We start from the raw sequence: 288358 nt of genomic DNA, 5'->3' as shown, positions 1-288358 counted from the left end.
CTGTACATCTACAAAACCTAACTAACATGACGTCAAGCTTGACTAATATAGATGACCATTAACCTGTATTTCTTAATTACACGTTACATTTTTAAATGAGCTGTGCAAACACAATGCTTTAATCAAGAGCAGAAAGATACATATAACAAACTTTGCATCAATAAACCAAGATCCATACCAATAAAACATTTATCTCTATATCATATCCCCCTTTAAATGAAAACAAACATTTATATAAACAATATTTGGAAATTGGGGTATAATTCTTTCCAAACTGCTTTTTGCTTTTTGTTGAGCAAAGTACTTTTGGAGGTTCACAGATACCTTTCGGGAGATTTTGTTCCATCAAACCACATCAATCTAGAAGGAATCCACAGGTTCTCATCTTTTATGAAAACAAAAGCAGAACCTCTTTTCCAAAGCAGCATATCCTCAGACCCAAATTTTGAAGTCAAGATACTTTAATATATCTGTATCTTCTCTATATATGTTGGTTTAGCCTGTATAATAAAATGTCTCTCTGTACTTAGCTCATTCACAGTCAAAAAATTAAAAAAACCACAATTGTATACATAGTCCAGAATCTCTGTGTATATTCCACCTTTATGTGGCTTATTTTTCTTTACTCCTTAATCTGTGACTGTCTGTACTCTTTTATATTACTTTTACTGTCTGTTTAAAGACATTGTTTTATTTTTTAAACTATTTATTTCTTTTTATAACTGCCTACACTCTTTTCTTCTCTCTCTCAAGCCTATGTACATTTTTAAAAACACACTGTGAACTGTTCAGAGGTTTGTTTCTGTCTGAATCTGTCTTTCTGATGTATCTGTAATCATTTTCTGACCAGGACTGCTTTTAAAATGGTAAGCAGCCTGGTTGCAGTGGCCCTGTTGCTGACCCTGATTCAAAGTGGCCTTTGAATATGACAGAGGTATGTGTACTGCCAGCTCTGAGACCATAGGGTGGGAGCTGCGCTCACCACCTCAACTTTGGTAAGCAGTTGTCCCATGCTACCACCAAGTAACTTGCAGCTCACTGCCCACAAACCCCATTCAAGTGCTCAGCCTCCTGAAAGAGCCAGAGCTGTTTAGACAACTAGCAGGAACCAGGAAGCTTTCTTAAAGGAGCCACGCAGTTTTTGCTGCTACCACTGAGTCAGGAAGCCTTCTCTTAAAGGAAGCATGCCTCTGCTTGCTTCTGGCAAATAGAGCCTACTTTGGAAAATGCTGTTACCATGAAGCAGTGCTTGACTCTGTTTTTTTGTGTGTAGAATTTTTTTCCAAGCTTTCTCAGGTTTTATGTGGATGTAGTTGGCCCACATTGGTGATTGGTGCATCATTTTGTAGGTGGAGGCTGCTTGTTTGTTCCTGGCTGTCCAGACCTGAAATAATCACACAGAAACTATATTAATTACAACACTGCTTGACCAATCCTTTAGGCATATTGCTAGCTAGCTCTTATATCTTAAATTAACCCATTTCCATTATTTTATATTTTACCACGAGTCTTGTGGTTTGTTACCTCTTGCTTCTCAGGCAGCTACATGATGTCTGCCTCCTTCAGCAGCTACATGGTGTCTCTTCTGCTTTGCCTACTTTGCTCTATCTCTGCTTGGAATTCCTACCTTGCTCTATTCTGCCTGTCATAGGACCAAAGATGCTTTTTTATTAACCAATGGTAATAAAACTTTTCACAACATAGAGAGGGAAATCCCACATCACTTTTGGGATTGACTTTCTCTACTTTTACCCTGAGACTGTCTTTTGTACTTTTGCACACATTTAAGGGTGTTAAAGAAGCTGGGTGGCCAATCTCTCATATATGTCTTCCCTGGTGAGCCAGTAAACTTCCTTCTGTGAATGAACTCTTAAAAAGAAGCCTTGTCTGCAGAGACTAACTGGCTAGAATTTTAGTATTATAGAGATATTGGACTGTTACAGTTCCAGAGGCTAATTACCTTATACTGAGCTAGTTCTACTGACCCAAAACAGCCATCCCTTGTCTGCCTCAGTGTCAGAACTAATATCTTATGACTAAAAGGTAAAACAATTTTAAAATCTATTAACTTAACAGATCACTAGCTTCTACCAACCACAATGCTAAGAATGTCACCAGACGGCATCTTAGGCCTGTGGAATAGTTTCTTCCACCTTGCTTATGCCTGTGTCTCTAATGTAACCACCAGTGTATTTTAAACCTGCCTTGATTTAGGACTGTCTTTGTCCTGTGTAAAACTTCATGAAGTTGCTTCCACGTTGGGGCAACCTAAATCTGTTTTCCAGAGCTAAGGTCACTCATAGCAGCTCCAGAATAAACTATTTCTTATTCCCTTTAAGATTAGAGCTGTAGTTTGTTTGTTTTGTTTTGTTTTGTTTGTATGGGCAATTAGGGAGCCCAATTTGGGGCTCTGAGAATGATTCATTTTCACTACAGGAGCCACCTGAACAGAAGCTAGGTCCCTGCAAAGACCCACTCATTGAGTCCAGACTTCCTGGTGTTTCTTTCTCAGTGGGATTGTTGATGGTTTCTTCCTGGGTCTCTGACCTCTGGTTGGGTTGACTGTCCAGTTGGATTTTTCTGAGCTCAAGGACCTCGTTTTGATGGACATCTTTAATCTAATGAGTCAATCTGATGAGCAACTGTTGAGAGAACAGAAACTCCCTAAGGTTATGGGAGTTCCCCTGGATTCTCATGATAGGGGAGGAAAGAACAGCAGCCAGAGAGGGAGCTGTCTCACAGAAAGAGAATTCACAGTTCTGCTATCTTATCAAATCACCTTACCTACAAAATGAGACTAAAATCCAGATAAGGGTGAGTCAATGGTGGCCCTGACCACACCTTGGCCAGGATGACTTAGCTGTGGAAATTCTTGGTACTAGATTTAAACTGTATTCTTACTTCAGGACCCTAAAACTGGACTTGAGGGGTCTGTTATTTCTTTGTTCATCTTCTTGATGTGGCACATTGAATAAATTCCTCTTTTATTGCTTTCCATTTTTATTTTGGCTCTTTTCATTGGCTTATTGAGGAAGAGTGGCTAAACCTTGGTGCACAAGTTGTAACCTCCAAGTGTTATGGGGAGTTCACCAGAGATGGTTACTCAGACAGTGTATAGCCAATGGGAAGTCTTTATTCTAGCAGTCTGAGACCACACTCAAGTGTTCTGAGGATTGAGGTGTGGCCTTGTGTGTCCAGAACCCAGGTGTTTTCTGTTGCTGCTGGGTTTGTTGTTGTTGTTGTTGTTGTTTGGGGTTGTTTGTTTTTTGTGGGTTTTTTTGTTTTGTTTGTTTGTTTTTTGAGGGGCTGCAGGACAATATTTTTTGGTTTAACTCTGGTCTTCTTGGAACTTACTTTGTAGACCAGGCTGGCCTCCAACTCACAGAGATCACCTGCCTCTGCCTTCCAAGTGCTGGAATTAAAGGTGTGTTCTACTACTGCCTGACTTAGAACTCAGGTTTTTAAAAGCAGAGACTTTGTCTAGGCATCTCATTTGGAAGTTTCAGGATGAACTTTGAAGAGTCGGTAGTTTGAAATAAGTAGTTTAACAGAGAAATGGTTAGTCAGCTAGAGGGGGCGTTCTGCACAAATAGTCAGATAAAAAGAAGGTTAGCTGGAGGAGATTTGACATCCTGATCTTTGGTTCCCAGAACAGGGTTGTGTGGTTTTTTATTGCATATTCAATCAAGGAGATTAGGTTCTTGTTAAACCCGGACTGGCCTCAGCAAGAATAAAAGATGAAGGAACCTCTGCACAATCTTGTCCTGTCAAAAGTTAGACAACACCTCTGCATTTTTTTTTTAACACCTCTGCATTTTAAGTTGAACTTAATTTCTCCAGTACAGCCTGGGATGGACACACACACACACCTCACATCCCTGTCACCTTAAGTCTGTACGACAAGCTTTACCTTTTGATATTTTGTGTTACTAAGACTTTCTCACATCTCAAAGAAATAGAGATAAATTTTTTACTTTTTTTCGAAATTGGGCACACTTAACTTTCTATCATCATTGTCACATGTGTCTAGGATAATTGTTTTAGTGTGTTTTTGGTTGTTTTCATGTGCTGTGTCAAAGACCTTTTTGTTTGTTTGTTTTTGTTTTTTGAGACAGGGTTTCTCAGTGTAGCTTTGGAGTTCCTCTACTGCAACTAGCTCTTGTAGAACAGGCTGGCTTTGAACTCACAGAGATTCATCTACCGCTGTCTTCCAAGTGCTGGGATTATAGCCAAAAGCTTTTTTTTGACAAACTGTGGCAACTTTAGTTTGTCTTTTTTAAAATTCATTTTCCTAATGTGCTAAAATTACTTTTTGCATATTCAACACACATGCAGATTCACAAATTTAAATGTTGTGATCATATATTAGGGACTTATATATGCATACTTCTTTATAAATTTTGTACCCTAAACATCTTAAAGCCACTAAAATAATATATTTGGAATATTAAGTGTTTCATAAATCTTAAAATTCTTATTGTTTATATGAAACAACATTTGTTAGAGACATGAGATTTTATTAAGCTATAACAACTAATGTCATATACACATATTTGAATATGATTTCATTCCAAAAGAGATTCTAAATATATACTTATATAGATTTCATCTGATTTATATAAAAATAAGGAGCTGGAGAGATGGCTCAGCGGTTAAGAGCATTGCCTGCTCTTCCCAAAGTCCTGAGTTCAATTCCCAGCAACCACATGGTGGCTCACAACCATCTGTAATGAGGTCTGGTGCCCTCTTCTGGTCTGCAGGCATATACATAGACAGAATATTGTATACATAATAAATAAATAAATTTTAAAATAAAACAAAATGAAGTTGATATTATTCAAAATATTCTTAATATAAAACTATTTAAGTGCTTGTTTCCTATTTTTGACTGGACCATATCTAAATTAATAGGTTTACATATTTGCTGAGATCTCTCTGTGGTTTCTTTATCACAATGAATATTTTAGGATATAGCTAGAAGTTCCTCTCCTGTTCACCTACCAGTTCCTGAATAACCACTCAGAGGCTTAAAGCTGAGGGAGAGGGTCACACGCTCTCTCTTGCTTTCATGCTCCCTTTCGTGGTCAGAGTGCAGCAGATCAGGTAGAGAGACAGCTTGCGTTGGTGCTCTTCACACCTGGGCAGAAAAGCTGGACAAAGACAGCAGGATCAGTGACGGTATCTGATTTATTCTATATCTGTTTTTTATCATACCCCTTAATAAATTGATTATTTGTTGTGGGAGCTCCTTCAGCTCCTTCAGCCAACAGCCTTTAAGATACCAGCCTACTTGGGTGTGGTCTCTTACACTATAAATGCAACTGTAAAGTGTGTACTCACAATCTTGCTTCCAGCTCTCACTTCCGGATGCTAGATACGGTTCCTATTCCCTATTTGTGCAGAGGACTGTGATCTGTGAGTCTACCCCTAACTAAATAACCCTTTATTATATGCAATTCTTCACTAGTATGGGATTATTTTGTAATGTCTGTCATCATCTGGCACCCAACATGGGGCCTATTCCACAATTTTGAGGATAAGTTCACTAGGCACGTGGCACATTGGGCACTGACTCTCCTGCCCATGGCTCTAGTCAGCACTCAGGCACTCAGACGCAGCAGGCTGCTGCTCAGCACTCCAGTCGCGACCCACTCACTGCCACTCAGCACGTTGCATGCCGGCCCATACACTGCTGCCTATAATGCCTATAGTGCACACAGTCTGCAACTTGTATTGATGGAAAACTTTGAGTTTTCTCTTTATCCTGGGCCCCAACCCTCGAAATCATTTAATCACCTTAATAACTGTTCTTAATTTTTTAAACAAAGCATAATTTTTCAGTACCTAAGTAAGCAACACATGCTGTTTGCTGCTGCTAGCATCTCTCAGCCATGTGTCAGCAACTGCAATGCCTGTTGGTTGATAATGATTATTACACCTACTCCAATTCATTTTAGTTGCCTTACAACAAGTAAGCTCTGAAAAACTGCCAAAATTACTGATAACATAACTATCCAGTAGTTCAATAATTATTTTGCTTATACTATGGAAGGTATTCTGCAAGTCTTATGTGATTTTCCTTCTACATTCCTGTATTTGATTCTAGGGTGATTTATACAGAGTTTTGACTGCATATCTGGTAATTTGCTTGGAAAAACCATCTGGCACAAAGTGCTCTAAGGTATTCAAAGAATATGGATGGAACCAATACGAATGAGTGATCCAAAAGAAATAAAAACAAGCAATAGTTTCTTATGGGCTATATTCACATTTTGTCAGGGAAATAGTGAATAATGTGGGCTTCAAGCACTAAGGTCTCCCCATACAATTGACTTCAATTAATTTCAGTAGTCCAAGAAGATGGACCTCAGCTGCTTTGGAAGTGTTATTTGAGAGAAGAAGAAAAAAATCAGAACAGCAGGGGAAAGCAAAAGGATTTGAGACTTCCTAAGATCAAATTCTTGGTGAGGGTTATATTAGAGGTATACCAAACAGTCCTATAGGTCAGGCAGTTATAGAAAGATCAAATAGAACTATAAAGGATATGCTAAACAAACAGAAAGGGATGGAAAAATATCCCTAGAAATAGATTTCATAGTGCTTTATTAACCTTGAATTTTCTTTTTTTTTTTTTTTTTTTTTTTTTTTTTTTTTTTTTTGTTTTTCGAGACAGGGTTTCTCTGTGGATTTTTGGAGCCTGTCCTGGAACTAGCTCTTGTAGACCAGGCTGGTCTCGAACTCACAGAGATCCGCCTGCCTCTGCCTCCCGAGTGCTGGGATTAAAGGTGTGCGCCACCACCGCCCGGCTAACCTTGAATTTTCTTAACACTAATGAGAAAGGAACAATATCAGCAAGGGGACACTGAATAATAGAAAAAAATTTGAATTAAATTATCCAGTGTATTTCAAGGATTTGTTGACCTCACAATGGAAACCAGGAGATGTGTTGCACTGGGGAAGGAGTTTTACTCCTGTTTCTGCAGAAGAATAAAAACTGTGGATACCATTAAAACTAATAAAGAATCATTTTCAAGAAGAGAAACCTCTTGAGAAAGAAAAATGACAGCTCATCCACAGAGGTGACAATTATACAGGTGGTAAGAAAACCTCATTAGGGTTGGGGCAGGGTTCTGTTCTTGTCTTTGCAAGAAAATATTCATCTTCAAAGAGCTGAGAGATCTTGGACATGCAGATGCCTAAAAATGAAAAGATAGCTATCCAGGAATAATCAATAAGCAAACAGAAATATGACTTATGATGCTGCATTATCTGCAGTTTTCAACAATGAACAGTAAATTTCCCTACAGTAATCTTTGAAGCTTCCAGGAAGAAGATGGGGCCCCACAACAATGACTCCACCTAATTGATATGAGGCTATGATGCTGATAACACTACTATGAGTCTGGTTTTTGGATATCAGATGCAGAAATGGTGCATCTTCTTACAATGCTCTGACCAGAACTTCAAATAAGAACTTTAAAACAAATGTAAGCAAACAAACAAACAACAAAAAAACCCAAGCAACCAAAAAAAAAAAAACCCAATCCTAGATTCCATGGTTCAACATGGAAGCAGTTTCAGGAGTTTTTATAGTTTTACATAACAAGGAATGTCATAAATCAAGGCAAGTTTAATACACCTTGGTTGGTACATCAGAGAGGTGGTTACAGCAAGTTGGGGGAAGCTGTCCTATAGGCCCAAGATGCTATCTGATAACATGCTTAGCTTTTGGATGGGTAGAAGCTAATTGTTTTCTATGTTACTAGATTCTAAAATGTTTTTCTTTATTATCAAATGATGTTAGTTCCCATAGAGAGTAGAGCAAGGAATGACTGTTCCAAAGGATGAAACTAGACCAAGATAAGGTAATTAGACTTGGAACCTGCAATATTCCAATCTGTCCACAGTGCTGAAATTCTAACTCGTCCATCAGTCTCTGCAGACATAGAATATATAGTAGTTTGAATATAATTGACCACTGTAAACTCATAGGCAGTGGCAGTATTAGGTGGTGTGACCTTGCTGAAGTAGGTGTGGCCTTGTTGGAAGAAGTGTGTTACTGTGGAGGTGGGCTTTAAGGTCTTCTATGCTCAAGATACCACCCAGTGTCTCAGTTCACTGCTTGTTGCCTGTGCAAGATATAGAGCTCTCAGTTACCTCTCCAGCACCATGTCTACCTGCACATTGCCATGTCTTACCATGGCGACAATGGACTAAACCTCTGAACTGTAAGCCACCCCATTAAATGTTTAGCTTTATAAAAGTTGCCATGGTCCTGGTGTCTCTTCATAGCAATACAAACCTTAAGTAAGACAGACTCTTTCCAGGAGTTTGGGAATGAGAGTTCTCAGCCAAGCCCAGCTTCTTTTCAGGAATTTTTTGCTCACTTATACTTAGTAGCAAATTGGCTAATAAGTGCTTCTGTAAACGAATGTTGTTAACTTAGCCCAGATTCATTTCAGCTCACCAGAAAACTAAAATTTGTAGGCACAAAATAGTGACAAAAGACAAAAAGTATATTTAATCAATGTGACCACACAGGTAAAATAAATAAGAGATGACTAAGTATTCTAAATTTCTTTAGGGACAACTAATGAGTTTTTAAATAATAGAAAAAAGTCAGCACTTAGGAGGCAGAGGCAGGCGGATCTCTGTGAGCTCAAGGCCAGCCTGGTCTACAAAGCTAGTTTTAGGACAGGCTCCATAGCTACTGAGAAACTCTGTCTTGAAAAATCAAAAAATACACTATCCTGAGTGAGGTAACCCAGACTCCCAAAAAATGAATATGGTATGTACTCACTCATAAGTAGAAACTAGCTATAAACAAAGGACATTAAGCCTATAGTTCATGATCCTTGAGAAGCTAAGTAATAAGGTGAACCCAAAGAAAAACATATATAGACCCACCTGGAAACTGGAAACAGACAAGATCGCCTAACAAAATTGGGAGCATGGGGGTGGGGGGAAGTAGAAGGAAGGGGAGAAGGGGAGGGGCGAGGAGAACTTGAGGGAATGGGATAGGTGAGATGGAGGAAGGACAGATATGAGAGTAAGGAAAGAGATATCTTGATTAAGGGAGCCATTATGGGGTTAGCAAGAAACCTGGCTCTAGAAAAATTCCCAGGAATACACAAGAATGACCCCAGCTAAAGCAATAGAGGAGTGGGGGCCTGAACCGGCCTTGCCTGTAGTCACTACATCACTATAGAACCTTCCTCCAACAACAGATGAAAACAGAGGCAGAGACCCACATCGGAGCACTGGACTGAGTTCCCAAGGTCCAGTTGAAGAGCAGAAGGAATGAGAATATGAACAAAGAGGTCAAGACCATGATGGGTTCATCCACTGAAACAGTCTACCTGAGCAAATGGGAGCTCACCAACTCCAGCTGGGCTGGGAAGGAACAAGCATAGGACCAAGCTAGTCCCTCTGAATGTAACTGACAGTTGTATGGCTGGAGCAGACTGAGGGGCCACTGACAGTGGCACTGGGATCTATCTCTACTGCTTGTACTGGTTTCTTGGGATCCTATTCTCTTTGGATGTATACCTTGCTCAGCATAGATGTAGTAGGGAGGGCCTTGGACCTTCCACAAAGCAAAATGCCTTACCCTCTCTTAAGATTAGAGGGGGGTGGGGTGGGAGGGTGTGTGGAGGGAATGGGAGGATGGGATGGAGTGGGAATTTGGATTGGTATTTTTTTAAAAAAATCTAAAAAAAATAAAAAATAAAAATAAATAAAAATAAAAAATATGCTTTTAAGGATGAGCTATGCATACGCATACAGTTCTGTTCAAGATGTTATCTCCTTAATCCTTATCCCAGTGCTGATGCTACAACGTGTGAGGACACAAATTAACTTTAAGAGAGGGTTGCTGTACTTACTACAGGATGTGTTCTTCCTATGGACAACCACTCTCCCTTGAGATGCTAAACTCTGTTTCAATGACTAAGAAGATAATCTATGCCTGTGCTTTTGTACATGTTTGATATGTATGTAAATGTATACATGAATACAAACATTTTAAGGATTTTTAAGGATTTATTTTTACCACTACTGCCTCTTTAAAAAGAAACAAATTAACAGATGTTTCAAGATCCTTATTTTGTCAGGCTTATGTAAGAGACAACTCTAAATACTTTTTAAAATTTATCATTTAAAAAAAACTACTTTCACCTTGCTGAAGGCAGGGTCTCTCTTGTTTCTCCTCAGATAAAATACTTGATTTGTACCAATCTTCCTGTTGGAAAAATTTAGGGTTTGGAATACAAGGGGCTCACTGAGGCAGACTGTCCTTTGGGTAAGAGATGTCGTAGAGGAGTCATTAATTCCATGAATAGATAGACAGAACAGCAGCATGGCAGGAGCCCTAAACAAGGTTCAGGTGCCATAGGAAGACACACGGCGTGGCAGGGGTTCTGATGAGAGCTCAGGACCACGAAGCAGAATAGGAGTCCCTTCTTACAGGTCTCAGGGGAAGGGAGAAGTCTCCTGTCACATGGTTAATGAGTTAATCACAGTGTGGGCCAAGCTGTCCTCTATTCCCAGGTATATGTGAGGGGGCTCTGCACTCTGGGAAAGGCTTGTTGACTCTAAGAATGTCGGAGAGGAGAAGCAAGTCTAGCCGAGGTGCATCCATTCCCCAGTAGCCCTCTGATGGCCCGGGAGTCTGGTAATCCGAAGCCTGTAAACTCCCTTGGGGAGGTAAGAATGACACTTGTCACCCTCCTGAACTCTGGGAGCCTGGGAAGTCTGTTAAGGGATTAGAATCACAAACAAGCTCTCATTTTCTTATAATAGCTGTGGCTGTAAGGAGCCTCTTCGGGTAGGCATGGCCTTATTAGCACCTAGTTGAAAGACTTACATGGTCCACACGCAGAACTAACCGTTTGATGCTGAGCAAAGCAGCTAGCTAACTTGATGACTTACGGTGGTTCGTGTAAGAATGTAGCAACAGCAGAACACAGCTTCTCAAGCCTCCTCCCACAGATAATGACAGGCACCCTCCTGGTACTTGGTGACTCCCTTCCTAGCAGGCTCACCTGGGAAGTGCGTGGGTGCCACATTTTGTTCCCTAACTCCTTCTCTGCCTCCTGCCTGGTAATCAGAGAGCAACTGCAGACTCCAGCTGGGAACCCCCTTTCTAGAATCTTGCGAGAGGAGGCTCCCCCTTCTGCCTTGTGGGCTCTGATTCTCTTTAGAAACTTCCCCATGAGGTCTCCGGCGCTGGGACCCAAACTGCTGAGAGCGACTGCCACGCTGCTGCTCCTGCCTCTCTCTCTCTGTGTGTGTGTGTGTGTGTGTGTGTGTGTGTGTGTGTGTGTGTGTGTGTGTGTGTGTGTGTGCGTGAGTTCACGGCATTAAGATCTCTCACAACGGACTCCCCAGTTCTCAGCTGTCTCTCTCAGTGCCCCCTGGAATCAACAACCCCAAACCCAAAACCTAGCAGTCTGTGGATTTGGGGGTAGCAGGGTACAGGGTAGTGGGTTTTGGTGGTTATTAAAAAGTCATAGCATGAAAGCTGACCACAGAGACGTGATAAGAACTTATTAATTGTACTGAGTATTTCCCCTCCTTTGCTTCGGACTATATATAGTTTTGATGCTGTCACCAGGAATGCAGGGAAGGAATGTTCACACCAGTGCCCTTTCTTTGGGCTGGCAGACTATTGAAAAGGTGGAACCTAAGAAATTATAATTTACCCAAGAATCTCATGCTGGGAGAAAGAAAAAGCTGAGGGCCAGCCAGGGAAGGAACCTGAGTCTGACAAACTGTCCCCAGAGATGGGTTTACAAGTCGCCAGATGACCTTGTAGGAGAGTCTGGCCAATGGGAAAGCTTGGAGCTGAGACAGTGGTGTTTGACCAGACCTTTAGGATCCTGGAGCTTGACCAGGGTGGTCCCTGGATCTCTTGGTCCTTCTTTCCATGGTATGATTCTCCTTCGCTTTTTGCATGGGGTCTTCTAATAGTCTTACTTATACTGGGTGACTGACCCTGGCCTGGTCGGGCTGCCAGAGCCCGTGCTAAGTTAGATTAAGCAGCTTTCTACTGTATTAAGTGATCTTTTGCTTTCTGTGCCACTGCTATAAAAAAACGTTCTGTTTATTCTCTGAAAATAAAATAAACGGTTATTTCTTTACTCATTCAGCTGTCTGAAGTAACTTCAGACTTTTCGGAAATCCGTCAGCGCCGTCTGACCATCCTATGGCGGTTTTGTTTAGGAAAGGTCTGCCTTGCATCACGCACTGCATGCAGCTTGCCTTTCCTCTTTAAATCTCTGGTGGGTCTTGCAGCGAAACCTAAATCTGGTTTTGCTTGCTTCTTTTCCAACTGTACCATCTTCCTGCTTTCGTGCTTTTACAACAAAGAAAGCAAAGCCTGTAAAAGGAGAAGCCTTTCCTAGGAGCTAAAAGACAGGAAGTTTACGCGCTCACGCAGGGTAGGGGCGGAGTGGGATGCGACCTGGAGTTGGGGGGGCGGGCTTTGCCTGAATAGGTTTTTACTCTTCGGTTCTAAAATACAGCTGCTGTTAGGGCAGGAGGTGCGGCCGCCCAGAGAACAAGATATAAAAAGATCTCTCTGGCTGGATTTCCTTCTCCGGTCTTGCTGACAACTCCAAGCTGAAAAAAGTCTTCAGAGTTAGATAGTCTTCAGTTTGAATTCATATTTCTTTCCTGATTCAGGATGAGCAGCTAACAGAGATTCTTTACTTTCATCCTAAAATTAATTGAGGAAATTTATGAATTGCCTCGAAGCTAGATTTTTGGAAAGTCTCGATTTTGCCTGTCTCTTAGAACAAAACTTAACAAGATGGGGCATCAACAAGTCGTGCCCCCCCCCGCAACTTTTCCTCAACTCCCCTGCAAGCAAGAGTGGACTCTACTCTTGGGGTGCCTTTTGTCTGAGTTGAGGTCTTGCTCCCCCCCGTGCAATCTTATTGAATTCCACTCCCACCTCTATACTGAGGTCCGGGCTACTTTCCTTTGACATCATTCACCCTGCATAGCTGAGGTAAATTGTCGGTTTTTTGTTTTCTGCCATCAGAGGTCAAACTTAGGACCTTGTGCGTGCCATGCAAATGATCTACCACTGAGCTGCACTCCCGACCCGGTTTCTTTACTTGTGCTTTGACAAATGTGATTAAATCTGTACTTTTTACACTTCACTCTGGGTATGAATCACTTGAGGAACTTATTAAAAATAGGATAAAGGTGGCTTAAGAGTAATCAGAGTGTGTTGGTTATGTGTATGTAATCAGCAAAGAACAGATTTAACTAATTAAAGCAATAAAAACAGGAACTTGAGATGTAGCCTGGTAGTTGGACATGCGCCTAACATGTTTGAGGCACTTGATTCATTCTCAGTCATGCTGTGAGTCTGGGAATCTGTTTATTTGCTTGTTTGTTTGGGTAGTGGTTTTGTTTTAAAGACATGGTCTCACTGTGTAGCCCTGGCTGGCCTACAGCTAGCTTTGCAGACCAGGCTGACCTCAAGCTCACAGACATCTACCTGACCCTACCTTCTGAGTGCTAAGATTAAAGGCATGCATCACTGCATCCTGCCTTAGAATTTTTTTTATTTTATCTAAAAACAAAACAAAAGCTTTATTTTATTTTGGAATTTATTTATTCTATTTTACCTAGGGCTTGAACTCAGTGACTCATGTGTGATGGGCTAGTATCCTACCTCTGAGCTATATTCCCAGACCCTAGATTCTACATGTTACAACCTCCAAGGGATCACTGCATCTCAATGCTATGGTTTGTGTTCCAGCTTTGAGTAAACAAGGGCTTAGCTCTCTAGAGATTTAGCTTCATCAGAAGGGGTTGCAAGGTACTGACAGGATGACAGGATTTGGCTGAGCACGTGATTATGTAGAGCATTGAGAAAAAGTCACTGTGAGAAGTTGTCTTTAAATTCAGAAGTTCTTGTTAAAGAGTTCCCAGACATGATGGGGGAGCTGACCAATTCTTTGTCTGAGGGGCGTGACCCCTCTGGGGCTTCAAATACCTTTAAAAGATCCGTGTTTGTTTGTTTTGACCCTCTTTGTTTTCCTGCACTCCTCATTGGAACCTTGGCTTTTGTAAGTTCCCTTTTTTTCCCTTTATTAAAGCTGAATATTATATATTAAAGCTAGTCTGGTTAATCATAATTGCCGATCGATCGTGCCCCTTTATTTGGCCAATCTGTAGATGGAACAGCAGGCTGTGTCCCGCCACCCGGCTAGCTTTACCCAAAATAATTACATGGAAACTGTATTTATTTAAACACTGCCTGGCCCATTAGTATTAGCCTCTTATTTAATTCTCACATCTTGTTTTAACCCATATTTAGTAATCTGTGTAGCACCACGAGGGGTGGCTTACCAGGAGAGATCCTAACCTGCGTCTGTCTCAGAGAGGAGAAGCATGGCGACTGCCTATGGCAACTGCCTATGGCGAATGCCTGAATCGTCTGCTTCACTCCCAGCATCCTGTTCTGTCTACTCCACCCACCTATGTTCTGACCTATTGGGCCAAGCAGTTTCTTTATTAATTAACCAATGAAAGTCCTCCATCACAGACATGTGTAACGCAAGCCGGGCTAGTCACGTCAGAGAGGAGACTGAGTGTCTCCTCTGGTTATACGTTCATCTTTCCTCTCCACATGCCTCACAATTATTTACCAGTCTGGGGCTGCTTTTGTGCTACGAAACCAGAGAGGAATGGTTAAAACAGAAGCCACATGCTCAAAAGTCTAAAATATCTACTGTCCTGATGTAAGCAGAGGTGCTGTCTACTCTCTGGGTCAGAGGCTATGACTCTGACTTTGGCACTGTCTGTAGAGGATGGAGACAGAAATCCCTGCCTATTTGAAGCGTACCTGACAGATAACGAACAAGCAGAAAAGCAACATATGATGTAAAAAAGATATTCCAGGGGGCAAAAGGAGGTTTAACAACAAAATGTTCAGGACAAACATTTGAAGGAAGCCTGAAGAGACCAAGAGAAAGGCAAAAGAGGTGGCAGAAGGCATGGTGCATCCTGCTAGAGAAGAGGTCAGGAGACCAGTGAGGATGGAGTAACCACCTCATGGTTCCCACACCCAAGCATTGGGTTGTACACATGGATACTGATGGCTCAAGGCAACTTCCCACACTGCACCTTAATGGCACCTTCCACAGGCCCATTCACTGTTGTATGAAACCAGCTCTTTCGTCATGATAAGGGTAGACAGTAAATGGTGCGGACAGGTGAGCATTTCCAAACCTGTTTTGCCACATACGTAGGCTTGTGATGAAAAGTGATGGTATGTCAACTACATGGCAATACCCTTGCTCTTAGAGGCAAGGCCAAGAAGTAATGTGCAATAGATAAGGTATCCTTCAACTGCATGAAAATAACACAGGCAGATCTTTCCCAGGTAGAACATGTGAATTTCCACCCTGAGTATGTGATTGTCCTAGGAAGGATTAAGAGCCGTTTCCTTGGATTGGAAGAGTACACACATTTCTGAAACTGGGTAACTACCTGGTCCTCCTGGGTAGTTGTATCACATTGATGGCTTAGTATTGGCTTTGACTGTTGGTAGATCAGGGACCCTGCAAGAATGATAGGCAGAGCATGCTGAGAGAAGTGAAAACCATGTTATAAGCTCCAACACTATCCTCGTGTGCTGCTGCAGCCTATTTGTGACAGGGAATCATTGAGTGAGTTTGAGGACGTCTGGGGAAAGAGTGTTATGGGCATCCAGAAAACCGATTGTCTTGGCCATCTGATTCTTTCCAAACCTACGACATTATAGAACACTACAGTGGACATGAAGATATCCTTATATTGTGTCTCCCCAAGCCCCACCCCCTCTTCACATTGTCAGATTTCCAATTAGGAAACAATTGCTGGGTTGCACACTAGGGACTGGATGCTGTGTTGTCCGTGTTAAACATCTTAATCTTGTGCTGTTTCGAATTGACATTTCAGTCTGATAGAGGTGATAAACCAGTTTTTGTTCCCACTAAGTAAGTGAGTTAAATAGGAATTAGGGGGAGGTTGTTGGTTATCTTGTCTATTTTGGTATTATTCACTGCAATTTTCTTTAGGGGCACAGTACTGAGTGTCCTTTCTCCAAAATTCTTGGGGCCAACCATGTTTCAGACTTGGGAATACATGTCTGTACTCCTTAAACTCTGAGGATCAGACCCAAATCTAAGTGCAGAATTTATTCAGATTCTGTTATCCACATACACTTGTAATATAGCTTGAAGGGGAGCATACCTGCACCATTATTGTGACCAAAAGTTTCAGGCTCTGGAGTACTTCAGGTTTTGGACTTTTGGATTTGGGATTCATACTTACATGGTTTCTGTGTTCTTGGCCGGTAGAAGGGGAAGGGCAGGTCCAGTGGAAACCATTTAATGCTTGCTGCCATCCCAGCTGCCATTCCGCAGGGGCTGCCACCTGTATGCTCACCTGTAGAGTTCAGTCTTGAAATATTTTCTGTTCTTAGACAGGTCAGGTGGGCAATTTAGAGGCCATAACTATGAAGCTCTAGAAGTGTTGACTATTTCTGTACCAGTATTGATTGGCAAACTCATTGCAAAGGCAAATCCACAGACATTAGCCTAATCCTCTTAAATCAGAATCCTAGGAAGTGGTTCTTCAAACTCAGGATTTTCTTTCTGGCTTTGTGAGGGGTGGTGGTACTGGTGCTTAAACTCAGGGCTTTGGGGATGTGCGCTCCTACTGACCTCCACCCTGCCATGAGCTAATCTACCCTGAGAATCACCACATGTGATTATTGATAACTGCTAACTTCTATCAGTGGTTCTCAACCAGGGACAATTGTGCTTCTTTTGTAAGACTGTCAAATATAATACACCATTTATGTATAAATATTTTCCCTGTAATAATTTTAATCTGAGATTCAAGTTTTATCTGTATTGGTTAATAATCCCCACCTATGCTCACACAAACAATCCTAATAAAGTACAGTAGACTACACACACACACACACACACACACAAACACACACACACTCACTCACTCACACAAAGACTTGAAAGTAACCAGGAGTGGGGAGGCAAAGGGGTTTGGTGGGAGAGGAGTAAGAGAGGACAAGGAGGATAAATATAATAAAAGTATATATATGTGTGTGTGTGTGCGTGTGTGTGTGTGTGTGTGTGTGTGTACACCGCATTGTGAAAGAGTCAACACAGGAAAAGAAAAACTTCCCACATATGCCCTCAGTGGACTCTCAGCCTCTGAACTGACTTAGGGCTGAGTATTAGGTAAGGGCGCACTTTGGTTCCCTAAAGTTCTGCCTCACAGACCGGGATTTCTTTCCACCTACACACATGAGAATCTCAGTCCTGGTGACCCATATGCTCTTGCCACAGAGCACAACAGGTTGGATAAATCCGGAAAACTCTCTTCCCTCTAGCTTACCTGGAAATTGCGTCACTTGCTCTCTCACAGTGAAGCTGTCCCGGCTGGCCTCAAACTCGCTGCTGTCTCCCTGAGGCGAGGGTACACATGTCCACTGCTGTCTCCCTGAGGGGAGGGTACACATGTCCACATCAGTCACACATACCGTTCTGTCTGACCTACAGACTTGTTCAAATTTAAGTCATTTGCGTGTCTGGTTCACCAAAGCATTTCCTGATTGTGAGTCATCGCATTTAACAGCTGAGCTGTCTCTTTAGCCCCCACTAAGCATTTTAAAAAAGATTTATTTACTTATTTATTGGTATATGTGTCTGTGTAAGTGTATGCACACTTATGTGCGGGTGTACATCTACGTATGTACATGTAGGCCAGAAGAGGGTGTCAGGTGTCCTCTCTTACTTTTGACCTACTTCTTGGAGTCAGGGCCTCTCCCTGAACGTAAAGCTCACATTTTCTCCAGGAGGCTGGAAGCCAGCAATCCTTGGTGATCCTCTTGCTTCTCATCCCTCTCAGAGTGGGGGTTCCAGGCATCATGAGATATCCAGTTTGGTACATAGATGCTGCAGTTCAGACTCTGGTCTTCATGGTTACACGGCAAGCGGCAAGCATTCTTTTTTTTTTTTTTTTTTTTTTTTTTTTTTTTTTTTTTTTTTTTTGGTTTTTCAAGACAGGGTTTCTCTGTAGCTTTTTTAGAGCCTGTCCTGGAACTAGCTCTTGTAGACCAGGCTGGCCTCGAACTCACAGAGATCCGCCTGCCTCTGCCTCCCGAGTGCTGGGATTAAAGGCGTGCGCCACCACCGCCCAGCAGACGGCAAGCATTCTTACCAGCTGAGCCAAATCTCCAGTCCCAGCCAATTCATTTTTCAACATTTTTTTTTTTTTTTTGCTGAGGTGTGTGTACAAAAATGCCATAGAGCAGGTGTGGAGATCGGAGAACAGCTTGGAGGAGTTGATTCTCTCCTTCTACCATGTGTTACCTCGTGACTGATCTCTGGTCATTGGTCCTGGGAGCAAGTGCTTTTACATTTGATGACATCTGCTGACCCCCATTAAAGAATTTTTAATGTAGTGATGGCAGTACTACCCCAGAGGAATAAAGTTAGTAGATGTACCCCTCAGACTGAACATACTGGACCTATTAGTTCTGTAAGTGTTGCTCTTTTGTCTAAATTATGCCATAGATTTTCTGGTTTTTCAGTTGCAGACATCATCGAGCCTGGACATTTATTAGCTATCCTTTTTCAAACTGTTAGTACCACCTCTATTCCTCCACCAACATGCTATACTCCAAATCTTGATTCTTGGGGAGAGCACCCATATCAATGGTTTAATTGTTGTTAGTTTGGATGATTGGGAATCCCAGGTTGGGCTTACACTTGCTGTTACCCCGACTCAGCCTCCTTAGTGATGGAATTCCAGATACTTGATGCCACACCCGGCTTTGATGGTTATAACCCATAATGACTGAGCATCCCTAGCTCTTCCTCCAGGTCCTACAAGTGTAAACTGACAACTTCTGCAGCCTTTTTTTAGGGATGAGCTCTCTCCCCCCAGAGGAGACCATGTTACTGTCTCTGAGGATTGGTTCAGTTATCTATTGCTGCTTACAAAACCATCTCAAATTTAACTCAGCAATTTATCATCATTCTCATTGTTTGAGCAGAGTGGAACAAGGCCAAGACTAGAGAGCTGAGAGAATTTGTAGGATTTTTTTTAAAAAACAGTTTTGCTGTAAAAGGAAGCAGAACAACAGAACAGTTGAAAGAAAATGTGGGATTAAGAGAAATATTTAAAATGAATAAATAAATAACAGCATGCTTATGCTGTGGCATGTGACCCCGACTGACTTCATATAAGATAATACAGAAGAGAAAAAGGGAAAGGCTGTCACTGAGCAAAGAAAGAGATGGAGTTTGATGCAAAGCAGCTGCCCTGGCCTTTACATAGGAAAGTAGACAGCTCCTCTCATTAGAATAATAAAGGTAGGTGGGCACTTCCAGTGCTCTAAAAGTTCCCCTTTGCTGCAGTTTCCTCAGTAAAGCAGTAAATGACATTATCATCTGAGAATCACACATACACACGTGCACATACATGCACACATGTGCACATACACACACGCACAACATGAGCTTGGAAGGGCACATTGGAGTAGGAATGAGTGAATCAGATGACTATTGAAATAGGAAAATAAGGACAGGAGTGGTTGCACATTCCTGTACTTTCGGCACTTGGGAGGCTGAGGCAGGAGAATCATGAGATTGAGGCCTGCCTGGGTTACATAGTAAGACTGTCACCGTCCCCTACCCACCCCCCGCCTCCACACACACAAGTGAGGCGAGGCTAGCAGCTATACAGTATCAGTAGGTACACAACAGCGAGACATTAGGATTCCTGATACTGAATTTAAAATTAGATGAGTCATTAGTCTTATGTGATTTCCTCACTTCCATTCAGCTGCAGGGATGAAGAGGAGGAAAGTTGGTTACTGGGTTTTGCCTAGAGTGTGGTTGGGTGTTCCCAAGGGTGTGACTATAACAAAGACTGTCAACTTTCAGCAGGCGTGGGAACTAGAGACACTTGAACAGGACGAAGCACAGAGAACACCGGTGTGCGGGTTCCTGCGGGGTGTTGTTGGAGTTGGGTGACTAGTGGGGCTGGAACAGGTGGAGTATGATGGCTGGGAAGCGAGACAAGACTGGTGATGGCAAATTCTCTGACATTGCCCGGGAGAACGCTGCTGAGTCAGGGACGAGTGTTGGGAAGCCATCTGTCTGTGTAGTGAGTTACTGAGAATGGAGACAAAAGGCGTGCTGCAGAGTGACAGAGATGGCAAGAAGCATGCGAAGCAGCCAGTGACAGAGTTTAAAGATGTGATGATGTGGAATTCAAAGCTGAGACTTGCGAGGATTGTTGGACGGCCCAATTTGGAATGTTCATATTTTACATTGTTTTGGTTTCTCCTCTAGGGAGAAGCAATATCATAATTTGAAATGTCCTCATGCTTTGGGGAAAATGTGTTGGCATAAAGACTTTTCATGCTTTAATCACAAGAGGGTGCCAGAGTCAAGCAAATGAATCATCTCTTCATTATAAGTATATGATTTATTTTAATTATATACACATTCTACTGGCCCCCTTCAGCCTCTCTAAAACTCCCTCAACACACCCTCCCCTCAACTTCATGTCACATATACACATAAATATACATATATGTGATTCCATCTGAACTGGTGAGTGAATGCGGACCCTGGGGCAACCTGCCCTGGAAGAGAGCACAGACCCCCTACCCCCACTTCCCTCTGCAGGCTTGTGTCGGTTCTCCGGTCCGTGTGTCTCCCAAGTTTTCCCTAGTGTTCTCAGGTGTCCTGCTCCTGTTCTAAGGCCATCCATCCAAAGGGGTCAGACTCTGGCCTCCAGGCAGGTCTGAGGATTCCTGCGGAGGGGTGCGGGCTCCTTCAGATTGTGCTGCCAGGTTCGCTGTGTGGTATTCCATCCCGCCCTGCCCCCACCTTGGCCCTTTTGTCTGGGCTGCGACCCTGGGCTGCCTGGAACCCCTGATCCTGTGCCCTGACATTCCATCTGAACTGGTGAGTGAATGCGGACCCTGGGGCAACCTGCCCTGGAAGAGAGCACAGACCCCCTACCCCCACTTCCCTCTGCAGGCATGTGTCGGTTCTCCGGTCCCTGTGTCTCCCAAGTTTTCCCTAGTGTTCTCAGGTGTCCTGCTCCTGTTCTAAGGCCATCCACCCAAAGGGGTCAGACTCTGGCCTCCAGGCAGGTCTGAGGATTCCTGCAAGGGAGTGCGGGCTTCTTCAGATTGTGACGCAAGGAATAGGTCCTCCTCTGGCACTGGGGAGATCCAACCAGTTTCAGTCACAGCAAAGAGTGGTCTAGGACACCAAACGCCTCCGGGCTCCTTTTGAAGGAAGAGATGGGCAGGCGCCAATGCAGGAGCTCCTCCAACAACATGAAAGGCAACATGACATCACCACAAGCCAGACATCCCGAAACAACAAGAATTGAACACCCTACCCCAGAAGATATAGAAGAAACCGACCTTAAACAGTACTTTATGAAAATAATAGAGGACCTTAAACAGGAGGTAAAAAACTGCCATAAAGAAATGGAGATGACAAACAAAAAGGTAGACGAAATAAATAAATCGCTCAAAGATACCCAAGAAAAACAAGAAAAACAAGAAAAAGCAATCAAACAGGTAAGGGAAACAGTACAAGACCTGATAAATGAAATGGAGGTATTGAAGAAAACACAATCTGAGGGACGACTGGAAATGGAAACTCTGAGTAAACGAACAGAAACTTCAGAGACAAGTATTTCCAACCGAATACAAGAGATGGAAGAAAGAATCTCGGACTCTGAAGATACTATAGAGGAAATAAACTCACAGATTAAAGAACTAAACAAATCTAACAAATTCTTAACACAAAACATTCAAGAAATCTGGGACACCATGAAAAGACCAAACCTAAGAATAATTGGGGTAGAAGAAGGAGAAGAATTACAACTCAAAGGCCCAGAAAACATATTCAACAAAATTATAGAAGAAAACTTCCCCAACCTAAAGAAGGATGTTCCTATGAAGGTACAAGAAGCCTACAGAACACCAAATAGACTGGATCAAAAGAAAGCATCCCCACGCCATATAATAATCAAAACACAAAACATACAGAATAAAGAACAGATATTAAGAGCTGCAAAGGAAAAAGGTCAAGTAACATATAAAGGGAAACCTATCAGAATTACACCTGATTTCTCAATGGAAACCATGAAAGCCAGAAGAGCTTGGATAGATGTGCTACAGACACTAAGGGAACATGGATGCAAGCCTAGACTATTATACCCAGCAAAGCTTGCATTCACCATTGATGGAGAAAACAAGATATTCCAGGACAAAAACAGATTTAAACAATACGCAGCCACAAATCCAGCCTTGCAGAAAGTAATAGAAGGAAAATCACAAACCAAGGAGTCCAACAATGCCCACAATAACTCAGGCATCTAGCGACCCTTCACCAGCACAACTAGAAGAAGGGAAACACACAAACTCTACTACTAAAAATGACTGAAGTTAACAACCACTGGTCATTAATATCACTTAATATCAATGGACTCAATTCACGTATAAAAAGGCACAGGCTAAAAGACTGGATACGAAAACAGAATCCAACATTTTGCTGTTTACAAGAAACACACCTCAACCACAAAGACAGACACCTACTCAGAGTAAAGGGTTGGGAAAAGGTTTATCAAGCAAATGGCCCTAAGAAACAAGCGGGTGTGGCCATACTAATTTCCAACAAAGTTGACTTCAAACTAAAATCAATCAGAAGAGATGGAAAGGGACACTTTATACTCATAACAGGAAAAATCCATCAGAATGAAGTCTCAATCCTGAATATCTATGCCCCTAATATAAAAGCTCCCACTTATGTAAAAGAAACACTTCTAGAACTCAAGGAAGCCATCAAACCACACACACTAATAGTTGGAGACTTCAACACTCCTCTCTCACCAATGGACAGGTCAATCAGACAGAAACCTAACAGAGAATTGAAAGACTTAATGGAGGTAATGAACCAAATGGACTTAACAGACATCTATAGAACATTCCACCCAAATAGGAAAGAATATACCTTCTTCTCTGCGGCTCATGGAACCTTTTCAAAAATTGACCATATACTTGGTAACAAAGCAAACTTCCACAGTTACAAAAAAATATTAGTAACCACCTGTGCCTTATCAGATCACCATGGATTAAAATTAGAATTCAACAACAATGCTACCCCCAGAAAGCCCACAAACTCATGGAAACTGAACAGTCAACTACTGACCCACACCTGGGTCAAGGAAGAAATAAAGAAAGAAATTAAAGTCTTTCTTGAATTTAATGAAAACAAAGACACAACATACTCAAACCTATGGGACACAATGAAAGCAGTGCTAAGAGGAAAGTTCATAGCACTAAGTGCCCACTTAAAGAAAACGGAGAAAGCACTCATTGGTGACTTAACAGCACACCTGAAAGCTCTGGAAAAAAAAAGAAGCAGACTCACCTAGGAGAAGTAGAAGACTGGAAATAATCAAACTCAGAGCAGAAATCAACAAAATAGAAACACAGAAAACAATCCAAAGAATCAATGAAACAAGAAGCTGGTTCTTGGAGAAAATCAACAAGATTGACAAACCCTTAGCCAAACTAATCAAACGGCAGAGGGAGAACACGCAAATTAATAAGATCAGAAACGAAAAGGGGGACATAACCACAGACACAGAGGAAATTCAGAGAATCATTAGATCTTACTACAAAAGCCTGTATGCCACAAAATTGGAAAATGTAAAAGAAATGGACAGTTTTTTAGATAAATACCATATACCAAAGTTAAATCAGGACCAGGTAAATGCTCTAAATCGTCCTGTTAGTCGCGAAGAATTAGAAACTGTTATCAGAAACCTCCCTACCAAAAAGAGCCCAGGACCAGATGGTTTCAATGCGGAATTCTACCAGAACTTCCAAGAAGACCTAATACCTATACTCCTTAAGGTATTTCATAATATAGAAACACAAGAGTCACTGCCAAATTCCTTCTATGAAGCTACAGTTACCCTGATACCTAAACCACACAAAGACTCAACCAAGAAAGAGAATTACAGGCCAATCTCACTCATGAACATTGACGCAAAAATTCTCAATAAAATACTGGCAAACCGAATCCAAGAACACATTAGAAAAATTATCCACTACGATCAAGTAGGCTTCATCCCAGAGATGCAGGGCTGGTTCAACATACGAAAATCTATCAATGTAATCCATCATATAAATAAACTGAAGGAAAAAAACCATATGGTCATCTCATTAGATGCTGAAAAAGCATTTGACAAAATTCAGCACCCTTTTATGATAAAAGTTTTGGAGAGATTAGGGATACAAGGGTCATTCCTAAATATAATAAAAGCTATTTACAGCAAGCCGACAGCTAACATCAAATTAAACGAAGAGAAACTCAAGGATATCCCACTAAATTCAGGAACACGACAAGGCTGTCCACTCTCTCCTTATCTCTTCAATATAGTGCTTGAAGTTCTAGCAATAGCAATAAGACAACATAAGGGAATCAAGGGGACTCAATTTGGAAAGGAAGAAGTTAAACTTTCATTATTTGCAGATGATATGATAGTATACATAAGCGACCCCAAAAACTCCACCAAAGAACTCCTACAGCTGATAAACTCCTTCAGTAACGTGGCAGGTTACAAGATCAACTCCAAAAAATCAGTCGCCCTCCTATACACAAAGGATAAGGAAGCAGAGAGGGAAATCAGAGAAGTATCACCTTTCACAATAGCCACAAATAGCATAAGATATCTGGGAGTATCTCTAACCAAGGAAGTGAAGGATTTATTTGACAAGAACTTTAAGTCTTTGAAGAAAGAAATTGAAGAGGATACCAGAAAATGGAAGGATCTCCCCTGCTCGTGGATTGGGAGGATCAACATAGTAAAAATGGCAATTCTACCAAAAGCAATCTATAGATTCAATGCAATCCCAATCAAGGTCCCATTAAAATTCTTCACAGAGATTGAGAGGACAATAATCAACTTTATATGGAAAAACAAGAAACCCAGGATAGCCAAAAAAATCTTATACAATAAAGGTACTTCTGGAGGCATTACCATCCCTGACTTCAAACTCTATTACAAAGCTACAGTATTGAAAACAGCTTGGTATTGGCATAAAAACAGAGAAGTTGACCAATGGAATCGTATAGAAGACCCGGATCTTAAACCACAAACCTACGAACACCTGATTTTTGATAAAGGAGCCAAAAGTACACAATGGAAGAAAGAGGGCATCTTCAACAAATGGTGCTGGCATAACTGGATGTCAACCTGTAGAAGAATGAAAGTAGATCCATATCTATCACCATGCACAAAACTCAAGTCCAAATGGATTAAAGACCTCAATATTAATCTGAACACATTGAGCTTGATAGAGGAGAAAGTGGGAAGTACTCTACAACAAATGGGCACAGGGAACCGTTTCCTGCGCATAACCCCAGCTGCACAGACTTTAAGGGCAACATTGAATAAATGGGACCTCCTGAAGTTGAGCAGCTTCTGTAAAGCAAAGGACATTGTCACTAAGACACAAAGGCAGCCTACTGACTGGGAAAAGATCTTCACCAACCCTGCAACTGACAAAGGTCTGATCTCTAAAATATATAAGGAACTCAAGAGACTAGACGGTAAAATGCCAATTAACCCAATTAAAAAATGGGGCGCTGAACTGAACAGAGAATTCTCAACAGAAGTTCGAATGGCCAAAAGACACTTAAGGTCATGCTCAACCTCCCTAGCTATCAGGGAAATGCAAATCAAAACAACTTTGAGATATCATCTTACACCTGTCAGATTGGCTAAAATCCAAAACACCAATAATAACCTTTGCTGGAGAGGTTGTGGGGTAAGGGGTACACTCATCCATTGCTGGTGGGAATGCAAACTTGTGCAACCACTTTGGAAAGCAGTGTGGCGGTTTCTCAGGAAATTCGGGATCAACCTACCCCAGGACCCAGCAATTCCACTATTGGGAATCTACCCAAGAGATGCCCAATCATACAACAAAAGCATATGCTCATCTATGTTCATAGCAGCATTATTTGTAATAGCCAGATCCTGGAAACAACCTAGATGCCCTTCAGTGGAAGAATGGATGAAGAAACTGTGGAATATATACATGCTAGAATACTACTCAGCGGTAAAAAACAATGACATCTTGAATTTTGCAGGCAAATGGATGGAAATAGAAAACACTATTCTGAGTGAGGTAACCCAGACCCATAAAGATGAACATGGGATGTACTCACTCATTTTCGGTTTCTAGCCATAATTAAAGGACATCGAGCCTATAAATTTGGGATCCTTGAGAAGATAATAAGAAGGTGAACTCCCAAAAAAAGATATAGTAATCCTCCTGGATATTGGAAGTAGACACGATCGCCAGGCAAAATTGGGAACTTGAGGGTTGGGCGAGACTGGGCCAAGGGAAGATGGGGAGAGAAAAGTGTGAAGGGGAGAACGGGGGGAGCTCGGAGGAATGGGGTGCTTGGGATATAGGAAGGGAGGATATGGGAGCAGGGAAGCATATATCTTAATTTAAGGAGCTACCTGAGGGTTGTCAAGAGACTTGACCCTAGAGGGGTTCCCAGGTTTCCAGGGAGACGCCCCCAGTTAGTTCCTTGGGCAGCTGAGGAGAGGGAGCCTGAAAAGGCCAGTTCCTATAGCCATACTGATGAATTTCTTGCATATCACCATAGAACCTCCACCCGACAAAAGATGAAGAAAATGACAGAGCCCCACATTGGAGCACCGGACTGAGCTCCCAAGGTCCTGATGAGGAGCAGAAGGAGAGAGAACATGAGAAAGAAAGTCAGGACCGTGAGGGAACCTCCAGCTGGCGACAGATGGGGAAGGTGACTGAGCCCCACATTGAAGCACTGGACTGAGCTCCCAAGGTCCTGATGAGGAGCAGAAGGAGCGAGAACATGAGGGAGAGAGTCAGGAACGAGAGGGGTGCGATCACTCATGGAGACGGTGGGACAGAACTAATGGGAGATCACCAACTCCAGTTGGAATGGGACTGATGGATCATGCGACCAAACCCGTCTCTCTGAATGTGGCCAACAGTGGGGGCTGACTGAGAAGCAAAGGACAATGGCTCTGGGCTCTGATTGTTCTTCATGGACGGGCTCTGTGGGAGCCTTCTCAGCTTGGTCGATCACCTTCCTGGACCTGGGGGGAGTTGGGAGGACCTTGGTCTTAGCATAGAGTGGGGAACCCTGATGGCTCCTTGGCCTTGAGAGGGAGGGAGGGGAGGTATGGGTGGAGGGGAGGGGAGGGAAGGGGGAGAAGGAGGGGAGGGAAGGGGGAGGAGGAGGGGAAAGAGGGGGGAGGAGGAGGGAAGGAGATGGAAATAATAAAAAAATATACATATATGTGTGTGTGATGAAGGATATGTGACTATCTCCCCTGTTCAATATGAACATGAGCTATTAACAATGAGCCAACTCAATACCCAAAGCTCTGACTCCTCATAGTTTTGGTTGTGAACCTCGCCTTTAACGGCTGAGCCATCTCTCCAGCCCCAAAGCTCTAATTTATATAATTCTTTTGAGATTAAAACAGGGAAAAGTGGGCAAACTGGGTTTCACCTGGAAGACAGGGTTGAGAGGCCCCTTCTTCTTCCCTCCATCTCCCTAACTATATTCACTTACAAATGAATGTTTCTCATGTTTCTCTTCCACGTAATCCCCCTATATTTCAAACAGAAGAACTGTTGTAGACATTTAGACATTCACAACTGGCCTGAAGTGGCCTCTAAATTCTTGCAGAGTCAGTTGTGTTCATCTTTTGTCTTCTGTGGTCAGTTTTTTTTTTTTTATACTTGTCTTACTTATAGATATGCCTTTCATGGTAAGTACATTAAAACCAACACGTTGAAACCCTTTGGCGGGTGGTGTGTCGACCTGCAATTGTGCAGGTCAAAGGACAATGCTCAGGTGTGAGTTCTCTCCTGCCACTTTGTGGGATCCACGAATCAAACTCAGATTATCAGTCCCGTGGTTGTGTCCCTCTATAGGCTGACCTTCCTCAAGACTTCCAAAGATCTTTTCCATTTAAATAATTCTATTAAAATTTTCTCTTTTAATTAGCCAAATATTCTCATTTCTTAAATCCAAATGAAATCAAGTCTTGCTTGTGTTTTGCCTTTGAGACTGCTGCATACACATGGTCTACCTGTCTACCAGCGTCTCTAAGTGGCCATTGGACTATTTTAATTTTTATTCTTTTTACTTTGATGCCCCACACTCTGTCATCATGGGTTAATGGGAGGAGTCGATGCAGAAAATAAAAGGTAAGGCTACCAGGGAGAACATGTGAAAATAAACTAGAAAGGGCTGACCAGTGGCACACACTTGTAACCCCAGAAATGGGAAGAGCAAGATAGGAGTATTAAGACAAGTTCAAGGACAACCAGGGCTATGAACTGGGTTTCAGGCCAGCTAAATTAGGATGAGACCCTGCCTAAAAGCGAAAAAACAAAATAAACAAGCGAAAAGCAAGGCCTGGAGAGATGACTCAGCGGTTGAGAGTATGCATGGCTCTTCCTGCTGCATATAACCACCTGTAACTACAACTCTGCAGGCGCTGCATTCATATCCACAAGCTCATACACACACACACACACACACACACACGCAAGCACACGCACATGCAAGCACACACACACGCAAGCACACATGACTTTGAAAATAAAATTAATTAACAAAACCTAAACAACACAAAACAAAAACAGAATCTCAAATAAAAGTAAAGTAAAAAGGTATTTTATAATTTGTTTTGGTCCTCCTCAATAAAATATTGGATTATTGATATTTTTCACCAAATCTTATTGTAATGTTTAGTATTGATTTGTCAACTTGTCAACATCCTGAATAACAGAAGGATTCTCTTGATTAGGTTGACTGTGGTAGGTAGAAAGACCCACCCTAAATATAGGTGATGCCATTCCCCTGGCTGGTCCCCAATAAATAAAAAGAGAAAGCAAGGTGAGCACCAACATCCTGGATACAGATTGTGAGAGTTCACTGAAATGTGATTTTAAAAGATGGGACTTCTTTTAAAACAACGGGTGACCTAGGATTGACCTCAGTTCCAGAAATGTGCTGAGATAGAGAAATGTAAAATGGACAGCCAACTGGACAGCCAATTAGGTGTGAGGAAGTAAAAGTGAGCGCGGTCCAGATGTGACTGACAACACCCTGCCCTAGCAGATGCCTTGCCAGTAATTTATGGTTCTTTGTTAGGTTCTGCGCACAAAAACTGACTGATGGTTTCAGAAATCCTCTTCCTCTGTACCCTCTTTACCCAGTCCCAAGATGCCAAGACATGTATCCCTTACTTGAGGTGTTTCCCCTTACAAGTTTGACTTTTTCTGAACTCCCAAACCAAGTTCTCTTCTCACCCGCTGTGTTGGTGTGCTGAAGGTTTGTGGTCCCAGCCTAAGCTTGTTAAACAAAGACCCTCTTGCATTTACCACGGAAAATCGGCTCCGTGGTTTCATCAGGGAGTCTGAGACACAGGCATGACAGATGCAGTGTGGTTAGTGTCCTATGCCTGCTTCCAGGACTTCTCCGGAATGCTCTACACCCTCGGACTTTGAAACAAATAGACTCTGTCTTCCTTAATTTTCCCTTGCTGAGTATTTCATCATAACCATAAGAAAAATAACTAACACATACTTTTAATTCAATTATAGGATATTTAGCTGCAAGTTTGTGTGTGAATTAGCATTCTAAATGACTAAGAGATAGACCTTAATGAGGTGATATTCTTGCACACCATGTTTAGGCTATTGAAACAGATGTGTCTTTGTAAGTCAGTAAGGATCTACCACTAAGGCACAGACATGGGCAACATTTTCAGTCGTCTTAAAAGTCAGGCACAAAGTCACAGATAGTGAAAATAGTAAATATTGGAAGATGTTTCTGTTCAGCCTTTAAGCCAACTGTTATATTGTTATATTGCTGTATTCTCTTGATTCTAAAATTTCTCTGTCTCTCTTCTCCCCCCCCCCCCCATTTCTCTTTCTCTCTCCCTCTATTCATGGTGACTTTAATTTACTGTCAATACTGACTTCTGCCTTTAAGAGTGTTGGTTGTGCAGCCATTTAAATAATCCAAAAATGGGACCAGCTAGATAGCTCAGGAGATAGAGCACTTACACCCAAGCCCGAAAACCTGAGTCTGATCACTACGTTTCACACTGCGAAGGAGACTTGATTCCTGCTGGTTGTCAGCTGACCTCCATGGGTACATTTTAGCTGACTTTACAGTTGTGTAGATTGACCTATACTACTAAGCACCCAGGAACAGTAAATAGAATCATATTTACTGTTGTATAATGTTGTTTTGGCCAAGAAAGTGGTTCCATAAAGTTATATTGGCAAGAGATATCTTACACATTTTCATTTGTGCTAGTCTACTCTGTGATGTTCATTTGCTGGGGGAATTGCCTGAGGATGCAAAACTGTGGACTGTCCTTCTTCCTTTGGGAATTTAGTTGATTTCAAGGTGAAGAATGACACACATTTTTTTTCTAGTATTTTTCATCTGAGCCAGTTATGTCCATTCTATAAGCTGTGGTGCTGATACTTTTGTTGTCCTGACCTGTAATGACAACACCATGTCATAAGCATCACTTGGCCAACACTGTAAAATGATACTGAAAAATTCATCCCAATGATTCTAGGATGGGAGGGAAATATATATTTAATATATTTTTAAATTATTTTTATTTGTAATTTTTTGAGAATTTCATATCATAGTACCATATTTGTCATTAAAATATACACTTTAGAAACAACTAAATATAGTGGATGGTTTTTGTTAAGGGATAATTCACGATTCTTGTTTCTGCCTGACCTAGGAAGCTTGCCAGAGTTCAATTTACTCAAAGTAGAAGTAAACTTTATAACAAATAAGTGAAAACCTAGGTAAAGATAGTAGGAGAACTTACATAGAAATGATAATTCTCTGCAAGTGTTCAGGATAGCAACGGAAGCCCTTGCCCATCCTCTACTCAGGCGGAAGGAGAGCAGGAGCCCAGGTTCAGCTTCTGCCGCTCTCTGCCTTCTCTGTTAGTGTAGGTTCTTCCCTGGTCGCAAAGGCACTGATTTGGTAGAGGATGTTGGTAGGGGAGACTGTGCATAAAGTGAGAAGCAGCAGATAAATGGAACTCTATCTGCTCCAGTGTATCCTGGGCACAAAACTGCAGCCAGAACTAATGGTACTTATAGTCCCAGCTAATGTGGTTAGGCTCAATAAAAAGACTTTAAAGAAGGATGTGGGACACTAGAGAGATGACTCAGTGGTTGAGAACAGCTCATATTCTTGCAGGAGACTCAGGTTCAGTTCCCAACACCCACATGATGGTTTACTGCCATCTGTAACTCCAGTTACAGGGGATCCAATGCCCTCTTCTGACCTCTTCATGCACCAAATACACACTTGGTATACATAATACACACGGGCAAAACACTCATATACATAAAATAAATGAACCTAAGAATAATTTTTTTAAAAAAAGAATGTCTTTAAAAAAGGACACAAAGCTGGTGGTAGCACACTCCATTAATCCCAGCACTCGTGAGGCAGAGGCTGGCAGATCTCTGTGAGTTCGAGGCCAACCTGGTCTACAAGAGCTAGTTCCAGAATAGACTCCAAAGCTGTAGAGAAATGCTATCTCAAAGAAAAAAAGGGAAGGGGAAACAAACTGAGAATCTTTAATGAAGAGACCTGTACATGGATTGGTATGAACAACACGGAGTAGAACAGAAAATTAGGTAGCAAAAGTTCCAGCCTTCTTGTCCCATTCTGCTACCTACTCCCAGATGTCCACTTGACCAGTGCCTTAACTATGTCTTTCTGTTAAAAAGCTGACATCTGCCTCCAATCTTAAGTTGCTAGGAGGACAAACATAGAATGATGTCAAATGTCAAATGTTTTGAAAGTATTTGGCTTTCTATGTGAACAATAGCATACTTAGCTATAGATCAGAAAACACATTTTATAAAGTTAAGTCATTACAGGAGTTCAGTGTGTTTGCTCTTAGAGAAAAAATAAAGTCGGTCGGTTTTCTCAAAATAGCACAAACATGCACCCCTAAAACATAGTGGAAAACACCACTTTGTGACATCATATGATCCATAGTGAGACAGTCTTTTGGATAAAAATCGAATTAAAAGTAATTTGTAAACACTGCTATAGATTTAAGTAAAATCATTAACAACTGAACAAAAGAAAAGAAAAACTCCAGAAAACAGCAAATATGCTGCCTACATCTATATCTTCTGGATTCGTTTCTTTCTTTTGGTTTTTCAAGACAAGGGTTTCTCCGTGTAGCCTTAGCCCATCCTGGAACTCATCTATAAACCAGCTTGCCTCAGCTCAGAAGATCTGGCTACCTCTGTTCTCTGCCTCCCAAGTTCTGGCAATGAAGGCATGTGCCACCACCACCCCCACTGGAGGCATTTTTCTCAATTGAGGTTCTCTCCTCTCAGATGACTTTAGCTTGTGCAAGTTGATATAAAACTATCCACCAAAACTGGGTCCCTTGTCAACTGTTGTTCATGTCAACATAAGACACCATTTTGGAGCCAAAACTTGTCCTTTCTAATTCATCCTCAAGAATCTTACATTAAAAAGTATAAATAACTGTAAAAATCCCCCAGTCTTTCAGATTCAAACACATTAAGAATTCAGTCTGTTTAGAATAAGCACATTCTCTTTTGTAATCCAAAGTCCTTTTGAATTCATATTCCTGCAATTTCTTTTCATAGAAGTGTGCATTGGTGACTCTCTGTACCCTCAGTAGCATCTCTCATAGATCCACTGAGGTTAGTAATGTAGCTTTGTGTTTATTATATGTAGCTATTGTTTGACTTCACCTCCCACCTTCTGATTTAGAGAAGCACTATAGTCATTAAAAGTATGAACTCGAGAGCCAGGTTATCTGTGCTTGAGTATTTCCTCTGCTCCTTGCTATCCGTGTTACTTGGGGTGGTTTTCCTGACCCTACTTTGCATTCCCCCAGAATGGTGTATTAAAGTACCAAACTTCATACATTTGTTGTAAGGATTAAATAAAATGGCATGTGTAGGACCCTTGGAGCGTTGTCTGCACAGAGAAGCAATTCCTTATCGGGAATTCAAATTCAAGCACTCGTTGATGCATTGTTCAGTTCAGCTTCTATGATGCCTTAGCTGATTAGTTCAGATTAATCCTATATAAGGTGAGATGTTTCTTGTTCCTTTTGTATCTCTAACATTCTATTTGATTCCGTTAAGTGAAGTCCTGAGTAGAGTTATACCCCTTAGAGTTTCCTCAACTGTCTGAATTATCAAATGCTGCACGTTGGCTGGCATCTTGTGTAAGATTAACATGACGGCGAAAGAGCAGGTGGTGCCTCTTTGAGCTGCTGGTGCCTTTTCTTCAATGAGACTGTGCCTAGTTGGCATTTTAGAGCTGTGGTTTGTTAGGAGCTTGGGAGTCATTTTTGAAGACTTATATGTTAAGTTTCAAAATGCCAAGGATATGTTCATTTGAAGATAGTTTATTTCTCTAAGAACAGTGATACTATTAAAGAATTACATTTTTTAAAGATAATCTAACATACACTTGGAAGAATTGGAATTAAGAGAAATAATCTCTGTAAAAAAATTTAAAGTCTTTCAACTTTTTCTCAAGTTCTTCCAACTTGTCTTAGGTAGGGTTTCTATTGCCGTGGTGAAAAGTTATGACCAGAAAGCAAGTTGGGGAAGAGAGGGTTTATTTGGCTGACACTTCCACCGCACTGTTCATCCTCATCGGAAGTCAGGCAATAACTCAAATGGGACATGAACCTGGAGGCAAGAGCTGATGCAGAGGCCATGGGCGGGCAGAGGCCATGGGCGGGGTTGCTTATTGGTTTACACAGCTGACTTTCTTGTAGAACACCATACCACCAGCCGAGGAGTAGCATGACCCACTAATTGAGGGCCCTTAATTAGTCAATTATTTAAGAAAATGCCTTACAGGCTTGCCTACAACCTGATCTTATAGAGACTTTCTTAATTGAAAATATAATCTTCTCTCATATAATACATTCTAAGCACAGTTTCCCACCCTCCACTTCTCCAAGCCCCGCCACCCCACCTATCCTCCAGTCCTCTATCTCCCTTCAGAAAAGAGCAGGCTTCCAAGAGACAACAACCAAACACACCAAGACAAGATGCAATAAGTAAATGAGACAAGGCAAAATCCCTTACACCAAGGCGGACAAGGCCACCAAAGAGGAGGAAAAAGTCACAAGAACAGGCGAAAAGAGTAAAAGACACACCTGCTTCCCATGGTTAGGGAGTCCTGAAACATACCAAGCTAACAGCCACAGTCAACATATGCGAAGGACCTCCTGCAGACGCTGCAGGCCCTATGCTTGCTGCTGCAGTTCTGTGAGCCGGAAGTCTTGCTCGAGCTCCTGTTGTCCTCATCCCCTCTGGGCTTCCGACAATCTTTCTGTTCACGTCTTCTTGGTGGGATGCCCCTCAATGGAAAGGGAACCCAATAGAGGCCCTCTGCCGTGCGCACCGCGGCCCCGTCTACACTCTATGCGCTAGACCCCGGTTCGCAAGCTTCGGGCAAGGGGCTGGAGGTTGAGAATACACACACAGAGACAGACCGACACACAGACCTTTTAACACTGATACCAAAAGCCCCTCTTTAATAGCACCATGGAGGCTTAAATACCCTGCAATCAATAGCCAACAGGTGAAAATCCTATCCTCTGATCCTCTAGGTAAATCACAGCTTTTAATAACTTCAATTAGAAGGCTCTAGACAGGGAAGAGCAGCTGAAGGCCAGGACTCATTAGTCCCAACAGCCTCTAATGTAGACTCTCTCTCTAAATAATGTCTGGCTGTGGGTCTCTTCATTCACTCCCACCTGCTGCCCAAGGAAGCCTCTCTGTTGACTCCTGAACAAGGCACCAATCTATGAGTACAGTAGAATATTGTTAGGAATTATTTCACTGATTTTTTTTTTGAAGACACAGTCCTGTTTGGTTCTACCCTAGGTCTCTAGGCTAGCCAGTCTTCAGTTCCTGGCCATCCAAGAAGTGTCAGGTATGGGCTCCCTATCGTGAAATGGTCCTCAAGTTAAAGCAGATATTGGTTGGCCATTCCCACCAGTTCCGTTCCACCATTGTTCCAGCACATCTTGCAGACAGAGCAGATTGTAGGTCAAAGGTTTTGTGGCTGGGTTGGTGTTCATGTTTCTCTCTTGGTAGCCTAAAGAGAACCTTCCTGAACCAAAGAGACTAGAGCCCTTGGGTGAAGGATCCATGCAGACACCAGGCCAGCCTCTTCATATCCGATGAGCCGTATGGGTGTTACCCTTGGCAGTGCCTGTGCGTGTCATCGTTCTGTCATCCCTCTGTCTGTGCAGCCCTCTATCGATTTAATGGGAGAAACCCTGGGGACATTTTTTAATTGAGGCTCCCTCCTCCAAGATAACTTTAGCTTGTGTCAAGTTGACATAAAACTATCCAGCACAATGCCCATTGTGAGACTCCATTAAAACCCATTTTTTCAGAGGGGTTTGAATTCTATAATTTTACAAAGCTCCATAAAAAAGAGGGGGGAGGAAGGAAGGAAGGGAGGGAGGGAGGGAGGGAGGGAGGGAGGGAGGGAGGGAGGAAGAAAGGAAGAAAGAGGAAAGGCAGTGGGACAGCTATCATCACAAGCAGGGCTAAGGGGTTTTATGGCTGAGGGCTAGCAATTCTTATACCAGTGATTGTTGTGTCTTGAGATGCTTCTTGATGGGGAGGGCATTTTGGGGATGGGGTAAACCTTTAGGAATCCACAAGGATAACCCAGCTAAGACTCATAGCAACAGTGGAGAGGGTACCTGAACTGGCCATCTTCTGTAATCAGATTGGTGACTGCCCTAATTGTTATCAGAGATACTCTATCCAGTAACTGATGGAGGCAGATGCAGAGATCCACAGCAAAGTACTGGTCTGAGCTGTGGGAGTCTTGCTGAAGAGAGAGAGAAGGGATTGTACAAGCCGGGGTGATGTGGGGGTGAAGGGGGGTAAAAAAGAGAGACAACGAAGTTTAAATTTCATGGAAAAGGGCCAGGCTTGGGCTTGTGTGATTTTACCAAATTCCCTAGAGCTTGAATAGGGATCAATGTTTGATCTCTTTCAAATTCCTCCTTTGATACTCATGAATTTGAGAGACCTGCAGAAATGCTGTAGAAATTCTGGCATTTGGGCCCACTCAGGTCCATACTCAATTTCTACATATTCATCAAAGTTCACAGGGACCATGCACACAGTAAACATTGACAAGTGTTGACTCTCAGGCTGTCTGTTTGCTGGAATCTTACCGGTACAATGGACTGTTCTGTTGCTTAGAACTTGGGTTGTAAATATATGTGTGTATGTGTGTGTGTGTGTGTGTGTGTGTATATATATATATATATATATATATATATGAATTTTTAATGTTAATTTATTTTATTGATGTGGGAATGCATGCATAGCATGGCAAATGTGGAGGTCTAAGTACAAATTCCGAGGGTCAGTTTTCCTTGTAGCACATCGGTTGTAGGACTGAATGCAGGATGTGATCCTTGGCAGCAAACGCCTTTATCTGCTGAGCCATCTCATTGGCCCCTGAATATTTTATATGCTTCTTGCTATTTTATATTGTCTTTTGAGAAATGTGTATTTAGGTCATTTGCGCTGTCTTTGATCCAGTTACTTTGGTTTACTGCTGTTGTTAAGTTCCTTATATGTTAATCCCTTGTCCGATGAATTCTTTACAAATCTTTTCTATTTTCCAAGTTACCTCTTTACTTTCTTGATTATTTCCTTTTCCGTGCAGAGGGTGTTAGTTTGATATAGTCTTACTTGCCACTTTTGCCTGAACCTCTTCAAATTCTTTGCCTCCATCAATTTCTGGAAGCATTCCCCTATGCTTTTCCATAATAGTATCAGCGTTCTCTATCTTGTTACATTGCTTTGTGCTTTTGCAAATATTATACTGTGTTTCTGGTCACTATATCTTTGAGATTTTTAAGATGACTCTAGACTATCTAAAATTCTGGTTTAGTTAAAAGAGCATGATAGGAAGCAATGTCTATTTTCCTCTACAAACTTGTCAAGTTAGATTTGTAGATATATTTGTTTCAATGGTAGTATTTACATTTGGTAGAGTGGAGGAGTTTGTTTGGAGGAGTGGAGGAGGAGTTTGAAACCAAGTCCCAAGTTGTTGCAGTATGTTCCAGTTAAATTCAAAACACGATTGCAAATTCCATGAAAACAGGAAGATGGATTGGGCTTGAACAATGTTGGTCGTCACTGATGGTACTGCCAGTTCTTAGTGTGGGCTTTGCTTTCTTAAAGCTGCTTCCTCCTTGATCAGAAACTCTTTGCTTTTTCCTGCAGCACATCCACTAGCAGGGATATGAAAGGAAAGGTCTAAAGAATTCCTTTAGTTATATTTTCTTCAACTTTGCCTGGCAGGAAACTTGACAACCTTCTCACTTCTCTGAAGTATAATCACCGAAGATGTTTCTATTTGACTCTTTGAAAACCATTGAGAAGTCTTCCCAAACACCAGAAGAGTACGATGTATCACTTCATCAACCTGCACATTCTCCCACTGGGCGTCAGAATTTGTGACTCTCCAAAGATCTATTCCGCAAAGTCAAGATTCTAATCTTAAGCATTAAAAGATATTTATTCCAAGAGCTAGTTCCAGGACAGGCTCTAAAGCTGCAGAGAAACCCTGTCTCGAAAAAAACCAAAAAAAAAAAAGATATTTATTCCAATTACATTTCTAGTTACATTTTTTTTTCTCTCTTGACAATAAAGAGATCAAAACTTTCAGCTTATCTTCCTATATGCACACTGATTGCAATTCAGTTGCTGTTAAAAGGAACTAAAAATACAAATAACCCATATATGCACACTCATTAAAAAAAGTTATATCTCTTCTACTTTCATAAATATAATCTTATCTTTTGTGTGTGATCAACAGTCTCGTCATTCTTCCTCTATAATGTTCAAGGGGACCCAGAGTCCACTAAGAATTTCAGTCCTCACAACTGACCACAGGGTACCAAACCAGTACATCTACAAACCAACCCATACACCTAAGCCTCGGGCAACATCATAGAAAGAAAAAGTGGGAAGACTGTAAGAGCCAGAGGATCATGATGTTTGCTGTGAGACTGTGTTTTCTCTATGTTACAGGGAAGCTGCACCTGTAAAATCTCAACAAATGGTTGCTTAAACAAGACGTGAACAATGATAATACCAGTTGGTATGCCAGTGTAGAGAGCGGAAATCTCACAGGGTCCTACATCAAGATGAAGAGTGAAAGCAATTAATGGATGCCAAGAGAAGAAAAACAAAAATCGGTCTTTCTCCAGGAATGAGCCCCCTAATTGGTTATCCAGGGTGTGTCCAGCTTTATGTATCTGGAGGTGCAACATTTCTGACAGGTTGCCAAGTACGTTATTTGGAGAGGGTTATGTGCATAGTACATGCAGGTGAGGGTCTTTGGTTGCCAAGTGCATTACAAGAGGATTGTGTGCATAGCCCAAGTCAAGTGGCGTCCCTGGCTGCCGTTATTTTCCTGCTCTGCCCACACTTTGGACTTTTAGTACTTACTCTCACTTCCTGTCCTTTGGTAACTTATAACTCACTGCTTGCTATAGATCTCAAAAGCCACTCTGTCATATATTACTTTATTTTAGAGATGTTTACAATTTAGGTACTCAGATTGGCCATAGTATTTTTCTTTTTATTGTTTTTATTAAGTTATACATTTTTCTCTGCTCCCCTTCCTTCCTGCTGTGAATATCATCCTCCCATCTCCCTTTTATCCTCTCTCGTTATCCCCTTCCTCACAATTTACTCAGGAGATCTTGACTTTTTCTCCTTCCTATGTAGATCCATGTATGTCTCTCTTAGGGTTCTCTTTGTTCTGGGTTGTGAACGGTAGGCTGGTTTTTCTTTGCTTTATATCTAAAGCCACTTATGAGTGAGTAAATATTATATTAGTCTTTCTCATTACCTCACTCAGTATGGCTTTTTCTAGATCCTTCCATTTGCCTGAAAATTTCAAGATGATATATTTTTTACCACTGTGTAGTATGTCATTGTGTAAATGTACCACATTTTCTTTATCCATTCTTCAGTTGAGGGGCATCTAGGTAGTTTCCAGTTTCTGACTATTACAAATAATGTTGCTGTGAACATGGTTGAGCTCATATCCTTGTGGCATTAGTGAGCATCCTTTGGGTATACATCCAACAGCGGTATTACTGGGTCTTGAGGTGGATTGTTTCCTAGTTTTCTGAAAAATTGCCATACTAATTTCCACAGTGGCTGTACAAGTTTGCACTCCCACCAAACTGGAGGAACATTCCCCATACCCCAGATCCTCTCCACCATAAGCTATCACAAGGGTTTTTGATCTTGGCCATTCTTACAGGTGTAAGATGGAATCTCAGAGTTGTTTCGATTTGCATTTCTCTGATGGCTAAAGATATTGAGCATTTCCTTAAGTGTCTTTCAGCCATTTGAGATTTGTTTGTTGAGAGTTCTCTGTTTAAGTCTATACACCCCCCCTTTTTTGATTATTTATTCTTTTGATGTCAAGTTTCTTGAGTTCTTTGTATATTTCAGAGATCAGTCCTCTGTCCAATGTGGGGTTAGTGAAGATTTTTTCCCACATAATATTTTTCTAATTCATTCAATGAATATATTCCGAGTTCACTAAAAGGCTAGGTGTAATTAATGTTAAGGCATAGACACAAAAACTCTACTCTTGTCTAATTTGCAATATCAAAGCAGTATAACAAGTATCAGGCATGACTTTTCATCATCCAATAGAGACATTTATCCAGAACAATTAAAAGTATTAAAATATTTGTGTTTAACTTGCCTAGCCTTTGGCACTATCACATTATCAGTCATTGAGTTCAATCCGCTTCCTGGCTACTGATGCTTTTGTAGACATCACCTTTTAATATCGCTGTAAAGGGCAAATGGTGCCACTTAATTTGCTATCAGGTAGTGTAAATAGGATGCCATATCCTGGACTCTTTTGTAACTGAATTCTCAGTGAGCTGTAGCAGTAAAGAATTTAAACAAATGCCTTTCTTCTGAAAATAAAATAAGCCTACCATGGGCCGATAACATATATTACAGTCAAACTTTTGTAATTGCTTAAAGGAATATTTTTATGAGCTGAAAACCTTATTTAAATGTTTACAACGATTTAGGCTTGTTTACATTTAAATTAATTTATTGTGTTTTATGTGTATGAGTGTTTTGCCTGCATATATGTGCACTGTGTGCATGCCTGATGCTCATTGAGATCAGAAAAGGGCATTCAATCCTTTGGAAGTGGAGTTACAAATGACTGTGAGCCACCAGGCTAGGAACTGAACCGTGGTCCTTGCCATCTCTCCAGCACTTTTTTAAAACAAAGTTTAAGAACTGAATGTCCAAGCACTCGGGAGGCAGAGGCAGGCGGATCTCTGTGAGTTCGAGACCAGCCTGGTCTACAAGAGCTAGTTCCAGGACAGGCTCCAAAGCTGCAGAGAAACCCTGTCTCGAAAAAACAAAAAAAAAAAAAAAAAAAAAAAAACAAGAACTGAATGTCCAAACCTAGCAATCCAGTTGCTTTGCAAACAACACTCTGTGGCAGATGAACATTACTGCTGAGCCCAATTTGAGCTTCTAGAGCAAAAAAATCTAACCGATGCCATTGTCCTTTGCCCATCAGACAAGCCAATACATAGGTTCAAGCAATATTTAAGAAAAACAATGTTCTGAAATGGTGGTAACAGCCACTGGAGAAAAAAACAATGTTTATGCTAGACATGAATGGGAATAATTGTATAATGTGGAAGATGGTCGTATTTCATGGAAGGATTTTCTGTGATCCATTTGGAACTGTACTGTGCTTCTGCCTGTGGTAGCAATAGACACATCTGCCTCTCACAGTCATAGTCTACATCCTAGAGAACCAAGGACACAGAATTTTCAACTTCATGTCACCAAAACTGTGGGTGTTTTCTAGGGCTTAAACAGTTCCCCCATTAAATTTGTGATTATCTAATCCAGAATGCTTACATTTTGTCTTTTTAATAGTTACTTTTTAATATCTTGTGTGTTTATCATTATTTAATTTGCCATCTCTCATCTGGTTCAGTCTACACCCTGTAAGCCTCCTATTGTGAGAGGCTGTTGTTTGCCTACTGAAGAATAAAAATGTAACAGCTAATATTGAGCATTTAAATTTTGGGGGGGTGAAGGTGGGGACCCTCTTCTGGCATCTATGGGCACTTTCAAACATATACTATTCACTTGTACACACACTTAAATATTCTTTTTTAAGATTTAGTTATGTGTTTGAGTGTTTTGCTCATAGTATGTCTGTGTACAGTACGCATGCCTAGTGCTGATGGATGCCAAAAGAGGACATTGAATTCCCTGGAAATGGAGTTAATAGATGGTTGTGGGCCATCTTGTGAGTGTTGGAAACTGAACCTGGGTTATCTGCAAGAACAAGTGATCTTAACTGCTAAGCCATCTCTCCAGCATGAAGTTTATTGATTGATTGATTGGTTTAATCTGTCTGAGTGTTTTGCCTGCATGTAAGTATACCATGTGCATGTGAAGAGGTGTGGTTGATCGGCAGTTATGATTAACCAGACTAGCTTTAATATATATAATATTCAGCTTTAATAAAGGAAAGAAAAGGGAACTTACAAATCCAAGGTTCCAGCAAGGAGCGCAGGAAAATAAAGAACAGGCAGGCCACAGGCCCGCAAGATTTTATAAGTAAATATGAGCCTAAGGGGGACATGCCTTACAAACAAGGTGATTGGCTGGGCTTCCCCTTCATGCATGTTAGTACCCACAGAAACCAGATGTTATTTTGGTGATTTGAATAAAAATGGCTCCCCACAGACTCATAGGGAGTGGCACTATTATGAGGTGTGACCTTGTTGGGGTACGTGTGATCTTGGTGGAGAAAGTGTGTTTCTGGGGGTGGGCTTTGAGGTTTCAGATGCTCAAACTAGGCCCAGTGTGACTCTCTCTTCCCGCTACCTATTGATTGATCCAAATGTAGAAATTTCAGCTACGTCTCCAGCATCATATCTACCTACATGCTACCATACTTCCTGCCATGATATTAATGGACCTCTGAACCTGTAAGTCAGCCCCAATTAATGTTTTCCTTTATAAGAGTTGCCATGGTCATGGCATCTCTTCCCAGAAATTGAAACTCTAAGACAGAAGTTGGTACCAGGAGTGGGGCATTGCTGTGATAAGTCTGCCCATGCTTTTGTTTGGAGGAATGTAGACTTTGGGACTTTGTATTAGAAAAAGAGTTGAACACTTTAAGTGGGGCTTACTGGGTCATCCTAGTAGAAGCATGGAAGACAATGGTGCTGAGGGTGATTTGAACTGTGGGAGCCGAACTCAAGAAGAATATTAGAGAATATTCAGAGAAGAAGAATATTAGTTGTGGCCTAGAGACTGTTCTTGTGATATTCTGGTGAAGAATGTAGCTGCTTTCTCTCCTTGTCTGCCTGAAGCTAAATTGGAGAGTTATGTGCAGCTATTAGTGGCCAGTCATATGCAGATGTATAATGAAAAAGAGAACTCCAAGCAAAGAAAAATACAAAATGTATAGTTGGAGAAGAAAAGGAACACCAGGAAGTTTAAACAAATTAAAGAAAACCTGATACTAAGTGGAATAAAAGGAGTGGTGACCTTAGAGCCAAAGCTCACTCAGCTAAGCTTCTAACTTGTGAAAAGGAATTAGAGGAAAGCTTAGGACCAGGCATGGTGGTGCACACCTTTAATTTCACTACTAACTAAACCATCTCCATTAATCTGCATCACCATGAGGTCGTGGCCTACAGGCAAAGTTTTGACAGGCTCCGGTGGCAGCTACATGGCTCTCCTTGACTCTGTCTTTTTTCTCCCAGCATTTAGTTTAGTTTTCCCTCCTAGCTCTATTCTGCCAAGCCACTGGCTGAAACAGCTTTATTAATTAAACAATAAAAGCAACACATACTCAGAAGGACTTCCCATACCACTTGTGTACATGTATTTATGCCTGTATGTCTGTCTGTGTATGTGTGTGTGTACCATACACTTGAATATGAGGCCTTATATGTTAGGGAAACATTCTACCACTGAACTATAGCCCCCAGTAAAAATTATCTAATATAAAATGTTAATGTGGAATTAATTATTGTAAACCTTCCTGTGATTGGTTCTAAATCTTTCTAGAGTGAACATTGCTTTTCCTACTTTAGAAACAGTAAGGTAACTCACCGCTGATACTTTTGCCAGCTGACTTAGAAGCTGTCTGCTCTGGCATGACTTATCTTACTCTGACCTTAACTTGTGCTTATGGTGATGCAATGGTGCTGTGTTTATGTGATTGCTGACTCTTTATTCTATATTAGTTATTACTAAAGTCTTGTTTTTCCTCATGAGAAAAGAAATTCAGCTGTCATTTTCACTAAATGTTGACCCTCCACCCAACAAATTTATCATTTATTTTGGAAATAAGAGCCTTTCAAAAGTCTCATTTGCTGTCCTCTAAAAACATCAAAAGTCATTGTGTGGTTCTTCCCCAAACCTTCAATCCTGCCAAGACCAACTCTAACACCTAATGTCCTCTCAGGATCCCAGCCAAGAAACTGCAAGAGCAATCTCTGAGCTCCCAAGGGCAAGAGACCAGTGTTAACTTGCTAGATTTTCACTAAACAGAATCAACTCATCTTCTAGACCTGGTTAATGAAGATTCTTGCTACCGTGTGCAAGGGGAGGTCCAGAGAAATACCTGTCAGCTTACTTGCCTGATGGGGAGTTTTGGGATACTCGTCCCCAGCACCCAGAAGTGGTGAGCAATTGTATTCTCCTGGGACTCAGGCATCTTTGCATACATTTGCTCACATTCATCAGGCTGAATTCAAGGACCCCAGTCAAAGTTCTGGATGCTTAGTGCTACAGTCTGACTCAAGCTTTGACCTCTGAACAGATGCACCGGCTGGCTCAGCCTCAGTGACAGAAGCAAAGGTACAGAGTGCGTGGTTGATGTGTCCCCAAAGCCAGATGAGAGTCGGTAGAAACCAGGCCTTCTCTTTTCCAGAAATCATTTTCCATAGGGGACCAGGGAGCCCCTGACGAGAGACCTGAAGCACAGTCAGGCAGCTTCCACCTGCACCTGACAAGCTGCCTCCCTGTATTTCTGCATGAAACCCTCACCAGTTTCCCCTGGTACTCAACCTTTTTTTGGTACCACCAAAGTGCATGGAAACGTACTTCCTAGAATCCAAATGACCTGAAACTTCTTGGCATTTCCTGTGACAAACACTCCCTGCTTCCTCCCTGAGGAACAGACGCTGTGAGCCAACGCTGAGCCTTCCAGCTTTCATTTTCTTCATTCTTTCACAGCCTTGCCAGCTTTTAATGTTGCACAACTTTTGTACGTAAAATGCCATCTGATTCTCACAGTGAAATCTTCAGGTGACTGGGAGAGGTGCTGAGAACCTTACCTCGGGTAGCAGGTGTTGACGTTATGAGACCGAGATTCCGTTCTTGAAGAGGACAGCAGAAGGGAAGCAGAGGGCAGGTGCAGGACTGTGGGTGTGGTACTCTGGCAAGCTTCAGGGGGCGGGCGGAGTTGCTGGTGTGTGCCTAGGGTCTGTTCATGGAGTAGTACAGCAATGGGCAGAGTTGATGCGAGTGGGTGGCGCTGAGATGAGAGTCTAAACTTCCCAGCTAGGGATGGGCAAGGGTACCAGGTAGGGGCGGATGGGGTTAGTGTCTGGAATTGAGCCTCCCTGTCTGAAGTGGGACACAGAGAGGGGCTTGGGTAGGCAGGTCACAGGAATGGGGAAAGATGCAGGGGTGAGTCTAGTCACCCTCCCTGGAGAGGAGCAGTCCTCAGGTAGTGAGGATGGGTGTAGTTGGCACGAGTCTGGTATCTGGCTAGAGAAGGTACCAGGTAAGGACAGAAGGATGAGTGGGGTTGGTGGGATTGGTGGAGTTGAGTGTAGGGGTGTGTAGGTGTCTTGGATAGGGCTGGGGCTGGGGCTCTGGGACAGGGAGACCGCTAATCCCAGGACAATCTACAATCTGCGCTCTTAGGAAAGTCTGGAAAGAGAGAGAGAGAGAGAGAGAGAGAGAGAGAGAGAGAGAGAGAGAGAGAGAGAGAGAGAGAGAGAGAGAGAGAGCAAGAAAAGACAAAAATTGATCCATAAAACTGGAATTATATATTAAATAAGGGAAGTATAAAAGTGAACGAAAGAAACTGGGTTGGTGAACAGTGCCTCCGTGTGGTCCTCCACATAGGTGCCAGGGCTGTGCCTGCCTCTGTGCCGCCCACCTATGGTCCAGACCAGATTTCTACCTCACAGAACATACGTGGCAAGCCTGTGGAAGTCAGAAAACTGTGGTTCTCTCCTTTCACCATGAGGTTCCCAGGGACTGAACTCAGGTCTCCAGGCTTGGCAGCAGGCAGCTTTGCCCACTGAGCTATCTCACCAGCCCGTTCTGTCTCCTGATCCAGTGCCTCCTGATTCCAGGCTGACCTCAGACTTGCTGTACAACTCCTGATCTTTCTGTCTCCGTTCCCAAGTGATAGTATCTCTGGTGTGTACAACCACACTCATTTTATGCTGTGTTGGGGATTGAACTCTCACTAGGCAAGCACTCTACCAAGTGAGCTACATTGCTAATGTGCACCCATAACTTTAATGCTGATGTCTATCCTCAACAGAGCAAAAAACATTTGCTTTGATGTCTAAATCGGTGGCTGAGTGGTGAGTTGCTGACGAATCAGAAGTGCTTTGTACTTGATACAACACTTACAAATCAATCTAGGTGCAAGGCTGGGCCTCACCAACTTAGTCCAGAAAATGAACTTTTATGTGTATTTGGGCTAATTAAGTTCATGGTTGCCAACTGGGAAAGAGTTATTAAGAAATTAAGATATGAATCAGAGTGGTAATTAATTGTTGCCTTATGAGACACACCTAAGAAACACTCATGTTCTCTACATAAGCACTTCCTGGTATTGAAGTAAAGAAAAGTGAATGTCAATGAGAGTTCTTTCATGTACGTAATGGTAGACCTTTGTATTCTGTCTCTCCCTATGAAAAATGTCTTCAGTGTTTGGAACTTTCATAGTTCCTTAGTCCAATGTTAAAGCTATGGTTTAGAATATCAAATAATGGTAATTGGGATTAATTGTAATAGAAATGAATTCACAATGTGATTGTTCTTTCCTGGGAGTTCCATGCAAAGTAGTTCATTTTCACCAAATACTTGAGATGAATACTTTGATAGGATAGAAAGATTAAGTGAGTTAGTGTAGTCACCTCCATATTAGTGAAGCCCAAAGGAGGAATCAAACACAGGTCTCTGAGATGATCAGACACTACCTCAACTCTCGCTATATATAATAGTAGTACCTCTAGAGACCAAACAAGCACTTTGTGTTAGCACGTTATCTTAAAAACATTTTTTATTATTTTAAAATTTTGTGTCTATGTGTAAGTATGGATATGTACTCATGAGTGCATATGCCCATAGAGGTCAGGGGCATCAGGTAGCCGTGGAGCTGGGGTTACAATGATTGTGAGCATCCTGACGTGGGTGCTGGGAACCACCCAAGTGTCCTCTTTATTCAGACAGGTTATTGTAAAATAACTATAAATTTTAAATTTATAATTAATACCAGCTAATAATGGTAACTATAATACATTTCAACGAAGTGTTAGCATGTTATATATGTAAGTATAAATTAAATATTCTTTATTAAGCCTTCCTTGGGGAGTCAACGAAGTCTGGCATACCAGGTTGAGGCAGGACCAAGCTCTTCCCCCTGTATCAAGGCTGAGCAATATATCCCACCTTAGGAAATGGGCTCCACAAGTCAGTTCATGCACTCAGGATAGGTCCTGATCCCACGGCCAGATCAAGTCACAAAACTGTCACCCACATTCAGATGGTCTAGTTCAGTCCCATGCAGGTTTCCCAGGTGTCAATCCAGAGTCCATGAGCTCCCACTTGCTCCGGTCGGCTGTCTCAGTGGTTTTCCCCATCATGATCTTGACCCCCACTTGCTCATATGATCCCTCCTCTCTCTCTTCGACTGAACTCCAGGAGCTCAGTCCAGTGCTTGGCTGTGGGTCACTGCATCCGCTTCCATCAGTTACTGGATGTGGGTTCTATGATGATGGTTAGGGTAGTCACTAATCTGATTAAAGAGGGTCCATTCAGGCACCCTCTCGACTATTGCTAGGAGTCTTAGCTGGGGTTATCCTTGTGAATTCCTAGGAATTTCCCTAGTACCAGGTTTCTCCTTAACCCCATAATGGCTCCCTCTATCAAGACATCTCTTTCATGGCTCTCCCTACTCAGCTTTCTAGATCCCACATGTTCCCATCCCCCATCCCCTCCCTTCTACTCTGCCTCCCAGTTTACCCAGGAGATCTTGACTATTTTCTCTTTCTGGAGTCCTCCAGGTAGGTTCCTCTGGACCTGGGCTTTAATTCTGATTGGAAAATTTTAATGATTGCTCTTATTTCTTTGGGGGTTATAGGTCTGTTTAAAATTTATTTGGTCTTGATTTAATTTTGGTATGTGATACCTATCCAGAAAATTATCCATTTCTTTTAGATTTTCCAATTTTGTGGAGTACAGGTTTTCAAAGTATTACCTAATGATTCTCTGAATTTCTGCAGTGTCTGTTGTTATGTACCCCCTTTTGTTTCTGATTTTGTTAAATTGGGTTTTCTCTCTCTGCCTTTCGGTTAGTTAAGATAATGGTTTGTCTATCTTGTTTATTTTCTCAAAACCAACTCTTTCTTTCATTAATTCTTTGTATTGTTCTCTTTGTTTTTATTTTATTGATTTCAGTCCTCAATTTGATTATTTCCTGTTATCTACTCCTCCTATGTGAGTTTGGTTCTTTTTGTCCTACAGCTTTCAGGTGTGCCATTAAGTCACTAGTGTGAGATTTCTCCACATTCTTTATGTAGGCACTTAGTGCTATGAACTTTCCTCTTAGCACAAACCATAAGTTTGGATATTGTTGTGCTTTCATTTTTGTTGAGTTCTAGGAAGTTTTTAATTTCTTTTTTTATTTCTTCCTTTATCCAGTGATGATGCAGTTGAGCATTGTTTAATATCCATGAGCTTGTAGGCTTTCTGCAATCAGTGTTGCTGTTGAATTCTGACTTTAAGCCATGATGATCTGATAAGATACAGCGGGTTACTCCAGTTGTTTCTTATCTGTGGAGGTTTGCTTTGTTACTGAGTATGTGGTCAGTTTTAGAGATGGTTCCATGAGGTGCTGAGAAGAAGGTATATTCTTTTGTGTTTGGATGGAATGTTCTATAGCTGTCTGGTAAATTCATTTGAGTCTTAACATCGGTTAGTTCCCTTATTTCTCTAAGTTTCTGTGTGGCAGACCTATTCACCGGTTAGAGATGAGTGTTTAAGTCTCCCACTATTAGTGTGTGGGGTTTGATTTGTGATTTAAGCTTTAGTAATGTTTCTTTGATGAATATGAATGACCTTGTATTTGGAACATGAATGTTTAGAATTGAGACTTCATCTTGATGGATTTTCACTGTAATGAATATGAAATGTCCTTTTCCATCTCTTTTAATTAATTTTAATTTGAAGTCTATATTGTTAGATATTAGGATAGCTATATCAGTTTGTTTCATAGGTCCATTCAATTGGAATATCTTTTTCCAACCCTTACTCTGAGGTAATATCTGTCTTGAGGTTGAGGTGTGTTTCTTGTATACAGCAGAAGGATGGTCCTGTGTTCACATTTGGTTTTGGTGGTGGTGGTAGTAATGTTTGTATGTTTCACTTCCTTGGAGTTTGCTGGTGCAAGGTTCACTGGTGCCTGTGTTTTTGTGGGTGCAGCTAATTTCCTTGGATTGGAGTTTTCTTTCTGCACTTTCAGTAGGGCTGGATTTGTGAATAGATATTGTTTAAATTTGGTTTTGTCATAGAATATCTTGTTTTCTCCACCTATGGTGATTGAAAGCTTTGCTAGGTATAGTAGTCTGGGCTTGCATTCATGGTCTGCATAGTAACTGCAGAACGTCTGTCCAGGACCTACTGACTTTCAGAGTTTCCATTGAGAAGTTGGATAAAATTTTGATAGGTCTGCCTTTATATATTACTTGGCCTTTTTCTTTTGCAACTTAGAATTCTTTCTTTATTCTGTATGTTTAGTGTTTTGGTTATTATATGGTTATGGGCCTTTTTTGCTGAATATTTTCTGTGCCTTTGAGCTGATGTTCTTCTCATTTTTCTCTCCTATTGTTCTTAGGTTTGGTCTTTTCATGGTGTCCCAGATTTCCAGAATGTTTTGTGTTAAGAATTTGTTGGATTTAACATTTTTGGATTGATAAATCTATTTCCTCTATCGTATCTTCAACACCCGAGATTCTCTCTTCCATCTCTTTCATTCTGTTGGTTATCTTGCATCTGTAGTTCCTGTTAATTTACCCACATTTTCCATTTCCAGAATTCCCTTGGTTTGTGTTTTCTTTATTGCCTCTATTTTGTTTTTTAAGTCTGTATTGTTTCCTTCACTTGTTTGATTGTTTTTTCTTGGTTTCCTTGGCTTTCTTTAAGGGATTTCTTCCAATTTTTTGTTTATCTTTTCCTCTATTTTCTTAAGGAAATTTTAAGGGCCTCTCTCATATTCATAAAGTTACTTTTAAGGTCATTTTCTTCTGATTCATGTGTGTTGGGATTTCAGTTCTTGCTGTCATAGAACCACTAGTTTCTGGTGCTGCCGTATGGCTCTTTTTGTTGTTGAATGTACTCTTTTGTTAATTATTTATTTATATTTTATGTTTGAGTACTTTGCATGTATACCTACATGAGGGCATCAGATCCTATTACAGATGGTTATGTGTCACCATGTGGTTGCTGGGATTTGAAATCAGGACCTCTGAAAGAGCAGCCAGTGCTCTTAACCATTGAGCTATCTCTCCAGCCCATTAAATGTATTCTTACACTGCTGTCTACCCATCTCTTCCCCCAATTGGTGCCGGTGGAGCCTGTGCCTCTGTGGGTCTCTATGCTTCCAAGAGCAGGTGGGGCCTGTGGCTCTGGTGGTAGCTGATACAATGGGAAATGGGTGGGTTGGGGAGGATGCTACTGCCTGGTCACTGGGATTGTGGTAGATGGGAGTGTGTAGTGGTATTTCATTTGTATTTTAATAATAAAAGCTTTCCTGAAGATCAGAGAGTAAAAGAACCCCACTGGTCAGCCTTAGAAACCAGGCAGTTAGGTAACACACACTTTTAATCCCAGTAGCCACACTAGTTTGCCATAGAAACTGGGTGGTGCATGCGTTTAATCCCAGTGGTGCACACCTTTAATCCCAGCCCTAGAGAGAATTATAAAACAGGAGGAGACAGCTCTCAGACACAGTCTCATTCTGAGATTTCTGAAAGCAGGATCGCCATTTTTGGACTGAGGTCGAGGTAAGAGCCAGTGGCTGGCTGCTTTGCTTTTTGGATCTTCAGGCTGAATTCCAATTTCTCTCTCTGAGTTTTTATTAATTGTGATTCAGTGGTGGGGCATAGGATGTACCCCCCAGGGGTCTGGGGGTTATCCAACTGAGCGCTCAGATACTCAGCTCTTCTTCTAGGTGTAATTGGGGCTTGTGGCTCCTGTGGTTGCTGCTGTGGTGGGGGGATTGTTGTGGGGGCTGGGGAGGGTCCTGCTGCCTGGTAACTGGGGCTGAGGTAGATGGGGGTCATATAAAGAGATTCTATTAGAGTATATACAAACTAGGTTATTTGAGACCAGCCTAGGAAGGATAGCAAATCATATTGTAATGAATAAAATGATAAAATATCTTAAAGTCCTATGAACAGCCAGAACTTATATCACCCGACTCCCCATTTGTCGCTGCCTACTTTGCTCCTCTTCCTCCACTTACCTTGCCATAGTCTGGATACCAAGTAGTTCCTTTCTTGGAGTCTTTGCACCCACAAACTGCTCCCTTAGAACCACTCACATCTCTGGATTGCTTAATTTTAAGACAACAACATTGAAACACAGGCCTTTATTTTTGTGGTCAAGATATCCAGACAGACATTTCCAAATATAGAAAAGTATTCAGAAAAAATTGCATTAGCTATGTACACATATTTTTCCTTTTATTACTTTCTGAACAGTACAGTAGAACAATCATTTAAGGAGCCTTGCCTTGCATTAAGGGTTCTAAGTAATCTGGGGATGATTACTAAAAAATAAAAGTCTAAAAAGCATAGACTATGTACATGGATTATATACAATTTCGACATTACTTTATATAAAGACATCAGAACCTAGAGATGCAGGTGTCTACGGGTTTCCAGGAACCAGTCCTCCGTGGATGCTGAGTGGGGGTGAGTTGCTGTACTAGTCCGTAGTTTCTAGAACCCTAGCATCTACCTCATTGCTCTTCCACGTGTGTCTTACATCCTCAGTCATTTCACAATCCTACACAAATACAGAGATTCTGATCCTCAGGTTTGCACTCGAAACAAGGGGCAGGAGGACAAAGGGCATCCCAGGTGCCTATGTGTGATGGCTGATGTTAGCAGGCAGTTTATGACATATGTCATGAACTAACACCCAAGCATCTGGGCATACTGATGAGGTCTTTTCTTGACCAGATTATCTGAGGTAGGGAGAATTAGAGTTAGTCACCCTAAATCTGGGCTAACCTTCACAGGGAAGAAGGAAGCTTTTGGTTTTTGTTTGCTTACCATTGCTCTTCCTAACAAGTTCTTCTAGCTTGTTGCTAGGGTGTTTTTCACTGTTATTAGAACCCATTGCTTCATGATTCCAATGTAGACTGATGCCCAGCAGCTCTCTAAGCACCCTCTGGCACTCCAACACCAGACTGGAACTACTGAGACATCCAGTCTTATGGACTGAACAATTCCTGAATTCTTAACCTTCCCACTGGGAGACAGCAATTGACAGATTTACCCAGATCACAGCTTGTAACATATGTATGTGTGTAAATATATGTAACTATATATAAGTATAATTTATACATATGAAATAAATAAATATAATGTACTTTTTTATTCTATTTTGTATACTTTGACAAAGTCGAAGTAGTACAATATATAAATATGTTTGCTTGAGAAGACACACACACACATATATGCACATACACAAATATATTGTTCTCATTTTGGGGAAAATAGTATGATATGGAAACAAGTTGTTTATCCTACATTTGATTTGGATATATTCTCCCAGTCTGTGATTTGTGTTTTCACTTTCAGAATATTTATAAATGATATGCACACAAGGATTTTGTGCAGTTCCTGAAGCTTCTCTGTAGTGTCCTGGTATTATCATGCCACAATGTGACATCTCCTACAAATGACAATTTATTTCACTGACATTTAAACTAAGCCAAAGGAGTAATGCATCTTTGGCAAAATCATGCACTAGTAAAGTTGGAAAGGGACTCAATGACCTAATGTCTTTCTAACTTTGTAAATAATTTCTTACATGTTTGAATGGTTCAATTATAATTCCTGTACATACAGTTTTATGGAGCAAAGGGAGTGCAACTTAAAATCAAAGCAAAACATGGAAATTTAGTTAATTCGTGGAAGGAAGACATGTTAAAAAAAAGAATCAGGGGCTGGAGAGATGGCTCAGAGGTTAAGAGCATTGTCTGCTCTTCCAAAGGTCCTGAGTTCAATTCTCAGCAACCACATGGTGGCTCACAACCATCTATAATGGGGTCTGGTGCCCTCTTCTGGCCTGCAGGTGTACACACAGACAGAATATTGTATACATAATAAATAAATAAATATTTTTTTAAAAAAGAATCAGTTATTTCTCATAATACTGGGCATTTATTTGCTGGCTCAAGATGAAAAGAATCAGAACTCAAAGAGAATGGAGAACTTTGAATTATAAAAATAACTGAGATAATAAAAATTCACTGTAAAAACAACTTTTTAAAAAAAAAAATTAAACAAGCCAACAATGTCAAGGTAGAGCTCATGCATTTAGGGGATGATAATGTGCACACCAAATAAACTGTGACTGCACACTTGCCATCATCCCAAGCCTCCTTTCCATTTGGGATTTGGGATTTGTGCATTCTTTTTTAAAAATCTCTCTTTAAATTGACTTCTTGGTTTCATTTGAGCAGCTATTGTAAGACTAAAGAGTAATTCATACTTATTCTCATAAGGGAAACAAAAAAGAAGCAATTAAAAATAAAATTATGAACCAACCACCATAATACTTTATGTTAGTATACATTTAAGTGAAAAAAATAATATTTCGAGATCAAAAGCTCTTTATTTGAGATGAATGTAACTGATGACACTTTACTTAGATTGACTAAGAAAAGTACGAAGACAGAAATTGCTAAAATGAGAACTCGAAATGGGGACATGACTGCAAATTTTAGAGAAACAAGAGTAGAGAACTTAGAAGATGGTGAACAGCACCTAGTTATGCCCTGATGGACTCTCCAAGGAACGAAGAAGGGAAAGCTAAGTGATGGCTATCAGAAGAGGTGCGTGATTCCTTCATCAACTACTTAAACAGCAACAGAAAACAGAATTTTACAAAGAAGGAGAGAGAGCCCAGAATCCATCCAGGAGGGTTTGGCTTGCAGAGCTTCCCACTTCCTGTGAGAGAGAAGGCTGACAGAAGACTGGTAGAGGGTCACAGGCTGATTGTGTCTGACCTGTATGTTCAGTAGTCAACGGTTTAGAGAGGTGGGAGAAAGAGATGGACAAAGACAACAGCAGCATTGGCAGAAGGAAATGACTCCTCTTTTCAGCATTGGATGCTCAGCACTTTCAGGACATCCTTGGGATTCCTGCTGCTCGGGAGCTTGGCAGCTGAGACCATTTGAGCAGACTCTGAATACTCACAGCAAGTGTCCTGCGACCATACCCAAAGGCCTGACCAACAGGATGCTGCTAGAGTGGGTGTGTGCTGGTTACTTTCCGGTGCGGTGATAAAATACCATGATCAAAAGTAACTTTAGAATCAAAGGCTTTATTTTTGCTTATTGTTCCAGAGAATAGAATCCGTTATGGTGGGTGAGGAACAGAGAGGAGAAAATCACATTTTTTTTTTCACAGCCAAGAAACAGGGAAAAGCTAGCGGGATGAGGCTCTAAACCCATAAAGCCTTTCCTCAGTGATGTGCTTCCTTTAACAAGACTGTACCTCCTAAAGTTTTTATAACCTCCCGCAGACAGCACCACTAAATGGGGAGCAAGTGTCTAAAGCCACGGGCCTCTGAGGGACATTTCTCATTCAATCCACAATATGGAAAACATGACTTTGACTCAGAACTGCTCAGTACTCAGTGAGCATAGAAGAGAGTCTTTAAAGGAGCTTTCATAGGGCTCTAGCTTGTTTTTTTTTTCTTTTTTTATAAAGTCAGTCAACAAACTGCATCCCCTTTAAAGTCAACAACCACCTAACCTGAGACCTGTAAGCACCAATACATCATGAAAAACTAAGAACGTGGCTCCTATGAAAATTGCCAGTGCCCCAGAATTGACTCTGAATGAGCATGAATTCAGTGCAATTGAAGACCAAGAATTCAGTAATTTTATGTTAAAAGAAATGAAGGACATAATGAACAAATTCCAAGAGGACAAAAATAATCAGCTGAATGAAAAAATAAGTCAACACAGGATATGAAAATGGAATTCAATGGAGGTAGAAATGCTGAAGAAAATAAACTGGCTCACCTCTAGTGACATACATTCCTCTAGCAATGCCACACCTCCCAGAGCCGTCCAAGCTAGGGACCAAGTGTTCAAGTGTCTGAGCTTATGGGAGACATTTCACATTTACATCGCCTCAGAGGAGGCACAAGTGTTTCTTTTAGAACATCATCTTTCTTGCCAGGATGGCTACATTAGTATTGGACGTTTGTTTGGGAGATAGTCATCTTTTTCACAGATATAGATGAAATTATTTGTGAATTTCAAATTAGCTCTCTGAAATGTGTTTCAAGAACAGTTTATGAGAAAGCGGGAAGGAAAAGCAGTATCAACGAAGCAAAGATTGGCCACTAGTTGATGATATACACAAAGTAGTTCTGCATTCTCTTCTCCCTACTCTTGGGGGTTTTCATGGTCAGGAAAAATGAAAAGGACAGCAGATACATCCTGATGATTCTCCCCGCTTCATTCTCTTAGCTCCCCCCCCCCACCCCTGCCAACCCCTTCTCCTCCTACGGGTCACTTTCCCATACTCTTGTTTTATTTTCTGTACCCTGTTTAACCAGGGCCATCTGCCTTACCATGGGCACAGAGCCATTCAGTGGTACCCGGTGTGCTTACCGGTGTGTACACATCTGAAGGCAATGGCTCTCTCTTTCCCAGAATTCCTCAATAGCTAATGAAGAATTTTATAGTCTTAATTAACATCCCAAATGAGTTGACTCTAAAATAGTAAACTTGAAAAGCCTTACATTAGCCATTTAAAAAGGGCAGGAATGGGAGATCATTTCAGTCAGTGAAAGACTCAACCTGGGCCAGCAAGATGGCTCAGTGGGTAAAGGTGACTGCCACACAGACTGCAGGGTAACTAACTCTGAAGCGAAAGGAGAGAGCCAAGTCACCAGCTGACCTTCGCAGGTGTGCTGTAGCAAGCACACAGCCCATACACACATTCACATACACAGACAAAAGGAAATGTAAAGGATCTGTTTTGAAGGGCTTTGTGGGGCGGGGATGGGGGTGTTGGGGAGGGAGTCTCACAAAGGAAATGGCAGCCAGCCTCGAGAATGGGAAGTGGCCCAAATTGTCAGTCAGCAAAGTCATGAACCTGGTGGAATCCAAGGGAACTCAATTCTACCAGTGCTTGGAATCTATTTGCAAACAACTAATTCAAATAAGAACCGCAGGCAGAGAGGCCAGCTGGCTGACATATTTGCCTAACCTATTGTGAAATCCTGATTGTCAGATCCAAGAGATAGGTGTTGTTTTAAGTAATCTGTTATTTGTAAATAGAAAGCAAACATACCTGCCTTCCATTTCAATAATCCAAGTTCTGGGCTCAAAGGCTGGAATTTTGTCAAACCTGAAATGTCAGCAATCAACTGTACACCTTAGCCTTCTACTGAGCTGCTTCAGCTTCCCAGGGACCCTCCGTGGGAAAACAATCACATTTCTATTCATTCCCCTTGCTCTGTTCCTCTGTTGTCTTGCCCATCAGTAGAACCATATTGTCTCAGGGTTTCCCTGTGATGAAAACACCAAGGCCAAAAACAATTTGGGGGAGGAAAGGGTTAATTCAGCTTATCCATTCCTAGTAAGGAAGTCAGGAGCAGGAACTCAAAGTAGGCTAGGAACCAGGATACAGGAACTGAAGCAAAGGCCATGGAGGGTGCTGCTTACTGGCTTATTCCCCCTGGCTTGCTCAGCCTGCTTTCTTATACCAGCCAGGCTCTCTTGCCCAGGGATGGCACCACCCACAGTGATCTCCAACCTCAACCATCAATCAAGAAAATGCATCACCTGTTTTCCCACAGACTAATCTGGTGGGAACATTGTCTCAATCGCAGTTCCCTCTTCCCAGATGGCTTCAGCTTGTCAAGTGGACAATGACCTGGTCAACATGCGTATCTCGGAGTTTATTCAGTCCTCTCTCTCTTCGCATGTCTGTGAAGGGGGAGTCTGTGCTCACTGTGGTTTTGGGAGGCTCTGTGGTCTGTGTACTTTACTAGTTGGTAAAGCAAAGCATTTTTTCTCAGCCAATTGAGGTCTCAGGTTTGAGAACCTGCAAATGATCCTCGAGTAGACAGGTTAAATAACAGGAGCGTAGTGAAGATTTATCTACATGCATACAGGAGCATACAGGTGAAAATGCTCTCTCAACAGCTAGAGCTGGAAACTTGTATGCAGAGTTAAGAGGAGAACGGATGTGGAAAAAGTGCTTCTATGGAGAAAAAAATGGGCATCTGGAGAAACAAATAGAAGGGACCACGGACTCTGATATTTGGCTAAGGAGTCACTCAAGTAAATGTGCCTAGTCCCCTCCTGGCACAGATGTCTTCCTGCCAAGTTTTATCCTAGTCCAAGAAGTTATGACCTCTGTGCACTTGAGCACACGCACACTACAGCGATTCCGCTAGAGCGTTCACATCGGTACGCTACTCACCAGTCAACTCAAATGTCTGGAATTGTTTGGAATCTAAACATCTCAGCTCCAGTGGGTTGACAGTGCTGGTGACCTCTGATTCCAGTTCTCCCTCAGTTAGTTGGGGAAGTCGTAGGATGCGCCACTCCTGTAGCCCTTGACAAACGAGTGAAAGGGGGCTTCCTAGTAGCTGAGAGAGTGTAAGTAATAGCTATGTGAGCAAACTGTTCGTGCTGCACCTTGTTCCATACCATACCTTTGGTCTTATTTTGTTTTGAAACAGGGTCTCAGAGCCCAGGCTGACCTAGAACTCCTTCAGCCTCCCGACTGCTGGAATCTACAGGTATATACCACCCAGGTCTAGCTTTCCTTTTTAAATAAAATGATCACAAACAAATCCTCTAAGCAACTTTGCAAATTAGCTATTACCCTCCTAAACTCCCCCTCATGGAGTCCTCTGCAGAAATAGCCCGGCAACCTAGCATTCCCTTGAGGGATTTCATCTCCTAGAGTGATCCTGTAACTTCATGTCTGCAGAGGGATGAGCTTCCTCACCAGATGGAACTCAGCCTATAGAGAAGGCATCCCCTTGCTTTCTGCTGTTAACACCAACAGGGTGAGCAAAATGACACCAAAGACTATTTCATGGGCCACACAAATCTGTCCATAGCAGTATAGCTTGGGTGGCAACTGGCTATAATAACAGCTACTAAGAAACCTAATAATGCAAACGCCTATTGGCTAACACCTAAGGGATATAAAGGCTTTACAGGTAAGTTAAGAAATGACAGCTTTCTCAAGTCTTTGGAAGCTGATGTAGAAAACTGGCACATGTTCAGCCAAGTGTCTTGAGAGAGCCACTAAAGGTCGGGAAGCAATAGGCCAGTAAGATCTGTGTCCTGTCAGTTGTTCTCACCCTGCTCCGCAAGGCATCTCGGAGGCTGTTAGAACCTTCAGACGCAGCCGCACTGAAAGTCAAGCAAGCTGGACACACGTGCACAGGAGACTATGTGGACATGGTTTATCCATTTCACCTTCTGTCCTTTGACACAGAGTTCACTGTGCAACCTAAGCTGGCCTCAAATGTTATGATTCTCCTGCCCCTGCCTCTCGAGTGCTTGGATTATAGGTGTGTGCCACCATGTCCAGCTTCATCCCTTATACTCTTGCACTTGGTTTAGAAAACTGAACTTCAGATGCCCGGTGCAGAAGTCATCAACTAGAGCCTCGGATTTCACAACATATCTCCTGCAGAGTGACTCAGTGTCTCTCCTGAGTCTACGTTCTTGTAACTATGACAGAATTCCAAACAATCAGAAGGCATTTGTTTTCTGCAGTGCTGGGGTCAAACCCAGTACCTGGCTTAGAAAACCATCTCTCATCGAGCTCTGCCCCCAGCCCTAGTTTTAAAACTCTTAACTTTGGGTCATTAAATTCAGCTAACAAAAATATAATCTGAATGACACTGCTTATAATTGCTGATAGAAGGGATTTCCTTGGTTATTAACACCACTAGAGGAGAGCTGGCCGGCCACTGGGAGACATCACTCTGAAACAGTCTAATTTCAGTTTCCCCTGACAAGAGAAGTCTCTCAGAACACCTCTTACGTCTGCAAACACCTAAGCCACAGCGTGCATTACACTGTGGAATTAGTAAGGAAACCAGAAAGGCACTCAGAAGGAAATGACAGCTACTTTTTATCTGCCCACCCCTCTTAGCAATGGCTTTTTACTGCCTGTGGTGGTGCACACCTTTAATCCCAGGACTTGGGACGTAGAGGCAGGCGGACCTCTGAGTTTGACGCCAGTCTGGCCTACAGAGTGGGTTCCCAGACAGCCAGGGCTACACAGAGAGACCCCATCTTAAAAAAAACAAAACAACACAAAAAAGGGCATTCCTTCTTACAGTGCTTTCAAAAGTCACCCAAGACTTAATAAATCACTCCTGAGTGAGCTCTGAAAAGACATTACAAAAACTAGAAAGTAGCCTGTTTTCTTAAAAGTAATGACAGCGGTAATTACATCTAAAAGTAGAAGATGCCTTTGTCTGTCAATACTAGTCAGTCTGTGTAGACTTCAAAGTGACTCTAGGTCCTGGGTTTATACAACAATCAGTCTACACTTCTCCATTTGGCCTGTGCCCAAACTATAAAAATTTATAGCTGTCTTCCCCCCCAAGCTGCCAAGCCACAATGAATGTGACAATTATTACACTCTTCCCATGTCACGGAAACTCTTAAGATTAAGCATTTTATATATGGCAAAGCCATCTTATGAACTAAGTCCAAAATATATATAGTTAATAATGGAAAAGCTACGTAAGTTCAGTCTTGGCCAGGTACCTACCTAAACAGTGCTCTCAAATTTCTAACAAGCTGTCCCCCCAAAAGCCACTGTTCTCTAAGCCATCACCTCTGTGACAGACCTCTGCTGTAAGGACAAGGGCTCCAACACTGGCAGCTGTCTGGCTCTTTGTAGCTCTTGAAGTCCTCTCATGTCTGTCTTTGTCCTTTGAGATAGGGCCTTACTCTGTAACCCAGGCTGAGACTGGCTCAAAATTTACTACATAGCCTAGGAAGGTCTTAAACTCATGGTGATCCTGCTTCAGCTTCCCAAGTGCTGGGATTACAGCTGTACACTATACTAGCTTTTCCTGGCTTTGGTATCCTCATGCTTCCTCAGTAGGCTGTTACTAACTAAAAATGACAAGTAAGTCTGGGCTGGATGTGGTGACACACACCTTTAATCCCAGGACTTGGGAGGCAGAGACAGGCCGATCTATGATTTGGAGGCCAGCATGGTCTACATGGAGGGACACTATCTCAAAAAAAAAAAAAAAAAAAAAAAAGAAAAAAAAAAGAAAAAAGACAAGTCTACAAGTTCCTTTGATGGTGCAGGATTTGGTAAAGGCATTTGCTATCAAGCCTGAGTTCAATCTCCAATACCCACATGGTGGAAAAAGAGAAGCAATTCCTACAAGTCATGCTGATCCTACATGTGTGCATTTGCACACATATATACACAACAAATAAATATAACAAGCCAGGCGGTGGTGGCACACGCCTTTAATCCCAACAATTGGGAGGCAGAGGCAGACAGATCTCTGTGAGTTTAAGACCAGCCTGATCTACAGGGCTACTTTCAGGACAGCCAGGGCTACACAAAGAAACCGTCTCGAACTCCCCACCCCCAACAACAACAACAACAACAACAATAAAAGGAGAAAACACTGACAGGTTTTACAAAAGCTATTAATTTATTAACAAAATATTTGATTCAAATGCTTAGTTAAGTTTCAAACAAGTCATTCTCGGATTCTAGGTCTCAAACAAGAAATTACAATATTCAGTATGCACTAAAGAGAAACAAGGTAACCGGGGGCCACACATGGGCCTATTCAGAGTAAAACCCCCGAGTTCATTTTGGGGGATCTGTGTTGATGCCATACTTTTCCTTGAGAAGCTTCAGCTGCTCCTCCTTCTTCTTGGTGTCCATCTTCTGGAAGGCCTGCAAGTGTGACAAGCCCCACAGTTACTGGGTACTGACTACAGCCAAAGGAGTTCACCAGTGGCACGAGCTAAGAGAAACCCCACCACACCCTTCCCAGAGCCAGTGCTGCTCTGAATGGGCTGTACTCACCCGGTTAGCATTATAGTACAAAACCACGAGGTATCTGTTACACACGTTGAATCCCGATAAATGGTCACATGCATTCTTAGCATCGAAGATATCTTCATAGACCACATATGCTGTTCCTCTGGTCTCAGGTGTATTTCCTCTGCAGGACAGATAGAAGACACATTTACCAAAGCATTGACTATTTTCAGTCTTCCTGAACCTGTAACTGGGTTTTATTTGTTTTCGCCCTGAGTGCTGGTATTAAAGGTGTTTGCCACCACTACCTAATGCCTATAATTTTTAAAATTAATGTGTTTTGAAATGAAATAGCTCAAGGACTAAGAGTGAAGCTGCATATGCATGAGCACAAAATTGTACCCAGGGGCACAGTAGTGCACGCCATTGATCCCAGCACTTGAGAGGCAGAAGCAGGCAGATCGCTGTGAATTCAAGGCCAGCCTGGTCTACAGAGTGAGTTCTAGGACAGGCTCTAAAACTACACAGAGAAACCGTGTCTCAAAAAACCAGAGACAGAGAGAGACAGAGACAGAGAGCACGCAAGCCAGCTTAGTCTACATAGTGAGTTCCAGGTTAGCCAGAGTGGTTACACTAAGTGACCATCTCAAAATCCAACAACAATAAAAGGTAGGAGTCAGCACTGTGTGCTGCACACAGCTGTGAGACACAGTGAGCCTGTGATGGGTGTGGTCAAAGTGCAGTGCCCGTGAATGAACTGTTAAGTTGCCTGGATCTCACAGAGAATGTCTGTTTGTTTTACACAAGGGCTCCCTATGTGGTCTAGGCTGGCCTGCCTTGAACTTGTCATCTTCCTGCCTGTCTCCAGTGTATTGCTATGTCCCACCTGAAGATAGATTTTATTTTTTATTCTCTTGGCATAACAACTATTAACAGCCTTATCATTTTCAGGATTGTATTAGGTATGGAAGTTGAGAACTGTCCAAAGGGGTGGAGGGGGGGAAGAAAGAGTCTCCATTTCCTTAAGGGCAAAGGTAAGTTTGTTTCCTTTCTTTTTTTTTCAGACAGGATCTCCAAATGCAGCCTAGGCTGGCCTCAAACTCAGTCTACCCACTTTAGCCTTCTAAGTGCTGATTCCAGGCACAGACCACCCTACCCAGTTCAAAAGTGATACTACATGTCATTACACAGTGCCTTACAACATACATCTGAGAGGTAGAGATCTACTTCCTCCCATTTAAAAACATGACTCTAGGGGCTGGAGAGATGGCTCAGAGGTTAAGAACATTGCCTGCTCTTCCAAAGGTCCTGAGTTCAATTCCCAGCAACCACATGGTGGCTCACAACCATCTGTAAAGGGGTCTTCTGCCCTCTTCTGGCCTGCAGGCATACACACAGACAGAATATTGTTTAAATAATAAAATAAACAAATAAAAAAAATAAAAACATGACTCTATTATCACTATGTGTATATACACATACGAGGGTGCACCATGTGCCACAGTGTGGGTGCGGAGGCCAGAGGATGACCTTTACCACTCTGTCCTGCTACTCTGGGTTCCCAGTGGAGCCTTTACCTGCTTGAGGCAGCTCACAAGACTTCCCTCTCTCCTATTAATTCTCTCATACATTCATCCTCTCCTCCCGCCTCATCTCAGGAACTGCAGTAGGGACAAAGCCTAATCATATTCCTTTTTTTTTTAAATTTCTAGGGATTAAACTGGAGTCCTTTCACATACCAGACAAGTGTCCTACTACTGAGTTATTTATACCCCAGCCTTTGGCCTGATTTTAAACATTCTCCATTTCAGGAGTCCCTCGTTATCAACCTCATGCCCTGAAATCTATACTATACTTTGAATTTTTAAAACATGTACTTACAATGTGCCATGTATTGCACACTAAGCTCAGCAACATTTTCCTGACTGCTGGCAAACAGGAATGAAAAACCTCATCACACAATTTACCCTTTCTAGCTTCAGCTACTTTACATCACATATTGATCTCAGTATCATTGTCCTATATTATATGTTTTTTAAAAAAAAGATTTCTGTGTATATTAATCTGTCTATGTGTGGGTATTTACATTTAGAGCCATCTTTCCATTAAAGGTTTCGATTGAAATCCCTTATATGTGATTTTAATAGAAAAGGTAACAATATTAAAAGGCTTAAGAATACACAGTACCAAATGTCTAGTACATGTCAAGTTGAGTGATCAGCTGTCCTGGTGTGTGAGCATAGTTAGCTTTTAGAAAGCCCCATTCTAGAACATCAGTACTAGTTGGGTGTGCTGGTGCATGTGGTGGTCTTCAACCCCAACACTCAGGAGGCAGAAGCAGACAAGTTTCTAAGTTCAAGGCCAGCCTGGTCTACAGAACAAGTTCCCAGACAGCCAGGGCTACACAGAAAAGAAAATTAGTACTGGGTAAACTGCCAGCAGCATGCTTGCTGCCAAGTAGCAGCAGAGGTTGATCACAACGAGGGACAAGAACAGCTCATTTTCACTCTGCAGTTAAGGACCAGGCTCTTAGACCACACTGAATTCTCCCTAAGATGGACAGGAGAACCAACAGGTCAGCATCACTTCTTCCTTCAAGGAGTTAGGTTCAAGCAAGAGAAAGACATCACAGAAAAAGTATGAATCACAGATCACGAGGAGCCATGCAAGAAGAGATTAGTGAGGAGAGCTATTTAACTGGATGCTTGTGGAAAGTCTCTCTGCAAAGCCCTCCCTGAGGCTAAGAACAGAAGGAGCCAGGTATGAGAGGGGCTGTGAGGTACAACCAGGGAGAAGCTTGGAAGCAGAGGCCCCAAGCTACGGTGGGCCTGCTGTATCCCTGGCTGCATTTATTTTACCAGACACTCTATTGCCCAGACTGACCTCAAACTTTCAATCTTTCTGCCTAAGACTTCAAAGTGGCTTCCATTACAGGTGTCTTTCATCACGACTGGTTCTTTTGTTGCATTTTCAACAACATTCTTTAACTTCAACTTAACTATCTCTCAACTACATATTATCAGTAAGCTTTATAATGCCATCATCATATATTAATCATAGCCATACTACTATTTTATTCATTTATTTTCTTTTTATGGTATTGGAGATTGAACTCAGGTGCTTCACACTCTACTACTGAGCTGTATTCCCAGCCCTATTCATTTGCATATGTATAATATATATTATATAATATGTGTATTATATACATATGGATGGTTACTATGACTCAGGCACAAATGCTATCAATGCAAAGCCTGGAAGCACTCACCCTGCCGAGAATACAGGTAAGGTCATGAGCAATAGCACAATCACATAACTACTAGGCCTTAGTAGTAACTAACATAACTAAGTTACAGTAACATAGTTATTAAGTCATAATAACTAAGGAATGGACAGAAGAAGACTGTGACTAACACACACTGCAAAGCTAGCAACTCTGATATGTACAGATTGCATAATTCGATCCAAGCTAAGTCTCTCATAGAGGACTGAAGCCCAGATAGATGACACATTCTGCCCAGTTTCAATGAACTTGAAAGTGCTCTGTTAGTAACTTAACCAAGGTCTAACAATCAATCTGGTCAATTTATCACACTGCCTCCACACTGAGAACCAAAGAGCAGCCTGGCAGTAATGGTGCTCGCCTTTAGTTCCAGCACTCGGGAGGCAGAGGCAGGCAGATCTCTGTGAATTTGAGGCCAGCCTGCACTATAGAGTGAGTTCCAGGATATCCAGGATTACATAGAGAAACTCTGTCTCAAATAACAACAACAAAAAAAACCCAAACAAACAAATAAAAACAACAACCACTACCAAGATTATTTTACAGATGAAGAAAAAGCCAAAAAGCCTGGCAGCTTTAATGGTAGACTCTTGTTCCCTGGTTCCCAAATCAGAGGATATCTACATATTATTCTTGGTACTTAGAAGAACCTGGAGTTCTCACATCCCTTAAAATATAGACAAAATGTATCCTGTAGGAAATCCAAAGCTCCCAGCAGTTGCTCAGAGGACCGAGACCTTCTAAAAGAAGAGCTGTTCTATAGTACTTAGTTTTAACCTTCATTCAGCTGTTAATGATGACGTATTTCCAGTAATCAGTTTATTTCTAGGAGAGATGGAGATCATTCAAAAGCAAAGTCTTCAGACTCTCATAGTCCTAAAACCAACAAGGGGTTCTCAGGTTATAAAAAGAAAAAAAAAATTTTTTGCTTGTTTTGAGATACGGTCTTAAGAAGTCCAGAATGACCTTAAAATCACTGTATAAATGAAAATGACCTTGAACTCTTGACTCCACCTCTGAAGTGCTGAGATTATAGGTACTGCATCTCTATGCTCGCTTCGAAAAAAAACTTATAGGGCTAGAGAGATGGTTTAGAGGTTAAGAGCACTGGCTGCTCTTCCAGAGGTCCTGAGTTCAATTCCCAGCAACCACATGATGGCTTACAACCATCTGTAATGAGATCTGATGCCCTCTTCTGGTGTGTGGGTATACATGTAGGCAGGACACACACACACACACACACACACACACACAAAAGAAAACTTACATATAAATCCTTTCAGAGGAATCCTTAAATGGCACAAGTTCAGGTACTGTAGAGATAGTTTAAAGTTCAGTTCAGGGTTAGAAGATTTTATCACTAAACACTCCATGGTACTAGAAAGGTCTTTTACCAAGGGCCTTGGTAGTCTCACTGTGAAACAGACACATCACTACATTCCACACAGCAGTCTTGCTGCCAGCCACAATTCTGAAATTAGAGATTAGGTAACCATTCCCTATAAGGAACATTTCAAGTCTCAGTAAGATTTATACTCTGCAATGATGCGCACGCCTTTAATACCAGCACTCAGGAGGCAGAGGCAGGCGGATCTCCGCGAGTTCAAGGCCAGATTGGTCTACAAGAGCTAGCTCCAGGACAGGCACCAAAGCTACAGAGAAACCATGTCTCGAAAAACAAAAAAACAAAACAACAACAACAAAAAGACTTACACTCTGATTTGACGAATAGGTCCATATTTCCCAAATATATCATACATTTCTTCCGCTGTGATTTTATATGGCAAATTCCTTATATATAAAATTCTATTTACTTCAGGTGGGAGGCGAATCTAAAACGAGAAATGTGTCATTATACTGAAGGAGCAGTGCTGTTATTAAGAACTCATGTAAAATAAGATGCCAAGAATAAGAACTATAATCTGATGCTATTCAAAGTGGTTATGTTCTTCAAAAAACATTTGAGCACCACATAGAGGGAGACTCTAAGCAGGAACTGAAACTGAGGCTTTTGGCCTCTCCAACTTAACAAGTATTTCCCACTTCACTCTCCTTCATTCACCTGGGAAAGAAAAGAGGGTAAAATTCCACTCATAAGCTTTCTTATGTCTTAAGATCTTGCGTCAATGACTTCTCTCTCTTGTTCTTACAGGCTTTCCCTGGCAACCAGTTTCTAGTCCTTATGTGAGCAGCCGACCTGGTCCTCCCAATGCCCATAGGAAAGAGAACACTGGAGTCCTCTTCACTTACTCATCAAATAGTTACTGCCTTTTTAGTGTGCACAGTGGGCTAGGTATTAGAGAGACACCTTGAAGAGCAGACAAGGTGTCTGGCTTCCCTGCACTTTCTAGCTCTCTCTACATTATCTTGCTTTGTTCTTTTTCAGTCGAGTAGAAGAGAGACATCTGTACTCACCAACTCATATTCTTTATTTCTTAGACACCCAGACCTAGTTACCACCCAGCAGTCTGCTGAAAGTGATTCTACTAAGGTTCCAGTGCTCACTTCTCAAACTCCGAGGTGCCTGACTCTTGTTCCTCCTCCATACTCCATTTCCTCCCAACACCTCTACTTCTTCACAGTCCTTCACATTAAAATATTGTTCCAGCTGGGCAGTGGTACACGCCTTTAATCCCAGTACTGGGGAAATAGAGACAGGCAAATCTCTGTGAGTTCGAGGCCAGCCTGGTCTACAGAGCGAGTTCCAGGACAAAGCTACAGAGAAACCCTGTCTCCAAAAAAGAAAAATTGTCCCATAGTTTGTTCCTTTTCATGCTGTATAACCCTCACTCTTCACGTTCCTTATTCCACACTGATATCTCATAGCTTACTCCTTGCTAATATAGTCAATTATGTACCAGATAAAAATTTTCTCAATAACTACTTATTATTGACATAACTGTGGCACATGCAATACAATAATAAATAAATATAAATTAAAAGAAGCTTTATTCCCTAGCGTCAAACGAGTAGTGGTGATAAAGACCCTCCCCAGTTTTATAATCAAAAACTGCCAGACAGAAATATATTTCTCTTAATAAATCTGCTTTCTCGCTCTTCAAAACACTCTCTTCTCTCCTAAAACCTCACCATCATCATGTCCTGTAGAATTCGAAAGGGCTGTATACTCTTCTCTGCCAACCCAGGATATGACCAAATGGTATTACAGATTCATTTCATTTTTCTACTGCTATACCAACCACTCATCTACTCAAAATCACTTCTTTAATATTTTAGTTTTCTGTTGTGGTTTGAGGTGCTTGAAATCCAATTCAGGGTCTACCACTGAGCCACATTTCCAGATTTAATCCTGAACTTAATACATTTTTCTTCTTTTATCAGGTTTCTCCCATTCTATTGGTGCATTCTTGTTTGCATATAAAATGTACTTTATGTATCTTTAGAACAATTCAATTTCTCTAAAAAGAAAACTCATGCTGGACAGTAATGGCGCACGCCTTTAATCCCAGCACTGGGAAGGCAGAGACAGGCGGATCTGTGAGTTAGCCTGGTCTACAGAGCGAGTTCCAGGGCAGGCTCCAAAGCAACACAGGAAACACTGTCTCAAAAGAAAAGAAAAAAGAAAAAAGAAAAGAAAACTCAGAGGACCAACTCTTTTTCTTTTTCTTAATTCCCACCATCTTTTCACCCTATAGGAACCAAGTTTTCATTCATCAAAATGATTCAAATGATCAAGGTAGCCAAAATCTTCATCAGCATATTCAATGGTCAATTATCTGTCTTTGTTTAGGTGTAATTCTAAAAGTTTTAACCGTTGCCTACTCTCTGTTTTTTTCTTAAAGGTGTTGGCAACACTTCACTCGCTGCCAACAGTAGAACCTAAGAATGAGTTTTTAGTTAATCCACTGTTGTGTCCCCAACACTTAACACTGGCGTGTTGCACATAGCAGGTGTTGAACAAATACAACTGAAGAACTGCTTCCCATCTGTAAAACCAGAGACACGGCAGGTGCTTACATATTGATAAGAAAGTTCTTTCTACATGAGAGAAAAATCCCAGGCTGATAGTGAACTGAGTACTGAGTTATTAAGGACGACTGTGCTATCGACTTGTTAGACTCAGGAGGTCCTAACGCCTGGTCCTAGGTGAGGTCAAGCAGCAGAGATTGTAGATTTTATGCTGTCAGTGATACCAGGGGGCTCTCAATAGGGACGGGGGCGAAAAGTCGCTCAAGGAACGCACCCCGGAGGATAAGGCCAGGGGAAACACTCCTCTGACCGAACAGGCGACGAGTTTCCCCGCCTGTGGGCGGAGGACAAGAACGCACCCCCCCACCCCACGCTGCCACAGTCAAGCCCCGCGATCGTTTCCCACCCGCGCGGAAAGCGGGTACTCACATTCGCCCTCTTGGCCGCTTGCATCGCCATCTTGGCGAGCTGTGGGAGGTTGCCGTGGGATTCCTCGGAGTGTCTCTAAAGCTCGGTTGCCGTCGAGGGCGACACGGCGCCAGACACAAAGCGTCCACAGCCAGGCAGCGCCGGAAGCTGTCACAGCGCTGCCGGGAAGCCCGCGCCTCAAACTAGGCCGTGTCGAAACCTTAAAAAGATGTTCCAGACCAAACTACTGAGTGCGTCCTCAGACCGGAAGGCGAAAAGGCGAGCTCCAAGACGCTTCCGGAGAGCGGACAGGAAGGAGCGGGGCGAAGGCTACGGGGAGGGAGGGGTTCCTGTTTGAAGGGGCGGGGCTGGAGGACTGAGGGGCGTGGCGGGGCCTATTAGGGGAGCACGCCCCACGGGCTGGGGCGAAGCGCTGCGGGCGGACGCGGAGGTGGGCGTGGCGCGCTCGCGGCGTGCTTAGAGCTTCCTGCAGGTTTCCGAATCTGACCTTTACCCAGAACGGTGGGCCTGGGCCTTTATCTCGGGTCGCCCATCCTCCTGATGGTCCGGACTTCCCTCTCCCCCCTGTCTTCGTGTTGGGTCACCGACAGAAAGCACACCTCCCTTCTGCACATTTCCTCTTTTATTTAGTTACACCAGCTTTACAGGGGCGGTCCTGGGAGTAGAACCCACTTCCAAGTTTGCTCCAGAGTCCTCCTTTACTGGGGCAACTCCAAGACGATTTTGCCCACGTTCTTGTTAGCCTCCATGTACTCGTGGGCCGCTTGAATATCAATTGCCTGGTAGACCCTGTCCACCACCGGCAGCAGACGTTGGGGGCAGTCCTCGGAGAAGTAGGGCAGAATCTGATCCGTGAAAGTTTTCACCAGCGTTTGCTTGTACTAAGGAAAAGAACATCAACCTGACGAGAGGCCCTACCCTGCCATACCCCATCCTGTCTGAGCCTCTGAAACAGCACACCTCTTCACTTTCCATATGAAAGAGCATGCTTTCAAACAAGCAACCTCAGTCTCTATCAGGTAAGATACAGTAAAACCCTAGTGTAACTGACAGACTTACATAGTGTCAATACAAAGGGATGCTCAAGCCCATGAGGTGCGAAACTGATGGAATAACATTTCTAAAGCTGGCGCCTGCTAGAATGCTACAGAGGACTTTAGGAACAAAAATTTGTTGAAGGTATAAGCTTATTTACCTAGTAGGCTTTCTTAGTACACTGAGAAAAGATCTAACCTGAAAACAAAGCCTTGAACCTCCTCGAAGACTTAATACTATGACTGTTTTGTTCATCCTGACAGAGAGAGAGAGAGAGAGAGAGAGAGAGAGAGAGTGTAGCATGGGATGGATATGCTGGAGGTTTCTGCTAGCTAATCTGAATACTTCTCTGACACATCTGTCCACAAAATGGGAGGTTTCTTTATGGACTTCCCCTATGACTGGGTCTGTACAACAGTTTTCTGGGTGACAGACTCTTCTTCCACTCACCTTAATATCCCTAGGTCGCAACAAGCTGGTGATCAGACTCCCTCGTTTAAAAAGCAGTTTTGAAAACAGGGGCCCATTAACATCAGCTCCTCCTATTAAACCATAAAGAATCCAGCGGCCGTCAAGAGCAAGGCAGTTGACATTCTTCTCCCAGTAGGATCCACCTACGCAGTCTAGAATAATATCAACTCCAACACCTTCCAAAGGGGAAAGATTGATAGTAATGTTAGACACAAAAATTGGTACAAATACGATTTCATGGCGTATCTGTGGATATGTGGGTAAAAATAAATATAGGTGTGGCAGTGCATGCCTGTAATTCCAGCACTTGGAAAAGGAGGCAGGAGGATCAAGCTCGAGGCTAGCCTGGGGTACATAGTGAGAACTTGCCTCAAAATAACAAGTTAATACAAGTACAGTTGGGACTAAAAACATTGGCCATAGAAATATTGTTGTAAATGGAATTACATCATAGTACTCTATAACAGCATGTGCAATATAATGCATCTTTTGAGTCCCCAGTCCCCACCTCATCCTAGACCTGGTATCTCACCTCACTCCCCCATCACCCAAGTAATACAGTCCCACCAGCATCCAGGCTGAGTAAGAGTAGAAAAGAGGAAATCTACTCCAGGCCACAGAGCAAATGCTTGTCCACATCCAAGTTAGAAAGTCTGCCCTGGGTATCAGTCACAGCTTGCTAACTTTGCTCTCATCTCTTCTTTTCTATCCACAGGAAAACAGAAAAAGATGAATGGGGGGGTCAGATTTGAGCTATGTTATAGTTCAATTAGTGGTGTCTGCCTGACATGCATAAAGCCCTGGACTTGGTCCCCAGAATCATATAAACCAGGTAAGGTGGTGTATATCTATAATCCCAGCACTGGAAAGATTTTAAAAAGGGGGGGGGAGGAATCAGAGGTTCAAGGTCATTCTTAGCTATAGTGAGTTTGAGGCCAGCCTGAATACATGAAACCCTGTCTTCCAAAAAAAAAAAAAAATCCAGATTTGGCCTTGGAACACAGACACACACATGCGCACACGCACACCCATGCACACGCGCGCGAGCACACACACACACACACACACACACACACACACCTGCCTGCCTGCTTATGGGATTCTCACCCCAGCCCGACTTTGACCATCTCATTAGTATGCAGGCTTCCCGTTAACTCACTATCGAGTGGCTGGCTGGGAAGAATGGGCCCTGGATAATTCTAGAACAACTCTGTGTGATTATGTAGTTTCTAAACATGTACGAACCATGTCACTGACAAGAATACACATTGTGGGTTAGGGATGTAGCTCTTGGTGGCGGAGTTCTTGCCCTGCATGGATATGAACAACACTGAAATAATCTTACAACCCCAGTGCTGGGTGCTAGTCTCTAGTAATCAAACACCAGAATACTCCAGTTTGTCCAGGGCAGCTACAGCTCTTTCGGCAACCATGGAGATGAAGGTTTCATTTAACCTTTTTTTATGTCTGCTGAGTGAGTTACCATTAGTGAATCTCAGTGTTGCTTCAGAAAAATCTTCTCTGTAATTGAATCCAGCAGCAGCCCCAAGATTTTCGGCCATTTGAAGTTTGTGCGGGGAGCCAGCTGTGACCAGAGGAATCGCGCCAGCCTTCCGAGTCAGCTGGATGGCAGCTGTGCCCACACCGCTCGATCCTGCATGGATCAGCACATAGTCTCCAACTTGGACATGGCCTGTGATGGAAAGTACATAAGCTGTTACCCCTTCTTTCCGACTATAGAAATGGTCTATCCTCATCGCCTGACTCTTGGACCAAATGCCAAATAACTTGCTTTCTGACAGTTCTCTCTGTATATGTCTCTCTTTGTCTTTCTCTCTTTTCTCTTTTCCCTTACTGTCTCTGGTCAAGTGAGAAATGGACTTTAGTTACAAAACTATTAGTAGCCACATCTATTATCTCTATTTGAAATGCGAACTAACACCCAAATGTATATGTCTACATACATACTTTTTAAAGCAAGTTGCCCATTGTCATCACCTGAAGCCAGTCCTCCTTCAGTCTGAATCTGCCTTTAGGTGGTCTTACTGATCCAAGGGTTGCACATAGACACCAGACTCTTTCACTCCAAATGGAGCTTTCTTTAGCATATTTTTTTTTTCTCAAAATGGGAAGTGACTTTTTGGTTTCGCGCTGAGTCCAAACAGTCTGGCATTCAAGGCCTTCGATCTACCCAGCCTCATCTTTTACTAACAACAACAACAACCATCCCTCATCTCTGAGAGCAGCGGCTGCCCTCCCTTTGAGACTTCTTGGCCTGCCTTGATGCTTATTTTGTCTACCACAGCTCAGGTCGTTTGTTCCTAAAAGCCACCCCTGCTCACATCAGGTTTTCCCACCTCAGACTTCAGTTACTGGTAGAGAGAGAGATATTCTCCCAAATTATATGGCTGTATTTCTTCCTTTTTTTCCTCTTCTTTCCTCTTTTTTTTCAAAGTTGACGATCAAATGCAGGCCCCTGAGCATGCTAGGAAAATGATCTGCCACTGAGATACACTCCTAGTCTGCCTCTTCTATTGCCCTGGGCCCCAAAGAGAAGTCTGCATGATTTGAGGTGCAATTGCTCCCGGGTCTTGTGTTAAGATATTCATAGACCTCCCATCTGCTACCCATGTTCTCACGGCCCCAGTATCAAGCCATTTTAACATGGTTTGATGACCTGACTGTTGTTAGTGATACAGCAAGGTAGGGTAGGCTGGTTGGTGCTGGGTGTCCTACAGAGCTGCTGGGGTTTGGAGAGGGTATTCCAGAGGTCTGCTCAGGGTTAGGGAGGTTGGCTCCATAGGGGTTGAGCCCTGCTGTGTGACGTTAGCATCAGGCATCCTCACCTGCCAGATGTAAGAGCTGAAAGGCAGTAATCCAGGCCTCTGGGATGGCTGCAGCTTGAGACAGGGTAAGTCCTTTTGGGATAGGCATAAGAAGATCTTCAGGGACAGTGACATACTGAGCTTGTCCTCCACCAGGGAGCAAAGCCATGGCCAAATCCCCAATCTTCCAATGTCCCTGGCAGCCAGGCCCCAGCTCAGCCACATGTCCTGATGCTTCAAGTCCCAAAATGCTACTGGCCCCTGGGGGTGGGTCATACTGGCCCAGTCTCTGCAGAAAGAGAGGCGCATTCATTAAGGAGGTCGTCACCGGAAACCTGTGTGTGTCACATCCCAGAACCCTCTCTAACAGCTCTTCCTTTTCTCAGAGAAAAACCAGGATGAAGTGATGTGGGAGGGCCTTCTGTCCATGTGCTGCTTTCATTGGTTAATGATTAAAGAACTGCTTTGAGCCTATGTCAGGGAAGAACAGCAAGGAAAGCTAGGCTGTTTGCTGGGAGAAAGAGACCTCGTGGTGATGCACAGATTAATGGAGATGGGTTAAATTAGGATGCAAGAGTTAGCAATTAAGAAGTTAGAGCTAATGGGCCAAGAAGTGGTTTAATTAAAATATAGTTTCTGTGTGGTTATTTTGGGGCCGAGCAGCCAGGAACCAACAAGTGCCAACGAGTGGCTCACTCCCTCCAACAATGAAGTCCAGTTCCATTCAGTTTGGGTTTTTGTTTGCCTTTTTTTTTTTTTTTTTTTTTTTTTTTGGTGTTTCAAGACAGGGTTTCTCTGTGTAGCCCTGGCAGTCCCGGAATTCACTCTGTAGACTAGGCTGGCCACAAACTCCCAGAGATTAGCCTGCCTCTGTCTTCTGAGTGCTGGGATTAAAGATGTGTGCCACCACCACTCAGTGAAGTCCAGTTTTGTAAGTCAGGAAAAGGAGAGGGAAATGTTTACGTAATTAATTATGTAAATTAAAGGCTACAGGTCACAAATAGCAGTGAGTACTGTAACTGGTAGAGTCCTCAGCTGGTTAATTTATCCAAGTCCTGTACAAAGAAAGAAAGAAAGAGACCAGGGTGGGGAAATAGCTTGTCCAAGAATGCAAAGTAAATTATTAGAGAGACTGGGAACAAAACCGTGGAATTTTCAGCAATCACTGTGATTTATTGAATGACGTTTAAACTGTACTTACCCTGGGTCTCAAATGCTTTAGACCACAAGGACATAAATGGGGTTTTACATCAGAACCCTTTCAGACTACAATTGCCTGGCCCCGACATGTTCATTTTAAACAGTTCACCAGTTGATTCTGATGCCCATTTCTTTCTGTGTGTATGTGTGTGGGGGTGTACATGCACATATGTGTGTAGCATGCATATGGAATTCAGAGTGCTCGCCACCTTAATATTTGATGCAGGGTCTCTCACTGAACTTAGAGTTACTTGTTCAACTAGGCTGGCTGGTCAGCAAGCTCCACGGATTCTCCTATCTCTGGGGGTTTCTCCTGTTTCTAGGATGACAGGCACACACACACACCTTTATTTTTAAGGTTTATTTTTACTTTATGTGAAGTTGTGTTTTGCCTGCATTTATGTCTATGGGAGGGTGCCAGATTCCCTGGAACTGGAGTTACAGACAGTAACTCCATGTGGGTGCTTGAAATCAAACCCAGGTCCTCTGGAAGAGCCCAGGTCCTCTGGGAGAACAGCCAGGGCTCTTAACCGCTGAGCCAGCTCTCCAGTCTGCACACCTGGGTTTTAATTATTGGGCTGGCCATCCAAGCTCAGGTCTTCGTGCTTGTTCTACCGCAATTCACCAACAGAGTTACTGTCCCCACCCCTGGTGTACAGTTCTGGTTGACTCCAGCCAGCTCAACTGTGAAGGGGGCTGTGGTGGAAAGTGCCGGGAATCAAACCCACAGCCTGCGACTGAACTGTGCCTTGCCCTTTCTTCCTTGTATGCAGCTGCTTCCTTTCGCGTGTTCGTTTTTGTGGTGCCGAGGACCTTGAGCATGTTAAGCAAATCTTCTACCACAGTTATGTCTTTGGCCCTACATCATTTCATTTCTCTAGTTGTTGGTTTACCCACCAACCCACCACCACCGCAAGTTCTTTCTTTGAAGCCTAGGCTGGCCTCAAACTTGGGGCAATCCTCCAGCCTCAGCCTCCACAGTGCTGGGGTCATTCATTGTTAAATTGTAGGCTACATCAGTGGTGTACATTTGTAATGTCAGCATTCTGGAGACCGAGTTGGGACGATCTCAAGTTTGAGACTGTCCTGGCCTATGTAGGGTTAAAGCCATTTTTTTACTTCTATTTTTATTATTTATTTTATCATTATCATTAAAATTATTAAAACAATTTTAAAGTGAAAAATTAAAACAACAAATAAATAAAAGTTGCCCGTTAGTGCTCCCTCTTATGGTTGGACTGTAACTTTTCTTTTCCGAGCCAGTCAGTTTGTTTGGGTTACTTACAGGAGTATGGGTGAGAAGTTATTTACATTATAATTTATTAATCAGTCTGCATTGGGGCACACAGTTTACTTCCTTGGCTGTTCCTAGGTTACTTGGAAGCCAGCCTATTTTCAAAAGAGTCTGTTTAAAAAAGGGTGATACTCTAACTAGGCTTTAGAATTAACTGGGTAAAATTCAAGGCCTGTAAGAGAAAAATCCTAACCAAAGTTTAATTAACAAGCACTTTTTTCCAGTTTGGGTTCCAAGGGCACAGCAGTCTAGATTAAGTCATTCGGACTCTGAAGGGACCATGTCTGACTTTGTTCTAGGTCTTCCTCAGTGACTTTATCTGTAAACTATAAATAGGCTTGTCTGAGGACCTTATTAGGGGCAGCTGTACCCCCCCACCCCACCCTCCTGTGTCAACCAATGGTACTTCCCTGCCCCTTTCCGGGGTGTCCAGGAAGATGATGAATGAACACATAGTGGGTTGTGCTTTGCAAACACCCCTGATTTTGCTGTGGAGGACCACCCAGGGCTTGGAGCATGCTAGGCAAAGGCTCACCCAATGAGCTACACCCTCAGCACAGCCCCTCATTTATAGGAACAAAGTGGCCACTTAGCTTTGGGCCTCAGAACCTCCAGGACAGCTGTTCTAATGGGTGTTGTGGGCAACACCCCAGTCCCTGCTTTTTCTGTCTGGTCAGTTTGCGGAAGACGGAGATTGAGTCCTGGAGCCCACCCTGTACTGCTCGGTGGAACCCTTGGGTACCTGGAGTAAGTCAGCCCTGTTCAGGGCACTGGCTGCCACCTTCAGGAGGACTTCACCCTCTCCTGGGCTCGGCTTGGCCACCTCCTTGAGGTAGAGGTTTTCTGATCCACCTGGTTGGTCAAAGTACACTGCCAGCATGCTGTCAGGGTACACTGGGTGGGCAGCAGGCAGAAAGCCCAGGCTCTGAAGGGAAGAGGGGTAAGGACACCTGTTAGCATTCAAGAGTCTGCCCTGGCCTGCCCTTGGGGTCCTGACAGGATCCATCCTCAGCTGCAGCCACTGAGAGCAGCTCCTGTGCACGTTTGCTACTTTCCCTTTTAAAAGGTGGGCCTGATTCCTTCCTTTCCATCTCTCTTTGGAAATTCATTTCTCCTCTCTCTCTCCCTCTCTCTCTCTGCCTCTCTCTCCTCATCCCCCTTCTCCCTCCCTCTCCCCTTTCCCCTTCCCTTCCATAACCCACTAAATAAATGCGCACTTTCTCTGCAAAAAAAGGGGGGGGTGGGCCTGCCCACCTCCCATCTCTTTCTCTTTTTTTTTCTCTCTCTCTCCATGCCCCCTCTCTCCCGCTCTCTTTTTCTCTTATTCCCAGGGACCAGTCTCCACCCCCCACTCTCTGCTCTCTATTCTGCTCCTTCTCTCTCTTTCAGTAAACCTCCTATGTGAACCTTGTTGCATGGTTCTTTGTGCAGCATTTTTAAAAATTACAGCAACACCCCTGTGCAGCAACCACTACAGATGGCTGCTCACCCAGATCCTGGATCCCGTCTCCCAGGACCCTGCAATCCCTCCACAGGCTCTTGGTCCTGGACAACACGCCTTTAAACACTGCCCAGGGCTGGAAACACTGAAGGGCTGCAACAGATTACCCTGTTTCAGGGTTGGAATCCCCAGTCCTGTCGACAGGCCCCTTCAGGCCATGGGAATAACTTAACTAAGCTGGTTTAGCAGGTACTGCCCGTCTTGGCTCCTTTGGGTGCTGGTGACCACACCCCAGAGCCAAGGGCCCGCCCTCAGCTGCCACCGGACTCTGAACTCTTGAGAGGTCCAAGGGGTGGGACTGAACAGAGCCAACGCAACCTGTTGTCCTTTTTACCCTTTTGAAGCAAGATTAATAAAAACTCAGAGACAGATATTGGGGTTCAACCTGAAGACCAGAAAAACAAAGCAGTCAGCCACTGGCTCTTACCTCAACCTTAGTCTGAAAATGGTGATCCCGCCTCCAGGAATCTCAGAATGAGACTGTCTGTGAATGCTGTCTCCTCCCATTTTATAATCCTCTCTAGTTCTGGGATTAAGGACACGCAACACTATCGCCTGATTTCTATGGCAAACTAGTGTGGCTACTGGGATTAAAGGTGTGTGTCATTCCTGCCTGGTCTGTAAGGCTGACCAGTGTGACTGTTTCACCTTTCTCATCCATTTATTTATTAAAATGCAAATGAAATGCCAGTACACCCTTTAAAATGCCAAGCTACAGAATGGCAGTTTGGGTATTCCTTTCCTCAATTTAGAGGACATGGAAGCTGTTCCAGTTGTCATTATAGGAGGCATAACTTCCCTCTTTCCAGATGACTTAGGCTCAGCCACAACCTGAGACCCAGAGCCATCCATTTTCCAATCAAGCCAGGCTCTCCTCTGTTCAGGCTACAGCTCTGGTCCTCTAGGTGCCATGTACATAAATCCACCAGGACTGGGCTTTGATTGCTTGGGGTTTTCTGTAATGGTCCTCATCTATTGCAGAGTGAGGTTTCCTTGATGAAGGGAGAGGACTACATTTATCTGTGGGTATAAGACACATGTTTAGAGCAGAGTGAGGGATTTTGCTGATTTAGTTAGGTGGAGCTTGGAAATCCTCCTCCGAGATCCGTGACTTCATTAGTTGGCTAGGTTTCCAGCAGCAGGGATGATTAAACTCTTGCGGAGCGGGTCTTCAGTCCAATTAAAGAGCTGTTTGTCGCCATCTGTGCCACTGTGGCACTGATAGGGGTTTCATTGCTGTGGATCACAGGTGTCATGGCAGGGTAGAACTGTTGGTGGCTTCCCTCTGTTGGAAGCTTGTATGTGTAGGACCCAGCCATGATAAGCTTAATAGAGGCCTGAGTCTCAGTAGTTTTCCCTAAGGCGATATCTGGTTGCAGGAAAGACCACAAACTGAGACTACCCAGGCACCACCCAGGAACAGAGCATCCAAAGGAAATTCCCGTCACAGATAGGATCATCTGCCAGCACGATTCACCAGGAAACCCTAGACAAATGTCAGCCAATCAATCAGGAGTCCTGAACCTTAGAAATCCCTCACCCCTACCTTTGCCACTATAAAAACCCAACCCCAACTGAGCTCAGGGCTTTCCGATTATTCCAATATGTTGAGACATGGAGAGACCGAGTTTGCAAACTTGTAAAGACTCTTTGCTTTTACATACGGGACTCGGTCTCCTTGTTGTTTTAGGGGGATTTCATGGATCTGGGCATAACAGTATGACCATGAATGCTAGTCCTCAAGGAGGAGGCATTTGGATCAATTCCAGCTCAGGGATCTCTGGGTCCAGTGTCTGAGTGGACATGGTGTGTTCGGCAATAGGGATTTACCCTCTACCTATGGGAGGCAACCAAAGGCAGTAACAATAGTCTTGAATGTTTTGTGAATCTCTTGGACAACCCTGACCAACAACTCAGGAGGGGGCTTCTCACGTCTGCATCAGGATTTCTTGACCTTGACACAATTGATGTCTAGGAATAGGCAATTCTAGCTGGGCGGAGGTGGCACACGTCTTTAATCCCAGCACTCAGGATGCAGAGGCAGGTGGATCTCTGTGACTTTGAGGCCAGCCTCATCTACAAGAGCGAGTTCCAGAACAAGCTCCAAAGTTACAACGAAACCCTGTCTCGAAAGACAAAAAGAGAGAGAGAGAGAGAGAGAGAGAGAGAGAGAGAGAGAGAGAGAGAGAGAGAGAGGGAATAGGCAATTCTTTCTTTGTTGTGGGAGACTGTCCTTTGCATTATATGAAGTTTAGCATCCCAACATACTCAATGATGTGTCTTCAGACATTATCAGATGCCCCCGCCCCGAGGGACCTATTGGGCACCAGCAGATTAGAAGAATATATGGACATCTCTTGCTTATACTTTCAGCTACTCTAGAGGATGAAACAGGACCATCAGTTCAAGGGCAATGTAGCATAATGTCCCCCTGACTTGGAGCCAGAGGGAGCAAGCAACCTCCACTAGCCATGAAATCCCACTGGGCTATGTACCTGGCCTAGGAGTTTTAAGTCAGCATCTAATCCATCCTTTGTGTTAGATACCTTTTGTTGTCCTAGTGAATCTCGTCTGAGAGTCTCCTAAGGATACAAAGGTTATGCAAAACTTGGTTTAGAGGAAACCGGGAAAACCGTGGTACCTCATGAATCAGGTATTTGCACCTGGCATTGTATTTTCAGAAACTTCAGTTTGTTTTGAGATATGAAAAGCTATTAGCTAAAGCGTAAATACAGGAAAAAAATAAAGATTCCAAGAGGCAAAGGGAAAGTGCTCCCGCTCACCAAGGCTGAGGTCCCTGCAGCCACAAAGGCTAAGTTCGTTCTCAATGTGTCTCTGAGTCTTCATTTCACGGACCTGCATGAACCCACACTCCCGCGCTACGTTACACGCGACGTCGGTGCCCAACGCCTGGCTTGAAGAGAAGCTGGCCACACTGAGAACTGGAAGGAACTCGCTCAGGTAAGAGGAGTACTCCAGGAGTGGCAGGGTCATGGAGAATTTAAACTCCCATCCCAGGAGCAACAAAATGTACAGTTGCTAAAATGCTTCTGCACATTTTTTAAAGAAAGCAATACAAGAGCTCCTGCGGCAAAGAATAAAAAAGAAAAAAAAAAAGGAAACTTCCCGGTAGAAAAAAGGGAAAGTAAGAAAATCTTCCCTATAGAGAAGAGGGAAGGGAAGGAAATGAAAGGAAATTTATCGAAGGAAAATGGAGAAGTGATTAGTCAAGAAAAAGGATTTTCCTGGAAAAATATTGAATCAAGGCCTAAAAATTAAAAGGCTCCATAAAAGAAAAATAAAGGAAAGAAAAAATCTCTTCCCAGTCAATACAAAGAAAGGAAAAAGGCTCTTTCCAATATAAAAAACTGAGACTAGTTAAAAATCAGAGCTCCCTCTCTATGGCTGCAGGCTGCATGTCGGCTCTTTCAGAGGTGGGTCAGCACAGAGCTGCTGTATCTGAATAACAACAGGTGGGCCTCTGACGCCTGATAATAAAAACTCAGAGACAGGTGGGGTTCAGCCTGAAGACCAGAAAAGCAAAGCAGCTAGCCACTGGCTCTTACCTCTACCTCAGTCCGAAATAGCGATTCTGCCTCCACGAAACCTCAGAATGAGAGTGTGTCTGAGAGCTGTTTCCTCCCGTTTTATAATCCTCTCTAGGGCTGGGATTAAAGGCATGCACCACTGGGATTAAAGGCACACACTGCCTGGTTTCTATGGCAACTAGTGTGGCTACTGGGATTAAAGGCGTGTGCTACCACTGTCTAGTCTGTGAGGCTGACCAGTGGGGCTGTTTTACTCTCAGATCTTCAGGCAAGCTTTATTTGTTAAAATACAAATGAAACACCGCTACAGGCCTCACTGCTGCAGCCTGAGCAAGCTCAGCAAACCCAGACTTTAGAATTTTGCTGTTTGCTTAACTTTAGTTAAAAATTTTGTTATTGTTTTTCCCTTAGAATGGGAAGAACTCAATATTAAAGTTCTCTTCATGAGAAATGTTTTTATTTTTCCCTAATAGTGGGAATAATTCATTATCAATAGTCTGTTCATGGGAGAAAGAAGGATTTAAAACAAGCCCAGCTTCTATTAAGAACAGTTGAGGTCAGAGCATAAAGTATTAAGTCAATGCTATTTAAGTTCCCAAAGATATTAATCATTTATTGTATAGATGTTCTCTTGATTGTCTGATTAATGTTTATATAAATGTTTAATTTTCACCGTAAATGAATTAAAAGAACAGGATTCATGATTTTAAACTGTATTATTTATGCTCTGTATGAGGTCAGAGCATAAAGTATTAAGTCAATGCTATTTAAGTTCCCAAAGATATTAATCATTTATTGTATAGATGTTCTCTTGATTGTCTGATTAATGTTTATATAAATGTTTAATTTTCACCGTAAATGAATTAAAAGAACAGGATTCATGATTTTAAACTGTATTATTGGGTATGATCTTGTCTGTTTATCATTACTGAAAATAAGACTCTGTTCTTTAAGTTGCTTTCTAAAAATTCTTGGTTAAATTCTATAAAAATGTAATGCCTGAAACATGTTGGGTTATTAGGTTATTAGATAATATGGCTACTAAGTTAAAAGCTCACAGAAGTAATCTTTTGCTAAATAAAGAGGTTACAAAATTGTTTCTCCATTAAATAAAATATAGGTAAATTGTTTGAGCCACACTGTTAATAAGTGGCAAGTTGCACTAACATGTTACTTGGGATCTTTAAGAAGGGTCCTCTTTTTAAGATTTTATCAAAATGTTCCATGAGTATCGCCTAAAGTTACCACTAAAATCCATAAGATTGTTTTAATGCCTTTATAGATGTTTTATGCATGAAAGACTTTGCGATAGAACCTGGTGTTAGAGTTGCTCAATTATTGTTGCCTCCATATCCTAAAGGTAAAGCAGCTCCTATTATACAATAAAATGTTTTAAAAATACTTTTTTAAAAAGGTGTTTTGGTAAACTGTTATTAATGATGTGAGGCCAAAGCTAAAATTGCAAGTAAATGGCATTGAGATTCAGGCCCACTGAAAGCTAAAGCTGATGTATCACAATTTTTCAAAATTCTTAAAGCCCCAATTGGCCTTTGCAAGCGTTCTCCACTCGGCTTTTAGGCACTGAAAACTTATCTCAGGTGGAGCAAACTGTGAAGTGGATTAAACGTACAGACCTGAAGGACAGAAAAGGAGATAAAGCCTGTGTGGGTAAGACAACAGCCCTTTACTAAAGAAACAATTACAGGCGCTTGAGGAACTGATAGAGAACAGTTAGATGCTAAGCACATCGCGGAAACGACCAGTCCTTAGAATTCTCCTGTATTTGTAATCAAAGAACCTGAAAAATATTCACGGATCCAAAAGCTATTAATAAGATAACTTAGGGGCTGGAGAGATGGCTCAGAGGTTAAGAGCATTGCCTGCTCTTCCAAAGGTCCTGAGTTCAATTCCCAGCAACCACATGGTGGCTCACAACCATCTGTAAAGAGGTCTGGTGCCCTCTTCTGGTGTGCGGGCATACATGAAGGCAGAATGTTGTATAGATAATAAATAAATAAATATTTAAAAAGATAATTTAACCTATGGGATCTTTACAGCCTAAAATTCCTTTACATAAACAGGATAGAGAAAATTTTGCCTTTATAGTACCTACTTAAGCCTAGTCTGTAAAGAGATATCAATAAAAGTACTTCCTTAAAAAACGTTTTAATAGCCCAGTTTTGTGTCAGTATTTTGTAAATTACCCACAGGAAGTGGTATGTAAACGATTCCCTCAGTCTATTATCTACCATTATATAGACCGTATCTTACTGTTGACTGCTTCTGATACTGATACCTTGGAAAGAATGTTTAATGCAGTACAGAAAAGTTCACCCTGTTGGGGATTATAGAGCTCTCCTGAAAAAATACTAAGAGGAGATTCTCTTAACTATTTAGGATTTAAAGTAAGTAAACAGAAATTCAGCTACGAAAGACACAAACTAGAAAAAGTCTAATCGCAACATAAAGAAGATGCTTGTTAAACAGAAGGGGATATCAGGAGCCCCGAAGATACATATATAATGCTTTACTAACTTCTACTTTAGAAATCTTTAAATGCCAATGAAACAGGGACAGCAGCTGCTAAAAGATATTGAATTATGGAGGGTGGGGAGGAATGCTGAATTAGGTCAGCCCGTGTAAAACCAGGGAAAGTGTTAAGTTAGGGCTGAGGTTATGCTTATGTTGTCATAGGAGATAAAAGATTACAGATCCCATCAAAACTGATAAAAATCTGACATGAGCAAGAGGAATCCTCCGCTTCAGCTGCTAAGATGCCTCTGGGAAATAAAAGGCCTTTGGAGCGGACAGTGGTAACACCTGGGGACAGCTTAGAGTTTGTGTGACAAAGGGGAGGGGAATGACTCAGGAACCTGAAGGCTGCAGATCTGTTCCTTGATATACTTATTTGTAGTAATTATGCAGGTAAGAGACAAACTGTACATATTGGGTGTTTATCTCCAATCCTTCCATTAACATAGCAGCAGTCAGTTGAGGAGATAGGGACATTCCTGTAGTGGTTACTGAATCTTCTCGTCTACCTGGTCCATCTGACAAGAGAGGTCCTTCTTAGCCAATGGAAGAGGGTAGAGTGATTGTCACTTATACTGCGGGAGTACAGGGTATGCCCATTTGCATAGGAAATGGAGCTCAATGCCTAAAAATAACTTCTCGAGTACGGCTAGCCATAGTCAGTACTGCCCGAGATTACCATAACACGTTTTCTGTGCTCCAGGTGTCTGCTTTCAAAGGGCAGGAGATTAGATTAGTGGTACCAGTCTACTGTTCTGTGAGATGTGAGTTATCAACAAGGGATCTGATTGGGTGCATTGACAACGGTTTAAGAGTGAGAAGCCTCAAGTGTTAATTCATATCTCCCAAGGAGACATCATAGACTGGTTTTCTGGTCTTCCTTCTCCCTCTCCTCTCTAGGGGCCTGGAAAGCCATCCGGTAGCATTGGTTTCCATTGAACCTGGGCTTTTTCTATTTCAGTTTAATTTGGTCAGATTTGGATTATTGTGTCAGCAGAGGGGCTTATGGGGTTCAGAAACTTTTCAGCCTTGGCAAGACTCTCCTGTGATGACCCTGGTGCCAAAGCTCACTGAGAGGATATTGAAAAGAACACATAGAAAGAACAGGTGGTTGCAGTTATTTTGGGAATCAAAGCGTTGACGACTACAGCAGCAACAGTTGAAATGGCACTTCATAAAAAAAAAAAAAAAAAAATACAAACTGCCGAATTCATCAGAGACCGGCATAAGCACTCAACAGAACTATGGACTAAACAAAATAAAATTGATAATGAGATAATGAATAAACTAGCTGAGTTAAGGCAAGCTGTTATATTGTTAGGGGATCAGTTAAAATTTTTGAATTTGCTCTACCCATGACCTTGGACTATGTGGCCGGATAGAGGTGGTGCTTCCTGCCTGCCTATGTGGCCTTTTAAAAGGAAGAGAGGGAGGGGGTTGCTCGCTGTTGCTTGGGTGGTGAAGACCTGCTCAGGTGGCTGAGGCAGGTGAAACAGGATGTGATCAGTCTCCAGCTTTCCAAGGAGTCTGTGACTGGACTTACCATGTCCTGTATGCATGACTGTATTTTCCCCTTTCCATGCCTTGATAAATCCTCGATGCCACTTAAACAGATGCATGCGGATTTATCGTAATACTCACTAATGCTCTAAGGAAACCCAGTAGACTCACTAGATCCCCAGTGTGAACTTTGGCAGACTAGTTCCTCTGCTTGTTGGGAACGTAGCAGAAGGGGTGGGCAGTGATTTACTAACACATGAATACTATTTATTTTGATAACAAGACCTTGTCTTTAAAAAAAAAGTGCCTGTCTGGGTGTTTTGATGTAGGCTAGACAATCAGACACCTCTATGGGGCGTCTTCCCTGGGGCTCATACAGTGGGTATATCTTGCTACCAGATTCTGGTGCCCTTGAGCAAGGATCATTCCCCAAAGTGAGCAAGAAATGGTGTAATATTTAATAAGATCTAGACTCGGTGTCACTTAAGGCTGTGAAAGCTGTCAGAACCAAAATAGAATTGCATGTGTCAATCCTAGCAAACAATTAGAAAATAAAGCCAGAAGGAGATGAATGAAGGGTTCTTATGCATGATAACACTACCGTGGAAGACCGAAAGGCCAGGTGTTTACATAAAGGCTGCCATAGCCTTATGCAAAAGGCACTTTAAAATAAAGTTTATTTATTATGAATACATTGTTCTGCCTACATGTATGACTGAATGCCAGAAGAGGGTATCAGATCTCGTTACAGATGGTTGTGAGCCACCATGTGGTTGCTGGGAATTGAATTCAGGACATCTGGAAGAGCAATCAGAGCTCTTAACTGCAATCAGTGCTCTTAATTCCTGAGCCACCTCTCCAGCCCTGCAAAAGGCACTTCTTTTATGGTATGGCCACATGTACTTCTGATTCCAGCTACTCAGAATGCTGAAGCAGGAGAATCATCAACTGGAGGTTCAGCCTGAACAACACAGCAAGTCTCCATCTCTGGAGGAAAAGCAGCTTCTCTACAGGGCATCTGTCCAGGCACTACCCACTCGACCTCTGACTGGTGCCACTGTTATTGATCACTCTAACAAGGATTACTGTTTCAAAATGTTGGCTTCCCCGATGAATACTTGTGCTCGTAACCTTACCCCATCCATGTGTGTGTGCGGGGGGGTTGATAACTTATGAATAATACCACACATGGATAGAGTGGGTCTTTTAATGTTAATTAACCTAGTCTAGATAATCCTTAGTACAGATATGTTCAAAGATTTGTTTCCATGGTGACCTAAATCCCACAAAGTTGAAATCTAGATTAATCATTGTATTTTAACCACAGGGCTTCACCCTACCATCTGTCACTACAGTCCCAACTTACTATGGGGCTGTGCATGCCCTGGAGAGATGGGTTGGTGGGCCCATGTCATCATTATTGGTGTGTGTGTGTGTGTGTGTGTGTGTGTGTGTGTGTTCTTCATTTTTGGAATCTAATGTCACACAAATTGGGCTCTTGAGGGAAGTCATGTGTCTTTGAACTGTAGCAGGGTTGGGGAAGCTGTGCTGTCCATTTCCTCCCTGTGCTTCTTGTGTTCAACCAAGCTCTCAGTGCTTGTTCAGTTCTGGGCAGGAGCATGGAAGGAGCTCTCTTCTGGGAAGATAAATTATGTTTGGAGGAAGGAGTGGCCATCTTGTATCCAGCTCTGGGATGGCTGCAGTGGTTGGTAGGAAGGCAGTACAAATCTTTGGGAAGAGAAGATGGACAGAGGCAGTCTACAAAACTGTGGGCATGACAGGGAAAGCACTTGAACCAGGGGATCGGTTATAGTGCCTGACAGGACCCTGCTCACTGTGCCTTGGGCAAACCCCATGGTGCAGGATTTGTAAGCCTGAGCCACAACATCTGTGCCCGCAGACTAAAAGCTCTATTTGATGTGTGGAGGATGGGGATCTGGGAGAGGGTCAACACCTCGTCAGGGCCACTTGACCCTAGGACTCTCGAGTCCATAGGAGTGGTCATCTCATCAACTCCTCCCAAATGCCTCCAATGGAAAAAGAAAAGGACCAAAAGTGGAGAGAAGGAACTGGCCAAAGTAGCTTGTCTTCAAACAGAAGAGACCATCACAAAGTAGTGGGTGGCCTATGTGGCACCCTTTGTGTTACGTAGATTGTCCTATTTCAAGGTTCACTGACTCCTGGCTAGATCAGTAGTAGGTCTGTGGAATTCTACCCTTGTTGGGATGATCCAAAATTTAGGGTTACCTAGTTATTTCCCGGTTGCTAATTAAATAAAGGTCTGTATTCTAGAATCCTCTTACCTCCATCTTTTGCCCAGAGTTCATCTGTCAGAATATGTTGGAATATCTCTTGAGGTCCAGAAACCCTGATCTGCGGCCACAGCCATGGCTGCTCATTTGACAGAAAAGTGAGCTGGAAGGATTAATTTTCCTGTTTCTAGGAGGGTTCCAGCAACTCCAAAGGTCCTGCACAGTTCTGCTGAATCACCCTGAGGCAGCAACTTCTCTCCTTGCACTATCAAGTTCAGGTGACTCACTATCTGGAACATCAAAAGACTTGAGACTTTCTCAAGGGACGCTAAGAGAAAGTCACCAACCAGTAACATTAACTCTCCTATCTGCAGGACTGTCCCTGGCTCCTGGGTACTACATGAAGGCTGATGAGGCAAATCTCAGGAACCAGGGGCTCCTTCATCCTTCATTCCTGTCCTCTGTACACTATCTGTTCTGGCTCTCTTCCTAGGTACCAGTCCTCATGACTGTAACTCCAAGGTCTGTCACCCTCACTTCGACATACGTGCAGGCAAAACACCAAGGCACATAAAATAAATTTTAAAAGAAGTTACTTAAAAAAGGAAATGGTCTTCACTGCTCTATTCGCTGACAATTTAATTAAGCCTTGTTCCAGTTTTGCTGGTGGCAAAGATTTGGAGACCACCCACTCAATAAACGATGTGTTCCCCAGTTAGACGTGTCATTCGGGCTCTCAGGTTTTAGAATTAGACAACACTTTTGAAGACTTACCAAGTGATTGTCAATTGTATCTGCTATATTGTCACTTAGAAACACTCTGTTTAAACTTATATACTCAGGAGGGATTCCAACACTAATAATGTTTTTTAAACACATTTTGGCTATGATAAAAGTTTTTGCTAAAATTAATTTACTTAATATGCTTTAAATATATTTTAAGTTAACACCTAGGTTCTGCATACTTAATTCATTTATGAGAAACATTTGTACTATTCTTATTGGCAAAAATGTTCCTCATTGTTAATAAAATAAAAATCCCCTTCTATAAGAAAGAATTTCTCATTTTTCATATCAAGTAATCATTTCACACATCTTGAGACAATCATTTTGTCTCTGAAATTTAAGAAATAATTGATGGGGAAAAGTGTGAAGCCCTCTTTTCCTCAATGAATTATGTCACAAAGATTTTCTTTTATTTAAAAGGAATGTATTTTAACTTGTCTGTGTAAGTTCAAGTGATCCACTGGAACTGGAGTTCTGGGTGGTTGTGAGCTGCCCTGTGTGTGCTTGGAACTGAACCCAGGACGTCGGAAGAGCAGCCAGTGCTCTAAGCTGCTGAGCCATCATCTCCAGTCCACACCTCATTGGTGCTTCTCTGCTTTCCTCTCACGGGACTGCAGTGCACAGATGGTGCATGTTTTCATCATACAGGATGCGGAGGCTATAGTATCCAACTGTATCTAGTGTTTTCCTTTCCTTTAGCATGGTGAAGCTGAGTAGGGCTGGGGATGGTCAAGATTACATCCTGGAGATGGGAGGTGGGATGGGAGAGGAAAGAAAAGCTATTTGACACGAGTCCTCAATCTCAGCAGCATAGTATTAGGAAAGTACATATAGGAGTTCAGAATCTGGGGCGCAGCTGGATGTGGTGGCACACGCCTCTAATCCCAGAACTTGGGGGACAGAGGCAGGTGCCTCTCTGAGTTCCAGGCCAGCCTCATGTACAGAGGGAGTTCCAGGACAGCCAGGGCTACTGTCTCAACCTTCCACCCCCGACAAAAAGAAAAGAATCTGGGGTATGGAACCCTTTAATCTATCCATGCCACTGTGGACCTCCCAAAGTTATTGTGACTACTATGAAAAGAACGTCCTTAGTTTGGAGACTCGCTTGGGAAGACTGCGTGCTCTCTGGGTGTTTCTACCCGTACTGTGCAATTACTGCCAAAGAGTCACTTCTTTGGTTCTTTATACAGCTGGACACAATTGCAACTTTGTCATGAGAATTATAGGAGGAAACTAGAGAGTCTGTCCCAAGCAGTGCAGGGGTCAAGTAGCTAGGAAAGGCTGTCCATTGGCTGTTGGCAAACCACCAAGATGTTTCATCCTTGCATGTCACTGCAGTTTAGGGTATGCTCCGTTTATCAGCCTAGGGGTAGGTACACAGTTATCCCGACTTAGACAGGTATCAGTGTGTTAAATTACGAGGAGAAATCACTGAAGACTGAATCCCAAACCTGTGGGAGATCTATGTATATAGTCAAATAGGAAGCCATAAATTTATTTTTGAGTATTATTTGTGATGTAAAAAAGTAGAAATAACTAGCCAGGTGGTGGTGGTGCACGCCTTTAATCCCAGCACTTGGGAGGCAGAGGCAGGTGGATCTCTATGTTCGAGGCCAGCCTGATCTACAGAGCTAGTTCCAGTACAGGCTCCAAAGCTACCCAGAGAAACCCTGTCTGAAAAACCAAAAAAAAAAAGGTGGAAATAATTAAAGCTTCTAACAGTATATTTAAATTAAATGATATGCAGTGATTGGATAATGTTCTTTGAAGGAATCTTAGTGACATTCAAGAAACAACTTGATGCTAAATAAACACAGCAGATGGCAGTTATAGTCACTATGCTAAGGACCTAGATAAGGTTGAAACATGTACATTGAAAAATACTGGATAAAAATGAAATCAGTATTTTTCATTTAGTGAAAAATTACGAGTATCTTATTTTTCCCAGGTTTTAAATATGTCTACTTTTGTATTCTTAATAGATGAAGACTAAGTTTAGGGTATTTGTATGTATTTTTTTCTAAATTTCAGGAGCACTAAGGCTGGACTCAAGTCTTCTGGCATGCTAGGTGCTTTATCCCTGAGCTACGTCTCCAGCATAAACTTAACTATTATAAAAGCATTGTCCACAGTTACTGATGCCCTCTGGGAGGCATCCTTTTCTCTTGTGGGATATCCACACACACTGTTTTCCGTCTCTCGTGAACTTCTCACCATTCCTGACATGCCAGGGAGCTCCCTGACTCTGGGGCTCTCACATGCCGTCCTCTATCCTGGCATGCTCTTTGCCCTCTTCTACGCTTCCTCTCTCAAACTCCCTTCTAATGCCAGTTTCAGATTCTCGTAAAGCCCTGACGCGGCTTAATGGGACAGTTAGTTGCTCAAGTTCTGTGCTCTGGCATTGTTTCATACCTGGACATATGCGGGTTCATTACATGATTCACAAATCTGTGAATCCTGATAAACTGTGAACCCATCGATGGTCGAGAGGACAAGGTGTTTACCTCTGGGTCATTGCTACTTAGCATTTGGTAGGCTACTCAATAGGAAAGAGATGAATTTTGAACTTATCTCTTTCACAAACCAAGCACATGGATGAATGGTTTCAGTGGGAAGGTTGACAGCGAAGAACAAATGGGTGACCCTTAGGACCTATACTCAGAGGACGGCTGGCATCGGCAGGAAGCTCTTAGAAAGGTTGTGAGATAAAACTTGAAAATGAGAGGATTTTCTAAGCATTACTTTAATTTTTAAGGTGGTTTGACACTGACACGGACTGGGTACAGAGTGGTCAGGGACCCTGGTAAGATGGCTCAGTGGGCTCACTTGCCAGCAGCCCTCACGACCCAGGTCCAATTCCCACTACCCACGTGGTGGACGAGGAGAACTGACTCCACAGCTCTCCTCTGACATCGATGTGCATGAGGCTCACACACAGGGGCGACCAGGGCCTGTATTCTTGGAATATCTGGCAGGATGTGTGGGGACTTGGAGGCGAGACTCCCAACAGACTTGTCCTATGAAAAGTCGTTAATGCACTCGGGTTTCAAGTCAGTAACCAATGCTTAAAGAAAAGGAACGAGCCGGTCAGGTCCTTCCGGTGAGAGATGATGAACACTTGAAATAAGAAAAATTTTCCGTAACTCAGTCTTTGTTTTTGTTTTCCACTCAGTGTTTTTAAGCACAAAATACTTTTTCTTGTTTCAAAATAATAAAGTTGTCTGAAGGTTTAGTTTCCTTTCTTTCTTAGGTAGTCTCCTGAAAGAAACACAGCACATTAGTAATTTGTGAGTGTGAACTGACATTACACTGCAATTCATTCATTTTTCAATGAGCAGTGTTGGTTGACCACCATGTGCTGGTACCATGCCATGTGGTGTTACAAGGATGACGTGATGGCTAAAACACAGGCCTTGTCCTGTGGAGGTCTGTGCCTACTGGGAGACGGACGGATGTATGCAGTCCTCGGTCTACTCCATAGTGATAGGGCATTTGAGCTGCTCTGGAGAGAATGATGGCACACACAACTGTCAAGGGAAGATGGGTGGGGGAGGGCTCAGGGAACAGTAGAGCCTGCTGCCTGCTCCTTCATTAAAAAAAAATCTGTTAATAAGAAAATTTGAAGGCTGTTTTTCACTCAGCAAAAATTATACTTGTCTTCTTAACCTGTGGAAGGTTGCTTGGGCCCCCAAAGGGGTCTTGACCCACAGGTTGAGAACCACGGCTCTACTGCAACCATGACAGATGGAGATGGGGGGAGACCAGGATTGTATTGGCAACTGACTTTTAGTCAGATATGGTGGCACGCTCTTGCAATCCCACTACTTGGGTGTTAGAAGCAGCAAGTTCATGGCCAGTTTAATATGCATGTTGAGTTCTAGGTCAGTAAGTACTACATAGCAAGACTTTGTCTCAAAAAAAACCCAAAACAAACAAAAAAACCCAACCAACACACAAACAACACCAAAAAACCGAAAACAAATAAAAAAGTAAGGCCTTTAAAAACTTATTGTAAGAATTACTGCCAGGCAAATTCAGAAAAATGAATTATTTTCTATTCTTCTGTTTTATAGGACTGGTCTTAGATGATATTCTAATGAGAATAAACAAAATACCCAAACCATGAACCATTGCTTCTTTCTATGTAGATGACAAAACACAGAGCCTAGATTCTTACATACATGTGGGTTTAAGTTAAGAGAGAGGCAAGTCTCATGTGAAGAAGCTAGGACATTTTGTTGTCTACTTGAGGTTAAGTCACAGGAAGTTTAAGGAATAATTATAGTTCTTTAATAATTTTATACTAACTTTTTAAAACTGACAACTTAGAATTAGTGATGCTAACATTTTATTGACACACACATTTGTTGTTTAAAAATAAACCCGACTGACTTTTGTGGAGTAACCAGGGTTATTTGCCTATTGACTCCTTAAAGTTGCTATTACGTCATGCTGTTGGAATCTTCCATAATTAAAAAACAATTGAAAACAGGGTCTCACCATATAACTCTGGTTGGCTTGAAACTAGCTATACAGATTAGTCTAGCCTTGAACTCAGAGATCTGCCCACTCCCCCTGTGTGCTGCAGATTAAATACAGGTGAATGGTCTACATCCAGAGGTTAAAAAAATTTTAATCACCTTGATTCTTTATTTCTCAAATTTTCTGCAATGATCACATATTATTTTTTTAATAGAGAAAAGCACAATTTGGAGGCATACTAGCATATGCCTGTAATCCCAGAATTTAGTGGGCTAAAGCAGGAAGATTGCAAGTTTGATCCCAGTCTGGGGTACACAATGAAACCCTATATCAGACAGAGAGAAAGCTGGAGGAGGGGAGGGAGAGAGAGCCATAGTAATGAAGGAGGCACAGTTAAGTCAGCTGATGCCAGCAGCCTGACCCACCCCTTAGGCTATCCAAACACTTCTAACATCGTTGGTCCCTTCTTACAACAGTGGGTTCTAACTGGTGCTGTGCCAGCTGCATTATTTTTTGGAGTCTATTGTGGTCTTAAGTGAATGAATGAATGAATGAATAAATAAATAAATAAATAAATAATCAGAGAATCTTCATTACAATGAAGCCAGGGAACTTTCTGGCCTTCCCTATGGAATCAGCCTTGGTTCTCAGCCAATAGAACAAAGCCTGGTTTATTGAAAGCCTAGTGGCCTGTCCTCCTACTTTCATTATAGATATTTTAATGAGATATATTAGCTCAAATTATAGGTCTCTGCTGGTTTCTGCTCCTACTCTGCTGAAACAGAGCCTCCTTTTCTAGGACTTAACTTCTCACACATTCATTTGAGATTAGTTCCCTGGAACAGCTCTGGATTTGTTAGGTAGAAGTTATTCACATCTCAATTTATCAAACATACAGTAATTTCCTACTCAAAATCATGTACTGTGCTAGATCTCAGATAGGGGGAGAATTAAGTTGGCATTGCTGCAATGGGTTTGTAATCCAGATCAACAAAGAGCTCTAATGGGAATAACAGCAGTGGTGTGCATAAAATACACAGCACAGTGGAAGAGGCATCCAGATCTGCCTGGACCCTCAGAGACAATGAGGAATGTATCAACCAGAGGTGAGGGGGCATGGACAGGACAGGAATGCATTTCTGGCAGGTAGGATGACATCTTACAGAGTCTCGAGAGGCCATTTACCATTTGCTATGCTCAAACCTTGATGGGGGAGCTAACCAATCCCCTTGTTTGAGGGGCGTGCCCCCTCCGGGGCCCCAGATACCTTTAAAACATCCGTGTGCATTTGTTTTCGCTCTCTTTGTTTCCTGTGCTTCGCTGGAACTCTGGCTCTGTAAGTTTCTCCCATTTCCTCCGTTTATTAAAGCCGAGTATTTTATAATAAAGCTAGTCTGGTTAATTCCAATTGCCGACCGACCACGCCCCTTCAAAACCTCACTTTAGTTATCTATTAAATCTTATTTTTATTTTTCCCCAATTGTAAACCAGGGAAGGGGACTGCACTACACACCAAGATGGCTCCACCTCTCCAGGGTGGGCTCCTAACATTCTTTCCTTTTTAACCTGCTTCCTCTCTGCTCCCCTGCCCATCTCTCTTGCACAGCTTACTGACATGGGGGTGGGAGTAAGGGTAAACTATGACACAAACCAGGGTGCTACCAAGCCAGGGAAGGAAGCAGTTGCCTTGCAATGGGACAGAGCAAAGCTGACTCACGAAGAAGCAGAGACAAGACAGACTGCCAGCAGTCCAGCAGTGTTCCCATCCAGGGTACTTGCCTTTCCTGTGGCTCCCCAGTGTTCAACACTTTCTGTGTGTATGTGAGTTATCCCTGGATTCTCCAATAAATTCCTCCTTTCTCCCCTGGCTAGTTTGAGTAGAGTCTCAAGCCTCAGTGGGAGGCAAACTTACCCAGCTTCTCTGTGGCCTCCACGCAGACGCTAGGATACATGCCTGCAGTGTAAGTGGCCACCAGAAGATACAGATGGGTCTTCACAACAACCACACCAGTGTTCTCCTGGGTGAGGAAAAGGACATAGAATGCTCTGGCTTTGTTCTGAGCCACAAGGCCAGGAGTTACCTCAGAAACATTCAAAACAAAACAAAACAAAACAAAATACCTTTTTCCTGACTTCTTTGTATTTTTGGACTTGTATTTTAAATCTTCCATTATTTTGAGAAATTTAGTAGTATTTTCTGAAAAGTTTCAGTTTTTTGTACTAATATTGCACGTATTGTGAAGAATTCCTGGAAAGTATACTGACTGTGGGGAGGTTGGAACGTTGCAAGTCCAGAGCCTAATAACTATGTATTCTATAGCCCAGTAATAACCTTTCCTTGCCTACCTCTGTTTCTAACAGGTATATGAACTTTGGAATGTATTTAAACACCCCACCTGATTCTAGCTTTACTGTATGTGTCCGTGTCTCTGTCCTTTCTTCGTTCCCTCGCTGCCCCCACGTAGGGTTTCAGGACCCAAGACGAGCAAGTCATGGCACCGGAGGATGAACTGTATCAGGAGAGGTAGCTCAGCTGACAGAGTCCAGAGGAAATATTTTAACAGCCAGGATATCTGGCTAAGAAAACTTTTGGACACGAAGTGCTTTTTTCTTCTTTGATTCATTTCAGTGCTGGAGACCAAGCCCCGAGCTTTGCATGCTCCGGGCAAGGTCTCTGCTCTTCGCGTCCATCCCAGCCCTCTGTGAGCATCACACTTCACAGCTTCACACACACACTTCCCGGCACTAGAGTGCTATCTGAACAACTCAAGGCTACTAGTAATGTTTTGCAGAGAGCATCAGAAGGGATAAAGAAAACCGAAGTAAAATTCTTAAGATTTTTACCAATCTGTATTCGAATCTTGAATACTTACATTCTTAGCATAAAGAGAATAGTCATCCGCCCGGACACATTTGTAATCCTTTTCCTTGAAGTACAAGCCTTCCCTTCGGGTTAGCAGTGGGTTTTTGGCAAATCCATTCACAAGTGTTCGAACATCACTTGGCATTACCTGCAGAGGTTAAACAGGATAGGTAAGAAGCATGGCCACTGGCCAGCTAAATTTGGTTAACCACCTTTTAAAATGACCTGAAGGCTGGGAATGGTTCTCCCTTTTTAAAAATGACTGGACAAAAGAAAACACACTCGTGCCCTGTCACCGTTACCTGAACCCCGAGCTCCACTGCTCATAAACTTGCATTAGAGGATGGCCACACCTATTGCTTTCTATGGCTGCTCTTCCAACTGATTGTGACTGACTAGGTGGTCTAAACGTAGTCTAAAGCATTTCCAATGGCTTTTTAGTAGAAAAGGCTTTTTTTGGCTTTTCAGCGGTGATGACCTCTCGCAAAGAATCTCCTTCAGAAGAGGAAAAGAGGAAAGACAAGAAAAAGCGCCTGCTGCAGAGCCCCAATTCCTACTTTATGGATGTGAAGTGCCCAGGATGCTCTAAAATCACCACGGTATTTAGCCACGCACAGACGGTAGTCTTGAGTGTCGGCCGCTCCACTGTCCTCTGTCAGCCTACAGGCGGGAAAGCAAGGCTGACAGAAGGGTGCTCCTGCAGGACCACGCAGCACTGGAAACACCTGATTCAAGATGAGTGAGAACCAGCCCAATAAACACATTTTGGGAAAAAAAAAAAAAGAAAGAAAAAAGAGGCTCTTTTGTTTAAAAGTCATACCTACAGGAAAGAATTTTCTGAAAAGGACTCCAATAGCACAGGCAATAACCTCAGGAATTTGCCAATGGGATCACAAGAAATTAAAGAGTTTATGTACAGCAAAGGAAACAAAACTAGAACAAAGTGATGGAACATAAACGTGAAACAACCACCAACTACACGGTGGGCAGAGATTTATGGACCAAGGGTAAATAAAGAACTGCAAAACTCGGGCTGGAGAGATGGCTCAGATGGCTCAGTGGTTAAGAGCACTGCTTGCTCTTCCAGAGATCCTGAGTTCAATTCCCAGCAACCACATGGTGGCTCACAACTATCTGTAAAGAGATCTGGCGCCCTCTTCAGACAGAACACCATATACATAATAAATAAATCTTAAAAAAAAGAACTGCAAAACTAAAATCCCCAAATCACCCAATCAATCAATCAATCAATCAATTAATCACAAAAGGTCAAATACTTGAAAAAATAATATTCATCCATCAGATAAATGCAAATTAAAACTGCTTTGAGGGATTGGAAAGATGGCTCGGTACTTAAGAGCACCTGCTACTCTTCCAAAGGACAGGAGTTCAGTTCCTAAACGTCCATGTCAGGTGGCTCACAACTGCCTACAACTCCAGCTCCAGAAGATCTGAAGCCCTCTTCTAGGCTCCAAGAGCACTGCACTCAGATGCACATATAAACAGATATACACACATATACATATATAACAATAGTTCTAGAGAGATGGCTCAGTAGTTAAGAGCAATTGTTGCTCATGCAAAGGATGGATCTAGATTTAATTCCCAGCACCAAGATGGCAGCTTACAGTTCTAGGAGATATGAGTCTTCTGAATCCTGAAGGCACTGTGTATACATTTTGAGAGTGCACCATATGCCAGTCATAATAAGTATCAAGAAAACAGAACCAAATGAGGGCAGGGATGTAGCTCAATTGGTAGAGCACTTGCTAAGCATGTCAAAGCTCTGGGTTTAGTCCCTAGCATTACATAGACCAGGCGTGGTGCTCCATTAGTATAGTCCTAGCACTTGGGAAGTAGAGGCAGGAGGTTCAAGGTCATCTTTGGTTACCTAGCAAGTTGCAGGCTCGCCTAGGCTGTATGGAACCTTCTTAAAAACAGAAAAGAAAGAAAAAGAAGAAAACAAATGACAAGAGATGCTGACAAGGATGTGGGGAAAGATGAGAGTATCTCTTAATTCATTGCTGGTGTGAATGCAAACTTGGGCATCTACTATGGAAATCAGTATGGAAAGTTCCTTCCCAAAAAAACTGCCCCTAGAATTACCATATGACCTAGCTCCACCACTCTGGGGGATGAATAAGTGAAGGACTTTGACTCAGCATGTCAGGAAGAGACAGGCACATGTACATGTTCACTGGAGTAGTAGTCACGATAGCCAGGACACAGAACTTATCTAGATGCTGCCCAATATAAGAGTGAACAAAAACATGTGGTTTACGTACACAATGTAATTGACATTGCTGGACATGAAGACACACACCTTTATTTAATCCCAGCACTTGGGAGGCAGAGGCAAGCAGATCTCTGTAGTTTGAGGCCAGCCTGGCCTACGCAACGAATGAGACTCTATTTCAGGGGGGGGGGGGGGAAAGAAAAATGAAATAATGACATTTGTAGAAAAATAGCTGTAGTTGGAGTCATTGTGTTAAGGGTTAATAAACCAGACCCAGGGAGACAATTAGCACATTTTCTTTTACATATAGAATGTGGGTTTAAAATGATGTGGTTGAGGCTGGAAAAGGAGCTCAGCAGGTAAGAGCACTTGCGGAGGACCCAGGTTCATTCCCCACTACCCACCCACACTATGGCTACCAGCCATCTAGAACTCTAATTAAAGGATCGGAAGCCCTCTTTTGGCCTCTGTAGACACTGCATACACATGGTACATAAACATGTGGATGAAATAACCATACACATAAAAATAAAAACAAATCTTTATAAATATGTGTATGAATATATTTACTGATGTGTGTGTCTGTAGGTGAAAAAAAAATGGGGGCTCGTAAGAGGGAAGATAGACCTCTTAAAGAAGGTGGGAAATAGGACATGATAAGAAAACAGAAGGACGCAAGCTGAAGCAGCAGAAGGCACAGAGAAGGGCACTGCGGGCAGGAATGAAAGGAAACAAGGTATAGTGGCCACACTGGGATCAGGCTGGGCCTTGCCCTGTTACCCACGCTTTGGGAAGCGGCCGTGTTTGAGTGTTTCTCGCTCAGAGAGACTCCACTTGAAGACGGAGGGTGACTCCACCCGTGGATGGACACAGGGATGGCACGTCCACCCAGTCCCTCCTATGCAACACAGACTGAAAAGCGACTTATTCCTGGGGGAGAAAGATTGCACCTCTATAAATTTATGAGGGTAAACTGAGAAAGTGGAGGCATATGGACATATTAAAACCATATCAGAAAGACCAAGCCCAAGAAATATCATATACACCAAACCAAGGCGAGAGGGTAACTCCCTCCCCGGACTCCACAGAGAAGCAAACACCTTGCACGGAGATGGCATTGGTACCGACTGACCTGGACCTGCCCCGTCTGTCCATCTGTCTACCGATCTGTCTGGACCCAGCCCTGCCCTTCTGCCCCTGGAGCTGTCTCAGCTCTGCAGCTTTACTCTCAAACTTGTGATCTGAAGGAGCCTAACTACTCACCAAAGTTTCTCCAGATTCTTTCTTGCAGCTCTGGTTCTGTTAATTTATCGATATCTATTGTCAAATATCTATGACATTTCTACCAACTTCCCTTCTTTTCAGGACTTATGAGAACCCTTGAACTCTGCTGTGATCTCTTAACAGTTTATTGCCATTTGGAACCATACATATACATATATATGGTTGCATGTATATGTACACACACATATTATTGTGTGATCCAAGAGTTGATATTAATAATTCAGATAGGAATAAAACAGCCTGTGTTCATCTCGGTCATGGTTACCAAGGAAAGCAGGCATATTAAGTTGATGCCACAGAAACGACTATACCTTTATCATTACTCAATAAATTCTGATATTGTTGAAACATGTTCATATTTTTTACATTGTCCACTCACAGCACATACACGAAGATGACATGATAAAAAAAAACAATACTTTAGATGCTAACCTAGAAAGTTATTTTTTTTATATAAAGATTTTTCCTCTTACACTAAATCCCGGTGATGTCACACACAGGCTCCTTTCCTGGAGTTTGATGAGGGCGGCACTGTCCACATGCTTTGTCCCCAGCAAGGTGTCTAACAGTAAGTTTTGTAAGTGACTCATGCTTCCTCAGCTCTGAACCAGGAACTGTGGTTGAAGCCTCCAAGTATGAGCATGTAAGTGCCTCAGACGCTTCAGTTTTAGATCAGTGGGTGACCTTTAAAACGTTGGAAGAATGAGATTGGTGGTCTGCCATCCAGTGTTCACCAATACTCAGAATTAAAACAACAAAACACCATAGAAAACCAGAGTTCAAAGAATGGCTTATTAAGTGGAGTTTGAAGGAAAAAAAAAAATCAGAGCCTCAACATTTTTAGCTATGAAATAATTTACATGAGAATTACCTGGGGTTTAAAGACACAAGTCCATGCCTATCATCTCAGGTACTCTAGTGGCAGGAAGGCTACAAGTTCAAGGCCAGAGAGACCCTGTCTCTCTGTGGTAGAGAGGGAAATGTAAAGTCCTTGGTTCAATCCTCAGACCCGCAGAAATGAACAAGTAAATAAATAAAAAGCAAATAAAGTAAAAACAAAAAGAAGCAACCAGCTACCCAAAGAATCTCATAGCCATGGACTAAGGAGAACAACCGAGTTAAATAAGATCCTCCTTTCATTCCTCCTTGACCAGCATCAACGCTGGAGACAGACACTGGTCAACAGACCCGAGCTCTACCACCACCTTGGATGTCTACATTTCCTGCCCATGGGCCGCCATCAGAGTCAACCGCCACAAACGCTCGTTCACCAGGGACCTAGCTCGGCGAGGCGACTGAGGGCGAGCGAGTAGCCTAACCGAATCCGAAGTCCTGGGGAATGGGAGCTAAACACCAGGTACCAGCGCTACTGGGGAGTCAAAGCTCCGCTAGGGGCGGGAATGGGCGGAGCCCAAGGGCACGGGCGAAAGCGGATTGGCTGTGGCAGCTGCCTGTTAGCGCGAGGACGGCCCCCCGCTCAGGTTTGCGGACCGCGGTCCTCGGTGGTGCGCGCGCGGTCTTGTTGCCCCTCGTGGCAGTGGGGCGCGTGGAGCCGCTTCCAGGAGACCGAGGCCTTAACGTTCGCGCGTTCTGAAGCAGCGGTCTCGGGCTGGGGCCGCGGGCGCACAGTGCTTCCGGAGAGCCGAAAGCTCTGCCTGCCGCCAGAGGGGGCTGAAGGGCCTGGTCGTGGCCTACAGGGCCTGGCGGCCTCGCGCACACGGTCTGCGTCAGCGGGCGGAACGGGGACCGGGCCTCGCGGGCCCCACTCCCTGGTGAGCGAGCCTGGTGCCCTGGATCCACCGAGGGGACAGCCTCAGAAGTCCCCTTCCCCCTCACATGCAGACCCTGGGGAGGGCTTGGAGCCTCTTGGAGCTTGAAGACCTGAATTTCGTCCAAAATTCCCTTTCTTCTCCAAGAGCTCATTTGTGCCCCAGTAGTTTATCAGATTTAGGGAACTGCTGTGGATGAGATTCCTAGAGGCTGGTCGTATGACCGATAGCCATGAGGTCTCCAAAAGACCCATGTTTCATGGCAACCAGAGGGAAACAAGGATGGTCCGTTTTTGAAGACTCATTCCACGGTTGCCCAAGGTCATGAGTGTTGATTATTAAATACAAAAGTGAACTATTGTGAATTTTAATTACAAAATAAACGCTGTTTTAGCTTTTCTAGGGACCCTATTACTTGGTGACCACAATGAAAGATGGGAACCAAGACGATCTGGTAACGGACACACTCCCTAAGCGCAAGAGCTCCAAAGAATGGTTGGAACCACAGTCGCTTTCTTTTATGGAGGTATAGTGTATGACTTTTGAGGTCTTTGCTTAGAGAGGGGTCTTGTACTAACTTTAGCCTTTTTCTTCCAGTTGTACTCCTTTGCTCCTCAGTGGAGAGCTGCTTGAAGTAGAATCACAAGCCACTGGTTTATAACTCTTTTCTAATATAGCAAAGCTCTTAAACATCCACTGAAATTTGGATATATTTTTTCCAAATAGTTTTATTAAGGTATAATTGGTATACAATAAATACATACACTTAAAGTGCATAATTTGCTAAGTTTTGGCATGTATGTGCTCCCGAAGCCATTGTTACACAGCAAGATAACAAATATATTCAATATTCCCAGTTTCCTCATGTCGTTTGCAGTACCCTCCCCCATTTCCCCCATTTCCTGTCACCACGCTGTCATTATGGTTTTGTTTATTCTTTTTTAAATATTTATTTGTTATGTATACAATATTCTGTCTGTGTGTATGCCTGCAGGCCAAAAGAGGACACCAGACCTCATTACAGATGTTTGGAAGCCACCATGTGGTTGCTGGGAATTGAACTCAGGACCTTTGGAAGAGCAGGCAATGCTCTTAACCTCTGAGCCATCTCTCCAGCCCCGGTTTTGCTTATTCTTAAAAAGTGTTTTATGCAGGGAAAACTTTCTTCTTCTTCTTCTTCTTCTTCTTCTTCTTCTTCTTCTTCTTCTTCTTCTTCTTCTTCTTCTTCTTCTTCCTCCTCCTCCTCCTCCTCCTCCTCCTCCTCCTCCTCCTCCTCCTCCTCCTCCTCCTCCTCCTCCTCCTGCTCTTCTTCCTCTTCCTCTTCTTCTTTTTTTTTTTTTTGAGACAGATATCCTGGAACTCATTCTGTAAAACAGGCTGGTTTCCAACTAAGATCCCCCTGCCTCTTCTCCTGAGTGTTGAGGTTAAAGGCCTGCGCCACCAAGCCTGGCTCTTACGTCATCCTTTTATCTGGCTGCTTTCACTTGAAACTGTTTTTCGGCTCCTCCATGCTTTTGTATGCATCACTAACTGTTCCAGTCCTCTTCTTCCCATCTCCTCAATGACTGTGTTCCAGTTTGTCCATCTTATTGATGGGCATTTAGGTTGTTTCCAGTTTAGAGCAATTAAAAGCTTTTCTAACTGGGCAATGGTGGTGTACGCCTTTAATCTTAGCACTAAGGAGGCAGAGGCAGGCAGATCTTTGTGAGTTCAAGGCCAGCCTGGTCTACAGAGTTCCAGGACAGTCATGGCTACACAGAGAAACCCCATCTTGAAAAGCCAAAAATAAAAATAAATAAATAAAAAATAAAGCTCTTCTGAGCATTCACATTCATGTCATGGTATGGACATTTTTCATTTTCCTTGGGTAACATTTAGTTGTGAGGTAAATTATGTTTTGCGAAGCTGTCAAACTATTTCCCAAAGTTGTTATTTTACATTCCCACTAGCAGCATATGATAGTTAGTTTTTTTCGTGTTCTAGCCAACATTTGGTATAGTCTTAAGTTTTATTGTATAGTTAAAAGACTATTAACCTAATTAGTCATTAAGGCATCTTTGCTTGCTATTTATCTTCTTTGGTGAAGTTTGTTCAAATATTTTATTCTTTCTAGAAGTAGGTTATTATTGAAATTTTAATACTGAGATATAATTTTTAGATCATAACAGTCACTTCTTTAAAATGTACAATTAAGTATCCTTTCAGTTTTTTTCACAAGGCTTTGTGACTTCTACTACTCTCTTAATTCTAGAATATTTTCATCATTCCTAAGAAGAAGCTATTTCCTTCGGCAATCGCTCCTCATTTTCTTTGCCCTGTAGTTGTTGGTAACAGTAATCTACTTTCTAAATCTGTGGATTTGCCTACCCTAGGCATTTATACAAATTAGTCATATGTAACATGTGGTCCTTTGCAACTGGCTTCTTTCCCTTGGAATAATGTTTTCAAAGTTCAACCATGCACTCATGCTTTTTAAACAATTTTTATATGTGTGTACAGGTGCTTGCATACGTCAGAAAGGGGTGTTGGGTCCCTTGGAGCTAGAATTATGATGGTTGTAATCTACCTAATGTGGGACTGAGAACTGACCTGACCTCACTCTGGTCCTCTGGAAGAGGAACAAACACTTTTCACCACCCAACTTTCTCTTTAGCTCCTATGTCCTTTTTTTGGTTTCTCGAGACAGGGTTTCTCTGTGGCTTTGGAGCCTGTCCTGGAACTAGCTCTTGTAGACCAGGTGGCCTAGAACTCACCAAAATCCGCCTGCCTCTGCCTCTCGAGTGCTGGGATTAAAGGCGTGAGCCACCACTGCCCGGCATCCTACGTCCTCCCTTTCATGACCAAATACTATCTCAGTGCTTGGATGCCACATTTAATTTCATCAGGGGCTGAACATTTTAATTGTTTCTAGTGTTTTGTTGTTATGAACATTGTTCTCATGAACATTTGTATACGACTTTTCGTTTGAACATGTTTTCAGTTCTCTTGTAACATAGGATTGGATTTGCTGAGTCAAATAACTCTGCACCTAACGTTTTGGGAAACCAGCAAAGAGATTCCCAGGACAACTGTACCATTTTATAGTCCCAGCAGTGTATGAAGGCTCCAGTTTCTCCACTATTTAGAGTTTATTGAACTTCTTGTATTTGTGGGCTTACAGTTTCTGAAAATGCCCTTCCTCTTTCAGGTATTATTTCCTTCCTTTGCTCCTCACACCCCCACTTCTGTCTCTCTGACAAGTCTTTGTGTTGTCCATGCTGTTCTCAAACGCTAGTGCTCCTGCCTTAACCTTCTGCGGCCTGGGTTTCCAGACATGTGTCACTAAGCCTAGGTCTGAAGTGAATTATTTCTAATGCTATACCGTCTCGTTTATGTCATAATTCTTGTTTATGTCATCTTCAATCTTCTGTTAAACTCACTGAAATTTGTGTCTTTTTAAAATGTAAGAACTAGATTTTTCCACTTTTCTTGCTTCTGTTTGTTTGCTAAGTCTGTCCTTTCATTTTTAGCGTATTTTTACCCATTCCAAAATCTCCCCACCCCTTCTTTTTTTTCTTTTAGATAGAACCTTACTGTATAGTGTAGCCTGACTTTCAACTCTTTGTCTTCCCGCTTCAACCTCACAAGAACCTGGAATAACTGGAATTAGGGCATGTGTACCATGCCCACACCCCCAAAGGCTTTATATTTCAGTTACAACAAATGGACCGTCCTAGTATTGCTGATGTTTTCTTAAGTATGGGTCACATTTTCCTTTTCCTCTGTGTCTATTTAGGCAGTATGAATGATGCATTTTAGAGGACCTTGATTCTTTTATGCCATTATGAGGAATATTAAACTTCCCAGACACTTAACTTTGCTGAGTTCAGGCTCCAAATTTTGTCTTCCAGTTGGCAGCAGGTGAAGTCGCTCTGCTTTTCTTAAGCTTTGGTTTTACTGCATAGAGCCCGGTCCACAGAGAGGGCAAGAGCTTACTGGAGATTTAGCCAGTCCTTTCGTGGACTTTGCGGCACTCTTTCTGTGACCCTCTTAGAGATGTCTCCTCTCATCTCTCATCTTGTAATGGTTGGGCCTGAGGATGTGGTTCAGTGATAGAGGACTTGCCTAGCTTGTGCAAGCTTAATCTCCAGCACTGCTAAGGAAAACGTCTTCCATAGTTACCAGTCAGTAAGACTGCACACATGGGAGTTTTCACTACCTCCATTAGCTCTGGCTGAAACTAGTCGGGCACGAAGGGATGGGGCTGTGTGGGCACTTTGGGCCACTCTCCAGGGCCTTCAGATTTCTGTTTTTGAGTTGTTTTGTTTTGTTTGTCTGTGCAAAAGGAGGAAAGAAAATGAATTCTGAAACCAAGGATATTGGTTCACACCTGTAATCCTTGTACTTGGCAAGTTGAGGCAGGAGGATCACAAGTCTAAGACTCCTTAGCAAGTTTTAGGCTAGGCTGGAATACATAGTCAGACTCCGTTACCCACAAAATAGTAGATACATATTTGAGTTTGAATTGTGGTTCAGTTGTGTTTGGTGGCACACAACTTTAAACCCAGTACTCAGGAGTCAGAGAGGCAGGCAGATCTCTAAAGTTGAGGATAATCTGGTCTACATAGTGAGTTTTAGAACAACCAGGGCTGTAAGGTGATTCCCTGCCTCTAAATGAACAACAACAAAAAGCCCACCAAGCCCACACAAAAATACATAAATTTATTAGGCGGTAACAAGGTCTTCACTAATAATAAATGTGTTTATTTCAATTATATATATATGTCTGTATTGCCTTTGAGAAAAAAAATGTTTCAGTCTATCAAGCTGGTAGATTGTTATGGAAAATTAGTTAAAGAAACATACACAGGCCTGTAATCTCATAATTTTTAATAATAATGCCAGAGTCATGTCATAGTAGAACCCTTTTCCCACATCTGGCAAATGTTTTTACCTTTCTGGGTTAAGACAGACATGCACAGGCTCTACTTGACAGACTAATCTCTCTGTATGTCTAATGGGAGACTATGAGTTTAGCACACCTTAGGCAAACCTAATCCTAGAAAATAACTAAAATAAAACAACACAAGGTCAAAGAAAGGGCTTCATTACATTTCTTGTTCCTATTCTTACTCTTTTATAATTTTTAAATTATAAAATTATAAAATTGGGAGACCAAGACAAGGAATGGATTGGTACTGGTTTGAGGTCAGCCAGGGCTATATAATGAGTCCAGGCCAGTCTGGGCTACAATCTAAGATCCTGTCTTAGAACAATGTAAGAAGACTTTAAGAGCAAATGCCTCTATTTCAATCCACCATTCTTATATTTTACACAGATCCAGCCATATATTTGATTATACTTTTATATTTCATGTTTATTTGTAAGTTTGTGGATAGAAAAATGTAACCCATGATTCATATTATCCACAGTCTTTACATTTTAGTATTTGTTCATTTATTTATTGATTGATGGATTGGTTTCTTCAAGACAGAGTTTCTCTGTGTAGCCCCGGTTGTCCTGGAACTCACTTTTGCCCTTGAACTCACAGAGGTCTGCCTGCCTCCTGAGTGCTGGGATTAAAGATGTGTGCCACCAAGCCAGGCTCTACATTTTCGTTTTTAAAAAGCAATTTTCAAAGTCAAATCAATAGGTAAATTCATTATAAAAGAGTAAGAATAGGAACAAGAAATGTAATGAAGCCCTTTCTTTCTTTGACCTCGTGTTGTTTTATTTTAGTTATTTTCTAGGATTAGGTTTGCCTAAGGTGTGCTAAACTCATAGTCTTCCATTAGACATACAGAGAGATTAGTCTGTCAAGTAGAGCCTGTGCATGTCTGTCTTAACCCAGAAAGGTAAAAACATTTGCCAGATGTGGGAAAAGGGTTCCACTATGACATGACTCTGGCAAGTCATTTGATTGTTCTGGGACTCAAAATGCCTGTGAGGTGAATTTTTTTTTTGCACTAGAAGGAGCTGTAACAAAGAGCAGAAAGATCAAAAGAGTCTTTGAGAAAGCGCTTAGTGATACAGAAACATTGGATTTACAGAGAATGTTTCAAGGATAAGCCTTTCACATAAAAATATAATAAGAGAATGTTTCAGGGATATGCCTTTCATATAAAAATAGAATAAGCTCAGATAATGCTAATGATTGTTCAAGATTTGATTTTTGGACTACTTCTGTTCTTTTAGGCTTTAGCTAAAGAAGACACTGATGCAGCTGTTCAATCAATTTTATACAGAGAAAATTATGTAATAAAGGTAAGAATTAGCTACAAAATGCATCTTAGATAATTTTTTTCATTTTCCATGTAGTTTCTACTTAATAACTTTGAGTAAAACTTGAAGTTTTAAATAATTAGAAAATAGAATTAAAAACACTCATTAGCAATTGGGATTAAGTGGAACACATCTCTGAGAGTGTTTTAATGACTGTCAATCTCCTGTGCTTTGGGGGACTTTCTTCAGTGTTGTACAGGTGAGTACACCTGCCCACATACATACATGTATATCACACACACACTCATAAAATAATTTTGCTAGAATGACTTCACTTATAATGTATGCAAAGTAGCTATATTTTCTCTCCTCCCACTGTGTAGTATATTTGATCTATTTTAATTTAAATAAAACTTTTTTTTGAGACCAGGTTTTTCTGTGGAGCCCTAGCTATCCTGGAACTTGCTCTGTATATCTGGCTAGCCTCAAGCTCAGAAATCTGACTGGCTCTGCATCCCAAGTGTTAGGATTAAAGGCATGCACCACCTCTGCTCAGCCTAATTAATTTTTATTTATTATTATCGTATATGTGTGTATGTGTGATATATGTGGACACATGCCGTGGCACACAAGTGGAAGTCATAGGACAACTTTACGGAATTGGTTCTCTTCTTTACCATTGTATGGGTTCTGGGGTCACACTTAGGTTGCCAGGCTTAAGGGACAAACTTCTTCACCTGCTAAGTCATCTCACTGACCCAGCATATTTGATTATCAAGAGGGTGGGCATGTATCTCCATTGTCCATGTATCCTTGTTTTTGGCAGTGTGTGCCAAATGATGGAAGCCTTATTTATTTATTTATTTATTTACTTACTTACTTACTTACTTACTTGCTTATTTTGCTATGAGTGTTATGTATGCCTGTACACCAGAAGAGAGCATCAGATTCCATTATAGATGGTAGTGGCCGATGTGGTGGCTGGGAATTGAACTCTGGGCCTCTGGAAGAGTGGCCAGTGCTCTTAACCACTGAGCCATCTCTCCAGTCCCCAATGGTGGATTATCCTAAAGAATAATTTAAGCTATGAAGTTTAAGTTTCATAAAATTTTAGGAGATAAAAGCTTTAGGATAATTTTTTTTCTTTCTGTCATTGTTTACTAGGAATTAGATAAGTATTTAAATCATCATGACTTCTTAAATGCAAGAAGAAAAGAAATGTTGTATAAAAAATGGGTTGAGCGTGTGGAAGATCCTCTACAGAAGAAAATTATAGAAAAAGTTTCTTCACATAAGAAGATTAAAAAGAGGAGACGACAAGAATTAGAGAATTTTTTGAGATATGTTAATAAGAAGGTACTAAGAGGTCATTTTGTACTTTTTTAAAATTTTTATTATGTATACAATATTCTCTCTGTGTGTATGCCTGCAGGCCAGAAGAGGGCACCAGACCTCATCACAGGTGGTTGTGAGCCACCATGTGGTTGCTGCAGGTAACGCTCTTAACCACTGAGCCATCTCTCCAGCCCCTCATTTTGTACTTTTATAGTGGTTTATTTTTTTTTTATTTTTTTATTTTTTATTTTTTTATTTTTTTGGTTTTCGAGACAGGGTTTCCCTGTAGTTTCTAGAGCCTGTCCTGGAACTAGCTCTTGTAGACCAGGCTGGCCTCGAACTCAGAGATCCGCCTGCCTCTGCCTCCCCGAGTGCTGGGATTTAAAGGCGTGCGCCACCACCGCCCGGCTTATAGTGGTTTAAAAATTATGTTTATCTTTGCTCACTGGCTCATCCAGAGTCCTGCCTCTTCCTCTTCTATTTATGTACAACCAATACTCTGATATAAACAATATATTCTTTTAAAAAGTTAAATTGTATTTATTTATTCTTGTATCTCTGTCTGTCTCTGTCTCTGTGTGTGTGTGTGTGTGTGTGTGTGTGTGTGATGAGCCGTTGGGAGTCAGAGTTCTCTTCCTACTGTATTAGTTCAAGGGATTGCACTGAGGCCATCAGTCTGAACTGTCGTGTGCATGAAGGGACGGCACTGATACATTGGTGCTATTCTGAAGCACAAGACTGGAACTTTGTAGGGCTGGGACTGTAGCTCAGTGCCTCAGGTTTGCCCCTTATGACTGAGAACAGGGATACAAACTGTTAAACTTTTGAGTTCCGTTATCCTCAAAGTTAATTGTGTACCTCTTTCTTATGTGCAGTTTTATTTCCTTCCTATAGGAAAATGCGTTTATAGAGCATTATGATCCAAAAGAGTACGACCCTTTTTATCTGAACAAAGAAGACCCCAATTTTATGAAGGTAGGCAGGTTTTTTTTTTAACCATGGTGGTATGTGTGTGGTTGTTGTAAGTGTCCTTAACATATATGTTGCTTGCCCTTGAGTGAGTTCTTAAAGTTCAGTAGCTTTGTTAGTAGTTTCCTACCTAGTATTTTAGAAAAGGAATAAATAACCCAAAGGCCAAAGATGAATTAATCTCAGAAAGTGTGAAAATGTTGTATAATAATTGAGTAATAGGAAATGTTTAAATATTTTCAAAGACTTTAGATTTTGTTACAGAAATAATACATTCTTTCGTTTTGTTTGTATTTTGAGACTGAGTCTCTCTATGTATAGTGTTGGCTGTTCTGGAACTCACTATGTAGACCGGCTGGCCTCACAGAGAACTGCCTGCCTCTGCCTCTCTAGTGTTGGGATTAAAGATCTGATGAGTTCTTATAATAAATGAGAAAACTAACTTTAAATTCAGAATATAAAAAATAAAATAAAAAATTCCATGTAACTGGAAGTTTCTCTCCCGCCTGCTAGTTCCCGAGTAACCACTCGAAGGCCTAAAATTAATTATAAATGTTGGGCCAATGGCACAGGCTTATTTCTTGCTAGCTCTTATATTTAAATTAACCCATTTCTATTAATCTAAGTATTGATTAGTGGCCCTGGCATTATTGGTCTGTTGGCATTTGTTCATTGGATGGCTGCTGGTGTCTCCCTGGTTCTGCCCTTCTTCACCTGTATCTCTACTTGGATTTCCCACCTGGGTCTATCCTGCCTTGCCATAGGCCAAAGGAGCTTTATTTATCAACCAATGAGAATAACACATTCACAGTGTATAGGATCGTAATTAATCTTGATAATAAAAACCAGGGGTCAGATATTTGTCAGAGCACAAACAAAATATCAGAACATTTTCACTTCCCAAAACAAACTCATTAACATTTTTATTTATCTTTCTGGACTTCTTTTTTTTTTTCTTCTTTTTTTTTTTCTTTTTTTGGTTTTTCGAGACAGGGTTTCTCTGCAGCTTTTTTTAGAGCCTGTCCTGGAACTAGCTCTTGTAGACCAGGCTGGCCTCGAACTCACAGAGATCCGCCTGCCTCTGCCTCCTGAGTGCTGGGATTAAAGGCGTGCGCCACCACTGCCCGGCTCTTTCTGGACTTCTTTATCTATTTAAAAGTAGTTGGTGTTAACCAAATGTTTGCTTTTCTTTCTATAAATAAAGCATTCATTCTACCACTGAGCCTACTGTCTCCTAAAGAAATCCATCTCCCCTACTGTTGTGTGAGGCAGTGTAGCACAGATAAGTTATTTGCCAATTCACCGACCTATGAGCAGCAGGGTATAATGAGTCTCTAGTCATTTATCACACCTTGCAATGCTGTCATTTTCCTGCAGACTGAGTATTGCTCTTACAAATGATTTTTATGATGCTTATTCTATTGAGAGGAACGGCAGGGCTGTATCCCGCCACCCGGCTAGCTTTACATCCGAAATAATTACATGGGAAACTGTATTCTTTTAAATACTGCCTGGCACATTAATTTCAGCCTCTTACTAACATCTTGATACCCATATTTAGTAATCCATGTATCACCACGAGGTGGATCGCTTACCAGGAGAGATCTTAACCTGCGTCCATCTCTGAGAGGAGAGGCATGGCGACTCACTATGGCGACTGCCTGAAGCGTCCTCCCCAACTCTTGCTTCCTTTCTCCCACAAATTCTGTTCTGTCTACTCCGCCTACCTAATTTTCTGTCTCTTAAAGGGCCAAGGCAGTTTCTTTATTAATAATGAAAGTAACACATAGACACTCCTCCATCATTTCCCCTTTTTCTGTTTAAACAAAAAAGAAAGGCTTTAACTTTAACATAGTAAAATTACATATAACAAAACAGTTATCAAGCAAGAATTACAGTTACAATATTTAAACCTATTTTATCTTTTATCCTAACTAAGGAAAACTATAACTATTGAACCATTCTTCAACTCCATCAAAGACTCCAGAAGGATAAAATACTACCTAAGTAAACAATAAATATGCAACTTTCAAACTCTAGAAATGACAGAGACAACTCGCTGCCTGGACAGTCACCCAAAGTTCCTTTGTACCTTTGGGGCATCCATCTTCGGCCTTCAGGCCCATAGTATCCAGCAGACATTTCCATGAAGCAGGAAATTCCAAAGACAGTTCAGTCACTTTCTGCTGTGTCCTGCAGAATGTCTTGCAGACTCTTTCACGAATCAGGAACCCCAAAAGACCATCTCACCTTTAGGCAAGTTCAGCAGTCCTCTCTGCGGGTTCTTTGTGTCCAGTTTATGCAACAGTCCAGGCAAGAGCAGTTTCTTGCCCAAATGGCTATCAAACTCCATAAGGAGCCTCTTCGATGCCCATCTTCCTCTTGAAGTAGCTTGGTGCTGCCAGGAGCAGACGTGTCTCATTGTCATGAAAAACCCTAAGTTATTAAAACATTAAATGCCATATCCTGCAGTCTTTGAAAGATATGAAGAATGCCTATCTGAAATATATCTATGCACATCTAGAAAATCTAACTAACATGACTACAAGCTTGACTATTATTGATGATTATCCATTAACAACCTATATTTCCTTATTATACATTACATTTTAAAATGAACTACACAATCACAATAGCTTAATCAAAATCAGAAATACATATAACAAAATTGACCTTAAAATTCATACCAATGCAAATTATTCATATCTATATCATCTCCCTTTAAATGTAAAAGAACATTTATAAACAATATTTGGGAAAATGGGTGCAGTTTTTTCTCTCCAAACTGCTTCCTGCTGAATGGGGGCGCTGTTAATCAGATCTTTCATGGTGTAACCTGTGTGCCAGGTTCATCTCAGTCGGCAGTTGAGTGAAGTAATTTTTTGAAGATGTTCACAGCAACCTTTCAGGAGGGTGTGTCTATCATACCATATTGGGATAGAAGCAATCCAGAGAGTCTCATCCTCTGTGAAAACAAAAGAAGAAACTCTTTACCAAAGCATGATATCCTTAGATTCCAAGTTCTGAAGTCAAGATACCTTTAGAACATATATGTAGGTTCATCAGCTTAGCAGCCCATACAATGAAATGTCTCTCTGTAATTAGCTCCTTTACAGTCAAAAACTTTAAAGAAAACACAATAATATACATAATCCAGACTCTCTGTGAATTTTCCATTTTTACGTGGCTTATTTTTACTCCATCAGTTTACTTTATTTTGTCTCTTTAAAGACTTTACCCTTTTTTAAAGGCATTAACTTTATTCTCTATTTTTTTTCTCTCTCAAGCCTACGTACATTCATCCAACACTGTGACCCATTTAAATGTCTTTTGTGTCTGAATCTGTCCTATTGTGAATCTGTAATTCTTTACTATCCAGGAGCACTTTTGTTTTGCAGTTTTAAATCGCTAAGCACTTAAGAATCTAAGCTGTGACATTCCTAGGTCAAAAACAGGTACTGTGAGCTTGCCACGCCCAGTCCAACATGGCAGAGCCGCTTGTGACTGAATCAGTTGCAGCTCTGGGCTGCAGAACAGTGAGCGATTCTGGATGTTGGCTCCACCTCTCTCCAATTTCAAAATGGAGGATGTACCATTTTCCACTAGCTCTGGGGCCGCCAGGTAGGAGCTGCACTCAGCACTTTAACTCTGAGACTGAGCATGCAGCACAGAAACTCTTTTCATCCAAGTTACAGCCAAATCTGACGCGCAGAGTACTGTACAGTCTGAAAACATCTCTCTGTATGGTGGCAGAAATCCGCCATGCTCTCCCACTCGCCTAAACCTGATTCCACCACCTGCCCAGGTGCAGGCGGGGAGCAGTGAGCCATTGGCATGGTCTCAGTACTTTCTTTCCGATCCCAAGCAGGCACACAAACATCCAGTCCCATAAAAGCCATTGAAATGCTTTAAAGCCAGAGTTTGCACTGGCAGCACAGCCCCAGGAAGCCGCGTTTTAAAATGACTCAGCTTTGTCTCTGCCGCTATTGCCGAAACAGGAAATCTCTCTACGGCATGTCCTAGCAAACAGCAAAAAGCTGTGTTAAACTCTCTCTCTCCTTTATTTAAAGCCCTCTCAGGTTTTTAAGTGGATTTAGTCAACACGTTGGAGCACCAGTCTGTTGAAGGAACGGCAGGGCTGTATCCCGCCACCTGGCTAGTTTACATCTGAAATAATTACATGGAAACTGTATTCTTTTAAATACTGCCTGGCCCATTAATTTCAGCCTCTTACTCACATCTTGATTAACCCATATTTAGTAATCCATGTAGCACCACGAGGTGGATCGCTTACCAGGAGAGATCTTAACCTGCGTCCATCTCTGAGAGGAGAGGCATGGTGACTCACTATGGCGACTGCCTGAAGCGTCTCCCCAACTCTGCTTCCTTTCTCCCACAATTCTGTTCTGTCTACTCCGCCTACCTAATTTTCTGTCTCTTAAAGGGCCAAGGCAGTTTCTTTATTAATAATGAAAGTAACACATAGACACTCCTCCATCACTTATCTCTGTAGCTGTTTGTGACCCAGAAGTTATTTTATCTGTTCCCACACACGTGTATGCAACCCAAAGGCATTAAGTGCATTAGATGCTGATGACGGTAAAAAGAAACAGGAAAGATTTCTGTAGCCGTGGAGGGACAGCGCGCGCACAAGCAGCCAGAACGAAGGGCGGTGTCAGAGCCAGGTGTGTCAGTAGACCAGCACACGTCAGATGTGTGATGGAGGAGAGTTATCTGTCTATGTTTCTTTCATTGGTTAATTAATAAAGAAAACTGCCTTGGCCCTTTAAGAACAGAAAATTAGGTAGGTGGAGTAGACAGAACAGAATTGTGGGAACAAGGAAGTAGAGTTAGGGGGAGACGCTTCAGGCAGTCGCGTGGTGAGTCTCCATGCTGCTCCTCTCCGAGATGGACGCAGGTTAAGATCTCTCCTGGTAAGCCACAACTCGTGGTGCTACCCAAATTACTAAATATGGGTTAAAGGAAGATGTGAGAATTAACTAATAAGAGGCTACAGATAATGGGCCAGGCAGTATTTAAAAGAATAAAGTTTCCGTGTAATTATTTTGGGTAAAGCTAGCCGGCGGCGGATTAGCTGGTTGCTGGGAACTGGGCGGCGGGAACGCAGCCCCGCCGCTTCACACTACAGATTGGCGCTCCAACGTGGTGACTAAATCCACTTAAAAACCTTGCCCACTTGGGATCGGAAAGAAAGTTCTCTGAGACCATGCCAATGGCTCACTGCTCCCTTCTTGCACCTGGGCAGATGGCGGAATCAGGCTTAGGCGAGCGGGACAGCATTTGCGGATTCCTGCCGCCATAGAGAGAGAGGTTTTTCAGACTGCACAGTGCTCTGCGTGTCAGATTTGATTGTAACTTGGATTAAAAGAGTTTTTGTGCTGCACGCTCAGTCTCAGAGTTAAAGTGCTGAGTGCGGCTCCTACCTGGCGGCCCCAGAGCTAGTAGAAAATGGTACATCCTCCATTTTGAAATTGGAGAGAGGTGGAGCCAACATCCAGAGCAGCCCGCAGCTCTGCAGCTCAGAGCTGCAACCGATTCAGAGTCACAAGCGGCTCAGCTATGTTGGACTGGGCGTGGCAAGCTCACAGTACCTGTTTTTTGACCTAGGAATGTCACAGCTTAGAGTCTTAAGCGCTTAGCAATGTAAAGGCTCAAATCAAACAAGTTTCTCGACAGTAAAAAAATTACAGATTCACAATAGGACAGATTCAGACATAAAAGACTTTTAAATGAGTCACAGTGTTGGATGAATGTATGTAGGCTTGAGAGAGAGAGAGAAAATATAAAAAATAAAGTTAATGCCTTAAAATAGGGGTAAAGTCTTTAAAGAGACAGAATAAAGTAAGTGATAGAGTAAAAATAAGCCACATAAAAATGGAAAATTCACAGAGAGTCTGGATTATGTATTTTATTGTGTTTTCTTTGAAATTTTTGACTGTAAAGGAGCTAAATACAGAGAGACATTTCATTATATGGGCTGCCAGTCTAGACCAGAATGGACATTTTAATGGTATGACTTCAGGATTTGGATCTAAGAACATGATGCTTTGGAAAAGAGTTTCTTCTTTTGTTTTCACAGAGGACGAGACTCTGTGGATTGCTTCTATCCCAATATGGTATGATAGACCACGCCCTCCTGAAAGGTTGCTATGAACATCTTCAAAAAATTACTTCACTCAACTGCCAACTGAGAGGAACCTAGCACACAGGTTACACCATAAAAGACCTAAATAACAGCGCCCCCATTCAGCAGGAAGCAGTTTGGAGAGAAATAACTGCGCCCACATTCCCAATATTGTTTATAAATGTTCTTTTACATTTAAAGGGGGATATGATATAGATATGAATAATTTGCATTGGTATGGATTTTAAGGTCAATTTGTTATATGTATATGTATTTCTGATTTTGATTAAGCTATTTTGATTGTGTAGTTCATTTTAAAAACTGTAATGTATAATTAGGAAATATAGATTGTTAATGGATAATCATTGATAATAGTTAAGCTTGTAGTAATGTTATTAGATTTTCTAGATATGTAGAGATATATTTCAGTTAGATAGACATTCTTCATATCTTTCAAGACTGCAGAATATGGCATTTAATGTTTTAATAACTTAGGGTTTTTCATGACAATGAGACACGTCTGCTCCTGGCAGCACCAATCTACTTCGAGAGGAAGATGGGCATTGAAGAGGCTACTTATGGAGTTTGTTAGCCATTTGGGCAAGAAACTGCTCTTGCCTGGACTGTTGCATAAACTGGACACAAGGAATCCACAGAAAGAGGACTGCTGAACTTGCCTAAAGGTGAGATGGCCTTTTGGGGTTCCTGATTCATGAAAGAGTCTGCGAGACGTTCTGCAGGACACAGCAGAAAGTGACTGAACTGTCTTGGAATTTCCTGCTTCATGAAAAGTCTGTTGGACACTATGGGCCTGAAGGCTGAAGATGGATGCCTCAACGGTACAGAGGAACTTTGGGTGACTGTCCAGGCAGCGAGTTGTCTCTGTCATTTCTAGAGTTTTATAAGTTACTTATTTCTTATTTACTTAGGTAGCATTATATCCTTCTGGAGTCTTTGATGGAGTTGAAGAATAAATAGATAGTTATAGCTTTCCTTAGTTATGATAAAAGATAAAATAGATTTAAATATTGTAACTGTAATACTTGCTTGATAACTGTTTTGTTATATGTAATTTTGCTATGTTAAAGTTGAAGCCTTTTTTGTTTAAACAGAAAAAGGGGAAATGATGGAGGAGAGTTATCTGTCTATGTTCTTTCATTGGTTAATTAATAAAGAAAAACTGCCTTGGCCCTTTAAGAACAGAAAATTAGGTAGGTGGAGTAGACAGAACAGAATTGTGGGAACAAGGAAGTAGAGTTAGGGGGAGACGCTTCAGGCAGTCGCGTGGTGAGTCTCCATGCTGCTCCTCTCCGAGATGGACGCAGGTTAAGATCTCTCCTGGTAAGCCACAACTCGTGGTGCTACCCAAATTACTAAATATGGGTTAAAGGAAGATGTGAGAATTAACTAATAAGAGGCTACAGATAATGGGCCAGGCAGTATTTAAAAGAATAAAGTTTCCGTGTAATTATTTTGGGTAAAGCTAGCCGGCGGCGGATTAGCTGGTTGCTGGGAACTGGGCGGCGGGAACGCAGCCCCGCCGCTTCACACTACAGATGTGCTTTAGTTAGACTTTCTCATGGACAGGGGCAGCAGTAACGTGCAAGCAAAAGGGGAAGGGGAGCATGTTCTCAGTTAAGGCTCCCACTTCCCAGGTGACCCTACTGTGACAGGTTGACAAGACAGCCACCCAGTGCAGATGGAGGCGAGTGAGCGAGGCTCCTGGGGAGCGGGGCGGGGGACGCAGATGGGCCCTCAAAGATGTATGACCTCATAAGAAAAGTGTCAGAGAGCCCATCTCTTTTGAATGCATTACATATAATGGGTAGATGTTAATAGGTCCCATGTCTTGACTCTGCTGGTGTGAAAACACATGGGTGTGTAGGGTGGATTGAATGCTGATACTCAGACCTGAAGCCCAGGCCTCTAAGAAGTGCTTCTCTTGTAGGTTATCATGCCACCAGTTCGTGACCCTTTGAAGAAAGCTCAATATGACAAGGATGATGAGAAGCGAACTCTTCTTCAGTGTGAGACTGGTACGTAACTCTTAGGTGACTCCTAGCCTGACAGCGAAGGCAGTTGTATTTAAGCATGCTGATTTAGGTTGCTAATTTTCTTGCAGGCAAAATCTATACAATGAAAGAATTTAAAGAGGTCGAGAAGGCCCAATTGCAGTCCAGGTTCCCGAGTATTTCTAATTCAAGGCAATGCATGACTCCAAATGAATGGCTTAAAGTGCCCACGAGATATATAGAGAGTGAATTTTGTAAAAAGAGCAGGTAATAATTGATGTAATAGAAGTTGTGGGCTTCCTGGACTTTGAAAATTCTTTCTTGAGACAGTGATCTGTTTCAGTAATGATTTTGAAAATGAAGTCTGCTGTAATTTATCGTTCCTCCATATGTGATATGTTTCTTGAGTTCTATCAGGATTCTCCAATTCTGGCTTTTGCTGGGTAGGCTGTGAGGTATCTAAGCTTAGTTTTTTCCTCTTAGAGTCCTTTGGCATCTTCGTTTTTATCAGTATATATAGTTCATTAATTTTGGGGGAGAATCTAGACCAATATTAGTTCAAATATTTCTCATGTACCATTTGTCTGCTTTTAATTTCTGAGGTTCTGTGTATGTGTGACTATGGATAACATCCACAGTTATGTAAGTCTTGGATAGTGGTTGACTTTGCTTACTGTGTTTTGGTTAGATGATTTCTATTGAGCTAGCTGTAAGTTTACAGAACCTCCTTGTTGTGTGCTGTCTGCTGGTGGACCCATCAGAGACACCAACTGTGATATCATGACTTTAGCTTTGCCATGTGATTTTTCAGAGTTCTCACCTTTTCCAAAATTCTTCATCTTTTAGTGCACATTGTCCACTTTTTCAACCAGAATTTTTCAAAGGCCATACTAATCATAATTATTTAAATTTCTGATCTGATAGTTCCAACATTAGGATCATTTCTGAATTTAGTTCATTCTGGTTCTGTTGATTGCCTTAAATCTTGGCTAGGCATTATATTTTGCCTGGGTTTTTTTTTTTTTGCTTGCCTTATAATTTTAAAAGATTTATTTATTTTTATGTGTTTTGTCTGCGTGTTTATTTTTACATGACGTGTATAGCTGGTGACTGCAGAGGACAGAAGAGGGTATTAGATACCCTGAGACCAGAGTTAAATGTGAGCCACCATGTGCATACTCAGCATTGAACCTAGGTCCTCTGGAAGAACAGTCGCCTTTTTGGTTTGTTTGTTTGTTTTTGTTTTTGTTTTTGAGAGAGGTTCTCATCATGCCCTGGAGTGTCCTTGAACTCCCCCTTGTACATCAAGTTAGCTTTGAACTCAGCTCTAGAGATCTTCCTGCCTGTTTCCTAAGTACTGGATTTAAAAGCATGCACCCCACAACTAACCCGAATTTTGTGGGTTTTTTTTTTTTTTTTGATTGAGTATCAGACACTTGAGATGGAAAAATAGTGCAGATGCAGGGTGTTTTTGTTTTGTTTTGTAGAAACTGACATGCCTCTTCTGCCTCCCATTAGTATTGGGGGAATTGGTTTATTAGAAGTTGATCTATGTTTGGGTATTATAGCTGTTGCCTTTAGCACTCTACAGACAATGAAAACAAGTATGTCATGTGTGTGCAGCTCAAAGAAGCCAGAAGAAGTTATTGGATCCCCTGGAACTAGAGTCTCAGGCAATTGTGAACTGTCCATGTGGGTGCTGCAAATTGAACCTGGGTCCTCTGGAAGGGCAGCCAGTGCTCTTAACAGCTAAGCCAGCCACCGTCCAACTCTCCAGATCTCTAAAGAGTATTTTTTTAAACTATTATTGTTTTTAAGATGTTTTTATTTTGAATTTCTGTGTATCTGTGTGATTCTGTGTATGGGTGTGGGAACATGAGTGCAGGTGTCTGCAGAGTCCAGATGAGAGTGCTGGGCATCCTGGTGCTGGAGCTGCAGGTGGTTGTGAGCTGTCAGAGTGGTTGCTGGGGACCAAACTTAGGTCATTTGGAAAAGCAGGTTTTGCAGTTTAGCTCTGTATCCAGGCCTGACTTTCTTTGTTTTTGCTTGTTTGTTTGTTTGTTTGCTTTTAAATAGGAATCCATGTTGTGTGAGGACCTCAGGATGATGGCAGAGGGATGAAATAAAGAGATTAATATGATAAAAGAAAAGATTTATGCAGTTTCATAACTGGAGGGTCAGAAAGAAAGTCAGAGAAAATTCGAAGTTGGAGCTCATGTGCTGAAGGCAGGATTTCACGTTTGCTGGGCAGGCTCTCTGACCCTGAGCCTGTCTCCAGTCTGCTGTTGTAAGAGCTGTCATCATTGTGTTTATCTCCTATGGCTGCCCTATTTGTGGCAGTCTTCTTGCTTCTGCCTCTCAAGGACTGAGAATACAGGCCTGTTCTGCTACATCTGACTTTATGACTTCTTTCTACATTAGAGTGTAAACTCCCAAGGATTAGAGGGAGGGGTTCAACTTTGCCTGCCTAATCTTGGTTCTCAGCGAACAGCACGCTGCCAATCTCCATCATGGTTTCAGAAGCTCTTAAACAACAAGTATCATTGAGAAAGTATAGCAGTGTCAAGTGTTATTTTGGACCATATTTATAGCAGTCAGTATCTAATGATAATTAAAGCTCAAATGCAAATGAGCACTGTTCTCAATGTCCTGACACATGCTTTCTTGTTAAAGGGTCAAAGTGAAGGTGAATTTTAATGCTTGTAGTTTTGATTTGAATCCACTGAGAAGGGTGCCTGAAATTCTGGAATTCAAGGAGAAAGAAAAGGCTGTCAGTTACAAGTAAGCCTCTTGTTTTATAACTTTGCTCTCCTTTCATTTAAGATGCTTAGCTGTGTTGCCTTCCCTACCAGCCTTTCAGATTGCTTGAGTTGGTGCCAAGGCCTCACACAATGTCAGGGTAAGGAGACTTTTCTTTGTTTAAAGAAACAAATAGCACAGAAACAGCAAGTACAAAAATAGGGCTGTACTAAGTTGTTAACAACTTGTACTAAAGTTATGAGAATTTTAGACTGAGACTAGTTTTGGCAGAAAAATACCTGTGCCAGAGTGAAAAGGTACAGCAGGGAAGTAATTCATAGAACTATGTATGCAACATGGGAAATAAGTTATTAGGTACGGATTAGCTAAAAATGGGAGATTTCACACAAAAGAGCTGAGTGTTAGTACACACCTGTATTCCAGTACTTGAGAGACTGAAGCAGGAAGATCTTAATTTTGGATATAGCTGGGCTACACAGCAAGATCCTCCTGAGAAAACGGTGTGGGGATAGAGATTTCTCCACATAGTTATAGAAAAAGGTAACTTCCCATAATCTTATTAAAAATAATAGAATCCTTCATCATTGCTAGAGGGAGTTGAAAATAGTGCAGAAACTTTGGGAAACAGTTTGTCAGTTTTCCAGAATGGTAAACATTACGTTACCATGTGGCATAGTTCTACTGCTGATTTTATTTGAGTGGGGTGTGTGTGGGGGGGGGGATGTATGTGAGACGTGGTTCTCACTGTTTAGTCCCCTGGCTGACCTAGAACTCATTCTTTTTTTTTTTTCAGCAGTAAAAGGAGATTTATTCATTGTTGAGAGAATGAGAAGAGGGGCAAGGAGATCTAGTGACCTGAACTCATTCTTGACTCTGCCTCTAGAGTGCTGGGATTAAAGACATATACTATTATTCCCAGCCTACTGCCAGGTTTATATTCAGAAGAAATGAAAACAGATCCAGCTGGGTGGTGGTAGCACACACCTTTAATCTCAACATTCAAGGCAGAGATTAAATTACATTTATTTATGTACTTATATATTGTGTGTGTGACAGAGAGAGGGGAAAGAGAGGAAGAGGGAGGGAGGGAGGGAGGGAGGGAGGGAGGGAGGGAGGGAGGGAGGGAGGGAGGGAGGGAGACACAGAGAGGGGGGGAATATGAACTTGAAAGTGTGCACCACAGCACAGAGGTAGGATTTGCCCAGGTTCTTTTCTTCTGCCATGTAAGTCCTATGGATCAAACTCAAGTCATCAGACTTGACAACAAGTGTTCTTACTACTAACCCATCTTGTTGACCCAATAATCAACATCTTAATTGTAATTTCTGTCAATGGGACAAAAAAGGTTTTCATAAACCTCTCAGAGTATGACTCAGATAATTGTTTGTATTGTTGGACACCTGGGAACTTCTGTTTTAGACTAGAGGCTTTAGTCTTCTAACTCCCTCTGGAAAAAGGAGTAAGACTAGATTCCATGAATGAGCAATAGCAATAGGTGTGGAGAAAGCAGGTGTTGTGTAATTTGGGGGGAGTTATTTAATACCTGCCCCCAAGCTGGACCAGTGCCAACAACCCCAAAATGACTTATTCAAGTTTATCCTTTTGTTTTGCTTTTCCAAACAGTTTCTCTGTGTGGCCCTGGCTGTTCTAGAACTTACTCTGTAGACCAGACTGGTCTGGAACTCAGAAATCCACTTGTTCTGCCTCCCCAGTGCTGGGATTAAGATATGCCTGCCTCCCTCTCGATCAAGTTCATCTTAATGAGTACAATGAATTTATTAGAGGTTAGTTATGGAGCAGTGAGTAAGCATGGCCCGCTCCACTCTTCCCTCTGTCTTCCTAGTTGCAGCACCACCCTTTACTAGCCCTGTGTGCCACTTTAAGTCTTTTTTTAAATATTTATTTATTTATTTATTCATTTATTTATTATGTATACAATATTCTGTCTGTGTGTATGCCTGCACGCCAGAAGAGGGCACCAGACCCCATTAGAGATGGTTGTGAGCCACCATGTGGTTGCTGGGAATCGAACTCAGGACCTTTGGAAGAGCAGGCAATGCTCTTAACCTCTGAGCCATCTCTCCAGCCTGCCACTTTAAGTCTTAAGCAGGATTCATGTAAACCTGGGTTTGGAGTGCTACCTACCAGCAACATAGGCAACTATGGGCGTGGACAACAGGAGGCTCAGAAAACAGACTCTAGGAAAGAAAGATACATGAATGTGTGCTCCGTCCTTCTTCTTAAAGGCTCTGTCTTGGCAGACACTGTGCAGGCATGGAAGGGGTGGCTTGCTTAGCTGTAGTCTGGCATAAGAGCACTTAAAAATGGCAGCGTGCTGCAAGACAGGGTCACTCTGACCAGTATTTGGAGGACCAGTTTCCCTAGGTCAGGCTGATTTTAGGTCAGTTTGGAGCTTCTCAGAGATAGCAAATGTACAATGCTGAGGGCACTGATCAGGACAAGGGACTGTCACTCAGCTGTTTGATTATATAGTTTCAACAAATATAATACTACAACAAGGTGGTTACCTTTTAGTTTTTGTAGGAATGTGAGTTCATACAGATCTCATAAACTTAGATTTTAAATGAAAAGTTAAGTTCTTCTATTGAGTTAAATGTTAAAAGGATTGCTCCTGGTTCTTCCTACAGAAACAAAGGACTTTTCTCTCTGAGCAGTGAAGATCTGTGTCTCCAGGAGGGAACAAACCCAAGTTCCAAAGGGGTCAGTGCTGAAGGTCGCCATTCTTCTGCAGCCCTCCGCCAGGAGGTAGAAAGGGATGGGGACCAGGATGAGGTGAGAGCTGGGACAGTCAGTCCCATTTTATGATACACAAGGCAGCACTTGCTGACACCCAGTCCAAGCAGCTGGGAACTTCTTGATATGGTAGGCTTTGCAGAATCCAGGATGCTATTGAGCACATCGCTAGTGGGTAGTAGAAGAAACTAAGACCGGTGTCATTCAGAGGCAGTGGAGAGTGTCATTGCAGCCTGATGGAGCCACATAGTGGACTTCCCAAATGGTCTAGTATTTCCTTGGCTCCTGAGTTGACTCCTGATTGGGTAATCTGTCTACCACCTCTACCCTCTTTCTCTGATTTACCTGTAGTCAAGCCAGGCTCCCTGAATTGTTTCTTTTAATTCAAATCAAGAATTAGTTTTAAAAAGGGCCAATACTAAAAGCAGTAAGCTCTAAGAAGGAAAGTAACAGCTCCCAAATGTAGACTGCCTAGAGATACAGGTGTTCATAGAGACCTCCATCCCACGGGAACTCCAGTGCTATGGTGTCATGTGGCAGAGCTAGTCTGACACAAGAAGGTCAGAGGGTACTATTACACTTCAGTTTCCCTTTCCATTGCTGGGTACTGTACGATGGGGACAGTCTCTTCTCCGAGGGGATTTGTTTTATCCATTCCTGAGAGTTTACTTACTAAACCTGTCAGCACTCTGTTTTACCGTCTTTGCCTGTCGTTGTTTAGTTCTTTATTCCATGTGGTTGCTTACTTTGTACCCTACCTTAACAAATACCTGTTCTGCCGGGCGGTGGTGGCGCACGCCTTTAATCCCAGCACTCGGGAGGCAGAGGCAGGCAGATCTCTGAGTTCGAGGCCAGCCTGGTCTACAAGAGCTAGTTCCAGGACAGGCTCTAGAAACTACAGGGAAACCCTGTCTCTAAAAACCAAAAAAAAAAAAAAAAAAAAAAAGAAAACAAAAAAACAAAAACAGAAAACAAATACCTGTTCTGAGTCAGGCAGTATGTAAGGGGCTGGATCCATAATGGTGAACCGCAGGGAAATCTATGCTCTTGTTGAGCTTTTGACGGTAAAGATAGAGAACAATCAAAATAAATATAGAACAGGTGAGTTGAGTGAGGAGGAGAAAGTAGATAAGGACAGCAAGGAAGGGGATGGTTGAGGACACCATTTTAAATGGAGAAACCAGGAAAGGCTTCCTGGAAGAGATGACATTGAACAGTGGCCTTAGAAACTAAGGATGGGATGGGCATGATGGAGCACATCTTCAATTCCAGTACTTGGGAAGCTGAGTTTGAGGCCAGCCTGGTCTATAGATTGAGTTCCAGGACAGCCAGGGCTACACAGAGAAACCCTGTCTTGAAAACCAAAAAAAAAAAAAAAAGAAAAGAAAAGAAAAAGAAAAAGAAAAAGAAAAAGAAAGGAGCTGAGGGTGAGGGTGGGCATGGAGAATTTTAGAGGAAGCATATCTAGGGAGAAGATTGACACAGCAGCCTGAGGAGGGAACGAGGCTGACAAGAGGGGACTGGAGAAGAGGTAGATACCACTCAGAAGCCATTCAAAGGTTTTGATTATACACATACCTAAGTGACTTTGGGGGAAGGTTTGTTTTTTTTTAATTTTCCTTTTTTTTAATTGGTTGTTGTCTAGTTTCTTAAAGACAGGATTTCATAGTTTCATGTAGCCTAGACTGGCCTTGAACTCTTTATATAGCTAAGGGTAGCCTTGAATTCTTATCCTTTTGCCTCCACCTCCCACATGTTAGGATTACAGGTGTGCACCATGACACCTGACAAAGTGACATTATAAAAGAAAACATGGCTGCTTTGTAGCCAGTTATATGCAGGCCAGAACAGTCTAGCTGGTAGACCAGGGCACTGGGTCAGGAGCATAGTAACTTGATGTCTAGTGATGGCCATGTGGTCATGGGACCTAAGGAGAGAGCAAGATAACAAAGCTATTAGTGTTTGACATGAGAAATGAGTGAAAGCAAGAAACCAAAGACAACTGTGTTCTTGAGGTTTTTGTCTTGAGGAGCCTGGATGGATGATGGTTCTATTTCTGATTATAAAAGTTGGACTGGAACTTGGAGAGATTAAGGAAGAAGTACAAAAATGAGATAATGCTTCCTGGGGCTAAATTAAAGATACCTTTACCATTCCAATGTACACTTATAGGATATGATTATTGAGTAATTTAGCCTTTTCTCTAGCTGTTCATTAAAACGCATTCTGGATGTAGCCTGGTGTTCTAGGACTAGGATGTAGCCCAGTGGAGAGTATTTACCTATCATGTGCGAAATTCAGTCTCCAGCAGTCTCTTTCTTAAAAAAGAAACAGACGAACAAGTAAGGAAGCAGTAAGCATGTTCTGTAAAGGTAGTTTCCCCTAGCCTAGGTGTCCTCAGATGCTAAGTGTAATCAATACAAAGGCTCTCACTTGTGTAGTTAGCATGACTGTGTTCTCCTCCTAGCCTGGAATTTGCTGTGAAGACCAGGTGGGCCTCAAATTCACAGATCTCTGACAGCTTCTGCCCCTGGAGTGCTAGGATTAAAGGAAGATCTCCCTCCCTCTCTTTTTTGTAGTGGGAAGCGGCGGGCTGCGTTCCCGCCGCCCAGTTCCCAGCAACCGGCTAGCTTTACCCAAAATAATTACACGGAAACTGTATTCTTTTAAAACACTGCCTGGCCCATAGTTTCAGCCTCTTATTAGTTAATTCTCACATCTTCCTTTAACCCATATTTAGCAATCTGGGTAGCACCACGAGGTGTGCCTTACCAGGAGAGATCTTAACCTGTGTCCATCTCGGAGAGGAGCAGCATGGAGCCTCCAATGGCGACTGCCTGAAGCGTCTCTCCCTAACTCTACTTCCTTGTTCCCACAATTCTGTTCTGTCTACTCCACCTACCTAATTTTCTGTTAAAGGGCCAAGGCAGTTTTCTTTATTAATAATGAAAGTAACACATAAATACTCCTCCATCATTTCCCCTTTTTCTGTTTAAACAAAAAAGAAAGGCTTTAACTTTAACATAGTAAAATTACATGTAACAAAACAGTTATCAAGCAAGTATTACAGTTACAATATTTAAATCTATTTTATCTTTTATCATAACTAAGGAAAGCTATAACTATCTATTTATTCTTCAACTCCATCAAAGACTCCAGAAGGATATAATGCTACCTAAGTAAACAAGAAATAAGTAACTTATAAAACTCTAGAAATGACAGAGACAACTCGCTGCCTGGACAGTCACCCAAAGTTCCTCTGTACCGTTGGGGCATCCATCTTCGGGCTTCAGGCCCACAGTATCCAGCAGACATTTCCATGAAGCAGAAAAATTCCAAAGACAGTTCAGTCACTTTCTGCTGTGTCCTGCAGAACGTCTCGCAGACTCTTTCACGAATCAGGAACCCTGAGAGACCATCTCACCTTTAGGCAAGTTTAGCAGTCCTCTTTCTGTGGGTTCCTTGTGTCCAGTTTATGCAACAGTCCAGGCAAGAGCAGTTTCTTGCCCAAATGGCTAACAAACTCCATAAGTAGCCTCTTCGATGCCCATCTTCCTCTTGAAGTAGATTGGTGCTGCCAGGAGCAGACGTGTCTCATTGTCATGAAAAACCCTAAGTTATTAAAACATTAAATGCCATATTCTGCAGTCTTTGAAAGATATGAAGAATGTCTATCTAACTGAAATATATCTCTACATATCTAGAAAATCTAATAACATGACTACAAGCTTAACTATTATCAATGATTATCCATTAACAACCTATATTTCCTAATTATACATTACAATTTTTAAAATGAACTACACAATCAAAATAGCTTAATCAAAATCAGAAATACATATACATATAACAAATTGACCTTAAAATCCATACCAATGCAAATTATTCATATCTATATCATATCCCCCTTTAAATGTAAAAGAACATTTATAAACAATATTTGGGAATGTGGGCGCAGTTATTTCTCTCCAAACTGCTTCCTGCTGAATGGGGGCGTTGTTATTTAGGTCTTTCATGGTATAACCTGTGTGCTAGGTTCCTCTCAGTTGGCAGTTGAGTGAAGTAATTTTTTGAAGATGTTCACAGCAACCTTTCAGGAGGGCGTGGTCTATCATACCATATTGGGATAGAAGCAATCCACAGAGTCTCATCCTCTGTGAAAACAAAAGAAGAAACTCTTTTCCAAAGCATCATGTTCTTAGATCCAAATCCTGAAGTCATACCGTTAAGATGTCCATTCTGGTCTAGCCTGGCAGCCCATATAATGAAATGTCTCTCTGTACTTAGCTCCTTTACAGTCAAAAAAATCAAAGAAAACACAACAAAATACATAATCCAGACTCTCTGTGAATTTTCCATTTTTACGTGGCTTATTTTCACTCTATCACTTTACTTTATTCTGTCTCTTTAAAGACTTTACCCCTTTTTTAAGGCATTAACTTTATTCTCTATATATTTATTTTTTTCTCTCTCTCAAGCCTACGTACAGTCATCCAACATTGTGACCCATATGGGGGTCTTATATGTCTGAATCTGTCCTATTGTGAATCTGTAATTTTTTACTATCCAGGAGCATTTCTTAAAATGTTAAGCACTTCTTAAAACTTAAGTTGCGCCACTTATAGGTAATACGGTACTGCCTGTTTCCAGCCAAGTCTAAACCTTAACTGCGCTGTTATCATGGTAATTACGATAGATCCTGCCTGAGCTCAGTACAGTTCAGCATGGCGGAGCAGAGCCAAAGCTGCTCCTGCCTCAGTCATTTGGTGTCCCTGAGCTGCACACAGTTACAGGTACACAGCAGTCCACATTGGAGCTGCACTCAGCAGTTTAATTTTGATACTGAGCGTGCAGCACAGAAACTCTTTTAATCCAAGTCACAGCCGAATCTGACGCGCAGAGCAGTCTGAAAACACCTCTCTCTCTATGGCGGCAGGAATCCGCAAATGCTGTCCCGCTCGCCTAAGCCTGATTCCGCCATCTGCCCAGGTGCAGGAAGGGAGCAGTGAGCCATTGGCATGGTCTCAGAGAACTTTCTTTCCGATCCCAAGCGGGCAAGGTTTTAAAGTGGATTTAGTCACCACGTTGGAGCGCCAATCTGTAGTGGGAAGCGGCGGGCTGCGTTCCCGCCGCCCAGTTCCCAGCAACCGGCTAGCTTTACCCAAAATAATTACACGGAAACTGTATTCTTTTAAAACACTGCCTGGCCCATAGTTTCAGCCTCTTATTAGTTAATTCTCACATCTTCCTTTAACCCATATTTAGCAATCTGGGTAGCACCACGAGGTGTGCCTTACCAGGAGAGATCTTAACCTGTGTCCATCTCGGAGAGGAGCAGCATGGAGCCTCCAATGGCGACTGCCTGAAGCGTCTCTCCCTAACTCTACTTCCTTGTTCCCACAATTCTGTTCTGTCTACTCCACCTACCTAATTTTCTGTTAAAGGGCCAAGGCAGTTTTCTTTATTAATAATGAAAGTAACACATAAACACTCCTCCATCACTTTTTCTTCCTCCCTCTCCCCCCTCTCCCTCTCCCTCCTCCCTCCTCTCTCTCCTCTCTCTTTCTCTCTCTCATCTCTCTCTTCTCTCTCCTCTCTCTCTTCTCTCTCTCCTCTCTCTCTCTCTCTCTCTCATACACACACACACACACACACACGTTCTTGAAGACTCATCTTCACACATTTAGAACATAACATTTACTCCCTAACAGATACCAAAACTAAAATCAAGTATATTTTAGTAATTAGCAACATTTATCTTTTACCTCAACCTCCCAGAGGAGCTGTGGAGTGGGCAGGTGGGTATAATCTGGAGGTCAAAGGAGATATGAGGTTGGACGTGCATATCATGTGATTTGAAGTCACAAGATAACCTGAGAATGAGTTCCCAAAGGGCTGATGGCTAGATTCTGTGAGCAGTGTCAACTTTGGCCAGAATGACTTTGGGGAATCAGCTCCCATAGCCAAGGAACTTTCTGGTCCTGTAAGCCCTTTTTTACTATGTCACACTCAACCCCTTTGTTACTTTCAGAAGGTTGTGACAACCACACATCCTGATTCCTGATCTGAACAAGGACCCACAAAAGAAGGCTGCTTTAGACGAAGTTACCTGCTGGCAGGAATCCTTCTGAGGCAGACCAAGGAAGAAACATAAGAATCATCCTGTTCTCAGCAATAAACTTCTTTTGATTTAGAGTTCAAGGTCTGTGATGATTAAGAAATTACAATGTAAAAAAACCAAAACGAACAGAAAAACTGGGTGTGGTGGTGCATGCCTTTAATCCCAACACTTGGGAGGCAGAGGCAAGTGGCTCTCTGTGAGTTTGATGCCAGCCTGGTCTACAGGATGAATTCCAGGACAGCCAGTAATACACAGAGAAACCCTCTCTTGAAAACAAAAACAAAAACAAAAAGAAATGACATTACATTTCCCCCAAAGTGTATTTTCCTCTGAAGTTAAAAAGTTCACAGAAGGGGCCAACAAAAAGAACCATCTTCCTGAATGCCTGTCTCAATTCACTTGGTTTGTGACTTATTCTTTCTGCCTAGGAATCACTGAAATTGAGCTTTAAGGTATCAATTGTATTGTCATATTTGATTGCAATGCCATATTTATTATTTGCCTTATTCCAGGAGTATTCTAGGCTCTTGCCTCCAATCTACACATGGTTCCAGGTGAAAACTCAATTAAAAATTGTGAAGCATTATATTGTGGGAAATTTCAGAAAAGTATATACAAATAGAGATAATTGTGTAAGAGACCCTCATCCAATCTCAATAAAGAAAATTTCATGGTCTGTTTCACCTACTTTTCAACCACAATGGATTGTGGAAGTAGTTCCTAGATATGTTTCCAAAAAACGCCTGTCCAGGTGGTAGCGAGTGAACTCCTTTTCTTGCCCTGTCTTTGGATGGGAATGGCAATTCCAAATACTTCCCAAGTCCTTAGAGCAGTGTAGGGGCCTATTTGGATGCAATCCTTCCTTCCAGAGGCCGATGCAGGAGCACAAGGTCCAGGCCAGACCTGGTACCTAGGCTTAATGAAGTATAAAAGGTTTCAGATATTGTTACATTACATATTTTCACAGTATTTAATATTTGTCAGGTGCGCACTATTTGCTATCATGACATTAAAACACTACATTTGTATTTATAATTTTTTGTTTTTCATATTAAACTACTAGCATAAAATAAGCTTCAACCAGGGACTGTGGCATCCCTGCACACCCACAAGCTGAGGAGAAACACCCCTGAGAGGCAAGGGAGAGGTGTAAGGACAGTGCTCTAGCTTTCTGTCAGCGCGCCATTCCAGGGACGTTGGTGTCGCAGACCACGTGACCCTGCTTCGCACTTCGACAGGGCCCAAGACACCACCCACGGGAACGGAGGCAGGGTGCAGGGTGCTCAGGGTAGAAACCAGCCTGAGAGCAGCCCGACCCTGAGGCAGCCTGGGAGGCCTCTGGGTCTGGGTGACTAGACCAGCGCAGGAGCATCCATCTGAGGGAGGGTAACCGGCCACTAAGAGCTTCCGTCTGAGGAGGCCACCCTTACCGACTCAAGATGCCATCAGCCCAGGAGCATCCATCTGAGAGGAAGCCTGCAGCCTGAGGTGGCCACCCCTTCCTGCTGAGGGCCATCACCCTCAGCCCGAGGCTATGCATCCTGTGTTGACTCCTGCTTTGGTTCCCACAACAGTGTGGGAAACGCAGTGAGGCACACCCGGGTCTCAGAAAGAGGGGCTGAGTCCCTAAGGCCCTGCTTTTTCCACATCGATACAATAAGTTCCTCAGTTTTTCATGCTCAGAGATTCTATTATTTATGGCTGCCACAAAACCTTGGAACTGCGTTGCCTATTTCAGTGTGGACAAACTAAAGGAATGGCCAGAGCCGGAGTCCGTTTCTTTAATGGAGGTAACAGCATGGCTTCCCCCACTTTCTTTTCCTTTTTTTCTTCCTTCCTTCCTTCATTTCTACCTCCCTTCCTCCTTCCCTCTCTTCCTTCTCTCTTCCCTTCTTCCTTTTTCATAAGAAGCAAGATAATGTAAATGGAGCCCAGTGATAGTTCCAATTGTGAATCCACTATCAAGATTGGCTTGGCTTAAAAAGGATTTAAAGGTTTGATTTTTGAGATGTTGTCTTTTCATGAGACACACAATTCCTTGAGTTTATAACCGGTTTGGCCTCAATCGCCCATCTATTTCCAGTATTAGGACAGTTCTTGGCTTAGATTGGGTCGTCAGTGAGTGGGAGCACCTGGGTTCAGATTTGGCCAAAAGCCATCCCAAAGGACAGACAGCACCAGCTGGCTGCCAGGCAGGTAAACACAAGTCAAATTTGGCCAAAGCGCTTCAGTTTTATGAGATTCTATGGTTTGTCTCATTAGAAAGCAAGCTCTTGAGAATTGATCTTGCCCCCTTTGTCACGGTGGCAAGAAGAGTTGTGAAATGTGAGTTCACTGTTTTTGTGTTTGTGAGCAGCGGATTTCAGAGGAGCTGCTACGGAGGATTAGTACGTCTACATTTTCCAAGAATAAAATTGCAAAGAATGACTTATCAGTGACAAAAACTATCTAGATCTCTCTTTTTTTTAAAAAAAAAATGTTACATTGTTTTTTTTTTTTCATTTTTCTATTTTATACTTTTTTCGAGACAGGGTTTCTCTGTTGCTTTGGAGCCTGTCCTGGAACTAGCTCATATAGACCAGGCTGGCCTCGAACTCACAGAGATGGGCCTGCCTCTGCCTCCCAAGTGCTGGGATTAAAGACGTGCGCCACCACCGCCCATTGCATTGGTTTATAGGTGTGTGCTTGCAGAAGACAGACACACAGGTGATGTAGCACGCATTTGGAAGCCAAAGGACAACTTTGAGGAGCCGGTTCTCTCTTCTATGGGTCCCTGGGATTGAACCCAGGTGGTCAAGCATGGTAGCAAGCACTTTTACCAGCTGAGCTCTCCTGCAGCCTCTCTCAGATTATTATTATTATTATTATTATTATTATTATTATTATTATTTTATTGTTGTTGTTGTTACTATTAGTTTATTTATTTATTCCATATAGACGTAGCTGGCCTTGAATTTGTTATGCAGTGTGGGAAGTCCTTCTATATATGTGTTGTTTTTATTGGTTAATAAAGAAGCTGATTTTGCATATTTAATAAGTGGTGCTGGCATAACTGGATATCAACATGTAGAAGAATGAAAATAAACCCATATCTATAACCATGCACAAAACTCAAGTTCAAATGGATTAAAGACCTCAAGATAAAGCCAGCCACACTGAACCTCATAGAAGAGAAAGTGAGAAGTACACTTGAACGCATTGGCACACAAAACCACTTCCTAAATATAACCCCAGCAGCACAGACACTGAGAGAAACAATCAATGAATGGGATCTCCTGAAACTGAAAAGCTTCTGTAAGGCAAAGAACACAGTCAACAAGACAAAACAACAGCCTACAGAATGAGAAAAGATCTTCTCCAACCCCACATCAGACTGAGGTCTGATCTCCAAAATATACAAAGAATTCAAGAAATTGGACACTAGCCGGGCGGTGGTGGCGCACGCCTTTAATACCAGCACTCGGGAGGCAGAGGCAGGCGGATCTCTGTGAGTTCGAGGCCAGCCTGGTCTACAAGAGCTAGTTCCAGGACAGGCTCTAAAAAAAAAGCTGCAGAGAAACCCTGTCTTGAAAAACCAAAAAAAAAAAAAAAGAAAAAGAAATTGGACACCAAAAGATTACATAATCCAATAAAAAAATGGATCTAAACAGAGAACCTCAACAGAGGACTCTAAAATGGCTGAAAGACACTTAAGGAAATGTTCAACATCCTTAGTCATCAGAGAAATGCAAATCAAAACAACTCAGAGATCCCATCTTACACCTGTAAGAATGGTCAAGATCAAAAACACTGCTGACAACTTATGCTGGAGATGTTGCGGGGAAAAGGGAACACTTCTGCATTGTTGGTGGAAATGCAAGCTGTTACAACCCCTTTGGATGTCAGTGTGGTGATTTCTCAGAAAATAGGAAACAACCTTCCTCAAGACCCAGTAATACCACTTTTGGGTATTATATCCAAAGGATGCTCAATCGTGCCACAAGGACATGTGTACAACTAGGTTCATAGCAGCTTTATTTGTCATAGCCAGAACCTGGAAACAACCCAAATGTCCCTCAACTGAAGAACAGATAAGGAAAATGTGGTACATTAACACAATGGAGTACTACACAGCAGAAAAAAATAACAACAGCTTGAATTTTGCAGAAAAATGGATGGAGCTAGAAAACATTATTTTGGGTGAGGTAACCCAGACACAGAAAGACAATTATCACATGTACTCACTCATAGGTGGTTTTTAAACATAAAGAAAAGAAAACCAGCCCACAAAACACAATTCCAGAGAACTTAGACAACAATGTGGACACTAAGAGGGACTTACATAGATCTAATCTACATGGAAAGTAGAAAGTAGAAAAAGACAAGATTTCCTGAGTAAATTAGGAGCATGGGGACCTTGGGGAAGGGCTGAAGGGGGGAGAGGCAGAGAGGGGAGCAGAGAAAAATGTAGAGCTCAATAAATATCAATAAAAATGTATTAAAAAAAAGAAGAAGCTGCTTTTGGCCAATGGCTTAACAGAACATAGCCAGGCTGGAAGATATATATCTACATCTATATCTATATCTATATCTATATCTATCTATATCTATATCTATATAGATATAGAGAGAGTAGGTAGAGTCAGAGAGAAGCCATGTAGCTTCTGTCGGAGACCGCCGAAACTAGCACAACCTCGTGGTGATGCACAGATTAAGGGAGATGGGTTAGTTTAGGATGTAAGATCTCATCAATAAGAAGCTAGAGCTAATAGGCCAAACAGTGATTTTATTAACACAATTTCTGTGTGTTTTTTTCAAGTATGGGTAGCTGGGAACAAAAGAGCAGCCTCCACCAACAGGTATGCAGATCAGGCTGGCCTGGCACTTACAGAGGGCTCATCTCCAGAGTCTTAGGAGTAAAAGTGTGTGCCATCCTACTTGTCTGACTTTATTTTTAAATAAAGAAGGTTGTTGACCAAGAGTATATATGACATTTGATAATTTACTTAAAATCTTACAAAGAAGGCTAAAAATTTTCGCAGTGATAATTATCAGCATTTTTGTTACTACTCTACATAAAATAGTGATTATTCTACTTTTTTTAAAAAATATGCTTTTCCCATTATCATCTTGAGATAGACCTGAGCAGGCTTTAAAGTAAGATTGTACATGTTTGAGAACTTACATTGGAGAAGACCCAGTTAGTTGTTCAGATACAACTTTGGATTTCATGTAAGCATATTAAATTGTGGATGGAAAAATACAGCCCTCCTTTGAGACTTCTATTGTTTATGAATGTGTTTGAGTTTGGGATTTAGCTGGTCTTGATGCATCCAATGTGGTAGAACAGGAGGAAGAGCCATGAGGGAATAACAAACTCTGAGAAACCAATAGTAAGAGTTTCACGAGAGGCCATTATTTTAGGCCAAACTATCTCTTCCAGACACTGGCCTCACAGTGCCTTTTCATTTGTTCCTCTGCAGTAATTCAGGATGAAAGCTGGTCCATAGTGATGCAGCTGAAAAAGCACCAGGCTGAAGGTTTAGTGCATCAGCTTTCTCTAATCTCAAAATGAAAACAGCAAGCTTCCACACCAGCCCTGTGACTTTGGGCCAATTTCACTAAGTTGAGTTTTCTGCTTTTTGAGTACAGTTGCACTAAATTGAGCTTTCTGAGTTTTGCTGTTTGGTTTTTGAGAAGGGCTCTTGTAGGCAGAGACCATTCATTCTTTCCCAACTGCCCAGACCCAAAATAATCACACAGACTATATTAATTATAACACTGCTTGACCAATAGCTTAGGCTTCTTATTAACTAACTCTTACATCTTAAATCAACCCATTCCTATTAGTTTTTCAGCTTCTTAGGTGAAATATTTTGTATTTTACCATGAGACTTATGGTTTACTGGTAAAGTTCCAGTGCGTCTGTCTCTTTTGACAGCTACGTGGTGTCTCTCTGACTCCACCTTCTTTTCTCTATCTCTGTTTGGAGTTCTTGCCTTGCTCTGTTCTGCACTGCCATAGGTCCAAAGCAGATTCTTTATTAACTAATGGTAATAAAACATATTCATAGCATACAAAGGGAAGTCCCACATCATCTCCCCTTTTCTGTCTAAATAAAAAGAAAGGTTTTTAGCTTTAACACACCAATATTACAAACAACAAAGCAGATATCAAGCAAGAATTATAGTTACAATATTTAGTTTATTTATATTTGGCAAATTAAGGAAAATACTCTACCATCTATTCTATCTTTGTGAGTCTAAAGTTTTATATCTTATTTATCTTTTATAATTATAACTATCTTTCTTCAACTTCATCAAAGACTCCAGAAGGATATAATATTACTTAAGTAAACAGGAAGTACATTGTAAGCAACTACCAAAACTCTAGAATTGACAGAGACATCTCGCTGCTTGGACAGTCACCCAAAGTTCTTCTGTAACATCGGGGCATCCACCTTCAGCCTACAGGCCCACAGTATCCTGCAGACTTTTCAATGAAGCAGAAAATTTGAAAGACTGTTTTACCTCTATTGGCAGCTTGTCAGTCACTTTCTTCTGTGTCCTGCAGAATGTCTAGCAGACTCTTTTATGAAGCAGGAACCCTGAAGCAGTCTCACCTTTAGGCAAGTTCAGCAGTCATTTTTCTGTGGGTCCTGCATGTCCAGTTCATATAACATACCATCAACAGTCTAGACAAGAGAAGTTTCTTGCCTAAATGGTTAACAAACTCCATAAGGAGCTTCTTTGATGCCTATCTTCCTCTTGAAGTAGATTGGTACTGCCAGAAGCAGATATGTCTCACTGTTGAGAAAAGTCTAAATTCTAAAAACATTTTAAATGCCGTATTCTATGAGTCTTTGAAAGGCTTGAAGAATACCTATCCATCTGAAATACATCTCTGCACATCTAGAAAACCTAACTAACATGACTACAAGCTTGACTATTATAGATGACTATCTATTAACCTGTATTTCTTAATTATACATTTTAAAATATGTTGCACAAACACAATACCTTAATCAAGAGCATAAATATACATGTAACAAAACTGACCTTAAATTTGTAGCAATAAACCAAGATCCATACCAAAGCAAGGTATTCACCTCTATATCATATTCCCCTTTATGTGTAAACAAACATTTATAAACAATATTTGGGAATTTGGGCATAGTTCTCTCCAAACTGCTTCCTGCTTTTTGATGGGCAAAGTATTTTGAGGGGGATGGATTCATGGAGACCTTTGAGGGGGTCTTAGTTCATCAAACCACATTAGTCTGGAAGGAATCACAGGTTCTCATTCTCTATGAAAACAAAAACAGAACCTCTTTTCCTAAGTAACATAGCCTTAGACCCAAATTTTGAAGTCAAGATACCTTTAAAATAAATATGTTGGTTTAGCTTAGAAGGCTGTACAATGACATGTCTCTTTTTACTCAGCTTATTTATAGTCAAAAAATTTAAAGAAAAACAATAATATGCATAATCAGATTCTCTGTATTTCCATCTTTACGTGGATTATTTTTCTTTACTCCTTTAATCTATGACTGTCTGTTGGAGTGAGGAGGCGAGCAGGCCTGCTTTTTGTCCTGCCCGGCTCCGCACGGTTAGCTTTACACCCGAAATAACAACACATAAATTGTATTCATTTAAACACTGCCTGCCCCATTAGTTCCAGCCTCTTATTGGCTAATTCTCACATCTTGATTAACCCATTTCTAATAATCTGTGTAGCACCATGAGGTGGTGGCTTACCGGGAAAGATCCTAACCTGCATTCATCTCGTGTCGGAGAATCATGGCGACTGCCTCACTGCCTTCTTCCCAGCATCCTGTTCTGTTTACTCTGCCTACCTAATTTTCTGTCCTATCAAAGGGCCAAGGCAGTTTCTTTATTAACCAATGAAAGTAACACATAGACAGATGACCCTCCTCCATCAGTCTGTGCTCTGCCTTTTTAAAGACTTTACTTTTTTTAAACCTTTACTTCTTTTTATAACTATTTTTTTCTCTCTCCAAAGCCTACATACATTTATCCAACACTGTGACACATTTAGAGGTCTTTTTCAACTGAGTTTGTCTTTATTGCGTGTGTATCTGTAATTATTTTCTGACCAGGAGCCCTTTTTTTAATGCTAAGTGGGTGTGGCTAGGACCAACTCTGAGGTCCTGCCTGCTGACTCCGCCCAGTCCAGTATGGCAGAGACACCATGCACACTGCCCCAGCTCCAGGGTCGCAGCAGGTCCATGATACCATTAAGGAATTTGTAACACGCTGCTCACAGATCTCATTTAAGTGCTTGGCCTCCTAAAAGAGCCAGAGCTATTAGTGCTGCCAGCATGAACCAGGATGCCACCATTTCTTATGCTGAATCATTAAGCCTTTTCTTAAAGGAGCCATGCTGCCCCTGTTTGCCACCAAACAGAGCCCATTAAAAAATGGCTACCAAGAAGCTGCACTAAACTTTGTGTGTGTGTGTATGTGTGTGTATGTGTGTGTGTGTGTGTGTGTGTGTGTTTGTGTCTAGAATTCCTTTTTAAGTTCTCTCAGATTTTATGTGGATGTAGTCAGCTCAAGTTGGTGCACCAATTTGTAGGTAGAGGCCACTTGTTCATTCCCGGCTGCCCAGACCTGAAAAAATTACACAGAAATTATATTAATTACAACGCTGCTTGATCAATAGCTTAGGCTTATTAACTAACTCTTACATATTAGATTAACCCATTCCTATTATTTTATATTTTACCATGAAGCTTGTGGTTTACTGGTAAAGTTCCAGGGCTTCTGTCTCCTTCAGCAGTTACATGGCCTCTCTATGATTCCTCCTCACTCAGGATGTTTTTTTTCTAGTTTCATACATTTACATGCAAATTTCAAGATGTTATTGTTTTTTACTGCTGAGTAGTATTCCATTGTGTTAATATACCACATTTTCTTTATCCATTCTTCAGATGAGGGGCATCTAGGTTACTTCCAGGTTGTGGTTATTACAAATAATGGTGCTATGAACACAGTTGAGCAAATGTCCTTATGGTATGATTGAGAATCCTTTGGGCATATAACCAAGAGTTGTATTGCTGGATTTTGAGGTAGACTTATTCCCACTTTTCTGAGAAACTGCCTTACTGATTTCCAGAATGGTTGTACAAGTTTGCATTTCCACCAGCAATGGAGGAGTGTTCCCCTTACTCCACATCTTCTTCAGCATAAGCTATCATTGTTGTTTTTTATCTTAGCCATTCTGACAGGCGTAAGATGGAATCTCAGAGTCATTTTGATTTGCATTTCCCTGATGGCTAAGGATGTTGAGCAATTCCTTAAGTGTTTTTTGGCCATTTGAGATTCATCTGTTGAGAATTCTCTGTTTAGGTCTGTACCCCATTTTTAAATTAGATTATTTGGCATTATATAATGTCTAGTTTCTTGAGTTCTTTATATATTTTGGAGATCAGTCCTCTGTCTGATGTGGTGTTGGTGAAGATCTTTTCCCATTCAGTAGGCTGCCTTTTTGTCTTATTGACTTGTCCTTTGCTTTACAGAAGCTTTCTGGTTTTAGAAGGTCCCATTTATTTATTGTTGCTTAAAAATGATTAGTAAGCTTCTTGGAACTTTATTTATTTTAAAGATATATTTATTTATTATATATACAGTATTCTGTCTGCATGTATCCCTAAAGGCCAGAAGAAGGCACCAGACCCCATTACAGATGGTTGTGAGCCACCATGTGGTCGCTGGGAATTGAACTCAGGACCTCTGGAATAGCAGCCAGTGCTCTTAACCTTTGAGCCATTTCTCCAGCCTGGAACTTTATTTTTTATTCTTAACTATGTACCATATGTGGGTATGTGTATTTTAGTGCTTGTGCTTTAAGAGGCCAGAGGCATTGAATCCTGTGGAGCTAGAGTTACAGGCAGATGTGAACTGAACTGCTGGATGGTCATAGGTGCTGCCAAGTCAAACCTAGTCCTCTGCAAGAGCAGTATGTTCTTGTAACTGCTGAGTCATCTCTCCAGCCCAGCCTCCCAAAACTCTAAGAAAATATGATTTCATGATGTAAATTCAGGGATGTGTTTCAAAATAGTCTAGGTGGCTGATGGAAAAATGAGTAGGGGTTTATTTTTTTCATATTTTTATTTTATTTTTTATTATTATTAAAAAATTTTCCGCCTCCCATTTCCCCCCTTTCCCCTCCCCCTCCCTCTCCAGTCCGAAGAGCAGTCAGGGTTCCCTGCCCTGTGGGAAGTCCAAGGTCCTATGAGTAGGGTTTAAATGAAATAAGATTAAGTTGCTACCAATTAAAGCTAGATTATGGGCTCATGGAGAACAGGATTTGAAGTTTCCCATCATAAGGAGTTAGAACTACACTGTGAGATACAGGCACTAGATTTTGACGGGTGATACTGGAACACTGGCCTGGGACTTGTCATTGCAACACTTCCTTCAGAGTGTTTGACTTCCCGTTCAATTTTGTTTTTAGGTATTAGCTCGAGAAGACATCGATGAAGCTGTGCATGCGATACTGTTCCGAGAAAACTACATTGTGAAGGTGAGTGGCTGCGTGCTGCATTCTGGAGGAGCAAGAGTGAATGCTGTGCTCTGATGCTGTGAAGATTACAAATTTAGGAGAGCAGCAAAGGCTTGTGTTGGCTCAGAGATTCAGGGCAGTCTGTCAACAGTCACTTCACATAAAGGCAGGCAGGAGCCAGAGCTGCTCATCTCTGGGCATTTAGGAAGCAACACGGGAAGCAAGGAAAGTGTGTCAGGATTTTCGTCAAAGGTATGCTCTGGGCTACCTAACTTCCTCTTACCAACCCTGCCTTCTAAAGTTTATAGCACCACCCCATGGCCTCATCAGCTGGAAACACAAACTTGTACACGAGTTTGGGGGCACATTTTATATTCAGGCTGTAATATTCTGCCCGAGAGACTCATTTGCAGGCAGAATGAGGTGCCTCTGATTTATACCTTTGAGCTGTGTAGCCCTGAGAGGGTGCCACTCTTTGCAGGATCACTAAAGGTCCCACATATTGTATGGCTCTGCCCTTAAGGAATCTGAGGGATTCTTTTAACTGCTTCCCCCTCATTGACTTGTACCAAATGGAAATTCTTTTCTAACAAAACTTGCCTCTTACTATTTTCCCATACTGCATTGGGAAATACAAAAATCACCAGAAATTAATTAGCATTTAAGGGTAATGACCAATTAAGTTACTAATAATCACTATTGGATCAGCAAACTTTAAAGATAGTATTATAATAGTACTTTGACATTTTTATTGTGATTTGAATTTACAAAGTAAATGGACATTCATTCTCTCTCTCAACATAGTTTATTGAGTACACTGTAAGAGTCGATGGGCTAGGCAGTAACTAAATCACTTGCCCATAAATTCTTCATTTAAATGAAGTATCAAAAGCAGTCTTGGGGTTAACGCCTTTCATAGGTCAGAGAGCAGCATAAATGCAAGTTCAGTGTCTTTGTTCTTGCAGTTCGAGCACAGCCCTTGTGGTGGTAAAGCCGAGACAGAGAATGAATGTCTGGGTAACATTTTAACAAGAAATAAGAGTTTGGTGAGTTAGGAAAGGCTTCACTGGGTTCATGAGTTGGTTAACAGTTTAATCCGGAGGTGAGGTGTGATTTAGAAGTTTTCATATTTTCTTCCTGGCCTGTGTTTTCAAGTTCTCTCTCTGAAGTTTACTCTGTGTCCAGTTATTTGGTGTGAGGGCTAGACAGCATGAGTGGAGCCTTAGGAACCGGTGTTTTCTCACTCACTAATGAAGCGGTTTGTGATCCGTGTTGTTTATGTTACTTTGTCAGAGAATGGATACATATATTCAGCATCAGGCTGTTTTTAAGGAAAGAAGAAAAGAGATGTTACATAAGAAATGGGTTGAAAATGTAGCGAGGCCTCTTCAGCAGAGAATTATAGAAAAAGTGATTTCATATAGAAGACCTGGACAAAGTCAAGTGAAATATGAATACTGCCTAAAGCACACGAATAAACCGGTTGGTACTGGATTTTATTGCTTCTTCTACGTAACTATGATGCCATTCTTTTTCTTGTCTTCCTGTCGTTTTCTTCTTTGGTCTGATGAGTCCGGGTCGTTCCACCATTCTCACATGTGCCTGCCGGTGCTCACAGCGCCAGGTGTGAGGTGTGCATCGAGAGAGGGAGGGAGGGTGGGTGCCGGGACGCTCTGGACCACTCCTTTTATCAGAAAGCAGAGCCCTTAGCATTCCCTAGGCCGACTTTTCAGCCTTCGGTCTTAGCAGGACTGGGTAACATGGCAATTCCTATTTCAGAACAGGGCCAGGAGAGAGAGTTCCCATCCCTGTGGGAGGAAGTGGTGAGGGAGAAGCGGACTGCATTGGGCTCAGGGACAGACAGTTCTTTTCTTCACTGTCTTGACAGAACAGCACCATTCAGTGTCTTATTTTGAAGATGTGTTTTACTTTGAGGTCAGGAACCTCGTCAGGAATTTATGCCCTCCTAATTTGCAATATCAAATTTAAGTCTACTGGCTTTAAGTGTCCTCCTATTGGATCTTTGCTGTTTGGTTTCCTGGGTCTTTCAGCCCCAGGTATTTGCTAAACTGTAGAAGAGTTTGGACAGAACGTTAGAAACACTGGGTATCATCAAGTATATTTATGAATAGATTTTCAGAAAACGTGCATTAACTATTAATTCCCAAATGTCCTAAGAGCTGGAACTCAAGATGTAATCTAAGTGTGTTGGAATCAAGGAGTGTGATCTTTCGGCGTTGAAGAAGTGGAGAAAGAGGCTTATGGTTGGCGGGAAATTCCTTTTAAATGGCCTCAGTACCTCCCACACCCTGACACAGGCTTACGTTCCTTAACCCCGCCCCTCCCCAGAGCAGTGGGCAGTGTCCCCTCCCACTGGGAGGACTTTTCCTCCCAGACTGGTTAGGAACAGTGTTTGTGCTCCTAAAGGCATGAACGGGTGCCTCTCACAACCAAGGTGTCACTTGCATGATTTGTTCTAGACTGAGAACGCGTGAGGACCGTACTTGGCTTTGGCATAGCATGGAATAGCTGAGCAAATATTATTGACTAATGCAATGGCTTGTAAAGCTACGAATAGAAGCCGCCTCTTGAACGCCTCTTGTCGGCCCCCTCCTTTCTCCTACCCGCAATTACAGTCCGTGAAGCATTTCCACCGGAGGCAGCTTCTCCCCCTGTGCTGTGCCTGACTTTAATTCCTAAGTCTTGATCATGGCTTTGGTGGAGAAAGGTCTCGCTGACGTTATTTAAAGATAGATTTGAACACTCGCTGTAAACTGCAGTGGGGGACTCAAAGACTCTCATTTTCTCCTGTAGACAAAAGCCGCTCCGATGTGTGAGTGTCTGTTCCGAAGACAGCAAGAGCTCCGAGAAGCTAAAGGAACCCGCTACCAACACGGCACAGGTGCTTTGCGACCACAGCTAAATGTCAAACATTCCCACCCGAAGAGGGCAGGGGTTGGTTTTACAGAGTTTGATTTTGCTCTGGTGTCTTCCTGTAGGGAAACAGAACGTCGCGCAAAAAGAACCTAAAGGAACCAAGAAGGCTCCCCTCTTCAGCAGATCACCCAAGTTCATGCTCACTTCCCATGGCATCGTTCCCAAAGAGAGGCAGAGAGCCTCTGCCCAGCCTCTGTGGAATAAGCCCAGTCTGTGCAGGTACAGAGTAACCAGATAAGTCAGCCTGGGCTCTAGGGGTTCTCCCAGAAGAGAACAGAAAGGGAGCATCTAGGAGCCAAGGGTGTGGAAACTGTTGGTGGTTATTGAACCTGGGTGGTAGATTCAGTATATTTTTAAGCGTTTATACCAAAGTCGTTTTTGAAAGCTCTTGTGATCTCTTTGTTAACAGAACAAAGTCATAATCATCTCAATAAACGAAGAATCAAAATAAAAAAATCTAGTCACACTCCCCAAATTAGCTCATAATTAGAGAGATAGAAATTAGCTTTCTTAAGTTCTAGAAATCATAGAGGTTTCAGTGAAACACTAAATGCTTTTCCTGTCACTTTCTGAATCAAAGAAACTCACTATTGCCACTTCAGATTTGTGCCAGAGACCTTAAGTAATAAGAGACGGGAGAGAAATAAAAGGTAAACGAAGTGGGAAATGAGAATAAAACACCTCCTTTTTAACAGAGAATATGAGGCTCTACATAGAAAAACTCAAAGGCTATAATTTTTGTTTTGTTTTGTTTTGGTTTGTTTTTGAGGCAGGGCTTCTCTGTACAGCCCTGGCTGTCCTGAAATATAAATAAATATTAAAAATTAAAAATTGCAGTGAGGGGCTCAGGAGCCCCCGCCCCTAGCTAAGAGGTTATTGACAGTTGATGGCTTTTGGAAGAGGGGTGATACTTTTTTCTTGAGGGTGTGTCCCTTGGTAGACTGACTGTTCTCCAGTGCCTGGCCCTGCTCTCATGAGCATATGCACAGCACAAATTGAATCTGGTGGGCTATTTAAAAAAAAAAAAGAGGACATGAAGCTGGGAGGGGATGAGGGATGAGAGATGGGAGGTGTTAGGGGAGGAAGGAAGGATGGCTATGACCCAAGTACATTGTGTACATGTATGAATTCTCAAAGAATCCATTAAAATGTTAAAAGTAATAAAGTTCAGAAAGATTACCAAATACAAAGTCAAAACACAAATCATCTTACTTTCTCTCTATCTAGCCAGAAAATGAAGTTCTGTGTGATCGTAAAAAAAGAATCATACCTCTAGCCGTCCACAGGACCACAGGCCCTTATACATGATTTCTCATACATGCTACTTACTGATCTTTGGGACCAGAAAATTCTTTGTTTAGGTTTTTCAGCAATATCTGTCCTCTGTCCATACGGCCTCACTTCCCTGATGATGAGTTCTACCTCCAAATACTACTCGGAAGGCAGAATCAGTCCTAATTGAGAGCTACTTTAAGAGGAAGAATAAAGTAAGAACTAAATTAGCCAGGCAGTCGTGGTGCATGACTTTAGTCCCAGCACTTGGGAGGCAGAGACGGGAGGATCTCTATGAGTTGGGGGCTAGCCTGGTCTATGGAGTGAGTTCCAAGACAGTTAGGGCTTCACAGAGAAACAAACAAACAGACAAGAACAACTTAATGGGAAGATGTACCATGTTCATGGATCAGAGCACTCAAAATTGAAAACATGAAAAGTTCTAAAATCTGTCCACACATTCAGTTCATTCTGAATGAGTCACAGATGTTTGTCTGGAGTGTGTGTGTGTGTGTGTGTGTGTGTGTGTGTGTGTGTGTGTATGGAAATTGAGGTAATTCTAAATTTTATAGGACTACTTTATCAGGTATCAAAACTGACTTAAAAACTGTACCAAATCAACAATTAAACCAAATTAGAGAATCAAGAAATTAAATACATATAGATATTTCATTTGTACTAAAATAGGGCTATAGTGCAGAACAAGGGGATAGTACAGGATTTTCAGTAAATGGTACTGGAAAATGAGTGGGGGGATTAAACTGGACTCCATTATCTATACAAAAACTAGTTCCAGTTAGGTTCTAACTTAAATTTGAGAAACAAAACCTTAAAGTCCTAGGTATCTCAGGATATTGACCAAGCCCCCAAATGGTGGGAGTCCAGAGGATCAGTCTCTATTTCTTGGGGACTACATACATGTGGGACACAGACATACATGTAGGCAAAACACCCACACACATAAAAATGAATAAATTGGCAAAAAGAAAAAAAATAAAGAGAACTCCCCCTGGAAAGTCTCTCCTTCTTTGGCACAATATCTGCAGCTGTCCCATGACTTTACAGACATGAACATTACATTCCAGGTAGATTTCCTGGTTCTTTTCAGTTGTTGCTATTTCAGATCTTAACCCTTGCACAAAAGCACAAGTGTCTCACTTTTCCCTTTTGGGGATAGGGGAGGGCAGGATTTCTCAGTACAATTGAGTCTGGCCTCGAGCTGTCTGCCCCACCTCTTCTTCTCAAGTGCTGACTGACTTCAGGTGGCCACCACCCTGCCCTCACACTCTCGTGAACAGTCCTCCCTCCCTCCCTCCCTCCCTCCCTCCCTCCCTCCCTCCCTCCCTCTTCTTTTTTCTTTTTGAGACAGTTTTTTTTTTTTGTTTTTGTTTTTGTTTTTGTTTTGAGACAGCTCTGGCTGTCCTGGAACTTGACTTACAGACCAGGCTGGCCTCGAACTCACAAAGATCCACCTGTCTTTGCCTCCCAATGCTGGGATCAAAGGCATGCACCACCATACCACCTGGTGAGTTTCTTTTACTTTTAAGAGCATTTCATTTAAACACTAACAATGACATAACTTCTCAGTGGTGGAGAGGCCTTTTCTTGCTCTCCCCCCCTTCACCCTTCCTTTCAGCCCCTCAGCCAGAGCTGCCACAGCTCCTCTAGCCTCGCTTTAGTCTGGCCTTTCCCACCTAACAGCTTGAATGATCACTTCCCAGTGGAAGGCTTTCCAGTGGCCTCCTCTAACCCTCCCAGCGGAGTCGGGTTCCTGACAGCTGTGAGACACTGCCTAACTCCCGCTACCAGCCTTGCTAGAAGGCTTGAAAAATCCCCTTTCCTTAAAGCAAAGAAGTACATACTAGCCCAGAAATGTCTGGATCGAGCCAACTGTTTACAGTTTCCCGATCTGCCAGGCTGTTGTGCATTTTGTTTCCTGTTGCCTGGTATCCTAGCCCAGGCGAGTATTACATCTCACAGCCGCTGGCCTCAAACACTGGGCAGGATAGATGATGAGTCTGCTAGACAAGTAAGGGACGGAGAAAGAGAAGGCCTGTTTCCTTTGTCGGAACAGGCAGCAATGGCCGTGACTCTGCGAGGCGTCCAGAGGGCGCCCTGTGTAGTGAAGGGAAGAACTAAAGAGCAGTACGCTAGGTTAACCAGGGGCAGTTGATGGCAAAAAGCAGAATCTTTCTCAAGTGGAAAAGGAGAGAAGGCTAGATATATTGGAAAGTCCCTGTATATTATATAACCAGCAAGAAAGCCAGGCTTCTTCAGGAACCACATGCCTGTCGTCTCCTCTGAGACTTCAGGGTTCTCGTCATCCCTTCTTGAGGAGTTGTTGTGCCTGTCGCTTTCTCTGTTCTGCGCATGTGCCGCCTAGTCGATTGCACTTCTCCCAGACTTCCTGGCCTGAGTACACACCCAGGCTGCCTGTGGCCCTTCCGTTTCAATCCCAGGTCGGAGGATCGGGGGTCTGCCTCAGCCACAGCTGGAGACCCATCCCATGACTCACATGATAGTTGTGTTAGCCAGCATCATCTGCGCCATTTGGCTTAAGAAAGGTTTATTGAACTCCTATTTTGGAAAGAAGAGACCATGGTTCCATGGTCCCTCTCACCCCCCAGACCTCTAACTTCATTCTTTAAAGGTCCATAGCACCTCCAACACCACCACCCTGGGCTCCTAGCCTTCCCATACGGACCTTTAGGGACATTTTTCCAGCTTGACCAGATGGGCGGGCTCCACTGATGTCTAGCCAGCTCTTTCTTTTCACAAAACAATATTGATCAAGTTCATTCAATAACTTTTTTTCTTCTAGACAGAGTTTCTCTGTGTAGCTTTGGAGCCTGTCGTGGAACTCACTCTGTAGATCACCAGGCCAAAGATCCTCCTGCCTCTGCCTCCCAAGTGCTGGGATTAAATGCATGTGCCACCACCACCTGGCTTCAATTGCTTTTGAATTGACATTCACCCTCCCCCCCCCTCCCCCGCTTTTCTCCTCAGTTCTGAAAAGCTTGTCTGTACATCCAAGTCACATCTGCCCCAGGAAGAGAAGACCTGCAACCTCAGCCAGATTGTCTTTGAAAGGCAGTTCCGTTCCTCTAAGCTCAGCCCGAAGAAGAAAGAGGCTGAGAAGGAGGGTCCGGTAAGTTGAGGTCTGGGAGTGGGGCTGGATGGATGGCATTGCAATACCCACTGCCCAGAACAGCGAGCAGAACTGGCAACGCCCTCCCCGTGAGGAAGAGGGGAAAGTGGAGGCAGTGGGGGCGTTCAAGTCCTGCAGTGAGGTGGTGGGTGGCCTGGTGCTCTGTCCCTCTGCCCTGCTGGGCGCTGAGTGTGGAAGGGACTCAGAAACACAGTGTAGGTGGATTCAGAACACAAGTGCAGACCTGTCTTTACAAGGTGAGGGTCAAGAAGACTGGCCAGAGCAGGTTCCTCTTTCCTGAGCCTCCCTGCCTCTGACAGTTCTCTACCATTACTATTCACTGAAAGCAGACTGTAACCAGATCGGACATTTTGCTCTTAGCCAGACATGGTGGTGCACACACATAATCCTAGTGCTTGGGAAGTGAGGGCACGGGGGTAGAAAATTCTAGACCAGGGACTGGAGAAGATGGGTAAGCCGTCAACAGAACTGGCTGCTCCTCTCCAGGACCCAGGTTTTATTCCAGCACTCACATAGGGAACTGATGCCCTCTTCCGGACTCCTTGGGTACTGCATGTGTATAGTGCACAGATCTACAAGCAGGCGAAACACCCATACACACATATAACAACATTTTTAAAAAATTAAAAAGAAGTTGAGGCCAGCCTGGTCACACGGCAAGACCCTGTATCAAAAAACTACCACCAGCAGCAACAAAAATTGTTTTTAATTCAGTTATAATAGGCAATTTTAAAAATGAACCACGAGAGAAGGGTGGAGGGCAAAATGAACTTTTGCGTATTTCAAAGGGAATTTCCCCCACACAGAGTTTCGCATATGGAGCTAAGGACTGCATGGGCTCCTGGCCTCTTTGTCTCCCCCTTCTCTCCCTTTGAGGCTTAGTCACAGAGCTTAGAGTCTCTGTGACTGCAGCACATGCCACATGGGTGTCCCTTATCCCGCCACGCTGAGAGCTAACGACTCAGAAGTTGTTACTGTAATTTTCTCTATTCTCGAGAACCTCATACACATGTACAATGAAACATCACAGATATTTCTGTTTCTCCCAACTGCCTGCAAATGACTCTCAACACAGCCCCCTCTCCAAACTCATGTCCTTGTCACTGTCCCCTCCTCCTACTCCATAGCCCACTGAGTGTAATAGTGCTGGGCCCATCCGCAATGTGTGGGGAACCAACCACTGGCAACACATGATCGCAAAGATAAAGATTCTCCTTCCCTCAGCAGTTATAAGCTGCCAATAGCTCCTCAGTAAGACATGGGGTCTGGGAATCATTCCCCCCATCTATGCCAGAATTCTGGCTGGATTGGCTTTAAATACCACAGCTGCTGTGAACTCATGAAGGTGACAGCCATGCCAAGCTCATAATGTGATTACGGAAGTTACAAAATAATCCCACACTAGCTCAGAATTACGTATGATAAAGGGTTATTTATTGAGGGGGGGGGACTCATGGATCACTGTCCCAGATCACAGTCCTCTGCATGAACGGAGAACAGGAACCAAATCTAGCAGCCAGAAGTGAGAACCAGAAGCAAGACAGCCAGTGCAGGCTTTACAACTGCATTTGTATATAAGAGACCATGCCCAAGTGGGCTGGGATCTTAAAGGCTATTGGCTGAAGGAGCAGGAGGAGCTCCCACAGCAACAGCGCTCCTTCCAATTATCAATCAGATACACAGACACACACACACACACACACACACACACACTATATATATATATTATATATAATATATTATATATATACATACATATATATATATATATATATATATATATATATATATATATGTTTTCAGAGAGACTCACTATGTAGTTCTGGCTGAACTCGCTCTGTAGACCAGGCTGGCCTCAAACTTATAGAGATCCACCTGCCTCTGCCTCCTAAGGCAGTGCCATTGTGTCCAACTCTTATATTCTTCCTACTTCCTCTTCCTCAGTGTCCCATGAGCCTTGGTGGTGGTTGCGGGGGGTGGTGGTGGTGAGGGTACTGAGAATGATGACCCTTCTAGGACTGGGCACTAAATCTCTTGGTCTCAGCACTCAATCAGATGTTTTGTGCCTCAGCTCCTCCTCAGTCATGATGGTCTCAGTCTCCCTGGAAGCAGATTCTCCCTCCAGGAAGATGGAACCTTTTGGTATTAAGACAGGACATGGTCCTCTACAGAGCTCACACTCAACAGCCGTGCTCTCGAGTTACCAAGAAATAGCAAATATTTAAGTCAGAGTTTTTGTGTTGGGCTTCGTTCCTTGTAATTCCCAGTCACTGTGGTCCATAAGCCACAGGCTGGACATGCCTGCTGGGATGGAAGCTTACTTATACGCACCCTCTTGTCTGTCTGCCTGTCTGTCTGTCTATCCTTGTCTCTTTTCACTCCCCCCTCTCTACTTTGCTATACAGAAACTTTTAGTTTGATACAGCCCACTTGTTTTAGGTCCTAATGTGGGTTCTACTGTCATGGTAGGGGAGCCCCTTGCTGTCATCATAAGAGTAAAAACATTTGAAAGAGGGTTTAAAAAGCAATGGTTTGTTTTCTATTCAAGTACCATTAGTGGGTGGGTTAACAGGTCAACTGTTAACTGTTGAACTGTCCCCCTTCAGGACCTTGGGATGTTTGCTATCTTTAGCACCTGGCTTCCAAGGGACTCATTCCTGATAACTTTCTTTCTTTTCTTTTCTCTTTCTTTCTTTCTTTTTTCCTTCCTTGCTTTCTTTTTTTTTTTTTTTTTTTTTTTTTTTGGACTTTTCAAGACCTGGTTTCTCCGTGTATTAGCCCTGGCTGTCCTGGAACTTGCTCTCTAGACCATGCTGCTCTCAAACTCTGCCTCCCAAGTGTTAGGATTAAAGGCATGTGCTCCCACCACTGCCCGGCTGAAAAGAATAGATTTTATATCAGGTTGGCGGTATCTCTCAGTGCTTGCACAAAATCTTGGGTTTAATCCCTGTCATTGAAAAGTACACGAACGTTTTTATCCCTAACACAGCTGGTACAGGAAGAGCATGCACCTCGGTGATAGAACCAGAAGCAACTGGGGTCCGAGTCTCAGCAATGTTCAGATCTTACCTGCTTAGCATGCTTGTATGGTTCGTGCTGTGGAAGTACTTGAGTGACTTGAGAAAGGTTTGCAGAATCAAGTCTAAAGGAACTCTGTCTCAATAAAAACAAAGCAGAAGTTCCCGTTACCACCGCCCTAGCCCGCTAACATCTTTTTATGTGGGGCAGGACTAAAGGCAGCACGTGTTTCTTCCTCTCATGTGTTCTGGGCTAGGACCCAGTCACAGGCTGTAACTGTGGACAGCAAGTGTGCTCAGAAAAACAGCCCCTGAGGGTCTGAACATAGCGGAGCGAGAGCCTTGGGGACAGCCAGTCACCTCTGCCCTACCGTTAAGGTGGGCAGCGGATCTGAGAACTGCAGAGACCACCAGAGGAGGGAACCTGTCCGAAAGGATACTTGGGGTGGGGCACCGTCTGGGGAGGGGATCCTTCCTCTCGTGGGAGCCTGCTTAATCAGCATTACGTCCAGCCCTTTTCTTCTGTGAACAGGTTTCAGGGACCCGACCACAGAGACCACGCTCCTGGGCAGCGGCAGACAGCCACCATCCGCAGGGGCCCTCCGCTGTGGGAAGGAAGGTGATGACCGCAGAGCTCCTCGGGGAGCACCTGGCCTCCCTGCAGGGGGCAGCCCTGTCGGGCCTGCAGTGGGCATAGCGCTCCTGCGCTCGCACTGCACACACACTTAGGGCGCTGAGAATGCAGCTCATCTCTAGGTAGACAGCGCTTGCAAGAACCACCAGAGGGACAGCAGTTAGTTTTCTAAGCCCTGGCTATGAACTAGGAAGTGTGTGTGGTGTTTTCATTTCACTGAAAACACTTGACAGCAAGACAGCTTGACCATCTCCCAGTACTTGGTGCTCAATGGGGCTCTGCGCCTGGCTTGGGGCCAGTCCCCAGTCAGAGATACCAGGGCTTTATTCAAGTTCAGTCCTGCTCTCGCTCCAGGTGCGACTACCTTACAAACACTCAGGCCTGGCAGTGGGGGTTCAATTGCTCAGAGGGAGCATGCTCTACCATTGTCTCATGCCCCCCGGGGGGGGGGTACACTGAAGAGGTTTAATGGGGCCTCCTCGCTAAGGGGAGATGTCTAGTTATGTGAGGGCTACCTGCTTCCTGGTGGATGGGGGTTCTCCTTGCATCCTCTAGAAACTTGGGCTCACACTTCAGTGGGGAAGACAATTTGACTTCCTCAGCAGCAGTTCTGGGTTACTAAGCAAAAAAGACTGGAGTTGCTGGCTGTATCCTTTTTAGCCATCAAAGTCACATGAGTCAGATCCTGAGGGCTCCTGTGTCCCAAATCTGATCAAGGTGTCCTGACAGTTGAGAGACAGGGACACTTACTCTAGTGAGGATTAAAGTCCCCATGGTCCTGGGGGAAGAGGATGGTTGCCGTGTAGCTATAGGTCACAAGTAACCTCAGAGCTTTAAAGCTGCCGGATTGCCGGAGAGTGTAATGCTCCACACGTGGGCTGTCAGCAGCAACTTTCCTGACTTCAACTCCATCTTGCTTCAGTAGCAACAAGACAAGCTCCCCAAACCCAGGAGTGTGGACAGCAGGCTTGCCCAGCAGCCTGTGCCTGGTCCTTCAGAGCTTCCTAGAGTAAGCAGGATCCTGGTTGCTTCAGTTTTATGTATCAAGTAGCAGTTTCTTCCTGTTTTAACCAGCAGGTATGTGAGGTCAGCATCTGGACTAGGCAAAGGGAAAAGTCTTTAAAATTTCAGTCCACTGAACTGTGTGTTCTAAGTGACTCAGCCAATTTAAACAAGAATGGGGAGAATGGAAGAGCCCTGAGCTCCTGGCTACTCTAGCTGTTGGAGAAAGATCTGTCACCTTTACTCTGTGATCTTCATTGGAGGATTTTGTGTTCAATATCTTAGTTACTATTTGAAATTTTTCATATTTCAGTATTCAAAAGCCAAATAAGCAGTATGGCTATGGCTGTGGGAAGACAGAGGACAGGAAGTGCTGGAGCTGCAGGGCAGCAGAGCTGCAGACAGTTCTGACCTCTGCACTTCACCCTTCCCTGTAGGATGCCCCTGTCGGTGCCAGCATAGCTCCCACACAGTTCACCTGCCCACAGCAGTGACCTGTGAAACCTCAGGAACCTGAGAGCCGCACAGAAGGCTCTGGGCAAGCCAGCGGTGGAGTTAAGTAGATCTCCTGGCCCACCCATCCTTCAGGATTCTTTATAAGCAGTTTCAGAAGGGAACTGTTAAAAGCCTTTCACACACAGTCAAGCTTTGAGAGGAGTTACATTCATAAACTTATACTTTTATTCTCTTTCTGTACAAGTTGGCAATGATAAAGCTTAAAGATGCATTTCTATGAAATATGCAAAACAAGGAATTTACATAAATAATTTATACTTCAGAAAATTAAAGTTGAAAAATATTCCCACATTATTTTAGAGTTCACAGTATATTTAAAGTACATCAAGCTTCCCTCTTTATATTTCAAACCGTATTGTCTGAGCAGAGAAGGATAAAATCTAACCAGAATGAAAGGATCAAGTTTCTGTTTATTCAGTGCACAAGTGGATGCTACTTCAGTATCAGGCCACACAGCCCCATGGCTGCAATGTTCTTCCCTAACCCTTCCCCTCCTGAGTGCTGTGGCCCAGCAGGGCTCATGTGTGTGGACCGGCTCTAGCATCACCGACTCCACAGTGGACACATTTGCCAAGTGGTAACGCCCCGTGGTCTGATGCCTCATTTCCACATAATACTTTATAGCCCTGAAAATGGAAACCCGGCACCTAGCGCAGCTGGACGTTAGCACTAGTTACAAGGCACTGTGCTGTGGCGTTTGTCTATAGGAAAGGTCATTGCATAGATGGCTAGCAAGTTAGTGTGCAGGAACACACTGGCCCGGCATGTGGCTTTGTGATGGATGAAGCCATGTGATGCTCCTCGGCCCAGGAGAACGTAGTCTTCCACTCTTAGACCCAGCCTGTGGGCAGCTCCCCTGGTGCTGGCTTCTCCAGGCCCTCAGAGGAGAGTTTTTTGTTCAAAAAGCTGCAGGTCAAAGCGGACCCAGACTTCTCCAGTGGGGACTTCGTGCAGCAGGAGCCGGCGAGTCGTAGGGCCTTTGCTTTCCTGCTCTGTTCGAATTTTTGCCACTGGAACTTCAGTACGACCCAGGAAGTCTGGGGAATAAACATCACATGAGGATCAAGTACTTTTGTTCCTTCTAAGATTTAAAACCTTGCCGAGCAGGAGAGCCCGAAACAGGATTTAGACAGGTTTGAAGCCCTGAGTGAGGAGCCCACTGGTTCACGATCTTTGGTCCTACAGTGGACAAATGCATGGTACAGCTCCCTATCTGTTAGCCGACTGGGCAGACATATGTAAGCAGGCAGTGCCTGTGCTCAGAGACCATGCCTTCCGGCAAACACCCACCTCCTGCCGAAGTGAGCTGACGTGGGCCTGTGTCATTTCCTGTAGCTGTCATGGGGCAATAGCACAGTTTAGGACCCTGAGTAAAGTCTAGATCCCAGACAACTGGGACCACCTTCAGGTCTCTGTGCCGAGTTACACTTACCATCTGGAGAAAACTGGTCTCTGTCGAACATAGTGAGACACAGTACGTCCTGGTAAAGATCCTTGATGAAGAACTGGCAGTTGAAGTTCCACTTGGGGTTTAGCGTGTCTTGGAGGGTCCTGGTGGTGTAGCTCTGGGAGCCCATGCTGACTTCACAGTATGGATTACTCTTTCCTGCACAGAGACAGGCCCAGGACACACGCAGTGTGCTAAGTAAAGAGGGTGAGCAGGGTGGAGGCTGCTTCACCAGAGACCATGGCAAGAAGCGCCACTACCTGGTGGGACACATTTACCTCAGAGTTGAGTAGTAGGTATGGCCCCGTGTTCCCAGGGAGCCCCGGGGAGCAAGTGTAGGTTCTAACAGCAGGACTGCTCCCCACAAGCCTGAGAAGGTGTCAGTGTGACATGCTTTGTGTGTTCATGCATTAGCAATCAAGATGGGGGATGCTGGTTCTTACTGGGAAACAGTGAGTGATATTGGCCCAATAAACAGCTTATCAGGGTTCTAGCAACACCAGAAACACTGCCTTTTAAAAATTACCCATCATTCCACATCAAAAGAGGTACCAGTAAAGTGCAGGTGTTACCACATCTGTTGAATAAAAGCAGCATTTACCATTTGGTTTGCAGGCTTTTAATTCTGTAGCCTCAATGACGTGCACCATCAGACGCCCAATACCTGACGTCTTCTGAGAACGTGCTACAAAAGAGGAAGAGGGTCGTGTTAACTCCTCTGAGAACACAGAGAGTCACCACAGTGAGGAAGCCATGCTGCAGGGCGGCAGTCTGCTATCGCACCCTCTGTCTCCACCGTGGAGACTGAACCCCATGCTAGGGCGTGTCCCACCAGCGGCCATGCTTCCAGCCCTCACTGTGTGTCACTCTATCTAGACCATGAGCCCCAGGCCAGTGCTGCTGTCATCTGCTACTGCTGGCGAGCTAGCTTCTCCCAGGTGGTGCCATCTGCTAGGGATGCCTTTCTGGCTGTCTTTGCCCATCAGGATCCTAGTCATCCTTCGAGATCCCGGTTAGTCTCGGTCACCTCAGCCTCCTTTCCTCTGTGTACCACTGCTGTGTAGCCTTGACTGAGGGGCACCCCACAGATGGCTGGGCCTGAAATGCTGTACCCGCCAGTCTCCTTCCTCCGCCGGGAGAAGCGACTGTGCCACGTGACTGCTTATCTAGGCTTCGTAGCCACAAAAATGCCTATGAACAGTAATATTTTTAAATGCATCTGTTTGTTCAGTACTTCTGGCAAATAACATGTACTGGTTACTCCGTGTTAGGCATGTGCTAGATATAATATGGATTATATTTAATTCCATAATTAGCTTATAAGGCAGCTCCTGACTAATAGGTGAGGAAAACTGAGTCTTAGGAAGAACCCTATGCTCAACTCACAGGTTTTTAAAGGCCAGGGTTTCATTCTAGCCCAAGCTGCTGGCCTTGAACTTGGAATCCTTCTGTTTCAGCGACCTGACTGTTCAACTCAACAGTTTCCCCCTTTTTGCTTTTCATTTTGAGACAGAGACTCACTGATAGCCCTGGCTGGCCCAGATCTTTCTCTGTAGACCAGGCTAGCTTTGGGCTTACAGAGATCTGCCTGCCTCTGCCTACAGAGTGGTGGGTCTAAAGGTGTGAGCCTCCACACCTGCCCCAGAGTTTTTAAATGGCAAGGTTAAAAGGAAACATCAGATAAAGTGTGAACCACTTGTGCAAACTTCAATGACAAGAAGGACCCTAGTCTTGGTGAGCAGTTTGTTTCATGTATTTAGAGAGTTCTGAAGCTGTTTTAGTGTGGGCAGAAGCGAGTCCTGCGCTCACACTGCTGGCAAATCCGAGGTTTGGAAGCAGAAGGAATGCTTGGTATCTCTGGACCTGTGCAGCCTTCCCACCTTTCCTCCTTCAGGTTTTCTGGTTTTTATTTTCTGTTTGTTTGTTTGTTTTGACAAGTTATTGCTAGTATCCCAGGCTGCCTGGCCTCAGCCTTGAGGGCTTCTTGCTTCAGTTTCAGAGGTGGGTAGCCTTGTCTATAAGCAGTGCTCTGCTCCCTGATGTCCCCATGTCTCTACCATGTTCCCGAAGGCAGAGCCTGGCCTGATTATCTCTATAGGCCCCACTGTGTGCGCTGCAGGGTCTGGCACACAGCCAATAACCACGTCTAAATGATTGCACCCACAGAGGACGCAGAGCAGTGCATATAGACAAGAAACTCAGGAAAAACCTTGATTTGCACTTTCGACAAATTAAGAGATCATTATGTATTTTATAAAATGATCCAATCATTGATTTTTCAATAGCAAGCTTTTAAAATAGTATCCATTTAGGAAAAGGCAATTTACACATACATACCTTCAGGAGCACAGAACAAAATAGGGGAAACCTGAATAAAAAACACACAAAGAGCTTCGGCTTCAGCAGCAGGGGCCTGAGTGGGAGCACTGGAAAGGAAGAGGGAAGGGGAGGGGAGGGGCAGGCCTCCACTCAGGAGACAGAAGGTGGGGGCCTGGCATTCATATGGAGGTTGGGGGCTAAGGATTATTTCCAAAGGTCCTTTAGGACACTGAGCTGGTGGACAATCTGTCCTACAAACAGTGTGACATACAGATCCCATTGTCCTTGGGAGTCAGGGGTGACTTCAGAAGAGCAAAATCTGAAAAATGGTGCAGACTTAGCACAGCAGGGCTGCTAGCAGGTGCCAAGGAGGAGCCAGAGTTTCACTTGGGCCTTAAAGAGCGGGTAGCATCCTAAAGGCAGACTGGCAGCAGGCTGTGACACAGCAATGGGGGAAGAACTGGGAAATGGGCTATGTGATGGGGCAGTGTTGGAGATGAGCCCGAGTTTGGGATGAGAAACTGTCCTTAATTTGGGAGGCCAAAGGGAGGATGCTCAGGCAGGGGCTGGCACGCAGAAAGGGAGAGCAGAACCATCCAAGAGAGAAGGCTGCTGGAGCTGCTGGACAGGGCTTGTCTGGAAGGCTGGGATGTGGAGAGTAGCCATACCCACTGTTGAGCCTGGCAGAGCCCATGGGAGGGCTGTCTGAGGAGCACAATGCTGGGAGAAGGGTAGATTCCCAGGAGGAGGGGAAAGGAGAGCTGATAAGTCAGATGAAGGTGTGCAGAGGAGCCTCAGAGTATGAGGGGGTGGGGGAGAGGAAGTGTGTGTAACTACAGGAAGCTGGAACAAGGATTAGTTAGGTTACCCAAGCACAGTCCTTGAAAGTGCCATCTACACAGCATTGGGGGAGAGATGTGCGCCAAACAGTGGTGAGCCCGGGGTCCTGGAGGCCAGGATGGTAGGGGCAGGAGCCGAGAGGAGAGGGTCAGAGTGACATTCCCAGCAAAGGACTTAAGTGGGGCGACAAAGCCCCACCAGGGTGAGGTGAGTCGTTAAGTGAAGGGAGGGAGAAGGGGCAGGAATGGCTGCAGAGAGAAGGCAGGCCTTGTGGGGTCCCACAGCAGGTGGGAGAGCTCAGGGCAGTTTGGAACACCTGCAGTGGGAGGGGAGGGGCCCAGCTCTCCTGCTGCTGTATGAACCCAGCTCCAGGCTTCACTGCAGGGGCAGCAGCTGGTGCCTCTCGAGCTAGACTGTAGTCTGCCTGTCCACCTTGGGAGCTGGTTCCCACCGCTGGGGCACTAGCAGGTACCTTGGTAAGCCTTTTCCCGTTTCTTCTTCTCGGTGTCAATGTATTGCTCTGAGGCAGCCTTAATCTTCTGGACCCAGGCCGTCCTGGAGGAAAAGCAGAACGATGGCCATAGGACGGCCAGGCACCTCCGTGCTCAAGCACAGCCCAATTCCGTAGCTCTCTTTCTCCAGCCTTCGCTTTAAGCTCGTATAGCAGGTTTCTAGCTTCACCTAATCTTAGTCCAAGTGAGGGACTGGGCTGCGAATTAAAGAGCGCTGAGACTTGCTAAAGACAGCATTTGGCAACACGAGGCCCTTGTGAGGGGCTGGGAGCCCAGAGCTGGAAGACACACCACACTGATGGTAACAGCATGGTGGCAGTTACCAGGGGACTGTGCAGAGGAACAGCAGCACCCCCTGGGATGTCCACTGGAGGGAAGCAGGGCTGGTGGGTATGTGGCAGGGAGGGCAGCCATCTGGCCGAGTCTGTGGAGGCAGATCTGTGGGGTGGGGACTGAGGCATGGATCTGCCATTTGGGGAGTGTATGAGGACTCAGGAAGCAGGGAACTATTAGCAGGCGGCTGTGTGAATAGTGGCTGCGCCAGGGCCTGCTGTGGGGCTGGAGAACAGGGACACACACGCGAGAGGCTGGGATACGAGTTAGTAGGCCTCCATCATGAGTGGCCACAAGCCTACGACGCAGGGACATGTCTGTGCTTCCTCCTGGAGTTCAGGACTGACCTCTCATTAATGTTGTCTGTCCGGAGGGTGTACACCCGGTCAATGTGGGAGATGTGGAAGACAGGCTCATCACTGGAAGGGTCTGTGGGCAGTTTCACCAACACTTCATTCAGGAAAATGGGCTAAAAGAATTAGGGCCAAAATAGGTGAGAAAATGAGAGATGGGTCCTAAGACTCCACCCAAGTGTGACCACAAAGTTCCGTTCACAGTTGTGAAGAGCCCACGGAGAAGCAGAAAGGGGCTGGTGCCTGCAGGACAAATCAGTGTCCCTGACTGGGACGGGAGCTCTGAGCCTGTGCTGCTGATGTGCCAGGATCTGCTGGTGTCTGGAGTCATGGAGAGAGGAATGCCAGCTGTGGCATGGTGGTGTCCTGTTTGCCAGGAAGAAGCTCCTGCTGTCACAGCGGCAGGTAGTCAAGGGCTGGCACACAGGGCTCCTTCCCTTGGGAAGTGGCAAAGGACACTGGAAGCCATTGAAGCAGGGGATGGACAGGCAGGACCAGGTGGGAGGTCCCGTGTGTGTGTGTGTGTGTGTGTGTATGTGTGTGTGTGTGTGTGTGCGTGCACGCGCGCGTGCTCAAGACAAAGCGTCTTTAGGCCCCATCTGCAGCAGACATGGAGCTCACCGTCTTATACATTTTGAACTGAGCGCTGGACTTGGAGCTGAAGAGCTTCTCAGAGCCAGAGGATGCAGCGAACTGCCTGACCATGTAGGTGAGCAGCAGGAAGTCGTTGAAGAGAAACCCATGCAATTCCTTGTTGCTCTTGGTCTTATATAACTTCCCGCTGTGCAGAAGCTTCCGGGGACCCAGGCAGTTGGTGAGGGAGTTAAAAATAAGTTGCTTAGAGAGAAGAAAATGGCACATTGTAAGTTTGAGAGCAAATAACTCCACTGTCCATGGAAGGCCAGTACCCAGCACCTGAGGGTACTGCAGAAGATTTTCTAGGAGCAATACAGTTTGAATTACACACCTTTCTAGAACAAATACAAACAAAAAATTTTTCTATTTATTACTCTTTAGAACTCTCTCCAGCTCCATGAAAAATCAATAGTTGATTCTACGGATTTCTACCAGTAAATTCAAAGAACTCACAAGGAAGACCCCACTTTGCCTCTCTTCGTGAGGCAGGGCAGCAAGCCCAGGGTGTGCTGCAGGCAGGATGATGGGCCCGCATGGTCAGTGAGCGAGCACTGGGGTGACGCAGGTTCCCTACCCTGAACCTCCCTGGTGCATCCAGCTCGGTACACAGCCTCACCTCTGCCAACCCTTCGCACTGCACATGTGCCTGGATCCACTCCAGCCGGTCTGAATTTTCCTTCTCCCGAACTCCCTCGTTCACCTGGGAGCACAGCTCCTCGGCTCGCTCAAGGGCCAGTTTCAGGGAAGAGTGGTCAACGTGATTCTGTGGAGTGTTCTCTAGGATCTGGAGGACAGTGGGCAGTGTCATGTAGGTCACACCGTGTCGTGTCACCCGCCCATTCACTCTGCCCTGCTACGTACATGTGTGAGGCCCCAGGGAAACCTCCTGTGGGAGGAGAAGCAAAGGCATCTGCCTTGGGAAGCACACAGTCCCACAGTCCTTGTGGGAGTGGGCTGGTAATTACATGGACTACGGGTGACAGGGACACTATGAATCTGACAAGTTTTGATAATAGGCCACAGAATAATGGCTGCCTTCTTGGGTTCCCTAAGAATATAAGTCATGTGTGGGTTTTTTTTGTTTGTTTGTTTTTGTTTTTTTGGGGGGAGGTGCCTTTTTGAGCCAGGATCTTTGAAGTCCAAGTTGCAGAACATTCACTATGTTCCTTTATAAAACCTGTATTCTCCTTAGAAAGCATTCTGCCCCAAGAAGAAAGGCTGGGGCCCAAGGTTCTGCTAATGGTGACTCCATGTCCTCTCTGGCTTGATGGCTGTCCCACAGCTACAAGACAGCCTTTACCCTGCCCCATCAGCACACTGTGACCATGGACCGTTAGGGCATTGCTCCCTGGGTGTGTGGCCTCTGTCCAGCCTGACTGAGAACTCACACTTCTGATGAGCAGGGGGTAGCGAGTGATCCTCTGCATGGGCTTCAGCAGGAAGCTGGACAGGGGCATTCCTTTACATCGTGGGTCAGATGCCAGTTTCTGGAAAACAGAGGCCTTGTGAGTAAACTACAGCTTCAGGTGAAGCAACAGAAACACTGGGCGAAACGCCCACCTCCCGCCAGGGCCACTGTCTAGATCTCAGGTTCGTTTTATGACAGGATCTGAAAAGACACATGTCAGGTTAGCAACAGGAACCTCTCAGCTCATGAGTCCAGCCTGACCCTGCTTCTCAGCTTTCCCAAGCTGTGCAGTTCACTCCTTCCTCTGCTGCTAGAACAGCGCCACCCCAGCCCACTGGCCTCGTCTTCCCCACACTCATTTCTGCCATCTTCTCTCAGTGTAACTGCTGCCCAGGCCCAGCACCTGCACACAGTCATTGTCTGGAGTTCTATCATGACTCCATTACACTTCTCAGATGTTGCGAAGTCACCTCAGACTCAACATGCCCCCCACGAGGTCGGATTCCCCCCACCTCACCCAGGGGTTGTCACTTCCTCCCATCTGCGGTGTGCTGTCGGGTGGACAGCTCTTGATTTCCCCACTTCAGCACGCCTACCACCCCTGCTTCACCAGAAACGTGTGAGATTGCTTGGTGAGGACCGGCTGTGCGTCAGGCCATGAACGTATGAATTTTGCCAGTAATGTCTCTACTGCCCTTCTCCATGTTTCTGATTCACACTCATTTCTCAAGACTCAGGCTGTGCTTCTCTGTGGTCACTTTCCCCTGGGACACCTTCCTCCTCTCTGTGACTCTCCTCTGTGTACTTAGTGCCTCTGGGCACCAGGTCACATGGGGGGACATCATACTTCAGGTAGCTCCGTCAGAAAGCTGGTATCAGTGGCCTGCTGGCACAGCAGCTGAAGATGGTCACCAGCACCCCGGGGAGAGCACACGAAGTGGTGGCTGGCACTCTGGAATGAGCGCCTTTAATGACTGAGGAGTGATTCACTGCAGTTATGAACAGGATGACTGTCCTTTTTGTTTTCAGATAGACCTGCACCTACATATTTTGCTATAATGATATCTTTATGCTTTTCATTTCTATTAAAAAGTAATATTTGGAGATAGGGTTGTATCTCAGAGGAAGAATTCTTCTTGCCTATTATGAGCAAGACCTTGGGTCTGAGTCCCAGCATCAAAAAAGAAAAAAGACAAAAATTTAAAAGTAACACTTTGATATACATAGTATTGACAAAATTTGCTTTTATTTAATTTTTCTTTGAAGTACTAGGAATGGAACCTAGGGCCTTGTGCATGTCAGGGAATTACCCTCCTGTTGAGTTATACCTCTAGCCCTACATGCTGTTTTACATTTTAAAATATGTTAGCTGGGTGACAGTGACACAGTCCTTTAATCCCAGCACTCAGGAGGCAGAGGCAGGTGGATCTCTGGGTTTCAGGCCAGCCTGGTCTACAGAGTGAGTTCCAGGACAGCCAGGACCACACAGAGAGACCCTGTCTCAAAAAACAAAACAAAAATTCAAGTGTTTACTTATTTATATATGTTTTTATTTGTTTGTTGTTGTTGTTGTGTGTGTACAAGCCATATGTATGTGGGTACCTGTCAGAAACCTGGAGCTACCAGCAGCTGTGAGCTGCCATGTGGGTGCTGGGAACTGAACTCAGGTCCCCTGGAAGAGCATTGAGTGTTCTTAACCATTGAGCCCTCTCCAGCCTGTTTGTTTGTTTTCTTGGAAACAGATCCTTTTTATACAGCACAGGCTGACCTTGAGCTTATGTTTCTTATGCCTCAGCACCTCAAGTGCAGGAATTACAGGCATACACTAGCATGCCTGGCTTAAAAACAGCATTGCATTATAGTAACCAGGTGTATGAAGTTAGCTGCTGGTGCGGCACACGCAGGGTCACAGCTACACCTGCAGGTATTATTTATCTTCCTGTTTATTCTTTTTTTCCTACTTCCATTTCCTCTAATCACAAAGTACTCACCTGATTATTTAAAATTTATTTTGCTGTATTTTATGCATTTAAGTAAGCTCTTTTATTTTCGTTCTGGAACAAGATGATTATTAAATAAATATAGTTGTAAAATTAAGACTTAATAGTACAGTGTGGCTGGAGAGAAGGCTCACTGGCTAAGAGCATTGGCTGCTCTTGCAGAGGACCTAGGTTTGGTACCCAGCACCCACACGGTGGCTCACAGCCACCTGTAAATATAACCTGTAACGCCAGTTCCAGGGGATCCAATGCCCTCTTCTGACCTCTGAGGGTGCCAGGCATGCATGTGGTTCACAGACATACATGTAGGGAAACACCTGTATGCATAAATAATTTAAAAAGCAATGGCATTGTGGATGGTTCTTTGGAAAAACAGAACAGTTGATATATAAGGTTGTTAAAAGAAAACAAAACAAAGCAGCACTACTCTTTGACCAGGATATAAACTCATGGCTCTAGTGCTAAGAAAATAAGCTCTCCCTGGGACAACACTATGCGGTCAGGAAGCTGCTGGCCATGTTTGCGCTTCCTATAACAGGGACATGTCTGTCAACTGCAGATTTTCCACAACTTCCCAGCTTCCACAGTGGGAGGCATGCTGCTGCCTCCAGGCGAAGAGGAGGCAAAGCCCCCAAGCCCCAGGCTGGGCGCACCTTTAAGAACAGACCCCAAGCCCCAGGCTGGGCGCACCTTTAAGAGCAGACCCCAAGCCCCAGGCTGGGCGCACCTTTAAGAACTCCTTGAAGTCAGTGTCCTCATCTGTCTTCTGCTGCAACAGAGCGGCCCCGTTAAGCTGACAGCTGCAGAAGCGGATGTAGGCCTGCATGTGGGACAGCTCTGCGGCCAGGATGTCCCCGATCATCTGAACAGGCATCTTCTCACCGCCAGTCTTCTTCCGCACCCGCAAGGCCCTGCAAGTAACTGACGGTCACTCCCTTTCCCACAGATCTCCTTCCTTGGGAGTTAGAGAGTGAGCGCCAGAGACCAACAGCCATGGCATGGGTGCACTGACCTAGCATCCTTGGACACTTGGACTGGGGAGGCATGGCTCGCAGGAAGGGGCAATTGCATGGCCTAAAGCTCTGCTGGCTGAGCTAATCTGGGGGCAACACTAGCAAAAAAGAAAAAGGTACCAAAGTCTACACATTTAGGTGCTTTCTAGGCCATTAGAAGAGTCTTCAATTCACCTCATTCTCTTGACACAGTTCTTTTTGCAAGATTCAATTTGTTTCTCCTCATTTGAGGAAATGTGGCTTGGGAGCCAAGGTGGCCAGGGGCTGGAGTAGAGTACTGGTGTCTTCATGGTGGGCTGTGTCCCTGCACTGGCCAGCTGGGCTGGAGCTCTGCTTTCATAAATATCAAGGACAGGCCTTGTTCATGAGCATGTGCTGGCATCTGGCTGTGGCCGCAGCTCTCTTCCGCCTGTCACCCCTCCTCCCATCTGCATGCTGGACCTGTTTGGGGATCATACACCAGCACAGCTTTTCTTGTTCAGTCAAAGCAGTTTTGCCTTTGAGTCCTTTACCTTTCTCAATGATTATGTAATGAAGCTACAGGGCCCTTCTCAACATGCTCATGGAATGCAAAGCCTAAGGAGGAGGGCGGAGTTGAAAGTCCCAGACCCAGCAGTCCCTGAAGGGCTACAGCACATCAGGAGGCCCACAACTCACTTCAACAGCTTCGTGTTGGACATGATGAGCTCCTTCCAGTTCACAAAGATCAAGATCATCTCTGCTTCGGTGAGGAAGCCCGACTCTGCCATTGGCTTCTGGAAAACCTGAGTACAAGACACAGATGTAACTTAGCTGCAGTGTGGGTCCACAGCCATGCGTGCCTTCCTGTGCTCTTCTAGATAAGCATATTTATAACTGTTAGGTTTTTTAAAAGTTATCTGTTGTTACTGTGTATATATGTGACAGAGACAGAGTGGGGGGGCATATATGCCACAGTGTAGAGGACAATTCTGGGGTGGGTTCTCCTCCTCCTCCCTTTCTGAGGCAGCAAGGTCTCACTCTGCGGTGCAGTATCTACAGGCTACCTGGCTCACAAGCTTCTGGGTGTTCTCCTGACAGCCACTCATCTTCCCATGAAGATTACAGATGTGTGCTACATGTGCGCCTTTGTCACATGGGTTCCAGGGCTCAAACTCGAGTACAATGCTTTTAGGGGCTAAACCACACTGGCTCACTGTTAAGATCACACCATTTCTTGCTCTCACTAGTTGGGCTCCTGTAAGGCTGACTTTTATGGGCTGAATCCCCTTGCTAAGGAGGTCGTCCCACCTCCCTCAGGCTTGCTGTGGGGCCAAGTGGGGCTGGGCACAGGGCCCTGCATAGTGGAACCCATAGGATGGAGGGAGAGCGACTGCTACCTAGCTGCTCATCCCAGTTCTCAGGACCCTTTGTGTTGCTCAGTGAGAAAACAGTGGCGCCTCCTGTCACCCCATGATGACCCTGAACAGATGCGCCCAGCAGAAGCCAGCTGCAGAAATACTCCCCACCCGGGATCTACATACACATGGACACACATGCGTGTAAGGCACAGGAGTGGATACAGGATTCTCACTGTATACAGATGAAGCGACTGAGCTGCTATTACTTCTCATTGGCTTATGAAGGCATAAGTGATTTTCCCTAGGTTCCCTGTAACACAGGGCTCTATGTTAAACCATGCAAAGACCCCACACTCATGAAGTGCTGAGATGTGGAGCCCTTGAGGCTCACAGGCCTTTAGACGCAACTCACCATAGGCCCCTAGGTCCTTGACACTCCAGTGTAACTCATAGGTCCCCTACGTCCACTTTTTCCTCCTGGCAGAGTAGATTCATGATAGTCTGAGCATAAATGGGGAGCCTTTCCTGGTTGGGGTAGACCTGTTCTCTGGGCTCTTATCCTTTCTTATCCTCTTTGGGTGTTGTTCTCCAACAAGACTGTGCACACTATGAGGACAGGAACACCTTGGCTGCCTGTGTTCCCTGAGATAGCACTTTAGCTAACATTTGCTGAGTTAATGTGGGCCACAGACGTTAGCCAGAAATGCCATGAACCGGAAGCTCTCTAGAGGAGATGTCTCAGCTCCACACGAGATGGAGAATGTGGCTGGATGCCAGGACACACAGACACACAAACAGGGTCTTCCTGCACCCAGGCTGCACTGAAGGGCAACGAAGGCCCTGGTCCTTATTCCCTACTAGGCTGTTTGTCTATACAAAAGTCACGTGAGCAGGCTCAGAGAGGAAAGCAGAGAGGAAAAGAACATTGAGGTTTTAGCAGCTTCCATGAGAAAGTCACGTTAGCATAGTGCTTTCCACCCTAGGTCCCTGACAGGTCCCTGCCCCTGGGACACTGGGTGAGGAGGGTAGAAGGGGTGTTCCTGACAAGCACCTGTGTCTGCTCGTATTCTGGGTTAGTGCGTGAGACTCTATGGCCACCCTCAGTCCCCTTGGACTGGGAACTGGCTGGCAGCAGCCCTGACACTTCCAGGAGGCTGATTGGGAACAGGGGCTTTTCTTCTAAGCCATCTTTCCAGGGATGGGGAAGTACAAGTAAAACCATTCAACCAGGGCCAGGCTAAGTTTGGGGGATGAAGAATGAAGAACAGATAGGGAGGGTGAGAGATTTAACTCAGTTTATAGGATGCCTGTCTAGCAGGCATGAAATCTGGGGTTCAGTCCCCAGCCCCACACAAACTGGGTATGATGGCAGATGCTTCTAACTGCAGTGCATGGAAGACAGAGGCAGGAGGATCAGATGTTCAAGATCATCTTTAGTTTCATAGCAAGTTCAAGGCCAGTTTGGACTACATGAAACCCTGTCTCAAACACAAACACAAAGGAGTGTGTAGGGAGCACACAGGCGTGAGGAAAGCAGGCCTCGCAGGCAGATGCAGCCCCTGCTCCACTCTGCCATCCAGGTCATGGCCGGGGACGCACCCATCCGTCCAGGGTAGAGTGGGGGGTGCTTGCTTCTCCAGGTGCTTTGTTGGCTGAATTGCTCTTCTTATCTGATGGCCTTGCTACATTCCCTGGAACTGAAAGCCGTGGAAACAGAAACAGGGTAGAAGCATAAAGCTTCCTTTTGTGCTTTCAGACACAAGCCATTGTAAAGTGTCCCTCTCAGGAGGGCACTGTCATCAGCTTAGACGCCACTGACCACGAGGACAGGTCCAGGCAGTAAACACATGATTTGGGAAACTGGCAGCTGCACCTGTTTGGTTTCCGAAGTTGACGCCAACATTAGGTAGAGCCGAATGAAACCAATGATAATGTCAGGTTTCCAAACAGCAGTGTCAATACACTTAGGCAAGACCTGGAGCCGAGCCTGTTTGGAGGCCTTCACACCCTCTCTGTGCCCTTGTCCCCTGCACGTTCAACTAGGACCTTCTCAGGTCCCTGCCCCCACTCAGTGGACTCAGCTGGGGAAGAGCCTGTGCCTCCATCAGGAACCTTCAGTCTTCTGCCTCACCAGGGAGCAGAGGCAGCCTTTATCACTACGGCGTGTGAGTGCTCACGTGGAAGTGGTGCCAGGCAGGGGGCACGGCTCAATGGTATAACACGTGTGTGGTATGTGAGAGGCCCTGGGCTGTGCCCAGCACCACAAACAAAAGAGGACGGCTTACGTTGCTTTCAAGTGAGATTGGCAGAGATGGCCACCCTCTGTCTCCCATGGGCCTCACCTCGATGACCAGCTGCAGATCGTCCATGTACCGCTCCTCTGTCTGAATCAGCTCATGAATGTAGCCCTGCCTCTTCCTCTCCATGGGCTGCATTGTGTCCAGGGCTTGGAGATCGGCACACCCTGCAGAGACAGGGCAGAGCTTAACGACACTACTTCAGTCCCTCAAGGAAGATGGGCATTTCTCAGAGGAGGCACTGCTTTGGAAGGAAATTTCCCAGATTATCACCCGTCTGCGGAGAGCTGGCATGAGCTCTACTCTGCTCCTAGAGGTAAATTTACCACACCTGTGAAGTTATAGTGCGCTCCTGCTTTCTGAGCAACGGTGAGAGAATTAAGAATTTTAGAAATGGCCTCAAAGTGACCAGAATTTCACCATCCCACGACTTCTGGAAATTATTGAAATGATTAAATAAATTAGTACTTGAAATCGGTGTTTTTCAAACTATAGAGCATAAGCCATCATCAACTTAGGCCCACTATTTACAAAGAATTATGGTCTATCATGCACACGGCACTGGTCAGTGCCGTGAAAGGCTTTGCAATATATCTAGTTATACTTACAGAAAATACCATAACTCACTTTGAATTTCTGTTAGGAAAACAAGATCAAAAGGCCTGAGAAATGTGCCTCTAGAGTTTCGCAAGGAAAGTTCTAAGGTTAAAAAATCTCAACCAGCCCACTGAAAGAGAGCAGTGGGGCCAGGCCCACCAAAGTCCAGACACAGCCACTCGGAGGAGTCACAGACAGCTCACAACAGGACAAGCGGTACTGGGTTCACTCTGCATCCGTGCACAGCAACTACCTAAAACTACCCCAGGAATCCCCTCCTCAGGCAAAAAGTGGAAGCAGGCAAGTACCATAAAACCAAATTTGTAGGAGGCTGTGTGATTGGATGGAGCAGCTAACAGATCAAATCAATGTAAAACTTAATCACACTAACTGGGTTCTGGCTGGTTGCAGGAGGCCCTCTGGTCAACTAACTTATGATTTTTATTATTTTAATATTTTTATTATTTATGTGTATGTATGCAGCGAGGTCAGAGAGGTGTAAGGACCCCTGAATCTTGACTCACAAGTAGTTGTGAGCTGCCTAATGTGGGATTCGAACTCAGATCCTCTGTAAGAATACACTGTCTTAGCCACGGAGCTGTCTTACCAACCCAATCACCAATTAAGCTGGAACCAAATGGCAGCTGTGGCTGTTTTCTGTAGAGCTCATTTTTGTTTTTTGATAAATGCTGTTGGATAACATTGGTGGCTAAATTCTCAGTTGTTCTGGTAAATACTATTGAGGAATTATTTTAGTTTGCATTGATTGGCTCAAGTAAATCTACTAAATTTAATTGGTCTAAGAAGTTTCCCTCTGAATGGTATCCAGGAAGCTACCACATGGGGGGGCAGGCAGAGTATTTCAAGCCATAATGGAGTACAAATCTTTGTAAGCCAATAAAAAAAATAAGTTTTAAAAACCACACACACACACACACACACACACACACACGAGAGAGAGAGAGAGAGAGACAGAGACAGACAGAGACAGAGAGACAGAGAGACAGAGACAAACAGAGAGACACAAATACATGCTTTTTGTTTCTGTTTTTTTAAGCAAAAGCTGATCTAGAAGACAATGAGGTATGAATGGTGACTTCATCTGAAGCAGTAGCGAGCTGAGCTGTCCCCAGCACAGGTCTTGGGAATTATGGCAGCAGTGGAGGATGCAGAGTCCCACAGGGAAGCCACAAAGCAATGTGAATCCAGAGCAGTGCCCCAGAGGGCAAACAAACAAGGGTCAGACTATTTTTTTTCTCCTGCTTGCTGGGGGAGACACTAGACAAACACTATCCCAAACTCTGGTATAGCCCAGATTGCTTTAACCTTTTCTAGCCTTTTCCCACAGGACCTTGTGTATTCTAGGCAAGACTCTACCACTGAGCTATGAATTAAATATATTTGTAGGCCAGGAGTGGTAGGTGGCACACGCCTTTAATCCCAGCACTTGAGAGACAGAGGCAGGTGGATTTCTGTGAGTTTGAGGCCAGTCTGGTCTACAGAGCGAGTTCCTAGACAGGCTCCAAAGCTACACAGAAAAACCCTGTCTCAAAAAACAAACAAACAAACAAACAAACAACAACAATGTGTGTGTGTGTGTGTGTGTGTGTGTGATTTATTTGGATTAATGTACAGTTTTAATGAAGGTTTTTTTCCTAATACTGTAGGCATGGATGACAGGTTTATAAAACAAAAATACTGACTTTATCAGGTGACATGGGGTGCTAGTCAACCAGAAACCATAGCTCTGCCAACTCTGGAGCACTGAATTTCATTCTGCCTGCCGGGGAGAACTGCATAGTCAATCGGGAAGGTATACACAGGTACACAGTCAATCGGGAAGGCCAGGTGGAGGCCAGCTTGACTGTGCCATGTGTGGCACGGAGGACAGATGTGCGGCAGACAGCTCGTGAACACTGCTGCCCAGAGCATCATCAGAGACACTGGGCACGTCCAGTGACCTCTGCTGAGGGTACCGTACCTCTTACTTAAAAAAAAAAAATTAAAAACCAAACCAAACCAACAAACCAAACTATTTAGCTTTATGTGCCCCATGGATGTTTTGCCTGCATGTGCGTCTGTGTACCAGGTGAAGCCAGAAGAGGGCATCAGATCCCCTGGAGTTGGATTACAGGAGGTTGTGAGCCACCATGCGAGAGTTCGGGAAGAGCAGCCAGGGTTCTCAGCCACTGAGCCATGGCCAGTCGTTACTTGGTGTTTCATGTCATTCATGATCCCTATTTGGGATTTCTGAAATATCTGCATTCCATATCTATGACTGTTTAGTTCTTTTCTTTAAAAAAGTTTTAATTACATTTTAAATTTATTTATTGTGTGTATGTGTATGCATTGCCTCAGCCTGAGAGTGGAGGTCAGAGGATGACCTTAAGAGCAGGTCCTGCTTCTACCATGTGGATGTTGGGGGAGTGGAAGCAGGTGTCACTGGGCCACCTCACCAGTCCTTGGTACTTTTCATTATATTTATTCATATTTAAAGTTAAATGTACTTGTGGTTTTTCTGTAAGTCACTGAAGTGAATACACAGCCATTAAATGAGCCTGCATGCATGTGTGCATCTGCTCAAATGCAGACTGTTGTAGACACTAGGCAACTGCTCGCCCAGTGAACCGCATCCCCAGCCCTGAGCCTGGACACATCTTGTGTACCATGTTGCTCACATCACATTCTCAATGGTTGCCTTAAAATACACCAACACTGGCCTATCTAGAACAACAGCTTACAACCACAGGAAGAGCCTGAAGTCGTTTCTATTTCTACAGCTGGGACGGATATGACAGACGCTTCATTAGGATGAGCATGGGGACAGCTGATCACTATGCCACGCTGACCCCTTGCGTTTCATCCCCATAGCCCTTACACCTCTGTTCTTGGTTCAGTTTCAAGCCCTCACTTCAGATATCCTTACCTATGAGGTCAGAGGAAATAAAGGCTCAGTGCTCCCTAAACCTTCCACCCTTTATCTCTCTACTCCCTCGCTCCTTGTTTCACCTGGTCAGGTACTAGGGGTCCTAGTTCTCTCTCTACCCAGCACCCTTAGTTGGTCTTCCCTTCCACAGTGCCCCCCCATTGTATTCACTTTTCCCTGATTTATTTTTGGTTCACAAGCAGGGTTGGCAAGGACAACAGACCAGTGCATCTCCTGAAACCCCACTCCCTCTTCAACAGCCTCTTTCTCGAGTCATTGCCAAAGTCACAAGAAGGTCTAAACTTGTGTCCCTCTTACATTTCCCTAACTGGGTACACTGCCCTGTTGACCACGCTCTCAGGAAGGTAAGAAGGACCCCAGTATTGCTGGGTTCAGTGCCCTCTTCCACTCCCAGCCTCCTCCACCTGCCCCTGCACTGTTACCTCAGAAGTGCTGCCCCTTCAGTCTTGCTGTCCCTTCTCAGCCTTCTCAACGCTCCTCTTCCTGGTGCCTCCTTCTGAATGTCTCCCTCTGCCTGCTGCCAAGCTCTCTGCTTCTCCCAAACCAGCAAACGCCAAAATAGGATATGGCATTCCTGTCCTGTAAGGTCACAGGAATCTGGCCACACTGCAGCTTGTGTATTGCTCTTCTTGGGCCACAGTGCATATTAGCCTATTTGATTCTGAGAAGCCCTGCACTACAGACATATGCAAGCCGAGGCACCCAGAGTTGCCAGCAGTGGACCTGATAACAGAGGAAGAGGGGGTGGGATTGCTGGATGAACCGAGGACTCGGGCTGTCATGGAGTGAATAAGCACACTTTGTCATCCTGCATACCCGACTGTCCCTGTATTTGACAGAGAGGAGTGTGACTGAACCCTTCCAATGTAGCTTGTCCAATAAAGATATTTATAGATGCAGACTACACATTGGGTTTTGAAGACATATTTAAATAGAAATGTAAAATATTGCATCAATACTATATTGGCCAGATGATGGTGAAATATACCTATGATTTCAGAAGACTGAGGAACTGGAGTTATATATTAAGACTCTTAGAAACAACCAGCCAAACAGTCAACCAGCCTGTCAACTAACCAACCAGCCAGCAAACTAACCAATAAACCTACTAACCAACCAACCTACCTACCAACCAACCACCCTACCAACCAACCAATCAACCTACCAACCAACCTACCAACATACCAACCATCCAACCAACCAACCAACTAACTAAATCTACTAACCAATCTGCATACATGCCAACCAATAAGCCAGCAAACCAACCAACATACCAACCAACTAACCAACCTAACAACCAGCCAGCTAGCCAATCAGCCAACCAGCCAATCAATCAATCTTATTGCATGTTGTAATATTTTGGATATATTAGATTAAATACCTTTGGAATTTTATGTATTTTGACTTAAAATGTGACTACTAGAAAAGTTTAAATTACATATGGGGCTTTCGTAGTTATTCACATATTTCTGTGAACAGTTCTGTATTTTGGGGGGTCTTTTCCTCACAGAATGTGAAATGGCTTCCACGGACGGCAGAATGAAGCCCTAACTCAGCAGCACGGCTCCATGGTCCGGCTCCAGCCGGCCTCCCAGCCTCTACACTCACTGCTTTGCCACCTCCCCACCCAACCAGTAAGGCTGGGTCCTATTACAGGGTGCACACTCTGCCCACAGCTTTGCTGAGTTCCTCCTTCCCTTCCTCACTTACAGCCTGGTTCTCACAGAAGGGCAGCCTTCCCACCTTGGGTCCCACTCATACCCAGATTTGCTTCTTTTGTGACTAGTGTATCTGTATTCAGTGGCGGCTACATGTGTTCTGCCATGGAGCTATACTATTTTAGTACGTCATCTAAACGAGCTCCTATTGTCTTTAGTCCATAACCTTAGTATTGTCCATGCATCCTCTGGTCTGTCTCTAACAGAGCCCTCAATATCAAACCGGTCAGTGCTCTGCCCCCAGGGACCAGGCCATGTTTGGTAAATGGTGAAAATACGGTGCTGGTCCTGGGCTGCTTGTTTCCAGATGCACTTTTCCTTTTCCTGGCTTTGACATGGGCTGTAGGGAGGCAGGGCCTGTGGGCCTCTTGCTTTCTCCATGCTCTGGATGGAGCTGGATTCTGCCAGGTCTGGCAGGAAACTGAAAATGACAGGGTAATTCCTTTCACCAGAATAAGGGGTAAGAAACCTCTTTGTCTCTGCTAGTGGAAGAAGGGGAAATTGTTGGGCTTAAAATATCACCAAATCTTGGATTTTAAGAATTCTGAAACAGGCTGGGCGGTGGCGCACACCTTCAATCCCAGTACTCAGGATGCAGAGGCAGGTGGATCTCTGTGAGTTTGAGGCCAGCCTCGTCTACAGAGTAAGTTTCAGGAAAGCCAGGGCTACACAGAGAAAACATGTCTCAAAAAATAAAAAAAGAATTCTGAAATGGATGATTTAACACAAAAATTGGCCCATAGCTGGTGATAACTTCAGGGGGTGCTCAGCCAAAGCAAGTATACAATCTGTTGGGAAGATCACTCTTACCACCAGGAAACCAAGTACCACTAGCAAGGAGCTGGCTAACAGTACAAAATCACACACAACACACACACACACACATCATACACACACACCACATATGCATACCACACACATATCATACCCATACTACACACACACACCACACATACACCACACACATCATACATACACACCACACACATACCATATACACCATACACACCACAAACACACCATACACATACACACACCACACATACCACACAAACACACATACATACCACAAACACACACCATACATGCACACACACACACCATACACATCACACATACCACTAACACACACCACATACCACATAAACACATACACACACATCATACATACCAAATACACACACATACCAAGGAGAAAATGCACAATAAATTTAAAAGTGAAGATGAAAACCCCAAGAACCTAAGATGACCGAATAAAATACAAAAGGAGATGTGAAACACACATGACTGAAAACATGTGGGAAGGGAATAACCCACACACAGCCCACAGAAAGAGTCTCATTGGAGAGTCTGGCGGATGGCTTGGTCAGCACAGTTACCTGCCAGGCGAGCATGAGCACTTGAGATGGGATTCACAGTGCTCACATTAGCCAGGATGGTGGCATGCATCTGTGCTGGGGAGAGGAGACAAGCCAGGGAGTGGCTGGGAGGAGAGACAGGTAAATCCCTCGTCTAGCCAATTAGTGAGCTCAGCATTTAGTGACAGATCCTACCTAAAAACTAAGGTGGAAAGACACCTGACCCCTGACACTGACCTATGGTTTTCTCAGCCACTTATGCACCCATGTGTAAACACACATAAAACACACATGTATACACTACCTGCAATACACAAAAATACATATATTTGAAAAAAGTAAAGGCAAAGAGTAAATATTGTAATGAAAACAGTATATTAATGGATAAAATACCAAATTAAACACATCTAAGAATTAGGAATGTGAGATGTAAATAAATAGCTTAGAAAGTAGCACTGAAAGAAAAAACAGAAAACACGAACTTATGACGAGGCCAGCGCACAGCGCACACTGCACAGAACACAGGGTGACAGTGACGAGGCCAGCGCACAGCACACACTGCATGGGACAGAGTGACAAGACCAACACACACAGCATAGTTGCTGAGGCAGCGAGGACAAAAGAGCTGGCAGGCAGCATTGAGGCCACAACAGTGATCTTTTTCAGGGATTGCATCACCAGTGTTATAGCTGGAGTCCCCGGCTTTCAGAAGACTAAAGCAGGAACACAGGAAGGAGCGGTCAGCCTGTGGGCTTTAGGCTGGTTTGAAACTGCAATACCTTATTTTGGAAAACCAGAATCAATCAAATAAACCAACAAAACAAAATACAACAAATCCCAAAGGATCTGCATGAGAGGCTGCCAGCAACCACCTAGACAACACGATGATACTGTGCTTGTCTGCAACAATCAGAAAAGCCTCGACGTATGAAATGAAAAGATGGAACCTTTCTTAAAATAAATACACCTTTCAAAAAATGAGAGAAAAAGAAAAGCAACTATAATGTCAGTAGTGAAGTTGACACTTTTCCATGAAAATTATCAAATGAGCAGTCTGAATAGTTAACAAGTGTGATAAATGAACACATGTAAGAGAATACACATTTCAACAAAACTCTGTGTCTGTGGGAACATTTGCTGAGAGCAGCAGGGAGTGTAAGGATTTAACACCACTTTCAGTTGATTCCTTTTAAGTTTATTTCTGAGGCTGGAGAGATGGCTCAGGAGTCTTTCAGAGACCCTGAGTTAGGCTCCCAGCATCCACACTGGGCTGCTCACACTGCCAGCAGCTCCAGGGGCCCAGTGATCTCTCCAACCTCCACAGGCCTGCACTCACAGACAATGCTCCCCGCCCCACACAATTGGGACAATGAAAAACCACTGCAATTCTGAGTGTGATGTGATGTGCGCACTGTAGCATGTCTGTGGGCAGAGGACAATTCTGTGCAGTCATTCTCGCCTTCCACGTTTATGTGGCCCCCAGAGGTCAAACTCAGGTCAGGCCTGTGTGGCAAGTGCCTGCCTTGTCATTGATCCATATCTCCAGCCCTTCAAATGTTATTGCAATTGTGTGCGCATGTGCTTGATGTTTGTACACGGGCACATGTGCTACGGTGAGTGTGTGCATGTGCTTGATGTTTGTATGTAGGCACATGTGCCATGGTGTGTGTGTATGTATGTGCATGATGTTTATGCGTGGGCACATGTGCCATGATGAGTGTGTATGTATGTGCATGATGTTTATGCGTGGGCACATGTGCCATGGTGTGTATGTATGTGCAGGTTGTTTGTGTGTGGGCACATGTGCCATGGTGAGTGTATGTATGTGCATGATGTTTGTGCATGGGCACATGTGCCATGGTGAGTGTGTGTATGTATGTGCACGATGCTTGTGTGTGGGCACGTGTGCCATGGTGAGTGTGTATGTATGTGCATGTTGTTTGTATGTGGGCACGTGTGCCATGGTGTGTGTATGTATGTGCATGATGTTTGTGTGTGGGCACGTGTGCCATGGTGAATGTGTATGTATGTGCATGTTGTTTGTGTGTGGGCACGTGTGCCATGGTGAATGTGTATGTATGTGCATGTTGTTTGTGTGTGGGCACATGTGCCATGGTGCATATGTGGAGGATGGAGGACAGCTTTGTGCATTTAGTTTCCTTCTTTTGGATGCAGGTTGACAGGACCGTGCCGTGTGTGCCTTTACCCACCGAGCCACTTCACTGCCGTCAAACGTCTTTGCTTAGGAAAAGGAGTTTCCTGGTGCCCCAGATAAGTTTCCTTCAGTAGCAGGGACCCATTTAACCTGATCCACCACTACCTCTTGCGATTACTGCCTTTTCTGTTTTGTTTTTCAGGTTCTGGAGATCCACCCATGGCCAGGCTAGAGTCCCATGCCAGGCCATAGCCTATTCCCTTTCCACTCATTAGCTTCTCTCCTCATATCCTCTTACTTCCTTGGCCAGCCTTCCTAGGTTTCTCCTCCTCCTTCCTCCACAGCCATCCAGACTCCTAATGGTGAGAGTCCTCTGTTTTAGGCTCTTCTCTGTGAGTTCAGTGACTTGGTTAGCACATGTCGGCCTGACGGCCCCCACATTTATACTCTGCCTCAACTTCCTATTTTTGCCTGTGTAGACTCTCCCTCATCAGCAGCCAGCAACAGCCATCTTCTTACCGTCCCTGCAGAACTCTCCTCCTCATCACCTTCTAACTCAGTGCCAGTACCATTTCTCCCCAGCTCATGACGCATCTTCCGATGCAGACTTTCCTTCTGACCCTCCATATTCAATCCACCCGCTGGCTCTAACATCAAACACATCCAGTATCATTTCTCCCCAGCTCATGATGCATCTTTCAATGCAGACTTTCCTTCTGACCCTCCATATTCAATCCACCTGTGGGCTCTAACATTAGACACATCCATAACTTGACCCGTTTGCACCACATTCTCCATTACCATCTGGATCCCAGCCACTATCTTATGCTTGGGTCACTGTGCAAGTTCCTAGAGGACCTCCTTGCTTCTGGTCCCTTCTGTTCACTTTAATTTAACAGGTAATCCTGTTGAGACACATCAGATCATGTCCTTCCTTTGGTAAAACCCTCTAATAGGGTTTTCTTTTGCCACAGAAAAGCCAACGTTATAAGACAGCCCCAAAGAATCTCAACTAGGGCTCCATCTCCTTGGCCACCCTGGTCTCATTTCCCCTTCTTGCGATTCCCTCTGTCCCAGGCCCACTGGCCACCACCCTGTTCCCTGAGCATCACGAGGACACCCCAATAGCATCCCCCTCTGATATGCTGCCCCTCATCCTGGAATGTTCTGTTCCCCAGATATTCCCCATGCCCTTCAAGTCTTTCCCTGTATTACCAATCTGGACATGTTTGAAGGTCCTGTTCACAATGAAATGCCTTCACACCCCAGCCAGCACTCCTGCTACCCTATCTACGTTATTTTCCTGAGATACAGCACACTTGGTTAACCTCATTTGTTCCCATTCCCCTCCTCAACTGGAGGAAGGCATTAGCTTTGTCCATTTTCTAATCTATCCACAGTGCGTGACACATGAGTAGGTTTCCTTTAAGGACTGGTAAATGTGAGAGGAGATCAACCCTGACCTACAGGTCACAACAAGTGATGAAAATTTCCTTGAAGGCCCTGATGGACAGGGAGAATGGACAGAGAAGAAACAACAGATCAAAGTTCTTGGACGGACAGAGTGAGCCGGACTACAGGCCCTCACAGTGTGGGTGGATGTGGAGACACACTAGGAACCATGGCGGATGAAAACTCTGCCCCACTGCCATGGTTGTGAACCACTGTTCTAAATCCCTGGGCAAACAAGAAGCCGAAGAGAGACGCTTAGACGAGAGATGAGAAGGTCTGAGAAGGCAGAGGACAAAGGACAGGCTGTGCTGGCTGATACAGGCTGCTTGTTCAGATTGGGTCCTAAATGCCAGAAAACTCCTCACCCGTTCTGAGGAGTGCGAGGCCACTGAACAATGCCAGTCTCTGTGAGCCCCACTCTGCTAACCACTCTGAGTATTGAATGTAGTTGTCAGCTGTACTGTGTGGGAGCTCTGTGAAGATTAAACTGTAACTCTCTGCAGATTGCCTTGATGGCCAACTCTTATCAGGACTCTAGGAAATGGCTATTTTATAAAACAATATTTTTTTTACCTACTTGGTAAATACATATTAAGGACAAACAATGTACCAAGTAGTATATTTCTACCATAAAGTGATAGGTGAATATATTTTTTGGGAATTTAATTAATTTTTTGACAAATTTTTATTGATTTGCTGGTAATTCTGGGGATCAAACCAGCAGCTTCATGCATGCTAGGGAAGTGCCCTTTAAAAACAATTTAAAAGTTCTTTCTTCTTATTTTTTTCAGAGACATATGCTAGCTGTGCTGATTCTTCTGCCTTACCTCCCAAGTGCTCTGATTAAAGGCACATGCCATGAACTGCACCAGCTTGGGCACCTGTGTATTTTTCTGAAGCTTACTGAGTTGTACATCAAGCCGTAGGTTGGTTATTTAAATGCAACCGTATTGAAATGTTTTAGAACATAAGAAAGCTACCACATAATAACAGCATTCTAGAATGTGCCCAAAGCAAGCTTGTTGATATGTGCAAAGGGATATATGTTTATCAACTTATTTTCATTTCTTAGCCTGCTGTAAAAGATCTTAAGCCTAAGACAACAGAGAACTTTTTTCTCTGTGTGTACTTACATGTATGGCTTGTGAATGCATGTTCACATGTATGGCTGCACCTATGTGTGTGTGTGTGAGGAAGTATGGGGACCAGAGGTTGCCGATGGGCACCTTCCTTGACTGAGGTGGAGCCTTTGCCGAACCTGGTGCCTGCAGATTTTAGTCTAGCAAGCCAGATCAATCCAGGGAAATCCCTGTCTCTGCCTCCTGAGTGCTTGGATTGCAGTTCTTACGTGGTGCTGAGGATCTGATCTATGGTCCTCACACCCGTACATCTCCACAAAGACCAGGGCACTGGCTCTGTCCTTGGCAGTTACTTCTGGCTAGGATCTATGCGCTTCCTACCCTACGCAGACTGAAGTGATATGCTCTTTAGATTCAGACTTCAGGCAAGAGAATGGGCTCCTTCCTTGCACCTAATCCAGAAGTGTCGATTCTAACAATATGTGACCTACCTCTGACTAATTTAACTGAACCCTCTTGAATAGAGGACAGAGATTCTGTAGTTGGGGGAGGGGGTGGAGAAGGACTTCAGAGCTACCAGGTTTCTCATGTTGGAAGGAAAGGCAATGGTAAGCAGTGTCTACATGGCATTCACTGGATACCAGGGGTAGACTACACACCTGACCTGGTGTGACCCTGAACTGATTCTGGAGGAAAAAGAACTTAGAATAAATATTCTGACTATCAAACATCCCCAGGCTCTGTAAACAAAACCAACATGACCTTTACTTCCCTTGAACCCTTTGTGTCTTAGTGACATAATCGGCCCTTTGTGCACCCTCTACCCTGGCACACAGTTAGAACCTTGTAGCTACTTGCTGCAGCACTTTGGGTCAGTACTCAGTCACCCAGCACTGCCCGTGGCTAGAGGGCTTCATAAACCTATCCTTCCTTAGTATCACAAGCCGCCTACACACCTCTCACCTCTATGGAATATTCTTACAGTTCCTATTCCCAGCGTCCACTACTCCGTGACTGGAGAGCACCCTATACTGCTGGGCCTAGGAGACACGTTCTTTAGCATCTCCTGACAGATAAGCACTGGTGGCACTCAGGTCCCGGTGGCAGGTTCCTCCAGGGCCAACCCGGATTCCCCCAAAACTGTTCTTTTCACCACCTCATCTCACCTCGCCTCGGATTAACTGGTGATTGCTCTACTTTTCTGGTGTGGAGGAATAGCAAGCCTTGGTTAAGGAAAAGCAGGACCATGAATTCCAGAGTCAGGATGGATTTGAGCTTCAATCTGTCAACCCCAAATGCCAGGTTAACTGTGTGCTGCACAAAACATGTTCAACACGTCAGCTATTGTTTCTAGAACTGACTATGCGGTGAACTAGTGCTTCCAAAATGCTGAACATACGGTGTGGCTCTCATCCTCAGTGGCAGACCAGGCGTGGACTCCCAGGGCAGCTTCACTTATCCTTTGAAGTGAACACTGAGTGATGGTTGCCTTTGGACAATAGCATGACGACTTGTAAGAACATTTCATGATTCCTTGTTCTTGTTAAGGCAAAAAAAAAAGTGGTTCAAAAATTAATTCTGAAGTTGATGTGGAGAGGTAAGACTTAGCATAGCCACCACAGTATGGAAGAAGACAAGAGACAGCACTGACCTGCAGGAACCAAGACAGCGTGGTACAAGCAAGAGAACAGACAGATGAACTGACCACGAGACCCAAGAAAACCCAGAAATCGACTCAGGAAACAGCTAGCTGATCTTTGCCAGAGGCGCACAGGCAATAACAGAGAACATAATCTCAATAGATGGCTCTGGAACATGTGACAGCTACAGGTGTGAGACAGACTACAGACAGGCCTGTTCCTCATCAGAGTTAACCCAGAACACACCGTGCTCAAGTCCCAAATGTGAGCCACAAAATGTCGAAGTCCCAGGAGAGAGAAAACCTACGTGACCTTGGGTTCCAAGATGATGTAATATATGACACAAAAGGCATAATCCACAAAAATTAATAAACTGGACCTCACTAAAATTTAATTTTTTTGTTTTATAAAAGACAGGGTTAAGAGAAAAAAAGACAAGTCACAGAATGGGAAAAATATTTATAAAACCCACATCAGACAATTATTCAAAGTGTACAACTAACTCAACAACAGACAAAACCACCTGATTTAAAGAATGGGCCATAGGGCTGAGCAGTGGCAGTGCAGGCCTTTAATCCCAGCACTCAGGATTCAGAGGCAGGTGGTTCTCTGTGAGTTCAAGGCCAGCCTGATCTACAAAGCAACTTCCAGGACAGCCAGAACTACATTGAGATACCCTGTCTTGGAAAAAAAAAAAAAAGGAATGGCTCATAGCCCTTAACATTTCACCAAAGAAGAGAGACTATAGCCAGGATGTGATAGCACACCTTTAATCCTGGCAATTGGGAACTCTGTGAGTTCAAGGCCAGCCAGGGCTACTTAGTGAGATCCTGCCTTGAAAAAGGATTCTGTATGCCATCTATCTTCAGGGAAATGCATATTAAAACAAGATACCAACACACACATTAGCTTAGCCAGAAGTCACAACATAATAGCAAATGCTGGCCCAACAAAAGCTCCTTCATTGCTGGCGGGAGCGATGAATAGCACTGTGACTTTGGAATAGTGTGGTTGTTACAAGACAACATGCTACATGATCTGGAAACTGAAAACACGGCATAGCCAAACAATACAATTTTAACTTGGCTATAAAAAGGAAAAATGCATCAATACATACTACAACATAGATGTTATACAAAGTAAGCCAGACACAACACACACACAAAAAAAACCCATGTTTGTCCAGAACAGGCAAACAGATGAAGACAGAAAGTGGATTAGTGGTTTCCTGGGGCTAAGGACTGTGTAGGTGGTATGTCCAGAATATGTGTGTGTGTGTGCGCGTGCATGCACACACATGTAGTTACAGGAAGGTAGGAGAGAGACAATTTGAAAGTTTTTTCTCCTGAGGTGATGGAAGTATTTTATAATTGATTATAGCAATGTCTGCGTGACTGTAACCACACTAAACCACTGAGCTGTGCACTGTACAGACGTGTATGAATTACACCTCAGTTAGATGGCAACTGCAGCTTTCTCTTTTTGGATGCTATTGCTACAGGCTCTAGCTGTCTCCTTCCATCCTTGCCTCTTCTCTGTGTGTATTTTTCCTCTCTTTACTGGCACAAGCAATGTGTCCCACCAGACCTCACAGCTTTAAAGGCAGCGGAAGCATGGGATTCACAGCATGGACTCAGAAGCCAGATCACTAAGACACTAAGCCAACTTGTCCCTTATTGTGACTGGAGCCCTTTTTTGTTTTCGCATCTGTAAAAATGAAAGAATGAGTTACTTTGTTCATGAATCTTAGAAAAGTATCTGATGAGTCCTTTTTTTTTTTTCCAGTACCGCAATGGCGCAGGCAGAATTCCCGTCTAATAAACCCTGCTGCTGCTGTCATGGGACCCATCACTACTCAGCCCTTAGCTGAGGACCTCATAGAAGTCTGAGCCTCTCTCTGGGGAGCGTCAACTACTTCTGTGTTCTAAAGCCACAGTATACCTGGTGATGCCCAGTCCATAGTGGTGCCCATTCCCAGCTGATGCCTATCCAATGCTGGGCATCTAGATTGTATCTTTTGTATCTGGACAGCCCATAGGTGCTTTGTAGTAAAACCAAACCAAACCGAACTCACCTTCCTTCCCCCAACTCTGGATCCACACATGGCACAGGCACCCTGTTATCCCATTCTGCCACTCGGCATACAAATCTGGGACTAGCCGATAGTCTCCTCTCACATTTCATCAATGCCTAACTTCTACCAGTTTCCCCTCAGAGCTTTTACACATTTTCTTCACCTCTGCTGAATACCAGAATCTGGAAAACAACCCCGTGCTCAGGCTACGCCAGGACTCAGAAGTTCTTTAGAGCGTTTTTTGTCATCCCACAGAGTCAACCTAGAGGGCTGTTGCAGCCGGCCATCTCCAGAGCCTCTACTCTCGCAGCTCCCCTCACAGCCCCACCCTGCAATGCTGAGGGCTTGTGACCACACCTGCCTCCGGTCAGGCTTACTCCTGCTTATCTCATGGGGCTGCAGCTGCTGCCTCCACCTAGCAAGTCTTCCCTGCCCACCATTCTAAGGTCCAGTAGGATTTCTCCTCTTCTCTCCTCGAAATGCAGGGGGAAAAAAATCTGCCACTGTGCTCAAACTCTTAAATTATGTGCTTCTGCCCTCACCCCATGACAGTGCCATGCTATGACATCCCCACTCTCATTTGCTATCACCTGCACCTGGTATTCTGCTTGACCTCATGCAAATAAATACTCAACACATACTTGCAGGACAGCTTTGCAGAGAAAGAATTTGGAAAAGATGGTGTTTATGCTAAATTACATTTGGATACATTATTTTTATTTTCACCAACTTGGTTACCAAATGTAGTTCTCTGCTATGGAGAGGTCCAGTACATGAGAAACTGCTGCAGGTTCTTTACTGGCCTCCTATTTTACACTAAAATGTCTCCTAAGATTCTTTCAATAGTTTAAAAAATTGTGGAAAAAAACTATAAATAAAATATTCTGCTAGGTATGGTGATGCATGCCTTTAATTCCAGCACTTGGGAGGTAGAGGCAAGTGAACCTCTGTGAGTCCGAGGCCAGCCTGGTTTATAAAGTGGGTTCCAAGACAGCCAGGGATATACAGAGAATCCCTGTCTCAAAAAAAGAAAAGAGAAAAAGAAAGAAAGAGAGAGAGAGAGAGAGAGAGAGAATAAGAAAGAAAGAAAGAAAGAAAGAGAAAGAAAGAAAGAAATATTCCTATTATCCTTGATTATACTATCTTACTTCTCTATGTAACAGCATAACAAAATAAAAGTATCTTTTGCTTTTGAGATATGTATGATTATCTCAAGTTATATAAATCTTGACCATTGATCTGTACCCTGAGATTAAATTAAGAGAAAAGAGGAATTCCAAAGACATTAAATCACACTTATATCTAAGCAATTAAAATAAGCTTTAAAATGATACTTCAAAAGAAATACACAATACAATGGAGTTTGTGTTCTTTTAATAAACACACTTGCATAGTTATATTACAATTGTGTAAAAATAAAAACAGATTATTTCATGCCAAGCGTGCCCAGCATTTGCACAATCTCAATACCTTTAATACTATAGTTTTCAAGACACACAAAATAAAAATTTAAGGCAAATACATCACGTTGCAACAATTTAATAATTTATTACATTACAGTAGCGTCACAGCAGCATGTAAGAATGCCACCCTAGGCAAAGGGTCTCAGTGTTCCCACCAGCTATTTACAGGAATTCATAACTTGGTAAACTCATTCTAAGAAAACTTGGCAGATAAAGCTTTGGCCTGGACTTCATTTCTTTCTTGCATTTCCTTCCCCCCATCTCTTTCTTTTGAGCTCTAGCTCCATATTGTATTTTAAAACAGTTACCGTTTTAAGTGTTGCATTATTTCAAAATAGTCAAAGATTCAGAGAAAATATATAATCAATAGGATAATTTTTAGTTTTCAATTTTCTAAAATAACAGTTTTGGCTGTAGCCTTTTTTCCCCCTCGCACTGCTGTCAAGTTCAAGCTCGTGTTTTAGAAGTGCCTGCCACACAGTGTGATCTTAACCAGGCATTTCCTGCAAGTTCCAACTGATTGATTCCATTGTATTCCAATCTTTAAATTATGCCTCCGATAAGCTCTTTCCTTTTAAGCAACAGAAAGCTGCCTTACAGCAAATCAGGAAGAGAGCAAATACATGACTGATAAGGTACTGCAACAGATTGCATGCACTTATAGGAAGATTTAAATGATTATACATCATACAATTTCCTTCCTTACAGCTTCCTATCAAATACATGACAATATACCCACCCAGGTAGTATCTGGTTAACACAGTAAATTTATTTTCTAGACTGACATTTACTTTGAATGATGGGCCAGTGTGTGACTTAATCCACAGGTATCTGATGAACATATTATTTTCAGATTGACCATAGATGCTGAGTTCAACCTAAGTGCCATTTCTAGTAGTCTACTCTTAGTGATGGAGAAATCAAGTGATTTGACCTATAAAAATACTTTTGGAATAATTTATCAGTATAGTAGAAATCCCAAAATAAAAAATATAACAGGAAAAAGGGCTTTATGGAACAATGCAGTTAATTAGCAGCAGCACTAGAGTTTCTGACCTTGGCTTATACAGCAGCTGTCCACACACTGAATTCAAGGATGTAAAGACAGAATGTTGAGGAGATAAAAAGCAAGTTCGGGTAATCTATATACTGTGGAAAAGTCAGTCTGGAATCAGTCTTTGCACTATTTCTTAGTGACTGCAGGCAATTCTCTTACCCATCTATAAGTGGATACTATTGCTTTCCTATGAATGTCATTTAAAATACTGTTATGATGGCAAATGCTAAAATGGAGGTGGTTTAAGAACTTTAGCAGAAATCCCCACCCCTGGGAGCACATATACACATCTCCCAACATTGCAATAGTGTGAAGCTTTCCAAACCAGATATCGGAGCTTTGTAAAGTTGTAACTAAACTGTTGGTTCTTTCATGATTTAGGTAATGTACAATTGCAATAATTCATTCATAATATATAGGCACATTAACATAAATATTGCACAAAATATGCCTTTAAATGAAAGTGAGAGGTATAAAAGCATGTTTCATTTTCTCAAAGAACTCTATGAGGAATAAGACTCTGTGATTGTATATACATTTATCTGACATTTCTCAAACAGTAGATTGCACTGCATTTTGTAAACATTTTAAAATGCATAAACTGCTCATTGATTTTCAAATACGGTTTAATACTGTATTAAAATTCTTTTTCATTTCAGCTAAGTGCTCTCATACATACTAGTTTATAATAATGTCTATTTTGTTAGAGTGCTTTCCATTCAAGGGAAGAGGTAAAATCCTATGTCAAAGGAGCTGATGTGGGAGAAGAATATTAGCCAGGAAAATATGAATGGCAACATCAATATGCTAGTCTCAAAGAAGCCTCATGGGCATAGAGGAATGCCAGCTCTCACGTGCTCTTACCATTATGGGTCCTTGGCTAGAGCTTTCAAGCCTGCTTCAGGTCTGGCACAACCTCTTCAAGGATTCCTTATGATTTTTACTAAATGCATTATGAATGCCAACAGTGCCATTTTCTATACTAGGGTAAGTAGTCACCTGACTACAAGAGATAACATAAATTCTACTTTAGAATATATTACAGATATAAGTGCTCTAAGCTAGGGGAAGTTTCTCATCCACAGTCAATGATGGACACTTTCCATTCTTGAAAGCAATCAATGTTTATGTCATCAATAAAGCAGTAACTGTGTGCTGGAGCACAGATCTGCAACTGAGAGCACCTGAGACCCTAAAGGAACTGCCCGGGTCCTACACTCTTCCTTGGGCAGTTGAGACAAACCAGACATACACTACTCTGCACACAATGGCCAGAGCATACCACTTTCATCTTCTGGGAGACAAGGGAAGTTCCTCCAATGTTGTTGCTCCTATTCAAATTACACAGAAACATACAAAAGGCTATTTCCATTCTCGGCTTTCAAATAAACCTGACTATTGGTACTTAGAATGGCATATTAGAAAGTAATAAACAGTGATTATTTGAGGGAAAATCACAGATTGAGCCAATTATGGGCTCTTGTGATTAGGATTATATCAAATATAACAGCAGAACATAAGCAAACATCACCTGAATTCCATAATGAATATACAATTTGCAACAGCATTGGAAAAGCATGGCAGCCCATTCCAAACTAGACAGAACAGTTTGTGCAAATAGTGGGTCTTTGTGTGTTTGCACTCCCACCATGTAAGGGCAAACTGAATATGCATGCTAATGACCTACAATTGCCAAATTAAAAAAGGAAGAAAAATGCTAAAAGATGCCAGAGTGAACAGCAGGGAAAGCCACACAAAGACCCACTATCCTTGAAATTGTTACAAATAAATTTTAACTGTAAATTAGAAACACAAATAAATAATCACAAGTGGCTCTAACATTCAAGCGAAGTAAACGAATTGTGTAGGAGATATTTGATCAGGGCTGCCTGCCCTGCCTCCACGCTAGAGTCAAACTTGGATAGTGGGTCTCTGGGGTGCTTTCACAACTGGAAGACAACATTGGGTCCTAAAAAAAAAAAATGAGGAATAAAATGAACATAATGTAAATTAGGTGGGTGAGAAAAAAATCTAATAGTCACATGCAACATCAACTAAATAAATTTGAACCACAAAAATCCTCAACCTTAAAAAGTACCAATTGTATAGTAAAATGAAAATAGTGTTTATAAGGGCAAGAGGAACACAAATGATAGTCTGCAGTTTAACCAGCACTAATGCCTCAAGGACTCTTATTAACTGATTCACTTCTCAATATCTAAGTAGCTATAATAAAGTTCTCAGATGAATTTGTGACTATAAGCATGAGGTGTTTTCTAGAACATATCCTATGGAAACTGTAGGCTTATGCCAACTTATGTTTAGTGAACTTTCATAACTACCAATACAAGGAATCCTGGTCATTTGTGAACAGTAATTTTGGCTAATAAATTTTGTTGCTAATAAACAGCTATTTTGAGCAAACCTAACAGACATGCTGCTGGTTCCGTGGTGGTTTAAACAGCTGTTTTATGGAAAACAGACTTTTCAGAGGGTCTATTTGGAAACTTTCCTGAGAGCTCTTTAATTTCATGATGGATGATGAACCTTTGCCATTCATTTAGGAAAGAAGCACTATTTTTAGATGTATTCAAACTACAAAACCCCAGATATCTTAGCCCAAATCAGGGTAGTAGATAAGCTACAGAGAATAACTTTATAACAAAGAGCACTTTGAAACTATTCTATTTTGACCCAGTCCCTTGACAGTTCTATTTCCTCATCTCTAAATAGGTAAGACGATCAAGAAAGTAACTGGTACTCCCTTCCATCCCCATTTGCCTTTCTAGCAAACTGTAACTCCTTCTCCTCTTGGTCCAGTCAACGTCCTCTGAGAAGCCTTCTGCAATGACATGCCTTCCTTCCCACATGGACTCAGGGATCTTTCCCAGGTATGTATTTGTATAAATATTCACTATGGCAAGTGTTGCATTTATGTGACTGCTCCCAGCTGAAGTCCAAAGCTACTTTAGAGAAAGTGTTGTCACTAACTATTGGGATTCTCAGTATGTGGTGGGCAGCTATGAGATGAATACACTTCTTCTTCTTTTTTTTTTTTTTGGTTTTTTGAGACAGGGTTTCTCTGTGGTTTAGGAGCCTGTCCTAAACTAGCTCTTGTAGACCAGGCTGGCCTCAAACTCATAGAGGTCCACCTGCCTCTGCCTCCCAGGTGCTGGGATTAAAGGTGTGCGCCACCACTGCCAGGTTATGAATACATTTCTTGACTGAAGCAAATGATGACTTCATTTCTTTAAAATTGTGTAGACAATAATGAATGAAAGATTTCCCTCCTATTTGTTCAAAGGTTATAGTTTCCTTATATTATTTCAAGGAGGGCATGAAGTCAGCCGCCTTGTGGAGCTGTGCTAACACAGCAGCCTGGTATAGGAGGTCCTTCTGTTTATGTATTGCTTTCATTGGTTAATCAAAAAAGAAACTGCTTGGCCTGATAGGGCAGAACTTAGGTAGGTGGAGAAGACAGAACTGAATTCTGGGAGGAAGAAAGCAGAGTCAGAGAGAGCCACCATGGAGCTGCCAGGTCAGACATGCTGAATCTTTCCCAGTAAGCCACGACCTCATGGTTATATACAGATTATTAGAAATGGGTTAAATTAAGATGTGAGAGTTAGCCAATAAGAGGCTAGAGATAATGGGCCAGACAGTAATTTAATTAATACAGTTTCTGTGTGATTATTTCTGGTGTAAGCTAGTTGGGGAGCCGGGACAAACAAAGCCCCCCCCCCCCCCCCCCCCCCCCGCTCTCCTTGCAACAGCAGCCTCTTGCTACAACGGCTGATTTTAAATTGGATTCCAGTTTATAATCCTTCTGAGTGCTGGGATGCTAGAAGTGTACCATGCCTGGCTTCAAAGTTACATGTGCCATCTGCCATGTGTCCTTGGTTAACCAATTCATGATTTCTGTATAATGTGTGTACCAAACAAATTTCAAATCCTGTTCTCTTAAGAATTAGAAACTGGGGACATGGATTGGGGTGGAGCACATGCCTATAGTTCATGAGGCTCTAGGTTCAGTCAGCCCCCAATACCACCCCACTACTGCTACTACTACTGGAGGGAGGAGAGAGGGAAAGAGAAAATAAAAGAAGAGAGAGGGAGAGAAAGAGAGAGTTTTATTTGAGCATGGCAGTACAGGCTTATAATCTAGGTACTCAGAATCAGAAACTGGAAGCAGGAGAATCAGGAATTCAAGATCATCCTCAGGCACAGAGCAAGTGTGAGACCAACCCCAGCTACATTAAGACCAGTATAGCTTTAAAAAAAGTTCTCACAAGATAGGGTATTTTTCTAGGAGGTTTTTATATTTGAGGTAGATTTCTCTAGAGTAATGGCTTCCTTTATTTTTCTTCCCCCCCCCCCACCCCTGTCTCATTTGTATGTGTCTGATGTAACTGAGAAACGATCTTGATTCATATATATTTTGTGGCATGAGACAGTTCGCTAAAGAATCACCTAGTGAAAGTTTTGCAAGCATGTAAATGGGTTAACTTTTACAAACTGGATAGTATATAAACACATAAAGAATAAACGAGGGGATTCCAAACAAATGGCATGTATACACTAAAAGGATACATTATGGTATAGGGAAATTACAGTACCGGCTACTTTTCATCAATCTGAGAAAGAGCACCAGATGCGGTAAAGCGGTGGCGGTGGTAAAGGGGAGATAGATGCCATCACAGCAAAGAACCCGCATGGGAAATTACACACTTTTATAAAGACAAAAACTAACACTAAAGTCTGAAACTACCAGAAAGCAGGACAACTTTTGAGCTTGTAAACTGTTACCCTTTGGTTTTTTTTTTTTTTTTTTTTTTTTGATTTTTCGAGACAGGGTTTCTCTGTGGTTTTGGAGCCTGTCCTGGAACTAGCTCTTGTAGACCAGGCTGGCCTCGAACTCACAGAGATCCGCCTGCCTCTGCCTCCCGAGTGCTAGGATTAAAGGCGTGCGCCACCACCGCCCGGCTGGTTTTTCTTATTTGAAATAGTAACTACGACTTGTGTGAGTGCTAATATCTGATCTGGAATAGCAATGCATGCAATATGGCATATTAAATGTTTCATATCAGGTAAGAAGTAAGTAATTTGATGTTACTCACACTGTTGACTTGGGTCTGAGTCTGTTGTCATCTTAACATAGTTTGAAGGAAAGAGACCAGTCACCCCATTGATTTCTCCTTGCCACCAATCAGGATCATCCTTGTTCATGACATTAATCAGCTGTCCCTTGGAGAAACTGAGCTCGTCTTCATTATTCGCTGCATAGTCATACATAGCGATCACTTGACACACTACAAAAAAAAGCAAAATAATAAATTAAGCATTCCTGTAAGGATCAACTCTGTCCCTAGAGTTTAAATCATTACTAAATTCTAAAATCAGGCTAAAAATTTCCCTTACATGCTCTCTCCCTCCATCATCTTTCCCAGTCTCACAAAAACAAAAACTAAGCAACTGCAGGTACCAATCCAAGTGAACCGCTTGCCGTTAATATGACGGCATGATAACCTCACATGTCAAGGAGTAATAGAGTTCTGCGGGAAGACGTTCCCAGAGGTCCGCTGCTCTGAAGCAGAGGACAGGAAAGGCAAGTTTTCCGTGTCTTCAAAGAGCGAGCTAATCTAAGACACACTGTGCTTTAACACAGTCTGTAGACGAAACACAGGGTGACCCACTTTCATACCAGCGTGAAAGGCAGGCGTGGTCCTCTCAGTACTTGGACCCAGCAGCTTTACGTGGCTGGCAGGAAACCACCCCTTCTGTCGTTTTTTCCCTCTGGCCTATAAAATCAGCAAAAAAACAAAAACAAAAAACAAAAAAGTGTAATTAAAATATAAAATTAAAAACAACCATTGAGCTACAATTTAAAACTAAAAAAACCTAGGATTTCTATAATGACAGGTTAACCTTGCCCATATATTGGCCTTTGCACTTGACTCCTCAAGACAGAATCTATTATTACTGGCAAGTGTCTTAGTTTATCTGCAAGGCTTGGGAACACCAAATCTAGCACTGTGGATTATGGTGGGTGTATCAGCTCACTCTGATGACAGGGCTGGAGTCATGCGTTCACCATATGATCAAACATACCCATGTGAAAAAGATCCAGTTAAAAACTCCAACACTAGGGCTCCCACAGGCTTCTCGGGCTGGCAATAACTCTGAGTTGTTACAGATTATTTCCAAGGAAAGGTCATGCTGCCCCCTGCTCTGCTGGAGAGGGACACCTGTTCCACTTTAGGAACGCCTTGTTCTAACCTACAGGCTGATTTTAGTCTGTACTGTTTCATAATGACAAACAGTGAGGATAACAACTTCAGTGGGCACTAAGAATCCCTCTCATGAACTACCAAATTTGAAAGCAGTTGTGGGGACTAGTTATAGAACCCCTGAACTCACCATTGGCCTTTTAGATCAACATTAAACAACTGGAAGATTCACTACAGTATGCATCTCAAAGCATTCTGAAAATGCCAGTCATGGAAGTCTCTAGAGAACTTCCAATTAAGAGTTCTCTGGCTATTCTGCCCAAATAACTGTTTAAAGAGATCTTCCCAGAGCCTTGCAAGTTCAACTTAACTGTTAAGGGTATAGATGACTTAAAGTACACCCTGGAGCTTCATCAATAATCAAGAAGTCATTAAAGCATATCTGGAGGGTCATGTTTCCCATTTAGTACGTTAGAGTGAATCAGAAGGTGGTTACTGAGGGGCTGAGTCAAGAACGTATCAAATCTGCACATCTCTGTTCACTACATGCCAGAACTAAGTTATGCCTTGCCTCTCATTACTTCCATCACATGTAAACTTATATAAAACATTATTTCTCTCATCATCTCTTAACTCTAACGTGCCTTTAGGTTAGCAAGAAAAATTAGGTAAGAAAGAAAGCTTTTACTCTGTAAAAATACATGTGCCAACTGTTAACATTTTGGGAAAAACTGCTCATCTATGTCTGTACTGTTTCCTTGCACTGCTGTTTCCAAGGCCTAAGACTTAGGGGGTGAGGGCAACAGCTGTCCACTGGGGAGTATTTTTCTCAGCACACAGCCCGGTCTTTTCTTTGAGGGGTACAGCAAGGTCGGTGTCCCAGGCAGAGATAACGGTATGCTTTTTCCTTTAAGAGAAAGACCTAGGCCGGGCGGTGGTGGCGCACGCCTTTAATCCCAGCACTCGGGAGGCAGAGGCAGGCGGATCTCTGTGAGTTCGAGACCAGCCTACAAGAGCTAGTTCCAGGACAGGCTCCAAAGCCACAGAGAAACCCTGTCTCGAAAAACCAAAAAAAAAAAAAAGAGAAAGACCTAGTGAGTGGTGAACTGGAAAACGATTATGTTGTTAGAGAAAATTATTCTTTAAACTGTTACTTATAGGTCAACTGAACTACGTTCACAGCAGCAGAGACTCGAGGTAAATATATCTAAATGTTGACTGATCACCTCTAAGTGTTACGACTGGGGGGTGACTTTTTTTTTTAACTGACTGTCTTTTTTATGAGACTGGGTTTTTACCTGGAAAAGAACATTACCTGTAGCTCTCCTTGCCACCACCCACTTGTGTTTTTCTTTAAGATTAATATTAACTGCCCTGGTGCAAGGCTGAGCTGCTCAGCACCGGAAGCGGCATATGCTGAAGTCACTTGAGCAATCTCTGAAAGGAGAAAACAGAAGTGTGGATCCAAGACTACGGCAGGCAAACACCAGTCAGTTTTCAAGATCACTGTTCTACATACCAGGTTTTTTGTTTAATGTTCCAGATTTGCCAGCATTCCCAAAATTCTACAAGGAAAAAATACATTTTAAAAATTATTATTTTCAGCAATCCAGACATGACAATCTAGGTTTACTAAGAATTAAAGATTTCTAATGCCCAAGATTCTTGTTTCTTTAAATGAAGACCAAAGTGACAATAAACTGTGTTAATCAAATACCTGAAGAATCCGACATTGACAAAGAGATTTGGTCTGCTAACAGTGTTTTATAAGCAAGTAGCTGACACTGTCACACACTTACATGACAGAAAGCGTTCATTTTATATAACTTTCATGACATTAAACATGGCTGTCTGGAATATATTGGTTTGGTTTTGATTGCTGTGATGAAAACACCATGACCAAAAGCAGCTTGGGGAGGACAGGGTTTATTTCATCTTACATTTCCAGATAAGAGCCCATCGCTGAGGGATGTCAAGGCAGGAACTGGGAGAGCCATGGAAGGTGCTGCTTCTCATAGCCTTCTCGAATCCTGCTCTCCTGTACCAGGACCCAGCCCAAGGGGGGCCCAACCCACAGTGACCTGCTCCCCAATCATTAATCAAGAAAATGCTCAAAAAGTTTGTCTAGGCTGATCTGACTGGGACATTTTCTCAATGGGGCTCCCTCTCTCAGATGACTGACTACCCAGCTCATGGGCTAGCCTATTCATGAAGGGGTTTAGCATTGATGCTACGTTATAAACATGTATCCTGGGAAATGTGGAGGCATATATGAGTTTTGTTCTTATTTCCCATAAGGGACCCTGACTCACCCATAGCTTTTGCTGAATAGTAGGCAACATTTATTTATTTATTATTATATTCTCCCTAAAATGACTGAATTTGATTTAAGAATAGGAAATTCCTATCATGGGCAGCAACTATAACTTCTGTTTGGCTTTAAAGGATAAGCTGGGGATAAAACGTAGCTCAACAGTTGAGTGTCTGTCTGCTATTTAAGAGGTCCTTGGTTCAATCCCAGTACTGCAAAATAACAAAAACTAAACTGAACTGATCATATTTATTATTTTTAGCAGTCCGAGTAAAAGAGGGAGGAGTAAGGAGATTTTCTTCTTGATTAGTATACACAGCACCAGTGAGGGTCTAAAGTCAAACTAACATTTGCGAGTACACGGCAGGGCTTAACCACTGAGCAAGACTCATCCCCAATTTACCCTTGAAAGTCAAATACAAGTCACAAAACGTTTATTTCTAAATCAGATGAAGTCCTCTTAGAGAGAATACAGTCCTCAAAATCCACCCTTTCAACAATGTGACACGACACTGTCATCTACTAGCATGCTGGGCCACATACACAGGACACCAACCACGCCACATTCACCCAACAGTATACCACACCACATTCACACACAGGACACCAACCATGCCACACTTACACATAGTGCACCACATTTACACACAGCGCACCACACCACACTCACACACAGCACACCACGCCACACTCACACACAGCGCACCACACCACACTCACACACAGCTCACCACACCACACTCACACACAGCGCACCACACCACACTCACACACAGCGCAGCACGCCACACTCACACACAGCGCAGCACGCCACTGTGCTGCTACCTGCCTATCATAAAGGTGAGTTGCGCCTACTAGACCTTTCTGAAAGAGATAATATTTACAGACGTTTGTCTTGATATCATATAATAACATGTGTCAATTCAAGGAGCATTCTGCATACCTCAATGAGCTACTAGTTTCTAAGTACCAGTGAATGATGGTATGATTTTTCACACAAGTAAAGGGTCTATTAACTATGCAAAATTCAGCATTTTATATTAAAATAAAAAGAATTTTAATATAAAGTAAATATTACTTTTATTTTAAATTTTAATATTATTTTATTCAACAAATAAATATATTTAATGAATTAATAATTAATTTATATTTAATTATTAGAATAATAAATTTAAGGAAGTAAATAAATTTTACAATTAGTCTATTTATTAGCATTAAATAAATATTAATAAAAACTAAAAGGATTAGAATATAAAAGCATTCACTGACATGACTCTAACTACTAGAGCTACAACTAATCTCTAACAATTCACCCTGCACCAGATACTGATGTAGAAGAATTAGACTACCAAGAGACACCTGCAAATATTAAAATACTTTTTACCCTCATATCTGCATGGGGTTTTATGTTCTTCATATATTTCAACCAAAAGAGACTACCAAATGCACTGAAGCTGAGCTTAGTGACAGACACCTGTAATAGCTTCATTTGGGAGGTCTCACATACCTTCCAAGACTTAGGAGTTCAAGGTCTCAGATTGTAGCAAACGTGAAGACAAGAGTTATGTAAGACCCCATGTCTACCCCAATGATAAAAAGATTACTTTCAGTGTAAACCAGATTGAATATAGAGATATATGGGGTCTGTCCTCACTTACCATAAAAGCAACCATAAAAGGTTCACAGAAATAAAAATTATACCCCTCTTCTCACTGAATAGTTTTCTTTCAGTTATTTTTTTCCACAAAAGTTTCTTATATTTTCAGATAATGAATTTAGTAATTTAAAATGAGTGTTTAAACAATTTCAGCTTTAATTTCTAATATGGTAAAGATCACTGAGGTCTGACTCACATACTTAACCCCTTTGAGGGACCCCTGATCCTCTACAATAGCCGGAAGGGTCCACATTACAGCAGAATGGGGTGTGTGGAAGCAGCGGGAAGTGCAGAATGTGGACACGTGGAGTTGGGGCTGGTGCAGACTCCTGCCAGGTGGCTCTTCCTAAGTCTGCAGACTCTGGAGCCAGTTCTTAGTGTCGGTGACCATTAGGCTCAGTTTTATCAATGGCTCATGCTCTACTTACTCTGTGAATCCTGTGCCCTTATCTTCTAACTGGAACTCCAAAATAAAACCTATGTGATCAGAGCTACTTTGAGCAGTTTCCTTGTGATGAGAGCAGCAAGACCACAACTGTAGATCTCCGTATTAGCGTGAACATCAATTGGTAACAACAGAATGCTTTTATTTTAACACAAAGACCATTACCTCTTGATCTTTTGGTTTGACATAGTTGGAAGGGAAGATTCCAGTTCTCTCTCCAATACTTCCTGTCCACCACTCTCCATCTTTCTGGGTCACCAATATTTCTTCACCTTCATTGAAAGTCAAATCTCCAGGCTCTACACTTGAGTATGGATAAAGTGCAATGTACTCTGTAGGAACAAGGAAAGGAACGGTCTGGACTTTAAGACAACAGATGTAAAGAAGAAAATGCGATAATCTCTAAGACATAGAGGTTTATGGTAAAAGACCTTGAGCCTTACAAACTTCAAACAAGGTCTTCAGGCAGAAAACAGAACCAAAGCAATAATTTAATAATTGTCTAGGTGAAAGCTAACAAAAGTTATGGAGTGCTTTACAGTTTTTTCAATTGCTGTTATTTTGTTAAAGAAAAGAAAGACTATCGCTTAGGCTGTAGGGACAGTGGGCTGTGCTACAACAAGTCTAGCAATAGTTAATCTTTTGTTTGTTTTGTTTGAGAAAGTATCACTATGTAGCTTGCCTTCGCTGGCTTGGAACTCACAGAGATCACCTGACCCTGCTTTCCCAGTGCTGAGATTAAAGGTGTGCCCACTTTGTCAATCTTTTTTTTTTTTTTGTAACAAAGAATTATCCCAAACTACAAACATATAGTATGTCTACAAATAATGGAACTGAGGCTTACTGGGAGTGCTACTTGGTAATAATCTCTTAAACCTTTTATGTAAAATACACCCTAGTCTTTGTTCTTTAATTGTTTTGTACAGTTATGAAAACATTAAGTTCTGCTACAAGACTCCAGCTCCTAGCATACTGCTTGGCTCCAAACAGATTCTAAATGAATCTCTGTTGCTGAATGACCTCATGGGATAGATAGGTCTGCAGTTTTATACTGTCTTTGATTCTTGTTCCTATGATTACTACTACTTTGAAGAAACAGCATCTGTGTTTTAGAAGTCTATTTATTTATTTAGGTTTTTTAAGACAAGATTTCTCTGTAGCTTTGGAGCCTGTTCTGGAACTCACTCTGTAGACCAGGCTGGCCTCGAACTTAGAGATCCTCTGCCTCCCGAGTGCTGTGATTAAAGGTATGAGCCACCACTGCCTGGCTAGAAGTTTTTTTTATTTTTCTATTTTTATGTATATTTTGTAGAACGAAGCGGGCGGGGCTGTTTCCTGCCACCCGGCTAGCTTTACCCAAAATAATTACACAGAAACTGTATTCTTTTAAAACACTGCCTGGCCCATAGTTTTAGCCTCTTATTGGTTAATTCTCACATCTTTCTTTAACCCATATTTAGTAATCAGTGTAGCACCACGAGGTGTGGCTTACCAGGAGAGATCTTAACCTGCGTCCATCTCAGAGAGGAGAATCAAGGTGACTCACTATGGTGACTGCCTGAAGCGTCTCCCCAACTCTACTTCCTTTTTCCCACAATTCTGTTCTGTCTACTCCGCCTACCTAATTTTCTGTCTCTTAAAGGGCCAAGGCAGTTTTCTTTATTAATTAACCAATGAAAGTAACATAGACAGATAACTCTCCTCCATCAATATTTGTCAATACAGAATCTAGTCTTTTATCAGAAACACACTTTTGAAACTATTATTCTCACTCCCAGAGTCACGCTGCCTAGCTGGTTTACTACAACTGCAAGGATTACAGGGTCTAAGAAAAGTCACAGTAAGGAAGAGCACCCGAGCTCTCCTACACGCCTCTCCACACCCAGTCTGCAGTGCAGACATGGAGCCAGCTTCTCCGGGGCCCTCATTTCCTAAGCTGCAAGGTCATGGCTGGCTCATTCTCTTCAGTCTGTGAGAAGCCCTTCCTCATCCTTTGTTACTGTGCTGGGATTGAAGGCATGCACCATCACACTTGATTAGTTTTATTTACATGTGCGTGTGTGGTTTCTACAGAGGCCAGAAAGGGCACCAGAGCTGTAGTTACAGGCAGTTGTGAGTAGTCTCATATGGGTGCTGAGAACTGAATGTAGGTCTTCTGCAAGATCAGCAAGCGCTCCTAACCACTGACCCATCATCCCAGCCCCTGTGCTGAATTTCTGTAGGCCCAACTCTAAATATGCTAAGAATTTTTAGCCATATATTTTCTGTATCTTCAATATTCATATGATGTAAGGAGAAGGAGGTTTTCTTAATCTCAAAAACATCAAAGAACTAGAAATGGAGAACAATGTATGTTCAAATAATAACTAAGCTAATTCCTGTTTAATGCAAATTGCCCAGAGCTTACCTTCTCCAGCTGGATAGGCTGTGGAGGTAGGTTTCTTATTTATAGCCGCATACAAAGTTTCTGGCCTAGCAAATTAAATGGAGAAATAAGACAGATTCACACACTCAGAGGACAGAAGCACAAAAGAGGTGAACTGAAGACTTTAAAATGGTTAGCAAAATCTAGGGTTCCCTCAACTAAACTGCCATCTCTGTGCACACAGGAGTAGTCTTATATACCAAATCCTCCTAGACCAAGAACTATCTAATTATAAACCATTATATTTTAAAGTAACTTCAATAAAACATAGCTTTCGCTCTATATGGAATTTAACTAACAGACATCTGCACACTAGTAAGTGGACAGTGTTTTGAGAAAGCACATACAGATAAACAAGGAAATATATGAATGTTATTATTTGATTAGAGTTTAATACATCTTACAATATAAAAATAATATTTTAAAAAAAACCTCACAATGGGATTGCCTTGCTTAATTCTAATGTCTCCATTGATGCAGGCTTTGCTTGCTCTTTTTTGTGGCATGTGTTTTGTTTGTTTTGAGACAGGTCTTCTATGTTGCCCAGGCTGGTTTCTGAACTTGTAAGATCAAGAAATCCTCCTGCTTCAACTTCCTGAGTTGCTGAACCTAAAAGCATGTATACCCATGCCCAGCTCTGCTGCAGGCTTTTAAGTAACATGACTTATCTCTTTGAAAGTATCAGTAATTGAACAGAAATTTATGGGGGAAATGGCCTCTAAAACATTTAATCCTAATCTATTTTTTGCTTATGCTTTCTTCTCTATAGTATGTTACAGAATAATACAATAGTTGCTATAAAGGGTTTCTCATGAAGATGCTAGGCATGTATTGTGACTTCTATACTTCATCTATCCAAAATTCCAGACAACCCGAGCAGCTAATTTCTACATCTGAACTAAATACCGACAAGCAGACATGCAGCACCGAAGAGCTTACAGTTTGTCTAATTAATAATTAATTCTTTCACTTAATCAGAAATTGGGAGGTAATACCGGCTGGTGAAAATAGTGCAACTAGAACATAAGCTTGACTCCCAGGACCCGGAGGCTCATCTGTGAGACTGCTCCTGCTCAAGCCCCGTCCATGTGGGGCACGGGACAGTTACCCACCGCTAACATTTGCGCTTACTGCCGAGTTAGGGCCAGCTGGCAATCTGACACCCCACAGACTTGAGATCTCAGTCGAGCTATGTTTTGGGTTTTGTGAGTTCATTCTTTTGCTCACTCATGCTCTCCTGTCCTCATTCATTAAGCTAAGATGACTCTGTAGCTGCTATGTCTTAGTATTATAATAGATACAAAAAAATGGATCAAAAGAGACAACAGATTATAGCTTCATGAGCTGATGACTTAATTAGGAATATTGGTCACAAAAGTCAGTAACTATGAAGACATATGCTATGAACAATAGGGAGGTTATGCTTAAAGAGCCCTAGAGGTTTCTGGGGTTGGCAGAGACTTGACTCTAGAGGGGTTCCCAGGTGTCCAGGAAGACGCCCCCAGCTAGTTCCTTGGGCAGCTGAGGAGAGGGTGCCAGAAATGTCCAGATCCTATTGTCATACTCATGAATATTTTGCATATCACCATAGAACCTTCACCTGGCATTGGATGGAGAAAATGACAGAGCCCCACATAGGAGCACCAGACTGAGCTCTCAAGGTCCTGATGAGGAGCAAAAGGAGGGAGATCATGAGCAAGGAAGCCAGGACCGTGAGGAGTGCTTTTACCCATTGAGACGGTGGGACAGATCTAACGGGAGACCACCAAGTCCAGTCAGAGTGGGATCGATGGAACAGGGGACCAAACCGGACTCTCTGAATGTGGCTGACGGTGGAGGAGGACTGAGAAACCAAGGACAATGGCAATGAACATGAACTCTACAGCATGGACGGGCTCACTGTGAGCCTTGTCAGTTTGGTTGCTCACCTTCCTGGACTTAGGGGGAGCTGGGAGGACCTTGGACTGAACATGGTGAAGGGAACCCTGATGGCTCTTTGTCTTTGGAGAGGGGTGGAGTGGGGGTGTGGGTGGAGGGGAGGGGAGGGAGAGGGGAGGAGGGGGGGAGGAGATGGAAATCTTGAATAAAAAAATGAGAAAAAACAAAACAAAACAAAACAAAAGAGCCCTAGAGGTTCAGGCATGACCCCAGTAAAGAATCCTTTAAATATTGAAAAGTTTCAGTAAACAGTGGAGAAATGCTTCAAGTGTGAAATGAAAAGTAATTTTTCTAACTGGTCTTACGATAAAAAGAAAACAAAAGTCTAGAAATCGAATGTTTTGAAACCTTCACAAATTTGAAATGGCTAAAGTGAAAGATCCTAAAGCAGACACAAGCATGTGAAGCAGTTTCTTCCACACTAGGAATCACCCTCTGGCACTCAAAGCCCAGCTTATGTGGAGAAGACACCACCACCCACACTGCACGTAGACACACGGAGGTGCTTACTCTCGCTTTACTTCACTCCCAGGAATGATCTTGACATAAGATTTGGGGAACCATCCTCTTCCTCCATGTACCTCCCCAAACCACCAATTTTCCTGCTGCTCCAGGACAGTAATGACGTCATGCTTTGAGAAGTTCAAGTGGTTCTCTTTCTTTGCCGTCCAAGAACAAAGGGCCTGAGCTTTCAGGTTTTCTACAGCCTGCCCCTAGGACAGAAAGCAACCAAAAGTTAACAACGGATCATGGTAACCATGATTTGTGATTCCTAGCATACAGAGAGCATATTAACCTGGTCAGTCTATGACACGAGTACCTTTCTTGGGCATTCCACCATTCAAGGACATCATCATGGATACTGATGAAGTGCATACTCAAGGAAGTATTTATAAATCCATCAAATAAAATTTAAAAAGGAGTTACTACAAATTTTTTCTCTCCTCCAGCTTCCAATGGCTTCTAACTGCTGTTGGTAACCCCGTTGCCCAAGGACTAGAGACCTGGTCATGCTTAGCATCTCCCTTGCTATTCCCTCTTAACAACCAGGACCCCTCCCTTCCCTCACACCATGCTCACTGCCTTCCCACTTCCCACAAGCAGTAACACGAGTCCCTCCCAGGCTGATTCCTTTCCCCCTCCCACCTCCCACAGCAGTAAGGGCATGTCACTGCAGCAAGCTTTCCCAGATGCAGGTCACTGTTTACCCACTGAGCCATCAACCTGGTCACAGTGTTAAAAGTGTAAGCTTCTCTCAAAAACTTTGTTTTTTCACTGCCAAATTGTCTAGTACTGTATTACCTACTTTATTAAACCCCTAACCTTATCTTAAAATGTTATTTGTAGGCTGATATTTTACTGATTCAGACAAAGTTTTGGTTATATAGCTCAGGCTAGACTTAAATGCTTTATGTAGCCAAGGCTGGCTTGAGAATCCCAGTCCTTCGAGTTCAGCCTCCTAAGTGCTGGTGGTATACACCAACACCATGCCTGGATCAACCTGACTTCTTCACCCTTTCCTCAAGAGTTGTGTAATCTAACTACACTATGCAAAAGTCTCATTCCTTCCAATACCTCTAACTTATATGCCTCAGTGACCTTCCTCACAATGCTCTTTCACTAGAGAAACTTCTAGGTTTGGTGAAGCCTTACTTCTGTTTGAGGGTCCAACTTGGAACCTTCTCTTCAGGAAGCATGCTCTAATCCTCACAGATCAGCTGAGATGCCCTCTCATCTCTAAGCCTCAGAACTTTGCACACACATTTATTATAACATTTCTTATGCTTCACAGCCATGTGCATAAAAATGATTCCTTTATTAGGTTATAACTACTTAATAGAGAGTTTCACTTAACTTGTTTTTCTTGAATTTTTAGCACATAATAAGATGCTGGAAATTATAACCATGTAGTAAGGATTTCTAACGGAAGATGAAATTTGTATTTTAGGCTTTACTGTGATGAAGTCCGCCATTTCTTTTTAGTAATACTAATGTGTCAAAGTATATATACCAAAGTACCAAGGTTCCCAGCCAAGAAAAAGCAATGCCCCTCCCCAGTCCAATCCTCATGGAACTGAATTATTGAGCAAACACTGAGAACATAACCAAATGCTACAGGCTCTGTTTAAGTGGGGGATATATGGATGTCTATGTACGGAATCCAGAGCAAAGACAAGAATAAAATACACAGAACTACAGATAACATACCTGTCCATGAATGGGGGACACGGATCCAGGGGACACGGTGCGAGTAAAAGCTGACTTTTTTTGCCATGACGTGTTAACAGTAAGGTTTGAGAAAGATACATTTTGGTAATCAGTCACTGATGCTGGTTGAGTTGAACAAAGTGGTCTGCAAGTATAAAAACTTCAATATGAGTATACTTAGTTGGTTAGACCCTAGAGAAGCACTACCAGTTTGCCCATGTGTCTAATATACACTGTGTTTTAAACAGAATTGGTAGATAAAAAGAAATTATGCACTATGAGGCCATTTCCTATTTCAGGATTAAAATGGGAACAAAAGGCACTGCTGGCAGAGCCAGCCCAGATTAAAACTGTGATCAAGAATCAGACTGACACAGCTATGCATAAGGATTCACACACTGCAGAGCGGTGTGAGTCCCACTGTCAGCCACAACTCACTGGGAAGAAGCTGAGGTAGCAGAGAGAGATCCTGTAGGAGGAAGTAAGGCCTTCTTAGGAGATGGAGCTTTTTCACTGGACGGCAATTTTTCTACATAGTTGCATGGAAACCAGCCAAACTTTCCCCGAAAGCTGCCATAAAGCCAACCAGGCTCTCCTACAGTTTTTTCATCAACCTATAGAAGAAGAAGAAAAAAAGGTTTAGTGCTTACTCTCAGATTAAGAACTAAGTCCATCTGAAATAAAAAGGTATTTCCTACAAATTTTTAGGTTACTATTTCTTGACATGGACAAATTAGTTTTTAAAATTTTAATCAAAGTTAAAATATGAGGCCAGGTGTGGTGGCACATGCCTTTAATTCTAACACTCAGGAGGCAGGCAAGTGGATCTCTATGAGTCTGAGGCCAGCCTGGGATAGAGAGTAAGTTCCAGGTCAGCTAGAGTTACATAGTGAAACAATGTCTCAAAAACAACAACAACAACATTAACACAAAGTTAATATATGAAAATAAGTTACAACAAAAGCATCATCATATACAGTTTACATTGGAAAAACTTTTCCTGTACTCTATCTAATCTCTCCATCCATCCATCCATCCATCCATCCATCCATCCATCCATCCATCCATCTCCATCTGTCTGTCTGTCTGTCTATCTCCATCTGTCTCATCTATCTGTCTGTCTGTCTGTCTGTCTGTCTGTCTACGTACTATCTATCATCTATCTATCTATCTATCTATCTATCTATCTATCTATCTGTCTATCTATCTTCACCCATCTCTGCCTCCCAAGTGTTGAGATTAAAGGCGTGTGGATGTGTGCCACCACCGCCTGGCACACACACACACATATATGTGCATTACCAGAACTCACAAGGCCTTGGTAGGCCTTAAACTTGTGGTGATCCTGTCCTGGCCTCACATGTGCTGGAGTCTCAGTTCTGAGCATCAGGCCCAGCTGCAAGTACTATTTACAGTGCTGCTTCTCGGATTTGTTTTCTGTCTTTAGACATTGTCTATTGGGTTTTGGTTACAAAAAAACATTAAGATTCACCTCTCTTTCACTGTGCTTTCTTACTCTCTCTGTATTGTTATATAATTTATTGAAGTATAATTAACATTTATGTTATATCTATGTCAATCTATCACATCTGAGTTATACAGTATTTTGTTGATTACATTTCCTGTCCTGCAAACATTCAATATCCTACAGTTACTCACTTTTGGGGGCTTAGCTGAACTGGAAAACCTGTGGGTACTATTTTCTAAGTGGTAAAAACCAATTTTCTTTTTTCCCTCAAACACTTTCTTCCCCTCTAGTATAGTGGCCTCCCATCTCACCATGTCTCTTGCACTTCTTTCTGGTTACCACCTTCAACACATATGGAACCTGAGTGTAAACCTGGTTTCCTTGCCTCATGCTGTGCACTTCCTGAAAAGGCCCACTTGCTCCCAGAGTTTGGCCAGTGCTCTTACAGAATAGAGTCCTAAAGCTCTTCTCTCAAGAGGGACTTCTTTTCCAAAGGGAGATAATACACTTTCAACTTCTAGCACAAGATCATCCACTGGGACCATTAAACTTGACTCTAAGGTTGAGCCCCTCTCCCTGGTCATAGGCTACATTCTCCAAGCTGCTATTCCTCCTCCTCTTTTCTTTTAATGGTAGAAAAAAAGTGTATTTCGAGTTAGCCAGCTGGACTCAATTTAGATGACTCCGATTCAACTGACACATCCAGAGCCTCATAATGCAGAGCCAGCTGGACACAGACCTTCTCGCCATCAAGCCTTATAAGGATACTGACTGTGGCCACATCAATGTCACAGAGTTTCTTCACAGTCGGTTGGATCTGGTGCTTGTTGGCCTTGACATCCACAATGAACGAACACCAGTTGTCTTCTCTTCTTCATGGCGGAGTCTGTGGTGGTGGTGGGGGATCTGACGATGGCATAGCGATCAAGCTTGTTTCTCCTAGCTGCACTCTTTCAATGGTATTTGGCCCCCTCCAGAGCCGCAGGGTCTCAGGCCCTGGAAGGTGCATGAAATGCAGATTTTTCTTTTTGAGGCCACGGATGGCTTTCAGCACTGCCTTCTCAGCTCTGAAGGCTCTGGTTTTGACTTTGGCAGAAGCTTCTTCCTTCTTTGTTTTCGGCACCAGCTTCGCTTGCTGTTATTCTTACCATCAAAGACATAAGCCTCTAAACAAAAGTCTGTCTCTTATCTCTATACTATGTCGATAGCCAAACTGTTGACTTTGCCACTAAACAGTTCTCTTTTTTTTAATTCCATCCTCCACAAGCAATAGCAGCCTTTTGTTTTGTTTTGTTTTGTTTGTTTTTTGTATAACATCAACCATGATAATCTTTACTCACAGTCAGATTTGGTTAAACTGCTCTGGCCCAAGTAGTGCTCTCCCATTGAAACTGTTATAATCAGCATGACCATACTGTAATGTTTATGCACATGCATTTCTCCTAAGCCTGTTGTAATCAACATCACTATGTTACTGTATCTCTTCTAGCTGTCTGAGTGCTCATCAACTCCACCTAGCACAGTGCACACTTGCTTACTTCAGTGCAGCCAACCGTCTCTCACCTATTTTCTAAACCTTTTTACAACATACTTTTCTGCTGACAATGTTACATTCAACAAAACATGCAGGATCCACCAGGATTTTAAAATTCATTTTTAAAGTTAACATACGAAGCAGTGGGTTGTACCATGGCATGGCCATGCATAGACACCATCTGCTTCATTCTAACTCATGTCCACCTCCTGAGCTCCACCTACTTCTACTGTTCCTTCCTTTCCTCCACAATTTTTAAAACAACTTTTTGGAGGTGTAATTAACATAAATTTTATATTAAAGGTGTTAATGTAATGTTTTGGCATATTTATATGCATTTCAAGATAATAAGGTACCCATCACCCGTTTCCTCTTGCTTCACCCTAAGTTCTGCTTCCTGCTCCTCACCATCCCTCCTAGGAAACACTGGCCTGCTTTATGTCTCTAAACATTACTTTGCATTTTCATCGAATAAACTCGTGTAGTATTTTTCTTGTTTTATTTGCTTCCTTACATGTAAATTAACTGTTTTTGGATCCATCTGATGTGGGATTTCCCTCTGTATGCTATGAATATGTTTTATCACCTTAAAATGTAAGACTTAGCTAGGAATAGGCCTGAACCATTGGTCAAACAGCGTTATAATTAATGTAGTTTCTGTGTGATTATTTTGGTCTGGGTGGCTGGACAATGTAAGCAGTCTCTGTTTATATCCATCCATGTTGGAATATGAGTGCCATTCCTCTTTATTGGTAGTTATCTGAATATACATACTCTGTTCATGGTTTTCTGGTGCGGGACAATTGTATTCTGCCAATTATGTTTTAAATAAACGCTGATTGGCCAGTAGCCAGGCAAGAAGTATAGGCAGGACAACCAGATAGAAAGTAGAGGTGGGGCAATGAGAACAGGAGAATTCTGGGAAGAAGGAAGCTCTTTCTGCAGTCCTGTCTCAACCACCTAAGAAGCAAGATGTGACCTGCCCCACTGAAAAAGGGTACCGAGCCATGTGGCTAACACAGATAAGAATAATGGGCTATATAAGTTATAAGAGCTAATATGAAGCCTGAGCTAATGGGCCAATTGGTTTATAATTTATGGAGACCTCTGTGTGATTTTCTTTGGGGCTTACCAGCTGTGGGAACTGGGCAGGCCCTCATGTTACACTTTTCCTGCTGATGGACATCTGAGTTATTTCAAGTGTATAGCTATTACAAACAAGTATGCTATGGACACCTGGATCACAAGGACATGCACTTTCTATTCTCTGAGGTAGATACTTAAGAGAAGAATGACTGGGTCATAATGGATGCATATTTAACCTTTTTTTTAACAATGGCTTATTGAGTATTATCTTGATATCACTTAGAGACTAAATCTGAGTCTGTGAATTTTAAAGCCTGTGCTTTTCTAATAAATCATATTACCTTTATCAACATGATTCTCTATTTTCTTATTCATCTATCTCACATGGGTTAGATAATACAACAAAGACCACTTGTTCCTTGGAACAAATTCAGTCAGGACTGCAGAACTTAACCTCATCTCTTTAACAGCCGGCTAACGCTATGCAGCCTCTCAAACTCTGCTGCTCCTTTATTAAACACTGCAGGTGGTGCCGCTTTTCTGATGGGAACTGATAGCACAGGGAGAACACTGGGCTCAGGACCAAAGACACACTTCCATTCCCCTCTGCCACCGCAATGCTGACAAAATGCAATCTGAGTGTAAATTTTCATGTTTGGTAGTAATAACTACCCTGTGTGGCTCCAAGAGATGCTGCAAGGACTAAGTGAGATCATGTTTAAAAATATTTTTAGAGGTCTGTAAAAATCAAAGTTAATATTATAGAGCATAGCACAACGTACTATAATTAACTTACTCATGAGTGGGAAAGGCTTCATTCTTACCTGAATGACATCCCCAGAATTAAAACTCATCTATCATGGTTCCTTGCTTCAAATGGGTACAATGCTCTATAATTCACCAAAGCACTAGCTGTCTCACCTGAAGAAAAGATTAATTCCCATCATTTGGTGCTTTAGAGTATACACATCTTTACTGTGACTCAACAAGAGCCTCTTAAAATCTATAAGAAAAAAATGAGCATTGAAGCGTATAATGAAAATCTGCTTGCCTTAGACTTGTTAGGGTTTAAATATCTTGACTAGTCACAGAGTGATGTAAAGCAAAAAAGTTCATCTTAAGTGAAGTAGGAGGCCACTAAACCAAGCAACACCTCACAGGCTGAGACGCGCATATGGATCTAGGGGAAGGTGTGGAAATGGAGCAGATCAAGTGTTGCACAGGGGATGAGACATGGCTACAGGGGTAGAGGTGAGATCAGAGAGCAGTGTACACAGGAAGCAACAAACGAGACCAGTGAGGGAACAGGATGTAGATGAAGAGACACCACTACAGACCTACTAGTTTGCTCTAAAGGGAAAACAGAAGGACTCACAAATGAATTGACTTGATAAATTCAAAATATTTTGTTAAGAAGTTTGAACCACATTGTATTACTATTATGAATTCAGCGTTTACTCATCTAGAAGTAAGCATACTACTGAACTATGATAGGACTGGACTCTGAGCTGTATAAAAAAAGCCTGCCTTCTGAGAAAAGTTTGATGTGAAAGGCTTAAATTTTATTGCGTTTCCCTCAAATAAGTGGTTAAACCATACTGGTTAGTAAAGTAAAATCTTCCTGATGATGTGGATTCTGAACACTGCAGCAGATCTTTCACATCAGTCAAAGTCTTTGTCTTGTTGTGGAGTCTACTCCGGTCAGTCCCACCTCCATCTAGTTGAAAAGGCTTTCCTAGCCTAAAGATGAGCATCTTCTGGCTGTCACTGTCACTCTGCTTGCTCTCAGCAGATCTACCTTCATCCTTACTTTGTTTGGCCTCAGCTTTTCGCTCCTCTCTTGAGTTTTTCTCCTGTGACTTTTCTTCCTGAAGTCGCTTTGTTTTTCTTCTTCTTCCTTTTTAATACTTTCCCTCCATAAGTTTTCTTTTCCTTGCTTTGCTTTCCTTTAAATAAGACAAATGAAGAGTTTACACAATGTCCAAATATGTGGTACACCAAAACCAAAATAAACCAACATGCATGCTGGGTGATCTGGTTCCCACTAGCTGGAGAACTAGCAAGAGATGTTGACAGACAGGAAAAGATGGGCTGAGGGAGGGAAAAGGGGATTGAGGGAGGGAATGGGGGGCTGAGGGATAGGAAAAGGGGGGCTGAGGGAGGGAAAAATGAGCTGAGGGAGGAAAAGGGGGGCTGATGAGGGGGGAATAAAGGGGTTGATGAGGGAAAAGGGGGGCTGAGGGAAGGAAAAGAGGTGGCTGAGGGATGGAGAAGGGGGCTGAGGGAGGGAAAGGGGGGCTGATGGGAAGGAAAGAGGGGCTGAGGGAGGAGAAGAGGGGCTGTGAGGGAGGGAAGGGGGGCTAAGGGAGGGAAAGGGGGAGCTGATAGAGGGAAAAGGGGGCTGAGGGATGAGAAAGGGGTTTGAGAGAGGAAAGGGGGGGCTGAGGGAGGGAAGGGGGGGCTGAGGGAGGGGAAAGGGGAGCTGATAGAGGGAAAAGGGGGGCTGAGGATGAGAAAGGGGGGTTGGGGGAGGGAAAGGGGGGCTGAGGGAGGGAAAGGGGACTGAGGGAAAGAAAAGGGGGCTGAGGGAGAGAAAAGGGGAATGGCTGAGGGAGGGAAAAGGGAGGCTGATGGAGAAAAGGGGGGCTGAGGAAGGGAAAGGAGGCTCAGGGAGAGAAAGGGAGTCTGAGGGAGGGAAAGGGGGCTCAGGGAGAGAAAAGGGGGGCTGAGGGAGGGAAAGGGAAAGGGCTGAAGGGAAAATAGTCAGCAAAAGAGAAACTTCCAACTAAGGTGAGCTGGAGAGTACACCTGACAATTCTCCAGACCTCAAATTCCTTCTAAACCCAAGAAAAAAAACAGAGTGAGATCCATATCAGCAAATATAAAATTTCTTCCTGTCTGGATTCTTCAACCCTACTCCTTGTGGCCTCAGCATTATCAAGACTAGCAGAAGCTGTGGACAGAGAGAACCCTGGGCCTAGTTTTCTTTCAATGTTTTTCAAAACTTTAACCTCCATCCAATCACAACACGCTTCCTCTAGAAGTTTTACACAACTTTGGTGAAATCTGTGTATCAGGATAATGAACAGGAGTATGAGATTTAAAGTATTTTAAGAGCCTTCCATTTTTAAATTACAAGGAATTTCAAAATTTCTTCAGCAAATAAAGCTGAAATAGGCTAAATAATAAGCCTCAAAATAAACCAAAGTTCCCATTTTGATTGGTATAATGTTATACAATCCCAGAGATATATCTGACCATAATTTCTGCTACGCTGACAATGCTGATGGCTTAGGGAAGATACTAAATCTAGTAGTGGCAACTTTCTTTGAATGGAGGTCATAAAATAGACGTGAGAGAACTATATAATATATATTAATTCTGATACTCTACTGTCATTGTCATAAAAACAAGGCCTAGAAGTGGAGGGAAAATGCTGTTGTCTGAGTGTATAGACTTTGTGAGGTGATAATACAAAAGTAAATTATCTTTCTAGAAGCATTTTCTCTTATCCACAGCCATGAATTAATGCCCTAGATAGGGGACTAGATTGGACAGTGTGAATACCAAGCCAGGGATGACCTAGTGATCTTGATTTGATTATCACAGCATCATAAAAAAAAACTCCAGAAATTCATTAAATTCTGTAAATTTCTTAAGCAAGCTAGTTGAGTTAAATTAGTCCAGAGCCAAGTGATACCTCATCTACAATGTGAAAATCTATTACCAATAGCTTGGAAGAAGAAAAAGACCACACCTGGGCAAATGGCCAAGAAATCACACCTCAGTACTAGCTTGAAGCTCTGGACTGCTAAGATCCTATATTCCTTGTGTTCTCTCTAACTTCTTCAGTTTACTATAGTGGGACAAGATCCAAAGATGAATTAAATGAAAATATGTGTTACTAACAAGAACTGTAAGCCTGAAAGGAACGGTGAGATGAACAGTTATCAAGAGCTACATGTAGCAACAGAAAATCTTCATCCAATGACTGTGTGACCATTGCCTAGATCCTTTGTTGCAATGTTAAGTGGCATAAGGTAAGTGTCAAATAAAGAATTTCACTATTTTTATGTGTTTTTTTTAAAAAATGCATATATGTGTACATGCCTATGTGTGTGTGTGTGTGTGTGTGTGCTCATGATTGTATGTGTCTATCTATGCTCATGCATGTATGTGCTCAGTGCTCATACCTGTATGTGTGTAATCAAGCCTGTAGGAACCCAGAGGACAACTTCAGGTATCATTCTCAAAAACTCTGCCCACTTTCCTTTAAGCCAGTGTCTTCATTGCCTGAATTCACATTAGGCTAGATTGGCTGGCCAGTGAGTTGGAAGTATAGAGGCCATCACCATATTTTTGCATGGGTTCTAGGGATCAAACTAACTGAGGCCCCTTCCTTCTGTATTATTCTATTATCTCTAGCTAGGAGACCATGGATATAGAGACCTGGAATCTATCTGAACCAACTAAATATCTGAGGAATCCAGGAGGAGCAGGAATCCCCGTGGGTCTGCATGGCATCCAGAAGCTGTCACTCCACAAATATGTAGGCCCTGGTCATTTGGAGTCCCCAAGGAAGGCGTTCAGCAGGGGGAATGTGCGTATTCCTCCCCAGTGTCTAATAGCTCTCCCACAGGTGTAACCCATCTGCTCTTCACTAGGGCAGAGAAACTCTGGCTCATTAATACTTGTTTACCAATCATACTAATTTCTGACACAGGAGAACTTGGGAGAAACAAAGGATTTTACAGACAAAAAGCAAAAAGCCAAACAATCCACACACTGTTTCTGAGGAAAGGTCTGTGCTTCAGAGGTCCCAACCTTCTCCCTCCTCTGCTCTACGTGGGGATGATTGGAGCATCTTAGTGGCAAAAAGAGAAGCACAGTGGCCACACAGGACTGAGGCCACACAGGAGAGTCAGAAAGTAAAATCACTCCATGTTTTAAGTGATCTTTCAGAGAACAGACGGATTTACTGGAGAGAGAGAACTAATCAGAGTTCATTATGTGCAATGTGTAAGACAGATGCAGTTCCGGCTACACTATTTAATGCCTACAATATCTATGAGGTCTTCATCTTTATTACAAAAGGAGAAACTGAAATTTAGAAAAACAGTCTGTTAACCAGGGTTCCTCAGATAGGAAATGGAGACCAGGAATCCAGTCCAGGTCTGAGTCCACGTCCTTAGCATTCACTGACAAGCCATAAAATTGGTTAATGAGAACTTAATAACTAAAAGAAGAATTGAATTTATAAAATTTTAAAATCTGATTAGTATCTAAAAATAATCCTTTAATTTCCTTTAAATTTTCATAAATAAGCAATGAGAAACAAAGCTAGATTTCTTTGCTTTTTTTGTTTGTTTTATTTTTTTGTTTTTTAGGCAGTGTTTCTCTGTGTAAACCTTGGCTGTAGACCAGGTTGGGCCTCGAACTCACAGAGATCCACCTGCCTCTGAATCCCAATGCTGGGATTAAAGGTGTGCACTACCATAGCCTGGCAGAATTTTAATAGTAATATAGCCACAATATATTCACCAGTTATATTAGTTACCTTGCAGCATCGTCTTCTAGCTTCTTTTTCTGTATTTGCTCTAATCTTTTTCTTTCAATTTCCTTCAATTTGTCACGTTTGATTTTATGAAGTTGTTCGAGGGCTAACTGCTGTGTATTATAGCTTTCTCTCAGTTCCTAAGGATAAAATATAAATAAGTCAATATTTAAATATTTTAATCATATTTAATAATATAGCATTTGCATTAAAAATTACTAATACAAGTATAATTAAATTTAAAAGATTTAAATATATAAAAATATCTATTTAAATGATATAAAATCTTAAATACAGTAAGTACTTCATGCACCTACTAAGACAAACACATGCTAAATTCACCTATTTCCACATCAATTCATCTATAAAGGACAAAAACTATTTATAAACCAGTTATTTGAAGTGTTATTTTCAATAGAAAATAAAGTTAATTAAAATATGGAAATAATTTGCTTGTAATAACATTTAAAGAAAAATTTTGTGGTGTGTGAGTGTAGGTCAGAGTTCAAGGTCAAAGGTCAGCCTCAAGTACCACCATCTCAGGTACCATCGAACTCCTTGTTTTTTTGAGACAGACTATCTCTCTGCCTGAAACTTGCCTAGTACTCTGGTCCGGCTGGCTAGCTCAGGGATCTCTCTTTGTCCACCTGCTCAGCACTGGGCACAAATATACACAATGGATTTGTATGTGTGGTTTTGGCAGGTCTCACTCTTCCCTGTATTTCCATTCAGAAGCAATCATTTATTCTTGGTCTAAATGATCACAACATTGCAATTCCCTGCTCAGAATGACTGGTCAAAAGGACAAGATTCAAACTGGGTCAGAATCTTTTCTGGGATGCAGACACCTCGATTAGGTGTTATAAAGAGAAACTTTTCTGGCTCATTAAACTGAGATAAACTAAATCTGGCTCCTTTACTATCAAGTGAAACCAGGAGTGACCTTAAACAGAGAGGTGAGATTACAGAGGTGGGGAAGAGGATGAGGGGGACCTGGTCTTCAACTCCATTGCTCAACGTAGGAACTGCCTTTTCAGTGCTATTCTGTCCACTCAGCCTTGTATTCTTTCTATAGCCATCATTTTGAATTGCCTTTTTCCCCCTTGGAATCTACAGAATACGAAACATGAGTGGGGGAGGGGGACTGAAGGAAAGAGAAAACTAATAAGAACCAATCAAACAAAAAAACAAAACAAACAAAGAAACAGAGAAGGAGAAGGAAAAAAAACTAAAATAATCAAAAGAAATTTAAGGGCAAAGGAGGGAACTGGACAATATTTGACTACATTTTAGTCTTCTGAAAAGTATATTGTGTCCCCTCACCCTCCTAGTCACAAAACTCCATACCAAGGTAGGCCAATCTACATATTTTTCAGGAACAAGCATGTCGGAGGTAAATGTAGGTCTGGCCTAGGGGTAGTGTGGTGACTGAGACTGTCCAAGTGTCTGGGACTCACACAGCAGGAGCATAACTGCTGTGTTCAGGTGAAGTCTCACACAGCTCTCAGCCTGCATGGCTGTGGTTGGTATTGTTTGCCTCTACATTCTACTGGAGAGCAAAGACATGGTCACTACAAGCAGAAGCAGAGTGACTCAGTATTAAGAAGCATGCCTCTAGGGGAAGTCCATGAAAGTTGGAGTCAGGCTCTGTCAATAATGGCTTGTATTATCTCACCCAAGTTTTATAGTTTCCCGAATGTGTCTCACAGAGCTGCTGAGAGGGTAAATGAATTAATTCAGGTAAAGTGCTTATAGTTTTGCAAGCTACATAGTTAAGAGTCTCAATAAATATTAGCTATTGGTGGCAGGAGCCAGGACTAAAGAGACTACCAATTTTGAGAGGGTATAAAGAGCTTTCAAATTGTCACATCATAGCCTGTGTAACATTGGTCCTCCAATTTATCCTTTAAGATTGAGCTGCAGTAACGTTCCAAGAAGGTTTTATTTCAAGCCCTGAGTCCTTGAAATGGGCCTTCTTCCAATGGTTGATTAGGACAAAAAGTCTATTAACAGGGACCTCTCCCAGCAAAAGCTGAGCAATTCTTGTAGCTCCAAGTTCTGTCAAGAACTAGGAAGTTGAATACGACATAAAAACTGCTAGTTTACAAGTTCTGAAACACTGGCACACACTAGAGAAGTCAGGAGGCCAGAGAGAGGAACCCTAAGAGAGGTGATGGATGTCCACCCGACACCCAGCACTCTCTCCTTCCAGGCACTCAGCCATCTGAGAAGCTGAGAAAAAGCAGTGGCTATCGAGCTAAGGAGAGACCTACTGCTGTAAAGGGCTGGGGCAGACGAGCTGGAAGTCCTCCTGAAGAGGACACACTTTGACTTTGTTATGGACACCTCAGGATTAGAAAGTAAGTTGGGGCTCATGGTTCCAGAGAGCCAACATGATATGGAACATGTAGTAGGCAAGCAAGCATACATAAGCTGGAACATACTTTTTTCCACAAGTGTGGGCAGAGAGAGAGCTAACTGGGAATATCACCCCCCACTGACACACCTCCTCCAACACAGCCACACTGCCTAACCCTTCCCAAACATTTCTACCGGCTGATGACGCAAGTATTCAAATATATGAACTTATAAGGGCCAGTCTCATCCAAACCACCACAGAAGCACACCAGTCCCGCTTTGAACCAGCTCAGTCAGTAACTGAATTAAGGTTACTACTTCTGTGATTTTTTTCATATGGACCAGCCTGGTCTACAAGAGCTAGTTCCAGGACAGGCTCCAAAGCCACAGAGAAAAAAAAAAAAAGCTTGGATAGGATTCAACAAAAAAAAAAAAAAAAAATTCTGAAGAATACCAGAAGTCAAGGCCATGCAACAAGAACTAAGGGAAAGCCGGGCGGCGGTGGCGCACGCCTTTAATCCCAGCGCTCGGGAGGCAGAGGCAGACGGATCTCTGTGAGTTCGAGACCAGCCTGGTCTACAAGAGCTAGTTCCAGGACAGGCTCCAAAGCTACAGAGAAACCCTGTCTCGAAAAACCAAAAAAAAAAAAAAAAAAAAAAAAAAAAAAAAAAAAAAAAAAAAAAAAAAAGAACTAAGGGAAAGGGCTGGAGAGATGGCTCAGCAGTTAAGAAGACTCGGGTTTGATTCCCAGCACCTACACTGTAGCTCACAACCATCTTTAACTCCAGTCTCAGAGGATCTGACATACTCTTCTGATCCCTGCAGGCAAAGGGCACACACATGGTATACAGATATACAGGCAACAAATTAATATTGGTGCTAAATAAATCAAGTATGCAAATTGTAGTCTCTAGAAACTACCAGAAAAGTAGAAGGTACAGATAGTTACAGAGAAGAAAGGAGGGAAGTTCAACAAAAAAACAACCCCCCAGTTTCTAGCCCTATAGTCCCTGAAAGGACTATAACGTTAATGGTTGCTGGGGGAGAGTGAGTGAAGCCATTATTAAGCTGCCATAGCTCAAGTAAATAACTCCCTACCTTATGCTAGGTAGAACCCTAACCAAATGAAGTAGGTTTTCAAAAAGTGCAAGGAGGACTTTTTAGGAAGGAGAAGGTGTTGTGGGAGGAGTAAGAAGATGAGGATAATGGTGGGGGACTGTGCTCAAAGTACATTATATACGTGAATGACACTATTGAGAAAGGGAGGAAGAGGGGAAGGGTGAGACAGAAAGGAAGTCAAAAAAAGGAAAGGTAAGAAAAAGAAACACAAAATAAATGAGGCAAATAAATAACAAAAGAATCACAGTTCAAATTTGTCAATAAGTATATTAAACAGACCCACTAACTCATTTAAATATAAAACTGAAATTATAAACTATAACTATGCTATTTAAAGATAAAATGTCAATGATATATTTAACAGTCTATAATTAGTATGGAAAAAGATATATCATGACAACAGGGCAAAAGAAAGCCAGCACTGGTAGAGCAATACATCAGGAAATGTCATTCTTAAAAAAATTATGTGTGCATGTGTGTGTTGTGTGTATGTTTATGTGTGTGCATGAGCATAGGCATATACATATGTTTTCAGGCCTGAAGTCAACTCTAAGTATCTTTCCTCATGACTCTACCTTGTTTCTGAGACAGGGCCTCTTGCTGAGACCTGGGGCTCACCAATTAAGATAAGCAGTCTAGCAAAAAAAAAAAAAAAAAAAAAAAAAAAACAAACCCAGGGAGAGCCATGTCTCTGCCTCCTGCCCACATTGCATCTGTCACTTCCTACACTGGGTTTCTAACCATATCACAGACTTCTGTGTGGATAGCTGGGAGCAAATTAAGTGGGGTCTCATGCTTGCATAGCCAACACTGTGCCAAGTAAGTTATCATTCCAGTTCCCCCCTCCACTGGTTTCATGTCTTTGAGACAGGCTCTCTTACCATGTAGAGACTGTATTCAAACTGTACTCTAGGGTGGCCTAGAACTTGCAGTCCTCTGCCTTAGCCTCCCAGGGCCGGAACTGTAGGCAGAAAATCTAGTCCTAAGGCAAGAAGCCTCTCTATAGGAACATATCATGATAAAGGGACCCATCACAGTAAGATACAACAGTCTTAAATCTATTCACCCTAGCATAAGCCTCCAATAAGTACAAAAGGTAACACAAATCAAGAGAGACCAATACATAATCAAAGTGGGGAGTCTTATCATTCCAGTCTCTATAACTGAGACATGGAAGTCAGCACATCAAACCACTTCGCCTTCACTGGAGGGCAATAGCTTGTAATCTGAGAGCCAAAGCATTTCTAAGGTTTTAAAATTATTAGTAGTAGAGTTCACAAGTCCATGTACATGGAAGGCTAGGGACAAAATTAATTTTATTGAAATCCAACAATTCCATTAATGTCAGACGCAAGAACAAATCACCACGGTATTACTCACATTTATGACATTTTCACTAACAGAAACTGAAGATGTTCTTTTTTTTCCCTGTATAGCTTTAGTAAACAGAACTGAAGATGTTCTTATAATTTCAGATTCTGCTATTATGACTTAAAATGTTATTATCTGTCACTATATCTTATTTAATTCATAAACATAGAATCACATATACTTAAACTTTTATATTTGATGACATTTAAAATACATATACAACACTGGGGATTGGGCCTAGGGCTAAGTGCATGCTAGGCAGCTGCTCTAACCCTAAGTTACACCCTCAGCCCCTCGTTTAAAATATTGTGAGATGAGATCTAGAGAGGAGTCCACAGCATAAACATATTTAAGATGCTCTGTGTCCGAAGCCAGTTCCTTCGCCATGCCTTGCAGCGGTTCTTCAGGCCCACACTTCTGCTATGTACTTGTCTTCCCAAGGTATACCTGACATCCACCTGGAGGGTACAACTAACAATTTTGGTGTTGGCGGATTCTGCTTTTCCTCTATGGAAATCACTTCCCCAGTTTCTATTCTGAGTCAATAGCAGTAGCTTTTACCACACTAGGTATTTTAGAGATTCTGTGCATCTCTTTCCCGAATAAGAACAACAGAAGCATTTGCATAGCACATGAGGGCTCACCCTGTGTCTGCATGTATGTGTATGCATGCAATTTCTGTCACCTATTGATCATCTGGTCACTGATTCTCATTTATTCACATGTGACCTATGCATTGATGATCCAATAAAAACCCTAACTCCGAGATCAGACCTTCTAAATGCTTTTTTTTTTTTTTTTGGTTTTTCGAGACAGGGTTTCCCTGTAGTTTCTAGAGCCTGTCCTGGAACTAGCTGTTGTAGACAGGCTGGCCTCGAACTCAGAGATCCGCCTGCCTCTGCCTCCCGAGTGTGGGATTAAAGGCGTGCGCCACCACCGCCCGGCCTAAATGCTTTTTTAATGGATCATTTCCACTAGTATACCTTGGGTTCTATTATCATCAAAAACATCTATCACTGACCAAATACCCTATTCTTTACACATAAGCTCTCAACCTTTCTTATACCTGGTACAGTACTTTAAAGGGTTTCTCAGCTTCACAGAGACCCCCTACTCTGCTAACTTTCTCATTCTCTTTCTTAATCAGCCCCTCCTCCTCTATGATCGTTTCTCATCCAGTTCCTATTTCAGAGTTTATCCTTACCATAATTCTCATGTTAAGATCTGTAACTCCCCTTCCCTTTCATCTCGGCCAATGTCTGATAAAATCTCAAGCCTGTATGAAGCCATGAGCCTATTTCACTAGCCATATCTGGGCTTTATCTAAGCAGCTTTACATTAATGGAGGAAAGTCATATACTTAGATGTAGTCTTCAATTAAACTTATGACCCAGAATGAAATAGGCATTTAACATCGCTCAATACATTATTTTCTTCTCCCAAGCTTATACTCAACCACCCCCACCTTACCAAGGCATCTACTTAAGGCTGACTTCTCTTTCCTGAAATTTCCTGATCCTCTGTCTACTCTCTTTCCTAAAACCTCACTGAGACCCCATCAGACTATTAATCCCTTGGTCCTTCCCATCTCAAAATTAGTATAACTCTTGCATCTGTCTTTTTCTGACCTGGAGTGGTTGTTCCATGCTCTCACCTACCTAGGGAGAATCTTTGTACTGATCCAATATATTCCAAACTTCCCACTTTTCTACAACAAATGTAACTGCATTGATCTTTTTTTGTTTGTTTTTATTTTCAAGACAGGATTTCTCTGTCTAACAGCCCTGGCTATCCTGGAACTTGCTCTGTAGACCAGGTTGGAATTGCCACCAATCTTTCCCACATGTTACATTGGAAGAATTCTTTCTTCAACAATTACATTTATTTACTTAATTTGTGTGCGCAAACATGTATACACATACACACACATACACACATACATACATACATTACATACATACATACACACACACACACACACATGCCACAGTGTGTAATGTAGAAATCAGAGAATGTCTTGTCAGAGCCAGTTCCTTCATCCACCACACAGGTCCTAGGGGTTGAATTTGGGGTCATCAGGCATGGTAGCAAGTACCTTTCCTCACTGAATTTTTTGCCCCCCATCTATCTGTAGAAGTATTCTTTTTAAAAAGAATTCCTTTAATCTATGCTTTGGATTTTTTCTTTCTTTTCTTCTTCCTTTTTTGGAGGGTGTGAGTATGTGTATGTGTGTTCATATGTGTGTTCGTGTGTGTATGTGTGTGTATGTTGTGTGTATTCGTAGGTCTGAGTTCAATATCAGATGTCTTTATCAACTGTTTTTTTTGCCTTATTATAATCTTTTTACTTATTCTGAGAATTTCATATTATGTATTTTGATTGGCTTCATCTGCCTCCCCCAACTCTTCCCAACTCCTCCCCCACCTTCCTTCCCACCCAACTTCATATTCTCTTTCACTTTTAAAAGGAAAGAAAACAAGCAAACAAAACCATGGAATCCAGTCTGTGTTGGCTGACTACTCCTGGGGCATGGGCCTGCCCTGTTCTCTGTAGCACGGCTGATACAGCTGTCACCTTATTTTTCTGAGACAGGGTCTCCTACCACCTAGTCTCCCTAGCACTGGAATTACAGGTGGGCGTGCCACAATGTGGCTTTTTTACACAGGCCCTTTTCAGGGCAAACATATAACCCATTGAGTCATTTCCTTAGCCCTGGATCTTTTTCTTAATCTACTATTTTGGGGACTGGGCTCTATCAAATATCATATGTATTTAAACACAGCCTCCATCTCTTCCTCTCACATCCTTTTCTTGTCTCCTTTGAGTTTTTCTTTGTCCCTTCATGTAATACCCTTCATCCTCACACTTTCCTACTCTCTTCAGAATTGCTCATACACATTTAACAATCTTCATGCCCATCCATTGCTGATCCACAGCATCCAGCTTCTGCTTATTACTCGGCCGAAACGGTGCTTTCTGTGAAGTCCTCAGAGGGAAGTCAGTGGAAATCCTCAGTTACTGGTCATCACTACAAAGGCTTCTTTTCTTGCTTTCTGTAGCTACACTCAAGTTTACTATCCACTGACTTACACACTTCACACTCCTTTGGTGTCCTAAATTGTCCTCTGATCAAAGTATCAAAAAACAATGAAAACTAGAACTCAAGAAGCAGAAGGAAGAAAGTAAAGCAAGACAAAATAATCTGCTGGCCTGCAGAGAACCAATGCTAACCAGAAGAATCAGACAGTACTCTATGAATGAGTACAGTCCACAAATCTGTACTGAACCTCATTTCATAATGAAGAACTCACACTTACGTTTCTATATAATCTGTAGCAAAAGTTCTAAGACCAGATAACCTGGTCAGCCATGTTCTAATCCTATAGATAGATCAATACTTGGGACCCTTCTACTGCTACTTTTGAAATCTGCCCTACCTTTTCAAAAGCAAGTGCTGAGGTGTGACTACTGTGGACACACAAACTGCCTTACTGCCACATATTCTAGCACTGAGTAGAAATTGTAATAAGAATCGACAAGGGTGGAGAAGTGGTTAATATAAATTACCTCTCTTTACACTACATTAAAGGAGGACATCATTGAATATTTTGAACAGTATGTGTAATAGAAGTGGCAAAGCCCATGACTTACACCTCAGTTGTGTGTCAGAACACAAGGCCTGGTAAGTAATGATGCCCTCGTATTACTGGTTCTTTACAATTTTCCTTATGCAAAAATCAGGATGCATCAGGCACACACAAGACATGACCCTGCCCTAGATTGTAGGAAGTCGAAACTTGAGCAATGGTTTCCAGGGACATAGCTGATTTACTCTCACATCTCCTTTGTTTCTCTCAACCCACCCCATTGGTTAACCCAATCCACAGAGATAATGTAAGGGAACCAGCTGGATTCCTCATGAAGGAAGACACTGTGGGTAGCCTTCTTGATTTCTGACATTAAACTCAAACAGGCAATTAGACAGCAGAAGGATATTAGAGCAAACAGAAAGAAAAAAAGGTTTTATTGTATATGTTATTCCAAACAAAGATAATCAGATAAAGGCAAAGAATAGTACAGTATAAAAATAAAACAGTAAAGTAACTAAAAAAAAAAAGGAAGCTAGATATTAGAAAATAACCTTAAGTAAGAGGAAGAGGTTGTTGAGACAGCTTAGCAGAGACAAAAGGCACTGAAGAACAGAGTCATCCATATTCCCACACTGTAAGATAAGGCAGATAAGAGGCCAGTTAAACTATGTACAGTTTCAAAAAATAATTTAAGGAAGATAACTTGACTGGCTTGTCTGACCATCAGTGACATCACATTTTAATTTCTCTAAAGAACATATCTTTATGTAAAGGACACTCTCAGCATTATTCACCTCCATTTCTGTCCTTAAACTGAGCCACCATGATGTTGTTTATTCCATAGTTGTTGCTAATGTTACTCTAAATAAGTCAACAAGATAAAAACCATATGAAGAAATAGCTTTCTTAAAGAATTACTATATAACACTGTGTGCTTTCATAACTTTATGCATAGTTAGCAAAGGGTGAACTGAGACTGCTCAGTTTGAGTGGATACCATTAGTCTGGGTTTTCAGCATTCCAGTCACTTTCAGTGACCAGCCAGCCACTTATTATCTCCACGCAGATGGTGCCAGTATCCAATCACCACCGCCCCGAAAGAAAACACAGTCTGCTGGGCACCTGCTCCGCCACAATAAACCAATTGAATCATGAATTATGTGAAGTTTATAGTATCGAATTCTTCTTTAGATTTCCCTAAGTATTTTATTGTTTCATAAAGGTTAATTATATTAGCGTAAAGCGACAAACAAGAATTTAGTATGTTTAAAGAGGATCTATCGAGAGCAATTTTGAAATTTCCATGTTTACCCCTCCTCCCTGTTTTGAGACAGAGTCTCATGTAGCCCGGCTGCTCTTAAGCTCTCTAAGTTGCTGAGAAACAACCTTGAATTCTAATTCTTTTGTGTCAGTCCCCAGTTTCTGGGATTTACAGGTGTGATCCACCATGCCCAGTCTGTTTGCTGCTTTAGAATGTTGCTGACTTTGGTTCTGAAGGACTGACAAAAGCAGTTGTTTTTGAAATGCATAGATGCCAATAAAAAGAGCACATAGCACCCAAACTCTGAAAAAATATTTAGTCTTATGACACAATATTTACTAAACTTTAGAGAACATTAAAAACAATATAATTCTAGTAGATGAAATGACATAGTCAGTTATGAAAATGTGATACAAGAAGCCGCTACAGAGACATGAAGATAACAGAAGATAAATACCTTCAGTTGATTGTTAAATGTATCCATTTCTGAGAGCTTAGATGCAGTTTCTTTTTCAAGAGCATCTAATTGTTCTTTAAGTCTTTGGCATAATTCTTCCTTCTCTGATGATTTTTTATGAAGTAAACTGATCCCTGAATCTGAAGTAAAAAATATCAAGTCAGTTTACATTTGGGAGCAGCTCCTGTCACTTCTGTCTGCTCACAGTGATGTAACTAGAGAAATACGAAGGGCATACAAAGATACATAGGTGAGGAGAAGAGACAATACCTTTTATTCCCCAAGTAATACCTTATAAAGATCCTCAAAGGAAACAGATATAAGTACTGGTTCTCTACTGAAAGGATCAGGACTTGAAAACGAGTTTGACCAGACACAAGAGGCACAATCCACCTACCTTATTAACGAGGTGAGCAGAAAGCCATGGCATAAAGTCACAGTAAGTACTCAGTCAACAGAATATGCTGCTAAAGTAGCTTTGTACTTACTCATGACGATCTCAAGAACAGAGGACTACTCACAGAAAGGACCCAATAAGTATTATTAACAGGATTATTTAATAACACATTTTAAAAGGTAAGAGGAGAGTTTCACTGTACAAGACTTAAAAAAATTTTCATAAGGATACAGAAACTAGGTCTGAATATAGTGATTTCCATTACAATCAAATAGTAACATTACTATCTAAACACATATTCCAAAATTTTGTAATTTTAAAGTATAGAAATCAAGTATAGAATATGAATAAAATTAAACACACAGAGTAAAAAGTTAAGTTGTCCTTTATCTGAAATCCTACATTCTCCTTTTAAACATTTGTATTTAGTTACATGTGCATTCATCCAACTTCTACTTGACAGGATCATGTTATCTACAGCATTCTGTAACATACATACATACACACATACATATATCATTTATTTATTTTCTCACTTTCTTAAATTTTGGTAATAGTGGACACTGAACACATCATGCTAGATAAGCACTCTGTTACTGAGCCACACATCACTCTTAAGTTGTTTTAAATTTAACAATATATCTTATCATTAGGACATGTAGATCTAGTTCCATCTGCATGGTAGTCTACATTATGGCTATTCTGCTTTAACATGCCTAATCCCTTTTTGTGGTAAAATCCATTTTTATGGTAAGCACCATTCTACTCTATTTCTCTGAGTTCAACGTTTTCAAATTTCACATGTGATACCATGCACTTTTTTAAATTTCCATTGCTGATTTATTTTACTGAGTCTACAGCCTCCAGATTATTCACAATGTTACATTTGGCACTGTTTCCTCTTTTTTAAGGTAGAATATTCCATTTTGTATGTATATATGTGTATGCACACACATTTTTTCTCTACCTGCTTTCCTGTTGATGGGCATCTGATTCCACCCTTGGCTCTTGTGCAGGAGCCACCATAAACACAAAAGTGGACATAGCCCTTTGAGACAGGGATTCATTTCTTTCGGATCTACACTCAGATGTGGGTCATATGGTAGCTTAATTTTTAATGATTTAAGGATCTGCCTTACTACTTTCTAGTTTCTGATTTATATTCTCACCAATGGTGTGCCAGATTTTCCTCTCTTACCAACTCATATTTCTTCACCTTTGGATAACATCTATCCTGACAGTCTGGGGGGATAATTCAGTGTTTATCCATGGTGACCACCTCTCAAATACCTACTGGTCATTTTATCTCTTCTTTGGGGAATTGCTTATTCGAGTTTTCTGCCCATTTTTAAGTTGGGCCATATGGAATTTTTCTTTTTTTTTTTTTTTGTTTTGGAGATGTTTTTTGGTATTAGGTTGTATCAATTCCTTATATATTTTGGATATCAAGCCCTTATCAGATAAATGATTCACAGATATTTTCTCTCAGTCTGTGGACTGCCTTTTCATCTTGGGTACTTCACTGGCTATGCAGAATCCTTTCAGTTTGATGTACAATGGCTTATTTCATATTTCTTGAGCTTTTGATAATATCAAAAAATAATTCTATGAAAATTTCCTATTTCCATTTTTCTATTTTTGGTGATAAGAAAAAACCCGTTAATGTGGTTGGAGAGATGGTTCAGTAGTTAAGAGCACTGGCTGCTCTTCCAGACCTTTGGGGTCTGATTCCCAGCACCCACATGGTATCCCACAGTTGTAACTTCAATTCTAGTGGACCCAGTACCCTCTTCTGGTCACCTCAAGCACTGCACACATGTACTGCCAAGACATATGTGAAGACACACAAATAAATTAAATAATTTTTAAAAATCCTGCTAAAACAAAAAAAGAGGATATGAAGTTGGAGGTGAGACAAAAAGGTGGGGTGGATCTGAGAGGAGTTAAGGGGAGGAGAGGGAGTAAATATGATCAAAATACATTGTATGAAATTCTCAAAGAATAAAAATATTACATTAAAAATGACTGCAAAGGATATCGAGGTACTTTTGTTTGCCCTCTTTCAGAAGTTTTATGGCTTGTATTTTATATTTAGGTTGTAATCTATCTTTGTTGTTGGTTTTGGGACATGTTCTCATTCTTTTGTCCAGGCTGACATGGAATTTGCTGTGCAGTCCAGACTGGTCTCAAATTCACGACAATCCTCCTGCCTCCATCTACAAAGTTTTGGGACAGGCATGAGCTACTATGCCCAAGCTTAGGCCTGTAATTCATTTTCAATTTATTTTCATGTATGGGAAAAAATAAGGCCAATTTCACTCTTTTGCATGCAGTTTCCCTACACTATTCCCACACAGGATCACGCTTTCCCACTGATTACTTCCTCTCTTTAGCTTCCTACCTCATCAGGGATCTGGTCACAGCTATAAGATGAGCAGCTAATACAACTTATGATAATATTCTTCACATTATTTTAAAATTTTTAATTTACAGGCAAAATATTATTTTGGTGGAATAATGCCATTTTAAAATAACACTATATTAAAACAATTATTCTGGAAGGAAACAAAACAAAACTTAGAGACTTACCAGGTGTGTTATTAAGCTGCATGTTTTTAATTCTTTCATTTAGTAGTTGCTTTTCAGGTACCAGATAGATAAGCTTATTTTGATATTCCTTTAAAAAGAAAATTAGAATCTGATTAAAACAATATAATGTCTAAGAATTTTTCTTTAAATTTAAAACCTGATAAAACTTCTAAGACTCAGAATAGAAATACAAGATTGTAGTGTAGAATTATATAGGCTATAAAAAGAAAATACTTAGGCAAATGCTTATGAATGGCCAGCTGAAGTTTAAAGGTAATAAAGAATTCCTTCACCACTGGAGAGTGTCTAGAGACCTGAACTTTTCCGCACTGTAATGGACAATAGCTGGCAGAGTGAGGGCTTCTCTGCACAGACCACACAGGTAAGCAAGGCCACGCATCCGTAATGCACAAGTACCCATCAAACAGGGAAGCAGTTTTAAACCATGTGAGAAAGGGCTCTGCTGCGACAAGGGGAAGACCGATTATTCACACTTGCAGTATTTAACACTATGTGAGAGGCCTCTCCAGTGGAGAAGACTTCTAGTGCCCCTACTTTCAAGTAGCAATAAATAAACCAGACTCCACAAACAAAGGACCAGGTCTCTGAGAGAGACATTTAATCTCCTCTCACCACAGTTCTAAAAACAGTAACTTCAAATCAGAATTTCCTCAACTTAATAGTAACAACTTTACTGTAACATATGATATGGTGTGAATATGGGTGTCCTGTCATAATTCCAGGACTGACGCACAGCTGTGGGAAGTGGTCAAACCGTGAGGACTCCCCACACTAGAGGGATTATTGGCCTTGCTCACTCGCCACGTGCGAGCACAGGAAGAAGATGCCGCTTACGCGGCAGAGCAAACCCGTGTCAGACAGTGCTAATGCCATGATCTGCAAAGGAACTAAACAGATAAAAGATTTTTTTATTAAAGTTCAAAGTATGCCTATTTATTTATGTATAAATTTAAGCAGAACCTAGCTCACATCTAGCCTTTCTAGGACTTTCTGATCTTTTCTATCATAGGTCTGCCAAGAAGTCAGGGGCTTACGACTCCCAAAGCAACTATCTATTATGAAGAACTGCTGATAACTGCATGTGTTTATGGACCATTCAGCTGCAAAGGACCTACCTGAAGTTCTTGTTGAAGTTGTTTGATTTCCATAATTTCCAGGTCACACTGCTTATCCAAAACTTCTAGCTCAGTCTTTTGTGTTTGCTTTCTGATTCGGACATCCTGAAGTCTGCCTGAGATCTGTTGATGTTTTCCATTCTATAGGAAAATCACAATCATATATATGGTAAAAAAAATCTATAGGAAGATCAAATGCATGACACTTAAGATCCATTGTCAGTCTGGTCTACAATCCAGTGGGATCCGTTTTACATTCATTTATATGAAGAGTTATCAGCAAGAAGCAAATCATTCTCAGAGAGCAAGATCCCCCATGCTATGTTAAAAAGCACAAATATAACACACTGAATTTTTTCTGAATTATGTATTTATAACTACCATAACAATCTCAAAGTATATTTAATTTATTCTTCAAATGTTCTCTGGCTTCTATTTCTACCTTCAATGTTATTTTCTAATCTCCTTTAGTTAAACAATGTCCAGAGGACACTTTTGAGTTTCAATCCTTTTCTTCTACACAAATATTCTTTTCCTTATGAAAGAGTAACCTTCCTTTCCTGGAGAAGGAAAAAACAGACAGCAAACATTCTTCAATAAGGTCTTAGATGAAGGGAGAGGTGGGTCATAAGGATGAACTGCCAAGCAAAAGTTATCTAATATTTAGAGAAACATATTTTAAAGAGGCAATTGGGTCAAAAAAGGTCTTTGGAATGGGTCCTAATCCAATAGAACTAGTGTCACTATAAGAAGAACAGACAGAAAAGGCACCAGAAATGCCCGTCACAGAGAAGGACGTGAGGACAGAGTGAGGCCCCACCAGGACACAAACCCTAGCTCTGGTGTCTGCTGTTCAGGCTTCCCAGCCTGTGGTGTTCTGTCAAACAGTGAGGTGAGGAAAACCGAGTTATCACTGATTAAAGTCTGACTGCATAACATGTCTTATATTTGAAAAATACACACTAAAAGGAACATGTTGCATAGACTCCAGAGTTTATTTTATCTTTAACATGTATAAGTACAGACTGAACCTCTCCAGACACTGACCCATGTTACTGTGTTAAAGGAAAAACAGGCAATGTTAAGGTCTTTTCTTATGTTAAATTATTTTATATTTATTTATTGTGTGGGTGTGGGTGTGCACAGAGGTCAGAGAACAATTTCTGGGAGTCAGTTTTCTCTTTGTACTATATGGGTCCCGGAGATTGACCTCAGCAGCAAGTGCCTTGATCTGGTCAGTCCAATCTCCCATTTTTTAAAAAAAATACACCATCAAGATGATGGTTCTAATATACACATAGCACACAGAAGCTAAAGGTTTAAGATCTCTGGTGTAAAAATCTCCTGAGTAAATTGGGAGCATGGGGATCATGGGAGAGGGCAAAAGGGGAGAGGGGAAGAAAGAAGGGGAAAAAATATACAGCTCAATAAAAAAAAATAAAAAATTTTTAAAAATCTCTGTTGTAATACTGTGACATGATTAATAACTGTGGTTTGTATACAAAGTAATTTAGAACCATAAATAACACCTTCTGACTAAAAATATCATGGTTTTATGTATTTAGTTGTTGTTGTTGTTATTATTAATTTTTGCAACACAGGGTTTCTCTGTGTAGCCCTGGCTGTCCTGGAACTTGCCCTGTAGACCAGGCTGGCCTCAAACTCACAGAGATCCACCTGCCTCTGCCTCCCAAATGCTGGGGTTAAGGTGTACGTCACCACTGCCTAGCATAATACTTTATTTTTTTTTAATTATTTCAATGCCACTCAATCCAACAAAAAAAGTATTAAGCAACTAGTACAGAAGACCTAAATTTGGTTCCAGTGCACAGGTAAGCATTCATCATGCTGACTCTTGACATTCTAGCAAGGCTAGGCTCATGGGATTCTAGATCTTTCTATCTTCTCATCCTACATTTCAAAGAACTTGACCTCTAACATTTGATGTCAAACATCAGTTAAGTAGAGTGACTATCAGTGAAAAACTAGTTTTTCAAACTAAGAGAAATTGTAAAAGAGATCATGTGGTAAGCAGCTTTTTTTCTTTTCCTTTTAAGTAACTGAATCCTTTTTATTTACATAAACCCTGGACTGGTAATGTCAGCATTGTTCAGATAACACCCATGTAAACTTTAGCCATACCACTGCTTCCAACTCAAGATGGAGACTCTTCTTTTTAGAGTTCAGCCTGACGATTTCTTCTTGTTCTCTATTCTTTTGATTGAGAAGTTCCTGTCGGCGGATTCTTTCCCATTCTAGACGACGCTGTCTTTCAAGCTCCTGTTTTGCTGCCTAAAAATATCAAATTATTGTTAATTTTTAAATTAAAAAAATTGCACTATTAAAAAACTCATGGGATGACATTCTTTAGAACTGAGTGGCCATAATACCTAAAGGCAGGTAAGAAAATCTGGTTTCCTCAACAGGCCCTAAGACACCCACAAAAATGGCTTTCATGTATCACTTTTCATTGCGTCACAGAGTCATCTTTTTGTTAAGTCATTCTTCTTTTAATAAGCTAACGGATGGCTTCATGGTATAAAAAGCAAGAGAAATAATCATGCCTTTATTCTGATAAAGAAGAGAAATAATTCCATTTACAATTCTTCAAAGTACTGTATTTTACTGTGTTCCATCCCTGGCCCATTAAAAACAACCAGTGTTTCTAGGCACCTCTGTAATACTAGGCCGCTTCTGGACTCCTCTGTGTAGCTTCATCTGCCTATGCCTCAAGTCTTCAGACTGATTCTGACTCCTAAGTCTGCAGGCACCCAGAGACCTCCTGCTGTCAAATTCACTGTAGCTCTTCACTCAGCCTGAGCTAGGCACTCAGTCCTCCTCTGCTTGGGGCCTCACCTGCACAGGGTAAGGTTTCCACGAACCTTAAAGTCCTTGCATAGAAAGGAAAGGGATAGAGTGGCATGACACAGAGGGGGAAGTCACAACAGAAAGGTCAGCATAGTCTCAGGGAATGCCATGTGCTCACTCATTAAACCAGTGACTTTCTTAGGAAAGAACTCGAAATGACCTCTCGTCTTTCTAGCTCCTTTCTCCTCTCTTCCTCCCGCTGTCTCTCCAGTTCTCTCTGCTTCTCCAAGCGTTTTTCCAATTCCAGTTGTTTCTTCCATTCTTGTTCTTGTAATTCTCTCTGGTTTCGCTCCCACTCTTCCTTTTCCTTCTGGGCTTTTCGCTCAGCCTCCCTCTGCTGCTGCTCCATCAAGGCTTGGCGTCGCTTCTCCAGTTCCATGTTTCCTCGTTCATAGTTGGCTTTCCGTTTATCCTTCAAAAGTAACCTCAAAGGGGAGGAAGAGGAAAGAAGGAAGGAGAGCGTGTACATTGCTTTCTTCCACAGTCTACAGAATCTCTTATCTAGTTCCAAAACACTCTGGCCTAGTAGCTGTTGAGTGCTCTTATTCTCTGGCTAGTTCTCCCAAGGATACTTTTATCTAAATGTAAATAGGAAAGAATTACTTCCTGTAAAAACATAATTCAAGGGCTGGAGAGATGGGCCTCAGAGGTTAAGAGCATTGCCTGCTCTTCCAAAGGTCCTGAGTTCAATTCCCGGCAACCACATGGTGGCTCACAACCATCTAGAAGCGGTCTGGTGCCCTCTTCTGGCCTTCAAGCATACACAGAGACAGAATATTGTATACATAATAAATAAATAAATAAATATATAAAAAAAACATTAATTCAAAAACCCACAATTTTCTATGTTTGAATCTATTCAAATATACTTTGACTATCCATGCAAATAAAAATATTGGTTTACCTTTTCTCAGTACCTTCTTCAAATAACCAAGGTTGTGTATTATCTGCTGTATGACATGAACTTTTGAAGAAGGTAGTTTTCATGTTTGGTTTGTTTTGCAGTGCTGGAGATCAAATTCAAGGTCTTGCTTCAGCTGGCCAAACATTCTATTATTGAACTATAACCCCCAGTCTTTTCACTAACTTTTTAATAATTTAAAATAATTATGTATATACTCTTTCAATGAATAGTTAAGCCTATTTTCAAAGCTAAAGATTTCATTACAGAGCCTGATCTGATTTCATTTCCCTAATTTTCCAAATATATACATTCTCCCTTATTCCTTCGTCATTTTCAGTTTTACTCTTTGTTAAAATAAATAATAATTAAAAACATTCCAATGAACTGGTATTATTGTTCAGTGATATAAATGTTTGGTCAGTTTACTTAAGTCCATGGATTCAGTCCCAGTAATGCACACACACACATAGACACAAATTTTCACCTTGTAATTTTTTTATATAACATAATTTTTAGGTATATAACACTGAATACTTCAAAATAAAATTTTGTACTTCAAAATAAAATTTAAAGGTAAATACGATCACTTTAATTTTAAAAATAATTAATTAAAAGTGTAAGATAGACACCTGGCAATTTCTTCTGTGGTTCTTCTTCTTGTGTTTTCTGATACGAAGGCAAGAGTTCCATTAATGGAAATCAATTTGCTTCCCCCCTCTAAGAAAAACAAAACAACAAAAAGCATCACACAGTCTAAAAATTTTCAGACTAAAAAAATACAGGCTACTAACAATGAAAAGAACTTAATACTTAAAACACAGGACTAAGGCTATTTAAAACTGCAGTATGACTTTAGTTATATGTACAAAATATAAATTCAGCTTTCTGCTATATTGAGCAAGTTTTTCTTAATCTTTTCAGTTAAACTGATGAGTTTTCCTTCTCTCCACCATGGTGAAAGCAACTCCTGTTATCTATGCTTTTCCAACATGACTCATGGAGCATGAAAATCAAGGATAGAGTAATATTTAGTCTCCTCTAAACTAAAGCCACAGGCTTCAACAAACTCTGAAACCACAGCTCTGCGGCTGCAGAGACACTGACCTGAAAGATGGAGGGACAAGCTCAGGAGGTAAAGTCAGGGGTAGCGGCTGTCCAGCTTTGGCCATATCAGTTGAGGTGCATTGCCAGGATAACTCCTCAGCTTTCAACTGTCCATCACCGTCAATGTCAGCCAGGACTCCTACAGGAAAGGTGAATAGTCACAATTTACCAAGGCCACTAAGAGAATTTAACTGACTAACTTAAGAGTATAGCTTTTATTTTCATGAGTAATAATAATGACAATGTAAATGCTAGGTTAATATATTTTAGTGAAATATAAACATATACAGAAAAATGAGTCAATTTTCACCCTTAATTTTCATAGCCCCCAAAAGAGAGGGAAGACACTGACTCATTATGACAGTTGCCCATTCTGAGAAGGTGGTTTATCATATTTCATGTTCAATTCACTAAAATTAAAAATGAAATGATCTCTGGATTGCAACAAAAGCCATTATATAAAAACTTACAGTATCACTTATAAAATAAAGGTTCAGTCTCTAGAACATATGTGTTCCAAGTGAATATTAAACTTTCCAATTCCCACCTTTTATGGAACATGCTTGAGTCACAAATTCCAATGGAAATGATTAGTTTTCTATTTGTTTTTTCCAAAGCAACCTTCTGGAGGGATTTCTGATAATGGACAATCTATAGCTGAAATCGTTTAATGGGCAGACTCACCAAATGGTAGCCAGCCTGAGTTTGGGACAGATTTGACTGAAGAAGGGCATTTCTAGTTGAAAAACCTGATTGAGAGAGAAAACCATAGAGACTTCTTCAGTCTTTTAAAAATACTTATTTATTTATTATGTATACAATATTCTGTATATGTGTGTATGCCTGCAGGCCAGAAGAGGGCACCAGACCCCATTACAGATGGTTGGTGAGCCACCATGTGGTTGCTGGGAATTGAACTCAGGACCTTTGGAAGAGCAGGCAATGCTCTTAACCTCTGAGCCATCTCTCCAGCCCCCTTCAGTCTCTTTTAAGTCATGCAAAAAGTGTTGCTGCTTTCCTGGAACGTTTACTGTGAAAATGTTTGTGCCGGGGCCAGGTATTGAGTGTTCCATAGTAATCAAAAACCCAGTCCTGCTCCAAGCAGTTCAGAGTGTAGAATTAGTGAGGATGGAGTGCTCCTCCACGCTCCTCTAGCGAGGCAGTGCTACTCACAGCTCTGAGAGCAGGGTCAAGCCACCAGCGTGGAGGTGGACTCTCCAGCCTTGATCTCCCACACACCTCTCTCCCTGCATGCTCTTTCCTTTGTCCCTTAGTCTTCCCTGTCTCTCCTCCTACTACATGGTCTACAAGGGCTGTCATTGCTCCCAGGACTCCTGAACACTCTTCTCTGTTTTCAAGAAGCATCTAAAGACTGATGAGCCCTACATGCACATCCACAGCCCAAACTTCACCTCTATATTTATATTCCAAAAACCCAACCAAAATCCTACAAGTGTGTTTCACAGGTATCTCAAAAAAAAAAAAAAAAAACGTATGTCTAAAACTTCTCTGTTCCCATCATGTTCCTCTCCCAAAATGCTCCCTTTTTCTATGAATTGCATTATCGCCCAGCCATGACTCCAACAGTAACTGCATTCTTTCCCAACCCTCTTTCCTTTATCATCATTTACGTTGTCTGACGGGAGGAATTAGTGCTGAGAAGAAGAGGGAGTGTGATACCCAGAGGTGGCACACCTTGCCCATTGTCATAAGTGCCCAGGAATCACCACGTCTTCATCCTCTGTCAATCTATAGAATATGCTAAACTGAACTTCAGACACATTTGAGTTAGAGCACAACAGAGCAAGCAATGAAAAGGGCAAGCAGAGAAAATGTACTTTCTCTCAAAGAGATCTAAGGCTAGATTGCAAACCACCACCACACCCTGTAGTTTGGGGTTTTCATTCACTTCAGAGGCTACAAGATGAAGTCTGATCTTCCCGAGAAATTCTTTTCCAAAAGTGGGATGTACACCTTTGTACATAACTTGGCATAAGAATGTGAAGAAAGCAATCAAGTTTAATCATCTTTCAATAATTGTACATGTACACTATTCTTATGTATGAAATGCCTTCTGAATGTCCTGAATGTTAGAACTTTAGGTAAGACAAAGCACAGATTCAAATAACAGTTTTTTCAAAAGAAGTTTACACAGAAGACTAATGGTCTCATAACCCACTATAATCCAGTTACCTGAGAGTATCCACTCATGCTTTTGTCTAGACTATTAAATTTTTGCCGATACTTTAATCTTGAAGGCTGAGGGAACTGCCCACTCGGAGGTCCCAGTCTTGGGCGAGTTCCCTGAGAGGGAAGCAGTTGGAGGAAGGTTGAGCTATAATGAAATGTATTTAAAATTTTAAGTTACCAAATAAAATACATTTAATTAAGACAAAGACATTAAGAATCATTCCTTATACAATATAATGGCAACAGACACATACAACTCCATCTATTAAGAACCTAATAATTCCAAACATCTTACTGTCCAGGGTCATTTCAAATGGCATTTCTTATCTTTTCAAACACACTTAAAAGATTTATTGTCTGCATTTGTTACTCTGTTAAACTATGGCTCAGTGATGTTAAAGAAAGAATAAGGTCACAAAAATCAATGATTAAGCCACAAGGCAATATTTTTTTCTGGTGAAACGTAACTCTTTGCAACTGTTTTGAAAAGAACTATGATGACTTCTATGGCCAAGTAATAAATGATACTTGTGTTTTCTAAAATTTTAAAATCACACCTCAGCTAGGTGTGGTAATACACACCTTTAGTGCCAGCACTTGGGAGGCAGAGACAGGCGGATCTCGAGTTTGAGGCCAGCCTGGTCTACAGAGTGAGTTCCAGGACAGTGAGACCCTCCCCCAAAAACAAGAAAATCAGCAACAAAAGAGAACTAAAGCTTATCTAAGTATTTATACTTGTCCATTACAAAGAACAACCTAGATAAGTCCAGGGCTTATTAAATAAAAACCCACATTGAAAGTAGACAAAGTTATATGTGTTAAATATTCATACCTAACTAGATCCTAAATCAATCAGAGACTGGGCCTTCTGGATACTAGCACCACCAAATCCTCCCATCATCAAACTGTACGATGATTGCATGAGGCAATGCTGGGGGGAGGAAAGGAGAGAGGATAAAAGGGAACAAGATCTGTACTAGGCAATTCCACAAAGAAGGAAGTCTCTAAACAAACAAATATAACAGCGTCTTCCTTCCATGTCTGACTCCACTAGACACCTTACTTGAGAAGAGTAAGGAATGGTAAAGGCTGAATGAGACTGGCGGTTCCATTTGGTAATGATGATGTACTAACGGAAGGCACTAGGGGAGCAGGCATCATTAAGGGAGGAATACTGGTCCCTGAAGTTGCAGAAGACAAGGGTGTTGTTATAGGTGCAACTGGAGGCAATGGCTGAGGAATGGACAGATTGGGCATGCTTCCCATCCCTAAAGACAAAAGAGAACACATTTTCTAATGGTACCAAGTCAACTATAAAATACACGCCAAAAAACAAGTTACAGCACAAGAAGCAGCCCCAATGTTTGTAGAAACACCATGGGCAAAACATCCTTAAAATACTCCTTAAAGCAGTTTTGAACCTGAGGTGAAGGAGATATTCTACTGCTCCAAGTGTCAATCATCTGCCATGTATGAGCTACAAGCGAGCCCAGACATCGCTTGACTTTTTTTCCCATTACCACCAAGACAAAGCAATCATTGTCAACTAAAAACACTATCTCAAAGCTAAAATGTTATCTGACCGTATGGTTTTCTGTGTAAGGAAACAGATCTAGTGCTGCCACATTACTAGACTACGCATGCTCATTTCTCAGACAAAACAGGTTCTAGTTAGTGGTAGACATGTTTATATATATGTATTATTGGCAAACATGCCACATATTTCACTTTTTTCTAAGTTATATATCTATAAATTAAAGACAAATCTTTTTAAAAAGTGACAACTTATTTTCTTAACTGTGGGACACTACGACAATGTGGCCACCCGGTGGTTTGGTGTTTATTGCTACAGTTGAGTACAAGAGTGGAATAATACACTGTTTTAAAATCTAATATCTGGTGTAAAGGAATGTATTTCTTAACACAAAAATACCTTATTGAATATTCATTCAAAATGAGTGCTTTTCACATATAATTAATAAATTGACTAGTCAAAATTATATGGAAAGCATATTAACCAGTAATTTCTGAAGAGTGTATAAATTAATTAGGAAAAAGTCTGCAACTTTTTGGCCTCAATTTATCTGACTAATTAATCTTTAAATTAAAGAAATTCTACACATTTGTGATTTTAAATTACCACACAAATTAAACCCCTTCAGGTGAGTTTAAATTTATTCAATCATCTTGTTTTATTTATTTACTATTAAGGACACACTCTGTACCTATTTCTGAGGTACAGTGTGGTATTCTGATACATGGATACATATATGCTAACCAAACCAGGGTAGTTAGCACATCTAACACCTCAAGCATTTGTTATTTATCCATGTTAAAAACATTCAGAAACTTCTCTCCTAGGTGCTTTGGAATACACAATGCAAAGCTGTTGATTGTAGTCACCCTACCATACAGCAGAACACCAGAATTTACTGTCTGTAACCGTAATTTTGTACCCACTGACTATTTCTCCTTGACACCCTGTCCCCATCACCTCCCTTCTGCAGCTTCTAACACTTAGCATCCTGCTTTCCCCTTCCAGGGAGATAGAAGAAAATAATTAGGAATAGTACTTTGAGTCTGTTTTAACTAAGGAGGCAGATCATTTATATCACAACTAGGAGTTGTGACAGAAGATTCTGGCAAAACCAGACATGGACACTTAGCTATTAATTAAGATCTCTTCTCTTAAAGGTATGAAGCTTAAGTTAGAAGTCTGATAATTGTCATTTTGTGCTAATAAATCCTTTCCTGATCACCAAAGAATCAAGCTTAACAATAAATAAAGCTGATAAATGAATGCATACATACCAAAACGAGCGGAGATCAGCGGAGAGAACATAGGGGGCTGTTTCATGATAGGAGGGAGAACTACAGGCAACTGCTGGCCTTGAAGCTTTAGTTTGATGAGTTTCATAGCTATGGAGAACTCCTGCTGATCCATCTTCCCATCCTTGTTCAGATCTGATAAGGCCCTGAAAGGAGAATGAGGGGAGTACATCAATACATGGGGTGGCAATGAGGAAACAAAATTACTGCTGAGGTTGAGAAAATAAAAACAATGATAAAGCACTCACATGTAGACCAGCACTTAGTTAGGCATACATATATATATGAATAATAGAAAACCTGCACAGTAAGAGATACTAGTCAGACAGAGTCAACGCAATGCCCATCAAAATCCCAGCAAAATTCTTCAAAGACCTCGAAAGAACAGTACTCAACTTCATATGGAAAAGCAAAAAACACAGGATAGCCAAAACAATCCTGTGCAATAAAAGAACTTCTGGAGGCATCACAATCCCTGACTTCAAACTCTACTACAGAGCTACAATACTGAAAACAGCCTGGTATTGGCATAAGAATAGACAGGAGGACCAATGGAACCAAATAGAAGACCCAGATATCAATCCACACATCTTCGAACACCTGATTTTTGACAAAGAAGCAAAAAATATCAAGTGGAAAAAAGAAAGCATATTTAACAAGTGGTGCTGGCATAAAAGAATATCAACATGTAGAAGAATAAAAATAAACCCATATCTATCACCATGCATAAAATTCAAGTCCAAATGATCAAAGACCTCAACATAAAGCCAGTCACACTGAACCTTACAGAAAAGAAAGTGGGAAGTACACTTGAACGCGTTGGCACACGGAACCACTTCCTAAATAGAACCCCAGCAGCACAGACACTGAGAGAAATAATTAATAAATGGGATCTCCTGAAAAAAAAAAAGCTTCTGTAAAGCAAAGAACACGGTCAACAAGACAAAACAACAGCCTACAGAATGGGAAAAGATCTTCTCCAACCCCACATCAGACTGAGGTCTGATCTCCAAAATATACAAAAAACTCAAGAAATTGAACACCAAAAGAACACATAATCCAATAAAAAAAAATGGAGTACAGACCTAAACAGAGAACTCTCAACAGAGGAATCTAAAATGGATGAAAGACACTTAAGGAAATGTTCAACATCCTTAGTCATCAGAGAAATGCAAATCAAAACAACTCTGAGATTCCATCTTACACCTATAAGAATGGCCAAGATCAAAATCACTGATGACAACTTATGCTGGAGAGGTTGTGGGGAAAAGGGAACACTTCTGCATTGCTGGCAGGAATGCAAGCTGGTACAGCCCCCTTGGATGTCAGTGTGGTGATTTCTCAGAAAATTAGGAAACAACCTTCCTCAAGACCCAGGAATACCACTTTTGGGTATATATCCAAAGGATGCTCAATCATGCCACAAGGACATGTGCTCAACTATGTTCATAGCAGCATTGTTTGTCATAGCCAGAACCTGAAAACAACCTAAATGCCCCTCAACTGAAGAATGGATAAGAAAAATGTGGTACATTTACACAATGGAGTACAACACAGCAGAAAAAAATAACAACATCTTGAACTTTTCAGGAAAATGGAACTAGAAAACATTATTTTGAGTGAGGTAACCCAGACCCAGAAAGACAGTTATCACATGTACTCACTCATAGGTGGTTTTAAACATAAAGCAAAGAAAGCCAGCCTACGAACCATAATCCCAGAGAACTTAGACAACAATGAGGACACTGAGACTTACATAGATCTAATCTACATGGGAAGTAGAAAATAGAAAAAGACAAGATCTCCTGAGTACATTGGGAGCAGGGGGACTGGGGGGAGGGTTGAAGGGGGGAAGGGAGAGGCAGGGAGGGGAGCAGAGAAAAATGTAGAGCTCAATAAATATCAATAAAAATATTCTTTGAAAAAAAAAGAAATATTAGCCAGAGACAGTAACTAAAAAAATGCTCACAGATTATACGAATCTATAGTTTGCAGAGGATATCTAACATGTAGACAGAAACTAATCATTTAAGAATACTCTAATTCTAAGCCAGGAAGAAGAGCACTACCCCTGAAATACCAGCCATTATTGAAACAGAGGTAAAAGAACTTGTCCAAGTTTGAGGCCAGCCTGGCCTAAGAGTGAGTTTTAGGACACCCAAGTCAACACAGTATGTGTGTTTTATGCAGATATGTAAATTCTAAGTTTACTTATTCACTTGTTCAAATAATTGAAAACATGTTTGTGACTAACCATTTGTTAAATGCACAAATGTCCATAAGTAATAAGTAGAGGTAGAAGATCTTATTTATTATAAATACATTTTAAAAAACACAACCCCAGATACTTTAAAATTATTTTTTAATTATTATTTCTTCATGTGTTTGAGTGTATATGCCTACTTGTGGGTGTATGCACAACATGTGTGACTTGTATCCACAGACATCAGAAAAGAATGTCAGATCCCCTAGAAACTGGAGTTACAGATGGTTGTGAGCTGCCAGGTGGGTGCTGGGAATTGAACCCAGGTCCTCTGCAAGACCAGAGTGCCCTTAGCCACCAAACATCTCAGGAGCTCCTCTCGAATATTTTTTTAAGTAGAAGCAAAGAAAGGGATGACTACTTTGGGGTTTTACAGATGATAAAAATAAGTGAAACTCAACGAAGGTAACAAAACTAGGAATTAAAGATTGTCAAATTGACAGAAATAGTTTTCAATGATAATTCATATATTCTTTCTTGAATTCTAATGGAATTAGAATTTTTCCTATAGAACAAAACCTTCAAGTGATTTTTCAATCATTTATTCAGTGTAAATTTAGTTTCTCAAAGAGCTAAAGAAATATTCTTATTTAATAATAGAGCACAAATATGAAGCAATCTGATGTTAACACCATAGTAGTGAAAACAACAACAGCCTGTCAGAAAACTTAAGTGCATTATAAAGAAAGCATCTTACCATATTTCAGCTAAAACCTGGGCCGGTAGACCTGGACTGTAGGAAAAAAGTACGGGCCTGATCACCTGAAAGTACAGAACACAAGAGCCAATGATACATTGTAAGTGGAATTCTCCTAATACTTAACAATAACCACAGCTGCAATGATGATGACTTAACTCCAATCATTAAAGACTATTGGAGTTAAAAGTGTACATACAGTTATCTGTACTTTAGAACCATACAAGTCACCACTAACATTCTATTAATTAGTGAAGAAACAGTATATTATTCATCTTTGATTTTTCATCCAAAAGGTGCTATAATTAAAACTATCAAGTGCTAGTGAAACCATTCCTCCATGAGCTTCCCCATTCTTGGATGTCTGCTTGCTGTACAGAACAATAACACAACACCCAATTCCTCTTTGTTTGGGTTTCAGAAAGGAGTTTGTAGAAGGAGGCTGTTTGTTGGTTCCCAGCTGCACAGACTGGGTAAGGTCTAGGGTGTGTCTCCTTACGCATCTACATGGAGTCTCCCTGACTCCGGCTACTCTTTTTCCACTGGCCCTCTAGCCTGCTCTATTCTGCCCTGCCATCGGCGAAAGCAGCTTTATTCATTAACCAACAAGAGCAACACATATACAAAAGCATATTCCTTCATCAGGAGTTTTGTAAGTGGAAAGTCTTGAAGAAATGAAGTGATAATGTCTCCCACTAGAATAAGGAACAAACTTGCTTTGGGATGATTGGCTTTTCAAGCTCGGTGCTCTCCTGAAGCTCTCACAGCATGCAGGGTAATTTCCAACACTCTGGATCATCCTTGTCAGGCTCAGGGAACAAGGAAAACCAACAGAAACACAGCCATGTGCACACTGCTAGCTGTGCTGCTAGTGATAAAGTCTGATTCAGGAATCTAGCAGCCATGAGTGGTGCTGTCAATATTAAACTTGTAAGCAGAGTAATCAGACTCTGACAGCAGCTACAATATAGCAGGAATATAATGAATAGGAGGATGGATTCTAAAGTCAGACCTAAAAGCTATCAGCAGTAGACATCTTGATAGCCTTAAGCAAGCTTCCACCTCATGTCTCGGTCAAGACTTTACCCTGTGTGAATACAGACACACACAGTAAGCTGCCTCACAGGGGTGCTGTGGAGGTGAAATGCAGTAATGCATAGTACAAAGCCCACAAGCAGTATAGGAGTCCTTCCTGTAACCAGTTGTTATACGGTAAGCACTAAGACACAGGGCACACAGGTGAAAAGTTTCAAATTGCTAGGGAAGGAAGGAAAGACATTCCCAAATCCATCACCTTTTTTGTCTTGTGGTCGTTTACAAAACAAGTGCTAACATCAACAATTAATATTTAAATTATACTGGACAAATATTATCTAAGAAATAAATTAAGGGGGCTGGAGAGATACTTAGTGGTTAAGAGCACGGGCTGCTCTTTCCACGAATGACTGGGCTCAATTCCCAGCACCCACCTGGCAGCTCACACCTGTCTGCAACTCCAGTTCCAGAGTCTCTCATATCTCCACAGACATACATGTAGGTAAAACACCAGTGAATGTAAATAAAAATAAATTAAAAAAGAAAGAAGAAACTTCTTGAAACAGTATTATAATATAATAAAACAGATTCCTGACCATCACTTAGAATTCAAGACAAGAACTCTAATATGACAAATTAAATCAACAAATTAAAGATGGTTTCAGGAAAAATATTTTTTTAAATTCTAGAGTTCTGATGGATATATATTTTATTATTTAACACAAATTTGATAGCAGTTATTAAAACTAAAATATATGAACAGAAACATAATTTACAATAAATAATATAAAAGATAAACACAAACCTGTTATATAACCTCCTGAAGGCTTGAGGTTATCAAACTGTTTGTCATGCTTATGCGTTCTTCAGAGGTAATAGCCCACATATTCGGCCCTCCTATAACATATATGAAAGGCCAAGATATTATAATATGTACACGAGCCTGCTCAACACAGTGTTATCCATAAAATGCAAATTCTAACATACAATATGACTCTTAAGCATCCTTGATGAGATTATTTAATGTGTAAAGGACATAAAAATAGAACTCTATACAACTATATACAGAAACACTAAGGTGATGGAGGAGAGTTATCTGTCTATGTTACTTTCATTGGTTAATTAATAAAGAACACTGCCTTGGCCCTTAAAAGAACCGAAAATTAGGTAGGCGGAGTAGACAGAACAGAATGCTGGGTAGCAGGAGTGGGAGATGCTTCAGTCGCCATAGTGAGTCGCCATGATTTCTCCTCTCTGAGATGGACGCAGGGTAAGATCTCTCCTGGTAAGCCACACCTCGTGGTGCTACACAGATTACTAAATATGGGTTAAAGGAAGATGTGAGATTAACCAATAAGGGAGGCTACAGATAATGGGCCAGGCAGTTGTTTAAAAGAATACAGTTCCGTGTAATTATTTTGGGCAATAGCTAGCCGGGTGGCGGGACACAGCCTGCTGCTCCATCTACACTAAGGTTTTTCAGCCATTCATTGAGTTAACATCTATTGAATAATAAACTGTATACCACTCACAAGAATGAGGTAAATATTGGCAATAAAAAGATTAAAGTCTGGCCGGGCGGTGTGGTGGCACACGCCTTTAATCCCAGCACTTGGGAGGCAGAGGCAGGCGAATCTTTGCTAGTTCGAGACCAGCCTGCGTCTACAAGAGCTAGTTCCAGGACAGGCTCCAAAGCTACAGAGAAACCCTGTCTCAAAAAAACAAAAAAAACAAAAAACAAACAACAACAAAAAAAAATTAAAGTCTGGCAATAATGGCACACACTTTTAATCCCAACACTCAGGAGGCAGAGGCAGATGGATCTCCAAGTTTGATGCCAGTCTGGTCTACAGAGCAAGTTCAGGGATGGCCATGGGTACCCACAGAAACCTGTCTCAAACAACCAAAAAAAAAAAAGATTAGTGTACTATTCTCAGTCTCAAAGAATTCCTACCTAGAAGGTAAGTCCCACCATGTGCTGACTGTGAAATTCCCTGAGCAGAAGTAGGACAACAGCTGTGGGTTTTTTTTTTTTTTTAGTTTTTTTTGAGACAGGGTTTCTCTGTGTAGCTTTGGAGCCTGTCCTGAACTAGCTCTTGTAGATCAAGCTGGCCTCGAATTCACAGAGATCCACCTGCCTCTGACTCCAGAGTACTGGGATTAAAGCCAGTGCCATCATTGCCTGGCTCAACTGTGGGATTCTAAATCAGAGCATCGGAAGTGAATTATAGGAAAGACTAAGACCTAGCAGAAGCTGGAAACTTCGGCATCTTGCGATTGTGCCGAGGTGGTCTGGGAGCACTTCGCTCACACAAAAAGGGCGTGGTTGGAGAAGTTGGATGCGCAAAGACGATCTGAGTGCACCAATGGGGCTACTAGCTCAGGTGCCATACAGGTGAGTGCAGAAAGTGGCAGGAAATAACTAGTCTGAGTAACTGGAAGGGTCATTTTCTTTTCCTTCATCACTGGGGACTGAACCTAAGGCCTCTGTAGTAGGAAGACTCTCCTTCAGGGTCAGGACACACACTACTTCCTTCAGGGGGACCTTGATATCACTAGAGGACAACACTCGCGTCCTCTTCCAGATTCTGCTCCAGCAGACTCTAAGGCCAGGGAGCCAGAGTGTTGTGTGTTTGCCTTGTATTCTGAGAAACCAGCTGAAGTACCAGCAAGGAGCAAATACTTAAAAAATGATTCCAAATAAATGTCTAAATCAATAAGAAAGGGAGCAAGTGTGGAAGTGTTTACTACATAGACCAGGAGCAGAGGAACAGAACACTCACAAACTTTGCTATCTACCCTTCATAAAGACATCACCAGCAGCCTCTGAAGGAGTCTTTGGAGAGCTTCACACATTCGCCTTGGCTAATAATCACCTGTGCATCACCTCTGGCTACTACTCTTTTAGTTTGCTCAACATCTGTCAACAAGGAACCACATGTTTTAGACACATAAACTCACATTATCTGCTATCCACACCATAAAAAGTGTTAGAAAAGTGATTTTCTAACTAGAAACTAAAGGCCTACTCTAATTTTAAATGCTAAAATTGATTTAACACATTTTTCTTAGCCCTAAATGACTGAATCTTAAAATAAAAACTACAAAAAGAAGTTTTAGGAGGTAGAGTTAAGATAAAGAGAGCTTGCTGAAGAACTAAGGAATCTAAAGCGCCACAGCTACCCACTTCTGAAACAACACCAACTCAGGTGGAGGTAAACTTCCCTTGTCCTATCACCTTATTTATCAGAGATGAGCATACTATCTATGCAATATGCAATATACCTACAATAAAATAACACTGAACATAATCTTTCACCTATTAAGATTAGCAAAATAGGCCAGGAGGCCCCAGTGTGTGAGGAGGAATGAAGAACATAAGTATAATGACATATACATGTGAATGAATCCATTAAAATAAGCTGTCAGAAGTCCTGTGATGGGGAGAGAAGCTGTTGTATTATAGAACTATTTACTATGATTGACTTTGGGAAAATGTTTGTTAAAAAGATGAACATGACAACAAAGGATGAGAGCAGTTGTGAGCCCTGCTGATGCAGGGATTATGTTCAGCAGCTCATTAACTCTGCCAGCACCACACAGTAAGTTAGGTACTATCATAGATAAGGAAACTGAAAGCAATGGTGGCAAAGCAACTTACTTAAGGTAATGCAGTAATTGATAGAGCTGAGATCAGAACTTGGCCGCTGAAGATTAGCGGAGCAGCAGAGTATTTGGCGGGCAAATACAAGGTCTGGTCCCCAGCATGAGGACAGACATAAATGGGAACGGAGGCTAGAAACAGGGACAACCTGAACTTGCTGAATTGTTATGATATCCCAACACACATGAAAATATGCTCTTGTACTATAACTGCCACCTCTGAGGCCTAGAATACCACCTAGGACAAAGGTTCCTTCAGAGACCATGTGGAATATGCAATACACCTACAATAAAATAGTGACTGAGGAATGGCGAACAAAGTATAATGACATGTATGAAAATTCCATTTAAAAAACCTCACCCCTTTGTATGCTAACCTAAAAAACTAATTGAAAAATATAAATGGGCAAAAATGTCTCACTGTATAGTTCTGGTTGGCCAGGAACTTGCTATGTAGATCAAGCAGCCTCAGACTCACAGAGATCCCTGTGTCTCTGACTGGGATTAAGGCATGTGCCACCAGCCTGACTATGGTGCTCTTTTATATACAAACTAACCATTTTTCAACTTTTCTTGGGTGCTTGTCTTCATAGTAGGAAACTCAACCAGCCTGTTAATAGTGTTTAATTCCTCCCAACTCCTTCATATTCACTCATTCAATAAACACGTAAGGGGGAGCAAAGGGCTTGAGTACCATGAACCCCTTTTTTTAAAGGTTTCTCTCAGCATTCTTTAATATTTAAGATCATACCATCAAGAAAAGCAAAACTATAGTGACTATTATTATGACTAAAATTATCTGAAGAAAGCTGGGCGGTGGTGGCGCACGCCTTTAATCCCAGCACTCGGGAGGCAGAGGCAGGCGGATCTCTGTGAGTTCGAGGCCAGCCTGGTCTACAAGAGCTAGTTCCAGGACAGGCTCTAAAAAAGCTGCAGAGAACCCTTGTCCTCGAAAAACCAAAAAAAAAAAAAATTATCTGAAGAAATGAAATGCTCAATAAATTAGTTAGAACATAGAATAACTTTTAATCATGTTCAAATAACTTGCAAACAAGAAACCACTTTAAATTTAAAATATTAATGTATCAAGAATTTTCAGAAATGAGATAACCTCTAAATGAAAAAAATTCAGAATGTGTCTGATTCAAAGTCAATTTTTAAATAATTAATGTAAGTCTAGTTTCTTACTTAGAATGCTGCACTAACAGAATCTTTCAAAGAACTATTTGGTATTCTGCACCTGGAGGGCGAAAAACCCTCCCAATTTTAGTCTATTTTTGTAAGCTTATGGAAAGACAGAATAACAAGGTGGTGGTTGATGTCCAACATTTCCTTTAAAAGCTGATGACCTCTGACACTGTCTGATATCATGTTAGACTCCATCCAAATTCCACCCATCTTCCCCAACTCATCACTAAAGATGGATTTTCAGAATGACTTCTGTTGTTTATTCTCTTCTCGCTACTACCTCTGTTAAGCACTTTCATAAAACCCAGTGAATAAGGAAGAGTTCTCAATTACAGAACCAACTATATGCTAGTTTCGTAGTATATATGTAGATATACACCACATATCTATAAATATGCAAGGCATACATAAAAACACAGCTAGGTAGTTTGTCAATACTGTTAATTCTAAATGTAAGTAATCCAGACAGGCTATATTTATATACAATAGAAACTAAATTTAGAAATAGTCTGCACTCATATTTGTCTCCAGTTAAATTAATATTTAAAACAAATATAAACCAAATAACACTTAAAATAAATGATATATACTGATCTACTACTAATTTAAATGTCTAAAATGTAAATTTTATACTGTTCTAAACAAAGCTGTAGCCTAAGTTATGGAAACCTGAACAATAAAAACCTGGGTTTATAAGTATAGTGCAATGCTGCATCCGAGTGTAGAGACCCAACATCTAGCTCAGCAATTTCTAACCATATGGTTGAAAGATTACTGAGCCCTACAATCTAAAAAGGCAATAAAGATCCAAGAAAAAATGGGGTATTCTTAAAGCCATTGGAGGCTTTTATTCTGTACCCTACCTCTCCTTTTTAGAATACAGATGAAGCCATTATGATGGGTTTCAGAACTTCTTCCTCAGTCGGTCTTAGCACCCCATAATTTTGAGGCTGAAAACAAGCGATGTCACCTGTAATATCAACCAGTAGCAACACATGTCTGAAGTAACCTCTCGCCTAGCACTTGATGTCCTATCTATCATGTTCTCTCAATCTGCAAATTTATTCAGTTTTTGAAAAGCAGAATGTAAAGCACCGTGATTAAGGAGGCTTGGGAAGGACGTTCTGCACAGCAAACAGATTAGGGGTAGAGGCTGCAGCTGCAAAAACAGAAGGGAGGCACTGACAGCCTTTTCAATCTTGTTAATAATTTAAAAAAAGAAGGTGAAGCACCAAAGACTAAGTAAAGAAACATCTTGTTTAATAGACCTGTGTGACAAGATGTACATGTCTTTATCTGCACTGTCCCGTAGGGCACAGGCCTCAGCTACAAGTGGTTGTGAGCACATGAAATGCAGCGTGGTTTACTTGACTTTTATTAAACTGAAACTAAAACAGATAGATGTGGCTACTGTATTAGACAGACAGCACTCTGAGAACCCAAGCAGCCTATGAAGTCTGCACTTAGCCCTAGAGTGATAAAGATACACACGGCCAAATTAGATACGTATGTCACAGCATTCATACAACAACTGGGTCTGGCATCTAAAGACTTTTTTTTTTTTAATATTTATTTATTTATTATGTATACAATATTCTCTCTACATGTATGCCTGAAGGCCAGAAGAGGGCGCCAGCCCCCATTACAGATGGTTGTGAGCCACCATGTGGTTGCTGGGAATTGACTCAAGACTTTGGAAAAGCAGTCAATGCTCTTAACCGCTGAGCCATCTCTCCAGCCCCATGGCATCTAAAGACTTAACTGTGACAAATGGTTTACTAGAGATGCAGACATACTTTTCAAGTTTTGAAGTTATCACATGGATGTTGCTTTCAATAACACTTTAAATGCTGAGTTGGACTTAAACTAGATAAATACAAGTTACGGTCAACTATTTTTAATAAGTACAAGGTAACAGTCTCTCTGCTATCAATTTTTCAGAAGTTTTTTTAAAACTGACTATATCCTTTAATCCCAGCACTTGGCAGGCAGAGGCAGATGGCCTCTGTGAGTTCGAGGCCATCCTGGGCTCCCAAAGCTACAGAGAAACCTTGTCTCGAAAAATAAAAACAAACAAACAAACAAAAACCCCAAATGACTTTCTTTATATCCTACATACCACTTCCAATTAATAACTGGAATTTTATTCACATGGGCATTTTTATCACTGAACATTTTATTTGCTTCCAATCATGTTTACTTATAATTGCACTGATCTATACAATAAATACTTATGAAAGGAAAGACTGGGATCATACTATGTTTTTATTTGATCTGAAAACTTTATTAATATTCTGGTTGAAGTTTGTAAGTAAACTGGCTTTAGTGAAAACCGTTTTCATATGAGGCATAGGAACCTTCAAACCTAGAAAAGCAGCACTGTCTTAACTTACAGATCACTCATTGTGTAAAATAATTATTTAATTTAAAAATGTCTGTGGCACCAATCCCTATAATCCTACACCAATTTCACAATGGGAATAACAGTCATTTTAATCTTAGACTTATTTATGTATTTATCGGGAGAGACACAAACTAGGCAATGTGTGGAGGTCGCTTCTCTCCTTCTACCCTGTGGGTCCCAGGACCAAACACAGGTTGTCAGGTTAACTAATGAGATAATATAAATATGAAGTTCATAAATGTTAATAAAGGAAAATTTAATTTTATATTGTATTATTAAACAAATCTTGATGGCCAGATCTATTGCAATCATCTGTGCAATTACAAACACCCTTAATATTCACCTAAGGGCACTCTGTTTTTGTCCTCCAGTTTCATGCATTAAGTAGAATATACCTTTAGGTTATTCTCAATTGTTCAATGGTAAGCACATATTCCAGATACTACCAAAATGCTTCAACATAAATGTAGAATTTACTGCATAATACTAATAAGAAGATACAAGTATTGCGCTGAAACACTTGGTGCTTTCAACCAGAATACTTCAAGTTCTACATTTTAAAAGGAAAATTATCTACATAAATATTTCAAAGAACAGGCTCATCACTACAACAAAAGCCCACATCCTCTCAGCCTACCATTAGCATAAAGTTAATTACCGTTCATAGCTGTGGGAAACTGAGCCATCATGGTCCTGAATTTTTCTTGCAGCTCTCAGCCATCTGCAATATGAAAGCATGGTCCCCATTAATACAACAAAGACAGATCACAGCTTAGTGCTAAGTTGTGGGACTGTCTGTCCCCTTTAGCACACATGCCCAACAAAAACAACACAGAGCTCCTGCTGCTGCTGAACAGGCAGAACTCATAGTTGGGGATGAGGAAGGGTTCTATTGCAATAGTGCTGCCTTCAGTACACGACCATTTAAAAGAAACAGTATATGCAATAGCAAATACAGAATGAAAAACCCTCAGTATTAATAAATATTTCTGTAGAAATAAGTTCAGGAGGAAGCACTGTTAAGATTAGGTAGAATTGATTTAAGGAAATCAACTGCCATAAATTAAGTATGTAAGAATAACATGGAGGTGAGGGAGTGGTGGCACACACCATTAATCCCAGGACTCGAGAGGCAGAGGCAGGTGGAGCTCAGAGTCCAAGGCCAGCCTGGTCTACAAAGCAAGTTCCAGTATAGCTAGAAACCCTGTCTCAAAAAAGAAAAAGAAAAAACAAAACAAACAACAACAACAAAAAAAAAAACATGGAAATCCATAAAAGGTTTTAATCACCTGAAATAAATCTATCCAAAATAAATGTAGTACTGTCTTTTAATTAAGCTAAGTTTAAAGAATCATCTAAAAAGATTGGAGTAGATAGAAAAGCGCACAGACACACATGGAGGTACAGTCTAAAAGTAATTATCAAGCCAGGTGGTAGTAGTGCACTTGGAGGCAAGGCAGAGGCAGGTGCATCTCTGTGAGTTTGAGGTCAACCAAGTCTACAGAGCAAGTTCCAAACAGCCAGGGCTATACAAAGAAACTCTGTCTTAAAAAAACCTAGAAAAGAAAAAATTAATTATCAAAAGGCATCACAATTATTAAAATATATTTTCATTTATTTAAATAAGTGGATTGGTCTTTGTAGCTAACAGCTCTAGGTTCAGATCTGCTTGGCTCTATTCCTAAATGTGACCATAGGAAAGTTGTTTAACTTTTTTTAAGTTTTGTATTCCAGCCGGGCAGTGGTGGCGCACACCTTTAATCCCAGCACTAGGGAGGCAGAAGCAGGCAGATCTCTGTGAGTTCGAGGCCAGCCTGGTCTACAAGAGCTAGTTCCAGGACAGCCAGAACTGTTACACAGAGAAACCCTGTCTCAAAAAACAGACAAACAAACAAAAAGTCATAGATTCCTTGTCTACAAAAATACTCGGATCAGTATCTTTTTAAGTAGTACATAATCCAATACTCTAACACAGTGTATTCAGTAAATGATCGCTATTCTGTGAACACCCAGAGAATGTGAAGCTTCACTTTGACACTATTTAACTGGAAAATAAATACAAAATTCAAATTTCGTTACAAGAATCTTGAAAATAGGTCTAGTGAGGGACAGTTAAAAAGACCACTCCATACCTTATCTAGTTAACCAAATAATTTAAATATGATAGTTTTTGAAGCCCTAGAAAAATACTTGGATAAGTGATTTTAAACAAAGCAGTTGGGAAGGGTTCACATGACGCTATCACCAGAAAAACTGGCTGAATGGCTGTCAAAGGTACCGTTCCAAGGTACCATTCTATTAGTGAATTCAATACGTTAGCACCCTATGCTAGCAAGAACCCAGTCCTCAAACGATTTAGATAAATATGGCTACATTTCATATTTATTCAGTGATTTGCAGTAACCCTCCAAAAGATGGCACATAAATCCAATAATTTATTGACAAGAGAACTGACAGCTGCTTTTCCTCCTACAGAGCAAACTAATCCATCTACTCCATGTTGCAGTGAGCAAAAGGAGAGGTGATTAGAATGGTTAATGGCAAAAACCATCCTTCTACACAACAAAGAACAGCCAGACTGAGCCAGAGGGATGGTAACCTCGCAAAGGCTTACTCTATAATCCCACCTCCGCCAACCACAAGTTTCTTCCTTAGCAGACAGTGAGCTGTGGACTGCAGCTGTTGTCCCCTCTCCTGCTCTTACTCTTTCTGGGTAGGAGGAAGTTTAGCATGAACATGTTGGTTTTCTTCATTCCTTTCTTATAAGATAAACTCCCAAGTATTGGAGATGTTTACAAAAAATGAATGCCAAAATTCTGGTGGGTGACAGAATTCTTATAGAAGATACTGTGTTGAGCCTTACAGGATGAATGAGAATTAGTTTACAAATAAAAGGTTAAAACCTTGACTTAACTGTGACAGAAAGGTGTTTTAAACAGGGTTTTATAGAGAAGAAAATACATTTCATTTAAGATAGACAATCCTGAAAAAAAGGCCGAAGCAAGGAGCTCAACCAGGGCAAGCTGAAAACAAAGCCTGGCACTGAACTAGACAGAGGCAGTGGGAAGAGATAAGAGGAGCTAGAACAGCGAAGTGTTCAAAATAAGCAGGACTCACCAGTTCTCTGGAAATGAGTGACTGTGGAATAAAAGGAAACAAAGAGACAACTGCCAGAATTATAGTCTGTGAGATTGGGAAAACAGTGCCATAACCAGTAAAAAAGTTACCACCAAAGGAAGTCTCAACTACTCATGACTACAACCTCAACTTCCTTAAACACAGGACAATTCTACAAATAAATACATTTGCTTCCTCCATGTAAATGATCATAAGCAATATAAGACTATGCCAGGAAGTAACTGTCTACTTAGATGCGCAGCATCAGATGCGTCTATCTTACTTGCTTCCTGTAACAGACAAGGTTTAAACATGGGAGAAGGTTTACAAAACATTCCATATAACACACTCTGTAAGCATCTAAAGCAGCAAACACAGTGCCAGTGACGACTGAGATAACAGACAGACAGAGAACAGAATCCCACGGGCAGAAAACTTTTAGCAGTTAGATCTAAACTTACAAACCATCTGTCTAGAACTTTTGGCTGGATATCATGTATTCCATGAAGATAACAAAATGTCATATGGTTGATACTCAATTATCACAGTTATAATCCTGATATAAAATTAGAGAACAACCAAATAATACAATGGACAGGGAGGACAAGCCTCCTGGTATTACAGAATCTTTTCCACCTCACATGTAGAATTCACCTATTCATGTATGCGGGCACCATACTGAGGCATTTACACATGTATAAAGCATTTGGTTGACTCTGGTAGCATCTGATTATGGTAATATAATTTGTTGGAATCAGTAAGTTTTTAAAGCATACCACTGCATCTGCTTTAGTTATGTTAATTTTCTGTCCCACTTTAGAATCATTAATTGCTAAACAATTTTCTAGTTTACTAGCAGACTTGGACAGAATAATAATTGGGGCTGGAGATAGAGCTCAGAGATAGGGCACCTGCCTAGCAAACACAGGTCTTGGGTTTAATCCCCAGTACATCACAAGAAAAAAATATAATTGAAATCTTGAAAAATAAAAAAGATCACATAAGTGTGTTTTACATTTTTTAAAATAATTGCTAACACAGGGTGGTGGAGGCACACGCCTTTAATCCCAGCACTTGGGAGACAGAGGAAGTGGATCTCTATGACTTTGGGGCCAGCCTTGTCTACAAGAGCTAGTTCCAGCTACAAACCTGTCTTGAAAAAAAATAATTGCTAATATTTGCTTAATGATTTCTATTAATTTAATACACCTCTCTCTGTTAGTAATCTACCGTGTGTCATGTTCAGTCACTATTCATTAAGAATTCAACATTCCACTTCTGCACACAGAAATTCAGATGCCCAAGGGCTATGTACCCTGGAATACATTCCTGCAAAATCTTTACAAGGCAGATATCTTTCTCATTCCACAGATGAAGGCACAGGGAGATTAAGTTACTTGCCCAAATTCAGTGTCATGAAACAATGTGGAGATTTCAAGCTTATCTTATTTTAGAGCCTGTGAACGTCACCCTGTAGGCTTTATGCACCTTTTCCTTTCTTAAATGAATATAATAATGATATCATATGTTCATATGAGCAGCAGGTGAATTTACTGTTAGCATGTTTTAGGGGAGAAGAAAAGTCTGGCCAGGCTGCTGCAACACTGGAAGAATAGATCAAATTGACTGTTTCTGGCCTCTTGACATAAAACTCAGAAGGGAAGGGTAATTAACCAGCATCTCCTCGGGTACATGCTTTGTGGGTGTCCAACAAACACCCTGCTCTAATGTGTAGAGGATAATGTGCAACGAGTGGCAGTCTGCGGTCATGATCTGAGCTGATAAGTACTGTGGACGTCAAGACACCTCTGCAGAACGCCTACTTGGTGGATAACAGGTATAAGTTCAAGACTCATGTGACTGAGTGTCAGCCAAATGCAGTCTGGAGAAGCCACCAAATATAATTTTGGGATTGGGAAAGTATATGATCCTGATGAGAGAGAAAAGTGAACTGCTAGACCTGGAGACGCTTCTATAATGGGTCTTAAGACCCAGGAAAGAAAAAAAACTACAGCCATTTAAAATTAAAAGTGGCTCAGCAAAGGGTGAGGGTTTTGTTTGTTTAGAAGCACAGAATTATAGAAAGGAAAAATTACAGCCATTTAGTCCAAGATACCATTTTCAAGATAGGAAGACTAAAAGGGTTGAAGAAGCCCACAAGTTAGTAAGCAGGAATGGACCTGGAAACCACACCCCTCCAGCCAGAGAAACGCTTGTAAAAGTGTCCCAGTCTGGCCAGGCAGAGCACTTGGAAGGCTAACAACACTTGGGGCTGAGTCAGCAGCCCGTCATTATGTGAATTAGGAGCCTTTTAGACTAGCTCCACCCCCTTTAGACTAGCTCCACCCCCAAACCTCACACAGCTACAGTTGTTTCTTCCCTCACCTCAGGGCGCTCCACTCCTGCTTATACTCTTCTGACTTTGATAAGCAGGCCTGGCACACATGCACCAACACCCACACCCACACATGCACACACTATGCATACACATGTGCACACATACATACACATTAGTAACCAGAATTTTTAAAGATTGACTATATAGAGAACTGGTAGAAAAGAAGAGGATCCGAACTGCCTCCTTGAAATCCTCCAGACATCAGAGATATGAATATCAGCCATACTGTTCCCCGCAACGTGGCCCTTCCATAACTGGTGGGGAATCCTTTTTTCTTGTAAGCATACTTTTAGAGACAAAAATTTATTTCTCATTAAATTCTGAAGCATTTTAAATTTTGAGTAGAGAGGAAAGCTTGTATTCATCAAATCTACTTTGAATCATAATAGTTAAATAGCTTAAATAAATTTGACTAAAGGCCTGACACTCAAAAGCATGATAGTACAGTTCCTGATGGTATATATTTTATCTATCTATCTATCTATCTATCTATCTATATTGATTTTTCAAGACAGGGTTTCTCTGTGTAACAGCGCTGTCTCAGAACTTGCTCTGGGATCACTGTAGTGATGTTTTATGTTTTAATAAAGCTTGCCTGAAGATCAGAATGCAGAGCTTAGCCACTAGAAGCCAGGGAGTGGTAGCACACACCTTTAATCCCAGGACAAAGGCAGAGGAGCACTGTTAGTTCAAGGCCACCCTGGGTTACGGATTGAATCTGTCTAAAAGAGAAACAGCTCACACAAAGGTGATCCCATCACTTGGGATCACATGCCTCTAATCCCAGCACTAGGGAGGTAGAGACAGGAGTGATATGGTTGAATGGAGAGAGGAATATACGGAGGAAGGAGACAGGAGCTCAGATCAGTCTGAGGTTTGGTGGAGACAGTTGTAGTCTGAGGTTTGGTGGAGACAGTTGGAGTCTGAGGTTTGGTGGAGACAGTTGGAGTCTGAGGTTTGGTGGAGACAGTAGTAGTTTGAGGTTTGGTGGAGACAGATGGAGTCTGAAGATGCAGTCTGAGGACACGATCACCCCTTCAGTCTGAGTACTGGTAGAGGTAAAAGAAATCGCTAGTGGCTGGCCTCTCTGCTTCTCTGATCTTCAGCATTAACCCCCATATCTGACTCTGGGTTCTTATTAAGACCAACTAGAATTCATGTTACAAGCCAGGCTGGCCTTGAGTTCACAGAGATCCACCTGACTCTGCCTCCTGAGTGCTGGGATTAAAGGCATGCGCCACCACCACCTTCTGGTATATATTTTAAATTTGTTACTACCTTATTATTTATTTTGTGTGCATATGTGTTTATGTGTGTGGATATGTGTGTGCACACACAGCAGCAGTCATGTGGAAGTCAGAGGACAATTCTCTGGACATCTTCTTCGGCATGTGAGTCCAGGGGAACAAACTCAAGTTGCCAGGTTTGGAAGTTGGTGCCTTCATCCACTGAACCAACTAACCAGCCCAGGTTGTGTTGTGTTTTGAGATAATGTTTTAATATGCATCTTAGGTTGGACTAGAACTCAGAACTCAGGATCCTTTAGACTTAACCTTTAAGCCTGTAAAATACTACCTGGAGCAGTGACATTAACCAACAGAGAAGCTCTAGGAAAACAGAGATGTGGCTGTTAAACTTGGGAGACAAGTTGAAACAACAAAAACAAACTTTAGTTGTAAGCATAATTTGACATATGTTGGTAGGAGTGACCAAGAAAATGGAAAGACTCTGTTTGAGCTACAGACACATATTTGGTAATCATTGGGGACTAGGTATAGTTGCAATCATGCCAGGGAAAGAATGTATCAGGAACAAAAGAAGCCAGGCATGGTGGTGGCACATGCCTTTAATGCCAGCATTCAGAAGGCAGAAACAGGTGGATTGCTATGAATTAGAGGCCAGTATGGTCTATATAGTAGAGTTTCAGGGCCAGCCAGGTCTATATAGTGAAAACCCGCCTCAAAAACAAACACAGAGAAAGTGTTCCAAGGAGGAGTTATCATTGCCAAGTGACACACAAATAAAGGCTAAGCTATGAGTCTTAGCAACCTGTCAGGATCGGTTCTAATACAAGCACAGTTCCAGTGACTTCAAAGTCAAACTGATGTGGATTATTCAGTAAAGGGAGCGTGGCTCAAGAAAATGCAGTTGCTAGGCATAGTGGCACACATCTTTTAATCCCAGCATTCAGGAGGCAGAGGCAGGAGGATCTCTGTGAGTTTGAAGCATAATGAGTTCCAAAATAGTCAGGGCTACAGAGACACCCTGTCTTGAAACAAAACAAACAAACAAACAGACAAAAAAAAAAAACAAAAAGTGCTGTTAAAAAATAAGAGGGGTGGGAGGATCAGTATTGAGTTTTTAAGAAAGGGAAGGTGGAGCGAGACAGTAGTAGTACACTCGGGAAGCAGAGGCAGATGGATCTCAGTGACTTTGAGGCCAGTCTGATCTACAGAGCAAGTTCCAGGATAGGTTCTGTGGGGAAGGGGGGTGAGGAAAGGAGAATTATTGTATTTACTTTTTAGACAGGGAACCAAAACTATTTTCCCAGAGAAAATAAAATTCTCCAAAGGAAGTGAAAAGAGACCTTTACCTACATAAGTAGAATCAGATAGCTCTTGAACATAAAGTCACACCATGGGACAGAATTTCTGGCTCTGGGAATAAAGTTCAGATATGGCAACAGGAATGAATACAGAAATTTACAAGTATAAGAGCAGGAAAATAGGAACAGAGAAAAAAACAGATTTCTTTCTGCCAATCTTTTTTCTTTCCCTCTCTTAAAAGGGCAGGCTTGAACTCTCCAGTGTCTAAATGTGAATTTCTTTTCTGAGACAGAAAAAGGGAAGGTCACATGCAAATCAGTTCCCAAGAATCAGTCAAACACGCGTCTTGTAGACCAGGCTGGCCTCGAAATCACAGGGATTCACCTGCCTCTGCATCCCGAGTGCTGGGATTAAAGGTGTAGGCAACTACCGCCCAGCTGGAGTTTGATTTTATATCCTACAACTTTTATCAGGGTTTATCAGGTCTACAAGTTTTTTAGTGTAGTCTGTGGATCTTTTAGGAAAGAATCTGCTTTCCCCCTTTCCCATTTATATTCCTTTAATATCCTTCTCCTGTCTTATTGCTCTAGCTAAGACTCTAAGTACTACATTCAGTAAGGGGGGGGAAGAATGGGGAATGCTCGGGCTTCCCCCAATTTGTGTAACGTTGGCTACAGGTGTGTCATATATGCTCTTATTATGTTTTGGTATGTTCCATCTATTTCCATTTTCTACAGAATTATGATGAAGGCAATGTTGAACTTTGTCAAATGCTTTTTATAATGATATTTTATTTATGTTTTAATAAATAAAGCTTGACTAAAGAACAGAAGGGCGAAGCTAAGCCACTAGAGGTCAGGCAGTGGTGGTATACACCTTTAATCCCAGAATTTGCAAGACAGAGGCAGATGGATCTCTGTAAATTCAAAGCTGCCCTGGGCTATACAAAATCAATGCAAAAACAAATCCAGGTAATGGTGGCCTACACCTTTAATTTTAGTTCTAGGAAGTCATATGCCTTTAATCCTAGCACTAGAGGGAATATAAAAAAAGAGAAGAGAGAGAAGCTTAGTCAGCTTTGTCTGCTTAGGCCCCTTTAATCTGCTTAGTCTGTAGGCGCCCAGCCTTGGTAGAGGTAAGACTTCTCTAGTGGCTGGCTGCTTTGTTTGTCTGGTTTTCGGGCTGAACCCCAATATCTGACTCTGGGTTTTTATTATTAGTGCTACAGCTTTTTTCTTTATCTATGAAGCTGATTATGTGATTTTTGTCCTTAAGTTCATTTATATGATACATTTTATGATTTGAGCACACTGAAACATCTTTGTATCCCTGGGATGAAACCAAGCTGGTTATGATGTATAATCCTCTTCCATAAATTCAGTTTACAAGTACCTTGTTAGGGTTTTTACGTCTCTGTTCATTAAGAAAATTTATCTATAGACTTCTTTTTGTTGTTGTGTCTTTATCCAGCTTTGGAATCAGGACAATATTGGCTTTGCAATTAGTTTGGTAGTATTCTTTCCCTTTCTATCTTGTGAATAGTTTGAGGCATGGTGGTATTAGATTTCTCTTCAAAGTTTGGTAGACTTAAGCAGTGAAAACACACTATTCACAATAGCTTCCAAGAGAAAATAAAAACAATCTAGAAGGCAAAAGACTCTACTGTTCTAAATCAGCTATGATAGATGTATTACTCATGAAAAGATATTAAAATATAGAATTTGGCACTTTAAAATGGTGACATTTATTGAAAGCAAATTATGAAGTTATTATTCTAAATAATCTAACATTCTTTACATTTCATAAAATATGTTTTAAGAGTCTAGTCTTTATTTACAAATCACGAATGAACTATTCCCCCTCTGCTTTTCTCCTTGGTGCCTACAGCACTACCTACCATGCTGGTGACCTTTCTACTTATGAAGGTTTCCTTTCACTTCTATTTCTTCTTGTACACAATGTCCAGTGTTCTAACTTCTGTTTTCATACTTGCGCATCTCTAAAAGACTGTCAACCCCCCTGTGAGTGTCTCTTCATTTTCATATACTTTAATGTCCAGTTGCCATAAGGTAGATACTAAAATATTCTTTAGCACAAACTCACAAGAGATTAGCCTACTTTTAAGAGACAAGCAGGCTACGGTTACTTGAAAATAGATCACCTAACTCGAGTTGAACCCCAGTATATGTACTCTACAGGTTTGTGGTCTTATCCACAACACACATAGAATTTCCTAATCCATGTAGGTAGTTGGACCAAAATGCAAGGTTACTTACTTTAAGGCTAATATGTAGTGATATTTTATATGTATTTTAACAAATAAAGCTTGCTGAAGATTGGAGAAGCAGAGCATCAGCCACTAGAGAGTTCCTTTACCTCTACCAATGCTCCGACTGAAGGGTGATCCTGTCCTCAGACTGAATCTCTAGACTGCATGTTTCTACCAAACCTCAGATTGCACTGAGCTTCTGTCTCCCACGGCCTTATATTCCTCTCTCTGCCCAACTTCTATCACTACTGTCTCCAGCTCCCTTAAGCTGGGAATAAAGGCGTGTGCTACCACCACCTGGCCTCTAGTGGCTTAGCTCTGCACTCTGACCTTCAAGCAAGCTTTGTTAAAAATAAAATAAAATATCACTACACTAATATATCATACCTGAAAAACATTTTAGCACATAGAATATACACAATATACACTTCGACATTAATAAATGTTAAGTTTAACCAACAAAGCAACAAGAAGTCAAGAGGGCATAAAAACAGAAATAATGAACTAATCCTGAGTTAGTACTCAAATGCATACTGAAGCTTTATAGCACAGAAGAGTTAGTCAACAACCCTGAACAAGACAATTCACCCACACATGGGGAAAACACACCTAAGAATAGTATGTGACTCACCCTCTGCCCAAAAAGGAGGCTGAGGACCCAGTTGCTCTGCAGCCTATTCTCATTTGTCTCATAAAGAGTAAATATTTAAACAAAACTATTCACTTGGGTTGAAAAAAATGTATGCAGGAAAAACTTGAATAATATGCTTAACTTTCAAGTAAAATGTGACTTCTTGAAAATAATTTAATTTTCAAGGTTTTAAAACTTTACAAGAAAACCCAAAGAAAAGGATAGAGTCATCTACATAACTATGTGAAGTTGTAAGGTGTTTTGTTTTTTGAGACAGGGTTTCTTTGTGCAACAGCCTTGGTGTCCTGAAACTCACTCTGTAGACCAGGCTGACCTCAAATTTGTAGCACGAATAAAAAAACCCAGAGACAGACTGGGGTTCAACCTGATGATCAGAAAGCAAAGCAACCAATCACTAGAGAGACCTTTTACCTCTACCGAATCTTCATACTAAAGGGGCAAGATCCTATCTCCACGAATCCTCAGACTTCACACTCCAGAAAGTTCCTGTCTCTCCCTCGTGCTGGAATTAAAGGGCATTGGATCCCAAGTGCTGGAATTAAAGGTGTGTGACTCACAAATACTGGGAATAAAGGTGTAAACTACCACCACCTGGATCTGTTCCCAAGGTAGCCTTGAACTCACAGATATCCATCCATCTCAGTCTCCTGAGTTCTAGGATTAAAGGTGTATGCCACCACTTCCTAGCCCCTGGTGGCTTAGCTTTACATTCTGATCTTCAGCAAGCTTTATTTATAAAACACACACACACACACACACACACAAAAGATATCACTACACAAACTCATAGAGATCCACCTGCCTCTGCCTCGAGTGCTAAAGGAAAGAAAGGTGTGCATCACCACTGCCTGGTAGTTTTTTTTTAAATAATATGTAAAAGGTAATCAAATGGGGAAAATAACCAGAGAAGATAGCCAGTTAAAACCTTTAATGTATAAGAAGCTATTAAAAATTAATTTACAAAAAGTTCTTATTAATAAATGTTAAAATCACTAATAATTAAGAAAATGAAAATTAGCACATGTCTTAAATCTCAGGCCTCCAAAGGCAGAGGCAGGTAGATCTCTGAGTTCAAGGCCAGTCACCCAGTATAGAGAGTAGTTCCAAGATAGCCAGGGCTACACAAAGAAACCCTATCTCAAAAAAACCACTTGTGTATACATACACACAGAAGAAAGAAAGCAAAATTTAATCTTACATCATTTCTACTCGTAAAGTTACCAAACAAAAACAAAATTCCAACCTTCACTCTGGTTAACTCCCAAACTAGAAAACATTGGAAGAACTGGGTGCAGGCACAGCTTCTGGGAGAACAAACAATGCTTTTCACCTGAAAACACACATAAAAAAAATCCTACCAACATCCATACATCTATAACTCCATGTCAATAATTCCACTTCTGGGAGCCTGTCATAGGAAATAACACTAAGAATTTTTAAAAATGCCTTCTTTACAAAGATATTAGCAAACATAGAAATAGTATCACAATGATAATAGTAGAGCATGGAGTTAATATTAGGGTGTCACTCAAAATTAAATTCATATGCAGGTAAACAGATAAAATATGAAATTATTATATTAAGTAAAATAAGCCAGACTCAGAAAATACTCTAAGTTTCTTTCATATATGGAAAAATGTAATGTATATACACATGTATGTATATTTATATGTATATTTTTAGGTCACAAAGCTAGAGACTGGAAGAAAATATCTTAAAGGAGGTAGAAAGCAGGTAAAGAAATGAATGCAATAGAAAAGCAGAAGAGGGAACTGATGTGGAATTCCCCTCTGTATGTGTGAATACCACTGGTTAGTAAAGAAACTGTCTTAGGCCTGTGCAGGACAGAACTTAGGTAGGTGGGAAAAAAACTAAACTGAATGCTGGGAGAAAGAAGGTGGAGTCAGTGAGAAGCCACATAGCCCCTCTGGAGACAGACGCCGAAGCTTAAGCCCGAAGCCACATCCTTATGGCTATACACAGATTAATGGAGATGGGCTAGTTTAGGATATAAGAGTTAGCCAGAAAAAAAAGTTAGCCAGAAATAGGCTTAAGCTATTGGCCAAACAGTATTGCAAATAATATATTTTCTGTGTGGTTCTTTTGGGGCTGAGCTGGGAACTAGCTAGCAGTCCCCTACAACAAATTGGTGTGCCAACGTGGCTGACTAAATCCATGTAAAACCTGAGAAATCTTGGAAAGAAATCCTAGTCAGAAAAAAAACAGAGTTTAACACAGCTTCTGGCTCTGTTTGTGGGCAGTGTGCCGCAGCTTCTTTAAGAGAGGTTTTCCTGATTCAGTGGTAGCAGGGGGAAAAAACCACGTGGTTTTGAAACAGTGGCTTTCTGGGCTGTGCTGCCAACACGAACTCTGGCTCTTTTAGGAGGCCAAGCATTTAAATGAGGTTTATGGGCAGCATGCTGAAAGTTACTTGGTGGCAGCATGGGCCAACTGGTTATCAGAGTTGAGGTAGTGAGGACAGCTCCTACCCGGCAGCCTCAGAGGCAGTGAATGAACTTCTGCCGTGTAGGACTAGGCAGAGCCAGCAGGCAGGGCCATATTTGCCCTAGCAATGCTGCTGCTTAGGTTTTAAAGAGGTGCTTAGCATTTTAAGAAGCAGTCCTGGTCAGAAAAGGATTACAGACACACAATAAAGACAAATTCGGATGGAAAAGACCTCTAAATGGGTCACAGTGTTGGATAAATTTACGTAGGCTTGGGAGAGAGAAGAAAAAGAGTATAGAGAGTCATAAAAGGAAGTAAATAATTCAGAAAATAAAAATAAAACAAAGTCTTTAAAGAGACAGAGTACTAACAGTCATAGAATAAAGGAGTAAAGATAATAAAATAAATATTTAAAAGGTAATAGAGTAAAAAATAAGCCATGTAAAGATGGAAAATACACAGAGGGTCTGAATTATGCATATTATTGTCTTTTCTTTGAATTGTTTGACTGTGAAGGAGCTAAGTACAGAAAGACATTTCATTGTACAGGCTGATAAACTAAACCAACATATATGTTTTATAGCTATCATGATTTCAGAATTTTGGTCTAAGGATTTATTGCTTTGGAAAAGAGGTTCTGCTTTTGCTTTGACAGAGGATGAGAACCTGTGAAATTCTTCTAGACTAATGTAGTTTGATGGACCAAGACCCTCCGAAATGTCGCTGTGAACACCCCCAAAAAATTACTTCGCTCAACAAAAAGCAGGAAGTGATTTGGAGAGAACTATGCCTATATTCCCAAGTATTGTTTATAAATGTTTGATACAAACATTTTTACATTTTTTTTTACATTTAAAGGGTGATATGCTATAGAGATTTGCATTGGTATGGATTTTGGTTTATTGATACAAATTTAAGGTCAATTTTGTTATACTGTGTGTGTATATATATTTCTGCTCTTGATTAAGGTATTCTGCTTGTGCAGCTTATTTTAAAATGTAATGTATAGCCGGGCAGTGGTGGCGCATGCCTTTAATCCTAGCACTCAGGAGGCAGAGGCAGGAGGATTGCTGTGAGTTTGAGGCCAGCCTGGTCTACAAGAGCAAGTTCCAGGACAGGCTCTAAAACTACAGAGAAACCTGTCTCGAAAAATCAAAAAAAATGTAATGTATAATAATGAAATATAGATTAATAGAGTCATCTATAATAGTCAAGCTTGTAGTCATGTTAGATTTTCTAGATGTACAGAGATGTATTCCAGATGGATAGGCATTCTTCAAACTTTTCAAAAACTATAGAATATGGGATAAAAATGTTTAAGAACTTAGGACTTTTCATGATATGAGACAAATCTGCTCCTGGCAGCACCAATTACTTCAAGAGGAAAATGGGCATCAAAGAGACTTCTTATGGAGTTTGCTAGCCATTGGGCAAGAAACTGTTCTTGCCTGGACTACCTGATGCTATGCAGTATGAACTGGACAGGACCCACAGAGAAGTGACTGCTGAACTTGCCTAAAGGTGAGACGGTCCTTTGGCAGTTCCTGCTTCATGAAAGAGTCTGCCAGACATTCTTCAAGATACAGAAAAAAAGTGACTGACAAACTGCCAACATAGGTGGACCTGTCTTTGAAATTTCCTGCTTCATGAAAAAGTCTGCTGGACACTATGGGCCAGTAGACTAAAGATAGATGGCCCAAAGTTACAGAAGAACTTTAGGGGACTTTTCAGGCAGCAAGATGTCCCTGTCAATTCTAGAGTTTTAGAAGTTGCTTATGAGGAACTTCCTATTTACTTAGGAAATATTATACTCTTCTGGAGTCTTTGATAGAGTTGAAGAAGAAATAGTTAAAATTATAGTTTTCCTTAGTAATGATAAAAGATGAGGTGGATATAAATATTGTAACTATAATTCTTGCTTGATACCTGTTTTGTTATATGTAATTTCTCTGTGTTAAAGTTAAACCTTCCTTTTTATTTAGACAGATGTGGGATTCCCCTCTGTATGCTGTGAATACCATTGGTTAATAACGAAACTGTCTTAGGCCTGTGTAGGGCAGAACTTAGGTAGGTGGGGAAAGCTAAACTGAATGCTGGGAGAAAGAAGGTGGAGTCAGTGAGAAGCCATGTAGCCCCTCATGGAGATACACAAATTAATAGAGATGGGCTAGTTTAGGATATAAGAGTTAGCCAGAAATACACTTAAGCTAGTGGCCAAACAGTATTGCAAATAATATAGTTTCTGGGTGGTTATTTTGGGACTGAGCAGCCAGGAACTAAATGGAGGAAAAAAGGGAATTGGTCAGAGGAAGGGGTACAGAGGACAGCAGTGGGAGGAAATGAAGGAAAACAGTATGTGATATGTATGAAGGTGTTATGAGGAAACTCATTACTTTGTATTTCAATTAAAATTAATTTTAAATATGTTTAAGGTACCAAACCCTACAGTACATGTTTTCACATGTTACCACGGTTACCTTGTTATCAGTGATGCCACCATTTCAAGGACCACAGTAGGAGAATCTCCGGCTCACATATACTCATCAATCATGATGTTGGCCCAAGATAAATCAACTTCTGGAGTTTGCTTTGATTCGTTTAATTACATTTTAAAGGAGACTTCATTAAACAGTTTTGTAAGACTCATGTAAATGTTTAAAAAATTGAAATTTTAATTGTTTCAAAAAGAGAATATGCAGCATCCCAGCCTACTCCCTCATTGTAAGCAGTCCAGAGCAGCAAACCCTCACTAAAGCTACCCAAAGATGAGGGTGCCTATGACTGTTACATTTATTAGGAAATAGTGATATTAACCATGTATACCTCTTAGTCTTTATAGCACTGTGCATAAATATTACATGAAATATCTACCTTTTTTGAGACAGGGTTTTCCTATTTAGCCTTGGCTGGCTAGGCTGGAACTTGCTATGCAGACCAAGCTGGCCTTGAACTCACAGAGATCTGCCTGCCCCTGCTCCCTAGTGCTGGGATTAAGGGAGCACACCACCATACCAGGTAAATCTCTATTTTTTAAGAAAAAGAAAATGCAGAGTTAATGAGACTGTTACATTTACAAAGCTAACAGCCTAAGTCCTAAACAACAAAATCTATGTTCTTAACTTCAATGTGTGAGGCATACACACACGCACTCGAAGTAGACACTGGGATATAAATTTCAAATATATTTTTATCTCACTAAGTTTCATCAGTTGGCATGTACTACTTTCACAAAAGAAAAAAATATGGCCAGATGTTATACATGCCTGTAACGCAAGCATTTGAGAGGCACGGGCAGAAGGATTATGGCAAATTTGAGGCTAGCCTGGTCTACACGACAAGTCCTTGGCCTGTTTCAAAAACCAAACCAATGAAAAAAATTTAAGCTGAAAAGAGAGGTCAAATTTAAGACATTTAAAGACTTGGAAAAGCATTTATATTAAAGACATAAACTATATTGTTAATGTTGATAAAAATACTTACCCTCTTTCAAAACCAGCCATCAATATATCTCAAAATTAGGCTAGTAAATTAAGAATAGACTGTCTCTTATCAAAGATAGCAAAACAAAAATCAGAAGCTGGTGAAAAAGAGCTGCAGTTTATGTGAAAGCTCTAACCTAGGAAAGCCACAATGACAGCAAAGGCCCCACAGGCAAGAGAGCTCAGGGTTTTCTCTGGGATTTTAGGCAAAGGCTTCCAGTTTACCAAACTTCCATGAGTGTTTCAAAATTTTAGCAAGATAGTGTCAGTACTCTATGAGTTCTTCGCTATATTAATAAAAGGTTTAAGAAGGTAATTCGCCCCTGTTCTATAGGAGTAGAGATGGATACTCTAGAAGGAAGACTCAGAATTCTGAGCACTATAAGAAAGTATACTGAGTCAGCTGGCTGGAACAGTGTATGCTTGTAATCCCAGCTACTGGGAAGGTGTCAAGTTGGGAGGCGGGGAGGACTCAGCTGTAGCCAGGAGTTTGAAAACAACCTGAGCAGCACAATAAGACCCTTTCTAAAAGAAAACAGAACAAAACAAACAACAACAAACCTCCCCACAAAACCAAGAGAAAAAAACCTACATCCATACCCACAAGCACATACTGGGAGCAGACAGGGCTTTATTGCTTGGCTCTCCCAGAAGCAAGGCTGTGACACTCAAAATCATCCTAAAAACTCACTGCACACATAAGGGGAAATCGCCAGCTGTGTTTTCACTCAGTTTCAGTCTCCGGGCTTCTACTCTTTCCCTGCCTGCTTTCAGACCAGCTTTCATGTTACTGCCTCAGTGCAGGTTTCTACTTCAAATACTCTGGGAGGGGACTCACTGCTTTGTGTTTGTAGGGGAGGGTATATAAGTGTGTGTACATGTGTGCACAGGTACTTAGCTTTTTATGTGGATGCTAGGGAGTTGGACTCGGTCCTCATGCTTGTGGAGCAAGCCCTTTGTCAGGTGGGCCATTTCCCAGCCTTCACTCCTTGACACCAGCAGCACCACCAGAGCACCTTGAGTTCAAGTCAGCGCATCTGCCCAGTCACCAAAGAAGAATGCACCAAAAGTTAGAATTCCACATAAGTGCTATGGGAACGAAAGGGCAGAAGATGAGTGCCTCACTTTGCCTTGAGAAACCAGAACGTTATTAGATGAGTAATCTCAGAGGAAATGACTCCTACATTGAGTAATGGGTACTAAACAACAGGTTTCAGACAGCAGGTTACTGTGATTTTTTAGGAACCAAGAACAGAAATAGACAAAGGCACAGAGGAAAAATCTAAGACTTTAAAAGATGATGTCAAGTCACACGCCTTTCGTTCCAGCACTTGGGAGGCAGGTGGATCTCTGTGAGTTCAAGGCTAACATGGTCTACATAGAGAGTTCCAGGACACCCAGGTCTACATAGTAAGACCTAGACTCAAAAGAAAAACCAAAAAAAAAAAAAAAAAATTTTTAATTAAAAAAAAGAAAAAAAAAACAAAGACAATGTCAAAGGAGCTAATTCTCCTAGGGGATACTGTAAAAAGTAAATGAGTTATTAAATATAAAACACTTAGGTATACGGCATATACTTCCTCAAAAAGTGCTACCACCATCATCATTTTTCTCAAATCTATAAACAAAGCTAAAAAACATTGGAAAATCTGTATAACTATATGGAAGATATACTTCTTGCCAAACAAAGAATTCTTAGAATAAACAAGAGCGCTGGTGATTTGGTTAAGCTAATAGAATGATCTTCTACCATGCACCAAGTTTCAGGTTTGATCCTTACACCACACAAACCAGAGGAAAGGCACATGCCTGCAATCCCAGCATGAAGGACATGGAGGTGGGTGGATCAGAAGTTCAACGTTATCCTAGGCTACACAGTAAATTTGAGGCCAGTCTGGGCTTCAAGAGACTGTCAAAAGAGATTAGAAAAGAAAAAAAAAAAAAGGAAGGGGAGAAGAGAGAAAAGGAAGGAACAAATGAACAAAGTAAACATGCCGATGAAATGAGAAAGCAGAAATGAAAGTTTTCCAGTATAAATGGAAAAAAGATAATGTGATACTAATACTTAGAGAAAGAAAACCTAAAGTACTCTGAATAAGTTAGTGTAATTTTTAAAGGCAACGCTTTCAAGAAAGTGGGGAAATAAGATGATGTTGTTTACACATTCAAACTAATGCATTCTCCTGTAAAATAATCTGGTAATATGTTTACACAGGCATTAAGAAGTATCCATACCTTTTGATCCAATGTCTCTCTACTACTTGAAATGTATTCTGGGGAAATACTCATAATCATGAAAACAATTATAGCTATAAGGATGTGAACTGCAGCAAGATAGAGATTACAAACGACCTTAGCAGTGCAGAAGCACAGATAGCAGCCATGAGCAGAAGAGCAAGGTCAAACATAGATCCTAGGTCTGTCGCCTACCAGTTGTGGACTCTGGGGAAATTATCATACTCCCTCAAACTCAACTACGAGGTTCTTATAGAGAGTCTAAAGAATAAATGAAGCCGGGCAGTAGAGGTGCATACCTTTAATCCCAGCACTCAGGAGGCAGAGGCAGGTGGATCTTTGTGAGTTCAAGGCCAGCCTGGTCTATAGAGCAAGTTCCACGACAGTCAAAGCTGTTATACAGAGAAACCCTGTCTCAAAAAAAAAAAAAGACTAAATCAATTTATGCAAAGTGTCCCCCAAATAACTAACATATAGCTACTGCTCTATAAATGTTACACACTATTACTACTCTTTAGTAGTGAGGACAAATTATTCACCAATAAAAGTATATGGTGGATAAGTGCATAGTGAAAACAGAGCCATGCTTTGACAAATATTATTAGTAAGCTACAAAGAAAAGTCACAGAACAGGAACCGAGCATGTAGTCCAGTGGAAAACCACTTGCCTAGCGCACTACACATCAATCCCTGGCACAGCAAAACATATTAAATCATAACAAAACACATGACAACATAGCACAGGTCCATAGTCAGCAGAGACTAAGTTCTAGGACAGCTACCAAACATGAGCGTTGGCTACGTCTGGGAAGTATCATGGTCTTTGTGTTTCCCTATAGCGTCCCCATTTTCTACACAGAACATTTATTATTCATCGTAATAAAAATAGTACACATACAAAGTCAATAATTTTAAAACCAAACAATACAGTGCTTTCAGGAAAAATCAAATTAAGTACCCATCCTAAACTATTTGGCAAATCTCTGCTTTAAGTGCACACTATGTGGGGGAAGGTTTTTTCTGGTTTCAGTAACTAGAAGAAATACCAAGACCTGCCAGGTACTAATAAAATAAATAATAATAATAATAATAATCTACCTTAAATATGTTATTCTAAAATACAAATAACTTATTTATATGAAGGCTACCATTTATTCTAAATTCAAGAAATTTTATTCTTTCTTCTCTTTTCCTGAATTTAAAGCCACTATGGCAGGACACGGTTGTATATTTTGTCCACTGGTTATATAATCATTACACTGGGCATGTCTTACAAGAAATCAAGTAATATTTATGGAACGATGGAGTGAAAGAACAAATTCTATGCTATGAATTATGAGTGACTTCTGTTGTCTTTAACTTTCAAAGAGAGAGCAGTAGTTGGAACAAAGGAAAGAAGCTGTTACACAATACGGAGAAAGGCAAAGATGAGGGAAGATATACTGTGGAGAGAAGCCCAAGATGGACTGAGGAGTGAGCTGTGACACTCTACTCTTAAGAGGGGGTTGCCATCATGCTACAAAAACTAGAAAGCCCAGGTCCTGGAGAGTACTACAGAAAAGGCTTGCAGTTACCCAAACCCAATCCAATGGCCCTTTACATTTCATTCGTCCAAGTTACTCAGTTCTCGGAACCCAGTGCAACCCAGTAGGAACCAAGATGTTGGAAGAAGGAAGTAGTAATTCCAAGTCACAATTACTGGAATGAATGAGGAGAGGGCAAGGACACCCCAATACAGGTTGTCTCTGCAGCAAGACAAAAGATCATTTTATAAGCATTTCACTAAAAATTTAGCAGTGGAAAACCTGAAATGCTCTAGTGAGAAGGCTTCTCTTCTATCTCTTTTAGTTTTCAGATCTTAATAAAAATGGGTTAGAGAAGCAATACTACTTTACACTCCTATTTGACCCACACCATTCTTGGTAAATATGATGGTTAATACTGAGGGACAATTTGACAGGATCTACAATTACCTAGGAGATAAGCCTCTGGCCAGGAGTGTGAAGGATTATCTAGATTAGGTTAATGAAGTGGGAAACCCCACTCTGAATGCGGACTGCTATTCCCTGGGCTGGGATTCTGCACTATGTACAAAGGAGAAAGCCAATGGAGTGTCTGCATTCATCTCTCTGCTTCCTGAGTGCAGACATGGTTGCCTAACTACCTGTCTCATTCTCCTGCTGCAATGGACTAGACCCTCAAACCATGTGTCAGTATACTTTTCCTTCCTCAAGTCGCTTCTTGTCAAGTACTATGTCGCAGCAACAAGAAAAGTAACTAACGGAAAATGTCACTAATCTTTGACATGATTAGTTATAATCCCTAAGAATTATTTCTAAAACAATGCCACCAAATGTTATTAAAATTATAAGATTTATTAACGTGACCTGTCTGGTATTTATATTAAAGCAGTCATTTGAGAAGTGCCACAAAAGCCTATTAGATGGAAGATGGAAATGAGGTCAAAGATTCCAAGCAGCAGGAAGAAAATGGCAAAGCAAAGGTTGCTCCTGTCCTAAAGACCAGTGTGAACCCTGCAGGCACCTCAGCTGATCTCCCTTGTCACTACCCTCTCTCAACACCAGCTTCTTCCTAGTCAAGGAAGAACTGAACCCCTGCCAAGGCTCTGAAGTGATTATCTAAAGCAGTAGAAACTAAGGGAACTAAGGGGCAGAGCCTTAGACTGAACTGAAGGTCAGGTCTTCTAATCTATTTTCAGTCTTCTCATAGAGTTCATTTGGATGCTGATTAGAAAATGAGTACCAAAAGAAGAAGCTAATTTCTTTTGGAGTCATTAGGATAAATCACAAACCAGAGAGAAAGAGACAGAACCACAGAATGAGGGAGAAAATAGCTTGAAATTTCTCACTGAAGCAAGCTGGGATGATAACATACATTTATTACATAATTTTCCTAAGCACAATCACTAAGCACTTTGAAATGGGTACTATTATTATCCCTGTTTTATAGATAAAGAAGAAAACAGAAATTAAGAGAATTTTTAAAACTTGCTTAAAGTCATACAACTATTCAGAGCTGGAGCTGGGGTAGGAGGTCTAACCGAAGAGCCCATACTTTTATCCAACATAGTTATAAATACACATGCAATTTTTACTAAACCAGACTTTTTCTCAAATGAATATGTATTCACAATGAGAAGGATCCAGAAAACATAAAACAAGTGGTTAAATACCACAAGTTAAATCTCTACTATCTGGTTGTAGACCCCTACATGTCTGCCATAATCATGGCTGAATAGTTGTACTGCAAATAACTAAGTTATTCAGTGTCTTGGTCTGGCTGTGAAGTTATGTTTTAATTGAAGCTCTCAAAACACTGCAAATAAAATATGTTGCACTCTTAGAGTTATGAAAATACATTATTTCTCAGGCTATTCACTGTCCTATTTCTGCTCAGTTTCCTCCCTCCCTCCCCCATTTCCTCTCTGCCTCATATCCTTTAAAGCCGGTTCAGTTCCTCTTTCTCAAGAACACCTACATGCCCACTTCACCCAAGGGAGTGCTAACCCTTGTCTATGTGCAACAGCTGTAGATGGTACAAACTTACAAACAAGAAGAGTGAAGAGTGGAAGTACATTCTAATGGATGTTCAGTTTTAGACCTATGCAACTGCAGAAAAAATTTGAAATATTCTTGTTTTTCTATTTCACATTTGAAATCTGCTTTTAACAACTGGCATACCCCAAAAGTCTTCCCTTGTTTAGCCTTTTTTTGCAAAATGTTTTTCCAAAAATTTTCCCTAAGTATGAAAATACAAAACAACCAACCCCCAAACAGGTTGTGAGACAACAAATATATCATATTTTAGTAACATAATTATCATATCCTGAATAATGTACAGCGCCCAATGTAAACGTTCTACAAACAAACAGTAAAACTTCTGAGATGGGTGTGAAGGTGCACAAGTGGTATCAGCAGTGGGCAGAATGAGGCGGGATAAGTTCGAGGCCTGTGTGTGCTGAATAATGAGACTCTGGCAGTGTAAACCGAGGGCACCAGATGCAGCTCCATGGCGAAGCACTCTTCTGTCCTCCCAGAGAAGCCTGCAAACCCTAGTCCTGGCAGTCCCTGCTAGAGCTGACAAACTTGGCTCACCCTCCCCTAACGTGAGTACTCACAGTGATTCGTTTGTTCTCCTATATACTGGACATATATATGTATATGTTCATTCTATATATGCATATGTACATATATAGAATGCCCATATAACTTTGTTTTACCTGAACCAAGATGTTATGTACGAGAACATTAGTGCTGAAGTTAAAAGAATCCTAACCTGAAATGGGATGCTCACACTTACTAACTCTGAGACCTGGAGCAGCTAAATGCTAATTTAACATTTCACTTATCTGATGGGAGGACCTGCAAGGCCTTCATATGCTTTAAATAATTATATAAACACTGAATTAGGCTCTAATACTAGAAAGTGTGCTATAAATGACCACACGGGAGATAAACTGTCCTACTAAAGGAAGTTTAGTTGATGATCAACAATACATGTTCTTTTATTAAAACGATGGAACTCTTGTGAAACTCTACATTAAAGATGAAATAGAACTAAAAAAAGTCTGCATGTACCCTGTCCCCTGATGGCAGAGAGCATGCTCAGAATGTGTGAAATGGTTGGTTCACTCCCTAATACATACACAAACACACACATCCCTGAAAGTTCTAAGATTATATATGAAATTATCCAATGTCAAAGATGATGAAAATCTTGAGAGTTTCTAAGTCTGGGTAATGGGTGCACGCTATTTTAAATATTTTTGTAGAAACATATTTATTTTAAGTACAAATTGAATCCCGAGTGTACATATTTCTTCATATTCAGGAGAAATCAGAATTTGAGTCTTAAGATGTATTGAACAACGGTATATTTCTACTCAGTAAAGTTTTCACTAACCATCCTACCGTTCATTATAAAGGTGAACAACGAGAATACTTAAATGCATTAAATGTTTATAAGCATGCAGATTTTTTTCAGCTGCATATCAGTATTAAAACAAACAGCAGCAACACGCTTTTTTCTGCATCCTTAAAAAAAAAAAAGAAACGAAATATTTTCACTTTGCTTGCTTGATTATGAGGCAATCATAGGAATAATCCCTAACTTATAGGTAACTGGATTTTGCAGGCCTCCTATCAATCCGTATAAAGGCTATGGGCAAGGTTTCTGGATTGTTTTCAGGTTTTATCAGTGACAATATAGCAAGCCTTCAGAGAGAAGTAAGCAATTTCTCAGAGGCTTATGTAGCTTGGCCTCCAGTCTGTGCTACCGAAATTAAGCTAACAGCACAAAATTCCAAGTGACAACTTGCCTCCCCTGAATACAACACTCGTGAAACGGACTAAAAAGCATGTAACAAAACGGTAGTTTCTGTGCTAACTTCAATTCCTATTATGAAGTAGCTGGCTCTATCCAAAATGTTCCTATTCATTACGAGTCCAAGTTTCAAACGAACCTATTGGCCACGGGCAATCGCTGAACAACACAGCCTGTGACCAATACTCACAAACAGCATCCTAGCTGCAGAATGAAAGCCACCTGCACTTGCAGCCTTAGTTTCCCCAGCCACAATGCACTTGCAGGCGTCTTTTCTCCCTTCCTTAAATAGGCAATCAACTTTACTCTGGTGACCGAGGTTCCCTGTCGCCGTGCTTCCTATACACCCTGGAAGTGCATAACGCAGAACAGAAGTCAACGCTTAACATTTCCCAACTTTAGCTGTTAAAACCGCGAGCCGTGGACGCCAAGCATCCGCCCACTGTCCTCCCGTGACTCGGGCTACTTTGACGCACCGGGATGCGGCTCACCTGACACTCTGCACCAACGCTGACCAAGAAGGGGGGGGGGGGGGAGAAGAGAAACAATAAATAAATAAACTAAGCCAAAATAAAATGGGTCTCCAAGGCAACGCGCAGCCCGGTGCCCCTAAGGAAAGCCGGGGACCGCGTCGCCCCTCAGCAAGAGGCGGCGGCCGTCACCTGCCAAGCGAGGCCGTGCCGAGGGGCCCCGGAGTCCCGGCCTCGGAGAGGAGCGGCCCGCCAACCCCGCGGCGGGGACAGGAACCCGCAGCCCAGGTTTCCGCCGGGCTCGGCCGAGCGCGGCCGGGGCCTAGGGCGGGGGCCGCACGCGCTGTCGAGCACGAGCCCCGGCGGTCTGCGGCGCGCGGCCCCCTCGGCGCGGCCCGTGCAGCCCCGGGGCCGGCGGCGCCCGCACCTGCCCCGCGCCCCGCAGCAGCAGCGCTGACGGGCGGCTTCACCCACCTGGCGCCTCGCGCGCGTCACCGCGCCACCGACCCCCCCGAGCGCTCCTCGGCACCCGCGCCGGGGAAGACCCTGCCGTGCGGCCGCCGCCGCCGCCGGGTCAGTCGTCAGGTCGGCCGCAGCGAACCTGTTGCGCAGCCTGTCACGGCCGCTGGGCTCCGCCGGCGCCGCCTCAGCCCCACAACAACATGGCGGCCACGGCCTCCGCAGGAAGCCGGGGGGCGGGGAGGCGAGCGACGGGCGGGCAGTGACGGTCCGCCCGCCTGCTCGCCCGGCTGGCCGCCGGGCACCGACTCCCCACCGCGGGGGAGCGCGACACTGCGTGACGTGCCTGCTCACCCCGGGAACCGTGGAGCCCTGGACCGCGAGGGCGTGGGCCGAAGCGCTTCGCTTCCCGCGACGTCCCGAAGCCTCGGAGCTGACAGCCCTTCCAGGAGCTGCCACGACCCACCTGGCTCCTCCTCTCCGAGGTGACTTGCAGAAGCTGGGTGGGACGTTTCCTGCCACACTGGACCCCAAGTTTTTGGAAAGGGCCAAGAGATGTCCAGGACATCCCTGTTGGACCACACATGGATCTTGCTCTCTCTCGCTCTGGAACCTTCTTATTCACTGAAGGTCTCTTCCTAGATGAGGGAGCTAGAATTTCCTGAGAATGGGGAAGTTAGAGGTGCAAGGAGTTGCCTCCACCTTTGAAACAGACCCTTCTCAGGAACTCCCCTAAAGGAATTAACCGCACCCAAGAATCGGCCATCCTTTCCCCATCACACACACACACACACAGAGAGAGAGAGAGAGAGAGAGAGAGAGAGAGAGAGAGAGAGAGAGAGAGAGAGAGAGAGAGAGAGAGAGAGACAGAGACAGACAGAGAGACAGAGAGAAAGAAACAGAGAGAGAGAGAGAGAGAGAGAGAGAGAGAGAGAGAGAGAGAGAGAGAGAGAGAGAGAGCAACAAGGAGCATCCCTAAACCTGTTCACATGCAAGTGCATGCTTATCACAGGAAGACTGCTCCAGTTTCTTCTGCCTGCAGAAGCTAACATTCTTACCTGTCTGATAGGAGAAAGTCAAATTCAGAATTCCTATCACCCCTTTCTATTATGCAGACTCCTCAAAAAGACCAATCAATATCTATATCTAGGGCTAGCCGTTCAACAAAGACAACACTCCCTGGGCAGAAAGGCTTTCTTTAGATTGGTGTGAAGATGTGATGGTTCCTAATGAGCAAAATGGGGTAGTGGAGGGGGACCCTAAGACTTAAGGTTTAGGTTGAGGGGACTGTGCTGAGAGGCAAAACGCATAACCAGAACTGGCACATGTCTGGAATCCCTGCACTCAGAAGGCTGAGTCAGAATGACCATGGTTTGAGGTCAGTCTAGGCTATATAGAAACTGTTTCAGAAATCCCATAAATAAATGAATGTTTTTAAAATATCCATATTCCTATGATTTCTGTTGAGATGTGAGAGATCTGTATAGATCAGATGCCCTAGGGCTTCATTTTTTACCTGTTGCGGCAGATGAAGGAATCAGGTGTGCCCTGCAAGAGACGCTGCTGCAGTGCTCAGGCCTGACTGAACTGGACAGCCAACTCCTCGGAGGAATTTAGCAAACATTGATGGGGATAAACAGGCTTTTCTTGCTCTCACAGTGTTTTTCTTAACTCTTCGATTAGGTCTTCACCAAGACCTGACAGACAGGTCCTGAGCTTCCATGACACAGAGACACCTGACTCCTTGGTATCAGTCTAGGAGGTCCCTCACTTCCTGGGGACCAGTTAATAAGGCTTCTCCCTCTATAAACAAGCCACTTGGATTAGGAAAAGCACTCCTAAGCACCTGTTACCATTCCCATCCCAGTGCTCCTTCCCATGCCCACATCCAAGTGTGTAAGCCTCAGAACCACAGTACTGCAGATAGTTGGCCTGCAAGGTAAAACTGATTTTTTTTTTTTATTCCTAATGGGCAGATAGTTAATCTCCACTTCCCTCCCATCACTGACTAGTGTCACTTCTATTTTGATGTTCTGGACATGGTAGCATTCACCTTGTCTTTTTTCTGTTTAAGAAGCTGCCAGATCCTAGGGAGGAGGAGGACATTTGAAAGTCTCCCTAAAACAAACTACAAAGCTAACAACCTCTGATGCAAATTGGGGTTCTGTCAGCCTGCCTGCAGTATCCCAAGCACTTAATCAACACCCCAGGTTTCTATTCGGAATGTTAGACCAGTCTGTCTATCCTGTCAAAACAGAGTATAAAGACTTCCGGTAGCCTAGCTTCTCCTATACATACATGTGTGGTTCTGAGGTGAACCAGTGCCATGAAGCATTTAGTGGTTAGACAGAAGCCATGAAGCAATGAGGGATCCTCAGCCCCCAGGCAGGCTGTGCTGACAGCCCCTCCGTTCAACAAGCTAAAGAATGGAAAGCCACCCAAGAGGTGTTCTTGCTGCTTCTAGATCTTTCTTTCCCCACTCATATCGGGGAAAAAAAAGTCCTTTTTTTGTTTTGTTTTGAGGTTTGCAACACCTTTCTTCTTTCCTATGTCTTCTTTTGCCAAATTCCAGGACACTCAGTGTTTACCAAGAATGTCAACACCTGAAGTAGTCAGTCCTCCAGGTCCACCCAGAATTCTCATCATTCTTCATCTTTAGGTATTCATGATTCAGGTAGGTGATACATCCACCCTCCCAGTTCATTAACTTCCTCCACTCGAGGGCAGATCTTGAAACTACATTCCCTTAGAAGCTCCCAAATCTATTTTTGGTTCACCTCCAGCCTGGACTGGAGATGAAATAGCAAGTCCTGCCTAAGTCAGAGATATTCTTGTCGATTCTATAAAAGAGTAACAATTAGTGAAGAGTGGAGAGCTAAGGAGTATGTATGTCACATTTGTCTCTCCTCTCCTGCCAATGTCTTGGGTGGATTCTTAGGCCTGTGACTATAAACTGAGGTTTTACCATGGACACATCTAATCACAGACTTTTCCCTTCCATGTATCTATGCTCCTCCCAGTCATATAGATCCTCGCAATTTTCCCATTTGTAATTTTCAAAGGTCCCATTCTTCATCCAAAAACCTACTACTCAATCTGTCATCAAAACAGTCCTATCATGATGGCAACTGGCTAGAACAGACAGAAGTAAACTGTCCCAATTTCAACCATCCCATAGGATAAACACACTATCTTTTAGGAAGCCTTAAGAAACTTGTCTTTTACATAAGACCTGTACCACTAATAGACTGCCTATAGCAATACTATAAACAGACTTAAAGCAATAATTTATGAAGAGATTAATAATGGCCAACAGAAATCATCCTGCCTTACCTGACGTTTGCTACTTCTGGGGTTCTTCTCTCCTGAGGACGGTTTCCATTTATGATTCCCCTTAAATAGCTTCCTTTAGTGTTCTAAGCTACAGTGCAGATATGTTGGCCACAAGTTCTTACATTTTATATAAAATTTAGATGTTATTTGCTTTCACATTTGAATGTAAATTTGCATCCACTGGATGTCAGATACTGAGTTAAGACCGGTGAGATGACTTAGGGGGTGAAGGCACCGCTGCCATGTCAGATGACTCTGGGCCCAGCAGGTAGAAGGAGAAAACCACCTCCCACAAGCTGTCCTCTAACTTCTACACATGCCCCATGGCGTGTACATGTTCGTGTATAATAGACACATTCAAAATACAATATAAAAATTCTGGGTGTTATGTTTTACTTGTTTTCTTTTGCTATTTTAATGATATTTTTCAATTCTTGTCTAGTCTCACAGTGTCTCTTGAGAAGTGAGCTGTTGTCTATTATTGTCATACATCATTTTCTCCACTGCTTTCAAGACTTGAATTGTATCTTTGCTTTCAGCAATTTGACTATGACATACACCAACATGGACTTTCTGTTTTTCAGCTCCATGAATCTCAAGTCTGCAGATATTTGTCTTTTGTTGAAATATTTTAAATATCAGTCAGCATTCCTTCAGATACCTTTTTCTGCTCCACTCTCCTCCTTCTGACATATATATTTAACTGTTCGTTGTCCTCTGGAGTTCTTGTTAGGTATACCCCAACAGTGTAGCAATGTTCCACTACGGAACACCAAAAACCCTGGCTCTACCCTCCCCTGCGCACAGGATATTTTGAGCTATGGGTACTGGGAAATGCTCTTTTAAAAGTTGTGCTTCTTTGACTTCTTTGGTAAGAGCCTATTTGTGTCTACTGTTAGCGAGGGCATCTATTCTAGTGTCTTATAAGAAAAAAAAGGAACATCATAATTTCTCACTCCTTTGTTCACATTCTCTCTCTCTCTCTCTCTCTCTCTCTCTCTCTCTCTCTCTCTCTCTCTCTCTCTCTCTCTCTCTCTCCTGAGAATGGGTGAAAATTAAAGTTTCCCCTTTCAAAACTTAGAACAAACTACTAACAATAGTGGTTAATACCTGGATATCTAAAGTTAAGTCCATCTGGGAAACAGTTTGAGACTGCCCTAGTATTTTATCATCAGGATCATATACTGATGAAAAGTAGGCCAGCATAGGTGTTCCAGGCCCAAGGAGAGGTCTACGCCTTCATATGTCATGTCTTTGTTAAGCCACTAATCGAATAGTTTTCCTTCACAAAGTTAAAATTATTAAGAACCTCACAGGTTCTTAGTTCAGAATCATTGATTGATCAATGGGTCAAACCGGTCCTTGGGTTTTCTTCTCTGCTCTTCAACCCACAAATCCTTTTCTAGAGTATGGTGCAGAGGGGGAATAGAGAGGTAGGAATAGGAATAACTCGGGGAAAGAGGCAGGAAGGGAAACCTCCCACTCTAGCATGGGAGGAATATTTCCACTTCCAGGTCACTGGTGTAGTGTATAACTAAGACTGTGGCTTGAAGCCGGATGGTACTGGAAAGGCAGTGCCAGGCAAACTGGGGAGGGAAGTCAGCCCAGACTTGGTTCTCTGCCAGCACTGCAGGGTGGAGTCAAAGGCCTGCTTCCTAAGGCCTGAAAGCCCTGAACAGGATGTGCTCATTCATGACTGAAGTACCAGCGGCTTCCAGTCTGGCAGGTGTAGCTCAGCAAATGGGAATCCAGTCTGCGTTCTGGAGTCAGACATGCTTCCTGTCTGGCGTGTATCCCCAGCTGTCTGCTTATGTCATTGTTACTGTGTGCAGACAAACCAGATACTAGTTCACCACTTGTAATAATCTAACTAATAATATAGTCTTATACACTAGACAGAGGGCTTTTAATTTTTACCTTTCTGTTTTTTTTAATTTTTGTAGTGCTGCAAATGGAACCCAGGGTCTTAGGCATATTAAACATGTGTTGAATCACGGAGCTGTACTCTTAACCCCTAATTTTTAAAAATTTTTCTTAATTCTTGCAACATATTTGAAAATCGAATATATGTTTGTGATCAGTTAACTTTGATTGGCATGAGAAAAGGAGGTAAAAATCAGACTTCACCTTGTTTGGGGATTTTCTCATGCATAGTTTTGATTTTCATTTGTCCCTTTACCTAAAAAAAAATCACAAGCAAGCCTTGCTATCGCAGAAGAGTAACAAGTTTCCTTTAAAGCAGGCACTATATCAGATCCTTTGGAACTGCTTGACCCAGAATGGCTAAACGTTTGTTTCTGGTGTTAGCATTTCTGTTTTCAAAATAAGACAATGCCTTGAGATGAGCCTTAAAAAAAAATAATTACTATAACATGCCTGTAATCCCAACTACTTGGGAAGCTAAAGCCGAAGCTTCACAGATTTAAGGCTTGTTTGGGCTACACAGTGGATTTAGGGCCAGCCTGAGTAATGTAGCAAGATTGTGTCTCAGAAGGAATTGTGGAGAGAAGAGAAGAAACAGAGGGGGAAGACAAAGAAGGAGGAGGGGGTGAAGTGGGGGGAAGATGGGAGGAAAGAGGTAAGGGCAGGAAAGGGAAGAAGGGTGACAAATGTTATTACTGGCTCTTTGAAGATTGAGGCAAGAAGGTCACAAGTTTGGGGCCAGCCTTGGCTACAGAGCAAGACACTATCATGAAGGAAGGAGAGGAAGTGAGGGAATAAATCCAAACCAGGAGTGGTTATGGGCAGGTACAGAGTAGCCCTAACACTTACATCATGCCAAGGGAAGCCACAGATAAATGGGGGGTGCGTTTTGATATTCTAAAAAATGATATGCCTTTAGACTTGCCCTGTCTTGTCTTCACTTATGAAAACAAAACCCAGGCTATGAAATTATAGCCCAAAGTAGAATAAGCAATGTGAAGCTCGTCAACATCCTCACCCCACCCAGGAAGAGCAGCTAGCTCAGGAGTTTTCTGCTGTGGCCTCTGGTGTGAGAAGTCCTTCTATGTGTTGCCTTTATTGGTTAATGAATAAATCTGTTTAGGCCAGTGGCTTAGCAGAGCAGAGCTAGATGGGGAAACTAAAGTGAATGCTGGGAGAAAGAAGGCAGAGTCGGTGAGAAGCCATGTAACAGCCACCAGAGACAGACATACCAGAACCTTGCTGGTAAGACACAGCCATGTAGCGATATACAGATTAATAGAAATGGTTTAACCAAAGATATAAGAGCTAGCTAGCAATACACTTAAGCTATTGGCCAAACAGTATTGCAAATAATATGGTTTCTGAGTGATTATTTCAGGTCTGGGCAGCTAGGAACAAATGAGCCGCTTTCCCCAACAGGACTGTGGTGGTGATGATGATGTGGGTGTTGGGTGCTCTTTGTCATTCTGATTTCTTCCTTTGTGTTTAATGCATCCAATTGATAGGTCTTTTCTAGTCTTTACAATTTAGAACTGCCATAGCCAGGCGGTGGTGGCGCACACCTTTAATCCCAGCACTTGGGAGGCAGAGGCAGGCGGATCTCTGTGTGTTCGAGGCCAGCCTGGTCTACAAGAGCTAGTTCCAGGACAAGCTTTAAAACTATAGCGAAACCCTGTCTTGAAAAACAAAACAAAACAAAAAACCAAAAAACAATTTAGAGCTGCCTAATTCAGTAGACCCACAAAGGATAAAAGAAAGAGCAGAAGCCGGGCGGTGGTGGCGCACGCCTTTAATCCCAGCACTTGGGAGGCAGAGGCAGGCGGATCTCTGAGTTCGAGGCCAGCCTGGTCTACAAGAGCTAGTTCCAGGACAGGCTCTAGAAACTACAGAGAAACCCTGTCTCGGAAAACCAAAAAAAAAAAAAAAAAAAAAAAAAAGAAAGAAAGAGCAGAAATGGGTTCCTTGCAAAACAGTTAGCCTCAGAAGCCAGCCTCAGTGGTGAACTTTCGTTATTCTCATAAATGGAAAACTTGAATGTCAGAGAAACTCCATTATTTGAACAATTCATTCATCTATAAGTACTGTAATCCTTAATGAAATGAAATGAATGAAATTTATGTCCTGCCAATGCTGAAGCATGCATGGGCAGCCTGTATGTGGCTATTCTGTTGAACTTGTCCATATTGGATTGCATGGTCTAAGTTGTTGAGGGTGACTGACCAGGTCTCTTCCTCAAGAGGGCACCAGACCCCATTGCAGATGGTTGTGAGCCACCATGTGGGTGCTGGGAATTGAACTCGGGACCTTTGGAAGAGCAGGCAGTGCTCTTAACCACTGAGCCATCTCTCCAGCCCCAATATGGGCTATAATCATAGTCTGACACAATTTTGTTTTTAGCTTTCTTCTGGAAAGCTAATATATATATATTAAAACTATATATATATATATATATATAGTTTAGGAGAGCATTTATTTATGTTTTATACTTATTTTCAGTAAAGATACTTTCTCCTGCTTTTCTGTTTTTTTCCCTAAAACACATTACTGAATTGTTTTTAGCCATAATGTATTTTCTATATTCTTATAAAATTGTATACTATATTACTATCTTTGAATGGAAGACCATAATTCACTTAATGAATCTCTTGTTAGTAGCTGATTCTAACTTATTATAAATAATAAGCATCTCCTTTCTAAATATGCACATATAGATTATAAACATTTCACAGTATTTTCTTTTTGTTTCTTCTTTTTTGTTGTTGTTTTTCAAGACAAAGTTTTTCTGTAGCTTTAGAGCCTGAATGTAGAACAGACTGGCCTCAAACTCACAGAGATCCACCTGTCTCTGCCTCCTGAGTGCTGGATTAAAGGTGTGCACCACCATCACCTGGCTTTCTCAGTATTTTCATATTTCTCTTCTACTTGACTTTCACTATAAAATGTCCCATAAAGACAGTTGTTTTAAAGGCTTGAGCCCTAATTCATGGGGCTACTGCAAGGTAGAGGAGCCTATAAGAAGTAGAACCTGTTCATGGTGGTTCACCCATATAATCCACGTACTGTGGGAGGAATTACTATGGAGACAGGAGAATCAAGGGTTCAAGGATTTTCATGACAACATGGTAAGTTTGAGGCTAGTCAGAGCTATATGAGATCCTCTCTCAAACAAATAAACAAAAATAAATAAAAACAACTTAAAATGAAGTGAAAGAAGTTAGGTCATGGGGGCCTCAGAGAGAATTCTGGGTCCCAACCTTATCCATGTTTTCCTTTGGTACCCAGTCACCACAAGGTGAGCATATCTCCCTTGTCACATGGTATTCTGATGTTGCCACTAGGCCCTATGGTCATAAGTTGAAACCTATACAACTATGAGCCAAAATAAACCTTTCTATATGGGTGAAGCTGCCCTAATAAAATCCATTACTTTTTATATTACCTTAAAAGTTAATAAATAGGGTTGGAGAGATGGCTCAGAGGTTAAGAGCACTGGCTGCTCTTCAGAGGTCCTGAGTTCAATTCCCAGCAACCACATGGTGGCTCACAACCATCTGTAGTAAGATCTGATGCCTTCTTCTGGTGTGCAAACAGAACACTGTGTATGTAATAAATAAATAAATCTTTTTTTTAAAGTTTTAATAAATAAATAAAACCTACCTCTTTTTAAACTGATTATTTCTGCCACCACAGAGATGGAAAGCTGACTAATTACCATTTTCTGGTGCCCATTCTTAGAATTTATTTTAAAACTCTTAACCACTGAATGAAAATAATTGTTTCTATAAAAATGTATTAATCTACCATAGCAATATTAGATTACACTTCCACTGTGTTCTCCTCAATTATATTGTATTTGCACTTAAACTTTTTTCTAATTAAAAATTATTTTAAAATTTTACTTGTTTTTCTTATATCCATGATGATCAGCATTTTTATTACTTTTGCTAAATAAAAAAATTACAGTTTAGTAATAACGTTGTTCAATGAAGTATTCATATACTATCTCTGATATATATAATCTCTGTTATATTCCTTCAAACTTTGTGTTCTGAAATCCTAAACCCCTAGATGGTAATCTTAGAAGGTGAGGTTTTTGAGATTTAAGTACAAATGAGATTAGTTTATATAAAGAGGCCTCAGGGAAAGACCTTGTGATATCTCAGCTGGACCATGGTACCCGTGTACCAGAAGTGAATCCTCACTGCTGTGTGACAAAATGTTTTTCTGGGGAGAAGCAACATACATGTCTATTTACCCCAGATAGGAAACACACAACAAATCAGAGTAAAGATACCACCAACGTCCAACCGTAGATGAACCATGAAGTTTTACTGGGGGTACTTACAGGACTATGGGTGAGCGGTTCCTTACAGGAGTAAGTAATTTGAGTAATTTACTCAAAAAACAGCCACGCCATCAAGGCACATGCCACCTCAGGGACAGCTCACAAAAATGGGAACCTGAAGCACACTGTAGATAACCCAACAGATTGGAGAGTGTCCTTCGCACTTGTCTGAGTTGGTCTACACCTCTTCCAGGCAGCTGGTATGGTATCAGAGTCTTCTTTGCACCCTTGCTCTGCCCAGTCTCAAGGCTTATTGTTGGTTGGTTTTAGAGGGGATGTGAAGCTGATTGGTTTCAGGGGACTTCCTGAAGCTCTTTTGAATTGTTTACCTTCTTGCTTAAGGAGCTTCCCTGCAAGATGAAATGTTTCAGAAGAAACTGTTAGACAAAATCAGGATGTACTAAATCTGCAAGCGCCTTGATCTTGGACTTCCTAGCACAGAACTGAGAAATTCCTGTGCTCTTTACATTAGCTAGTTTGTGGTATTTCAATATGGCAACCCAAGAAAGATTAAAGCACTGTATACATATATAATCTCATATTTATTTTTAAAATATTTATAATTATTACTTATAATGCATATATGTATACCTACATTCACATGAAGGTACCCACAGAAATCAGAATTATTAGATGCCCCTGGGGCTCGCATTATAGGCAGTTGTAACAGCTTAATATGGGTGCTGGGAATCAAACTCGGGTCTTCCGGAAGAGAGCATGTGCTCTTGACCACTAAGCCATCTCTCTATCCCCTATATTATATTTCTATTTAACCAATTCACACAAATGCTTTATATAATATACTCAAGGAAGGGTTGTTTTATTTTATTTTTAAATTAATTAATTTTAATTACTTGTGTATGTATGGGTAGTGGGGTCACAGAGGGCATTTAGATACCCTCTAGAGCATTTAGCTCTAGCTGGAGTTACATGCAGTTGTAAACCACCTGACATGGGTGCTGGGAGCAGAATAGGCTCTTAACCACTGAACCAGCTCCTCAGCCTCCAGAAGGGGTTTTAAAGATCATCATACAAGTCTGGAGAGATGGCTATGAGATTAAAAGCACTGGCTGCTCTTCCAGAGGTCCTGAGTTCAATTCCCAGCAACCACATGGTGGCTCATAGCCATCTGTAAATAAGATCTGATGCCTTCTGCTAGTGTGCAGGTATACATGCAGACTGTATACACTGTATACATAATAACACTGTGTACATAATAAATAAATCTTTAAAAATCATCATGTCTTGCTTGCCTATTGTCTTTAAACTTACAGATTATTTTATTATCTACTTACAAGAAACATTGATTTTCTTTTGAAATCCATTTGCTCATCTATATAATTTAATTGGTAATAGTTTTTCATGTTCAATAAAATGTTCAATATGTTCAATGAAAAGGCTATGGCAATAATCATAATATGGATTCTGACTCCATTAGGTGTTTAGTAAATGTCACTAAACACTGGCAAAAATGAGCATTGTGACAGAAGATCATTTTATCTATTTCAACAAGGTTAATAATTGATTGGAGGCTCTAAGTAAGTTCCTAAGAGTCTCTTATCCAATCCAAATAGTAGTTGGGTTATTTTGTTGCTGTTAAGTTTTTTTTTAAACAAGTTCTATTTCTTTGTTTTCTATAAACATTAATAACATTACTCTGATGTAGTAAGAATAATAAAAACCCAGAGACAGGTATTGGGGTTCAACCTGAAGGTCAAAAAAGCAAAACACCCTGCCACTAGGGAGACCTTTTACCTCTACCAAATCTTCAGACAAAGGGGGCGAGATCCTGTCTCTTCCCCTTTGTATTCCTCTCTCCGTCCAACCATATTACTCCTGTCTCCACCTCCCTAGTGCTGGGATCACCTTTGTGTGAGCTCTATTTCTCTTCCAGACAGATTCAATCTTGTATAGCTTACGGTGGTTTTGAACTAACAGAGATCAGACTGCCTCTGTCTCCCGAGTCCTGGGATTAAAAGTATATGCCAACACTCCCTGGCCTGTATGGCTGACTAGTATGGCTACTTTGCCCTCTGATCTTTAGGCAAGCTTTATTTATTAAAACTCAAATAATATACCACTATATTCTGAGGCTGGGATTATAAGTGTGCACCACCATACTCAGCTCTGTCATTATTAAAACATTAATTGTAAAATTTAATGGGATAAGCTATGATTTTTCTATGTATGCTTTAGTTAGGGTTTCTATTGCTGCGACAAAACACCACGACCAAAAGGCAAGTTGGGGAGCAGAGAGTTTATTTGACTTACACTTCAAAATTGCTGTTCATCACTGAAGGAAGTAAAGATGGTGGCATGGACCACATGGTGACCATTGCTGTTTGACAAAGTTCCAGCGTTTCAGCACTGCAGACCACACTTCTCCAGCACCTTTTTACTTTCATTTTTAATGATTCTCAATGTTAATTCTTTTCCTCTTGGGAAATTTTATATGGGCTTCAAGTAAAGGATGAAACTGTGTATAGTAGCTTCTCTAAACAAAATAATTCTTTGGAAAAAAGTCCCTGCCACCATAAAATGAGAAATTCCATTGTGCCTTCCTAATTATGTCAAGAACAGGAACGTTAGAGATTCACTAGATACACCTGATCCCAAGGATGAAATGCCTACAGTTCAGATCCAGAGGCCATTCAAGGCAAGATTTCAGTTAATAAATACAGAGAAATCAGACAAGTGCAATATAATGGGAAAAGATTAAGACATCAGGATCTTCCCTTTTGAGAGTGTTATGAGAGAAACAGGACCATATAGCATAGATAGAGTCTGTTCCCCAGAGGAAGTCTTTTTCCCGTTTGGATAAGGGTCTCCATTTCCTCAAGGGGCTTGAGGAAAGTTCTTGCTTGCTAAAAAGGGAGACATTCTTATCTCTAGCAAGAGGAACTTGTGGCCCTTCCATTAACATAAGACATGTGCCTGTAGTCAAGTTCAGTGCTAGATTCCTCAACCCCTGACCTCAAGTCACATGCCCCTTGTCTCCCTCTTAATCCTCTGTGCCAGTGTGGAATATAAAAGGTGTAGTCTTTTTTTTTCAATTAAAGGCTACTGGCAGCCATCCTAATTCACCCTCAGATCATGTCCATCTCCTCCTTCACCCACATACCTCCTGACTCCATGCATCCTCTTTGGGACCTGAACCCCCAGCCAGAGCAGGTCTTCGGCAGGACAGGAACTCAAACAGGGCAGGTACCCAGAGGCAGGAGCTGATGCAAATATCATGGGAGTGGGTACTGCTTACTGGCTAGCTTCCCATGGCTTGCTCAACCCCACCTTAAAGAACCCAGAACCAAAAGCCTAGGGACAGCACCACCCACGATGGGATGGGCTCTCCCCATTGATCCCTAAATGAGAAAATGCCTTACAGCTGAATCTCAAGGAGGCCTTTCCTCAGCTGAAGCTCCTTCCTCTGATGACTCTAGCTTGTGTCAAGTTGACACACAACAGCCACTCGGTATAGAGCCATTGATCATATCCAACACCTTTCTACCCCACCCTTCTCTCTCTAGCACACTTTCTAGTCTCTAGAAATTTATACTTTCAGGTCACCTTAAATATGTTTTTAAAGATTTATTTTTTTATTATGTACACAGTGTTCAGTCTCCATGTATGCCTGCAGGCCAGAAGAGGGCACCAGATCTCATTACAGATGGTTGTGAGCCACCATGTGGTTGCTGGGAATTGAACTCAGGACCTCAGGAAGAGCAGTCAGTGCTCTGAACCTCTGAGCCATCTCTCCAGCCCCCCACCTTAAATACTTTTAAATATTTTTATTAATGGTAGTAGTAGTTGTTGTTGTTGTTGTTGTTGTTGTTTGTGTGTGTGTGTGTGTGTGTTGGGAACAAGTTTTGGGAGTTGGGTCTCTTTTCCATTGTGGGTGCTGGGGATCAAACTCATGTGGTCAGGCTTGAGAGCAAGTGCTTTTACCCACTGAGCCATCTTTCAGTCCCAACTTTTATTTTTTTAAAGTTTCCACATATGATAGCGAATGTGTGATACTTATTGCTCTGTGACTAGTTTATTTTGCTTAACGGTATGTCTTCCAGATCTACCCATCCATGTTGCTGCAAATAACAAACTTCCCTTCTTTATGGACAAATACTACTCCATTGTGTACATACACAGCTCATTGTCTTGGTCTCCTCATCTGGTAATGTGCATGGAGGTCGAGTCTGCATCTTCAGTGTTGTGAATAGAACAGGACTGCAATAAGCATGGATACAGGTTGTGTACACCGACTTCATTTCCTTTGTCCCTGTACCCAGAGTGGAATAGTTGTCTCCTGTGGCATTCTCTTGAATTTGGTGTTCTGTCCCAGAAGAGAAGCACTGGGATTGTTAGCAGATTTAAACAAAGACAGAAAATTTTACTTTCATACCAACAAGCTTTGGTGAGACTTTTTGTAACTCCTTAGAGATTTGCAGAAAGGTTCATGAACTTTGTGCCTTTCAAGTTTAGCCTTGCTTTAATTTGATGTACTGTGTAATCTAAATTGATTGGGTTTTATAGGGTAAGCCTTGGGGCAGAGACCAGGTTTGAACGTGTACTTAACAGCTTCTACTTTACTTTCAATTCTTGGAAAATAATAATTAATGGTTAGGCATTGGGTGTTTGGCACAAAACCCTGACTCTAAGTATAATTAACTTTAAGAGCTATTTTGGTATCTGTTGAAAGTGAGATGTGAATTCTTTACGGCTTCATAGAAGGAGTCAGAAATCTATCCTGTGCTTAAGACATGTGGAAATATATAATACGCAAATAGAATTACCTGATGAATGTGAACTCACTGTGATTTTAATGGAAGAGCAGTAGAGATTTTAGAATTAACTCCACAAAAGTCAGATTAAGGGTTTAGGGTCTCTGAATACTTAAAGTGTCCATGTTTATAGTCTTAAAAAGCAAAATCTCGAAATACATTAGATCTTAAAATGAATATCAGTAAATCTAGTAAATTCTATAATTTGTTTCATAATTTTCCTTGTGACTACTTCAACAGCAGTTTTTAATGCTCAGATGTTGAATAACTTCCAATAACTGTGTGTATATATGGATTACAGGCATGTGTGTATGCTTGCACTGAAGGCTGCCACAGGAACATCTTTAGTTTGCCTCTTGGATATTCTGTACCATCTTCAGAACTTAAAGTGTTGAGGGAAGTATGAGCATTTTGGCTCCAAGCAGGAACACATTGATTAGAAAAGGTAGCAACAGAAGAAACAACCCAGGCATTCTGTGCCCACCTCCAGAGAGATAGAGAGAAAGCTGTACACAGTGTCTCCTGCCTTGTAGACTGGGGCTCAGCTTTGATTTGAACTTAAGCATGAATGTTTGTCCAAGTATAATGGTCACCAAGTGGGAACTTGCAAGAGGTCTTGTGTGACATTCCTAATATCTTCACCTTTGCCATAGATTTAATCATTTACCCTCCCAGAGTTGAAATGCCTCTTTCTAATTTTTAAAGATGTTTCACTTGTCTAAATATGTGTTCTGTGTGTGCGCATAAAATAAGATGCCCTGTGAGAATGGAAGATGTGTTTGACTTTTTCCTGAGACACAGCACCATGTAGGCCACTGTATAGTAAAGGCTGAGTTTGAACTCTGTGAATGTGTGTGTGCGTGTGTGTGTGCTGCATTTATTGAGACACGGTTGTTCTATGTAACAGTTCTAGCTGCCCCAAAACTCACTCTGTAGACCAGGCTGGCCTTGAACTCACCGAGATCCACCTGCTTCTGCCTCCTGAGTGCTGGGATTAAAGGCATGCATCACTATACCCAGACTTTTTTAAAAACAGAAAAGAAAATAAGATCATCTTCAAAATTAAACTATCCAAATACAAAACTGAAGAATAAAACTTGGCAAAAATATTTTAAAGAAATGCAACAACTTCAGGTCAGAGTAAACTGATGTGAACGTTAAGGGTGTAATCTAAAGGAAATAGAAGCTTATTGGTTTGGGTGCCTTTTCTAACAGTACAACCTTCATGATACAGTTCAGCAGTGTTCATGAGGTTACAAAATATATACTTGGCCTTTTCTCTCATTGACATACAGTTTCTAAAACACTTGGAATCCCCAAGCCAGGAGGAATGTGTTATAGGCAGAAGTTTCTGTTCTGCTAACAACGCCCAAATAAACACACGGGGGCTTATATTAATTATAAATACTCAACCAATAGCTTAGGTTTATTACTAGCTAACTCTTACATTTAAATTAACCCATATTTCGTATCTACACCTTGCCACGTGGCCTGGTACCTTTTCTCAGTATGGCATGCCTATCTTGCTTCTCTCTGTCTCTGCTGGCAACTGTAGGGCCGGGGTCTGCCCTTGTTCCTGGGGCTCATCTTGAGGACAGTTTCTGGTCAGATGACTAAGCATCCTGTTTGTTCCTGTGCTCCCTCTGCCCTGCCTGGTGATTTGCTGTAGGGCATTGTTGACTCTATTGTTGGTATGGTAATTTCCCACCTGCCTAGGTGGAAGTCCTTGTGCAGCAGTTAGATATGGTAATTTCCCACCTGCCTGGGTGGAATTCCTTGGGCAGGAGTGAGGTATATAAGATTTTCCCCAAGGCTAAATAAACGGCATTCGGCATTCGGCTGATCTCCTTTCGAATGACCCAGGTCTCTTTGTGTGTTCTTTCAATCTCCAGGCCCATGTCCGACTCGCGTAAGGTACAGTGGCAGCGAACTGTACCGAGGGGGTAACACAGAATCGGGTGTTACAATTGGAGGCCCCACTGGGACCATCAACTACATGCAACTCCAGACTTCGCCCTTTCTCCTAGTGTCCTTACGCTGGTTCTTCCTCCTAACCTTATCCTGTTCAGCTATTGGCCAATCAGCTTCTTTAGTATACCAATCACAGTGACATATATTCACATAGTGTAAAGGAAATTCCACATTTCCCCTTTTTGTCTAATTAAAAAGGAAGGTTTTAACTTTAACATAGTAAAATTATAAACAACAAAAAAGTTATCAAGTAAGAATTAAAGTTACAATATCCAGGCCATTTTTAGTTGGCAAAATTAGAGAAAATATTTTATTATCTATTTCATCTTTTGACTCTAAAGTTTTAAACATAATTTACCTTTTATCATAACTAAGGAAAACTTTAACTATGACTATTTAGTCTTCATCTCTGTGGGGTCCCTCTGTAGATCCCACCAAAGAATTGAGCCAGCCCCCCACCAGCAAAGTGTGCTGCTTGCCACCCAGCCCCCGGTCCTGGAGACAATCAGATACAGCAGGGAGTCAAGTCAAGCAGGAACTTATTTATTTCCTTACAGCATGCAACTTATAAAGCAAAAATCCCACAACTCCCAGAAGAAGCAGAAGGGGAATTAGCCAATCACATCAGCCGTCACATCTGCATGAGCTACAGCTCCCACAGCTTCTAATGTGGATCACAAGTTATTGGCCACTCCGGCCCCCTATATGCTCATTCTCAATTCAGCCCACATATCTCCATCAAAGACCCCAGAAGGATGAGATGTTACCTAATGACAGGAACATCTGGCTGCCTAGAGAGTCACCCTAAGTTCTTCTGTAACATTGGAGCATCTGTCTTTGGCCTACAGGCCTAGAATATATG

At 42.0% G+C, this 288358-nt stretch overlaps 6 protein-coding genes and 1 long non-coding RNA gene across 13 annotated transcripts; 3 read left to right on the top strand and 4 right to left on the bottom strand.

Annotated features, from left to right (window-relative positions):
• Nucleotides 1-60514: 60514 nt before the first annotated feature.
• Sf3b6 (splicing factor 3b subunit 6) lies at nucleotides 60515-68799 on the bottom strand. Its single transcript, XM_038319502.2, has 4 exons — nucleotides 68516-68799; nucleotides 65870-65988; nucleotides 60919-61057; nucleotides 60515-60786 (listed from the first exon to the last, which is right to left on the bottom strand). The coding sequence occupies exons 1-4, from the start codon at nucleotides 68543-68545 to the stop codon at nucleotides 60697-60699; spliced, it is 378 nt and encodes a 125-aa protein (XP_038175430.1). The 5' UTR covers nucleotides 68546-68799; the 3' UTR covers nucleotides 60515-60696.
• A 320-nt stretch (nucleotides 68800-69119) lies between these two features.
• Tp53i3 (tumor protein p53 inducible protein 3) lies at nucleotides 69120-86862 on the bottom strand. Of its 2 annotated transcripts, none has more exons than XM_038319500.1 (6): nucleotides 86725-86862; nucleotides 76083-76265; nucleotides 72868-73135; nucleotides 71505-71714; nucleotides 70001-70197; nucleotides 69120-69396 (listed from the first exon to the last, which is right to left on the bottom strand). In XM_038319500.1, exons 1-6 carry the CDS (start codon nucleotides 86746-86748, stop codon nucleotides 69214-69216), a joined length of 1065 nt encoding a protein of 354 aa, XP_038175428.1. In that variant the 5' UTR covers nucleotides 86749-86862; the 3' UTR covers nucleotides 69120-69213. The 2 variants fall into 2 exon arrangements, with proteins under 2 accessions (XP_038175428.1, XP_038175429.1); XM_038319501.1 differs by lacking the exon at nucleotides 86725-86862 and adding an exon at nucleotides 76830-77063.
• Nucleotides 86863-90674: 3812 nt separating this feature from the next.
• Nucleotides 90675-99684, bottom strand: Pfn4 (profilin family member 4). The gene is made up of 5 exons (XM_038319550.1): nucleotides 99196-99684; nucleotides 98798-99008; nucleotides 94815-94952; nucleotides 93854-93959; nucleotides 90675-90717 (listed from the first exon to the last, which is right to left on the bottom strand). The coding sequence occupies exons 2-5, from the start codon at nucleotides 98912-98914 to the stop codon at nucleotides 90689-90691; spliced, it is 390 nt and encodes a 129-aa protein (XP_038175478.1). The 5' UTR covers nucleotides 98915-99008; nucleotides 99196-99684; the 3' UTR covers nucleotides 90675-90688.
• On the top strand, nucleotides 95278-95547 carry LOC119806443 (40S ribosomal protein S27-like). Its single transcript, XM_038318172.1, has one exon. The coding sequence runs from the start codon at nucleotides 95278-95280 to the stop codon at nucleotides 95545-95547; it is 270 nt and encodes an 89-aa protein (XP_038174100.1).
• Nucleotides 99685-99803: 119 nt separating the features above from the next.
• LOC119806202 (protein FAM228B-like) lies at nucleotides 99804-153243 on the top strand. Of its 5 annotated transcripts, XM_038317798.1 has the most exons (15): nucleotides 99955-100096; nucleotides 100488-100619; nucleotides 106268-106336; nucleotides 107459-107650; nucleotides 108524-108604; nucleotides 116692-116779; nucleotides 116866-117022; nucleotides 119429-119536; nucleotides 122164-122308; nucleotides 138849-138917; nucleotides 140190-140378; nucleotides 141711-141798; nucleotides 141896-142052; nucleotides 146112-146253; nucleotides 149824-153243. In XM_038317798.1, the coding sequence occupies exons 2-15, from the start codon at nucleotides 100521-100523 to the stop codon at nucleotides 149986-149988; spliced, it is 1749 nt and encodes a 582-aa protein (XP_038173726.1). In that variant the 5' UTR covers nucleotides 99955-100096; nucleotides 100488-100520; the 3' UTR covers nucleotides 149989-153243. The 5 variants fall into 5 exon arrangements, with proteins under 5 accessions (XP_038173729.1, XP_038173726.1, XP_038173728.1 ...); XM_038317801.1 differs by lacking the exon at nucleotides 100488-100619 and having other exon boundaries at nucleotides 99804-100096; XM_038317800.1 differs by lacking the exon at nucleotides 107459-107650.
• Nucleotides 151586-271355, bottom strand: Itsn2 (intersectin 2). Its single transcript, XM_042054558.1, is given in 46 exon segments — nucleotides 151586-152480; nucleotides 152876-153049; nucleotides 153492-153575; nucleotides 156522-156604; nucleotides 157242-157363; nucleotides 157869-158084; nucleotides 158500-158667; nucleotides 159272-159370; nucleotides 162019-162202; nucleotides 162962-163068; nucleotides 165966-166087; nucleotides 188578-188769; nucleotides 189162-189258; nucleotides 191003-191124; nucleotides 191207-191252; nucleotides 194266-194432; nucleotides 196508-196572; nucleotides 198974-199176; nucleotides 200672-200816; nucleotides 201110-201285; nucleotides 205584-205615; nucleotides 205618-205680; nucleotides 206570-206641; nucleotides 206644-206705; nucleotides 210317-210453; nucleotides 220470-220609; nucleotides 223456-223543; nucleotides 224592-224732; nucleotides 226734-226883; nucleotides 227620-227960; nucleotides 228993-229059; nucleotides 229062-229080; nucleotides 229468-229606; nucleotides 230148-230224; nucleotides 231668-231732; nucleotides 231734-231802; nucleotides 232490-232588; nucleotides 232721-232737; nucleotides 232740-232925; nucleotides 234469-234632; nucleotides 237447-237478; nucleotides 237480-237511; nucleotides 239287-239340; nucleotides 239343-239378; nucleotides 246395-246457; nucleotides 271165-271355. Coding segments are annotated over 45 exon segments (5043 nt in total). The 5' UTR covers nucleotides 246426-246457; nucleotides 271165-271355; the 3' UTR covers nucleotides 151586-152322.
• Nucleotides 175365-181832, top strand: LOC119806204. 2 transcript variants are annotated; one of them, XR_005284179.1, is made up of 3 exons: nucleotides 175365-176259; nucleotides 176939-177073; nucleotides 180652-181832. It is a non-coding gene; the product is annotated as an uncharacterized LOC119806204 (long non-coding RNA). The 2 variants fall into 2 exon arrangements; XR_005284180.1 differs by having other exon boundaries at nucleotides 175365-176286.
• Nucleotides 271356-288358: the final 17003 nt, after the last annotated feature.

The sequence above is a fragment of the Arvicola amphibius genome, chromosome 2, assembly GCF_903992535.2.
Source record: "Arvicola amphibius chromosome 2, mArvAmp1.2, whole genome shotgun sequence".
Classification (NCBI taxonomy): domain Eukaryota; kingdom Metazoa; phylum Chordata; class Mammalia; order Rodentia; family Cricetidae; genus Arvicola; species Arvicola amphibius.
This window is presented reverse-complemented; position numbering and strand designations above follow the sequence as displayed.

Bases quoted from the DNA above. Each gene is read 5' to 3' on its own strand.
- Sf3b6 (XM_038319502.2), bottom strand. From the start codon at position 68,545: ATGGCGATGCAAGCGGCCAAGAGGGCGAAT. The intron at 61,058-65,869 runs GTAAGTCTTTTT...TCTGTCCTGCAG, and splicing joins CCTATTCGTCAAATCAGAGT to AGGAAATACACCTGAGACCA. The intron at 60,787-60,918 runs GTGAGTACAGCC...TCACACTTGCAG, and splicing joins TGTACTATAATGCTAACCGG to GCCTTCCAGAAGATGGACAC.
- Tp53i3 (XM_038319500.1), bottom strand. From the start codon at position 86,748: ATGAACTCTGGGCAAAAGATGGAG. The intron at 76,266-86,724 runs GTAAGAGGATTC...TCTTCCCTTCAG, and splicing joins ACTCTGGGCAAAAGATGGAG to AGCCTGGGCTTTCTGCCTGC. The intron at 69,397-70,000 runs GTGAGTGGAAGA...TCTTTTCCTTAG, and splicing joins TGCGACCTAGGGATATTAAG to TACAAGCAAACGCTGGTGAA.
- LOC119806443 (XM_038318172.1), top strand. From the start codon at position 95,278: ATGACCTCTCGCAAAGAATCTCCTTCAGAAGAGGAAAAGAGGAAAGAC.
- Pfn4 (XM_038319550.1), bottom strand. From the start codon at position 98,914: ATGAGTCACTTACAAAACTTACTGTTAGACACCTTGCTGGGGACAAAG. The intron at 93,960-94,814 runs GTAAGTATTCAA...TTCCTCACCCAG, and splicing joins ATTCTCTTTATGCTAAGAAT to GAGAACACTGGTGTGGTTGT. The intron at 90,718-93,853 runs GTAAGTTTGCCT...TGTTTCTTTCAG, and splicing joins GGAGGCCACAGAGAAGCTGG to GAGACTACCTAAGAAAGAAA.
- LOC119806202 (XM_038317798.1), top strand. From the start codon at position 100,521: ATGAAAGATGGGAACCAAGACGATCTGGTAACGGACACACTCCCTAAG. The intron at 140,379-141,710 runs GTTGGTACTGGA...TTTCTCCTGTAG, and splicing joins TAAAGCACACGAATAAACCG to ACAAAAGCCGCTCCGATGTG. The intron at 146,254-149,823 runs GTAAGTTGAGGT...TTCTGTGAACAG, and splicing joins AGGCTGAGAAGGAGGGTCCG to GTTTCAGGGACCCGACCACA.